This window comes from Bufo gargarizans, chromosome 2 (genome assembly GCF_014858855.1).
Source record: "Bufo gargarizans isolate SCDJY-AF-19 chromosome 2, ASM1485885v1, whole genome shotgun sequence".
Classification (NCBI taxonomy): Eukaryota; Metazoa; Chordata; class Amphibia; order Anura; family Bufonidae; genus Bufo; species Bufo gargarizans.
This window is the reverse complement of record NC_058081.1, coordinates 286,803,040-287,091,397: the sequence shown is the minus strand read 5'-3', so window position 1 is coordinate 287,091,397 and position 288,358 is coordinate 286,803,040. Positions and strand designations below refer to the sequence as shown.

The 288,358-nt window shown below is 44.0% G+C and overlaps 2 protein-coding genes across 3 annotated transcripts; one reads left to right on the top strand and one right to left on the bottom strand.

The window, feature by feature from the left end:
* Nucleotides 1–79,641: 79,641 nt before the first annotated feature.
* On the top strand, nt 79,642–132,029 carry PRICKLE1 (prickle planar cell polarity protein 1). The gene is made up of 8 exons (XM_044277051.1): nt 79,642–79,773; nt 124,641–124,816; nt 125,705–125,818; nt 126,493–126,630; nt 127,166–127,369; nt 128,531–128,717; nt 128,966–129,832; nt 130,110–132,029. Exons 2-8 carry the CDS (start codon nt 124,691–124,693, stop codon nt 130,961–130,963), a joined length of 2,490 nt encoding a protein of 829 aa, XP_044132986.1. The 5' UTR covers nt 79,642–79,773; nt 124,641–124,690; the 3' UTR covers nt 130,964–132,029.
* Nucleotides 132,030–149,213: 17,184 nt separating this feature from the next.
* Nucleotides 149,214–252,488, bottom strand: PPHLN1 (periphilin 1). Of its 2 annotated transcripts, none has more exons than XM_044280359.1 (10): nt 252,417–252,488; nt 239,134–239,171; nt 234,334–234,428; nt 233,560–233,700; nt 233,403–233,464; nt 192,968–193,170; nt 190,809–190,891; nt 190,099–190,230; nt 187,488–187,628; nt 149,214–149,859 (listed from the first exon to the last, which is right to left on the bottom strand). In XM_044280359.1, coding segments are annotated over exons 2-10 (1,044 nt in total). In that variant the 5' UTR covers nt 239,135–239,171; nt 252,417–252,488; the 3' UTR covers nt 149,214–149,673. The 2 variants fall into 2 exon arrangements, with proteins under 2 accessions (XP_044136294.1, XP_044136293.1); XM_044280358.1 differs by having other exon boundaries at nt 252,396–252,476.
* Between the last annotated feature and the right edge of the window lie 35,870 nt (nt 252,489–288,358).

Here is a 288,358-nt window from a genome sequence, read left to right as displayed (position 1 = left end):
GTGGTGTACAACACTGTGTCTTGCAGTAACACGCATAGGGAGTCTGGTGTGGTAGTGAAACAATACTGTGAGTCAGTATGACATGCAGATGACAGGCGTCACTCTTAGAATCACTGCACACTTCACTTATTTTGGCAGTTAAGGGGTCAAAACTGACTAAATAACTCAAGTGTGAACTCAGCCTTACAGGTCAATGTTAGCATCAAGAAGAAGCGTACTCCTTTTACACTATTGGCAGCTGATTCCACATAAATGTCTACAGAACCTGTTCTATTAAACGCTTATACAAGTATAACGAGTGAAGAGGGTGTCAGCAGTAAGTTTGTGTTGACGTCACTGATTATTTTGCCCTTTCTCTGATCCATCAGAACAATAACCCCCCAAAAATGGATCCTGTCTGTGGAGCATCAGTCTTCACTCAGTCAGCATTTGGTCAGTAATCCATCAGTATTGCTAAAGCCCCAAAAAACAGGAGTGGATCCAAAAAAGAGATCATTTGCATGTTTTCTGTGTTTTGTACCCACTCCTGCTTTTTGCTACCAGATCATAAGCCAATTTTGATGCAAAATAGGGACCATGTCATGCAGGCCTTACAGCTGTTACATAGACAGGATCCGTTGTGCGTGAAATTTTTCCTTCCTTCTGACAGATAAGAGTCAAATAAATGATGATGTCAGTCAGGCCGAAAGGCAAAATAGTGGCCCAGTCATGAAGTAGTGAGGGTGGAAACACCATAAGAAGTCCACAGAGTGGCCCAATGACATAATGATGAGGTGGAAGCAGCATGAGAAGACCACAGAGTGGCCCACTGACAGAGTCTGGAGGTGGCAGCAGCATCAGGAGGAGGCCACAGAGTGGCACAATGACAGTGTGGAGGTGGCAGCAACATCAGGAGGCTACAAATTGGCACAATGACAAAGTGTGGAGGTGGCAGCAGCAGCATCAGGAGGAGGCCACAGAGTGGCAAAATTACAATGTGGAGGTGACGGCAGCAACAGCATCAGGAGGAGGCCATAGGGTGGCGCAATGACAGTGTGGAGGTGGCAGCAGCAGAATGAGGAGACCACAGAGTGGAACAATGACAGAGTGTGGAGGTAGCGGCAGCAACATCTGGAGGAGGCCACAGGGTGGCACAATGACAGTGTGGAGGTGGCAGCAGCATCAGTAGGCCACAGAGTGGCAAGCTGACATAGTGTTGAGGTAACAGCAGCATCAGGAGACTACAGAGTGCAAGATGACATAGTGTGGAGGTGGAAGCAGTATCAGGAGACCACAGAGTGGCATGGCTACATAGTGTGGAGGTGGCAGCAGCATCAGGAGACCACAGAGTGGCAAGGTGACATAGTATGGAGGTGGCAGCAGCATCAGAAAACCACACAGTGGCAGGGTGATATAGTGTGGAGGTGGCAGCAGAATCAGGAGACCACAGAGCGACCCGGTGACAGTGGGGAGGTTGGTGGCTATACCAGTACGAGCTGAAGATGGTGGGTGAAAGAAGGAGCACTTGGATCAGATGTGTGGCATCAGGTGGGTGGCAGCATCAGAATAGTAGCTGAGGCAGGTAGCCAGAGGAAACCGGTCTCTTTTGTCAAAGTGTTGGTGTGGCACCATGGATGATCTAGTCTGATGCATTAGGCATTGGTGGGTGGAAATCCTGGCTGATCCACGCCTGATTCATCTTGACAAAGGTCAGTCTCTCCACATTTTGAGTGGACAGGTGAGTTATTCTTGGGGTAACTATGGCCCCCAACGCACTAAACACCCGCTCTGATGCCACACTACTGGCCGGGCAGGAGAGCTTTTCCAGGGCAAACTCTGCCAGTTGCGGACACAAATCCATTTTGGCTGCCCAGTAGTCCAGCGGATCTTCAATGTGGGGTGGTAGGGTGCTGTCCAAGTATGCCACCACCTGCTGGTTCAGGTCCTGCTCCAGGTCTAGCTGCTGCTGGTGAGTAGTTTCTTCACTATGTGGTTGAAGATAGCTGCTCATCAGCGACTCTAGACTCAAGTTACTGCTGATGGAGCTAGAACTGCTTCCACCACCCCACCCTGCCAAAGCAGCCATGGCAGAGGAATGTGAGTGCAGAGGGCCTCCCCGGTCAGACCTGCGAGAGGATGGATAATGGTGCAGATAGGCAGCAGCCAACTGACTACATAGGATGTCTCTATAGTAGTTCAGTTTGTACCAATTTTGGGCCGGTAGAGAGGGTCCAACAAGGTGGAGAGCTAGAAATCCCCCCTCTGCCGAATGGTGACAATTCGGCTGTCACTACACAAGCAAGTGAGCATGCAACGGGCTATTTATGCAAGTCACTCAGAGGGACTCCCTGCCTCCATCTTCACTGCATACTGCCACGGTGAGTCTGGGTCCTCTGCCTCCTGTTCCTTATCGCCCTGTCACCTGTGTAGAAAAACCACCCATTTTGCTACACATTGCTTGTGCTCCAATGTCCTCCTTCTCCTCCAGATTAGACCCCACAGGGCTCATGTGGCCGTGAGATATAGGCACCACGTCTCCAGTACCCTGACCAGCCAGATTTACCAGCATCTGTTCCAGGACATGAAGCAGTGGAATGACGTTGTTCATCCCGTAGTCCTGGCGACTGAAAAATAATGTGGCCTCCTCAAAGGGCCTGAGAAAACGGCAGGTGTCACGCATGAGCTGCCACTGGCTGACATTGAAGTTATACAGAGGAGTACTCCTGTCCGCTTGAATCATCAAGAAATCGTTTATGGCCTTTCTCTGTTCGTATAGTCGGTCCAACATATGGAGGGTGGAATTCCAATGTGTGGAAACGTCACATATCAGCCTATGTTGGGTGATGCCGTTCTGCCGATGCAGCTCAAGGAGCGTGTGCTTTGTGGTGTACGAGTGGCTGAAGTGCATGCAAAGTTTCCTGGCCATTTTTAGGATGTCTTGCAGATTGGTGGAAGACTTCAGGAACTGCTTGACAACCAGATTGAACATGTGTGCGATGTGGGGCTTATGGCTCATCCCTCCTTGACGCATGGCCGACACCATGTTCTTCCCATTGTCAGTCACCATGGTTCCGATTTTGAGTTGTTGTGGAGAAAGCCAGGATTCGATTTCTTGATGAAGGACACGGAGCCGTTCCTCCCCTGTGTGACTCAGTTCGCAAAGGAAAATTAGGTGCAAAACAGCCCTCCACATGTGGTATGCTGGAAGGGCACTGTGAAGGTGGAGGATGAGGAGGCAAAGGCGGAAATTGTCGCAGGAACAACGACGTGAGAACGTGGAAGCAAAAGCAGCGTCACCTGGCCAAGTTGCTGGTGTGGCTGTACAGGAACCACCCTGTGGGCCGTAAAGGACATGTATTGTCACTGACCATAGTTACAGCTCCACACATCAGACCTGCCGTGCACTTTGGCAGCCACCGACAGGCTCAAGGATTGGCCCACCTTCTGTTCTACATACGTGTGCAGGGCTGGTACTGACTTTTTGGCAAAGAAATGATGGCTTGGGACTCTCCACCTCGGCTCGGCACAAGCTATCAGTTCTCTGAAAGGTGCAGAATCCACCACTTGGAAAGGGAGTGAATGTAGCACCAGCAACTTGGACAGGAGCATATTCAGCTTCTGGATGAGTACACGCATGCTGTTGTCTCTTGGTAATCGCTTCGGTGATCGATTGCTGACGGAATGACTGACGAGGAGTAGGAGGAGGAGCAGGAGCATTAGGACCATCAGATGATGGGAAGGACAGACAGCTCCCTTTGGCTGAGGTGGTGGAGCCTTGACTGCCTGAAATCTCGTGCGTGCCACTGGGTGATGCAGCAATTGCTGCAGCAGGCTAAACCAACACATCAGAGCCAAGTTTCTCCCAGGCCACTTTATGGTGACACTGCATATATTTTACCCCCAACACTCCGCACTGACTGACTGCTACCGTCACTGCTTCCGAGAACCCCTGCACCACTACTTTCCTGGCAGGTAGACTTTTGCGAAGTTGGTGGTCTACCCCGGGCACGTTTGGCTCCCGCCCTCCCACTGCTGCCACCCTGCTGACTCCCGGCCACTCTAGCGAATTGCTGGCTCTGCTGCTGCCTCACGTGCAAGCTGCCACCTTTTTCTCCCAATGATGATGAAGCCCCTAATTCACCCGGCACCCAAGTGCGATCAGCTACATCATCATCATCGAGTACTGTCTGCACGTCACTGATCTCCTCTTAACGGTCTCTGGGTCAGAAGTCTGACTCCCGCGCCACTCTCCTCATCACTACTTGGCCGCCTAAAGGTGGAAGCAGCGGATGTCTCCTCCATATCTTGGCGAGCCAGTAGCTGCTGACTGTCCTCTAGTAGCTCGTCCTCGCTGCATAGTGGAGCTGAGTTCACAGCATATAATACCTCTCTGGCGGAGTGAACAGAAAAGGACAGAGGCAGGTTGAGGACAGGTGAGGGCACAGTGCCTTTGGCTGGGGGTGTCTGATGTCACTTGGGACGAAGTAGATGACCGAGTCAACCATTCAAGAACCGCTGGGTTGCTGGTCAAGACACGACCGCTAGATGACACTGGGAGCTCAGGCCTCTCGCTGTGACTCCTGCTGTCACGCCCCCTTACTCTGCTGTGACCTGTGCCTGCGGCCAGAAACATTTAGGTTTCTGCCACTCCCCTGTGCAGGGCCTGGCATACTGTTAGATCAAATAAATAAATAAAAAGGAAATTAAAGCCCTTTTTTTCCACTAATACACGCCAAGAAGGGGTTTAGAACATATAACTGCACTTCTGAACGGCAAATAGGCCCTTATTTTTTTCCACTTATACACGCCACAAAAGGCTTTAGAACATATAACTGCACCGCTAAACGGCAAATATATATATATTTTTGCCACTAATACATGCCAAAAAGGGTATTAGAACATATAACTGCACCGCTGAACAGCAAATATATATATTTTTTGCCATTAATACACGCCAAAAAGGGCTGTAATTTTCTCACTTCACCACACAATGGTAAAAAAAAAAATTTGTGCCACTAATACACGCAAAAAAGTGTTTTAGAACATATAACTAGTGATGGACGAACATCGGTCGGGACGGTTCGCGAACCGCGTGTTCGCGGCAGGCCCCATTGACTTTAATGGCAGGAGAACCTGAAAAACCTTCAGGTCATATTTGCAGCCACAAAATACTTACTAGAGGTGCACTAATAGTCACACAACATGGACAGTGACATACCAGAGGTGGCTCATTTGCAAAAATTCCCACAAAAAATATGTATTTTAATCAGCGGCCATTTTTATGCGTCTTAAAGGGAAACTCTCAAAAATGTGCCCTGCTGGAGCCTATACAAATTTTATTTTAGGCCACGGGAGTACAGGCCCCAAAAATTAGACATTCACCTGACAGAAAAGAACTTGTGATGATGTGGCTGGAGGTACATTAGGTGGTCACTGGCACATTTTTTTAATGTAGGCAACTGGAGTACAGGCCCAAAAAATTAGGTCCAGAAAAGAACTTGTGATTATGTGGCTGGAGGTACATTAGACGGTCACGGGATAAAAATTTGACTGTAGGCCAGTACAGGCACCAAAAATTAGGCATTTATCTGACAGAAAAGAACTTGTGTTTATGTGGCTGGAGGTACATTAGGCAGTCACTGAATAAAAATTTTACGGTAGGCCACTGCAGTAGAGACAGTGTCATGGAACCATGAACCAGACGTACAACAAGAGATAAGTGGAAAATAAGAAGGTTTTATTGAAGAGCAAGCCGTAGCAAAGTCCGAACGGATGGCTAAACCGAAGCAGGGTCTTGCGGAGACAGAGGTCAGGAACCAGAAGGGTAGTCAGACGAAGCCAGGAACAGGAACCAACGGGGTAGTCAGACGAAGCCGGAATCAGGAACCAACGGGGTAGTCAGACGAAGCCGGAATCAGGAACCAACGGGGTAGTCAGACGAGGCCAGGATCAGGAACCAGAAGCAGCAGCAGTCTTGGAAGCATGTGAACACAGGAGGACCAAGCAAGGAACTGAAGCCACAGACCTCCTATATATATGAGCTAGGCATCCAGCTCCTCCCAGTGGGAAGGAGGAGCCGCAGGGTTGGAGGCTACAAGAAAACCCAGAAACCAAGATGGCCGCCAGCACATGTCAAACGAAGGGAACAGCAAGGAGGTAAGACCATGACAGTACCTCCCCCTCAAGGGCCCCTCCTCCGCGGAGTAAGGAACGGTTTCTGAGGGAAGCGTGCGTGGAAGGCTCGGAGCAAGACAGGAGCATGGACATCTGCGGAGGGAACCCAGGAACGCTCCTCTGGACCATAACCACGCCAATGGACCAAAAACTGCACCCGGCCGCGGACCAGGCGTGAGTCCAGGATATTGCTCACCTCATACTCCTCACGATTGCCCACTTGGACCGGACGAGGCCGAGGAATCGAGGAAGTGAAACGATTACACACCAGTGGCTTCAACAGGGAGACATGAAACACGTTGGAGATCCGCATGCCAGGAGGAAGCGCAAGGGCATAGGCTACCGGGTTTACCCTGCGAAGCACTCGGAAGGGACCAACAAAGCGAGGCGCCAGCTTGGGAGTGGGCACTCGAAGGTTGAGGTTGCGGGTGGACAACCATACGCGGTCTCCGACCTGGTAGGAAGGAGCGGGCGCTCGTCTGCGATCAGCCTGGAGTTTCTGGCGCTGCGCAGAGACCTCAAGGGACCTCTGGATCTGTACCCAAGAAGCACGTAGGACGGAAAGGTGATCCTCCACAGCCGGAATATCCTGGGGAGAGAATACCTCCGGTAACACGGCAGGTTGGAACCCATAATTGGCCATGAAGGGAGACGTCCCAGAGGAAGAGTTCACCGCCGTGTTCCTGGCAAACTCAGCCCAAGGCAGGAGGTCAACCCAATTGTCTTGGTGATCGGAGACATAGCAACGAAGGAATTGCTCCAAGGCCTGATTGGATCGTTCTGCGGCCCCATTGGACTGAGGGTGGTAGGCCGAGGAGAAAGAGAGATGAATCCCCAACTGGGAGCAAAAGGCGCGCCAGAACCTGGACACAAACTGACTCCCCCGATCCGACACAATCTCCTTGGGCAAACCGTGCAACCGGAAGACCTCCCTGGCAAAAATCGAGGCCAACTCTTGTGCAGAGGGTAACTTCTTGAGAGGAACACAGTGGCACATTTTGGAAAACCGATCCACAATCATGAGAATGACCGTATGGCCTCGGGATGCAGGGAGGTCCACAATGAAATCCATCCCCAGGTGTGACCATGGACGCTCCCCGGTGGCTATGGGTTGCAAAAGGCCCAACGGAAGGTGCCGAGGGGACTTACTCTGGGCACAAACGGAGCATGCCGCTACATATGCGGCGATGTCGGAACGTAGAGAAGGCCACCAGAACAGACGTGAAACCGCCCAGGACAGCTGATTCTTTCCAGGGTGCCCCGCGGCCTTGGAGTTATGGTAGGTTCGCAACAACCGAGTGCGCAACTCCTCAGGCACAAAACATCTGCCGTTGGGTCTCCCAGAGGGAGCACCAGATTGAGCCGCCAAAATCTGCTCACCCAGAGGAGAAGTCAGGCTGGTGCGAATAGCGGCCAGGATCTGATTCGGGGGTATGACCGTAGTCGGAATCGACTCCTCCCCGGACAGCTCGGAGTACTGCCGTGATAAGGCATCCGCTCTGATGTTCTTGGAGCCGGGTAGGTAGGAGACCACGTAATTAAAACGTGACAAGAACAGAGCCCATCTGGCCTGACGTGGTGTCAATCTCTTGGCCTCAGAGAGGTAGGTCAGATTCTTGTGGTCCGTCAGGATGAGAACCGGAACCACCGAGCCCTCGAGCAAGTGCCTCCATTCTTTAAGGGCCTGCACGATGGCCAATAACTCCCTGTCACCAATCTGATAGTTGCACTCCGCGGAAGACAGTTTCCGGGAGTAAAACCCACAAGGAAGCAGAGGACCCTCTGGTGTTCTACGCTGAGACAGGAGGGCGCCTACTCCCGTCTCAGACGCATCCACCTCAAGGACAAAAGGCAACCCAGGGTTGGGATGCGACAGAATCGGAGCCGACACAAAGGCGGACTTTAGAGCCTCAAAAGCTCGGATGGCCTCGAGCGGCCAGACTTGAGGATTACTGCCCTTCCTGGTCAGATCCGTGAGAGGCTTGGCTAGCATGGAAAAGTCCCTGATGAACTTCCGATAATAATTGGCGAAGCCCAAAAAGCGCTGCAGGGCACGAAGCCCACTGGGCTGGGGCCACTGTAAGACAGCCGAAACCTTCTCAGGATCCATGGAGAACCCCTCAGCGGAAATGATGTAACCTAAGAAGGTTACCTGGGATCGGTGAAATTCGCATTTCTCAAGCTTACCGAACAGCTTGTTCTCTCGTAAGCGTTGCAACACTCGTCTGACATCCAGAATGTGGGCCTCCATGGATGCAGAATATACCAAGATGTCATCCAAATAGACCACCACACACTGCTGCAACAGGTCACGGAAAACATCGTTGATGAATTCCTGGAAGACTGCGGGCGCATTGCACAACCCAAAGGGCATAACCAAGGATTCATAATGACCGGTCCTGGTGTTAAACGCGGTCTTCCACTCATCGCCCGCCTTGATCCTTACCAGGTTATATGCCGCCCTCAGGTCGAGTTTGGTAAAGACCGTGGCCCCTTTGAGGCGATCGAACAGCTCGGAAATCAAGGGTATCGGGTAAGCGTTCTTGATCGTGATGCGATTGAGACCCCTGTAATCGATGCAAGGCCTCAACTCGCCGCCCTTCTTTTTCACAAAGAAAAATCCAGCCCCTGCCGGGGACGAGGATTTGCGAATGTGTCCGCGTGAAAGCGCCTCCCTCACGTACTCCTCCATGGCCTCATTCTCCGCTACCGACAGTGGATAGACTTTGCCACGAGGAGGAACGGCACCGGATTGTAAGTCTATGGCACAATCGTATGGGCGGTGCGGAGGTAGGGCAACCGCGCGCACCTTATCGAATACATCCCGGTACTCTTCATATTCAGGAGGCAACAGAGAGTCCGAGGAAGTACACAGCAACTTGACAGGCCCATGGATGCAACTAGCCCCACACTGCGGTGACCACGAGAGGATCTCGACCGATCTCCAATCGAAAGTCGGATTATGCTTCTGGAGCCAGGGGTACCCCAAGACCACCGAGTAGTGTGGAGACGAAATAACCTGGAGACAGACCGACTCTCTGTGAACGGCACCAATGGCCATCCCCACTGGAAGGGTCTCATGAGTCACGTGTGGCGGCAGAAGGGGTCTGCCGTCTATCGCCTCAAGAGCCAGTGGGGAACCTCGAGGCTGCAGAGGAATGGAATTGGCGGCAACGAACACTCTATCAATGAACAAACCACCAGCACCAGAGTCCACCAACGCCTGGGTCGTCACCGAGCCCCCGACCCAGGAGAGGACAACCGTGATCAGTGGTTTGTCAACACGGGAAACCGGGGACGAGGAGACTCCACCCAAGATCTGCCCCCGACAGGACCTCAGGTGCGAGCGTTCTCCCGGACGGTTCGGACATGCCAACCGAAAATGCCCACCGAGACCACAGTACATGCATCGGCCCTCGCGTCTCCGGAGTACCCTCTCCCCCTCAGACAGGCGAGCAAACCCCCGCTGCATGGGTTCACCCCCAGACAAGTCATCCCCAGGAGGCGTGGGAGGAGAGGGAGGCACGGGTGGGACAGCAAACGTAGGCGCCAATCTGTTAGGAGGCCTCCGCAGGCTCTCCTTAAAGGAAGGTCTCTCCCTGAGTCTGGTGTCAATCAAAATCAGGAAAGAAATAAGAGACTCGAGCTCCACTGGTAGGTCCTTAGCTGCAACCTCATCCTTCAAGGCATCCGAGAGACCATGAGAGAAAGCAGCGACCAGAGCCTCATTATTCCAGCCCACCTCTGCTGCCAGGGTACGAAACTCAATGGCGTATTCAGCTACGGATCGTGAACCCTGTCTGATGGACATAAGGAGCTTCGCAGCAGAGGCAGCACGAGCCGGCACATCGAATACCTTCCGAAGAGAAGCAACAAAACCAGAAAACTCGGCAACCACCGGATTGTTGTTCTCCTATAAAGGGCTGGCCCAGGCCAAGGCCTTGTCCGAGAGCAGCGAGATCAAGAAGCCCACCCTTGATCTCTCAGTAGGAAAGGCATGTGGCAGCAACTCGAAGTAAATGCCCACCTGGTTAAGGAAACCTCGGCACTGAGTTGGCTCTCCCCCAAAGCGCTGTGGAAGGGGGGCAGAACCGGTCATACCCTGAAACACCACAGGCGCAGCAACAGGTGTCAGGGTAGACTCTGGCGCAACAACCGGAGCGGCAGTAGGAGTGGGCCCAGGAGCGACAACCGACCCATCGGCAACGGAAGCTAAATGAGCCGTGCGTTCAAGCAGGGTTTGCAATGCCACAGCGAACCGACCCAACAGGTGATCCTGCTGATCAAGTCTGGCAACCAGCGTAGGTAGCGAGGGTGGCCCTGTACCGTCAGAATTCATGGCTTGGTCCTACTGTCATGGAACCATGAACCAGACGTACAACAAGAGATAAGTGGAAAATAAGAAGGTTTTATTGAAGAGCAAGCCGTAGCAAAGTCCGAACGGATGGCTAAACCGAAGCAGGGTCTTGCGGAGACAGAGGTCAGGAACCAGAAGGGTAGTCAGACGAAGCCAGGAACAGGAACCAACGGGGTAGTCAGACGAAGCCGGAATCAGGAACCAACGGGGTAGTCAGATGAAGTCGGAATCAGGAACCAACGGGGTAGTCAGACGAGGCCAGGATCAGGAACCAGAAGCAGCAGCAGTCTTGGAAGCATGTGAACACAGGAGGACCAAGCAAGGAACTGAAGCCACAGACCTCCTATATATATGAGCTAGGCATCCAGCTCCTCCCAGTGGGAAGGAGGAGCCGCAGGGTTGGAGGCTACAAGAAAACCCAGAAACCAAGATGGCCGCCAGCACATGTCAAACGAAGGGAACAGCAAGGAGGTAAGACCATGACAGACAGGCTGCGTTACCGCAGTGTTCTGCTCCAGAATCAATGTGTGCGATATGGAAACTGAGAGCAGACCGGTGCAGGCGGCCTGTGGAGCTAATTTTTTAATAATTTATTGTGGGCTTTACAAACTCAAAATACCTTTGAAAAAAAATTGGCAAAGCAAAATATTGCATTTAGACGAAGAACCTGCTGCTGTCAGAGGTGTCTAAGATTATTTTTGGTGTTGCTATGGTCTGGTGGGGGCCCATTCCTGGGAAACCATTCCTGCTGCAAACAAAGAACCTGGTGCTGTCAGAGGTGTCTACGTTTATTTTTGGTGTTGCCCCAGTCTGGAGGGGGCCCATTCCTGGGAACACATTCCTGCTGCAAACAAAGAACCTGCTGCTTTCGGTTCCTGCTGAGTTAGGCCGAGCTATGTGTAGGCCTTATACTTGACTGTTACCATGTACCTGCTGCTGCTGTCTGTCTTGATCATGCTGAGTTATGTGTAGGCGTTATACTCCACTGTTACCTTTACCTGCTGCTGTCTGTCCTAATCCTGCTGAGTTAAAATTTCGGCCTTATACTACAGCATTGCCATTTACCTGCTGCTGCTGTCTGCCCTGATCCTGCTGAGTTAGGCCCAGCTATGTGTAGGCCTCATACTATAGTGTTACCATTTACCTGCTGCTGTCTGTCCTGATGTGTAGGCCATATACTCGATCGTTACCATGTACCTGCTGCTGTCAGTCCTGATCCTGATGAGTTTACCCTGGACTGAAGGGGCCTTACTGCAACCTTATCTGTTAATATTAAACAAAAACATAGCAATTTAAAAAAATGAAAGCACACGTTAGAACTGACCAAAATATTTATTTTCAATTTGGGAAACAAATATGCCTCTATGGCAATTTCTTAAGTTTGTCTTGAAGGTCCAAAAGCTCCTGGATTCTCTGACGGTGCTGCTCCTCTATCTGCTGCACCTTTCTTTTAAAAATCAGCTGCTGCTACCTCTGCTACTCCCGGAGTTCCTGCATTGAATTTAGGTGTTCCTGTTGCAGCAGTCTTATTTATTTATTTTTTATTCAATTTGTACTGTTAGGATAAAAAAAATATACCTCTCCCAACTGGTTCAGGACCCGACTAGAGGGACGGCCATACTGGACTTAGTATTAACCAATAGGCCTGACAGAACAACAGACGTGCAGGTTGGGGGACACCTGGGAAATAGTGACCATAAAGTAATAACCTTCCAATTATCATTCAAAAGAGCGTTTCTACAGGGAGGAACAAAAATACCAAACTTCTAAAAAGCTAAATTTAGCCAACTAAGAGAGGCCATAGGCCTAACTAACTGGGACAAAGTCCTCAAATAAAAATACAGCCAAAAATGGGATATCTTTAAAAGCATCCTAAAATCTCATTGTGAGAGGTACATACCGTATGGGAATAAAAGGTTAAGGAACAAAAAGAAACCAATGTGGATAAACAGAACTGTAAAGAAAGCAATAAATGACAAAAAGAAAGCATATAAAACACTAAAACAGGAGGGTAGCACGGAAGCACTAAAAAAAATAAGGAAAAAAATAGAAAATGTAATTGCCAAAGGGCTCTTTCACACTTGCGTATTTCTTTTCCGGCATAGGGTTCCGTCGTCGGGGCTCTATGCCGGAAAAATCCTAATCAGGATTATCCCAATGCATTCTGAATGGAGAGAAATCCGTTCAGGATGCATCAGGATGTCTTCAGTTCAGGACCGGAACTTTTTTTTAATCCGGATCCGGCCTTAAGCTAAACGTCGTTTCGGCGCATTACACGTTTAGCTTTTTCTGAATGGTTACCATGGCTGCCAGGACTGCTAAAGTCCTGTTTGCCATGGTAAAGTGTAGTGGGGAGCAGTATACTTACCATCCGTGCGGCTCCCGGGGCGCTTCAGAGTGACGTCAGGGCTACCCACGTGCATGTTATCCATGCGCATGGGGCGCTCTGACGTCATTCTGGAGCGCCCGGGAGCCGCACGGGCAGTAAGTATACTGCTCCCCCGCTCCCCACTACTACTATGGCAACCAGGATTTTTATAAACAGCAAACTAAGCTGCAAAAACCAGTGTCAGGCAGCTGCTGCCAAGGCCAATAAGATAATGGGTTGCATCAAAAGGGGCATAGATGAGAACATAGTCCTACCACTTTACAAATCATTAGTCAGACCACACATGGAGTACTGTGTACAGTTCTGGGCTCCTGTGAACAAGGCAGACATAGCAGAGCTGGAGAGGGTCCAGAGGAGGGCAACTAAAGTAATAACTGGAATGGGGGCAACTACAGTACCCTGAAAGATTATCAAAATTAGGGTTATTCACTTTAGAAAAAAGACGACTGAGGAGAGATCTAATTACTATGTATAAATATATCAGGGGACAGTACAGAGAGCTCTCCCATCATCTATTTATCCCCAGGACTGTGACTGTGACGAGGGGACATCCTCTGCGTCTGGAGGAAAGAAGGTTTGTACACAAACATAGAAGAGGATTCTTTACGGTAAGAGCAGTGAGACTATGGAACTCTCTGCCTGAGGAGGTGGTGATGGTGGGTACAATAAAGGAATTCAAGAGGGGCCTGGATGTATTTCTGGAGTGTAATAATATTACAGGCTATAGCTACTATAGAGGGGTCGGTGATCCAGGGAGTTATTCTGATTGCCTGATTGGAGTCGGGAAGGAATTTTTTATTCCCGTAAAGTGGGGAAAATTGGCTTCTACCTCACAGTTTGTTTGTTTTTTGCCTTCCTCTGGATCAACTTGCAGAATAACAGGCCGAACTGGATGGACAAATGTCTTTTTTCGGCCTTATGTTATGTACTATGTTACTTGCAATTCATATTAAGAGGAAATTAGTGCATTGTGTGGAGTATTTGTTAAAGCACTTCCGATTTACATCTCAATTCGTTAGTTTATGATATTTATGATGATTATATAGTTGGTTAATTAGTGATAGTTCAGTAGCGTATATATGGGGTGTTTCCTGAATGGGGAGAAAATGGGGAACATTGTTTTGGCGCTGTTACCCCTTGTGAAAGTGAAGACTGCTAGTAATTGCATTTTTACAAATGTGTGCTTTGAAATGCTTTCACTATTGTTTCGGCCTTCTGTGAGACACCTGTTTGCTGAAAAATACCCTTTCTAACACTTAAAATGTTCGTACGTTGTTGATGTTTCTGAAAAGGGGTTTTCAATTTCTAAAGACCTCAGGAATTTATTTAATGCGACATGGTACCTAATACAAATGTCTGCCAATTCAGGTCAGCCAAATCCATATTTTGTTGTTTGACTCTAGAGCCCTGCTGTGCGCCCATACATCATTTTTTTTATACATCATTTTTTTCACATATGGAGTGTTGGCGTATTCGGGGGGGGGGGGGGGGTAATGGGTTACAAAATGTGGGGTGAATTTTGTCCTGTTACCCGTTGTGAAAGTGAAAAATTTTGGTTTAAAGCAACTTTTCCTGGCAAAAAATAGTAATTTTTCTTTTTCATAGCCAAGTGTTTCCTAATTCTGGGAAACGCCTGATCGGTCAAAATGCTCACTACACACCTTGAAATATTTAATATACATGTTATGGAAACAGAATTATATTGCTGTGTGCACATATTTACCCTCCTGGCGGGGCTGGTGACATCCTCCTCCTCATCAGGACCTGGGTGGGGGGACCGGGTCCTGGGAGGGTCTGGCTTTTTCAGCGTAATAATCACCCAAAGTTCAGAATTTAAACAAACTCAGAACTCATCTAAAAATCCAATTTAAGTGGGGGATGTATGTAATGTATTGATGGACGAGGCCTTTTACTGGAATACAGAATGATGATTGCGGTTTATGTATATATACACACACATACGTATATTGATTTATGTGCGTGTGAAACGTACGAAATCAGCCGGTTACATCATACATCTGTACCTCCCTGTGTGTATAAATATATATATACATTTACAGCGAGGTCAAGATGTATGATGTAATCGGCTGATTTGGTATGTGTCACACCAGGTACTAAGTAATCATTTGTAAAGGGACGAAATACTTATTTGCATAACTGTATATATACATTACAGAGTGTTGGCAAGAGATACAAAAGTAATGTAAGCATTGTACCTAGTTATTTGCGGTCACGGATCTCAGTGATCCACTCAGAGTGCCTCCTCTTTAGATCTGACCAGTGTTTTATTATGGCCAGCTTCTTGTGCCTCCCATTACACTTCCTCTGGAGCTCCTTCCTTATCTCCCTCACTATCCTCTGCTTCTCTTCTTGCCCCGGGTCCTGTTGTAGCCCGCTCTAACATGTGCTAGAGGATAAAGATGCAAGCATATAATCCCAAATTTGTTAACTAAAAGTATTTAAAATAATGTCCCCAACAACACAGCTAAAAGTTTTTAAGTCTTTGAAGGGGAAATATTATATTTAATGTTACCGTTATAAGATCTGATTGTATTGCATTTGTATGTGTGTGGGGTCTGAGCAATCGGATATTGGCCAGCAAAGCAGAGATGTACCTGTCTAGTGAAGTGACGGTACAGTATGGGGTGTACAGCTGGTTTGCCTCCCCGTGGTGCACCCTGGGTAGCGCTAAATGAACCAGCAAATACTGGCGGTCAGACAAAGAAAGCTTCTCCTGACCAACACGACACAAACTGAAATCTATAGACTCTGTGTGTGTGTTAGGGTGGCCACTTGCAGAGCCCCAAAAAGAAGCACAGAGTACCGGGGACAGTGGCGCACAATAGTTAAATACTACATATTGGATGCCGAGGTTATACCAGCATGGTCCATATTACTATATATAAGAAGATGTATAATGTATATCAGCTGTACATACAGTGAGGAACAGAAGTATTTCAACACCCTGCGATTTTGCAAGTTCTCCCACTCATGGAGGGGTTTGAAATCCACATTGTAGGTGCATTCCCACTCTGAGAGACAGAATAAAAAAATAATATCTAGAAATCACATTGTATGATTTTTAAAGAATGTATTTGTCTTGCACTGCTGAACATAAGTATTTGAACACCTGAGAAACAGCAAGAATTCTGGCTCATAAAGACCTGTTACTGTGCCTTTAAAAAGTCAACCTCTACACCACTCATTAATCTAACTTAGTAGCACCTGTCTGAGGTCTTTAAAGACACCTGTCCACCCCACAGTCAGTCAGACCAAAGAGCTGTCAAAAGACAAAATTGTGGACCTCCACAAGGCTGGAAAGGGCTACGGGGCAATTGCCATGCAGCTTGTGAAAATAGATCAACTGTTGGAGCAATTGTTAGAAAGTGAAAGAGGCTAAAGACGACTCTATGCAAGATCTCACCTCGTGGGGTATCACTGATAAGAAAGGTGAGGAATCAGCCCAGAACTACAAGGGTGGAGCTGGTCAATGACATGAAAAGAGCTGGGACCACATTTTCAAAGGTCACTGTCGGCAAAACACTACGCCATCATGGTTTCAAATCATACATTGCACGGAAGGTTCCCCTGCTCAAGTCATCAGATGTCCAGGCCCGTCTGAAGTTTTCCAATGACCATCTGGATGATCCAGAGGAGGCATAGGAGAAAGTCATGTGGTCAGATGAGACTAAAGTAGAACTTTTTGATCTCAACTTCACTCGTCGTGTTTGGAGAAAAAAGAAGGATGAGTTGCATCCCAAGAACACCATCCCTACTGTGAAGCATGGGGGTGGTAACATCATGCTTTGGGGGTGCTTTTCTGCGAAGGGGACAGGACGACTGCACTGTATTAGTAAAGGATGAATTGGGCCATTAATTGTGAGATTTTGAGCAACAACCGCCTTCCCTCAGTCATAGCATTGAAGATGGGTCGTGGCTGGGTCCAATATGACAACGACTCGAAGCACACAGCCAGGATAACCAAGGAGTGGCTCCGTAAGAGGCATATCAAGGTTCTGGAGTGGCCTAACCAGTCTCCAGACCTAAATCCAATAGAGGGAGCTGAAACTCCATGTTGCTCAGCGACAGCCCCGAAACCTGACAGATCTCTAGATGAGATCTGTGTGGAGCAGTGGGCCAAAATCCCTGTTGTAGTGTGTGCAAACCTGGTCAAGAACTATAGAAAACATTTGACCTCTGTAACTGCAAACAAAGGCTTCTGTACCAAATATTAACACTGATTTTCTCAGGTGTTCAAATACTTATGTTCAGCAGTGCAAGACAAATAAATTCTTTAAAAATCCTACAATGTGATTTCCAGATTTTTTTTTATTTTATTCTGACTCTCCGAGTGGGAATTCACCTACAATGTGAATTTCAGACCCCCCATAATTTCTAAGTGGGAGAACTTGCAAAATTTATAGCGCTATACAGATGATGGCGCAGTTACTCTAGCTTAGTTCATATATAATTTATCAGATATATAGTCCTGTAAGTACCTGGGGCAGTGGGATCTGTGCTAACCTTGTGCCTAGTGGGCTGAGTGCTGATTCTGCTGGCTCTTTAAGCACTGGACGGCCTGGACCAGCGTGGAATCATAGATGGCAGGCAGTGCCATTGAGCATTGATCAAAGTGGTACCCGCGCTCCGCAGCCGCTCCCGCCTGAAGTAAAGGTACACGTCAGATGCGCCACACACGCAACAGCACTGATGACGTTGTGACGTAACGTCATACAGCGCACTGTGCGGTCTGGACATGCTGTCAGGCCCTGCTCCCAGTGATGGGGATACGCAAAGCCATCCTGACCCGTGCCAACTGCCAACACCCGTTTACCACAAAAAAAGGAGAACTTCCGACCATCCGTCCTGGTCTTGAGCCGGACAGAGGACCAGGAGCCTAAAAACTGGACTGTCCCGCCACCCTAGTGTGTGCATGTGTGTGGCAGGAAAATAGATGCACAATGTGCATGTGAGAGATATTTCTCTGCTGTCTATACATACATGCTACAGACATAGTGCTGTGATGTCACAGAAATACTTAGTGCACCAATCAGTAATATCTACTTAGACCTAATAAAATTTTAAGTTGCATGTATTACAATTGCGCGTCATTAATGCCGATTTGCGCAATCGCAAATATATTGGAACACTCTATCTGCATTAAGCATTAAGCTATTGTTCAAACAGTGCTGTAATGTAAAATTACTTACAGTGATCAGAGTTCTTCCTCACATTTGCGAAAGTTGCTGCCAACCATCTTCCCCAGTCTCAAGAAACTTCTGGCAGTATGACAACTAGCAAAACTAGGTCACGCCTGTATCACGCATGCACATTACGCGCATACTGCATTGCTGATTTCGCAATCAAGAAAATCATCTTGAATTCTCGAATATATGACGAATATTCTACCGAATGTTCGCTAAATATCGCAAATTCGAATATTGTCCCTGCCCGTCATCACTAGTCGCCGTTGAACGTCAGCAAGGCGAGCCATGGCCATGTAAGATCTTCTAAAATGTCCAAATATTTTCCTGGCCTGCTGCAAGACGTCCTGGACCCCGGGGTATTTGGCAATGAATCGCTGTGCAACTAAGTTCAGGACGTGTGCCATGCACAACACGTGTGTTATTTTGTCCAGTTTCAGCGCGCTTAGCAGATTGGCATCATTGTCGCACACCACTTTACCAACTGTCAAATTGAGCGGGTTAGCCACTGGTCAGCTTTCAGGCACAACAGCCGCAGCACAGCATGGCAACGTCTCACCTTGGACGTCGAATAGGTTCTGAGGAGCTTGGGAGGTGCAGCAGAAGAGGCGGTAGCAATGGAAAAGTTGGAGTCAGCCGAGGAGGAGACGGAGGATGGAGTAGGAGGAGAAGAGGAAGAGGCAGGCCTGCATGCAATCCGTGGCAGTAACACCAAATCCACACGGGAGCCACTGGTTACATGCTTGACAGCCGTCAGAAGGTTCACTCAGTGGGCAGTAAAAGTTATGTACCTTCCCTGCCCGTGTTTGCTAGACCACGTGGTCAGATGTATCTTGGCACCGACACTGTGTGCCAGAGATTCACTTGCCGCTGAATGAGGCCATATAGCCCTGGGATGCCCTTTTGGGAGAAATATTTCTTTCTGGGGACCTTCCATTGCGGTGTGCTAATTGGCACAAATTTTCTAAAGGCCTCCGAGTCCACCAGTTTATATAGCAGTAGTTGGCGGGCTAGCAGTTCCAACAAGCCAGTGGTCAGCCATTAAGCAAGAGGGTTATCCGGCGTCATCAACTTTTAACGCTCAATATTTGGTGGAAACAGGTATATCAAACCCCTTAATCAGTATTTTGTGGAAGCAGGTATATCACAGGCGTCAATCAATATTTGGTGGATACAAGTATATCGAACCCCTTAATCAGTATTTTGTGAAAGCAGGTATATAGCAGGCCTCAATCAATATTTAGTGGAAGCAGGTATATCAATCCCCTTAATCCGTATTTTGTGGAAGCAGGTATATTGCAGGCCTCAATCAATATTTAGTGGAAACAGGTATATCAAACCCCTTAATCAGTATTTTGTGGAAGCAGGTATATTGCAGCCCTAAATCAATATTTGGTGGAAGCATGTATATCAAACCTCTTAATCAGTATTTTGTGGAAGCTGGTGTATCGCACCCCTCAATCAATATTTGGTGGAAGCAGGTATATCGAACCCCTTAATCAGTATTTTGTGGAAGCAGGTATATCACACCCCTCAAACAGTTTTTTGGGGGGCAACAGATATATCACACCCGTTGCAAATAGTTGTTCCAATAGCGCTTGTCCCTCTATATAGCTGCGGTATCGCAGCAGAACCGCACACAACTGCTGCACAATACAAATGCACTATAATATACTTTCTTTGTTAGAAAGTATATTATAAGTATATCACACCCCTCAGTATATCACACCTATATATCGATAGCACACCTATACCAGTCCTTAAAAGGACTTTTGTGGCCCTATTAGCTAGCGTTTGGTGTCCCTAAAGCCTGTCCCTGCTCCACAAAGCAACCTCTCCCTACACTGGCAAAACACAGAATGTAAAATGGCTGCCAGATCGGGTTCTGTTATAGGGTGAGGGTGTGTCCATGTGCTGAAACATCTCAATTGGCTGTCCTGTCCCACCTGATGCATATGTCATGGGTCAAAGTTCGGCGCAATGCAAAAAAATATGGCGCCAGCGGACATCGTCATATGTCCGCATGTTCGGAAAACTGCACCAATGGACGGCAAATATATATTTTTTGCCACTAATACACGCCAAAATGGGCTGTAATTTTCTCACTTCACCACACAACGGCAAATACTTTTATTTGTGCCACTAATACACGCCAAAAAGGGCTTTAGAACATATAACTGCACTGCTGAACGGCCAATAGGCCCTTATTTTTTCCATTTATACATGCCACTAAAGGCTTTAGAACATATAACTGCACCGCTGAATGGCAAATAACATAAATATTTTTTGCCACTAATAGACACCAAAAAGAGCTGTCATTTTCTCACTTCGCGACACAACGGCAAATACTTTTTTTTGTGCCACTAATACACGCCAAAAAGGGCTTTAGAACATATAACTGCACCGCTGAACGGAAAATAGTATATATTTTTTTGCCACTAATACACACCAAAAAGTGCTGTAATTTTCTCACTTCACCACACAACGGCTAATAAGCCCTTTTTCCCCACTAATACAAGCTGATCTGTCATGAGGATTTTTAAATCTGCAATTATTTGTGCAATTGTTGATGCGGATTTCACGTTTTAAAATGGAAGGGTGAGATCTGTGGCAAAATCGCATCAAATCCGCAAGTAACAGATAAAGATTTTAATGCAGATTTTTGTGAGGAAACACACAGAAATCCGCACAGAAATTATTGCCGAATTTCTGCAAGTATACCCGCACCTGTGTGCAGGTAACCTTAGGGTAAACTGTCACTTTATTATTATTTTACAGATATCTTTTTAAACTAAATCAAACTAATAATATTAGTACTACGGAAAAGCTGAGCCTATATAGAACAGAGTAATCGAGAGACATTTACTCTGCAAGGATTCTAATAACCATCATTACTGTAAAGACACATACTGTAAAGTCCTTTAAGATGGTCCAGTCCCAAGAGAGTAATGAGGATGTTTGAAAAGAAACCTGCAAATAAAACTGCAGACAGTATCACAGGTCTTTGTGACATCCTGAGTCTTCAGGCAAATGATGTGACCAGGATGGTATTTCTAGTTGTTTTATTACTACCACTTAGCTTAACAACTTTGTGGTCATGGAAAAAAAAAGAGTAGCTTCTATTTAACACTTTTAACTTCTGGATTTCACAGTGGATGACTGCAACCTGAAGGATAAGCCACTCAAGTAGTAGTACAGTAACTTCAATAGGTCTGCCATACTCAAAGGCTGGGACAGAAATTATAGTTGTGTGTAATAGCGTGCATTGGTCAATGATAAATGATAAATTTTTAATTTCCAGGGTTGCCACCAAATCCCCTCATCTAATCTGAAATATGCCAGTCAGTAACGTTGTAAATGCTCTAGGAGTCAATCTCAGTAATGGTCAACCTATCCATTTTAGGACTTGAATTTTGCAGTATGAGCTGTATTTTTCAATGGCACCTTTTAATGTTCCATATGATGTGTTGCAATACTGTAAACAATGCAATTCCGCCATTGTTTTTTGGGTTTCTTTTTACAGTTTACGGCCTTCACTATGCAGTAAAAATGACATATTTTGTGGGTGAGCATGATTAAGGCACAAATAATTTGTTAGAATTTTGTGGGTGAGCATGATTAAGGCACAAATAATTTGTTAGAATTTTAATTCAAAGGTGTTCTCCTGGAATTAAGAAAATGAAAATACCTAAATATTACTTTAGAATAAATATATTCCCAAATATCTTTCATTAGTTAGAGTGGTCAGTTTTATCTATGGAGCAATCACTAGGAAAAATAAAATGGCCACCGTCCTACCAGTACACACAGAACCTGTCCTAATCACACAGGAGGACAAGTTACTTCACAACACTGAGCTGAAGAGCTGCCTCATCCTCCTCTCTGCTCTGTGGGAATAGAAATGATGAGGAGACATGAAGTACAGAGAGGAGGGTGGGGATAATGAGCAGCAACACTTGTATGCAGTCTCCATTACCACAGCTTGTCCTGTCCGTCCTTTCTGTACTTCATGTCTCCTCTTAACTAAATTCCCCAGAGATTCAGCTAAAGCTCTTATCAGCTGTATCAGGATCATAATCCCTGACAAGTAAAGCAGAGAGGAGGATGATGCAGCTCTTTACCTCAGTGTTGTGAAGTAACTTGTCTCCTGTTTTATTAGGACAGGTTCTGAGTGTACTCGTAGGACAGAGGCCATTTTGTTTCCCCTGATGATTGCTCCCCCGACAAAACAAGCCATAATGAATAAAGGTATTTGGAAATCTATTTATTATATAGTAATATTTAAGTATATTCATTTTCTTATTTCCCGGAGAACCCCTTTAAGACAGAGACAGGATGTAATAGGAGTCCTAAAGTGACAGGTGTGATGGCCTTTGCAAGGCCCATGGCTGCTATCTTGTGCTGCTATCTCACAGTCTGAGAGTCCTTAAGGTGCTTCTTTCTGGCCACTCTGTCCTTAAACCCAGATTAGTGGAATGCTGCAGTGATGTTGACCTTCTGGAAGTTTCTCTGCACACAGGATCTTTTGGAGCTCAGCCAGGGTGAGCATTGGGTTCTTGATCACCTCTCTTACCAAGGCCCTTTCCCCCTAATAACTTAGTTTGGTGTGGCAGCAAGCTCTAAGAAGAGTGCTGGTTGTTCCAAACTTCTTCCATTTAATAATTATTGATGCCAGCATGCTCTAAGGAACTTTCAGTTTCATGTCTCCAAGCTCTGCAGACAGTAGTTTCCTCCTCATGGTTTGGTTTTTGCTCTGATATGCATTGCCAGCTGTGAGACCTTTGTAGGGATTTGCTCTGGTAGGCAGGGTAAGCGGACGCAATACAAAGGCAAGACTACGGTTGAAAAGCAAAAGTTCAGTGTTTATTCACACAAAAAGGCAGAAAAGAAAATACTTTGCAGGGTCCTGGTGTTAATTCACACAGCAAGAGTCCTGGTGTTAATTTACACAGCAAGAGTCCACCGAACCAAACATGTCACCTGGCAGTCCACAGCAGGCTTTAGGGCACCTGACTCCCAGCAGGCGGCTCTCATGCCGCTCTTAGCCTTGCAGCATAGCAGAACTCCTCAGCTCCCAAACACAGAGCTTCCACAGCTCCACTATCACCTGGAGGATCATTCCACACCCAGCTGAGCTGCTGGCTGGGTTTTTAAATCCCAGCCCAAAACCTGGCCTGGAACGTGGGGAACAGGCACCCACCCTGCTCTTTGGCTGCTCCCAATAAGAACCGGCCCGGATCGGCTTTACAGCCACACTAAGTAAAACAGTGTCAGCGAGCACTAGCTGCTGCTGACACACAAAACTACCGGCTCTTACCTCACCGAGGCCAGGAACCTCGGTGACACGCACCTTCCATCAATGACGGACCCTTACGCCTTCCTACACCTTAAATAAACAGGGGGGTTTCTTTCCAAATCATGTCTAGTATAGTAAATTTAGCACAGGTGGACTCCAATCAAGGTGTAGTGAAATGTGAAGCCCCCAGAGCTAAATTTCAAGTGTCATAGCAAAGGCTCTGAATACTTATGTCCATGCGAAAGTTTAGGTTTTCCTTTTTAATAAATTAGCAAACATTTCTAAAATTCTGTTTTCACTTTGTCATTGAGGAGGACTGATTGCAGATTGCTGGGGGAAAACTTGAATTTTGTTTTTATTTTAGCACAAGGCTACAACATAACGAAATGTAAAAAAATAAAAGTGTATAAAGACTTTCTGGCTGCACTGTACATAGTGCTGACGTCATTTCGGCAGTCTTTCATAGTGTCATAACCCCACCACCACCACCAAGACACACACTCACATACACTCAGATCCTGCACTAGACATTACATAATGCTCAATTTTCACCCTGAGTGATAGGGTTAGCTGTCACTCATAAGTTAGGACCACCCACATGACTACTAAGCCCAGAATTGAAAGTTATACTAATTCTTTCCCACAAAACTATATATCTATTTGCACATCTGCTTTATAACATGCTGCCTGCAGATTAAAATGCTTTTTCATGGTGACTGGTTCCCTTTAAATTAGTATTATTGTGTAATTGTCAAGTGAGCTATTATCTAAGAACAATGCGAGAAGCAATTTCTGCATATGCAGTTGCCTAATATACTGTATGTGTAGTATCCACCATAGGTGAAACTATACTCAAGCATACAACTGATAAAGTCAGTCTGGATATATAGTAGTGCTTTTTGTGAACATTTTCTTTTAAGTAACAGTATGCCACGTAGATTTGCGTTTTCAGTTATTGATATGCATAAATGACTGCTTACCATATATCATGTTTCAATATGTCACATTTTTCATAGTTATATTAATATCACAGGTCTTGGTATGTGTTCTAAGTGAAATCAGTTGAAAAGTACACATAAAAGCTCATCACATATCTATTGTTCCTGACTGATGAAGAAATAGTGGCACTGTGTGTTGGCTAAATCAACTAACTCATCAGTGATGTCAGCTTCCTACTCAGTGCGGTGTACATACCAAACTCATTGCAGAATCATTTTCCTGTAAGTGCAGAGCTCATGAAAATTCAACATTTCTCAATAAATTAATATTAATGTCTAAGTACATAACAGGACCTAAATGAACAATAGGCAATTATGCAACAAATGAATGCGCCATATTTCAAACTGCGTACAATTGGGACCAGAGTACAGCTGGGGACAGGGCAGGCAGATACCTCTCGTGTCCCTCTTTCGGAGAAGCAGTTCCTACTTTTGATATAAATCCTTTTTTTCCTTCGTTCTCCAAGTGTCCCTCATTTTGACCTTAAAAATAGATTTGTGTCACAAACCAGCGAGTGTGAACCCACTATGCAACGTGTCCTACCTCTTCTAAGGGCGTTGTCTAAGTGAACCCCTGGATCTTAACAGTACCCCTGATGGTGGGGATAGACTTTCCCGAGGGGAACACCAGTTCGCTACCTCTTGAGGAGAATAGGCACACGAGGCAGCTGGTCCAGGCGGACCAGGAGGTACCTGAGAAAGGTACCAGAGGTGCAGGACCAAAGGAAGATGCAGAGGCATAGTCAGACAGGCAAAAGGTCAGGGCAGGCGGCACAGGTCAGGCAATCCGGGTCGGCAACAGGAGAGTCAAGGCAAGCAGATAGGGATCTAACAGGTAGCAGAGTCTAGGAATACAGATGCGAGTCAAGAACAAAGGAACACTAGCAGAAACCAGGAACCTTAGCAGGACACAAAGACCTGGACACTGAGGCATCTGGGAAGGGGGCTGAGCCACTTAAATATGCGCAGGAGGGCTAGGATAGGTCAGCAGGGTCACATGACCTAACCCATAAAGCCCAGGAAGTGACGAGTACCGGCCCTTAAGGAAGTGCTGCAGGAAACAAACAGCAAGCATGCTGTGACCAGGGCTGAGAGCAAACTGTGGAGCGGATCCCAGAACAGCACCCACACAGACAGAGCCCAGGACTGCAGCGGTGAACACGGCGCCCAGGAGCGCAGCGGTAAGAAGGGGAACAGCTGCCGGTGTTACAATTTGCATTAATAAATGTATTATCTTGTGCTTAAAACCATCTGTTTTGATGCAATTTGGACTGAAAAATGGCTCAGATAATTAATACCCAGATAATTTTTGTGCTGAAATGTAAATGAATAGTTATTGAAGCGCATCGCATTGAAAAATGTATCTTCCATGCAATGAACTGTTAGTCCCCTTTCACACAAGTAAGTTTTCCACGCGTGTGAGATGCGTGAGGTGAACGTATAGCACCCGCACTGAATCCTGACCTATTCATTCCAATGGGTCTGTGTACATTAGCGGGTTTTTTTTACGCATCAGTTCTGTGTTGTGTGAGAATCGGAGCATGTTCTATAGGCCTTATGCACACGGCCGTTGTTTTGGTCAGCATCTAAGCCGCAGTTTTGGCAGCTCGGATGCGGACCCATTCACTTCAATGGGCCCGCAAAAGATGCGGACAGCACTCCGTGTGCTGTCCGCATCCGTCGCTCCATTCCGTGGCCCCGCAAAAAAATATAACATGTCCTATTCTTGTCCTGCTTTGCGGACAAGAATAGGCAGTTATATTAAAGGCTGTCCGTGCTGTCCGCAAATTGCGGAACGCACACGGACGCTATCCGTGTTTTGCGTATCCGCGGTTTGCGGACTGCAAAAACTGAACGGTCGTGTGAATGTAGCCATATGCTGTGTTTTCCACGCAGCCCTGGCCCTATTGAAGTGAATGGGGCTTCCGTTTTTTTTCACGCGCGTGATAAACGCATCAAAACTGATTGCACCCAAGCGAAAAAAAATGAAACACTGAACGGAATCGCAGACAAAACTGACTGAACTTGCTTGCGAAATTGTGGCAGTTTCAATGAACGCATCCTGAGAGAATCAGTAAAGCTCGTGTAAAAGGGGCCTTAGGGTTACTCTTTGATCATTGAAATAGTTGTGAGGTGTCTGTATACGTGGTTGTAGGGCAGGGAAGGGGCCACCATTTTTATACATGTTGGTTTACTTTCCTCTCCAGGCTCCAGCATTTTTCCTGTCACAGGAAACTGATCAGTGATTGTTCGGCTTCCTGTTTCCTTTCTGCACTGATGCCAGAAATCAGAGTGGGACATGTATTCAGAAGACTTTAAAACTGGAGTTGAGCTGCCACACGGGATGAGGTGACCATGCAGGAACCTGAATCTGTCAATCAGAAGGAGAGGGAGGGTCTAGAAGAGGAAGCAGGAGAACAGAGGGTGCACAGGCTTGGTCTCACCCAGGGGTGGCCAACCTGTGGCTCTTGAGCCACATGCGGCTCTTTGCTTCTTCAAGTGAGGCTCTAGCTGTGAAGCCAGGAAGCACTCTCCACCCCATGCTCAGATCTCTTTTCCTGATCGGGCACTGTTACTACTTTGCAGCTCCAGCTCACTCTCCACTACATCCTGATGCACACAGTGTAAGAAAGTAGTACGTGGAGACACACAGTATGACCTGATATTGCGCTCATCAGGTCACAGTGGAGAGCGTGTCAGACCTGCAGAGTAGAAGGTTCCTGACCTAGCTGGAGCCCAGTGCCTGATCAGGAGAGGGAAGAGATTTTTTTTAATTATAGAACTGAGCATGGGGGTCTGATCTGAGCATAGGGGGGAGGGGCTGTCCTGATCTGGAAAATTGGGGGTCTGATCTGAGCATAGGGGGGTCCAGATCGGAGCAATGGGGGTCTGATCTGAGCATGAGGTTTAAGATTTGAGCATGGGGGGCAGATCTGAGCATGGCGGTATTGTTTGAGCATGGGTTGGTCAGGTCTGAGCATGGGGGGGCCAGATCTGAGAAGGGGGAAGATCTGAGCATGTGGGGGAGATCTGAGCACTGAGGGTCTGACACTGGGAGTCTGATTTGTGTTGTCTGATCCAAGCATTGGAGGTCTGATTTGGAAGTCTGATGAGGTTTGGTGATCTTATTGTAGGTCAGATAAGAATTGGGGATCTGATTTAGGAGTCTGATGAAAAATATATTTTTAGCAGACCTCAGATGAAAAATATATTTTTTTAATCTTATTTTACTTTGTTAAAAGCTTGGTGCATCTTGTAGGGCGAAAAATGCGGCTCTTTGTGTATGTAAGGTTGGCCACCCCTGGTCTCACCCTTGGTATAGTTATCTGCTTGTTTGCATTTGTATTCAAAGTACTTTTTTCTAGAATTAAGCGACGGATCGCTAAAGGGAGATTTATAGTGACCAACTGAGCAGGCAATTATCAGGAACGGAGTGTTCTATCCTAATAATTGCCTGCTCGTCAGTTGAGATGAAGAAATGTATTTACATGCAGCGATCACCTCCACTGCATGGGGGCGAGTAAGGGCTGCTGCCATCACTCATCCTCATACAGATTCATCCTTTCTGGGCAGCAGATCACTGTTCTCACAGCACAATCGGCTGCCCAGAAACAATGATTTAAGGTGCTGCTTGAATGATCATTTCACCCTACAAGGCATTATTTATGTATTTATTTATTTATTTATTTTACTCACTTATATAGATGAACATATTCCGCAGCGCTTTACAGCCATTAGCATCAAGCTGTCCCCAATGGGGCTCACAATCTAAGGTCCCTGTCTTTGGAGTGTGGGAGGAAACCGGAGCACCCGGAGGAAACCCATGCATACACGGGGAGAACATACAAACTCCATGTAGATGTTGTCCTTGGTTAGGTTTCAATCTAGGACCCCAGCGCTGCAAGGCACCAGTGCTAACCGTCTGATTTAACAGTGAATATCCTGGTGAGACAGACTCCATTTAAGCTGCCCAAGCACAATAAAATGGTAACATGCTTATCTTACTTATATTTTACCAAAGTAGAACAAATTTAGTTGGCCTGTATAGGATGATGTCTTTTTGGAATGACAATGCCATAAACTGAAGCAACTAAATGATCTCTGGTCAGATCTGTGGCCTGGCCTGGGTTTTTATTATTGAGATGCTGATCTGACATGGACAACTTTCTAACAACTTCTCCCAACAACGTCCAAAAATCTAAAGGCACATTTACACTGTGCTGACTAGCAGACAATTATTGAAATGGAAGCATTAATTTCTGATAATTACCTACTCATCAGTGGAGGTATAGAGAAACATGCAGCGATCACCTCCACCATATGAGGAGAAGCAATGGCCAGTTCTCATACAATATCATTGCTCCAGAAACAATGATTGAGGTGTCCACACCAAACACCATTTTACCTGATGAAGATGTGTTTTGCTTTTTCATCAGTTGATCTGTGGCACCTTTACACAGGCAGATTATTGGGAGCGAATATTTGTAGGAATGTTCATTCCAGATAACCTGCCCAAGAATTGGGCAGTGTAAATGTGCCTTAACTTTAGTTGTCATGTGTCATTAAAATAAGTGGTGACAGAATATTGTGTAAATCTGCCTTTACGGTCTTCTAAAATCTTCAGTATGTGGACAGCTTTAGGTAGTTTAGCAACAACTACATAATTATTATTTTTTAAAATATGATCATATGATTACTTGGTTAACACTCTGTTTACAAACAAGAAAATGTCATTTTTATAGGGAAAAAAAAAGTATAGATGAAAAACAATGCTCCTATTGTCCAAATTAGTATTGTGTCTCAGACCTGTCATGAAATAACAATCTGAATACATAAACCCAACAAGGAACATGCAGTAAATCTGCACTAATAAAGTCATCTAGAGCGCCATCAATTAGGAAATCTATATATGTTGCCTAATCCTGTGCAATGCATGACTAGCAGTAGAACGACTTGTTTCTCATTTGGACATACTGCATATCAACCTATGAACAGATAAACTTTTGTTCATCCTTAGGTCAATACACAATGGGGATGTGTCATAGACAGACGTTACTTATTATAACAACCACACTATTAACTCCCTGGATATTCTGCTTAGGCTGCATAATTCTTACGATCCCACAGGAATACACTTTAAATATTTAACTTCTTCCCTTGTTTAACTTACACACGTGTTTATTTAGGGGATACCAAAGTCTTTCTATATCCTGCCCACATTTTACTGTGCCAAATACATGGGTGGTACAATTTTTATTGAAAAAATAAAAGAGAAAAAGAAATGTTAATCTTAAATTGCTTAATACAAAATACAATGTTTTGGTTTAAATGATTACATTTTGTTTCATAACTAGAAGTCTACTCTTGAGCATAGGTATGTATTAAAATTGGGGCAAAGGAAAAGTGGAACCGTGCACTTTACATGGGCCAACAATTGGGGAACACTCCTTATGATAATTCCCCCATGTGAAGGTGCTATCAATCACTGAATGAACAATATTGATGCAGACACCAGAATCATTGTTTCTGGGCAGTAGATTGCCCCATGTTAACAGTGATCTTCCACCAAGAAACAATAAATCTGTATAGGGGTTGAACAATCACAGTAGTGATTGCTCATTCCCATACACCATAGGTGACTGCTCCATGTAAATACAGCTTTCACCTTCTCCAATGAGCAGACAATTATCTGGAGTGAACATTTTGTTCCCCATAATTGCCTGCTTGGTTGGCCTATGTAAAGACGCCTTTATCCATTACATGCATGAACTGAGCAATAGTTCATTTATCTTTCTGGTGCACAAATTGGTCATTATACCAATAATTGGGTGGTGTGACTGAAAGAAAGCATCAACAATAAATGGGTAAACTCTAAAAATTGTAAATTAACTTTATAGGCTGCACAATCTGTATTGTAAAAGCCATTGCTAGGTATCAAAGACAGTCCTTACCCAATTGGGAGGAAACTCCTTTCTGCAGGATGCAACGATCATTCTGACTTAGGTATACATATGATCCTGATTTATTATAAAAGGGGTTGTGCAGTGCTTAGATATTGATGACCTATCCTCAGGGTATGAATAGGTCATCAGTATCTAAGCATTGCATAACCCCTTTAACTAACAGCCTCTGCCATAATTGGATTGTAGAAGCTTAATTTCATCTGTCTCACTCAACTTTCAGGTGAGTTTCTTGTCCAATACTGAAATCTTTACGATTGTTAAACTAGAGGAAATGAAGCTGCTGGCAATCAATAATAGAGATGGCTGATAGGCCAGTGAGCAATAAGGTAAAGACAGGATATACGACTTCTAAATGATGGGTCTACTTACACATTAACTAAAACTGAACTGACAGGTCATTTCTACTTGTAATTAGATCTTTTGCCCGAAAGCTACTAGTAGCTTGAATGTGTAATTCCCATTATTTATCTGGATGGTACTCTAGTCTACCGTATTTAGAATCTACTATCTACATTGGTCACCACCAGCAATTGGAAGGAGCCACTTACTGTATTTCGCTTAGTATGACTGAAACCTAAATAGCTATATTATTGACTTCAAGATGCTCCTAGGGTTGGACATTTACGTGTGTTTCAACCAATTACTTTTGCAGGCTGATATAAAAAAAGGCATATTTTAAATAGCCTCTAGCACCTATAAAGTTCACCTGTTTTCCAAGGAACTGTGTATGTAAATCTGCTAAACAGAGTCTGTATTCTATATTACCCATCAGTAAGCCTACATCTGTATTGCCCTTTGGCCACCAGTAAAGTCCATCTGTATTGTGCATTGCACATATATGGAAATCTTTTTTTGTAATAATACTTATTTCTGTAGTCCCCTGCAATGTTTTCTACGTTGATTTGTAAAGTCATAAAGAACTGATTAAGAACATAGATTGAGCTGAAAGGGGAGCCTGAATATATGCTTACAACATACCTGTGCTCTCCCCCAAGATGGTTTTTAACTAATGTAAAAACACTTGTAAAAAAAAAGTTATGTATTCTTACCCTAATTACAATTTTGCAAGTACATCCTTCAAGCTTTAAGCCAAAGACCTTACAGCGCATTTATAAAAATGATCTCACCTTGAAAGGTCTCTTAAGAACACAGGGTCAGTCATACGCAATGAGACTAGCTTGATAATTAATACAATGTGAACCAAGTCACGAAAAATGTAAGCACTGCTTTTTGTGAGCTATGTTGTGTTTAGAAAGACTGGAACATATTATCTTACCTTTAAAACTGTTAAATGTGAGGTTTTAGAAGTAGAAATATATATCTGTACGGCTAATGCTTTATAAGAAATAGGTCACATTTATAAGAACTCTAAAAAATAGCAAATGTTTCAGCTTACCTAGAATTTGTGAGAATGTTATTACATAATACAGATTCATTAGCAATATTACATATCATGCTATAGCGTCATTGCCCTTGGAGGGACTCGCTCTGGTAGACAGGACAAGCTGACGCAGTATAGAGGCAAAGACCAGTTTGTTACTCAAAAACGTCAGTGTTTTATTCACACTTATGGCAACAAAACAGTACGACAGTCCATTTGCAGTTTTGGTGTTCGTTCAGACCTAGACAGTTTATACAGCAAAACAGTCACCTGTTATCCTAGGTGTTAGTTCACACCCGATCGGCATTGCTTAGGCCAGGAACCTCGATGACGCATACCTTCCATCAACGACAATCCCTTGCGCCTTCCTACATACCTACCCCCTTTGTTCAACCCTGAGGGGGTGAACACTTGCCAGACAGTGTTCCCAGGACAGGGCATCCACATTTCCCTGAAGCGGCCTGCCCTGTGTTCCACTGAGAACTTGAAGTTCTGTAATGACAAGAACCATCTGGTGACCTGAGCATTCCTCTCTTTGGCCTGGCTCATCCACTTGAGAGGGGAGAGGTCGGTCACCAGACGGAACTTTCTCCCCAACAGATACTAGCAGAAAGACTCGAGTGCCCACTTGATGGCCAGGCATTCTCTCTCCACTATACTGTACCTGGTCTCGGCTGGGGTGAGTTTGCGGCTCAGGAAAACAATGGGATGTTCGTTTCCATTGATTTCCTGAGAGAGTACAGCTCCGAGTCCTACTTCAGAGACATCGGTCTGTACCACAAACTCCCTCTTGAAGTCAGGCATCACCAGAAGCCTCTCCTGCCTGGTCATTCCAGCAGACCATCACGGACTTCCGTCCCTTCAAGAGCCCTGTCAACAGAGCCAATTAAGTGGCAAAATTGGGAACAAACCTCATATAATAGCCCACCCTTCCTAGGAATGACTTGACTTGCTTTGTGGTGACAGGTCGGGGCCAATTCTGAATCGCCTCTATTTTATTCACTTGGGTTTTGATAACTCTACGTCCAATGACATACCCCAGGTACTTAGTCTCCTCTAACCCTATCGTGCATTTCTTTGGGTTAGAGGTCAGTCCAGCCTTTCAAATGGAGTCCACTACAGCCTGTACTTTGGGTTGATGACTTTCCCAGTCGGTACTGTGGATGACAATATCGTCCAGGTAAGACGAAGTGTACCGACGATGTGGACGCAGAACAATGTTCATGAGCAGTTGAAAAGTGGCAGGGGCGCCATGCAGACCAAAGGGTAACACCTGATATTGGTACAGCCCCTCTGGTGTGATGAAGGCAGTTTTCTCTTTGGCAGTCTCCGACAAGGGTACCTGCCAGTACCCTTTGGTGAGGTCCAAAACAGAAAAACACCGGGCTTGGCCTAACCTCTCAATAAGCTCCATCACCCATGGCATGGGATATGCATCAAACTTAGAGATCTCGTTTAGTTTTCAGAAATCGTTACAAAACCGGAGTGCCCCGTCTGGCTTGGGTATTAGCACTATAGGACTAGCCCACTCACTTTTAGACTCCTCAATGACGTCTAGCCTCAGCATCATCTGCACTTACTCTGAGATGGCTTGTCATTGGAGAGGTACATTACAAGGTACACCAGCCAAGGAGGCGAAAGCTGGAGCAGGTGTACCATGTGAATCTACTCAAACCATGGAAAGATAGTGAAACCTGTACTGAAGACAGCCCGCGGCCAGGTTTTCTAGGGGAAACTCTGGAGCAAGGGAAGCGGCTGCCACAGTAAGAATTGCTGACAGCATCTCTTCTAATCAGACTCAGGAGGCCAGGGATTTTATTAGCTGGAGCACGGATGTGTTTTCGGATCTCCCTGGACACACTTCCACAATTCGGCATGACATTGTCACTGAGCCTCGGGTACCCGGTATGGTTTTAGCCGGACTTTCGCCTGAGGCTCAGTGACAATGTCATGCCGAATTGTGGAAGTGTGTCCAGGGAGATCCGAAAACACATCCGTGCTCCAGCTAATAAAATCCCTGGCCTCCTGAGTCTGATTAGAAGAGATGCTGTCAGCAATTCTTACTGTGGCAGCCGCTTCCCTTGCTCCAGAGTTTCCCCTAGAAAACCTGGCCGCGGGCTGTCTTCAGTACAGGTTTCACTATCTTTCCATGGTTTGAGTAGATTCACATGGTACACCTGCTCCAGCTTTCGCCTCCTTGGCTGGTGTACCTTGTAATGTACCTCTCCAATTTTTTTCAAGTACCTCGTAGGGCCCCTGCCACCTGGCCAGGAACTTACTGTCCACGGTCGGCACCAGAACCAAAATCCGATCACCCGGGTTAACGATCTGGACCTGAGCCTGCTGATTATAGATCCAACTCTGAGCTCGCTGAGCGGCCTCCAAATGCTCCCTGACAAGAGGCAAAACGGTCTCTATCCGCTGTTGCATCTTGGTAACATACTCAAGGACACTTTTATGCGGAGTGGATTGCTGTTCGCATGCCTCTTTAGCTACGTCCAACAAACCACGAGGATGTCTGCCATATAGCAATTCGAAGGGCGTGAACCAAGTAGAGGCCTAGGGGACCTCTCACACAGCGAACATGAGATAGGGCAGAAAAAGGTCCCAGTCCTCTTTTAGACACCACCTTTTTTAACATGGTTTTTAGTATTTTATTAAACCTGTCAACCAGATCGTCCATTTGCGGATGGTACACAGACGTCCTTAACTGTTTGATATGCAGCAACTTACAAAGTTCTCTCATGGCCTACATTAGCTCCTTAGCTATAAGTTTAGCCGCTGTATGTCACAGTGGCACTGCCTCCGGGTACCAAGTGGGGTAGTCTAGGACAACTAAGATGTGTTGGTGTCCTTTAGCGGACTTCGGTACTGGGTCTATGAGGTCCATAGCGATTTGCTCAAACGGTACTTCGATGATCGGGAGAGGTACCAAGGGACTGCGAAAGGGTGCTGGGGGCTAGTTGCCTGGCAGGTCAGGCAAGACTTACAGAAGTCATCCATCTCTCTAAACACACTGGTCCAGTAAAACCGTTGTAGTATCTGGTCCTGTGTCTTCTGCGGTCCCAGATGATCCCCAAGAACATGTTGGTGGGCTAACTCTAACATGACATACAGACAATACAGACTTACACAGTGTATAATGTGAATTGGAAGGTAGATGGTTGGTGTAGGAAATCTTTCCCTAATACACACTCTTTCTAACCTTTGCCCAGGGGGCGACCCCTGGGCAAAGGTTAGAAAGAGTGTGTATTAGGGAAAGATTTCCTACACCAACCATCTACCTTCCAAATCACATTATACACTGTGTAAGTCTGTATTGTCTGTATGTCATAACTGTGGCGGATGCTATCATACATTAAGAGCAGCCGACTAGAGGCCTGTACTCTATGACATCAAGCCACCACTAAGGGGCATTTATTTTAAGTATAAATAATAAAAAGTATATTTTAAAAGGGCCTGTAAACTGACTTGAGAGAGAAAAATATTGATGAGAGGACCCATAATATCTCAAAACATAAGAAAGAAACTTGTTGATAACTCTAACACGAATTTGCGATAAGCCTGAGGAACCACCAACTGTTCAATGGGTTCACCCCGCAGCTGGTTTACCCGATACAACATATCCTGATGAATACATTTTCCCAGGCTCCGGATAGGGTTGAGTTCCCGTGTTGTGCAGTATCAAAATTATCCCCAGGGACATACATTAAGGTCTGCCTGCTCAGGCCCCGGCGGCAAGTCCTCCACTAGCCCCACCATTACACTCAGTGGGGTTGTCTCCCACTCTTCCACCAAAGTGGCGGTCACCCCTACCGCCGGCCCTTCGGCCTCGGGTTCCCAGGGTTCTGGCCTCTCCCTCGGAGCAAGGCCACTCTGTTGGGGTTACCCCTGTCTCATGGTTATAAGTCACTTTCGTAGCAGGCAACAGTGTCGGGAAATCCGTGAACTCTCTCCAGAATATAAGTTTGTAGTGTAAGTTTGTGGCAACTGACACTTCGTGAGTCCACCTGCCGGCCCCCGTGGTTAGAGACACCAGGGCGGTGGGATAGTCTTTTAAGTCCCCATGAATACACAACTTTCTGGCCAGTATATTCAGAGGACCGTACAAGGGGAGCCCTTACTAGGGACACCAAACTCCCTGAGTCCAGCAGGGCCTCCGCTGGAGTGTCTCCCACTTCCACCTGGCACAAGTGATTTAGAGTTTCTGGGGTACCTGCTGCACACAGCTTCCTGGCATATAACGACTGATGGAAGCCATAGTTCGTGTCCATGGGTTCCATCTGATGTGGACAGTCAACTCGTACATGTCCAGGCTCCCGACACCGCCAGCAGACTATCGGAGCCAGGTCCACAGGGGGTAATCCTGGGCGAGCTTGGTTGGCACAAGTCGCCGAGTCTGGGGTGGATATTTATGGGAATTGACTGGCCCCCTCGCAAAAAAAAAAACGCTGTCGATTCCGGGTAGCCTCATAGCTACATAGTTCCACCAGGTTGACCATCTCAAGGGCATTACCTGGAGAGACCTGGCCGATCCATTGCCGGAGAAGGGGTGGAAAAGCCCTCCAGAACATATCATCCAATATTCTGTCCAGCATAGTCATGGGACTCAGCAAATCAGGCTGTAGCCACTTTTGCAAAAGGTGGAGTAAATCCTAATACTGGGGTCTCGTGGGATCAGCCGGCTTAAACCCCCACTGATGTGCCCGCTGGGCCCGGACTAACACATTCACCCCCAGTCTTGCCAAAATCTCACCCTTTACTTTGTGGTAGTTGGCCGCTTGATTGTCCATCAAGTCAAAATACACCCGCTGGGAATTGGATACCAGAAACGGAGCGACGATCTCAGCCCACTGGCCTTGGGGTAGCTTCTCCCTTGTGGCTACGTTCTCCTACATCACCAGGTAGGTTTCGATGTCGTCTGTCGGTGTCATCTTAGGAATCGCCGCATGGACTGCCTTTCAGGCATCGTGGACGCTCGGAGTTGCTCCTGCTGTCTGCAAAGCCATCACGTGTTGTAGCAGCAACTGGTTGGTCTCTTGCTGCTGCTTGTTAGCCTCCAGTTGTTGCAGGTTTGTCTCTTGCTGCTGCAGATTAGCCTCCATGAGGGCCTTCACAACAGCCTCCATTTTGTGGTGGGACACGGGTTGTAATACCGCTGGTTTGATGTATGACAGTGATGCCCAACCTACGGCCCGCGGGCCAAATCCGGCCTGTGAAGCTGTGTCATGCGGCCGACGCAATTTTCTGGAAAAAGTCTCAGGCGTACCAATATGCTTTAGACTTTTTCCCCACATTCATCAGCGTAGTGAGCGCTGTGAACGGGACAGGCAGCGCAGCGATGCTGTCTGTGCTTGAAATAACCAATAACAAAGCTCCTTACAGCAAGGAGCTTTGTTATTGGTTGGTATGAGCACGCCAGAGCAATACAAGTCGGGTTAGGCAAGGGAAAAGGTGCTCCCGATCAGGAGCTGGAAGGAGGAGGGGCCGGCTCCCGTGGTGCCTGTAGTAAGGATAGCGGAGCACGCTGCCCGAGGACCTTGGGCAACATGACAGGGCCGCTGGAGAGGTAAGGAGTGTGGACTCATGTGACTGGTCCCCCCTACACCTGTCACCTCACTAGTTACCCTGCTTCCCCCTCCTCCTGTCACCCCACTAGTGATCCTGATCCCCCCTCCTCCTGTCACCTCACTAGTGACACTGCTTCCTCCTCCTCCTGTCACCCCACTAGTGACCCTGCTTCGACTATGATGGGATCCGTTCAGTTTCCGTTAGGGATCCTGTCTTTTTACCGGAAACAAAAGTGCTGCATACAAGGCTCTTTTGTCTGGTCTTTCGACAGAATCTGCAACAGAGGCTCCAAAAGCAGCCTCCAACGCAGATTTGAAGGCCTACTTATTATGTATTTTAGTAATGCTCACACGTGCCCCCTCACAGTGTTTGCATTTCTTTCTGGCAAAGCTACCTGGTTCTGGCTGCAAAATTTATACCATGTCTAGTGCGGCCCTCAGATGAAAAATGGTTGGGCACCACTGATGTATGACATACAACCGTGCCCAAAAATGCAAACCAAAAAATATTTTGGCGTTCACGCCAGCGTCACAGATCCTCCACGAATTGTGGGGACTCGCTCTGGTAGACAGGACAAGCTGACGCAGTATAGAGGCAAAGACTAGTTTGTAACTCAGAAAACTTCAGTGTTTTATTCACACTCATGGCCACAAAACAGTACGACAGTCTATTTGCAGTTTTGGTGTTTGATCAGACCTAGACAGTTCATACAGCAAAACAGTCACCTGTTATCCTAGGTGTTAGTTCACACCCGATCGGCATTGCTTAGGACAGAGCCGACCTCCCAAACTCAGTCCTCCAGCCTAGCACACGGCTCAGATCCCAATACAGCGATTGCCAGAGCTCCTCTGTCAGAGAGAGAGGTAATTACCACCAGCTGACACTGCAGGCTGTTTTTTTTTATATAGGCAAGTCAAGACCCGGCCTGGAACGTGGGGAGTAGTCACCCGCCCAGCACTTTGACTACTCCCAGTAAGAGCCATCCCGGATCAGCTATTACAGCTATACTAGCAAGGTGTCAAACAGCAACTGCTGCTGACACATGAAAACTGGCTCTTACTCCACCGAGGCCAGGAATCTCCGTGGCACATACCTTCGGTCCCTTGCGCCTTCCTACACCCTACTAAGCGGCAGTATTGTCTAAGTGACCTTATAATCTTGCTTTTGATGTCTAGGTTCATGACCAGTTAAAGGTGGCAATGGGATTAAAGCTATTCTACAGCAAGCCTTTCAGTGTCTTTGTGACAGGCAGCACATTGACCATTATGTGACAGTTATGTATTTTGCATGTTGATGTATCAGCACTATTTGTGTTATTACCTCACTGTGTTTTCTGTGGTTGAATTTGCTGTGTTCTCTTTCTGATCTGTTCAAAGACGAATATTAACCTCCTATGACATACAGTATACTCTGCTGTGTCATGTACTGATAATGCCAAAAACCTGAACAGTTTGCACACTCCCTGTGGCATTTTGATCTATTGGGTTCATGGTGCATTTTGTGGAGGAACTCGTGAGCGGCACATGCATAGTAGAAGAATGCTGGTCATTCTTAAAAAAAATATTCATGTGAACAGGTCCTTTGTCTCTCAACAGACACAGAAAATGGTGCTTTTATAGTGACCTCAGTGCAACAGCCTTGAGTACAAACTGTCTTTGTGATTTGTTTTGTCTAGTGGTTTGTATTGGTTGCATGCAGTTTCTGTGTCTTTACAGAAAGCTACATTAATAACATGCAAACACCCTTGTATGCATTGCTTTTTATTAATTAAAGTTGACTTTTATACTGTAATTTCTCAAGAATTATTTTCTGTTTCCAACCATAATATATTATGTTGCAATAACAGTTACAAAGTTACATCCAGAGTAGCATACTAAATTGTTAAACACTACATTTATTGAATGGGCAGATGTATGTTTCCATTAAAACACACAGCTAATTATCCCAGATGACAGTGATCCTGCACAGAATAACCTTACTTGCCTCAAAACAATTCTGATTTGCATCCTAAAATATGTATTATTTTTCCAAAAAGAGTTTACACCCAAATTGCATAATCCCTCTAATGATGTGTTCCTTTATCCTTGGTTTACCTGCACAGTTATTAACAATTTAAGCAAAGTGTTAATAATTAAAGAAAAATTCCTGTATGGTGTCTTGCCTACTAAATGTGAAAGCCTACTGTTGTGGAAATTTTATTATGTGGACATTTTATCTTAAGATGTGTGTGTGTTTTTATAGATTGTCATCTGTCTCCCTGTGTCGGATTTAGCCAAAGAACACTCTAGCAGAGGGTACTTTGGCTGAATCGGGACCAGTGGTAAAACCGTCAGTATGAAAACCTTCTCATGGGCTTGGAGACATGTTCTCAGTGTGTAGGGGGGCGTTTGCCGGTTTGTGAGTACTAAGTGCAAGCACTGGGCTTCTTCCCTTCAAATGTCTATACACATTAGAGAAGTGAAGTCTGCATAACGAGAGATACATATTATACCTCTGCTGCGGCTTCGCTATCCCTTTCTGGATATATATCTGCTTTTAAGACATGCATATCTGCCTTGTCGGTATACTTGTACCGTATACTGACAATAGCCGTAGCAATGTCTCGCAAATAATCTCAAACCTATAAGAACCAGTAGAATGATCTTTATTAGATACTGATCACTTTTGAGCAGTATTGAATGAGGTCCATGCTGACAGTGATGGGGGGTGGGCGGCCACCTGGCTGATCAAACAATGGACATGTCTCATCCTTCCTTATACAGGGATGGGGTGTGTGCATTGTCTGCCCAGCCACATTGATTGCCCCTCCCTGTCCTTTGACATGTCATCACTTCCTGTATGTCATATCCTTGTCTTGGGCCAGCCCTTTTTACACCTTTTGTTAGTAAATAAAAGAATCAGACTGAGCAGTACGAGAGGAGTGCTCAGCAAGAATTCAATCAAGATGGTAGCACCTGGGTCTGTCTCTGACTGCGGCTGAGGGAAAAGGGATTTACCTTTTTCCTTACACAAACTTTGATGCAAGCAGATTACAACTATTAATTTTTCTACAACAGTACTAAATGTAAAACAGCAAAGCTAAATCACCAAACACAACACCAATGGCCATAAAAAGACATAAGCAAACTTCTCTTGAAATGCAAGTCTGATTTCTCTACATCAATTAAATATGTAATAGCAAATAAGGTTAGAGTGACACTGACATATACAGCTATGGGTAAACGGATAGTTAACTGTGTTAACAAACAGTCTGTTTAAAAACACACTGCATCATCTTTGTAATGCTTTTTAACATTAGAAGTCTTTCAAAAGATGTCCATTATTTGGGGGTAGATGGTGTTTAAACACACACAGTGTTATGGGAAAGAAAACTGTGGCTTATTGGGATATAAAAGTATGCCTTAATGGCGGTAGATCCCTTCTCCTGTTTATACCAATTATAAGAAACAGTGGCTTGTTCTGCACAAGCATCCAAACATTATACATAAATGGGGGGCAGAATGTGAGGTGTGTAGGGATATTAATGGCCACTTCTCCAGTCTGCCTGCCCAGAAGTCCATGAGGTCAGGGAACACAGTATGTGCAAAAGAAAGGCCACAGTCATTTAGAAAATTAAACAATTTAAAAAAAATTGTTTTGATTTAAAAAATTGAAAGCTGGACAGAACTATGATTATCATATAGCAGAATACAATTTTGATTAAGACGCAGAACATCAATTAAAAAAAAATTCAGCTGATGGCATACAGAAAAATGCAATTTTTGAAAAGAATTACATCTTGTTGAAGACGCAGAACTGCACCAAAAAACTGAAAAAAATAAACTGCGGCTGACGGCATACAGAAGAATTACATTTAAAAAAATATATAATATTTTGTGGAAGGCACGGCACTACACCACTATGGACAACTGGCCAAAAGTCTGAATGATGGGATATGGCAGAAACTGTGGCTGATGGCATATAGAGAATTACATTTAGAGAAGAATAAAATTTTGATGAAGGCCACCATTACCACAACTAATTAGTACAGCAGCAATTGCACCACCAGCAACTTGGACAGGTGGAAAGTTAGCTTGCTCCCAACTAGACTGCTGAGCACGTAGAGTTGTTTTCTGGCCACATATTGATCTGATGACATAAATAACTGACGATAGAGCACAGGAGGAGTCTGGGTGGGAGAACTATGACAGAAGATTGGGAGAAGAAGGAAAGACTTGTTCTAAATGCTGGCTAGTTCTATTTTCCCACTAGATCTGGTGATGCCGCCTCATGTGCGTGGAACTGCACAACATTTTAAAAATAAGACCAGAAAGTTGGCCAGAAGTATTAATGCTATAAAACAGAATTAGTTTTGTGTGAAGGTATGGAACTGCGTCATATTTCCCATAACTGGTACTTGTACTGCTACAATAGAGATCTGCTACCTATGTTTGTGTTTGAACGGCACGCTTATTTTTATCCTGCAGATCTTGCACACAGCTGTGGTTTTGTGTGTCGGCCTTGTGGAGAAAAAACGCCATAGTGGAAATACTTGCACAGTGCTAGCGGCAGCCAAGCTTGACTTATGTTTGGCACCTGTTTGGCCCCTGTATCAGCTGCATCACCAGTTTCCAAGCTAACAACAATAAAAGTAGATCTGGCCTTGGTAGTTCTTTTGGAGGTTTTGGCCGTATGTTGCCTCCACTCTGTATTCCCACTGTGGCCACCACACTTCTCCTCTGATGTCTACTCTTCCTCAACACCAGCTTCCAGGTCCTGTCCTATACACAACCATCATCATAGTCCTCTCCCTTACTGCCGTGACTGTGATATGTTATAGTGGGCTCCTTTGCCCCGCTTCCAATACCCTCTGTATTTGCCATTGTCGCTACTAGTGACCCTACCTCCACCACCATGGCTATAAGTGTCTCTAATACTACAACTACTACTACTACCAACACAGCAATGCATGGGATCCCCTCCTCATAACAGTCCAAAAGCTGACTGTTCTCAAAACGGAGACTATCTTGTGTATCTTTCATAGCACATGGGGTTTTCATGTCTCTTCTTAGGAAAAAAGGAGGTTCCCCCCTAGGAGCGGCAGTGAAGACCGAGATGATGCAAATTAAAGGCTTATTTGGGGTTGCAAGGAGGAGGAGCAGGAGGAATGCTGTGATCCTTAGCCTCAAGACAGGGTGTTAGGCTCAGAGATCACATCCTACTATAACCAAGAGAGAGGTGAGCCATCCAATCCACAATCTTATCCTCTTTATTGTCTATAATAATGTGTTGCTGATTGGAAGCCATGGAAAACTGTGGCCTACTACTACTACTACTAGCTGGACGGCTGGTACTGCTATTGCTGTTTGCACTACTAACCACATTTTGAGTCTGTAATGATGAGGCATGAGTCTTTTGAATTATATACATTATACATTTTTTTTCCATAGCATCTTAAATCTTAAAAATTTGATTATTATCAGGGTTGCAAACGTATTTATTTTTTCTGGAAAATTTTAGTAAAATCAAAGACAGGCAAAATAAATGTTCATAGCTCAGATATTGATATGCACACATAAACAGCATTCACTGTGAACCAGGGGCATTGCTATCGTCTGAAAACATCCGGGGCACAAGCCCACTGTGTTGAAATTTAGGGCAACCCCACAGATCATCCCCCCACCCCCCCCCCCCCACCCCCCTTGCTATTTGCGGACTGCGCGGGCATAAGTTCAGTCACTTCGGTGCGCAATCCCGTCCTGCGGCGCGTGATCCAGCGAGACCCATGACCTGGAATAGCCCCAAAAAAAAAGCTGCCTACCAACATAACATTCAGGGCACTGGACAAAACATCCGGGGCTCAAGCCCCAAATGTTTTGACCTAACAACGCCCCTGCTGTGAACTGTTAAATTATGGTAATTAAAATGACCTGTACAAGCTCCTTCAGCTTGCAGACATCACCGATGCATCTACAGTATCCAGAAATGTATGGATAATTGGTAACCCTGATTGCTTTGCATCATGCCCCCAAAAGATTCTTTAGTTCTAATTGCTGAAATTCAGATTCAGTGATAGTGTTGTGTAGGAAAACCAGTGATAGATATATGCTTCTTATTATGAACTCAGGTGATATGTTCCTTCCATGAACAGGATCATTATCAGCTCAGGGCCACAAATAGATAATTTGCCAATTTTATTCTTTTCGGGAACCCTACCTCTTCCTCGTTTTCAAACACCACTACCTAAGGTACAGAGCTGTGATGGGTAAACAGTGCTTGTCGGAGTGCTATGTTCCTTTAACATGCTTTTTAGTAGGGGCACCGATTGGCGGACCACCACCCATCTGTTATTGATGATCGATGGTAAGGATAAGCTATCAATTCTGCAGTGCCAGAACGCTTAGAGGAATAATTTTTTCCAGCAAGCCCTTGACAAATGCAAAAAGAAATGTTAGCTAATGCCATACATTCTGCAAGTATTCATTTGTATCATCTTGGAATTTTTATTTATCCTTCCAGTTTTTATTAGCTAGCAAATTCTAAATGGAATAAGTTAGTGACCTTTATGTTGTTTATCACACCTGCATCTACCGCATGATACTAAAGTACAGTATTTACTGTGTCTGAAATTAATGTTTTCAGTTAGGTAAGTCCTTTCAGAACATGTTCTTGTGGACAATAGACAACAAATCGAATCCAAAATATGAAAACTAGATCATTAATCATTGTGCCCACACTATACAACGAAACATAGTGCAATTATTTACAAACTGACTTGACTTTGCTGATGGGATGGCAATCTCCCAAAATATATTATAATCCAGAATCATCAAATGTTTACTACTAACCATGGGTATATGGTTATTTTATTCTCGGCTACTGAAGAGGGAGCCATTTGCTTTGAAACGCGTATAGCCTATAATCTAGCGTGACAATTTATTTTCATGTTTGTTATTGTTATATGTTCATTTAAAACTGAAACCAAAAGACCGAACTTGAAGGGAGCCTGTCATGTGGATATTTGATTATAATCTAACTAATTATATACAATCATTAACTACCCAAAAGTACCTTAGATGTATTCACTTACTGGTGTGACAGATGGTTACCTCATAATATACACACAAAGATTCATTGAGTCCAGCATATATTTAATTCAGAGCTATAGCCACTCCCCTGCCCACCTGCTGCTGAATCATATGGAAACAAACTGTCATTCAGCAGCAGGTGGGCGGGGAGAGTCAGGAGCTCATGAATATTCAGGACTCATCATTATCAGCTGGAGCTTTTCAATACAAGATGTTGGCAGATTGACTGGGTCAATTAAAGAAAGTGATCCAGCATTTTGAATCAGTCACTTATTTATGTTGCCCTTAGTTAGGACACCATAAAACTGGTGACAGGTTCCCTTTAAATCTGAGAATGGCTGATTCAGTCTGTAGTACTGCAAACCTTAGCATATGTCCTCATGTGCAGTTTGATTGTGGACTCACTTCAATCTTAATTGGCCACATCATGTTTGAGATCGCATACACGGGCGGTGAAGCGAACAGCAAGGATAACGCAGCGGTGTTCAGCTGTAGTTCTCCACATCGTATTTGACAGGGCTGTTCACACTGGCAAGGAAGCGGTGAGCCAGAACAATCCAACAGCGATCGGCAATCACCACCACATAAAGGTGCAGTTAACTTACCATCATAGTATGGAATTTATATTCAAGTGCTCCAGCTGGGTCGGAGTGGTGAGTGGTGGTCTCCTCCTATTATCTATACTATTTTAACTATTTGATATAATGTAGCACCTGAACATTAATCCTTGGAGACGCTGCTACACTAAAAAGACTGCATTTTGTACAAAACACAATATGAATAACTACCGTAAGTTGTGAATACTACAATATTACTTCCAAATATCACATCTTGGGGATGCTGCATTATTAAAAAGACTGCATTCTGGTCATAATATAATATCGACAAATACCACAATTTGTGAATGCTACAATATTACAAACACGTTATTTTTCATCTACATTATAAGCACGATATATATAGATTTTTTTTATAATAAATATATTTTATTTGCCACTGCTATTTTTATATATAAGGTATGGATCCACATTACTCATAACTGCAGGGCCCGCAGTTAAAGGGATTCTGTCATGAGATTTGAGGTCTATAACCTAAACATATGGCCAGGTCCCTACTAATACCCTGAATCTGAAACTGACCCTCTTAAATGTGCCTGTGGCTCTATTAGCATATAAAACAGGTTTTTATAACCTGTCACTCACGTACCAAATGTGTCCAAGTGGACGTCTCCGTCTGGTGTCCAGCGCCGCCTTCCGACTAGAAATCGCCACCCTCCCTTTTAATAGAGCCGCCTCCCTCACTTCATCGCCGCCTCCCTCACCGTAGCGCCGCCTAAGAAATTGTCCGCTCTCCTCAGCCAGATCCCGTGCGTGCGCACTAGGTATAACCTGATGCGCCCGTACGGACAAACCTGCCTTGACCTCCCTATTGCAGCCATCCAATCTCTTACAGCCGGGTGCAAAGCTGTTCGGAGGTTCGGAGCGCACAGGCTGCTTTTCTACAGAGGCTCCCTTTTGATCTATTTCTAGTTATACCAAGTGCGCACGCACAGGATCTGGCTGAGGAGAGCGGACGATTTCGGAGGCGGCGCTGAGGTGAGGGAGGCGGCGATGAGGTGAGGTAGGCGGGTCTATTGAAAGGGAGGGCGGCGATTTCTAGTCGGAAGGTGGCGCTTGGCACAAGACGGAAATGGCTGCAGCCGGGCACCCTGCATGATGAGGTGAGGTAGGCGGAAATGGCTGCAGCCGGGCACTCTGCATGATGAGGTGAGGTAGGCGGGTCTATTGAAAGGGAGGGCGGCGATTTCTAGTCGGAAGGCGGCGCTGGGCACAAGACGGAAATGGCTGCAGCCGGGCACCCTGCATGATGAGGTGAGGTAGGCGGAAATGGCTGCAGCCGGGCACTCTGCATGATGAGGTGAGGTAGGCGGGTCTATTGAAAGGGAGGGCGGCGATTTCTAGTCGGAAGGCGGCGCTGGGCACCAGACTGAAATAGCTGCAGCCGGGCACCCTGCATGATGAGACACATGGACACATTTGGTACGTGAGTGACAGGTTATAAAAACCCGTTTTATATGCTAATAGAGCCACAGGCACATTTAATAAGGTCAGTTTCGGATTCAGGGTATTTGTAGGGACCTGGCCATATGTTTAGGTTACAGGCCTCAAATCTCATGACAGAATCCCTTTAATGTATTAACTGGAACAGTTTATCTTGTTATATCTTTATGTTTTATTGATATCAATGGATTTGTATGAATATTATTATTGTATTTTATATTAAAATTTTGTTTATAAATATATATTTAGAGCACCTGTCCATTATTACCGATTTGCAGATATATCATATCGATCATCAATTTTACAAATGTCCATAGGACATGTACATAAAAACCACAGAGGAACCCTGTCATTGTCAGTTAGAATCTGATGAGAATCTGAAATTGCCTTAAAGCTATAGAAGACATGGTAAGAAATGTTAGGGAGATTACAAGTCCTAAAATCCAATTTTCCTAAATTTGTCTGCACTATAATTAGGGTGTGGAGTGGGCTCCCTTTGTCCGTCCCGGGCCGAATTAATCTGATTAAGCTGATCATTCTACCTAAGTGGTTATATGTGTTAGAGCATGCACCCTTTATTGTTCCGAAAAAAAAACATTTCAACGCTACAAGTCTCTACTCTCTCCATTTATCTGGGGCAATAACAGACCTAAGTTGTCCATTGACGTACTGTGTAGACCTAGAGGTGAGGGAGGTATGTCCTTGCCTGACTTATATCTGTATTATCTGGCGGGGCAGCTGAGGCAGTTAAAGTCATGGATCTCCTCGGAGGGTGCTCTGACTAGAGCATAAAAGCAGTTAGCTGTATTCCTGGATATCTCATCATTGTGGCCAGTGCTGGAACAGCCAAAACTATTTAGCCAAACGCTCCTACCTGTACACAAATTAGCCATTCAAGTGTGGAATGCTGGAAAGAAAATGTACTCCCACACAGGACTGACCCCTGATGTACCTTTATGGGATAACCCTATGTTTCCCTCTCTTCATATAGGAATGGATGGGCGGTTCTGGAGGGACCATGGGATTGCCGTCCTGGGGGATTTATACTCCAGCAATGTGTTTAACTCCTTTGAACAATTGAGAGGACGCCATGGTCTCCCTAGAACTGCCTTTTTCAGATACCTCCAGATGCGGCATGCTATGAGCACTCACTTTGGGGATACTTCGATATCCATATCTGAATACCCACTGATCGGTGTCATACGCTCCCAGGGCCCCAAGGGATTCATCTCTGCTCTTTACACCCACCCTGCTGAGTACTAAAATGCACAGGGCCCCCCTCTTGGTATTATCTAAATGGGAAACTCTAATACCGGGTATTACGAATGAAGAAATTAGTGACCTATTGGAATCTACTGTATTGGTCTCCCCATCTATCAATAATAAATGTATACAGTTATGTATTATTCACCAAGGTTATCTGTCACCCGTCCGGTTACAAAAGATAGGCAAATTGACACATTCTAGGTGCCACAGATGCGACGCGGAGGGGGCGAATTTTTGGCACCTTATATGGGAATGTCCATATATACAAACCTTTTGGTCTGACATCATAAGCTTTCTTTCCGCACTTACACATCCTCCGGTAGCACTAACCCCGCAGATATGCCTGTTTGGTATATTGGATGAGGAAGTATATCCTCACCATACCAGAATATTCTTAAGAGAAACATTATTCCTTGCACGAAAGGCTATTGCGATTCGTTGGATGGGTGATAGACGACCTTCTCTTAATCAATGGAAAGTACTTGTGAACAATGTGGTATCATATGAGAATATTGTGTTCAAGAATCGGGATTGTCCTCAGAAATTCAATAAAGTATGGGGACCCTGGTCTTCGTCCATACAAACTATGTATTCAGCTCCTAGATTTTCAGATAATCTTAACGCAGTGTTAGGGTAAGATGCTTCTGTTCTCACTACAACGTGTGTCCTGTCCATTATGATTGCTCTGTACATACAATGCATATGTGATTTGTCACTTTACTACAACTGATATTGATATGAATATGGTACTGTTTATGTATTTGAATGTCTTATTGACCTTCATGTATACTGCTGTTATTTGAACTCTTCTGATGATTCGTTCAAAAAAATTTGTTTAAAAATTATAATTTTTTTTCCAGAATCCTGATTCTTTATTCCACAAATTCTGTATGTTTAAGCCTATAACAACCACATTATGCTAGTGTTACTGAATGCTAATGATGTTTCCATATCCACCTTTCGCTAAGATATAAAGGTGATACATGCAGATATTGGGATCAGTAAAATCTCTGAATCCCTGATATGTTTCATTCAGGTGTAGACAAAGACAACTGTGGATGACCCCTTCTACTAGATTCATATATTTATATAGATGTTCCTCATGATTTCCTCTGACATAGTTACATACATAGTAAGGTTTGGGGGAAAAAAAGCACAGGTCCATCAAGTCCAACCTATAATTCTACCACAGAACTACACACATAGAAAAGGATATAAAGGTTAATACAATGTTTTTTTTTCAGCCCCTAGGCACGCCAGGATGTAAAGGGCGTAACTGCACCCAGGTGTGTAGTACTTTACTGCCCAAAGTCGTACTGTACTGACACGCCTTAGCTTTTACTATGCTGAGAACTAGTAAAAGAATAAGCCTCAAAAGAAACCGTTCTCTTACAATTTGAGGTTTCTCTCTAAAAGCCGGAAAAAGAAATAATCCTTCACTCAATGGTTAATGGTAGTGTTGAGCGATTTTGCGATTTGCAAGTTCGGCATTCGGTTTTATCTAAGAATTCCGTAATGGATTCCGTTACCAAGGACCATAATGGGATTCTATGACGGCATGCACAACGGAAACCTATAAGAGGAATTCCGTATTGCATTTTGTCATAATTGAAGTCCATACGGACTTCCGTGGTGCATGCCGTTATAGAATTATGGTATGGTCCGTGGTAACGGAATCCATTACGGAATTCTTAGATAAAATCGAACTTGCAAATCGCAGGCTCAACACTAGTGGTACTTTACTACATAGTCATGGTGTACAGGCTAGAGTGGGTGCCGCTTCTTCTCAGTATGTGGAGAAAGAGGAGTCCATGGGACTAGCAATACTAAGAGATGGCTACACTGAATGACCATTTTGCTGGATACCCAACATAGTGAAAATAAACTCATCGTGATTAATATGTACACAATATGAGCAGTATTTCACATGGGAGGTAAACCTATGGCAGCATTGTCCAGAAGCAGCGTATTGTGCTCTCCTCTGAAATAATCACACATATGCAGCTGATAAGGGAATGCCCGGTTATACATCATTATTGGTCCGATATTTACTGGTTTATTAATGCAAAATTTGAGAGTCGCCAACACCTCTTGGCACTAAATATCTCTGGAAAATCTTCCGCCTATTAAAGTTTTACACTAACAATGTTTTTTTTTCTATTAGAAAAGACAGATTGTGGGCTTCCCTTATATCAGTGAACATATACACTACCCTATGAGATGCACCCAATATATTTCTGCACCTATGGGACCCCTAGATTATGGTGTCAATTGTGACTGCTAGGAATAACACCTAAAGCAAGGTTAGTTTGGTGCAGGTTTAGGTAGTTAACATTAAGATGACAGTTTTTAAAGAAACTGTCCTGCGGGTTTTCAGCTGTGGAGTTGGGGCGCAGGAAATTTGCAGCATATTACAGTTATACATTTTATAAAATTCATAGCAGTCATTACTGCAGTAACTGCGGCATGTTAATGTATGCTGCGGATTTCCACTCTGGTTTCCAACCTATGCAATATATAGGGTCAAATCCACATACAAATCCGCGGGTGGAAATTCTTCTGCAGAATATCTGCACCATGTGGCGTGCCCTCAGTGTCGCTATGCTTATGTACACTCTATTGCAACTGATACTTTCTTACTCAGTATGTGAAGCCACAACTGTCCAATACTACCGGTTTATGATTCAAAATGCATAACCTTAAAAAATGAATCTGTCCCTGTGTATCATCGTGTTTAAACAATCTAAGTCAAGACCATCACAATGCAAAAAATAAATGCATATAATTAATGTGTGGCTCCAAAAAGTGTGAATTCCTGTGGAGAAACACCAAGTTCCCTGTGCACCCAGTCATGACTGCTGCTGTCATCACTCACTCAAAGGCCCAGCAAGCGTTATTTGCCCAAAGGCTATTAGCAGTAATTTCACATATTACCTGCTTCCCTAGCAAATGCCTGAACAGACTTCCAGTGTAAGCACTCCTCCAAATCTGGAAAATGTTTCAATTAGGGCTCAACACCGTTGGTGTTTTTGCAGTCCCCAAATTGCAGATCTTCATTAGACAGATAGCGGCCATGTGCATTGCGCATTTTGCAGAACAGAACGTCTTGCCCTCTATAGAACTGTCCTATCCTTGTCTGTAAAACAGACAAGATTAGGACATGTTCTATTTTTTTGTGTTTTATTTTTTGAGTACCATGGAGTGGACATACGGATCCAGACAGCACACTGTGTGCTGTTCACATATTTTGCGGCCCCTATGAAGTGAATGGGTCCGCATCCAACCTGCAGAAAAAATGCAGATTCAATGCGGACAAAGACCATGGTCGTGTGAATGAGCCCTTATAGTATATTTATATGCAAGCACAAGTTTTAACACTGCATCTAAAACGTTGTAATACAGCATGCGCTGTATGTACCTTAACAAAGATGAGTCCTGAAAAGAGTCCAGTGGTATCTGATGCTTGCCCAGTTTGCAGATGAAACCGAGGACACTATGTCTCGCTTAACTACACATCTGTGCCAGATACTGGTAGTCTCTTCTCTCAGAGAAGGACATAACTTCTGTGAGGGGGGCATAATGTGGGCATAACTACTATGAAGGTTGTAATATGATGGCATAAATACATTTTATAAAAGTATGGGCATAAATACATTTTATAAAAGTATGAGCATAACTACCGTGAGGGGGCACAATGTGGATATTATTAGGGGGCACATATCTGGACATAACAACTGTGAAGGTTGTACAATGAGGGCATTACTACTGTGAGGGGGCACAATGAAGGGATAAGTACTTTGAGAGGGACACAATGTGGGCATAACTACTGTAAAAGTTGTACAACGAGGGCAAAAATACTGCGAGGGGGTACAATGTGGGCATAACTACAGTAAGGGAGCACAATGTGGATATTATTAGGGAGCACATATCTGGACATAACTACTGTGAAGGTTGTACAATGAGGGCATTACTACTGTGAGGGGGCACAATGAAGGGATAAGTACTTTGAGAGGGACACAATGTGGGCATAACTACTGTAAAAGTTGTACAATGAGGGCAAAAATACTGCGAGGGGGTACAATGTGGGCATAACTACCGTAAGGGAGCACAATGTGGATATTATTAGGAAGCTCATAGCTGGACATAACTACTGTGAAGGTTGTACAATGACGGCATTACTACTGTGAGGGGGCACAATGAAGGGATAAGTACTTTGAGAGGGACACAATGTGGGCATAACTACTGTAAAAGTTGTACAATGAGGGCAAAAATACTGCGAGGGGGTACAATGTGGGCATAACTACCGTAAGGGAGCACAATGTGGATATTATTAGGGAGCACATATCTGGACATAACTACTGTGAAGGTTGTACAATGAGGGCATTTCTACTGTGAGGGGGCACAATTTTTTATAGTATGGGGGTGGGGGTGCCAGAGAAAGGACCCGCCCCGTGTACCAAACACCTTAGGCACGCCACTGCTTCTCTGTTATTTTATATACTGTATGCTGTGCATTGTAGCTTCTTTTTTAGACACAATGCTAAAACAGACATGCTTGAAAATGCTAAACCTCAGCAGAATAACAAAATGCTGGTGGTTACTGCCCTGAAATCTAGTGTTGCTTTAAATGTTTACCATTGCTTGCATATGCTGTTTGGTAGCTACGTTAGCATTTAAATGGCTAGTTTTACCAGTGCTGACCACATTTGGATGTTGCAGTAAACAATGGCACAACTGTGTGCTAAGCAAATAGGTCACTCTGTAACTATTTCCACGTGCATTATAAATTATGCATAAATGTTGGAAAGCAGCTATGTGGCATCATACTAAACTTGGTTTTGGCACTAGGCTACAGGATCCCCAATATGTCCACACATTTCCATGTCTTTTAGCGCTCCCTCTGACACTCTTGTGACCTTTCATGGCCATTAGCACAGCTCAGATTTCTATTTCCCTTATTACATTCACGGACTAAAGTACCAATTAACTTCTCCTCCTAAATAGAATATATTGCACTTGGGTACAAACACCATTTGATCAAAGGAAATTGGAAATGTGATTGTTCTTTTTTTTTTTTTCCGCCTGCCTACATATCTGTAGAAGTAATTCTGGGTGACAGTAAGTGTAGAAATGAAAAATATGCTGTTTTGAAGCTAATACTCTGCATCAGTGATTCCTCAAATCCTAGATTGCATTCCTTTGGTTCAGATTAATCAGTGTACTCAGGCTGCACGAGATCTACTAAAGTGTTTGTTTTACTCAGGGTACCAGTAAGTGAATATGTGATGTGAGAATATACTTTATTGTATGTCTACCAGTCCCAGAAACAGCTCTCGGAAAATGTAAGCAAGTGTTAAAATACCAAAGGCAAGATCCGTAAGACAACATGAAAAATGAGATGCCTTCAGCCTGAGCAGGGCCGGTTCACCAAGCATGATGCATCCAACTGTGATGAGTTGCTATGTACTCTTGTAGGAACGGGTAAATAGTATATGTAATGCTTTGCAGGTCACTGCCATTGATTATCAATCAGTCAGGTGTGGTCAGTGTATCTAGAACCACTCAGTGACAACTTTTAACACACTGGGGGACATATACTAATGCGTTTACGCCACTATTGTGTTGTAAAAAAAGTCACCAATTATGGTGCACACCATATTTGCGCCATAATGTATGACTTTTAAAGCTTCTCGACACTTTTTAAAAGTGCTGAGAAAACAGCGTGGCTTAGCTGGAGGGGCAGGGCTTATCACAGATAAGTTATAGCTGGTGTAGACTTGAGTTTCTGGTGCACGGCAGGGCGGAGATGCATAATGCATCTTACTCCACCACAGGGAGATCAAGACTGGAGTATTGGAACACCAGCCTTGATAAATCTTCCTCACTCACAGAAATACATATAGCATCTGTTCTGGCCCAGTAAAAATCCATGAGTAGAACTGTACTCTCTAGTTTTATATATATATATATATATATATATATATATATACTAAAAGAAAATTGAGACTAGAACCTTCAGAATCACAGGTGCATATCCATGAAGCAAACATGATTATAAAAAGGAAAATGGCTGCACGCCATTATACATACAAACAATGGAGCTAAGAAATGGGGATCATTCTGAATAAAAGTGGTATAATACCTACTATAAATGAGTCAATGGAAGTTCTTAGCGCGCATATTCGATCAAACGTGTGTCGGGCCCATCTACCAGGCGTCAAGGTGGCTTCTGCAGATGGGTCCCTAACACTAGTATACTGCCTCTCTTTGGACTTACCTAAGCCTACAATATTCAGGGGGGTGTAGGAACCAGCTACATACATACTCTGCTCAGAAGTCCTAGGTAGATGGGCGTGTTCAGTCTCAAAGAGGTGCTACCCTCAATTAATACTACAAGAAAATTTAGACTAGAACCTTCAGAATCACAGGTGCATATCCATATCCATGGAGCAAACATGATTATAAAAAAGAAAATGGCTGCACACCATTATACATACAAACAATAGAGCTAAGAAATGGGGCTCATTCTAAATAAAAGTGGTATAATACCTACTATAAATGAGTCAATGGAAGCTCTTAGCGCACATATTTGATCAAGCGTGTGTCGGGCCCATCTACCAGGCGCCAAGGGTAGCGCCTCTTTTACACTGAACACGCTCATCTTCCTGGGGCTTCTGAGCAGAGTACGTATGTAGCTGGTTCCTGCACTGCCCTGAATATTGTAGGCTTAGGTAAGTCCAAAGAGAGGCAGTATACTAGTGTTAGGGACCCATCTGCAGAGGCCACCTTGGTGCCTGGTAGATGGGCCCGACACACGAGAACTTCCATTGACTCATTTATAGTAGGTATTGTACCACTTTTATTTAGAATGATCCCCATTTCTTAGCTCTATTGTTTGTATGTATATGGGTGTGCAGCCATTTTCTTTTACATATATATATATATATATATATATATATATATATACAGTACAGACCAAAAGTTTGGACACACCTTCTCATTCAAAGAGTTTTCTTTATTTTCATGACTATGAAAATTGTAGATTCACACTGAAGGCATCAAAACTATGAATTAACACATGTGGAATTATATACATAACAAAAAATTGTGAAACAACTGAAAATATGTCATATTCTAGGTTCTTCAAAGTAGCCACCTTTTGCTTTGATTACTGCTTTGCACACTCTTGGCATTCTCTTGATGGGCTTCAAGAGGTAGTCACCTGAAATGGTTTTCACTTCACAGGTGTGCCCTGTCAGGTTTAATAAGCAGGATTTATTGCCTTATAAATGGGGTTGGGACCATCAGTTGCGTTGTGGAGAAGTCAGGTGGATACACAGCTGATAGTCCTACTGAATAGACTGTTAGAATTTGTATTATGGCAAGAAAAAAGCAGCTAAGTAAAGAAAAACGAGTGGCCATCATTACTTTAAGAAATGAAGGTCAGTCAGTCCGAAAAATTGGGAAAACTTTGAAAGTGTCCCCAAGTGCAGTCACAAAAACCATCAAGCGCTACAAAGAAACTGGCTCACATGCGTACCGCCCCAGGAAAGGAAGACCAAGAGTCACCTCTGCTGCGGAGGATAAGTTCACCCGAGTCATCAGCCTCAGAAATCGCAGGTTAACAGCAGCTCAGATTAGAGACCAGGTCAATGCCACACAGAGTTCTAGCAGCAGACACATCTCTAGAACAACTGTTAAGAGGAGACTGTGTGAATCAGGCCTTCATGGTAGAATATCTGCTAGGAAACCACTGCTAAGGACAGGCAACAAGCAGAAGAGACTTGTTTGGGATAAAGAACACAAGGAATGGACATTAGACCAGTGGAAATCTGTGCTTTGGTCTGATGAGTCCAAATTTGAGATCTTTGGTTCCAACCACCGTGTCTTTGTGCGACGCAGAAAAGGTGAACGGATGGACTTTACATGCCTGGTTCCCACCATGAAGCATGGAGGAGTTGGTGTGATGGTGTGGGGGTGCTTTGCTGGTGACACTGTTGGGGATTTATTAAAAATTGAAGGCATACTGAACCAGCATGGCTACCACAGCATCTTGCAGCGGCATGCTATTCCATCCGGTTAGCATTTAGTTGGACCATCATTTATTTTTCAACAGGGCAATGACCCCAAACACACCTCCAGGCTGTGTAAGGGCTATTTGACCATGAAGGAGAGTGATGGGGTGCTGCGCCAGATGACCTGGCCTCCACAGTCACCGGACCTGAACCCAATCGAGATGATTTGGGGTGAGCTGGACCGCAGAGTGAAGGCAAAAGGGGCAACAAGTGCTAAGCATCTCTGGGAACTCCTTCAAGACTGTTGGAAGACCATTTCAGGTAACTACCTCTTGAAGCTCATCAAGAGAATGCCAAGAGTGTGCAAAGCAGTAATCAAAGCAAAAGGTGGCTACTTTGAAGAACCTAGAATATGACATATTTTCAGTTGTTTCATACTTTTTTGTTAAGTATATAATTCCACATGTGTTAATTCATAGTTTTGATGCCTTCAGTGTGAATCTATAATTTTCATAGTCATGAAAATAAAGAAAACTCTTTGAATGAGAAGGTGTGTCCAAACTTTTGGTCTGTACTGTATATATAATTTTATAGCCCTCTTTTAGTCCTTTTATACAAGCCAATTATGGGGGCGAATGTTCTTATAAATGCTCATTCCCAATAACAGTCCTGTGCAAATGTGTCACCGATCACCTGTCAAATGTCTAAAACTTTGTCAGGTTTGTCAGGAGATCCATTGTTTAAGTGGCACCGAATGTCAATGTTCGTTTTCAGCACATCTCCCTTTGCAAACAGGGATGTGCTCTTGACATTCCATGAACTATGGGGGTGGACAATTGAAGTAGTGATGCTTTATCCCCATACAGAGTAGATGACTGCATGTAAATGCAGCTGAACTGGCAATGATCAGGAATGAAAGGTTCGTTTCCGATCATTGCCCTGAGTATTGGGCCATGTAAATGGGTCTTTAGAAAGTCAGCAGTGCACCCTGCATATATATATACGCTTAGCCCAATCTTATGATAAGGGTATTATACTAAAGGACTTAATGGTAGATTTATTGTTAAAGATTCTACGAAACCTGACAACCGATATAACAACTATAGCATCAGTTAGGTTTCATAGAAAAAGCTATAGCTAAGAAACTGCTGAGTAGAAATTTTGCAAGGGATCCTGACATTTACACCGTCCTTCTTCATGTCATTCCCAGCAAAGTATAAACTTACATGAGCATGTTGTTGCCTGCAGCATTGGTAAAGATGGCGGAAAGCAGCTGGGAAGAGGGAAATTGGTTATCATTCAGAATGTTGGAGATGGTGGGACAATGAAGCAAAAAATGTGATGCGAGGAACAGGCAGATAATTGGTAACCAAAGAGGCTTAGAAATGTAAGAGATGAGACAGGAACAAGGTCAAAGAACAAGCCAGGTCACAATAGAGGTCAAACGTCACTCAAGGTAGTGGCACAAACAGTGGAGCTAGACATAGCTTATATAGTTATGGGTGCAATTTCACTGGTCTGAGGTCATCATCTAGCACAAAAGCACTCCAGACATTCTGTACTGGAGTGTATTCTTTGAAAAGATGCCCATGGCCAGGTCTATGGATTGCTGCAGGATCAAGTTTAATGCACGTGGACATTTTTCAGCTGTGTTGGTGCATCTAGCCTTAGGCCTCATGCACGCGGCCGCTGTGTGGCCGTTCCGTGCATTGGGGACCACAATTTGACGTTCCCAATGCACGGGCAATGTCCGTGCGGCGGCCGGGACAGATCGAGACCCATTCAACTCGAATGGGTCTGTGATCCGTCCGCACCGCAAAAAAATAGAACATGTTCTATTTATTTTTTAAGGTGCGGAGGCACGGACAGAAACACCACGGAAGCACTCCATTAGTGCTTCCATGGGGTTCCGTGCCTCGGTTCCGCACCGCAGCTCCAGATTGCGGACCCTTTCAAGTGAATGGGTCCGCATCCGTGATGCGGGGAGCATACGGCTGGTGCCCGCATATTGCAGACCTGCTGTTTGCAGGACGCAATACGGCCGTTTGCAGGACGACCTGCTGTTGTCCTGCCGTGTGAATGAGGCCTCATGTATATGATATTGCCTTGAAAGCCCCAAGTAGTTGTTGACTACAAAATGTGTCACTATGTAACAGAAACAGCTGTCTGCAGATGAGGTGCTGGTTTAATTATTATCCAAGTCATGTCTCAAGGCCTGTTTAAAAGTGAGAAACGTTGCTGCAGATTTGGAGAGAAATCTCTGGCAAACACAGCCTTTATTAAACATTTAAAGAATTTCATTTTTCCCTTTCTCCCTCTTTCCTTCTGTTGTTATCTGGCTGATATTTTCATTGAATAGTGAGCTGGAGTCTTGTACTTTCTCACCATTTGTTTCAGGCTTTTATTCGGTATTTATGTTTTTATATCTTTGATCACAGGGGTAGTTTAAGGTAACACATTGTTTTTCTTCTCATGGCTGCCTTCTGTGGTTCATAATAGACAAATGTGGTTTGGTGTGTCTGATCTATCAGCATAGAAAGATAATATTACAGAGCGATCAGAGATAAACAATATGGAGGGCGAGCTTCTTTCCCAGGATAGCAATGATTTTCTGTGCAGAGAATTGTTGGGAAATAATATCCTTTCATTACTTCTTTCCCGAAGAGAGTTGTGATAACACATAAATAGGCTTACAGAATGTCTATACCCAGTTTTAGTCACAATATTAACCAATGGAATAAATTACGTTCATAATATATTATTTAATATAGGTAAGCTTGATTATACCCAGCCAAAAACCATAAACAACTCAGTGTGACAATTTTACAGCATTTGATATGTTGTTTTTAGAATTTAGCAATCATAAAGGTCGACATGTTCTGTCTACACCACCATCAGAGGCTCTATTCAAGAGTCTGGGCTAATTAAATGATGGAAACCACAATGGAACCCAACAGACCCATCTAAATTCAATGAGGTTCTTCAGACACCATGTGATGCATCCAGCAGAGAGTTGTGGCTTCCAGTGTAGATGTATAAATACATTTATTAAATCCAAATCTGAAACAATGTATTCATACATACGTGATCCACAAAAGTTCTCCAGAATGAGATACATTTTTAGTCATGTAGGGATAACCTGTTTACTTTCCTCCTGTGTATGGGGGCCTCCCAGCATTCCCCCAGCAGCAGATGCTGAGGGTAGAATTGATTGCGCATCTTGGATTTCAACATGTCCAATCCATTCCCCCTGCTGGAGATATGCCAGAGGTGTCTGCTAGCAGCTTATTTTCCTCTCCCTGTTGAAATAAATGTGCATGCATTCAGCTGAAGTGTATGGCCAGTTTAAGGTCCATTTTAGACAGCTAAAATGGGGGCAAATAGAGTTGGTATTACGGCCAGAACAACAAGATCCCACATGATCCACTAAGCCACTGAGGAAGGGGAAAGCAGTCCCCGAAACGCGTCTGGCGTGATTCACCCCTGCATCTTCTCATTCATTGGAAACACCGAGTCACATCTTTGTACGGACTGACCAAATAAAACCGGAGAGCTCCGAAGTTCTATATCTCCAGGATTGTTCATCTTCAATTTGGAGACAGCAGCTGAAAATCTCTTCTCGCGACTCTTGCCCCGGACCACGTGATAGCTAGCGGCAAGCGAGGACGCCGGCGAGTTGTCGCAGAGGCGGACTGCGCGGTGAGTAGTAGTATTGCCTGATGTGGTACGGAACCAACAGTCACCAGCCTTGAGAAAACATCACCGGTAAGACGCTAAGTACCATAGAATATAACATCAGCATAGAAATATTCTACTATCTCCACCTGACCAATAGGTCCATATTCGACTAACAAAGTCTATATTTAGTCTATCCTCCATCTGACTAACCAAGCCTAATCTCTGCACGATTGGATTAACACAGTCCTAACTGTGCACTTTTGGACTAATCATCTTTCAAGTTGAATACCTGGACTTATTCTTAGGAACATATTTTTACCCTTGTGAAAACAGTACCCCCAGAACCCAGAGGGGGATCTTTCCACGACACTATTTGGATTTCCCTTTCTCTACAGCCAATTAACTGACTTTTTATGGGGTTTAAGAGAGACATTTATTGTGATCCACACTCTCCCTCTTAATCCCCCCTTTTTAGGTATATTATTACTGTATTTTAGTATTATGTTTGTAAAAACCATCGCTATAGGCACGAACTACTGAACGCTTTGTGTGACCTATTTTTTGGATCCATTTAGAGTCATTTAGTGTTTTACACAATTTTATTTGCATTTTCTATCTTTTATTATGACTATTCCTACGGATGATATGTATCCAATAAATTGTTATTGTTCCATATGGTACACATAGACTTGAGTGCCAGTCTTATTTACTCATTTTGCTAATTTGTTCCTTCTGAAAGGGTGATCAGTTTAGACTAGAGCAACTATTCCACACTGAGAAGGCAGTGAGCTATTCACACTAACACCATTCATAAGATCCCACATGATTCTGCTGGACTGAACCTAAATTTCCATAAAATTCAGTTATATTGGAACCTTATGGAGAGTTGCAGCCTTTTGGCCATATTTTGGCCATCCAAAATGGACTTTTGGATGAAATCAATCAGATGAAACATGAATGCATGCAAAAAGCTGTACATCTAGTTCCACAAATGGAATCAGACCATTCTGGAAAACAGTTACTTGATTAGACATGAAGGGGTCCAATCATAATTGGAAAGTGCTGTCCAAAATACACATTATGACATCAGACCCTGTTTATAGTTCTAACAATACAACTCTAGCTTGAAACTGTGTGACAGCCATCTGTATGCAGTCCAATGACTATCAACAACAGTTAAAGAGGTTATGGCATTGTTCTTGAAAACGGGGATCCCTTGCTCCTATGCTAATGTAGTGGCAGGCTGAGTAAGCGTCCTGCTGCTCCATTCCTTTTCTTTGGGACTCCCGAAAATAGCCGAACACTATCTCTAGCGGTACCAGCAGTTGGACCACCACAGATCAGGTATCTCTTATTCTGTGGCTAGGAGATAACATTCATGCTTGGCACAGCCAATACCACCAGAAAACCATGTTTCACTGTATTTCATTTTGCATGGTCATCTCAAACATGTTTCACTGTATTTAAAGTAAATCTAAAGACAAGCCTAGAGCTTCTCTTATTTATTGTGCCAACACCAGACCACTTACTGGCTCCAGTGGCACTCACCATGTAAAGTCTTCTTTCCAAGCATGGTCACACTCTTTAGAGCTAACTCTTTCCTAGCAAGTCTAGAAACATATGATGGTTCTTGGAGATTGAGAGAAAACATGAAGGACACACACACAGAAGGAAATGAACAAACTCCACGCAGATGTGGCCTGGTTGGACATGTTCTGCATTAGCTCATTTGAGGCACAACCATGTCTTCATTAGTCATGTATTCAACTGAGGAAAAACATGGCACCTACAACAATGCATTTTCATTATAAAAAAAAGCCTGGTCCATTAACTGCTGTTGTTACTCACCAAAGGATTAATCCTGCCAACACAAATAAACAGGTGTCTGGTTTTCAGTGTACTCAGCTGTAGTCGGCTAACATGAACATCATGTATACTTGCACATGCTGGAACACTGCATTACAGTATAAACAGCCAAGAGAAATGAACTTAAACCCAGGTCTCAACACACCCGATCCACGTGAATATCAATGATAACAATATGCACACATAATAGAAACAGCTCTGCTCTACACTAAAGATGAGCATGGACATACACTGAGCCACCTATAAAAAGTGTCACTTCATCATCAAATTTGGAAATGAAAAATGTCTTGATATGTTTCACAATGTATGCTAGAGCTAAACAGCGATCGTAGTATTGGGTTGCTACCTTGCAACATAATGAAAGTCAATATGGTCATGTTGAGACCTGCTAGTTGCTGCAGCAAACACAGGTAATTTGACAGAAATTGAAAGATGCTGAATAACTGTAAATTTGCATGTCGCGGTCGTAGCAACTTATGGGTCTCAACCACATTTATAGCCACATTTTCATTATGTTGCGATCTAGCATCGCAATACTGCAATCTTCGGCCATGCAACATGTTGTGTGGCCAACGTCACCATGTAGCCCTAGACTTATACACTCACCTAAAGAATTATTAGGAACACCTGTTCTATTTCTCATTAATGCGATTAGTCAACCAATCACATGGCAGTTTGCTTCAATGCATGTAGGGTTGTGGTCCTGGTCAAGACAATCTCCTAAACTCCAAACTGAATGTCAGGATGGGAAAGAAAGGTGGGCTACAACAGCAGAAGACCCCACCGGGTACCACTCATCTCCACTACAAATAGGAAAAAGAGTCTACAATTTGCACAAGCTCACCAAAATTGGACTATTGAAGACTGGAAAAATGTTGCCTGGTCTGATGAGTCTTGATTTCTGTTGAGACATTCAAATGGTAGAGTCCGAATTTGGCGTAAACAGAATGAGAACATGTATCCATCATGCCTTGTTACCACTGTGCAGGCTAGTGGTGGTGGTGTAATGGTGTGGGGGATGTTTTCTGGGCACACTTTAGGCCCCTTAGTGCCAATTGGCCATCGTTTAAATGCCATGGGCTACCTGAGCATTGTTTCTGACCATGTCCATCCCTTCATGACCACCATGTGCCCGACCTCTGATGGCTACTTCCAGCAGGATAATGCACCATGTCACAAAGCTCAAATCATTTCAAATTGGTTTCTTGAACATGAAAATGAGTTTACTGTACTAAAATGGCCCCCACAGTCACCAGATCTCAACCCAATAGAGCATCTTTGGGATGTGGTGGAACGGGAGCTTTGTGCCCTGGATGTGCATCCCTCAAATCTCCATCAACTGCAAGATGCTATCCTATCAATATGGGCCAACATTTCTAAAGAATGCTATCAGCACCTTGTTGAATCAATGCCACGTAGAATTAAGGCAGTTCTGAAGGCAAAAGGGGGTCCAACACCGTATTAGTATGGTGTTCCTAATAATTCTTTAGGTGAGTGTATATAGCACACTGGACGTGACAGCTATTCGATAGCACATATTTTTAGGGTAAATCAGTATTTATTGAGGTCTTAAAGGAAAAACAATTATATAACACATAGGCAGCATTACCTCAATATGTCATATAAGAACAAGAAAGGACCTGATACTAGATACAAAAAAGAAAAGGAAAATTCATGAAGCTCATAGTGAAAGCAGATACTGTCATAAATCAAATACAAACCAATGGAAAAACAAGGAAAGGAATAAATACGTGGAAACCTTGGCAAAGTGGAAATGGGGAAAGATAAGAGGGGTGGGGGTGTTCTGCGGTGCCCAAAATCCTAATCCAATAGCATAAAAGAAAGAAAAGAAAATCATCTGTCAGATGCTCCAGCAACCTATGTGTGAAGCTTTGTAGACTCCCTAGATAAATCCCAGTGATACCACAACCAACAGAAGGCATCATATTTGTCACTGTCTGTGGCCACCTCCTTCATTTTACAAATCCTATTTAGGCCTAGTTCACATTTCAGTGATTTGGTCAGATTTCTATCGGTCGCTGTGACCTAAAACCAGAAGTGGATCCTACACAAAGCAACAAAATAAGGGCTCATGCACACGGCCCTGGCCGTATTGCAGCCCGCATACAGCGGGTCCGCAATACACGGACACCGGCCAGTCACTTGAATGTTCTATTTTTTTACGGTGCGGACAGATTACGGACCCATTCAAGTTGAATGGGTCTCGATCCATCCCAGCGGCCACACGGATGTTGCCTGTGCATTGGGGACCGCAAATTGCGGTCCCCAATGCACGGAACGGCCGCGTGCATGAGCCCTAATGGAGAGATCTGCAGCTGTTTAGTGTTTTCAACCCACACCTGGATTTGGTTCAGAAATCACTGATGGAAATCACAACCAAACACTGATCAAATCACTTAAAGAAGCACTTTTACAAAAACCTTTATTCTCTGACCTGTTAAAAAGGTACATGATGTAAACTACAGTGAAGGTAATCTTCTTACGAGTGACTGTATTTGTGAGTTATCCCCTTCCTTCTGATCCTCAGTCATGTGACCAATACTCTGACTCTCCAAATAACACAGCATCTTGTGTGTGGACAGGAAGCCAGTTTCTCTATTTATTCCTATGAGAATCTCAATGTCAGTCTCATAGGAATGAATAGAAAAATAACCAACTTCCTGTCCTGTTTGAGATCAGAGTTGGTCACATGACACAGTTGAAGATCAGAAGGGAGATATAACTCACAAATACAGCCACAGGTAGGAAGATTACCTTCCCTACAGTTTATACACTGCCCGTCCCAAAAAAAAGTCGCCACCAAAAATATTTCGGTGAACCGCCTTTAGCTTTGATTACAGCACGCATTCGCTGTGGCATTGTTTCGATAAGCTTCTGCAATGTCACAACATTTATTTCCATCCAGTGTTGCATTCATTTTTCACCAAGATCTTGCATTGATGATGGTAGTGTCTGACCGCTGCCCAAAGCCTTCTCCAGCACATCCCAAAGATTCTCAATGGGGTTAAGGTCTGGACTCTGTGGTGACCAATCCATGTGTGAAAATGATGTCTCATGCTCCCTGAACTACTCTTTCACAATTTGAGCCCGATGAATCCTGGCATTGTCATCTTGGAATATGCCCGTGCCATCAGGGAAGAAAAAATCCATTGATGGAATAACCTGGTCATTCAGTATGTTCAGGTAGTCAGCTGATCTCATTCTTGGAGCACATACTGTTGCTGAACCTAGACCTGACCAACTGCAGCAACCCCAGATAAATAGCACTGCCCCCACAGGCTTGTACTGTAGGCACTAGGCATGATGGGTGCATCACTTCATCAGCCTCTGCTTACCCTGATGCACCCATCACTCTGGAACAGGGTAAATCTGGACTCAAAACTCACTGTAGCGTGTCTATAACTGGGGGAGCAATTCCTCCGCATGCGGTCAGCAGATAACGGCAATCCCCAGCCAAAAATGCATACAATGGAGGATGCCAGTCAAGAACATATCGGAGCCCCTCATGCACCACGTCACGGTGTCTCAGCACGTATGGGGTCCTACCACTCAACTGCCCGTGGTGTGTGAACAGGGTCTGAATCAGTGCTAGAAACCAACTCACAGCCAGACTCTCACATGCCTCCATAGTGGTATCACCAATGCACTGTGAGGTAGAATAAAGCTGTGAGCCGTACCCACAACAGACCATGTGACACAGAAGGACTCATCAGACCACGTGACCTTCTTCCATTGCTCCAGAGTCCAATCTTTATGCTCCCTAGCAAATTGAAGCCTCTTTTTTCTGGTTTCCCCTCACTGATTAGTGGTTTTCTTACGGCTACACAGCTGTTCAGTCCCAATCCCTTGAGTTCCCTACGCATTGTACGTGTGGAAATGTTCTTACTTTCACTATTAAACATAGCCCTGAGTTCTACTGTTGTTTTTCTTCAATTTGATTTCACCAAACAATCATTCAGGATTTTTTCCCGCCACATTTCTTCCTCGAATACGATTGGTCCCCACTATCCTTCCAGTTTTTAATGTGTTGGACAGTTCTTAACCCAATTTTGTGGTTTCTGCAATCTCCTTAGATGTTTTCTCTGCTTGATGCATGCCCATGATTTGACCTTTCTCAAACAGACTAACATCTTTTCCACGACCACGAGATATGTCTTTCGACATGGTTGTTTAAGAAATGAGAAGCAACTCATTGCACCAGTTGGGGTTAAATAACTTGTTGCCAGCTGAAAGATAATCGCCCATGCAGTAATTATCCAATAGGAGGCTCATAACTATTTGCTTAGTTAAATCCCTTTTTTGGGGGGACAGGCAGTGTATCATGTACCTTTCTAACTGTGGGATTGCTTTTTTAAGTATAAACTAGGCCTTAGGGTATGAACAAACTCAGATCTGGGCAGAACAGTCGTCAGCTTCCAGTATCTAGGAGTTCTTGCAGCACTCAGAAAGTTTTTTTCAACTAAGATCCTGGAACCAGGGAAAAGAAGGTAATATCAGGAGATGCTGGAAGAGCCCCAGTACAAATCTTACTATAAAAGTCAAATGCAGCGATGCAGAATTGCTTCATAGGGAGAAACAACCACCAAGTATGTAAATAAGAGCCTACAGCATGTTCACATTTCCAACAAATGTTAGAAGATGATCAGAACATTCTAAGGACCTGTTCTGGCTACCAGTACCATCTACAGAAAGTCATTTCGAAGTTTCTCTCCTAGACTCTACACAAAAATTCAATGCAGTTCCTCATCAGTAAAGGATCTGGCAAGATCGCCATCCTATTTAGAGATGAACAGTGGCTTCACATCAGTAGCTTCTCTGTTAGGGTATGTCCACACTAGTGTTTACAGTTCTGGTGCTCAATTCCAGCAAAGAAACAGAATGCCGGAATTGCAGGAACCGGAATATTGCCAGCACCTGCCGGATCCGATTCACTGTAATGGGATCCTACGGGTTTCCAGCATTTTGCCAGAACAAAATACCAGAATTGTAAACGCTATTGCAGACGTAGCCAAAGCAAACCATAGACCGAGAAGACACTGTGAGGAGGCAATGCCACCGAACACAATGGGGGGAATGTATTAAAGGGGTTGTCTTCTTTTTTTTATATCAATGACCTATCCTCAAGATAGGTCATCGATATTAGATTGCCATTTGTACAGGTGCTGCCTTCTCTTCACTGTTTACTTGCTCTCCATTGTAACTGCAGCCATGGATTTGTAGAGGACTTTTCTGTACCGTGTGGATGTGCCTGGGAATAGCTGCATGGTCTGCACTACTCCTAAGACAGATGGATTGGGAAAAGATGAACTAGGACTCCCTCTCTTAATGAGCCCCATATTTATGTACATGAGAATACCTTACAGTCTGTGAGTGTAATGATAGGTTCACACCTCTGCTAAAGGTAATCTGGTAGTCTGTTCTGGCAGAGGAACAGACAACCGGAGTTACCATATCCAGGATAGCTGGATATCACCATCAACTGCCGCTTATTCATCGGTATTTGTCCTGCCCAAAGCTGGCATTTATGCCGGAAAGCCGTTGGATACCCCTAAAATACCATTATAGTCAGTGGGGATCCAGCATCTAGCAATTCTGGAAAGTGTAACTCGTTTAGCTGAGATGTGAATGTAGCCTTAAAGGGCATCTGTCAGCATATGTGTACCTATGTAACTGGCTGACCAGTTGCACGTGTGCTTGACAGCTGAAGGCATCCGCCAAGCTCTCTCCACTTTGATTGACAGTGCCAGTGCCAGGCAGTGTAAATGTGAAGATTCAAATGATCACAGCACTTATCTATCACTGGTCTTCATAGACCATTATTAAACAAGATATTTTATTAATTCATCACAAAAAGACAAAACCTTGGACATAAATATATATATATATATATATATATATATATATATATATAAAATTAGCAGCAATAAAGTGGCGGCAGTGCCGCCACTTTATTGCTGCTAATTTTATATATATCTATTTATGTCCAAGGTTTTGTCTTTTTGTGATGAATTTATAAAATATCTTGTTATGTACGTATATGTGTGTTGTTGTTTATCGGATCTATATATACAAAATAGACAGCACTCCAAAGTTGAAAGTGAAGAAATTGGTGATTTTATTCAGCCGGACATAATTTCAGGCAACGTTTCGGGCTATATGTAGCCCTTCATCAGGCTTGCAAACAAGAAAGGAAATAATTAATGATAGTATACAATGTAGGTCTCCATGATATAATATAATGTACAAATCATGCCAAGGGAATTAGTAATCATTTATGATGATGCAGGGTAGCTCCAATTCTCAGTCACTGTGCCTATGCATAATCATACTATGAACCATTTTTTATGAACATTTCAGAATAAATGAAAAGGCAATGTAGGTATACGGCTTATTTTAGGACAAATCAATAACAATACAGGTATACGGACTATTTCCAGAGACCGAGTGTGTCGTCTAAAAACTGAAAAATAATGGTATTCTGCTGTACAAAATATCTCAGAAAGAGAGGTTACAGTCACTGGGGGGTTTCTTAATAAAAAGCAGACCCCAAAAGCCGATGTGACATGTTATATGAGATAGCGGGACAGCATATATCTTATAATGAAGAAATACAAGACATCCTAAAATGCCAAGTAGAGCTATACATGAAAACCCATATATACTGTACATCAGGGATCATACTGGCTGAATACATAAACTCATAAGCTGAATAGATGAGTATATAAGCTACATGCTAAGCATATGGTAACATGACTACAAGTGACAATGTGATTATGGGGTAAAAAAAACACTCAATACATACAAAGCAGTGTAAATGTGATCACGCCTGGCCCTGTCAATCACAGTTCAGAGAATGCTGCAGATGCAGAGAGAGCGGAGCCTCTCGGAGTAATGGCAGCGCACCCATTGCTCCTAGAGGCTCATTTGCATATACTAAAACGTAATTTTTCTCAGTAATGCGGGCACACATGAACATAGTAACACAGATGTCTTCAGCTGCCAAGTGCACATGTAACCGCTCAGTCATCTTCATGACAGATGCCAACTTCTGACAGATGCCATTTAACTTGCAGCATTTTATATGCACTTCTTATATCGTTTTAAAAAGGGTTTATTTTATTTCCAAGATTTATTTTTTTAAATGACACAGCGAATGCCAAATGAGTGACATCAAAACAAAGGTAAACCCACTAAAAGTACCTTACACATTAATAACATGTTTGTAAAACCAAGAAAAAGGGGAGGAGAAGACATGGCACCCACCACCATAATGGCTTTGAAATATACAGATTAAGTACATAATAATGAATTGGAAAACTGCATTTTGAAACTACCCTTTAAGGCGTAAGTAAATATAGAGTATACAACAATCAATTAGCCCAGCATATAATTTAACTTCTGCCTTCTTTTCATATGTGCTCTCTTGTGGCCCTGCTCTGAGTTGCTCCAACCATACATAATTCCCCTAGCAATATGTTACAATATGTTTCTGTTTTTCTCTCTATAGCAGAGATATACATTCTATATGTTTGTTGCAAATATGGCAACCATTATAGCTTGCCCATAGTCCTTCAATAGCTGTCAGCCGAATACTTGTTCACCGACAACTAGCTCTCCCAACGCCCCTATATACATACACATTTGGTTTGGCCAATCATGTATGTGTTTTAAACCGGGAGAGAGGTGAAAGTCTTTCCCAGACACCTCTAGCAGCGGCTTGTCTTCTGGTAGAAAAAAGGATCAGGCACTGAAATTCAATGTGTCCAATCCTTCTTCTTCTTCAGGCCCCCAACAATCTCCTAACTCTCTGTGTACAAATGTCATAGATGTTACCTGCAGTCCTATGTAACACCCCACATAACACAGTGAACTATTGTGTTATGGGGGGTGTTACAAAGGACTGCAGGGAACATCTACTACATTATCTGCACACAGAAAGTTATCACTGTCATCTGGGCTGTTACATTTACATCTACAAATTAAAATCTTAGCCCGCTCTACATATAGGAGAATACAGCACCACGTACCTCTTACTTCCAGTCACATCTCCTGTCATGTAGACCTTCTCTTTCCTCTTCTCCTCCGTTTGACCCAGACCACCATGACAAATTATTTCAGCCGCATCTCGTCTCTGTAGAGTTTGTTACACAGACACGTTAGATTTCTCATAATTGGGGTCGTTTATCAAACTGGTGTAAAGTAGAACTGGCTTAGTTGCCCATAGCAACCAATCAGATTCCACCTTTCATTTTCATTTACTTAACCAGTTCTACCTTACACCAGTGTGATAAATTATCCCAAAGGTCCAAGTCTACAGCAGTTATAATGTCCTCTAGAGTACCCCCAGTAATAATAACACCCTATATTGTGCTCCAGGTAATAATCCCTGTATAGTGTCCCCAAAAATAATGTACCCTAATAGTAATTTTCCCCACACAGCCCCCATATAGTAATTTCCCCCACACTGCCCCCTATATAATAATTTCTCCCACACTGCCCCATATAGTAATTTCCCCCACACTGGCCCCATATAGTAATTTCCCTCACACTGGCCCTATATAGTAATTTCCCCCACACTGGCCCCATATAGTAATTTCCCCCACACTGCCCCATATAGTAATTTCCCCCATGAAGTAATTTGCCTCCACACTGCACTCCCATGAAATAATTTGCCCCCACACAGCCCCATGAAGTAATTTGCCCCAACACTGCACCCCTGAAGTAATTTGCCCCCACACTGCACCCCCTGAAGTAATTTGCCCCACACACTGCCCCATGAAGTAATTTGCCCCCACACTGCACTCCCATAAAATAATATGCCCCCAAACTGCCCCATATGAAGTAATTTGCCCCCACACTGCAATTCTATGAAATAATTTGCTCCCACACTGGTGCCCATAAAGTAATTTGCCCCAACACTTTAGCCCCATGAAGTAATTTGCCCCCACACTGCACCCCCTGAAGTAATTTGCCCCCACACTGCCCCATGAAGTAATTTGCCCCCACACTGCACACCCTGAAGTAATTTGGCCCCACACTGCACCCCATGAAGTAATTTGGCCCCACACTGCCCACCATGAAGAATTTGCCCCCACACTGCACCCTTAAAGTGATTTGCCCCCCATAAAGTAATTTGCCCCCACACTGCCCCCCATGAAGTAATTTGCCACAAAGTAATAATCTTCCCCCACACAAAGGGATTTTCCCATTTAATAATCTGCCCCTTCCCCCGGAACTGATTTGCTCCCACTCTGCCCATGTCCTCCTCTGCCTCCCCAAAGTTGGCACACACAGAAAATAAAAATTAAAAACAATTAAAAGCTAACACTTACCTGTGTCCAGCATGGTGAGGCAGGCGCGCATTCTTCATTGTCCTGCGTCCCTCCCCGCAAAGGCGCGCAATGACATCATCACGCACGCCTGTGCCGGGATTTCACTACCGCATAGGCCTCAGACCTACTAGGCCTGAAGCCTATGGCGGTGATCGGCGGCAGGGGAGGGAACTATTTGCTCCCGTGCCCCACCGCAGTATTCGCTACGACCCGAATGCCCCTATTATAATCCGCCACTGATCACCACACAATTTTAGGGGCCACGTGACAGGCAGATCAGACAGTGCCACAACCTTCAACTGTATCTGCATTTGAAAAGTCTTCAGACCCTTTCACATTTTATGTTGCAGGCTTGTGCTAAAAAAAAAATTCAAAAAAAATTTAATCAAGTTTTACCTATCAACCTGCACTTAATACCCCATAAGTGAAAGCAGAATTTTAGAAATTTTTGCAAATGTATTAAAAAGGAAAAACTAGAATTTCATATGGACATAACTATTCAGACCCTTTGCTACAACACTTGAAATTTAGCTCTGGGGGCTTCCCATTTCTCTTTATTATCTTTGAGATGTTTCTACACCTTGAATGGAGTCCAACTGTGCTAAATTCAGTTGACTGGACATGATTTGGACAGACACAGCCCCAGGGCCGTCTTTAATATTGATTGGACCCTGGACAAAAATTTACTTGGGCCCCCTGGATCCCGCCTTCCCACACCTTAGCAGGCAATCACGCCCTCCACCACAACACACACACAAAAAATCCACACATCTGGTAGAGTACAGTGAACGACTGTAAATACTTCCAGTTCTGAAGACTCCAGCGGCTCAGGATCAGTGCTCTGGGCAGCTGGGCTCAGGCTGGAAGTGGGCACCGCTCTGCAGGAAGGAGACCAGGGCTCGGCTCACCCTAGTGCTACAGTACACCCCAGCACCCCACAGTATGCAGTATAGCACCCTATAGTATACAGCAACCCACAGTATGCAGTATAGCACCCTATAGTATACAGCACCACACAGTATGCAGTATAGCACCCCACACTATACAGTACCCCACAGTATATAGTAGAGCAGTATAGCAGCCCACAGTATACAGCACCCCACAGTATACAACACCTCACAGTATACAGTAGAGCAGTATAGCACCTCACCGTATACAGCACCCCAAACTATACACGATACAGCACCCCACACTATACAGCCCCCCACAGTATACAGTACAGCAGTATAGCACACTACAATATACAGCACCCACAGTATACAGCCCCCCACACTATACAGGCTGCCACACTATACAGGCCCCCACAGTATACAGCCCCACACATTATACAGGCCCCCACACAGTATACAGGCCCCCACACAGTATACAGCCCCCACACAGTATACAGCCCCCCACAGTATACAGGCCCCCACAGTATACAGGCCCCCACACAGTATACAGCCCCCCACAGTATACAGCACCCCACAGTATACAGGCCCCCCCCACAGTATACAGGCCCCCCACAGTATACAGGCCCCCACACAGTATACAGTACCCCACTATACAGTAGTTTACAGTATATTAGCATAACAGCCCCTGTCACCTTTTTCTCATGTAATCTTCACAAAAAAAGCTCCACAGTTAAGGCAAACTTCTCCTGCAACACTCCTGGTAGGACCTGTGATGACCTCATAGCCATGTGACCAGTAATATTTCTAGGTTAATGGTCACATGGTGATGATGTCATCTAAGGTCCTAGATCACAGCTCTCACAGTACGCTGCCTGGACTCAGTGCCGGCAGGCATGACATGGCAGCACCCCCTGTGTAGCTGACAGCCTGACACCCGGGGCAGTGGCTAGCAGGGCTCAAGAGGCAGTTACCTTGGGCCCCCCAGGAGCAACTGGGCCCGGGGCAGCTGCCCCCTTTGCCCCTTGGTAAAGACGGCCCTGCACAGCCCTATGTGGTGTCACTGCTGACAATGCATATCAGAGCAAAAAACAAGCCATGAGAAGGAAAGGACTGCTTAGAGAACTCAGAGGAAGGACTGTGTGGAGGAACAGATCTAGAGAAGAGTACAAACAATTTCTGCTGAATTTAGAGTTCCCCAGAGCATAGTGGCCTCCATAATTGGTAAATGCAAGAAGTTTAGAACAACCAGGACTCTTCCTAGAGTGGGCTGCCCCTCTAAACTAACTGGGGGAAAAGGTCCTTGGTTAGAGGGGTGACCAAGAACCCAATGGTCACTCTGCAGAGCTCCAAAGATCCTGTGTGCAGAAGGGAGAAACTTGCAGAAGGTCAACCATCAGTGTAGCACGGCACCAATCTGGCTAGGAAAGTGAGACTGGTCTGGGTTGAGTAAAAACTGGACGGAGCAAAGTACAGAGATATTCTTAATGAAAAACTGATCCAGGGAACTCTGGATCTCAGACTGGACAGAAGGTTCACCTTCCAACAATACTATGACCCAAAGCACACAGCCAATACAACACAGGAGTGGCTTAGGGACAACTCTGTATATGTCCTTGAGTGGACAACCTCCAACCTGCAAACTTGAGAGCATCTGCAGAGAAAAATTGTAGAAAATCCTCAAATCCAGGTGTAAACTTTGTGGCATCATACCCAAGAAGACTGGAGGCTGTAATCGCTGCCAAAGGTGCTAAGTACTGAGAAAAAGTCTGAGTATTTATGTCAATGCAAGATTTTAGTTTTTCTTTTTCAATAAATTAGCAAAGATTTCCAGCATTCTGTTTTCCCTTTCTTATTATGGAAGAAGTTGCTGGTTTGTGTGCGGATGCACACAGTAGGGTATTTGTTTGGCGCACAAAAGGATGACCTCAGTCAGTGTACTTTTGGTGAAATAGCTGTTGTTATTGTTCAGTGGTCTACTGAACAATAAAAACAGCTATTTCACCAAAAGTCCACTGACTGAGGTCGTCCTTTTGTGCGCCAAACAAATACCCTACTGTGTGCATCCACACACAAACCAGCAACTTCTTCCTTCACAGTCCCTAGGAGTCCTTGGCAACTCCACCCTAAGGGACCGACGGGTATTGGCAGCACCGACCACCCCAAAAAAAAAACACGCCCCCTTATTTCTCCACGTGTACCTACCTCCACGGACGTTGTGCTCCAACCAGCAAAACACCAAAAGGTGAGCACACTTCGACCACTACGCAAAACCACACAACCACTACCCACCACCCTATGAGCGCCTCTCCCTTCTCTTTTCTCTCTCGCCAAATTGCTTTCTTATTATGGGGTACTGAGTGCAGAATGATGGGGGAAATTTGATTTTTTTCTATTTTATTATTTTAGCAACATAACAAAATGTAAAAAAGTGAAAGTGTCTAAAGATTTTTCAAGTCCACTGTACAGTTGTGGAGAGAGTAGGAGGTATAGCAAAGAGGTTTGATGGGAGGCACACAGCACAAGCAATCGTCAGGTCAGGCCCCTCAGGCTCTCTGTCTCCTTCACCAAGATCCCCATCAACTATGAAGCTGCAGCTTGTAAAGGAGCTCGAGCCCTAATCACAGGAGGCCCTGCCCCTGCAGTGTAGAGTCTTCAGCCAGGCAGGTAACATCTACTACATTATTTGTACTCACAGAGGTCACTGTGTGTTATCTGTGGTGTTACATAGGACTGCAGGTAACATCTACTATATTATCTGTACTCACAGGTATCACTGTGTGTTATCTATACTCAGAGAGGTCATAGTGTGTTATCTGTGGTGTTACATAGGACTGCAAAGGTAACATCCACTACATTGTACTCAGAGAGTTATCTGTGGTGTTACATAGGACTGCAGGTAACATCCACTACATTGTCTGTACTCGGAGCGTTATCTCTGTTGTTACATAGGATTACAGGTAACATCCACTATATTATTTATACTCAGTTATCTCTGTGTTATCTTTGGTGTTACATAGGACTGCAAGAAACATCCACTACATTACCTATACTCAGATAGTTATCGCTGTGTTATCTATGGTGTTACATAGGACTGAAGATAACATCTACTACATTATTGGAGCTGTTATTTTTTTATCTACATGAATCTAAGTGTGTCCTGATTAAAGTGTGCCCAAAATGTCTTTGATTAGGGCTCCCAGACATAACTTTGCTTAGGGCCCCAGAAATGCCAAGTCCACCCCTTCCTAATGTGTATAGGGGCCTTAATTGGATTGTCTCACCTCAGAAAATTGTATTTTTCATGTAGAGAAAGTTAATACAAGGCAGTTACTAATGTATTCTGATTCTCCATATTGCCACCTTTGCTGGCTGGATTCATTTTTCCATCACATTGTACACTGCTTGTTTCTATGGCTACGACCACCCTGCAATCCATCAGCGGTGGCCGTGCTTGCACACTTTGCGGATTATACATGGTTTTTCTATGTGGATTCTTGTGCGGAAAAAATGCAGAGTAATACAGAACCAGCAAAATGTAAGAGATTTCGTTCAGCTGAAAGCTGTCAATGTGCTGCTATTCAGACCTTTCAAGTGAGCGGAGTGGGCTCAGATAGGAGCCCGCTCAGCTAAATCCTGGCATAGCACATTGGTAAGTGCTGTGCTAGGATTTAGCTAAGATCAGGGGGCACCGGCAATCCGTACAGAGCGCTCGCTGCGGCCACATTCCATAGTACATACAGACATACCAGCGGAGTACAAAGAACGTTCAGTCGGTAGTCGCTCATGTCGTTGATCGCTTAAAGGAGTTATCCAAGATTATAAAAAGCTCCCCCATATGCCCAGGCCCCTCACAGTGAATATACTTACGCTCCTGGTCCTCGCACCACAGCTGCAGCTTCTCCCCGTGAAAGGATGAAAACATCCGGTGTCGGGGAGCGCAGCCAATGGCAGGCGGTGACGAGCCTCCCTAGCATCGCAGGTGACGCTAGGGAGGCTCGTCCCTGTCACCGCCTGCCATTGGCTGCTCCCCCCGACACTAGATGTTTTCACCCGTGCACGGGGAGAAGCTGCAGCTGTGGTGCGAGGACCAGGAGCGTAAGTATATTCACTGTGAGGGGCCTGGGCATATGGGGGAGCTTTTTATAGTCTCGGATAACTCCTTTAAACGATTATCTGCTCATCTAAATCCACATTTAAAAAAAGACAAGGTCAAATAACAATTTCTCTAGTACCAGATCAAACAGTGCACTGCTAACAACAAAGGATATCGAGGATTCAAGAAAGAAGCCTTTGCCCACACCTACCTTAATCAGCTGAAAGTGATTACTGGGAACACATCCCCTGCGAAATATAGAGTATTGAAATACCGACATAGCAAAGAACGGGACACCGGCCTGCAATCGGAACCAACTACTCGAAAAAAACAGCTGAATAAAAAGGAAAGGTAAGCCCACAGTTGTGGGTTATTGGTATTGACTATAGCTCTAACGCATATCTTGCGAAAAATACCAGCACAGTTTCTGTCTACAGAAAATTTTCACATGCGATCTTCTACATTGACTTTGTGATGCTGTTTTTTCGAATGCCAAGATAAACCAAAGTCTGTGTAGAAAAATCTTTCGAAAAAACGTTATCTTTCGGTCAATTTCGGAAAAAAAAATCGGAAACTTTTGAAAATGTAAATGAAAGCCCATGAGAGGATTCTCATTAGGAATTGATTACAGACCATTTGGGAAGTGTATGGACTACGCAGATAAGAAGTGTTACATATGTATGTTGGTGTTTACTGTTGCAATCCGCAGATAGTCACCAGTGATTAGAACAGGTTCACTAGATATAGCCACAATATACGTGCAACCAAGCCATAATCAGGGCACTTATACTCATATCACCAGTATCCGCAATAAGTAAATCAGAACAATATAGAAATAACTGAATTTACTGTTTAATTCTTTTTTATATATTTTATTCAAAGGTATTTTATTGTATTTTATCACATTTTAACCAAGTACAGCTATAATAAATTGTTCAAATTCCGTGGGGCTCCGCATGTATGAGTGTGCCAATCTTCTTTTGCCAAATTACTATTTCTCTATTAAAAAAGCAAAAACACATTAATAAAGTTTATTACAAAAAATATTAAATAAAGTTTGTTAAAAGTTTAGTCTGACATTCTCTATAATCCAAACCTATCAGTCCCATCTCCAAGGCTTTTCTTGAGCTGCACCAGTTCTCTGGAATGCGCTGCCCCAGACAATCAGGTTTATTCCCTAAATCCACAGCTTTAAATGGATCCCAAATCCACATCTTTTCAAGGTGCCCTAAGGCTACATGGGCGCGGGCTGTCCTGCAGAAATTTCACATGAATTTCTATGCCTTTCTACACCAAATACCGCATGTTACTTGCAGTTTTCATTGAGGGTTTCATGTGGTTTTGACGCATATCTCTCCCTTGCATTGGAAAGGGTGAAAAAAAGAACCACACAAAGTCATGCGGCAGATTTCATAATGCACATGGCAAGTCAATTTCTGCACGGAATGAAAAAGCAAAGGGGGGGATTTATCAAACTGGTATAAAGTAGAACTGGTTTAGTTGCCCATGGCAACCAATCAGATTCCACCTTTAATTCTTCACAGCTCCTTTGGAAATTGAAAGGTGGAATCTGATTGGTTGCTATGGGAAACTAAACCAGTTCTACTTTACATCAGTTTGATAAATCTCCCAGAAAGTGCACGTGGGATTTGTGAAATCTCATTACTGGCAATGGATTGCAATACAGTTTTTACGCACAAGAATCTGCACTGAAAACCGTATGTAATCCACAACTTCTGCAGGTACCCTTGGATGTGGTTTTACCGCAGATCTCACCCTTCCATTAAAAATGGCAACATTCACACCAAAAATCCCAAACACAATTGACATGCTGCGGGTTTCTAAATGCGCATGGCTGGTCAATTTCAGTACGGAAGAAGCAAAGTGTCTAATCTCATACAATTTGCTGGTACTGTGTTAGGGCTCATTCAGATGACCGTATTTGTTTTGTGCACTGCAAATTGCGGATCCACAAAACACGGATACTGGCCGTGTGTGTTCTGCATTTTGCAGGAACGGAACAGCCAGCCCTATATAGAAATGCCTTTCTTGTCTGTGACTGCAGACAAGAATAGGACATGTTCAATTTTGTTTTGCGGGGCCGCAGAACAGACATACAGATGCGGACAGCACGCGGTGTAGTGTCTGCATCTTTTGCAGCCCCATTAAAGTGACTGGTTCCCTATCAGATGCAGAAAGATAAATACGGTCGTGTTAATGGGCCCTTATGCTGCAGTTTTTCGGCGTAATCCGCCAGGTGTGCAGGTAGGCTAATGGTAATTCCATGCAATCCCGCACCTTATGTATGGTGGCTTTCTCTGATAGACATTGTTAGCATCTGCACTTAAAAACAGTCGCTCCGGATGCGTCACGTGTGCATTGCGGGAAAACCGCGCAAGTAGGCACGCAATTGCAGTCAGTTTTGACTGCGATTGTGTTCCGGTGCTCGTTTTTTTCCGCTCGAGTGCAATGCGTTTTGCACGCGCGTGAAAAAAACCTGAATGTGGTACCCAGACACGAACCCGGACTTCTTCACTGAAGTTGGGGTTAGGATTTCTATTCATTTTATTATTTTTCCTGATAACATGGTTATAAAGGAAAATAATAGCATTCTTAATACAGAATGCGTACTAAAATGTGGATGGAGGGGTTAAAAAATTAAAATAAATTATCTCACCTCATCCACTTGATCGCGCAGCCGGCATTGTCTTCTTTCAGGACCTGCGAAAGGACCTTTGATGACGTAATTGCGCAGGTCCTGAAAGATGAAGAAAGAAGACGAAGCCGGCTATGCGAACAAGTGGATGAGGGGAGTTATTAGATTTTTTTTAACCCCTCAATCCACATTTTAGTAAGCATTCTGTAATAAGAATGCTATTATTTTCCCTTATAACCATGTTGTGAGTGAAAATAATAAAATGAATAGAACACCAAACCTGAACTTCAGTGAAGAAGTTCGGGTCTGGGCACCACATTCATTTTTTTTTCACGCGCGTGCAAAACGCATTGCACTAGCGCGGAAAAAACTGACTACAATTGCGTGTCTACCGGTGCGGTTTTCCCGCAATGCATCCAGAGCAAGTCCGGAACGCCCGTGTGAAAGAGGCCTAAGGGTTACATAGCATCATAAATCAATATAACGCTATGTGACCCTCGTCAGTGGTGGGAGGTCAGGCCGGGAGCTGCGCCACGGACTCGCAGCCTGACACACGCTCGTCTGCAAGGAGCCTAAGGCTAAATGCACACGGCAGGATTACGTGCGGAAAATCCGCATCGTAGGTCATGCACATTGTATTCTATGAGAATTGGAAAGTCCTTGACCTGCGGCGCGGATTTAAAATCCACAGCATGTCAATTTATTTTATTTTTCCTGACTTTTTTTCCATTCACTTAATTGATGAGGATTGTCCACACAGATTTCCTTGTGGATTTCTTCGCACATGAATCCTGATCGTGCGCATTTACCCTTAGGGATCAGCGTGACGGTACGAGCGGATTTACAAATTACAACCGCATTGCTTCTTCTGTCTTCATTGCGCGGTTTTGCGGATTGTACCCTGCGTGGACGTACGGTACTCGGCTCTGCGTGGACGTACCCTTACTAAATACTACTGGACCACTGCACAGTAAGCAGGACTCAAGCAGATGAGCTGTGCAGTGTGCCTCTAAACCTCTGCCCAAAGGAGAACATTCCACAGACTTCTGCCCTGAAATGGATGACATTTCATCACTTTGCATTGTCCAGACATAACTGCGGGCCTCCTGGTTCTTCATGTGGGGGCATTCCGTTGAAAGGCAATTAAGGCGCTGCCCGCACCGGTGAGCTGCATTCCTCGTCTTGCTGAGGTGACCGCACGGGGACAAGGTCTGGACTGAAGCGCCGCAGCCTCCTCCTCATGTGAATAAGCACCCCCTGCAGGGACTGCGATAGCTGCGGGGAATCGGTGTCTCCTATCAGTCCGCGCGCTGATTGGCTGGGAGCGGCGCGCCGGAGCCAATCAGCGGCGAGGAGAGCCCGTGTCACGTTAGCTGTGTGGAGAGCTGGCAGCGCTGTGGTAGTAGTCGGTGAGGAGCGAGCTCACCTAGAGGCGGTGCGGTGTTACTCTGCGGCGGACTACGAGCCCGTTCTCAATGTGCTTGTGTGACAGGACCCTCTGCCTCAGACAGTGAACGGTAGGTTGCTATTTACTTACTTACCTCGCTATTTACCGTCTGCTTGTACATTAGTAGCAGCTCTGCCCGGACGACTGGAGTGCTGAGGAATGTCAGCCACCATGAGCTTTCTGTCACCTAGAAATTCTTAGTCTAAAACGGGACCCACAGGCGAAGCCCCTCAGCCCCTGTCTTCACTTTAGTTTGGGCACCAGTTGCTACATTAACCCTTCGCTCCGAGGAGTCCCGCGGCTCCTTGCTGTTGCGGCTCCCCCTGCCGGCGACATGTCATCATAGCGCTTGCAATGTGAATTGTCCGTGTTGCTCTCTGCATGGGGTCGTATAGGAAAGTCATTAGGGGAGTCGTGCCATCGGCTGCTGTAACAATGAGGCTATTAGCCTTCCCTAAGTAAATAAATGACAGCGCTGGAGTGAATGGTTTATGGCCCTGGCTGCAGAAAGCCCTGCTGCCCTGAGTGGCGCCGGCTAGTGCTAACCAGAGAATAGGGCTGTTGATCTTACTGCAAATAAATGGCCCCCTCCCTAGGGATGGTGGGGGGGATGAGGCTGATTGCATGGTGGGTTCAAGGCCAGAGAATGTGGAGATGTTTGATGTGTCTGTAGTATGTGAAACCACTAAGAAATGACTGATCCTGTGTATTGGAAATGCCAGGATGTTTCCCCTAAGGGGCTATGAAGGAGGCTTAAGGAGACTTGTAGTAATTCTGGGCTGGAGCCCCTCTATCTGCTAGATGGAAAAAGCAGATGCCGCAGAAGTGTGCTTGATGTGCGCAGCCTAGAAAAACCTGCCTATGGCGCCTCAGTTGGACTTGGGTCTTGTTCACATCTGTGTTGGGGATTCTGCCAAAAAAGAGCGGACAGAAAAGTCCCGCAAACGCACCAATGGAAACTGGACAGAAGCCATTCTAGTCAATGGGGGTTTCTGTGGCTCCATTTCTATCAGTTATGTGCCGGTATCTGAGCAGACAATGTGAACGCGGCCTTATGTCTGCAGGAATTGTTGCATGCCATAGGGGCTGGGAGAGAACCGAGCGGTTAAAATCGTATGCAACTTGTGCGATGGGTGACTTACTTTACAAGTTTTCACTTAAAGGGGTTTTCCAGGATCCCTATATTAAGGCTAGGTCTACACGACAACCGGGCACAACTACAATGCAACATTTGTCGCCGCAATTTTTTTAATGATAGTCTGTGGTGTCGCAACGCGACAGTCGCAGAAAAATTTATCTCAGATGGAGTTTTTACGACTGTCGCGTCAGTTGCAGCATGTCGCATTGCGACACCATAGACCGCGGATGGGCAAACTGCGGCTCTCCAGCTGTTGTAAAACTACAAATCCCATCATGCCCTGCTGTAGGTTGAGAGCTGTAGGCAGACTGGGCATACTGGGAATTGTAGTTTTACAACAGCTGGAGAGCCACAGTTTGCCCATCCCTGCCATAGACTATCATTATAAAAATTGTTGTGCGACAAATGTCGTCGTGTAGACCTAGCCTAATGGTCTATCCTCAGGGTAGGGTATTGATATCTGGTGAGTCTGGCAGCTGTGAATGGCACAGCTCTGTTCATAGTGTAGTGGTCCTACCGGGTAACTGCAGCTGAGCTCCATTCACTTCAGTGCTAGGTGAGGTGCAGTGACCCCGCACGACCACTACACTATGAACGGGGCTGTGGTTCCCTCTCCATTGACTGCAAGAAACAGCGGGGTGTGGGACCCACTTACCAGTCGGATATTAATGACCTATGCCGAGGATAGATCATACATTTAGCAGTGTTGTCCATACTTTGGCTGGAGGGCTGGCATCAGGGTGAGTGTGGTGCTTTGTGCCCAGGAATTATGGTGGCATACGGACGCTCTCCAGAGAACTGTCTATATGTTTGTTCACTGAAGCTCTGGTATTTTCTGACCTCTCGGTGGGGATAATACGTTTTCATTCACTTATCGATTCTCACTTAGTGCTGGTGAAGTCTTGGAAGATGATTGATTAGTAAGGAGGGGGGGGGGGATGAGCTGTCCCCATTTCTCCTCTATCCTGTGATGGTAGCATGCCCCCTGTTACTTGTATATGTACATGGATGACCTGTGTGCCTGGTTTTAGTGCGGAGAGCTTCCATCTGTCTCATTAGAAAAGGGTGTGAGTTTCAGCGGGTTTGCCCAAATGAGACTCCAGATGTGGGACTTCAGCTGTTCTGTCACTTTGGTGACAACTGGTCCTATCCCAATAAGCTTTTTCTTTCACCGTTCTCTTTAACTAGGTGTAAATGTTTCAGCCCACGGTACAGCAAATATACTACCCCCCTGAGAGACCGTGACGTCTGTTGGAAGCTTTAGGCAGCATGCATCCTGTTAGGAATGATGGGAGTGGTAGTGGATCTTGCTTGGTTTTCTGTATTGAACGCTGGGAGAATGATGCAGGAGTCCTCTCTTAGGCAATATTTACTCTTGCTGGAGGTAATAAATGGAGACCATCTATCATCCTGTCAGACCAGGTTCAGCTAGTCGGACTCCAGTGCCTGAGATCTATCATTACACCTCTGCTGGGGGCCTGATGGGAGGGAAGAGGAGGATGTGGGTGATGCTCCAGTCATCTCCTCCAGGAAACGCTAGAAGGCGATCTCGGTAGTTCTTTTGGATATGATAGTAAAATGGAAGGGCTTGAGGCAATAAGTTTTTTTTGCTTATGTGATGCAGACTTTTTATTGTGGGTGGGAAATAGTTGAAATGTCTGAGCAATGCCAAATAGTGAGCCTCTGCTAAAGGGGGGGGCAGTCTGTTCTGCCGTAGAAAGCAGCTCATTGCGTTCTCTAATCGGATGTATAGAGGGCTGCTGCTTCTGATACGAGGATTTATCAATATGCACTGGAGAAGAAAACATCTCCTACGTTACATATGGCTGAGCTATTCACATTACAGGCAGATGTTCTCGGCAATATCCCATAGGGAACGGGGCAGAGAAGGAACCCTTAGCAGCAATGGTAATTATCGCCAGAGCCTTTCCCCGTCCCGTTCCTCGGCTTTGCTAGTCTTGGTGTCTTCTGTAGTTGGTGGAATATAAAGCACTGAAGGACGTCAGTGATAAGAGTTACAGCAACCCACAGCTTTGTAGTCATATAATAGGGGGCCGAGACCAAAATGTATACCAATATTTATTTAAAAAAATCTTTTTTATCCCGTTTCTGTCTAAAGGGAAGATTTATCAAAACTGGTGTAAAGTAGAACTGGCTTAGTTGCCCATAGCAACCAATCAGATTCCACCTTTCATTTTTCACAGCTCCTTTGGAAAATGAAAGGGGGAATCTGACTGGTTGCTATGGGCAACTAAGCCAGTTTCCTTTACACCAGTTTTGATGAATCTCCCCCATCACTAGACTATATAAACCAATCACAGATAATGTAGTGACTAATTACCTTTTCATTCAGGCAATTGAGTAATAGACAGCCATTGTCTGATTTAGAATATGTGGAGGCACATTTCCATGTGCCGAGTGAGCCGAAGAGCTGCGTTTCCATGCAGTGATCACCCCCATCGTCTGGGGCCAAGCAATGGCTGCTGCCATCACTCCTCCTCCTACACATTCATTGTTCACACCGCATGATTGAGGTGTCTGCACAAAAGATCATTTCACCCATTCGTTCCCAATAATTGACTCAAAAACCAGGCTGTGTAAATCCAGCATTAGTCTCGGTTGCAAGATATTGATGGTGAAAACTGGCTATGCATTAAAGGCTAAGTCCCATTTCCAGAGGAACCAGAATATTTAATATGAAGGAGTATATCAGTATGGAGTATGGGTCTTTCAATGTGGACTAGGGCAGACTGTTGTCTCATTATTCTGTAATATTTGGTACACGTAGAACTGAAGTGTTCATACAGAGGCCTATTGTAATCATCTCGGATAGTCTGGGATTCATGTAAGGGTAGGAAACGGAATAACGTCCCTGCCGATCCTGCAGCCATGGGGACATATGACTGCTGTGGCCCATCACTGGCTTCTACAGTAATGCTTGCATTGCCGATCACCGCTGTGGCCAGTCATGTGACCGACATACACTGCAGGTTCCCACTACAGAAACGGCAAGGACCAGTGGTTATTTTTTTTTATCTTATACCTTTTATGTAAATGTCTTAAAAACCCAGACAAGCCCTAATATTATACAGTAGAAGTCCTACCAGCATGTATCTGTATCATTACAGACCCCCTCCACAATAAGGCTTCATGCACACGACCGGAAAGCTTCTGTGTGCAATCTTTTTTCTCAGCTCCATTAATAGAAATGGCTATTCATAACGCGCAGTGTAACCTTGAGGAGGAAGCAGCACGAGCGCCGCCTGCTCTTTAAACAGTTGTGGGGGTGTCGGACCCCCGCCAATCTGATACTGCTGATCTGTCCTGAGGATAGGCCATCAATATCTACCCATTGCACAACCCCTCTAATGACCTATCGTTTTCCTCCCAGTCACACCCTAAGGCCTCATGCACATGACCGTTGTTTTGCGGTCCATTTTTCACGGATCTGTTGTTCTGTATCTGAGTTTTTTTTTTCCCTCTGGTTTAAGTTCTCTTCCATTCCGTTATTCCACAAAACATATCCGTATGGTTTCCATATGCGATCTGTTTTTTGCAGATTGGAAACAGTAACTTATTATTCGCCAAACACATGAGCAATATGGGTTGGGCATAGCATTTCTACAGTATGGATCTGCAAAATAAGGATGATATACAGATGTGTTCCGTGTGTGTTGACTTGAATGGGGCCTCAACACTTGAATGGTGTTGACTTGAATGCGATTTGCAGACAATATTAGGACATGCACTACTTTTTTGCGGAACAGAATGCACACAGAGTACCTTCTGTTGTTTTTACGGACCTATTGAAGTGAATGGTTCCTCAAAAAAAAACTGAACAGAAGTGGAAAGAAAAGTTTGCGATCCTTGCTAGAAGCCACGTGGGGCCCATTCCCCTCATGATAAGTTTCACCATAGTACAGTAAGTCCGCGTTGTAGTACTTTATGCCACATTTACCGAATATCTCATGTTACTTGATAGGTTTAAGGAAGAGACAAATCTAACACTAGCAGGTTTCCTCCTCAACACTCCTACTGGGTTCACATTGCCACTAACACTTTGTAACACCTAAAATAAGTCCCAGTGAAACTCATTACCATAGCTAACCACGCCCACTTTCCCACCCACATTACTAAACTGGCGTGAGTGTTATAAAAATGTGAAAAGCGAGTGCAAAAAGTCCTATTTTTGTGACCTTTTTGTAGCCAGAATTCTGGAGTGAAGGTGTGATAAATCAGGGCCTATGTGGAGGTAGCTTACCTGTCCCGTCATCGACAGCGGTGAGCAGTCCCCATTCACTTCAGTGGCATGGGTCAGTTTAAAATGTGTAAGCAATACTGGATTGTTGGGAGACTTATGCCATGTATACACTTACGTGTCCCTCCAACGTACAGTGTAGGATGAATGGCCTCTTTATCTGTGTAACTATGGCCAGCTTTAGGCCTCTTTCACACGGGTGTCGCGTGTGAGGGCTGGATAGGATGCAGGTGCGTTGCAGGGAAATTAGTGATTTTTCTGCGCGAGTGCAAAGCGCTTTAATGCGTTTTGCATGCACGTGAGAAAAACAATGAGAACAGAATGCTATGTAAATTAGGGATGGAGGGGTTAAAAAATAAATACATTAAACTCGCCTCATCCACTTGTTCTCTCGTCTTCTTTCTTCTTTTTTGATGACCTGGGAGGAAAAGGACCTTTGGTGACATCACTGCGCTCATCACATGGTCCATCACCACGGTCATGCACTGCACCCGCGTCAAAGAGGCCTTAGGCCCCTTTCACACGGGCGAGATTTCCGTGCGGGTGCGATGCGTGAGTTAAACGCATTGCACCCGCACTGAATCCTGACCCATTCATTTCTATGGGGCTGTGCACATGAGCGGTGATTTTCACGCAACACTTATGCGTTGCGTGAAAATCGCAGCATGTTCTATATTCTGCGTTTTTCACGTAACGCAGGTCCCATAGAAATGAATGGGGTTGCGTGAAAATCGCAAGCATCCGCAAGCAAGTGCGGATGCGGTGCGATTTCCACGCATGGGTTCTAGGTGACAGTCTATTCACTGTATTATTTTCCCTTATAACATGGTTATAAGGGAAAATAATAGCATTCTGAATACAGAATGCTTAGTATAATAGTGCTGGGAGGGTTAAAAAAAATAAAAAAGTTAACTCACCTTATCCCCATGATCGCCTAGTTCCCGGTCGGTCTCTTCTTTAGCTGTGACTAAAGGACCTGTGGTGATGTCAGATCACATGCTCCATCACCATGGTGATGGACCATGTGATTGGAGCATGTGATCTGACATCACCAAAGGTCATTCAGCCCAAGCCCACAGCTAAAGAACAGACCGACCGGGAACTACACGATCATGGGGATAAGGTGAGTTAACGTTTTTATTATTTTTTTAACCCTTCCAGCGCTATTATACTAAGCATTCTGTATTCAGAATGCTATTATTTTCCCTTATAACCATGTTATAAGGGAAAATAATAGAATCTACAGAACATCAATCCCAAGCCCGAACTTCTTTGAAGAAGTTCGGGTTTGGGTACCAAACATGCGCGATTTTTCTCACGCGAGTGCAAAACGCATGACAATGTTTTGCACTCGCGCGGAAAAATCGCGGGTGTTTCCGCAACGCACCCGCACATTTTTCCGCAACGCCCGTGTGAAACCAGCCTTAGTGTTTATATCCAACATGGCCAGATCTCATTTGGCCCAATGTTTGCAGTTCGAGGCACCTTACACAGTAGATCTCTATAGATCCCACAAAAATCTGTGGCTTAATTAGAATGAATCCAGTATACGGGCGACTTTAGAAAAATCTGGTAATCACACAGAGTCGTTTGAAGGCTGAGTCCGTTTGGGTTGGGTGGTCTTGCCCCAGATTGGATTATACTGTTTATTTGGGGGTTTCTTACCCGGTGTCCCCTTGTGTATCACTTTCTGACACTGTTGCATTCTTCTCTGCATTTTAGCTTATGTTTGAGGGTAACAAAGCGATCATCTTTCTTTAGCCAGCCAAGCATGTTCTCCAGCCTGCAGATAAGTGAGCAATTATCTGCCGGCATTCTCAGGGATGACAGCCACTTTCAACAGATTGCAGATCAAAAACACGGTGTGTTATTTCAGTTGTTTTGGTTTTAAAGTGTCACCATTTCCAAGATCTTGTCTGACTTCCTTCACTTGAACAGAGTCTCTCTTTATTTCATGGTCACTCACTTGTAGAGCAGATTCCACCCAGTGTTGATGATTTAGGGGTCTGGTGGCCTAAATGGGAAATCTGAGGCTACTTTCACACTAGCCTTTTACTGGATCCGGCAGGGTTCAGCAAAAAACGCTTCCGGGATAATGCAACCGTCTGCATCCGTTATGAACAGATCCGGTTGTATAATCTGTAACATTGCCAAGATGGATCTGTCATGAACTCCATTGAAAGTCAATGGGGGACGGATCAGTTTTCTATTGTGGCAGAGATCTGTCCCTATTGACTTGCATTGTGGGTCATGACTGATCCGTCTTGCTTCACATCCCAGGACGGAAAGCAAACTACAACATGCTGTGGTTTGCTCTCTGGTATGGGAACGGAGCGGAATGCATTTTTGGAGTATTCTATTCTGTTCAGTTACGTTTTGTCCCCATTGACAATGAGGACAAAACCCTCTGACGGATCTCAATACCGGAAAGTATTAACGCTGGTGTGAAAGTAGCCTTACGTTAGCAGACGACTGCTACAATGCTCCTGGAACTTTGCTGATGGCTCCTCTTTTTGGGGGGGTTGATTCCTGGGGCCACTGACAAAGTCAAACTGGCTGCTATAAGGAATCCCAATCTCAAAGGTGTTGCCCCTTTAACCAGTAACAGTTATGGGTCGGAGTAGAAGATGTAGTTTAATAATTCCATTGTGATAACTATGGAAGCCGCCCTAAAACTGTATGCGTGTATATTAAATATATATTAGTCTGCCTGAACTTTTATGTTGTGCAGATGTTTTCTCCTTCAGCTGCCTTTGTTATCTGAAGCAAATATCCTGTAGATCCCAATTATGTTCATTTGACTTTAGCAACAATTGTGTTTGAAATGCTTCCAGTTTCACATTATTGGCAGCAGAAGACAGCTGCAAGCCCAAAGCCTTCTCCAGCGTTCCCAGCTCGGCTCATTGCTTCCACTTTAATAAAGTCTGTTACAAGGTTCCCTCTGATGTAGTTTAATACACATTTTTTTTTTTCTCTCTTTTAAGCAGATGACCTGTATTGAGTGTTTCTATTACATAATGTGGGCATGTTGCCCACTTCTGTAAACTGTTGGCACTGCCCAGAAGGTGCAGTAGTAGAGAAAGTAGTCGTGATAAAAATCCTGGCTGACAAAGAAAATCTGCTGCATTACTCAGCTCTACGCCTGGGGGTTAAGGGCAGACCCCATGGTGGTCTGTACACAGAGCATCCAGGGTGGGAATGAATGTCGTCATTAAAGGAGTCTGGATCTGGAGGAGATTTTGTTTCTAAGGTAATTGATTGCTCTGAACTTTAGTACCCCCTGATCATTTTACCATGGTGAAATACACAGGACCATAATGCGCAAGGCTGTCCACAAAACGCAGATCTACAAATAAAGGTGACCCATAGACTTCAATGGTCCATGGACAACACTTTGTGGCTAAGAATAGGAGTTGTTTTATCTTTTTGTGGAACGGACATATGAATGCAGAAAGCGCGTGTTTTTGGCCACAAAAGGCGGCCCATGAAGTTAATAGGTCTGCAAAAAAAAAAATGGATGTCACATGGACGTCATCTATATATTATAGAATTTTGGCACACGGCCGGGTTTGTGCCTTGTACGCCAGTTGGGCATGACGGGGCTGGGACTCTAGCCTCAGTAAATTTACTTACATTTCTGCCTAGAAATAGGTGCAAATGTTAGCTACAAGCTACGCCAGCCAGGGACAGTTTTCACTCCAGACGCACAGACTGCCACAGATGCACATGCTAAGTGTAAAAAGCCGCTCTTAGTAAATGTGCCCCAGTGTGTGTGGGGGCAGTCAGAAGAGATGGCTGTTGGCAAACCGCTAATGAAAGTCTATGGACAGCTTCAAAATGTCTCTGTTTTGGACAATCTCTACCCGTTGGAAGGTCCATTGACAATAAGCTGGGACCCCCAACCAGCTGCTATCTATGCAGAATCCTGGCAGGGTATTATTTCTCTGTAGTGCCAGCAGGGAAAATTGAGCATTACATGGCACCCCTTCAATCAATGGGTTTCGTGTGTAATGCAGGATAGGACATGTTGTCTCCTGACAAGGAATGAGGATCCTAAACCAAGAATCCCTCCTCTGTTTCAGAATCCCATAATGGTGGCTATGAAGGAGATACCAGAATGCCTGGCCCAAACCTTCATGGCTGATAAGGGATATGGTAGGGAAGCAAGGAGGGTCATTATCTCTGGCTGCTTATAATAATGATAATAGTTTTTATCCTATGGTAAAATCTTGACCTGCTCTGTAAGGGTGAAGTGTTCCTCTAGACATGTGCAAGGGTTTATTTGTGACCCGAGGCTAATGGTAGTTATGTTCTTGAGGGGAAATGGCAAGGATAACACTCCTATACAAATACCAGCAAATGGTGTTGGGGAAGCTTTAAAATCTGCTCACTATGGAGCAAGCAAATGGGTACTTGCAGTCTTCTGCGAGGCTTCCAGCCCCCACCGTGTTTTTTCTTGGGGACTGCTCTGTGAAGGCTTCATTCCATCTCTGTACATTGCAGACAAACACCAAATTGGATTTTCCGCTGTAAAGCTTGTGTCTCTGAATTCCTGCTCGGTGACATTGATTAGGATAAAGAGTGAACCTATCAGGAGAAACGTCATGGAGTTTTGGTGACTCCTCGTAGATGTGATAAGGTGGTGAGATGGCTGGTCTGCCCCCCTGACCATATAACATTTTCTGATGGGTCACTCCCTTTAGCTATTCCAGATGAAGTCTCAGACTTGGGCTACTTCTGAAGGGGAGCGGCGACTGTTTTCTGTCTTTTTCGGCTGGCCAGACATATTTTGCTTATAGTGAATGTGTGATTCACTGTAACAGCTGCAGAGCCCTCAGCCATTCTAGAAGAGCCTAAAATTCCCATCCCTCAGCAAGAATGCTGGCTTTCTACTTCCAATAACATAAGGCAGGTCTGGATGGGGGAGACATTACACAAGTACTCAGTGTGCACCCCTCACTGTCTCATCTGTATCGGGCTGTATATGTTTTAGATTTAAAAGCCTGACTGCACAACCTTTTGCTGATCGGAGACCACGATGCCCAACTGAACCAATCCCAAGGGCCGGAAATAAAACTTAAAGGGTTATTACCAGCCAAGGCTACTTTAACACTGGCTTTTTGGCTTTCCATTTGTTAGATCCGTTCAGGGCTCTCACAAGCGGTCCACAACGGATCAGTTTTGCCCTAATGCATTCTGAATGGATAAGGATCCGCTCAGAATGCATCAGTTCAGTCTTCATTCTGCTCTGGAGGTGGACACCATAACGCCTGCAGCGTTTTGCTGTCGGCCTGAAAAGAGGAACCAAACGGCACACAATGTAAGTCAATGGGGACGGATCCGTTTTCTCTGACACAATGGAAAACTGATCCATCCCCCATTAACTTTTAATGGTGTTCATGACGGATCTGTCTTGGCTATAGAAGACCTTAAGGCTGAGTTCACACGGGCGAGATTTCCGCGCGGGTGCAATGCGGTAGGTGAACGTATTGCACCCGCACTGAATCCGGCACCATTCATTTCTATGGGGCTGTGCACATGAGCGATTTTTTTCACGCATCACTTCTGCAATGCTTTAAAATCGCAGCATGCTCTATATTCTGCGTTTGTAACGCAGGACAGGCCCCATAGAAATGAATGGGGCTGAGTGAAAATCGCAAGCATCCGCAAGCAAGTGCGGATGCGGTGCGATTTTCACTCATGGTTGCTAGGTGACAGTCTATTCACTGTATTATTTTCTCTTATAACATGGTTATAAGGGAAAATAATAGCATTCTGAATACAGAATGCTTAGTACAAGGGCAATTGAGGGTTAAAAAAATAAAAAATAAATTAACTCACCTTGTCCTCTTCATCGCGCAGTTCCCGGTCTCTTCTGATGAGCTGTCGGCTAAAGGACCTTTGGTGACGTCAGATCACATGCTCCAATCACATGGTACATCACCACGGTGATGTACCATGTGATTGGAGCATGTGATCTGACGTCACCAAAGGTCCTTTAGCCGACAGCTCATCAGAAGAGACCGGGAACTGCGCGATGAAGAGGACAAGGTGAGTTAATTTATTTTTTATTTTTTTAACCCTCAATTGCCCTTGTACTAAGCATTCTGTATTCAGAATGCTATTATTTTCCCTTATAACCATGTTATAAGGGAAAATAATACAATCTACACTACAACTAACCCAAACCTGAACTTCTGTGAAGAAGTTCGGGTCTGGGTACCACAGTCGGTTTTTTATCACGCGAGTGCAAAACACATTGCACCCGCGTGATAAACACTGAACATCGGAACGCAATCGCAGTCAAAACTGACTGCAATTGCGTACCCAATCGCGCGGGTTTGCCGCAATACACCGGGACGCATCCGGACCTAATCCGGACACGCCCGTGTGAACTCAGCCTAATACAACCAGACCCGTTCATGACTGATGCAGGCGGTTGTTTTATTGTAACAGAAGCGTTTTTTGCAGATCTATGACAGATCCGCAAAAAAACACTAGTGTGAAAGTAGCCTAAAATCTTCATGGCAGGTCAAGTATTTATACCATAAATGTCTGATAGGTGCTGGTTGTACTTCTTGGACTCTCATCTAATGGGAGAATACACATGTGCCACCCCTAGACACAAAAAGGCATGTCTGTAACTGGATGGTTGGGGGCTGAGCAAAATGGCATTGAGGAGTGCATGTGGCTGCATGTTATGCACCTCTGCTAGAAGTGGTAGGTTGGCTAGATTACATCCCCCTCACCCCCCGACATGTCTGTTTTAGAGCTCATTGACACGACCCTATAAATGAGTCCACATCCGTTCCACAATTTTGCCGAATGGGTGCGAACCCATTCATTTCAACGGGGCTGCAAAAGATAAGGACAGCACACTGTGGCCCCGTAAAAAATATAGAGCATGTCCTATTCTTGTCCGCGGACATGTATAGGCGTTTCAAGAAGCATCCGTGTTTTGCAGATCCGCAATTTGTGGACCGAAATACACGGCGTGGTTGTGTGAATGCGCCCTTAGTAAATTCTTGTAGTAACAATCCTGCAGCCTCTTTTCTTAGAACTTTTGCTGTTCCTCTGTTATTCCTCCTAATTTGACAACTGGATGTTACCATTTCCCTTATAGTGCTATGTCTCTACACAATCCGACACTATGTTCACATGGCTAAAACCGACTGATTATAAAGCAGCGGCAGACCATTAGGCTCATGTGCCTCTAATGTGCAAAAAATGGCAGTTTTAGCCCTTCCCTATTGACTTCAATAGGAAATGTAGTTAACACCCACTTCAAAGAAATAACATACCGCTCCTTAAGCAGATTGTAAATCGGCAGCAGGAAATACGCCCCATGGAAGTCAATGGGAAACTGTTGGAGCTCTGGAATTCTGCAGTGGAAAACGTCTGTTTTCAGCAACGCAATCCATAGCGCGTTTTAGCTGTCAATTTAATCATACATTTCTAGGAGGAATAATGGGCATGGTACAATGGATGCTTGCCAATTATGTAATGGGGAATACTTACTACTAAAAAGGCTTCTCCCCTTCTGCAAATCCAGCCTTTCTGCATACTGAGTAATGAGATCTAGGTGCACTTCAGTTGCTCCCAGTTTTCCTAATCTGTAATCTGTAATTTGTTAGAGGCAGAAAACCATTTTTGAGCTAATCTGTCCTATGCCTTATCAATCAACAGTTGTTTTTCATTATATTTAGTACAAATCTCGCTGAAAGAAATGATGGCCTGTTCCATCTGAAGCACTACTTCCAGGGGATCAGTGTCCTTAAAGGGGATCTGTCATCATAATTTGGACTATTATCTACAGTAATAGATGAGCTGTACTGCAGATAAGGAGTGCCACTGCAGTTCGCCATGTTTTATTTTCCTATTGCCCACTGTTGTGCCCGCTGTCTGCACTGATGTACACAGTCCGGACTGCTGTGCTGTTCTGACATAATGGGGATGACTCATGTGCGCATGCACAGCAGTCCTGACAATGTATTTCAATAAAGATCTCAGTGCTGACAGCAGAAGGAGAAAAAAAATGAATAGTGACCTGGACTCCAAAACTGTAGATAAGGATCCAGAATCTCTAGTGCGACACGTTGGAACTGCAGCTGTGTAAGCAGAACTAGATCAAGAGTGTTTTCAGCCTCTGACAGCAAGCAGAGAGCTTGAAAGTGAAGTTATAAAGCAAGTTGCAGAACTTTTCACCATACAATGATAACAGGGGAGGAATCCATTCATTTTCAGGGAGAGCAGAACTGTGGACTACTTGTTTTCTATATTAGTTTTATTGGGTATTTTTTTTTTCTAACCTAACAAGCATGCAGAAATGTGACTGACCGTGACCACCAGCTCTTCTCCATATCTTCGCACCAAACACAATTTCATGACCTAAATGTACATTATCATAATTCTACTAGTTGTCTCCACCAGAATTATTTTACATGTGACCGCCCTTCCCTGCCCCCGCCGCTCCACTACTGCACTGAGGGTCTGTTTGGCTCACTCCTCCTGGTCTCCAGATGAGGCTGCACTGTGGTTATGAGTAGGGTTCGGATTGCTGTATCCCTGGCATGCTCAGCCAGCAGCCTTCCAGCTGTTGCAAAACTAAAACTCCCATCATTCCCGGACAGCCTACAGCAGGGCATGGTGGGAGTTATAGTTTTACAACAGCTGGAGGGCCGTAGGTTGAGCATCCCTCCCTGCTTTATCCGAGCCCGATTTGTTTAAAAACTTTGTTAAGAATACAGGCTCCATCCTACTGTCTTTCCGAAGTTTCAGCTATATCGCACGACTTACTTTGTCTCGCCTCTATCACGGTCACTTCGCTTATTCGCATAAATTTCTGCATCAAAATAGTAAGCTGAACTCGGCTTCTTATGAGGCATGAAGCCGCGTTCAGTTTCGTATTGTGATGCAGTAATTTATGCGAATAAACGAAGTGACCCGTGATAGAGGTGAGACTAAGTAAGTCTCGTGATATTGCCAAAACTTCGGAAAGGCAGTAGGACAGAGCCCGTATACGAATTGGCTTTGGCTTCAATCACTGGTTGCGCAGGCGATCTCCTCTGCAGCTGATTGGCTGGGCAGCTATTTTCTTGGGTGTGGACAGGGACGGGGCACCTGGAAGTGTCAGAACAGGATTGGTAAGGGGAGTATTTAACCCATGATGCCAGATAACCCCTTTTAATATGGTTTTATATCTAAAAGAAATAAACTTGGCAAATAACCTTGATTTAAAAATAAAAAATCCTGTGTAAAACTCCTATGCGGATCGGTGTGTTTCCATGGTAACGGACTGCAAACAACCCTTGTGTAGTCTCCTTCTGCACTCATGTATAGCTCCCATTCGGCTTTTCTTCTTTCTCGTAGCCTTGAAAAGCTTTAGTTATATTTCCTTATTAATGCAGAATGACGTCTGGTTTATATAACCACTCTGAAGAATTTCTGTCAGTTTTGGCTCTTTCTTTAAAGCGGTGTTTACACAGACATCTCTTGTAGCAGTTCTAAAGCTGCGAGGGATTTATGTGACAGAAAAGCACTAAACCAGTTCATCCCAAATGTTCTCCTTCTGGGCCTCACAAGTCTTGCTTGGACAGATTTGGAGGCATTGTTGGGGGGTAGAGAAGAGGGTGCCGTACCTTTGACAAATGTTTGACTATACTGTGATTGTGATGTCTGGAAATGTGTATAACGTCAGATGCTAGGCATAAGCTACGAAGGGTGCATGTACATGGGGCTCTTTGTAGTATACTTTTCACCAGGGGTTCCATGTATTAAAACCACTGTGACCCCAAAAGGAAGACGATATTGGTGGCTGAGCCGTAAATTATGATTCTTCAAGTGTGCATATTGTGTGTGGCAAGGAAATGTCACACGGTGCGCGGTTTTAGTTCTGGTCTGATTTTGGAGGTAGAACTGATCAGATCAGGCACTTAGAAGAAGAACTGTCTCTGCTGTGATATGCCCTTTATTTTTTGGCTGGTACCTCTGATTTTAGCGAGGATTGGTCTACATTGTGGTGCCTATACCCTGAGATGAGCTGTGCCAGGGCTGCACACCTCCCTGGAATAATATACCAGGTGTGCCTATGTGGAGTAAGATGCTATAGCACTCCAGCTGTGGTAAAACTACAACTCCCAACATGTGCACTTATTTAACTGTTTTCAGAACTTCATAGAAATGAATGGAGCATGTTGGGAGTCGTAGTTTCACCACGCCTCATCATTTTTTTGCCCCAGAGCAGATCCATAATTGTTGGGTGGAATTGGCCAACTGCATGATGTTGTGTAGACACGGTCTGTATAGCGCCACCTGCTGTTTTGTTCTTTTCCTTATTTCTCCATCCAGCTCACTGAGGTGGTTGCCTGCGCTCAGTTCAAATGTTAGACTGCCACCAGTCATATCTTCTGGTAGAAGCAGGGAAAGAGCTACAGCAGAAAGGACGCACCGCTGAGCTGCAGCCTAAAATAAATCTAGCAGAACAACTGAAGCAATGAATGTGGAAATGTCTGGAGACATGTGAGGTACAGGGCTGGTTCTAGCTGTGCTATAGAGAGATTGTCATGTTCTACATGATGTCTGATTTTAATTTTTTACATTAATCAGGGGATAACCCCTTTAATTTATGTAGAGTAGTCTGTGTGCCTAAACTGAAATTTGGTCTTCATTTTATGCCAGAAAATTATTGAAGTTAATTGTGTTGAGTCCACTGGCCCTGCCTCCTCCTCCTGCCACTTTCTGAGAAGGAGGTATGGCAAGGGCGGCGTAGAAATGGCACATGCAATTAAATTTAGTCACAGTGGCATTCAAGAAGTTGCAAACAGGGATTAATAGTGTCAGCGGTATTTGGTGATGCCATGATGCCAACACAACCCATGTTTTGTTGAGCCAAAAGTTACTGTTGATGCGTTAATTGGTTAGAATTATCAAAACTGCTGCGGCCAAGTATTCTTTCTATTGACTATTACGAAGCAGTCTGAGAATCGGGAATGACCGTTCCTGCAAACCGCCGTGCCCGACTATCTGGCCATGTAAATATGCCGCTGATCACCTGCTCCTTTATCGGGTGATTCTGCCGTTCGTGCAGGCACCACCGATCATGGCTTCTGAGCAGAAGATCATGTGGTCTAAACAGTGATCTGCTGCTCAGAAACCATGATTCTGTATGAGGTCCTCATACTGTGGAGGAGATCGCTGCTGTCACAGTCGCTGAACAAGCAGCCGACAATCCGCTGCTCAGTTGGCCTGTGTAAATCCAGCTTTAGTAAACTACTTTCACATCTGCATTTTTGCTGTCCGGGATCTCAAACCCAAAGAGAAACGCTTCCGTTATAATACAACCAGTTGCATCGATCCGTTTGTATTATGTCGAAAATGTACCAGAAAGAAAAAAATGCAGATGTGAAAGCCGCCTAAAACTCTTTAGTGCTTTATTTCAGTTAATTACAAGGCTACACATGTACTTGTAAAGGTTTGTGTCTAAGGCTACTTTCACACTGGCGTTTTGGCTTTTCGTTTAGGAGATACGTTCAGGGCTCTCACAAACGGTCCAAAAAGGATCGGTTTTAGGCCAAATGCACGTGGCCGTGTTCCGAGTATACACTATACGAGAGTATTACTGTACAGCAGCGGCGGCATAAAGCGGACGGCGTCATAGCAACCAATGACGCCGTGTGCTCCTGCTCTGAACAGGAATCCAGCTCGGCATACCACGTACCGCTCTCGGCCGCGTGCATTCGGCCTTACCCTAATGCATTTTGAATGAAAAAGGATCCGCTTAGAATGCCTCCGTTCAGTCTCCGTTCCGCTCTTGTGTCCGCCTGACGATGAGGAGGCAAACGGATCTGTCCTGGCACACAATGTAAGTCAATGGGAACTGATCCGTTTTCACTGACACAGTTTGACACAATAGAAAACGGATCCGTCCCCCATTGACTTTCAATGGTGTTCATGACGGATCCATCTTGGCTATATTAAAGATAATACAACTGGATCTGGTCAGAACGGATGCCGATGGTTGTATTATCAGTAACGGAAGCGTTTGTGCAGATCCATGACGGATCCGCACCAAACGTGAGTGTGAAAGTAGCTGTGTTCTCGTTCTACCATTTCTCCGCTCCTCAGCTATGGACCAGCCAATGTCTACTTTCTTCTTCTGTGTATATCTATCATCTAGAGCTGGGGACGTCACAGCAGAGTGGTCACCATGAGGCAGGGGACATTTCATTCTATTGTTCAGCTGAGGATAATAAATGGCAGCTTTCTGCATTAATGACCCTAAGCATATTGTCTTTGCTGGTGACCACTCCACGTTATAATCCATTTCCCTTAACTGTTGTGGCTGCTGGCACAAAAATGATGCATGTCCACCTAGGGTCACTGGTTCCTTCACCCGTTCAGTAATTGTATAGATTTCTTTGTTTCAGATGAAGGAGATAAATGGAGTCTTCACTCACTCGACACTAGGTGGCGTATTTCAACTTTACATGGATAGTGAATAGAGAACACTTGGTAAAAAGGGGGATATTCTTGCTTGGCTGGCTGCTAATAAGAGCATGAGTTAGCCAGGTCATCCTTTTTGCTTGAATGACATGGAATATGTAGATTATACAGCAATCCAGCCTCTTATTTTATAGGCCAGGAGCAAATGGTGTATACCCAATATTGAATAGGCATGTGTATTAGACCAAAGCTTGCCTTACTATATACCATACATACTGTGCATGCATTCCCTGTACATGCACATTGAGTACTTCCGCCTATAGTTATCTGTCTGAGAGAAAACTGATCTCAGTAATATATGCAGGACATCATTTATACGTGATCAGCAGCTGATAAGCATTTCTTCCATAGGGCCAGTTTTATTTTTATTTTTTGTAGTTTTAAAAAGTGCTCTGGTGTCTAGAAAGTGTCTTCTTACCCCTGAAAAGTAAGGCCTCTAAAGGCGCCTGGTAGCCTCTCTCTTTCCTCTTTTTGAAATACGCTGGTTAGTAGCTAACAGGTCCTCAAGACATTTTCAGGTTACAGTTATTGTTCATTTTGCCTAAAGATGTGTTATCAAACATTTTATCTTATAGGTATATTTTTATGCCTATCCTAACATTTTTTTAATTGGATCTTAATTAGAGTCGATGTATGCGCAGTTTTTTGCTTAAAATTTTATATATATATATATATATATATATATATATATATATATATATATATATATATATATATATATATATAGAAAAACGAAGAAATCCAGCGGGAGCATCAACCTGGGTGTGGGTGCACTGTCCGGTACAGGGTAGCGGCAATACCTCAAATATTATAGCAGCAGGAAAAATCCAGAATGCACTCCAAGATGAAAGTGAAACAAGTGATTTATTCACCCATAAAAGGCATAACTCGCGACGTTTCGGCTCACAGAGCCTTTCTCAAAGCTCTGTGAGCCGAAACGTCGCGAGTTATGCCTTTTATGGGTGAATAAATCACTTGTTTCACTTTCATCTTGGAGTGCATTCTGGATTTTTCCTGCTGCTATATATATATATAGATATATATATATAGATATATATATATATATATATATATATATAAATTTTTTTTTTTTTTTTTTTTGTAGGGGAAGGAGAATTGGTCGATATGATAATCTTACTAGTAGAGGCTTAAATGGATCTCCAGGAATTATTTGAAATGGCCACCAACAACCTGTCCCTGAATATGAGCAGCACTGGTTGCCACCACGTGCAGAGCTGTCTAAGTGGTGAGGAGGCAGGACCTCACTACACTCTGGCACTTGAATTGGTGAGCGTTCCTTTCAGGCTGCTCAGCTGTAATGGGATATGGTAGACAGCATCACATTACCATCTTCTGTTACTACAGTGTAGAGAGGACGTGCCCACTCACCTCCTAGGCAGCACTACAAGTGGTGGTAACCAGTCCTCCGCACTTTCTAGGACAGGTAGCTTTCAGTCATTTTAAATCATTCCCACAGACCCCTTTAAAGCATTACTTGTCAATTAAATTCTAAGGGTACATTCACATGACGGTGGAAACCACCATTTTTCTTATTGGCCATCAAATGACTATTTTCAGAGCTGTTGCAGTCTATGCTTCTATTTACAAGGCCATTTTTATCAGGTCATGAATAACAGCCGTAAAAAAATAAGAAAAATCCCATATTTATATTTTATCTTTTTTTTTCAGACTGACTGGCTCCATACATTTTAAGGGAGAAGGAGGGGGGCTTTTTAAATTGCTGTTTTTCAGAAAGGCATCTGTTAAAATATGACCATTTTGCTCTTTTTAACAGCAGCGTTTGTTAACCCAGTAGGAAAATGGCAAAAGCCATATGTGAACCAGCTTCAAACTATGGTTTGCCGTCTGAGTGGGATTTGTATAATCTGTTTACCAATGTAGTTCTTGCCAGAAATCTCTAAATTGAGAAATCTGCTCAATTCCATTTACATCCTGTACTGCCAATAGCGTTCATCAGCGTTACGGACGTTACCCATGTGCCCAACTTCTGTAGCCAAGCGAGCCTGACTTTACAATGTAACTTGAAGTCTTTCTTCATCTCAGCCTAGTCTATCTGCTTAACGGGCCAGTCTCATATTACTGATAGGCATTCAAAGCATGCTGCTCTGATAAAACGGACACTTAACTTCCCTCACATAATCTTTTCAGTGCCTTGAAATGTTTGAGCTGGTTATCATGTTTTTATCCTGTCTGACAGTGTGACGTATATCAGCAGTTCCTATATGTGTTTTGCATGTTAAGCTGGCCATACATAATAAGGCGGTCATACACATTCAATAGCCATCTCTCCAGACTCCCTCCTCGCTTCCCCATACACGTTTGGGTCAGCCAAAGTGTGTGTAGTCTAATGGGAGAGCGGCTTATCTCCCTGGAGAACAAAAGGCGAAAATATTCATTTCTCCCCATCCTTGTCTCCTCCAACATCATTTTGGTTTGGCTGACAAATGACTAATGTGTATGGCCAGAGGGAGTGGGTAGAAAACCACTGCCAATCCTCCCAGGAAGAGAAGTAGAGGGTAGGTGGAAATTAGACTGCCCAATCCCTATCTCCACCCAGTTGACTATTCTCACCCACGAGTTTGATTAAAGGGGTTACCTTATGTCTAAAAGATCCCCCATCAATGCCCGGGCCCCTCATATACATCATTTTGACTTTGGATAACCCCTTTATCTAATATGTATGAGCAGCTTTAGCCTAGTTTTGTTAGTTTTTGATAAAAAAATAAATAATAAAAATATATAATTTTATTACAAAACTTCAATGCAAATCTACCAATGCATTGAAGGCATTTTTGACCCTTAGGATATTGATAACCTATCCTCCGATCTCTCCTTGCTAGCTGAAAAAGGGCTCAAGGACTTTCTGTGAGCCCGGCTACTTTCACACTCGCGTTTGGTGTGGATCCCTCATGGATCTGCACAGACGGATCCGCTCAGATAATACAACCGTCTGCATCCGTTCAGAACGGATCCGTTTGTATTATCTGTAACATAGCCAAGATGGATCCGTCTTGAACACTATTGAAAGTCAATGGAGGACGGATCCCTTTTCTATTGTGTCATAGAAAACTGATCTGTCCCCATTACATTGTGTGTCAGAACGGATCTGTTTGGCTCAGTTTCGTCAGACGGACAGCAGAACGCTACAGGCAACGTTTTGGTGTCCTCCTCCAAAGCGGAGTGGAGACTGATCGGAGGCATACTGAGCGGATCCTTTTCCATTCAGAATGCATTAGGACAAAACTGATCCGTTTTGGACCGCTTGTGAGAGCCTTGAATGGATCTCCTAAACGGAAAGCCAAAACGGCAGTGTGAAAGTAGCCAAAAAAGCACCGTCTGGCTGTGCCCGGTTACTGCAGAAGTGGACGGAGCGTATCCACTGTCCTTTTCCCAGCGGCTGCCGAAAACAGCTGTTCAGTGGGGTGTCCGATCCTCCCCAGTCTGATATTATGTCCTATTCGGAGGAGGGGGGTCAATATTGTACCTATTGTAGTATATGTGAGTAGGGGGTAGTTGGTGAATGGAATGTAACCAATATCTCCTGCCCCTTCCATTACTCACGTGTGACATTGCCACGAGCTGGTTTTCTGTTTGCCCATACACACGGTATTGTTGTGGTGTGTTTTCACGAAGACTTGCTTTCAAGGCTGATTTGAGGACACACATGGGATATGCTTCTACCAAGGAAGCCAAGCATCTGTCCTACAGCTTTTCTTTTACCCTGCAGCTGTAGATGATGTGTAACTGGGCACCTTTTTCCTGTTAAATCCTATCATACCATTATCCTTTTAATCTACCTCCCCATGAGAGGATCCAGACCTCTGGGAGAGATGGAAACGGGCAGCTTTCCAGGAAGAAGAGTTGGCCGCCACCGCAGAGGCGCACCATGTGACCTTACACGGCTGTGTGCGTTTTGTCTGGTGGAGAATACATTGCTCTGCGGTGATATCATACCTTGTCTTTGCTGCACACATCTGCTTATGTAAGCAAAAGACTTTGCAAGAACCTCACAGATATAAGAGCTGTCTTAAGCACAAGAGAAAGGAGAGATTTGCAGGGAAGGGAGCGGTCTGAAACCTACCAAGCAGACACCTGTATATGCCAGTGTTATCTAGAGGTTACAAATGGCATTATCCTGAGGAGGAACTCTGCTTGGACAGGGTTAACGCCTTCTGAGTTTCACAGTTGTCTTTACTTTTGGAGCTGCTAGTTATTGGTCCCTATGGCTTTTTCACTTGTACACAAGCAGGGGCGGACTGGGAACCTAAAAGTAGACCTATGTTGTAGTCCAGGGATGGGCAAACTGCGGCTCTCTAGCTGTTGTAAAACTACAAATCCCACCATGCCCTGCTGTAGGCTGATAACTTTAGCCAGACTGGGCATACTGGGAGTTGAGGTTTTACAACAGCTGGAGAGCCGCAGTTTGCCCATCCCTGTTGTAGTCCTTCTGTCAATTTGGAGGGGCAACACAAGTAGGCAGGGTCAGCAATAATGTAGTGCAGCACAGAATACTGCCCTTCCAGAACTAAATACCACAGAGCAGCACAAAAAAACATCGTTATTGAGGACAGAGAACACCAGATCATGTACCTGGCCAGCGTCTGTGAACAGGGCTTGGGTGGCCCTCTGGACATCAGCCCACCGAAAAATAAATGACCTGTAGTGTCTATGGGAAGTCTGTTTACTACAGCTTTGGCCAAAAGATGTGAAGACTTTCTAGAGCAGGGGTGCACCACAATGCCATTCTGGGTGGCCCCCAACCATGAGGCTGGCACTGTATGAATTCTATTTCAAGCAACTTAAAGGAGGAATCCTGGCCCAGACTGCTTCTTTTAGAGGGATACTTGCATATGGGCCATCTATGTGTGCAGCTTCATTCATTGTAGTCTATGCATGTTTCTATAACCGCTGGAGCCCTCATATCAGACAGGTTGTGCCCCTCTGTTTTATACTTTACTATCTACCAAGATTGTGCCCCCCAGAAAACCCATACAAATGTGCTTTCCTTGAAAGAAGTCACTTAATAAGCAGACCCACAACCTCAATACATAAAGGGTATGTAGATGCAAATTCTAGGTAAGACTTGCAAGTAGCTACCTACTTTTAAGCGGGTCAATATTTATAGTGGAAGTCAGAGGAGATTGCCCCATGTACTTCCTCCTAAGGATCCAGTGAAATGCATGCCCTGAAACAAAAGCCGCCCATTTATCTGTGACCCCTGACATCTGCTAACAGTCCTGATTGTCCATATCACTGAGCGTCTACTGATATGGTCAGTTCAAAGAGATATTTATTCAGCATACTCCCAACCTTTTCTCTTGGGGAGCTCGAAATGTCGGCCTGGATTCATTTAAAGTCTTTGACACACACTCTGCTTTGATGATGGGCGATAAAACGCGCTATTCTTCCTCCTAAGGATAACCTGGAGGAGCGGAGTACTTCTATGTTGCCCAGTCCTGGAGCTCAACCATGGAAGGACTGAGCAGTTTGTAAACTTTAGTTTCCTTCCTGTGTCTTTTATGCTGACTGTATCCCATTTTCCTCACAAATAATTACAGTGCGGCTTTATCATTAAGCAGATGTTTTCTATTCTGAATGAACGTAAATGATTGCAATTACCCAGATGCTGAACTGTGGGCCTAGAGCGTCCTTCCTCTGCTCCCGGGTGCGTGACTCTACAACATGGAGAGAACTGTTCAAGCGGGTTTATTTTTCTATCCGGAGCCAGTTGTGGAGAAATTGCCTGCAGTCACATTCATTGCCAAACATCCATCACTTTTCTGATATATGAACAGGGTTGTGTATTTATTCCCTCGAATTCTGCAGTACTAATTGTTAGAATAATTTTCTTAAATTTGGGCGGTTACAAAATATATGTTTAATTAAAGCGGAACTGTCGCCTCTCCTGACAGGTCTGTTTTAGGAACTACTTGTTTCCCCCTTGTAATAACAATTCTGGAGCATCTATTCTTATGACTCTTTTGAATGAAGGTCCAGAAGGGCGTTACCAGTATAGGGTGTGTCCCTGCACAGTCTGACACTATCCAATCAGTGCTGCCAGACACACCCCAAACTGGTAACACTCATGTGGACCTTAATGACAAGCTGCTAGTAATTCATTCAGAACTTCTAGCAGGAATAATAAAGGACTGGCACATCATAGACTTATAAGAATAGATTATTACATGGGGGATGACAGTAGTTGCTAAAACGGACATGTCAGGAGTAGTGACTGGTCCTCTTTACCATGGTGAAATGCAGTGTAATCTGCAGGCAGCATGCTATAGAGCTACAATCTGCTCAGCTCTTCCTGCTCTATCACATGCTGCCCGCCGATTCTGGTGTCATTTATGCAATTGTATCTCTGCTTTTTCTGAGCTTAAAGCACAACTGTAACTTCAGTTTATTTTTAATATAGTGCATGTCCCAAGTCTCCTCCCCTGTCCGCATGCAGTTTGATGCTGGGTCACCTGACCTGTTTTCAAACCGCATGTTGACACCGGCAGGAGACCTGGGACCTGCAGAGTCGGTGGGCCAGCGATCAGATAAGTCTGATTACCACTATGAATCTGGCCATGCTATGGGGTCTGTAACAATCCTTTTAATGTTTCATTCTGAGCTAGCCCATTGGCAAGCTACTAAAAAGTATATAGATTATAGATTTAGGCTTGTCATACATTTCAGTGTATAGCATATCTAAAACATCCAGGGTCCTAATTCTCTGAACTGAAGTTAGGTCACAAGTTTTGGTTCATTACAAGAGTGCTGGTCTGGATAGTGAAACTTTTTAGCACAATGTTAAAATCCATATGGATTGTAGTAAAACCAGCCAAAAACATACACCTCTGCGGTGTTTTGGACCCACTCCTGGTTTTAGCTTGCAAATGCTGTATGCAAAATGTGCTGTGTGAAATGGTGACATCCAGGCGGGCACTGTGGAGGTCACTGTTAAAGGGGCGGCGCGTGTTATAGTGACATCCAGGGTTGTAAACCAACTAGGACAAGGACCGCAGACTCCTTCAGGTTATGCCTGTGCGAGTGCTTCAGATAGGGGAGATGGGAACCCAGAAGTGCTGTTCAGTATGTAATGGAATATGTGTATTGTATATACAACCATGGAATACATACACCAGAAGCCATATATAACTTTATCTGCTAAGTGACATGTTTGCATCTGCAGAGCTTAATACAATTCTTAAAATGTTCTGGCACTGAAGACCATTGCAGGTTATGCCCCCATAAAGAATACATTTTAATAAGTGTGGTATTCAGTGGATGTGTGATGCTTTGTGTCCGGCATGGAAAGGCAGCAGTAAAAGATGCCAGTTGTCAGGAATGGAGGATACAAATACAGCGGGCTTTGTTATGAAATAATGAGGTTGATTATACTTGGGAGACTTTACGTTTTATTTGTGGCGACCATACATGAGGGGCTCTCAGCCCCCAGACAAGCCTCTTATTGACTTGGTCATGCTAGTGTGATATTACATAGTGAACCACCTTTTTGTGGAGGACTGACAAACAATAGCTCCATAGACCCGAGCCAGCCTCTCCCTTTAATAAAAAGATTAATAGGTCTATTTCCATCTCTCCGAATTCCACCGTAACCCTAACATGTAGGAAGGTTAGAATTTTGATTTATGGAGTTCGCCATGCTTCGTGTTTCATGACCTAATATTTGTTTAATCAACTGTAACAAGTTACGGGCCGAGCTCCCCATGTATTATATCAATTTCATCATGTGGCATGTGCCTTTTATTAGATGATGTATGTGTTTCAATTTGCTAAATTGTGTAGTCACAGCTTGGATGAATTATGTGGGTACTCTCATGTTGGTTAATTAGCCTTTAAACCACAGCCTTCCCTTCCTGAAGCAGTAGAGGGCGCTGTGTTCCATAAAGCCTATGTGGGTGGACAAATCTTCTTTTACATCAACCAGGATAAGTGAAAACTTTAGGGGGCATTTATCATTGTAGATGCGTTTGAGGCCATATTTTTAGACAGGAGTTGCTTTGTGGACCTGTGCCAAATTTATGAAGATGGCACTGTGTTTTGTTAAATTTAGGCCTCATGCGCACAGCTGTAGGCAGTCTGTGTGGCCGTCGTCTGCTGATGCACACCCATTCCCTTGAATGGGTCCACCATCTATTCGCACCGCAAAAAAAGTGGGTCCGCATTTGTAATACGGAGAGCACACGGCCGGTGCCTGTACATTGCGGGCCGACCGCTGCGGTCCATCACATGGGCACTAGTGTAAAGCGACATGATATTCAGATGCTTAATCCGAAGTTGCTTCGTTCAAAACTTCGGAATAATACGGAGATTCGTCTCCATACAGTATTAGAATGTATGAGGCAGCCGAAGTTATTCACAAAATCACGGGTGACTTCGGTATTTGATTTTTGATGTGGAAAACCACTTTAAAACTTCAAGCTGAACTCTGCTTTCCTTCCGACTAGTACCTCGCATCTCTGTACAGTATTATTCTGAAGTTTTGAATGAAGCGCCTTCGGATTAAGCATCAACTCCCTAATGGGCACGGGCTGCCTATGGTCGTGTGCATGAGGCCGAAGTGTGATGTGGTTTTGCGACTGTCAGTGAAAGTATGCCCGGGGGTTGCCTGGCATGGAGATGTGACTTTTTATAAAGTCACACATAAATGAAATATAAAAGTGTTTTCATCTGTAATCCTTACCAACATTTTACTCCACTTTTGAAAATGGCTTATCAAAATAAAGAAATAACCAAAAAAAAATACACAAAATGGGCGCACGTGACATTCTTTTACACCACAAAACTGGGAAAGCACATTTGATAAATGCCCTCCTTTGTCTCCAAAGTATCTGCCTAAAGACTAAGGGTACTTTCACACTAGCGTTTTTCTTTTCCGGCGCTGAGTTCCGTCCTAGGGGCTCAATACCGGAAAATAACTGATCAGTTTTATCCCCATGCATTCTGAATGGTGAGCAATCCGTTCAGGATGCATCGGGAGGTCTTCAGTTCAGTCTCTGGACGGAGGAAATACCGCAGCATGCAGATTTTATATTAATGTGGCCAACTTGTGGGGACACGGGTCTTACAAAGCTTCTGAGCTCTTGGCTGTATGCGTACCAGTAGTTTATTAGATGGAATCTTCAATTTACCAGCCAGAACCTGAGCTTGCCTATGGGGGTGTTTCATGAATAAAATGGGAAAGTAATAGGAGCACGAATGCCTCCCACCTTGATGTTTCCGGCTGTACGCCTCTGCAGTTGGATTGCAGCAAAGTTCAGCCTCATCAGTGCCTAGGGGGGGGATTTCTGCGCCCATCATGTGTTGTTAATAAGGGGAATGTAAACAGGTAGTCTGAATATAGGGCTAAACAGCATGATGTTTATGTAAAAGTAGTTATATGCTTTGCTGGCATTTTATATCCCCCTGCTTTATGGCCAAGGTTTCCAGTGCCAAACTGGAATTCAGCGTTTCCCAACTAGCCGGTGCCACATATGCCAATAGATGGTGGTATTGTCCAGACAGAATTTTGAATGAAGAAATGGAGCAATTTGGTTGGTCGTATGGGTATGTATTATAATGAATCGGCATGCTAATGTGTAATCTGTTGTAAAATCTGAAAACTTCCATAGGAACAGATTTTTTATTTTTTTCCGGGATAATTAAAGTTGTTGTAAGTATTTCCTGTGGAACATTTCATTGCAAATAAAAGGAGCAGTGAGCAGCCTCCCTTTGAAGAGCTTTTACTGGAGAAGACTGTAGTATTGGGAATGTTTCCACATGTATGCTTTTGCGTAATGTGCATCAGTAGGTAGCCAAAATGGTGTACTGTAAGGTTTTATAAAGTGCCATAAAAAAACGACCATAAACATCCTGGCAACATAAGGTATGGACCTCCTTTTGGTCTGGCATCCTAAATTTAGTTTTGATGTATAATTACTAGATGGTCTGGGAGTTCCAGGGACTGAAGTGTAAGGATCCAGCGGCATTAAATTATGGGGGGCAGGTCAGGTTGTTTCTCTTTAACATAATGGTAGACACAGAACATGCACAATAGATACAACTAATATCCCAGCCTTTTGCCCTACTCCTATGAGCAATACATAAAGAAATCTTCTGTGTTCCAGTGACTCAGTAATGGCCTCCTACCTCAATATACTGTCTAGCTGTAAGACAAATGGCCCTGGGAATAACCCCTTAGATTCAGCAATTTTCACGCTGGCCTCTAAGCTTGAACATATTCAAACACTGCCTGTTCTGTAGAGATCACTTTTCAGGAGTCTTCTCAGTATTACATGTGGGATTGGAACAAGGAACACCTCTGGATATATAATACAGGATCCACCATTCACAGTTCTCCTCAACCCCTGCACAGGTCTCAGGGCATTGAAGTCAATGAACACCAGTATATTGCACCTATGATCCTTATGGCTGCTGTAAGGCATATCTGAAAATGTGGTTGAAGGTGTTATCCCACCATAAGAACCTTCATTGATATCAGTGGCCACTCCATTCATTCTCTGTGGGACTGCTGAAAAGGGCCACGTGTAGTGCTCTCCTATCTCCAGAGGCCTCATCACTCCTTTTAGACCAGGTACTCTGGGACCCAATTCTTGTGATTGGTGGGAGTCTCAGTCATTGGACCTCGACTGAGCAGGTGATTATCACCTATCCTGTGGGTAGGTGATGAGTTCTTACAGTGATACAACCCCCTTTAACACCAGCTCAGGAGAGATGAAAGGCCTGACTCATAAAATATATTAAGGAGTCGAGCACTGGATTCTGCAGTGATTGAGCTTTCTTTTCATAAAAATGGAAAACCTAATTTTAATTATGATCAGGCCTATGGGTACTCTGTGTGCCACCGTATGGTGCCTCCTTATACAAGAATTTTTATTTTAGATTCTAATGAAATTTATGACAAAAGTGTATGTGTCCAAGTAATGGCAGCCTATTGGGGATTATTAATACGGTTGGGTATCTCTGTCAAGATGATCTGGCACAAATGCCAAAAACTGCTGTTTGCAGCAGTTTTTATCTGGCCAAAACCCAGCATTTATGCAGGAAAGCTGAGAGATCACCACTGGATCCCATTATAGTCAATAGGGATCCTGTGGTGATCTGTTGAATCCAGCACTGCCAGATCTAGAGAACTCAGGCAGGCTATTCCTGTAGAGAAGACTGGAGATGTGAATGTGGCCTAAGGCCTCTTGCACACGGCCGTTGTTTGGCCGTTCCATGCATTGGGGACCACAATTTGCAGTCCCCAATGCACGGGCACCATCCGTTCGGCTGCTGCAACGGATCCAGACCCATTCAACTTGAGAACAAGTTCTATTTTCTTTGTGGTGCAGAGGCACAAACGGAAACCCCACGCAAGCCCTCTAGTGCTTCCGTGGGGTTCCTTGCCTAGGTTCCACACCGCAGTTCCGGATCGCGGACCCATTCAAGTGAATAGGTCGGCATCCGTCATGCAGTGGGCACAAAGCCGGAGCCTGCATATTGCGGACCTCCTGTTTGCGGGCCACAATATGGCCACGGCTGGCGACGGCCATGTGCATGAGGCCTTAAGAAGCAAACTGGGATTGCTTTTATCTATTTACTTAGAAAAAATTAAGTGAGAAACTGTAAACTTATGTGTTCCTAGTAAGTTGCACTCAGTTTTTTATTTCATAGACATTTTTGAGTCTTTGTTTTTTTGTAGGTGTCATACTGAGAAATATGGTATTTCTAATAAATGCACACGTATGTACTGTGCTTGAACGTCCAACACGGGTACCCATTTCAATAGGAAAGACCATACTGCCCTGCTCCCCCCTTTCCCTCAAATCCTGAAGTGCAGTTTACAGGGACCTGGTTAATGCAGTACATGTAGAATTCAGAATAACATCCAAGAAGTGACTTGGCCTAAAATAGATTTTAATTACAACAGAGAAAGAAGTGTACCTTTGTGGAGCCCGGTCTGGCTCTCCACATGGCAGGTTGCCACCTAGCTAATGCGGCCAGACAACATGTAGAGCGAACACAGCATTGACTGAATGCTCCAGACGGCTGTACAAGGCTTTCCAGGAAGTGCACATCCTTTCACATGTGTGCACTAAGGCTACTTTCACACTCGCGTTTGGTGCGGATCCGTCATGGATCTGCACAGACGGATCCGTTCAGATAAATACAACCGCATGCATCCGTTCAGAACGGATCCGTTTGTATTATCTGTAACATAGCCAAGATGGATCCGTCTTGAACACCATTGAAAGTCAATGGAGGACGGATCCGTTTTTCTATTGTCAGATTGTGTCATAGAAAACGGATTCGTTCCCATTGACTTACATTGTGTGTCAGAACTGATCCGTTTGCCTCTGCATCATCAGGCGGACACCAAAACGGTGCAAGCAGAGTTTTGGTGTCTGCCTCCAGAGCGGAGTGGAGACTGATCAGAGGAAAACTGATGCATTCTGAGCGGATCCTTTTCCATTCAGAATGCATTAGGGCGAAAACTGATCCGTTTTGGACCGCTTGAGAGAGCCCTGAATGGATCTAACAAACGGAAAGCCAAAACGTGTGAAAGTAGCCTTTCCTGTATGGGTGACGAGGTTTTATCTGTGTGCTGGGCAGATGGATTGTGCTCTATTGGGAAACTGAACTGCTATCACTGGTATTTCAAGAAAAGGACCAAAAACCTCACGGATATCAGGATTTAGACGCACGTCATGATCAGATTGTTCCTTGACATGATTGTGACTGGTCCCAACATGAGCGCCACCAGCATTATTAGTAGATTATTATTTAGTATATACCTGAGGATCGATCATCAATATAGGAAAGTGGCCAGCCCCTTTATGGTACCGTACATGGACTTCTCAGCTGGGCTAGTCTGCCAAGTGTTACAGGGAGTCATGTAGACATGTTGGGGCATGAGCGGAGGTGAAGGAAGTGATGTAAATGAGGGAACCTGTTAATGTCTCTGTATGTTTAGGCTCTCATGACTGGGCCATTGTTATGCTATGCAAAGGTGACGGTTTCTTTAACAAATGCAAAGGTCTGCAAAAAAGGCAGATAAACGCTGGTATCCTGGGCACATCCACCTGCCTACAGACTGTGTCACCTTCCCTGCAAATTCCTGAGAAGAGCAAGGTGTCACTTTATGTACCCACTTCACATCTTACTGCAGGGCCCACACAATACAGCCAACTTCATGCTCCTTTTGTATAAAGGTGACACTTCCAAGGAAGGAAGCCAGCTAATGCTAATCATTGGCACTACCCTTTTACACCTGCCTATCCAGAAGAATGGCATTTTATCATTCAGTAGCAGTGCCCTTAAGCCATGGCCACTATTGATAGGCTGGTGCCAGACATCGTTTTGTGCTGTGCTTTTTTTATTTATTTTTTGGGGGGCAAAAAATCCTAAAAACATCAGATTTTTTTTTTTCCTGGTCATATAGTATGTTTTTTTTTTTTTTTTAAATAAATGGGTGCTTTTAATTAGAATTTTGTATAACTTGAATTTTTTTTTTTTATCTGAAATGATGTACTACCTTGTAATGTTACTTCTTCTGTAAAGCAGTATAGGGAAAATACATTGGTACAAAAACCACCATTAGGGGCCAGTTCACGCTACTGTTTTTGAAAAAAACACACTTTTTACGTGTCCCCCCTTGAGTTAGACTTGTTTGACTACAAAAAGTCAGCAAAAAAAATAATAATAAGCCGCAAAACCCTTCAAACGCCCAAAAAAAAAAACCGGTGTGACATCAGCCATGGATTGTAAGGGCAGGAAGTATAAACAGCATTTTGGAACAATTCTGTTGCCACAATCAGTGTATACATGGGTAAACTGATTACCTATCCTTATGAGGTGTATCCTTCCATTTTCCGCTCCAGCCAAAACAATAGGGTACATTTTACCGCTGGTTAGAAAATGTATTAGATATGTTTCTAATTTTCTTCTATTTTCCATTACAGCAATTAAAGGACAGTTTAATATCAGTAAACCTATAGTAATAAAACTATATTAGGTAATTCCTGAAAGCTACAAGTTCTCTTCCACTAAAGCTAAAATGCCGAGTCACCGGGGAGCAGCAGTGGAGCTGATTTTCTGGCAGCCAAGCCAGCATTTTATTGGCGTGCCCCTGCTTCATCAGACGTATACAGCGAGTAGCTGCCTGAATATTTTCTTTAATATTAGTGTACATTTACCAAAGGAGAACCTGGACTTTAACAATCTGCTGACAATTTCCTGCGTAGGGAAATATTCCAATACTGAGCTTTAGGACTGTTGTAAATATTCTAATGATCATTGTCTCTGATTTTAATACAAATTTATATATATATAATCTGCTCAGACAAGCCACCCCAATGTTGATATCTGACCCTATTGTAGTACATTGGTTGTGAAAATCACAGGTCCAATAAGCCTCACCCTTCTTTCCCCCAACACCTGTCATTAGAGGAGAACCGCCATACATTAGATCAGGGCTGGCCAACCTGTGGCTCTCCAGCTGTTGTAAAACTACAACTCCCACCATTCCCTGCTGTAGGCTGATAGCTGTAGTAAGACTTGGCATGTTGGGAGTTGTAGTTCTGCAACAGCTGGAGAGCTGCAGGTTGGCCATCCCTGCATTAGATGGTCAGCCATGTGTATCCACCTTTTAAGATGGCTGTTGGCCGAGTGCTTATTAGGTCTCTTTCCCACGGGTGTGTGCGCCCTATTGCCGTATTGCGGAACGCATTTGCGGATCCGCAATACATGGGCAGCATTCCGTGGGCATTCTGCATCACGGATGCGGACCCATTCACTTCAATGGGTCCGGAGATGCGTAACGGAACCCTACGGAAGCAATACGGAGTGCTTCCGTGGGGTTTCGTCCCCTACTTCCGTTCCACAAAAAGATAGAACATGTCCTATTTTTTTCGCGGAACGGCCGGTTCGCGGACCCAAGTGAATGGGTCCGCAATCTGATGCGGCTGCCCCACGGACTGTGCTCGTGCATTGCGGCCTGCAGCACGACCACGGGGCGCACACGCCGTGGGAAAGAGGCCCTTAAAGAGACAGCCCTTATAAACCTCTTCAGTTGGCCGAGTGAGTGTGTTTTTTTTTTTTTTTGTTTTTTTTTTAAGTCCCAAAATCTATCTTTCATCCAATGTATAATTAATTACCTGTATTGAATGTAATCGATAAGCCTGGTTTCACATATTTACTTTGAGATTCAGATCTAGAGAGCTAGAATGAATTACTAACATGTCTGATGCCAGGTTTGGGAGGGAAAACAAATCCAAAGATTTAAATAGAACTGCCACCCCGCCATCACCTAAAATATCTGAACACTTTCTTCTCCTTGTGCAATGTATTTTCTTTAGCCGCCCTAATGTTGAAGGGGTTGTCAATGCTGTTTTCTTTCAAAAACGGCGCCATACATGTCCACAGGTTTTGTGTGGTATTGCAGCTCAGCCCAATTCACGTCAATGGAGATGAGCTGTAATACCAGAGACAACCCATGGCCAGGTGTGGCACTCATTTTGTAGGAATGCAAGTCCTTTATAAAGAGTGGCTACTACTAGACCAACACTCCTTTTATCTATGTGAATACATGCATACATCACGGCATGTTTTCCTCGTTTGCATTAGAAATGGAGAGTGGTTGTTGGGTAAATCCTCTGTTCATATTCAGCTCATTGGAAATCTCTGTATAACTACTATATAGTGTCTGGGGTTGTTTAGGGTATAGCACTGCCCTGAGTCATTTGTCTCTATTTTGTCTTATTCCCTTCTTTTCAAGCATTATTTCTGGGAGGTATCCTTAGTGCTCATTACAATGACTTGGATGGTGTCTGGCTTGTGGTTAACCTTCTGTCTGTCCACATCAAGGACAGACCTCTACGGCATAGTTATTCCGGCAACAGGCAAATGAAAGGGGAGAACTGTGACACCATTTCCTTGTATCGCCCGCTGCTCACTTTTTAGAGATTTTCATTAAGTTGATGCTTTGTAGTCTCCTCATCACACCGGGGTGTTTTATGTTCCACATGAACTGATGAGACCTGTCTGATGACATCATCATGAATGATTCTTCTAAACACAAGCTGAAATGTAATAATGCAGATGTCGTTCAGACCTGACATCTTGGATTATATTTTGATATTTTTGATAAGATTCTGTGTGACTTGTGGGATTGTGCTTTTTGGGTCAGTGATTTACAGTATCGTATTCAATTGTTCAGCAAGGTCATCGATCAGACACCGTCCAATAAAGTAGTAGGGGCCACTGACTGTCTCTTCGGAGTCATGTCAAATCTGGAATTGAGGCTTGTGGAATTACAGGGTGTTGGAGATAAGCGGCCAGGTGTGCAGCATTGTTAGATGACCTCTTCTTGCTTGTTTGGAGAGAAGACCTTCTGTATGTTCACCACACAAACTATAAATCATAGTGCAAAGGAAAACCCACATCTGTTTACTCCCAATCCCAACCCATGGGTCTATAATAGGCTGTCTGTACACTACAGACATATTAGTACAAGTCCTATTCTGCATTCCATCCTTCAACAATTATTCTAACCACCTTTTCCTTACTTCCACCTAGGACAGGGATGGGCAAACTGCGGCTCTCCAGCTGTTGTAAAACTACAACTCCCAGTATGCCCAGTCTACCTACAGCAGGGCATGATGGGATTTGTAGTTTGCCCATCACTGTCCTAGGGCATCCCCTCTGCTGTGCTTTTCTTCGAATCCAGCCTAGACCAAATACCAGTGGCACCCAAAGGACTCCATTGAGTATAATGGGGCACATTGGGTTCCTGCTGGACAAAATACCAATGCATGAAGGTATTTTAGCCAGAATTGGTGATGGAGGCTCCTAATGGGACCCATGCTTTTGTTCTCCTAGGAGATAAGGTGCCGCCGGAACAGTCTGGCAATGGCTTTCTCTGCCCTCCCTACAGCATACACAGACACATTTGGCCGAGCTGATGGCCCAGGATGAATCGAGAGAGAGCGCTCATGGCAGAATGATGGTTCGGCCGACAGCTATTGAATGTATATGAGCTTGCTTGCCCAAACCACATTATTCCTAATAGTGACAGCACTGACCTTTACCAGATGGTTCTAAAAATATTCAGAGAGTGGCTACCATCAGAAAATATAGACTTTCATATTGAAATAATGTTGTCCCAGGATGATATATGCAGACATGTTTCATCTGTGATGGAGAAGATAGCTGGCTTCTTGCATAGTGGCATGGCTAGGGTAACTGGTCTTTACTTTATCCATTAACATAGTGCCAACATATTCTGCAGTGCTTTACAGAGGTTGGCATCACTCACATTGGTCCATGTTCTTATTGAGTCTCAAAATCTAAACTCTTGTATGTTTTTGGAGTGTGGGAGGAAACCCATGCAAATGAGGAGAACATACAAACTCCATGCAGATGTTGTCCTTGGATTCCACCCCAGTGCTAACCACTGAGCCATTGTGCTGGTCTTTGATACTTCTCCTTTTTACTATTGATTATGGAATACTTTATTTTTTTATATTTCTTAAATGTAGTATGGCTCTGTTCACATCAGGTTTGGGCCTTTCATCTTGGAAGCATTTTGGAAACTATTATAAAGAAGTTCAAACCTATGCTATAGTATAGTATGGGGTACAAGAAGAACAAAAATGTGTGGTATTGGCAGGTATGACAGTTCTGTCCTACCCGCTGTGAAATTCTTGTTTGCACTCCCTTTTTGCAGCCTCTTTTCCCTGTCTTACAGCTAGTGAGGTTACTATTACGGTTTGTTGCTTTATAGGTGAGCACCTTTTACCTTGGGTAAACATGGAAGCTTGTAACTCCTAGATGATTAGTATTTGGTGTCGCATATATAGACCTCCTTGAATAAGGTTATTATAGGAAATGCCTGAATAATCCCTGTTCCCATAAAAGCCCATACATATGCATGTTGTCCGTCGGTGACTGCTTCAGCGGTGCAAAGTGTTTAGCGATGTGTTTTTGCCTGGATTATTGAAGCGGCATTTGATTTTACAAGGCTGAGCACTGTAAGTTATTGGGCGCTGGAAACCACCAGCAGAGTCCAGAAAATCCAGTGCAGGAAGTCTGCCGAAGGAATAGCACTCAATCATTCCCCTTCATGGCTGGCCTGGAAAGTAAACATTCTCCCTATCGCTGGTCAGAGACCATCCTGGACATAATGCCGCCATTCATTGGACATGAGAATTCTTATCGTAATTACAGGTGGAAAACGCTTGCTTTTTGGCACTCGCCATCCATTTGTCAGTGAGGAAAACACTGAGTTTATATAACACATTTTCTGTTTAGAAATCAGTTTCTGAAAATCTGTATCCAGTGATTTATGTAAATGAGTTTCCAGCAATGCCCTCGTACTAGATGTATAGTATTTGCCCTGCAGTTGGCAGTCACTCTGCATCTGCGTCTGTACCATACTAGTGAGGCGTAGCTATGTGAAAAGGAGTTATCTCAGCACTCCAGGAAAAACGGATACTGTGTTATGTCTCAACGAGGGACTCGGGGTGGTGCTTGACACAGGGATTCCAAGACCACCAAATATGTCATGGCTCCTTCAGGCCATAACGCTGTATATCGCTTTGTGGTGCAGTTCCCTATACGCTTAGCATTGTTATTTCTTAAAGGGGTTGTGGCAAGTATGACATTTATCCTTTACCCACAGGATAGAAGATAACTAACCCACCATTCCCATTCTGAGCGTGCGCCCTGCCGCTCCATTCATTCTCAACTGGAGTGCCAGAGATAGCAGAGGACCGCTCATAGCGCATGCTTGTCTTGCTGCTCAATCGGGACAGGAACATGGAACTCCCATTCTCTGGATCAGTGGTTCCCCCACGATCAAGAAGTTATCCCCTATCCTGTGCATAGGCGATACATTTCATACTTGGTACATGCTCTTTAATCAGGGCTTGTACAATCTTGGCCAAACCTGTTGATTTTAGCAGGACCATCGGACTAATATGTCAGGGTGACTGATGTCTAGGTAGATCCAAGAGCCTAACTATTTTGGTATCTGGCAGCTCCCCTATCCCCAGTTAGCTGAGCTGAATGTGCACGTGTATGGGATGGGGGTTGAAAGAGATAGCCGTCTGTCTGAAATGTATTGCCAGCTCTAAAGACTGCCATACACATTCAGTCTCTCCTGACTCCCCCATACACATGCAGGTTCGGTAATCAATGGGGAGTGGGAAGAAGGCTACTGCCAGACACCACTGGTGGCTTATCTCCTGGGAAACAAAAAGATCAGGTGAAAATATGTACTTTGCCCGATCCTTTTATCCCCTGACATGTGGGCCTTAAATAACCTTGAATTCTGAAATTGCCAGTACTGGTATCATGTCATTTACAATACCATTTGGAAACAAAGGCTGGATCCAGACAAAGAAGTTCAAATGACAGAGAATAAGCTCATCTTTGACCATTGACAATAACCCTGTAGTTCAGATAGATGACCATCACGCCTATTCACAGTGGAGATGTCTCAAGCATTAAATTGAACAATGGGCTGTGATCAAATCAAGGGCGTCCCTTTCTCCCAGAGTAATCCCTATGAGGTCGCTTTTCTTTGTGTACAAAGTACTTAGGTTTGTATTACACAGACAGATTATCTGACCAGTTTGTCCAATCAGACCAATAGTTGGTGGCCTATTGCACACTCCGATAGCAAAGAATCGGAGTGTGCAATAGGCCATATGGCCAATGATTGGTCAGAAAATCTGTTGGAAAACTACTGCTCATGCATACTGCCCCTATCTGTCAGCTGGTGACTGGGTAGATGCATTTTCTGTTGTAATGGCATAGTAAGGCAGATTGGATTATATTCAATCGTGTCTACTCCATAATATCATGGTTTTTGTAAGTTGTGTTGCTCAGTAAATCTGTAAGATGAAGGGATGAATAAGCTGTCGCTGGCTCACAGGTCACCTACAGTAGCACTATTATAACACCTCACACTCATGGCGATAACTACATGTGTAAATCTGGTCTGTAACCTGGACCGGACTGTATGTCTATCGTGCCACAAAACTACCACATTTGTATATGTTTAGCATAAATGGCACTAAATATTCCTCAATAGTCTTTAAACTGGATCTTTGTGTTTAAGGCCTGATTTAGATGGCCATTTCCATCCACAAAGCTCTGATGTACCTGGATGTGGCATCTCTGGTGACCTCCACATAAAGTGCATGCTTACTAAAATGAAGAGCGGTTGGAGATGGGAATAAGCCGCTGCCAGACACCTCTAGCAGTGCCGGTGCCAATAAAAGAAAACATTTCAAATTCAATGTGCCTGGTCTGCCATTGTGATGCCCTTATATACATTAGATCGATAACACCAAATTTGCTGGTTGAGTCAACTTTGATGTAATGTTTATGACCATTTTTAAAAGGATTGTGCAGTGTAAGTCAATGAGGCAAGCAGTTGTAATTATTCTGTGCCACCACTGCAAAGGAGGTCATTTTGAAGAGGAAGCAGTGCTTGCACAAGCACCGCTTCCCCTTTAAACAGCTGATCAGCAGGGGTGCCAGAAGTCTGACACCCACTGATCTAATATCGTTTACCTTGAGAATATATAATGAGAATGCCATCAATATCTTAGCACTACACCACCGCTTTAAGCTGTCCATACATATGTCATCCGAAACTACTGATTTTGGCAGGACCAGCTGACCATCTAATGTGTGGGGGCTTCCCAACTCTGACTGCTGATGTGGGGGGGGGATTTAGATTGGTCACAGTGGCTTTCAGCTGCTTGATGCTTTTGTTGTTGGGACAAGTCTGGCAGTAGATTCCTCCCCTCTTCCTACTGTGAACACTTGCATGCTTAGTTGATCCGAGCATGCATGTGTATGGTGGGATCGGAGTGAACAAGCATTCAGCCAACATCTTAAGGGCTCAAGCCCTTAAAGGCTACGTCAGTGCCATGGGTCCGCAATCCACAAGATACGGCAAAATATATATTTTGCGGTGTGAAGGCACGGACCTGAAGGACCAGGGAAGCGCTTTGTAGTGTTTCCGTGGCCTTCAGATCTGTGCCTCCACTCTGCAAAAGATAGAACATGTCCTATATTGACTGTATCTTGCAGATCGCTGACCCATTCAAGTCAATACGGGCACGGTGCCCTTAAGTCTAAGGCCATGAGCCCTAAGTGTATGGCCATCTTAACTGAAGGTTAGTAGAAGATATGTGTACAAAGCCTCTCAGATTTTCTGGTAGACTATATACAAGTTGTAAAATGGCCTTCAGATAGTTTGGCCTGTTAGCAGTCTTTGTGGCGATGGTCATGGTCCAGGAGATATCATCATGAAGATTACATACATCTTCTCACTAATGCCAGAACTTCAATGAGCTCTTGAAGTGAGATGTCATAGAGATAACTGGTTAAAGGGATTAACCTGGTAAATCGATTACCTGAGGTGGTCCCACAGTGGAAAACTATTGTCCAACAAATAGTATTAAGTGATTGGTTTTTCTTGCTTTTGAGCTTTGTTTTATTTTGTTTTTTAAGGGGAGGGGGGTTATATCTGGGTTTAAATGAAAGGACTCGTGCAGATGGTATTCTGTTAAAAACCCAAAACTGATGGTAATTGCAAAACTCTGCTGACTGCCCCTGATTAGTTGTACATACTGTGCAGCAGGATGGCGGTGCTCCCATGCTTGTCTGTTTATGTAGAGCACCACCCGGGGTGATTCCAAGAGCACTCATTGGAAGGTTTTCCTTTTTCGCTTTTGATGCACCAGGGAGTGGGCAAAGTTCACATGTATTGGCTTTAGGTAAAGGAAGCCGGGGCTGCTGGTGGCCATCTGATTCTGTGTTGTCAGAATTGTGTGTAATCAAAGGGATGAATGGGGGGCTGGGCCAGTGACAGCATGAATAAGTAGGGGGGCTGGCCCTTTAAGTACAGGTAGGGTATGGCTTGGCTTGCAGTGCTCAGTCAGACAGGATGGAAACAAAGTGGAGTCACATATGTGGATAGCTGCCTACTGAAACTTCTCCTGGATTTGCTGGGTTTCCTCACTGGGAATATTCTGTTATCTCACCACCAAGAGGTAAGGACAAGACTTCATTCCAGTAAAATTAGTTTTTTAAGTACAGGGGTATTTTATTTTTATTTTTTTCTGCAACCATTTACCCCTATTTTTCATATTACCTGGAGCTCAGACACTTAATCTCAGGGCTTTATGTAAGTGAGGTTAATTGGCTGTTGATGCCTGAACCATGAAGCTGTAGGCAAAGAGGGGTCAGGTCTGCTCAGGTTCCTCAGTGTGCCTCTGTTCTAAATGACATACAAGATGGCCCCACATTTGATCCCTTTTATGGAACAAACGTTACATTTGTATGGGGCATGTGCACGTTTGTTGTCAGCTGGCCTGTCTGATCTGCAGGTGGTCTGGGTTCGCTTTAAATTTCAGCTGTGTATTCATGGGAATGCTGGGCTTCCTGATACCAGCCCTTGTTTTATCTGGCCACACAAAAGAATATTTCTATGTGTGGGGCTTATGCCATTGATCTGGCCATGTAGCTGATGTATGTGTGTTTTAGGTTATCTGATATTGGATTTCATCAGGCTTTAGCTGATGTTGCATGCATTTTTTTCACTCTGATAATTTGAGGATTTGTGCTATAGGTTTTCACCATCAGCTAGCATGTAACCTTTTAACTTGTGGATGCTCCTTTTCCTGGAAACTTGTTTCAATGGGTCCCATAATATAAAAGACAAAGGAGTGTTGTTCAGTCCAGCAGGTGATGGTGTGAGATGTAAATATCTGTATACATTGGAATAGTCCACTCGCAGTGTCCCAGAGGTCATGAGAGGAGAGGTCCCAGAAACCAGGGAATGGTGGCTACTAAAAGTTTTATTGTTACTGGCTTAGCTAACTTCTTGTTCTGGTTTCAAATCAATCTCTCCATTGCTCCACCTCTACCCTGGCGTCAGGACTTCTAGAACAGCAGCCATTCTTTTGATGTGGAAATGTGGTGATTTTATTACAAAGTTATGAGAGAAGCAATCTCTGACTATACAGTAATGTGGAGATGGGACAATTGAAATGGCTTAAATTGGTCCTTATATGGTTTGTCTTTTTCTTTTGTTTTGGACAAAGTCAAATTCCATATGTGGTGCAGCTCTACAAGGAGATCAATGGAATGGAAATGTGTAAAATAAGGAATAAAGCGTGATGGTAACACTTCAGCGTTCCCATATGCATTGAAATAATTTGCCATGGGTAATGGTAACCTCTTAACATGTTGGTAGTATCTGCCAGCTGGTGCCATAAGAGTTGTTTGTCAATGGAACCTAACTTTCCCAAAACCATGACCACTCCTTTAGGTAAAGCTGGATAATTAAACCATTGGCAGTGTTACTGGTATTCAGAAAATGCCAGATTGCGCTTCACAAGGCAGAATCTTATTTATACTTTTCTCTTTTTGCCTTAAAATAGCCTTATATCGGGATTAGTTTTTACAGCTGCTGTGCTGGTTTGTGCATGCTGCCTGTCCCTGACATGGCCAGCAGTTCACCACGTACAACTGTGAAAGCATTCACTTGTATGACTACTTCAGCACCCACAATCCTCTTCAACAGATTCCTCGGTGTAGTAGGTTCCTGTGAAGTATTTAATGGGTAACCTGTCTACGACGGCTGTTTATTGTTCTGCGTTGTCAGTTTTTCAACTCGCTAGGTCATACCATGAAAAGTAGAGGCCACCATAGATGGGTTCATGGTTGTCCATATTGTATAACTTTGTATTTTTCCTGTTTGTGGAGTATGATTATAAAAAAAACACTGAAATTCTCAGTAACCAAGTTGATAATTGGAATTGTCTGAATATCTTAAAGTGGTATTCAAGAACATGGAGTTATGGAATCGCCACAGTCTACTTTATGACAGAAACGTATTGCCAAATACTTTACTAGCACCAGTGCTGGAAATATGCCGTGTAAGCCCTCATGCACACGACTGCATCTAATCCACATTTATTTGTGGATCTGGCACATTCATTTCAGGGAGGCCACAAAAATGCAGATAACACACTTTGTGGTTTGTGGACCACGAAACACATACAGTTGTGTGCATGAGGCCCTAAGGTGCCTATACGCCGTTACTCCTGGCCCCACCCCCTGCCCCCGTACACGGGTATGGGGAGAGGGGTATAAGCCCCTGCCAAACACCCCTCTCCAAAACATTTCCCTTGAGAACAAACGATCAAGCATGTAAAAACTGAACATCTGCCATTGGGGGTACATTGAGACACCCCCATACACATAAATGGTCGGCTGGTCCTGCCTTATTTGACTTTCATCTCATCTAGATCTTCCTTTTACATGTAGTAATAATCCACCTTGTAAATGAGCTTCCCGCCGTCCCTTTGAAGTGTATTACATTTTACAAGCCTATCCAGTATTACTTGTAAACGTGTAAAGCACCCTATTTATGATCTTTTCAGCATATTTTTCTACCATCTGCTTGAGATGTTTTCTCTCTTCAGTATAAAATGACTAAAGCCCTTTACTGTGTGTTAACGGCTCGCTCTCTAAATTGAATTATTTCTTGTATATGTTACATCCCATGGCTGTAATGAAAACCTGGAATAAAAATGTTCAGTTGAACTACCAAACTTCCAAATGTTTTTCCAAAGTAGTGCTTTTCACTCATCTGTATAATAATTTGTATATGCCTATTGCATCACAAATGTGTGGAGTAGTCTTTAAGATGTCTGTTTGAAAGCTTAAGCCTTGACCCGCAGTTGGGCAGCTGTGGAGACAACCCTGCCATTATATGTGTATCACAGTGTCTGTACTGTATGCAGATGCTAATATTTCAGTCTGGTTAAACCATCATGTTTCTCATGGATAAGACCTTCTTTATAACTGCTGCTGAATCTCAGAGTGTTGCACAGTTGAGCCAAGGTGATGTCTCCACCGTTGGATCCCCCAGAAATCTGAATTGGCTCAGTTAAAAAAGAACATATTTTCATATAAAAAAGAGTTTTAAAGTCTTTGCTTTGGTTCCCATCCCACCCGTACAGTGACTCGCTATTCTTTATAGAATTTTTCCAAATGTAACGTATACTGCATGAGTCATTTCTCTCTAGAAATCCATAAATAAGGACTTTCATATATATATATATATATATATATATATATATATATATATATATTTTTTTTTATTTTTATTTATTTATTTTAGTTTGCAACTGATCAAGTTATCCAATATTTGACTTTTTTTTTTATTATGTAGCCAAGTCCTAAATTCTTATGGCTTGAAGAAACAAATTCTGTTCTCCTGTAAAAATATGATACTGAGGTCAATCATCCATAGTTAGAAACAGGGCTGCAACTAGCCATACACTATGTAAAGGGGGTTTCTGACTGTTAACCTATCCTCAGGATAGGTTATCAGTATCTGATCGGTGGGGGCCTGACACCCGGGATGTCTGTGGATCAGCTCTTTTAGGAGGCCACTGCAGCCCTCACAGCTTACTTGAGGCCACATCATGTGGCCTAGGAACAGCTCAGTCCTATCGCTGGGCTGCGATACAAAGTACTGTAGCAACATGGCCGCTTCATCCAGGTGATTGGCAGAGGTCCTGGGTGTTAGGCTAGGTCTACACGACGACATTTGTCGCGCTACAAAAAGTCGCGCGACAGATAGGGCGCAACAGTTGTCGCGCGACATTTTGTTGCACTAATGTCGCGCAACAATTTTTATAATGGCAGTCTATGGTGTCGCACTGCAACATGCGACATGTTGCGACTGCGACGCGACAGTCGCAGAAAAATCCATCTTGAATGGATTTTCTGCGACTGTCGCGTCGCAGTCGCAGCATGTCGCATGTTGCAGTGCGACACCATAGACTGCCATTATAAAAATTGTCGCGCGACATTGGTGCAACAAAATGTCGCGCGACAAATGTCGTCGTGTAGACCTAGCCTAAGACTCCCCAACAATCAGATTAGGATAGGTCATCAGTATAATAAAACACTCAGAAAACCCCTTTAATTATACAATAGTACTAATTTATAAAAATGTATATTCTTCTTTTGAAGACGGAGCTGGGGTTGGTACGTTTTTACCGACTTTACAAAAACTGAACTCCAACTCCACAGCCCTGATTAGAAACCATAGATTGTGGCTAATGGATCTGTGCATGGTACTCTTCTATGTGCTGTCTGTACCATACACTACACCTCTCAGTATTGGATGTGAGTGGCAATAACTTGGGAGGCATGACCTACGAAGATCTTTTATATACCTTTTTAAATACTGTGCCCACCTTAGAGCAAGTTTGAAGGTGAATATGGGCCATGGTATGTGAGGTTGTGGCATTTACTGAGGAGCAGTTTGCAGAACTGACTTGTGAACAGTTGCTCGGTGTGAATAGCTGGGCTGCACCTGTTGCAGGGAACGTTTGTTTAACTGTTAGCAGTGGAAAGAGGCGCACGGTATTCCGGTATTATCCAGGGTCAAAAGGTTATAATCCCTGTAGGGAGAAACTGTAGCTTCCTTTGTTGGAGTGCTCTCTATTACCCTAATCTCTTTGAGGGTCTGGTATCTGCTCTTTTTCATCCCCCCATTATAAAATACAGTTGGAGTCTTTTTTTGCTGGCAAATAAACCATGTAGTTCTGCGTTATAAACCTGGGGACATTTGTATTAATGATTCAATAAATAGGGTTTTTATTACAGCTTTACGTTGTTCTGTCAGACTTATTTTCCCCCCTAAAAGCCTTGTTCATTTGACCTGTAGATGTTCCCACCCAGGAACCTGTGAGAAACTGATTTGCTGATGTTGCAAATGAACTTTCCAGACCACTGAGGTCCCCTCTTCAGAGGTGACATCTGAGGAACTGGCTTTTGGTGCCTTGAATGGCATGTATTCATTTCAAAGCTGGCCTCTGACATTGCTGCATGGATATAGATTTTCTTCTACATTATCTCAGCATGACGTTCTTCAGATTTAATTTAACAAAGTGTTGACTTAGTTTGTCTCTTTCTTCCCTAGAGTAATTAATGACTGAAGCGTCTTGAGGTAGAAGATCCCATTATCTGCCTATGGCAATGGAGCAGAAAGTCAGTAAGCTCACTTATGGGTGTCAGCGAAGCTCCACATCGGATGACGATTCTGGTTGTGCCATGGAGGAGTACACTTGGGTTCCACCAGGTCTTCGCCCTGAACAGGTAGGAGCAAACTAATAGCTGTGTCCGTGCGCCTTGTGTATGCATATTTTATTAGACTTTTATATGCTTGTTTGTGTATCATACAGGCTATATTACTGTATAATGTTTTTTTTATGGATGTTCAGTGCAATTATAAGCCATTTCTAGTAGTTCCACACAGTAGCAACAACTTCAGAATAAGGAAAAGTATGTTATGACCTGCCTTAAAGCACATAAGGACGTGAGGCTTATCTGGCATAGTATTTGAGAGAGGATGTAGTTAAACTGTGCCTTTTTGGAGCAGAACCTGGCATCTGGCTAAAACATGTTTGCATTTGACCCCTCCCGTGAAGTTGACTTCGGGGTCCTATGGAAAAAAGCTCAGATGGAAGCAATGAAAGCTGTTGCTTGGGATGAACCTACCAGCAGGAGTTGACAAAGCAGCTTTTGTCTCGGCAATGTGTAAAATGCAAGAAGCAAATTAAACCTGTTTATAGGGGCTGTTTTCTAGATGGCTTCTCACGTTATGCAAAGTAATTGTAGGTAGAAATGTTGGAATTTCTATGGACTTGTTGACCAGTAGTAGAGGAGGTGGGGTATAATGACCACATTAAATGTGCATAATTTATGGTACCCCCTAATAGTCACTGCACAACTTGCATTCCTGGAAAGCAATTCAGCAGCTGGGTGCAAACTGCCCATCTACTGGTGCTGAGTTGGCTCATCTGGTGCTCATTATCACATAAGCCTCCATCCTAATGTCGCATTGTTTGCTTTTCTTGGCTTTTTCACCTTCTCTTTAATACATCTGAAATACAAAGAAGTCAATTGTCTGCTGCGAACATGAATGTCTTCTGAATAATATTGTTCTCCTTTACTGTATATAAGTGGTTTCTGTTCATTCTGCAGGTTCAGTTATATTTTGCTTGTTTGCCGGAAGAAAAAGTCCCGTATGTGAACAGTGTAGGAGAAAAGTTTCGCATCAAGCAGCTCCTCTATCAGCTTCCCCCACACGATAACGAGGTAAGACTACGTTTTTGACAAATTTGCCTGGAAAATGGGGGAAAAAGCTGAATATTGTAGTTTGTAGCTCACTTTTAGTTTTTTAATGTTGTATAGTATTATATTTAGTTTTTTTTCCCCCTTAGTGTTAATAGGTTTACTTAGTTCTGTTTGTGCTATTTAATAGCCCCAGGCCATATTCTTCATTGTGGATCATTGTATCCCTGTAAGCCATATAGTCTGTTTACTCATCTGTAGAATGTTTCAGTCAAGTGTCAAATAATCCCTATGCTCGCAAAATTCTGGTTGGCACGCTGACCTTTGTGCTGGTGCTCTAGTTCTGTAGAATGTTAATAAAGTAATCACGGCACCAAGAATATGTGTAATAAGTGTTTTATTAAAATTTTTTATCCATCCAGCATCTTACAGTAAATTGGCCAATGATTTGGTCCAGTCCATGGTCCTTGATCACAGCCTTGTAGATCGGAGAGCTGCATGAAATCTTTTTCGTGAGCGCCTCCATAGGATATGTTCTTACTGCTCTCCGATCTAGAAGGCCGTGATCAAGGTCCAGGGATTGGGCCAAAACGTTGGCCGATTTACCTTGAGATGGTGGATGGATACTTGCTCGTATTCCAGAGTAATCCTTATGTCTGGAAAAGCCAAGCATTGACAGAAATGGTTTCCTCCCTTAGGTCCGTTATTGCCAGTCATTAAGTGAAGAAGAGAAGAAGGAACTGATATTGTTCAGCACCCAGCGGAAAAAGGAGGCCCTTGGGAGAGGCAATATTAAAACCTTGTCAAGGGCGGTGATGCATGCTGTCTGTGAGCAGGTAACTGGAATTCTATCTAGAATGCACATTTTTATGAGAAAATATGATAAAGCAGCATTTCCCACATGAGATCAGTCATGTTCTAGCTATATGTCTGGCAGTACATCTCCTAGTACTGTGACCGGCACCGTATTATTATCCCCCCACTTCACCCTGGCTCATAGGGATTCCCTCCAGCTAGTCTGCCTGTATACGTGACTGTGTTTTCTTCTTAGGAGAAGTGTCAAATTGTAGCCAGATGGCTAACTTTATTAAAACCACATTCAAATAATGAAAACCAGCTTAAGTGGTCCCTTAAATGTCTACTTTACATCAGCAATATTTGTCTTGGTTTAGAATCCGTTTATGGTTGGGGATTATTAGACTTTCCTCCCTTTTTGGATTTTAAATGGGTGTTTAAATTCCTGTGTACGTTTTATGTCAAAAGTGGTATTTTTACATTTAATGTGAACAGCATCAAATGTGCCAACTTTCAGCATGGTATAGACTAGACTTTTTACTTGTATTTTTACACAATTATTTTCTGTTTCTCTAGTGCAGCGAAAAGATTAATGGAGGTGAAATAGCCATTTTTGTTTCGAGGGCAGGTCCTGGGGTATGCTGGCACCCATCGTGTTTTGCATGTTCCACGTGTAACGAACTACTGGTCGATCTGATATACTTCTACCAAGATGGAAAAATACACTGTGGTCGGCACCACGCTGAACTGCTTAAACCAAGATGCTCAGCATGTGATGAGGTATGTAACCCATGCAAGCTTTCTATCAACATAAGGTCACATTATTCTTCTGTCCTATTGGTTTTCAGATGTTTAAAGGGATTCTGTCACCAAGTTTTGTGATAGAGCTGCGGACATGCACGGCTAGATCGCCGCTAGCATGTCCGCAATATATCTGTCCTATAGGGCTGTGTGGTTTTAATTTCTTTAAAAAATGATTTTATAGATATGTAAATTAGTCTCATAGGTGTCCAAGGGGCTGTACTAACCTTCCTGCAGCCCTGCCGTGCGCAGCCACGCTCGCCTGTGAAGGAGCCCAGCACTGCCTATGTCCTCCTTTCATCAACTATAGATAGCCGTAATTTCGCGATGCACGAGCTCGCGCATGCGCAGTTCTTTCCCTGAAACTGATGCCAGCGCAGGGAGGGAACACTATACCGGCACTGCGCATGCGTGAGATCACGCATCGCGAGATTATGGCAATCTATACTTGATGAAAGGAGGAGATTCGGAGGACATAGGCGGTGCTGGGCTTCAGGAAGGTTAGTACAGCCCCTTGGACACATACAAGACTCATTTACATATCTATAAAATCCTTTTTTAAAGAAATTAAAACCACACAGCTCTATAGGACAGATATATTGCGGACGTGCTAGTGGTGATCTAGCCGTGCATGTCCGCAGCTCTATAGCACAAAACTTAGGGACAGAATCCCTTTAAGGGCTTCTCTGGCAACTTCACCTAATGGGGTTTGTTACTAACCTGTGGGTGGGAGATCTTTTAGACAATGCTTGCCAGTCCCTCGCTCCCCGGTGACGCTGTCTCTGCTGTGGTAACAGATGCTGCGGTCTCTTCCACCCAGGTCCCGACCAGATATGGCCGCTTCTTTCCATATTCAGCTCTATTAGAGTAAATAGAGCTGAACAGAAAAAGAAGCTGCCATATCTGGTAAGAGCCTGCAGAAGCTCAGCAGACACATTAGCATTGTGCTAGCAATGGACTGGTAAGTACTGTCTAAGATCTTCTTACCACAGGTTGGTAACAAGTCCGGATGGTGAAATGGCCCGAGAAACCCTTTCATTACTTATAGACAATGTCAGTTTGTGTTTTAGTACAGAAGTACTAGCATAATTATTAAGATATGGCTTCATATATCACTTTTTTTTTTATTTTTTTTTGTAGATTATATTTGCTGATGAGTGCACCGAAGCTGAGGGGCGTCACTGGCATATGAAGCATTTTTGTTGCTATGAGTGTGAGACCGTGCTTGGAGGACAGAGATACATCATGAAAGATGGCCGTCCCTTCTGTTGTGGCTGCTTTGAATCCCATTATGCAGAATACTGTGAATCCTGTGGAGAGCATATAGGTATTGTGAAGCTTTTCTTGTAATCTTACCATAATGCATTGTAATGCATGATGAGGGGTTCAAAGGGGATAATAGATTAGTGAAACAAAACCCAAACATTGTAATAGAAATACACAGACCTATGCAAATTTCTTTTCAGTATAGATGATTTAAGATTGTTGTGCACTTGGCACTGGCGTATCATTTAATTAAATTGTAGATACTTAGATATCTGATATTCACTGGTCTTCCTTTATTCACCCTTTTAGGTGTTGACCATGCCCAGATGACCTATGATGGCCAGCACTGGCACGCAACAGAAATCTGTTTTTCTTGTGCACAGTGCAAAGTTTCCCTACTTGGATGCCCCTTTCTGCCAAAAAAGGGCCGAATCTATTGCTCAAAGATCTGTAGTTTGGGAGAAGATGTTCATGCTTCTGATTCTTCTGACTCAGCATTTCAGTCTGCTAGATCTAGAGAATCCAGAAGAAGCGTAAGAATGGGAAAGAGCAGCAGATCTGCAGATCAGTGTCGACAGTCGCTCTTGCTGTCTCCAGCATTGAATTACAAGTTCCCAGGACTGTCTGGTAATGCTGATGACACACTGTCTCGTAAGATGGATGACCTTGGCTTATCAAGGCAAGGTGCCAGTTTTGATGATAGTGACTTTTGGAAAGGAAGAGATGAGCAGGAGACTCCAGAGGATCATGAAGAATGGGCTGAGCATGATGACTACATGACCCAGTTGCTTATAAAGTTTGGCGAGAAAGGACTCTTCCAGCAGCCCACTGAAGATAATCGATCTAGTGAACAATGGATGTCAGAAAATGTCAAAATCTGTAGTGACCTTAAAAGAGCTGGGCGCAACCAGAGTTTGGCAAGTAAAAAGTATCAGACTGATATGTACTGGGCACAGTCACAAGATGGTCTTGGAGACTCTGCTTACGGCAGCCACCCAGGGCCAGCAAGCAGCAGAAAGATACAAGAATTAGACTTGGATCATGGAACATCTGGTTACAAACATGACAAGATACCATGGTACAAAGACTCATTGGAATGTTTGTCTGATGATCTAAAACCACAACTTGAAAACATATGTAACTCTATGGATTCGCTAGCATTGTCCAATATAACAGGTATGTCATTTTATTCTTCATAGGGACAGATTTCATATACTTTTTGGTGAAATGATCAATTGCAGACTAAAAGCAGAAAGTACTAGCCGTAAACACACACAGCCAAGCATTTCACATTAAATTAAATGTGTAAATTTTGTCATGTTTGTCTAGCTTTATATTATGGTCTTAGAGCACAGTAAATGATGTGGTCTTCAGGAATTTTCTCTCTGTAAACTTAAAATGTCTTGTAAATTACATGGTATAATTTCTTCTATTTATTTGTTTTTTCCTTTAGGAGCATCAAATGATGGGGATAGTAAAACACGCCCTTCACACTTCTCTTATCCAAATTTTCAAGACTTGGACACAAGAGACTGTGAGAAAATGAGCAACATGGGAACTCTTAATTCTTCCATGATGAACAGGAGTTCTGAATCTTTGAAAAGTCTAAATTTGGAAATTTGCCAGGAAAAGCCACTTCCAGAAGAAAAACCTGTTCACATGTCTGCCCTGAGAAGGTCAAAATCACAGACAAGACCACAAGTCAAATTTTCAGATGATGTAATTGATAATGGAGATTATGGCAGCATTGAAATCCGACAGCCTCCCATGAGTGAGAGAAGTCGGAGAAGGGTTTATCATATGCAGGAACGCGGTGAGAGACCTCGTCATCATCATAGGCGTAGGAAAAGCAGAAAATCTCGCTCTGAAAATGCACTTAATCTTGCAGCAGACCAAAAAGTACCTGGACGTGAGAAACCCAGATGTTACACTTCAGAGGATTATGACCGAGTCTTTCAGAACAAATCCCCTCAAGAACTTCAGGCGTACATTCAGAACAGTGAACTTTTTGGACAGTATGCAAATGCCGCTTCAGACTATGGATTGCAAAGCCAAATTATGGATAAGTTTTTGGGTCTTTATGGTGAGGATGATGACTCTTGGTGTTCAACATGTTCCTCATCCTCCTCTGACTCAGAAGAGGAGGGATATTTTCTTGGACAGCCTATTCCGCGGCCACAAAGATATCAGTATTTTACAGATGACTTGCCCAGTCCCACATCTGCACTATCTAGTAGTCATTTTGGCCAAAGGACCACTAAATCCAAAAAGAAGGGACGCAAAGGCAAAAACTGTATTATTTCCTAAGACTTGTAGGCATCTTTACTTTCATTCCTGTGAAGACAATGCATTGACATGCTCAATCCACAGAGACTCTTTCCTTTTCTAGCTCTGCTATTTGCTAACATGTCGTCTTTTTTTAATGCTTTGCCATTTGTACCAAAACAGGCCGGCTGGTGTTTGCAATGTGTAATTGAGGATTTTGTGTGTAGCAGATTATTTGCTTAAATGATCACAGGTTTACAGTTCAGGTTTGCTTTGTTTTATTGCTTTGCACACAATACTGAAATTAGAATTTAGCCTGTGCACCATATGCTTAGCATGCAAGTGGTCTAGATACATCAGACTTGCTAACTCTGAGCTCTCGGTCAGTCACATATAACATTTCCCATCGTACCTTACAATGGTCATTTACTTTTGAATATGATCTCTTTTCATATGAATGAGGCTTGTTTGCTCCTAGCAGTTAGTATTTTGCACTCCTTTAGTCACAGATGTGTCTATGTACCATTATGCAAGGAGTTCTATTGTTCCAGGTGATTCACACTGACCCACACAGGCAGAACCAGATCTTCTCATTTGCAAGCAGAGTCTGAAGCCACGCTAAGTGTAGGATAGTTAGCTGCAAATTATTTATAATGTGTTTAAACAAATTTAGCCCTAATTTAACTGTGCATATAAGAAGTGTATATATTGTATATGTCAAATGTAGAACATGTTATTTTTTATATTACGGTAATTTTCGTTGAATTGGGGTCCAACAGAAGGGTTTTGGTTTGTGTTTGCTGTCTCTTTGCTCTTGTAATTTACAAGAGGTTTAGAAAGCAAACCCTTACAGTATTTAGTGACGATGTTTCTTTATAGTACCGCCCCCTCTCCTGAGTTATTTGGCCCTGTATGTGGCACTGCAGGGGTGTAAATTCTTTTACGCCTATGTAACCTATAGGTTTTATTTATAGATCAGACTAGCAGAAAAAATTGCTGGAATGGCAATAGATTGTGTCTCGGATGTATGTTTTAGATACTATAAATCACTTGTTTGATATTTCTAAAAGACTGACACATTTTTGTGAATAAAAAAAAATATAGAGCATTCTGTATTTCTTTGTGTTTCCATTTATTATGATAAGGAGTACATAAGGAATTCATACCAGTTGCTCCCATCCCAGTAACCCTTTTCACACCCGCTTTTATTTGTCTCTACTTTTTGGAACAATTTAGTCTGTTACTGTAAAGCATGGCATAGTATGTCCAAAACTGCCCATAGACATAACATGCATCATCAGCTGATTAACTGCACCCTGACATTTCTGCAAGGGTCGACAAAATCCTCAGACCACCTAAAATCCAGACTGTCTAAGCAGAACTGACTACACTAATAACGGCAGTATATACTGCTCTACCTATACCTGCGGCATCATGGTGGTGAAATATTAAAGGGTTCTTTAAGAGCTTAAAAAAAAGGTTCTAATGTTTATACCACACTGCACTTGTCCATCCTCTGTATCTGGTATCTGCACTGAACCCCATTTGCTTGAAAAGGGCCGAGCAGCAAAGACTGATGCAGCATAAAGCTATCATTCAAAACTGAAACAGGGATAACTGGATAGATTTAAAGGGCATCTGTCAGCAAAATTGTACCTCTGAAACTGGCTGACCTGTTACATGTGTGCTTGCCACATGGAGCAACGGAGGCATTACTATTATTACACCTAGTGTCTCCACATTCCCTGCAACTGCCATGCTCTCTCCACTTTGACTGTGTCAGGCAGTGATCACATTTACACTGCCTGGCCCTTTCAATCAAAGAGTAGAGGACGCAGCAGTTGCAGAGAGAACAGAGCCTCTAGGTTTAATTACAACGCCCCTGTTGCTCCTAAAGGCTCATTTGCATATATTAAAACATCATTTTTCTCAGCAATGCGGGCACATAGGAACAAGGGACCAACACAGATGTTTTCAGCTGCCAAGTACTCATGTAACAGGTCAGCCAGTATCCTAGGTACAAAACTGCTGACAGATGCCCTTTAAGAAACTAAAAACTGGATCTGGCTCTTCATTTTCTCTTATGGCATTTGCGGACAAGAATAGGACACATTCTATGTGTTTTGCAGGGCCGCGGAAGTATGAATATGGGCAGCACTTGGTGTGCTGTCTGCATCTTTTGCCGCCCCATTGAAATGAATGGGTCCGCATGCGTTCTGCAAAATTACAAAACTGATGCGGACACATAAATACAGTCGTGTGGATGAGTCCTAAGACTGCAAGTATATCTACTATAGCTGTACAAGTACTGTATGTACACTGGGGGAGATATACTAAGACTGGTGTTTGTAATGTCAGTATTGGTAAAGTCCATCAGCACAGAATGTGCCAAATGTATTAAGATCTGGTGCATTACCAAGTTATGAGCCATCTCACTGTGCCCCAAACACTTTTCAAGGCAATTTAAAAAGGTTAAGATATAATGAAAAGTCGCAAATTATTTAGCAATTATAGCATAGTCCATAATTTGCAACTTTTTACATCACAATAGCGGTGTAAATGCTTTATTACATTTCCCTGACTGTATTTTAAGTATGGCTCACAATAAGAGATTATTCACGCAACCGTATCTGATTTTGGCGGTGGTGGTGGGGCAAACTGGGCAATTGCCCAGGCCCCCTGCTTTAGGGATTCCAGAGTGTGGAATTTCAGAGTTTATGAACATGAAAGGGGTATTCCCAAGCATGGTCATTATGCTTAGGGACACCCTGCGTACTAGACTCTATCTTTTAAATGTTTCTGTGGGGATTCGAACTCGCAACCATCTACAATAAAGGCAAGAATCTTAACCACTGGGCTATAGAGCTCAATGCTATGTCATTGCTGAAAAACCTCATAGTATACCAGAGAAGCTTCTATGAGGTTTTACAGCAATGACCTATCATTGAGCTGTATAGCCCAGTGGTTAAGGTTCTTGCCTTTAATGTAGAAGGTTGTGAGTTCGAATCCCCACAGAAACATTTTAAAAATAGAGGCTAAATAAAAATTACACAGGGTGTCCCCAACAGTGAAAAGTTTGATTTTATTAAGAAAAAAAAGGAGCAAAACGTAAAATATGATCAAATAACACCAGTATTAACCCACACCAACCTTTTTTGTTGGGAAAGGTGGCAACTCTAACAGCACCCCCGCTCAGGACCTCTATAGGCCCGCTCACTGAAGCAAGCTAAGCCTTATCAGGACTTTTCTTTTCATCGCGATATTGTTGTGTACAGCACCCTCCCCACCCCCATATTATCCCAACAGACTACATTTTTATAGCCCCCTACAATAACTACTGGTTTGTGAAGACTTGGAATAGCCAGATCAATTTTAATTAATCACATTAGCCACCCTAGAACGGGCATGCGTTCCACTGTGAAACGCATGTTCACCCAAACCGGAAGTGACATAATTTCCTGATTCCGCCTCCCCACGTGCATTTCTCAAGCTGCCACACATCATATAGAGGTATAGAAGGTCCATAGATTCGCCATACTTTTATATGTTTGTTTTTATTGCATATTGACTGCTCCTGAGGAAGGAGGTATTTGCAAACCCCCGAAATGGGTCGAGCCTAGATTTTAATAAAGGGAATTTTTCCAGAAGTACCTTCCGTGTTGACTGCGGTTCTTCCTGTGATTCTACAAGCGATCCTCGTGGGGGGAGTTTAGCTTATGGGTGTCTTGAGATTTATCCCATAGACTATCTCCCCAGTGAAGCGAGTCCCTCATACGTATACCTACTTTTACTTACGTTTTTATATGCTGTTTTGCACTGATTGCTTTTATACACCAATTTTAATATACAGATCCTCATATATCGATTATTCTATATCATAAAAACCTTTGGATAAATATCCTTCGGGATTTTACTCTCTCTTTCACCTTATTTCATTCCCACACTATTTCATCTAGGTGACTGGCGCCCTTGTTGTGGCTGGGCTCTTCTTTTTCTTTCCCTTGCTTATTTATAGAACATGGTTCTTTCCCCAGTCTCAGCTGGGGGAGGAATCCCGCGCTTCTGGTTTTCAACACTCTCTCAGATGCCATGTGTGAGGTGAACTCATTGCTTTGAGGGGAAGGGGCATGTGGCGTATTCTGGGGCCACGAGGGTGCAGATCTCTGTGAGGAGCTTTATGGGGTGTAACTCTGTGAGGGAGCGCTGGAATCAACAGAACGTAACTGTGTTGTTAGTACATTATTGCAAGATTTGGGGCCCCACTTTTGATTTTGCCCAGGGCCACATTTTGTCTAAAACCGGTCCTGCGCACCAAGAATGAGTTGTTGGAATTGCATGAAACTGTGTGAATGTAATTATGATCCGTGGTTACAATATTAGAGCAAAAGGATATGTTTATTGGGGAAAACTGTACAAGTGAACAGAGGCTCTAGTACCCTGATGGGCTGCCTCTAGGCTGGAAATACGGTTGGACATGGATGCATACAGGTTCTGTATGGTATCCTGTGGCACATTTACCAACAGATTTGTAGATCATGCACACTCATAGGCTGCAGCTGGTTCTATCAATGCTCGATTGACCATAAATCTGGTGACCAGGCAGTCTAAGTAAGTTATGTAATCTGGAGGAGACATTCCTTGGAAACCCTTCCTATGTGTGGGCGAGCATTATCCTGAAAAGCGCTGGTTTGAAGCCCTGCCATGAGAGGCAACACATGTGGCTGCAGGATGTCCTACACATATCATTGAGTGCTTAGTGTCCCTCGTATCGCTACTAGAGGTGACGACTGCTTCCCAAATCATCACACCAGCAGTTGGAGCAGTGTGTCGCTCCACAACAAAAACAATTGTGGTATCCATAGCTAAAGACAATATAGTTCCATTCTGTCGCAGTCAACATTTCTCATTCGTGACATCACTGCAAATGAAGGCGACAGTGCCTGGCTGTCAATGGCAGGAAACTGGAGCTAGTCCATGCTTGTTTGTAGATCAAACAATTATCTCCTACTGGCGGTTTGTCTGGGTTGTCCAAAGCCTGTTTGGCATGTGTGTTCCCCAAAGGAACCACTGCTGCCAACTTCTAACAGCTAGGTCAGAACAGCGTACGTGTTGGGCAATTTGTCGAAATGACCATCCTGCTCCTCTCTTATGATGCGCCCCCTGCCAGTATCTTAGTTTCAACTAGGCAAAATATCTTTGAATGCATCCCAAAAAGTAGCCTCTGAGGGTATTTTTATAGGGCAGCGGGGGAAGCACTTTTATGCCCTCTTGTGGCAAGACCCAGAGTCTAATGAGATCACACCTGTAATCCTATACATATCTGCCTGAGAAACAACTGCTTGATGAGTCTTGCGCCAATCTGACATTTTATATATGGGTGCTTTAATTTTTTTCCAATTAGTGTATATGGCTATGTATGTTGTCACTTTTAAAGGGAATCTGTCACCACCATTCTGGACTATTATCTACAGTAATACATGAGCAGTACTGAACATAAGTAGTTATCAATATTTTTTATCTTCCTATTGCCCCATGTACTGTTCCCCCGCTATCAGTGCTCAAAGCTGTGCTGACATAACGGAGAGCACTTCTGTGTGCATGCTAAGCTGGCAATGTATTTTAGTGCACATTTAAACCCTGACAGATTGCTAAGTACCCGACGGGAGGCTGTCGGGATGCTTGGTAGCTTCCTTGGCATCAGCCCATGGTAAGAATGCTCATTCCCAATAACTGGTCCATATAAATGTGTGAGGAAAGGCTTGTTCATTGGGTGAAAGCATCACTGATTTGGACACCTGCTGCCCAGAAACAACAAATCTCTATGGAGACAAGCAATTGCTGTAGTGATTGCTACTCCCCTTGCAGAGGAGATGATTGCTGCATGTAAATGCAGCTCACCCCCTTTTATGAGAAGTTAGTTATTGTGAACGAACCGTTTATTCCATATAATTGCCTGCTCAGTTGAGCCATGTAAAGGAGACTTAAAGGGGTTCTGCACTTTGTTTAAACTGATGATCTATCCACTGGACCCCCGCCGATCAGCTGTTTGCGAAAGCAGCGGTGCTCCAGCAGCACCGCGGCCTTCTCACTGTTTACCTGCTGGCCGAGTGACGTCAGGACTTGTATCAACTGGCCTGGGCCATGCTGAGCTCCATTCAAGGTAACGGAGATAAGCCGCGCCCAGGCCAGTGATACTAGTAGTGACATCACTGGGTCGGCGGTGACCTCACTGGGCCGACATCACTGGACCCCCGCCGATCAGATGCTGATGATCTATCCAGAGGATAAATCATCAGTTTAAACAAAGTGCAGAACCCCTTTAAGGTTGGCCATTCACATTAAAGTTAACCAAACCTGATTTCTGTAGGATCAGCTGACAATCTAATTTGTATTTGGGCAGACTAGCAAAAAATTATGCTGATTTCAACACGTCAATTATTTATTTCACCAGAAAGTAGGCAGCTGGCAGGGCCTTACTCCCCCACCCCACTGCAATCAACACATTGGCCCAGCTGACTTAGTCTTTGGTCATAAGTATGTATGGCTAGCTTCACAGGGTAATGTTGAGAGGGCCTACAGCGGTGTAGATGTAAGGATACTGTCACTACACCATCAGCCACTGCTTTCTTAGAGACCCTGGTATTGGCACTAAATATATTAGAACATGTAAGAATTCTTGGCTTTACTGAATTGTACCCCCCATAATGCTGTCAGTACAATTTAGTACAGTCGCAGTTGGGCCAGAACACAAAGCATCATAAATTATTATAATACCGGGAGTTTATTTCAAAAGAGCAGTGTTTAGTCTGGGAAATACTGCTGTCACACAGAGTAGATTTGACAGACTGATACACGTGAAATTTGCCTTAATGTATGTTGCCCTGTTGATTCATCTGAAGCATGATGCACTGGGAAAGACCAGTTCACTGTTATAACTGTGCTGATATATTAAGAAATCTCCTTCACAGCATTTTCAGTTTGAGAGTATAGCATTACATTATATTTGACCACAATATGAAAAGCATTTGATTTCTTTCATATTGGTACAATAAGTTCACATCATGGAGCATATTCAGTAATTTCTTTTCACCCACATTTATTTTTCTCAGGTGATGGTAAATGAAACCTACATCAATTACAATAGATTATGTGGCAGTTCATCAATATCCTGACACTACACAACCTAAAAACAAAGTTAATATTAGTAAGGGCTCATTCAAACGACGATATATTTGTGTCTGTATCCATTCCGCAATTTGGTAGAACAGATGCAGAACCATGCATTTTAGAAAAAAAGATAGAACATGTCCTATTCAATAGACATTTGTATCATAGGGCTGTTCCACAAAATGCGAAGCGCACATGGTCAATACCTGTGTTTCTGCAATTTGTGGACTGCTAAAACCAATACGGTCGTGTAAATGAGCCATTGTGAAGCTTCAAGCAGGATGTACGGAATTGGCCACTGAGCTTAGAGTGTCATTAGCAGGTTGCTTCATTGTGAACAATGCCCTGTGGAACCATATGATGAAAAATCAGGCACATTTAAGGAAGGCGAAAGGCACCCATGTGTCACGTCAGACTATTCAAAACCATTAACAGCAGCGTGGTCTGCGTGTTAGATGACCTGCAAGGGTACCTGACCACACCACCAGGCACAGGTGTCATCGTCTTGCATGGACCAAGGAGCATCTACACTGGACGAGGGATCAGTGGGCCTCAATGCTGTTCACTGATGAAAGTCGATTCATGCTGAGCAGAAATGATGGCCGCCAACGATGGTGGAGACGTCAAGGAGAGCACTATGCATCAGCCACTGTTGTCACCAGACAAGCCTTTGGTGGTGGTACAGTGTGGGCAGGTGTCTCTAGCCAATACAGAACTGCCCTACACTTTGTGAATGGTACAGTGACAAGCCCAAACTACTTGAATAATATCATTAAACCAGGCATTGTGCCTCTGCATGAACAACACATGCCTAATTTCATCATTAGGGAATGGCAGCTGGAGACTGTGGTACCTCAAATGGTGTGGCCTGCACTTTCTCCAGACCTGAATCCCAGTGAAAACCTATGAGATTAGTTGTCGTGTAGAGGCTCGTAACTCTGTACCCAGAACCTCAATGACCTGAGGGCCGCCCTTCAAGAAGATTGGGATACCGAGCCTCAACAGACAACAAGTCGACTTGTGAACAGCAAGAGACGTCGTTGTCAAGTTGTAATTGAATCTCAAGGCCACATGACAAGTTATTGAGACATTGAAATTTTTTGTGGGGGTATACCCACCACTGTTGTTGGCTTTTGTGTCGATAACTTGTTTGAGATTAGGAAATCACATTTGCATGCTTTTACTTAAAGAGGAACTTTCATCAGTTTTGACATAGGCTAATTATGGTATTAACTTGTAGGGCGGCCCCCACTGATGCCATGGGTGTATATATTTTTATATAAATCCTTGCAATGGGAAGGAGATGCAGTCTTCTGCTGTGGGCGTCTCCTCCCTGGCTGTGAGCGCGATCCAATCAGAGCGGACCGCTCACCGCCAGGGAGAAGGAATCTCGCTCCTTCTCCCTGGCTGTGAGTGGTCCGCTCTGATTGGATCGCGCTCACAGCCAGGGAGAAGGAGATGCCCACAGCAGAAGACTGCGTCTCCTCCTTATTGCGAGTTTAATGCTCATTATAATACAGCGCGCCAAATCATCGGGGGCCACAACGGACGAACGGGGGGTGAGTTTGAAAAATAAAATACACCCATGGCATCAGTGGGGGCCGCCCTATAAGGTAATACCATAATTAAAACTGATGAAAAGTCCTGATTAAATCCCCTACTTTCATGATATATCACTGTACAGTGAACGTTTTACATTTTCCATAAATTTCACCCAAAAGCCAAATATCCCTAACTTTTTGTGAGTAATGTGTGTGTGTGTGTGTGTATATATATATATATATATATATATAAAATTTATATTTTTTCAATGTATAGTGATCCTTGACCTCTATAAGCAGTCACATATTGGGGAATTTTTCACACCACACACTCCTGAACTGTGGCATCAAAAGGTTGCAAATTAGGCCTTGCGACCTTTTGGGGTTACTTGTGCACAAATTTTGCAACTTATTGCTTTTTTACACCACTCACTCCAGTTTTTTTAAAAAGAGCATGTTAGCTTTGTTAGTTTCACTCCAGATTTATCAATGCAACTTTTAAAAAATGATCACTGCAGTAGGGTTTAAAGATACACCAAATCTAACAAATAACATGCATCTTTTGATAAATTTGACACAAAGTGCTCCAATGCAGACTCGAACAAAACTGACTTAGGGTTTGTTCACACGAACGTGCCGTATTTTGTGGTCTGCAAAATGCGGAACGGACGGCCCTTTATAGAAATGCCTATTCTTGTCCGCAAAACAGAACGGATGCAAAACCAAACCATGGTCGTGTGAATGAGCCATTACCCCCAAGATAATTTCCCCCGTAGTTTAATTTTATATAGTAGAACTACATTGCTGCAGCCACTATATTTGAAAGTTGACATTTTTAGCAGGTAAAGTTTTTTTTTTTAATTGTTTTTTCAGCTGTAGAAATCACATAGCTAAAGGATATTGTGTTCAAATGGCTCTACAATAATATGAAGTAACTTATCTGCCGCTAGCAATATCATTAAATTAGAATGTTTAGAGAGTTGATACATTTCATCAAGGATGTCCTTCTGCATGGTTTTTAAAATATTAGTTTATAACAGTTCCTCTTTATCTACAGTTAGGTCCATATATATTTGGACATAGACAGCATTTTTCAAATTTTTGTTCTGTACATTAATTACCACAATGGATTTTGAACATAACTATTCAGATGCAGTTGAAGTTCAGACTTTTAGCTTTAATTCAGTGGGTTTAACAGAATGATTTCATAAAATGTGATGAACTAAAGCATTTTTTAAACTCAATCTCTTCATTTCAGGGGCTCAAAAGTTATTGGACAAATTAAATAATTGTAAATAAAATGTTAATTTCTAATACTTGGTTGAAACCCCTTTGTTGGCAATGACTGCCTGAAGTCTTGAACTCATGGACATCCCCAGACGCTGTGTTTCCTCCTTTTTAATGCTCTGCCAAGCCTTTATTGCAGCGGTTTTCAGTTGCTGTTTGTTTGTGGGCTTTAACAAGTGAAATGCATGCTTTTCATGACTGACTTGACCATTCAAGAATATTCCACTGCTTTGCTTTAATAAACTCCTGGGTTTGGCTTTATGTTTTGGGTCATTGTCCATCTGTATTATAAAACACCGACCAATCAGTTTGGCTGCATTTGGCTGGATTTGAGCACACAGTATGTCTCTGAAAACCCCAGAATTCATTCGGCTGCTTCTGTCCTGTTTCACATTATCAACAGAGATCAGCAGAAAAGAATATCCCACAGCGCAAAAGACTATCCAATGCTTCGGTTACGAACCATTGGATGGTCTTTTGCACCGTGGGATATTCTTTTCTGCTGATCTACTTGCCTTCTGGGGAACCCCGGGCATCCCCAACCAGAGTAGCTGCATTCTTGGCTGCATACCGTCCATTACAAGGGGAATTTAAACATCCCTCGATTAGTCTACACTAGACTTGTGCCTACGTATAGCACAACTCTACAAAGTGAGCCTCCTTTTTGGAGACAATTCTTTATCTTAATCGTACGTTATTACCCTATGGTGCACCTTTTTATTTGTGTTTCTCAGCTTAACACTGCCTGCACAACCATTTGATCTACATTATCAATGAACACTAGGGGCTCAGTGCCACTGGCAGCCATGCATGCCCAAGCCACCACACTGCCTCCGCCGTGTTTTACAGATGATGTGGTATGCTTTGGATCACGAGCTGTACCATGCCTTCACCATACTTTTTTCTTTCCATCATTTTGGTAGAGGTTGATCTTGGTTTCATCTGTCCAAAGAATGTTCTTCCAGAAGTGTGCTGTTTTTTTAAGAAGTCCAATCTAGCCTTCTTATTCTTGAGGCTTATACCATGCAGTGAACCCTCTGTATTTACTTTCATGCAGTCTTCTCTTTATGGTAGATTTGGATATTGATATGCCTATATCCTGGAGAGTGTTGTTCACTTGGTTGGCTGTTGTGAAGGGGTTTCTCTTCACCATGGTAATTATTCTGCGGTCATCCACCACTGTTGTCTTCCATGGGCGTCTAGGTCTTATTGTATTGTTGAGGTCACCAGTGCGTTCTTTCTCAGGATGTATCAAACTGTAGATTTTGCCACTCCTAATAGTGTAGCAATTTCTCGGATGTGTTTTTTCTGTTTTTGCAGATGATGGATGGCTTGTTTCACCTGCATGGAGAGCTCCTTTGACAGCATGTTTACTTCTCAGCAAAATCTTCAAAATGCAAGCACCACACCTCAAATCCACTCCAGGCCTTTTATGTGCTTAATTGAGAATGCAATTATAAAGGAATTGCCCACACCTGCCCATGAAACAGTCTTTGAGTCAATTGGCCAATTACTTTTGGTCCATTTAAAAACAGGGTGCCACGTGTAAAGGAGCTGAAACTCCTAAACCCCTTATCCAATTTTAATGTGGATACCTTCAAATAAAAGTCTGGACTTTATGTCCATTATATAACTATAACTTGAATGTTTTAGTAAACAGGTAATAAAATTTGTGTCAGTGTCCAAATATATATGGACCTAACTGTATATACTGTTTTTCTCTTTTTATATCACTCAATCTGCTTATCTACTTTATCATCATCAATGGGTAAATTGGGGGAAGGTACTGCCAACGTAGCAGTCTATAATGCAACCGGTAAAACAAATCTCCAGTAAAGCCCAACCTGTTCTAAATAACTCCAAAAACACAGCGTGGAAGCAAATAAAAGACATTTTGTATTTAAATTCCAGAAGCACATTCAGCATTTATAGGAGATCTGTTTCCTGCTACGAGTTCCAAGACATAAAGTAATGAACTGATCAAAGTGCCTGGATATTCTCTACTGTCACTTTCCTACATTTCAGAAATGAACATTGGTTTTCTTTTCGCAAAGTGTCCTCCAAATTTTTAAATTTAATTTCCTTATGAAATTTAAAGACAATAATGAAGGAAAAAATATATGGGTTACATTTCACTTTTTCCATAGCCTGGTGAAATGTGCATCCTGCTCTCTGGAAGGCAGTTGGGTATTAGTTATATTATAGAAGAGTCTAACTTTTTATTGGTGCATCACTTGAATTTAAATTAACATCACGCCATGAGCTAAGATTTAAAGGGGTTCTGCACTTTGTTTTAACTGATCTATCCTCTGGATAGATCATCAGCTTCTGATCGGCGGGGGTCCGACACCCGGGACCCCCGCCGATCAGCTGTTTGAGAAGGCAGCGGCGCTCCAGTAGCGCCGCTGCCTTCTCACTGTTTACCGTTGGCCGAGTGACGTCACGACTTGTATCAACTAGCGTGGGCGGGGCTAAGCTCTGCTCACTTGAATGGAGTTTAGCCCCGCCCACGCTAGTTGATACTAGTTGTGATGTCAGTGGGCCAGCGGTAAACAGTGAGAAGGCCGTGGCGCTGCTGGAGCGCCACTGCCTTCTCAAACAGCTGATCGGCGGGTTGTTGGACCCCCACCGATCAGATGCTGATGATCTATCCAGAGGATAGATCATCAGTTAAAACCAGGGCTGTGGAGTCTGAGTCAATTTTGGGTACCTGGAGTCGGCAAAAAATGAACCGACTCAGACTCCGACTCCTACTAAATTTAAATTGGAATAAAAAAATAAAAAAAGCAAGTTTAAATGTCCGAATTCATAAACAGTTATAATTAATGACTTCTCTACCGTAAGAATAAAGGCCAATGCATGCAGTGCCTCACGTAACCGCAAAACAAACGCGTTCAGTGATGTGAAGAAGATTAATATAAACCATTTCTAGGTTTTACAGATTTTGTTTTTGGTTCATATACAGACGTGGACAAAATTGTTGGTACCCTTTGGTCAATGAAAGAAAAAGTCACAATGGTCACAGAAATAACTTTAATCTGACAAAAGTAATAATAAATTAAAATTCTATAAATGTTAACCAATGAAAGTCAGACATTGTTTTTCAACCATGCTTCAACAGAATTATGTAAAAAAATAAACTCATGAAACAGGCATGGACAAAAATGATGGTACCCCTAGAAAACACAGAACATAATGTGACCAAAGGGACATGTTAATTCAAGGTGTGTCCACTAATTAGCATCACAGGTGTCTACAACCTTGTAATCAGCCATTGGGCCTATATATATGGCTCCAGGTAATCACTGTGTTGTTTGGTGATATGGTGTGTACCACACTCGACATGGACCAGAGGAAGCAAAGGAAAGAGCTGTCTCAAGAGATCAGAAAGAAAATTATAGACAAGCATGTTAAAGGTAAAGGCTATAAGACCATCTCCAAGCAACTAGATGTTCCTGTGAGTACAGTTGCACATATTATTCATAAGTTTAAGATCCATGGGACTGTAGCCAACCTCCCTGGACGTGGCCGCAGGAGGAAAATTGATGACAAATCTAAGAGACGGATAATCCGAATGGTAACAAAAGAGCCTAGAAAGACTTCTAAAGAGATTCAAGGTGAACTTCATGCTCAAGGAACATCAGTGTCAGATCGCACCATCCGTCGTTGTTTGAGCCAAAGTGGACTACATGGGAGACGACCAAGGAGGACACCATTGTTGAAAACGAATCATAAAAAAGCAAGACTGGAATATGCCAAACTACATGTTGACAAGCCACAAAGCTTCTGGGAGAATGTCCTGTGGACAGATGAGACAAAAATCGAAGTTTTTGCCAAGGCACATCAGCTGTATGTTCACAGACGAAAAAATGAAGCATATCAAGAAAAGAACACTGTCCCTACTGTGAAACATGGAGGAGGCTCTGTTATGTTCTGGGGCTGCTTTGCTGCGTCTGGCACAGGGTGTCTTGAATCTGTGCAGGGTACAATGAAATCTCAAGACTATCAAGGAATTCTAGAGAGAAATGTACTAGCCAGTGTCAGAAAGCTTGGTCTCAGTCGCAGGTCATGGGTCTTGCAACAGGACAATGACCCAAAACACACCGCTAAAAACACCCAAGAATGGCTAAGAGGAAAAAATTGGACTATTCTAAAGTGGCCTTCTATGAGCCCTGACCTCAATCCTATTGAGCATCTTTGGAAGGAGCTGAAACATGCAGTCTGGAAAAGGCACCCTTCAAACCGGACACAACTGGAGCAGTTTGCTCATGAGGAGTGGGCCAAAATACCTGCTGAGAGGTGCAGATGTCTCATTGACAGTTACAGGAAGCGTTTGATTGCAGTGATTGCCTCAAAAGGTTGCGCAACAAAATATTAAGTTAGGGGTACCATCATTTTTGTCCATGCCTGTTTCATGAGTTTATTTTTTTACATAATTCTGTTGAAGCATGGTTGAAAAACAATGTCTGACTTTCATTGGTTAACATTTATAGAATTTTAATTTATTATTACTTTTGTCAGATTAAAGTTATTTCTGTGACCATTGTGACTTTTTCTTTCATTGACCAAAGGGTACCAACAATTTTGTCCACGTCTGTAGATAAGCTTTGTTTTTGTTCTAAAACAACCAAATAATGTGGTTTGTATTTTTTTACTTATAAAGTTCCTGATGTTTATGCCTGCTGCTACTATCCAGCCACTTGATTAAAAAAAATGAATAAAACTGTTGTTTTCATTGTGTTTGTCTTTTGCCTAAACTGTTCAATACAGTAGACTGTTGGCTTCCCAGCCAGTAGTCATTTGGTAATGACATGTATGTTGCCTTTCTTTCCTTCAAGGAATGTATAAAATACATTCGCATATTAAATACAGAGGAGTCAGAAGTACAAAAAACTGAGGAGTCGGAGTCGGAGCATTTATCTACCGACTCCACAGCCCTGGTTAAAACAAAGTGCAGAACCCCTTTAAGACATTAAAAATAAGTTGAAAGGTATACTATTTAAAAAGGCAAAACTCACCTAAGCCTTAGTCACATGACAGTGAAGAACAATTGTGTGACGGCCATTTTGACCCTTACAAGTTAAGGAGACCGTTTTTAATGGATCTTTTTTCAGAGAGGCATCTGTGAAAAAACTGCCATTTTTTTATCCACTTTTATGTTAATGCAGCATTAAAGAAGTAGTCACATCATCTAATGTTGTGGTTAGGCTTGAGCGAATCGACCTTTGGATCATAGATCTGAATTCATTTAGTTCAAATACCTGAATTAATGCTGTTTCCGTAGAGCATTAAAGTGTATTGGCTCCGTGGAGCTAAAGTTAGTCTTGCCCGAAGTCGCGTGAGACTTCCGTGAATTATTACTGTATGAGTATAAAAAATTTATTTTTATATAGCAATCCGAAGTGGGCTTTGGTACTGGGTGGTACCTCGGTACCAAAGCCCACTTCGGATTGCTATTTTAAATAGTTTTTAAATGCGCAGATATGAATACAGAAGGAATTTTAACACCAACTTAAAAACACACTGCTGAAAACACAACTGCTGAATGGATCTTTAGAGAATGGCAAGAATGGTGACCGGTTTCAAGGGAATCTGTCACCCGCGAGCTCCCTATCAAACTGTTTGCATAGACACACAGCTGTTTTTCTTTTGTTAAAACGAGTCTCCGCTCCAAAGTTATACTTTTTAGTAATATGCAAAGTAAAGTAGGTATTTGGTGAAATGAGGGCATCAGCGTTGCTATTGTTGCACCCAAGTTTTACTCATTTCTGTGGCCAGCCCCTCCCTCGCTGCTTCGATTGACAAGGCCAGGCAGTGGACATTGTAAAGTGCGATTAGATAAATGACACAATATATTGTGCACTTTGTCTTGGTAACCTATAGGAACTTGTATTGTAACACACAGATTTAACCCCTTCCCGACATGACGTAATAGTAAAGTCGGGTCTTTAAAGATCTCGCCCGCTCCGGGTGCCTGCTGTTTTATACAGCAGACACCCGCGACTAATGTCCACCACTGGCGGTAATGCTGATTGCAGACATTAAACCTCTTGGATGCAGTGGTCAAACCTTACCACGGCTTTTGAGCGCGTGTATTACCAGAAGCGTGCGCTTCTGGGTATGCTCCAGCTCCCCCGTATGGCGGTCGGAGGAGCCGGAGCCCTGTCATAGAGAATGACAGGACGCTGCTGCATATTGTTTTCGATGGAGTCCCTGCCTGTATCAGGGCTCCAAAGGAACATAGTATAATCATCATAAACTCCAATGGTAATGCATTGGAGTCTATGAGCATAGCAATCTAATGAATGCTTGTTATTGTTCCCTATAGGAACATTAGAAAAAAAAATGTGAAAACAAATATAAAAATTTAAATCACCCCCTTTCCCCAGAAAGTACAGCTTGTCCCGCAAAAACTAAAAAATAAAGGTTATGGCTCTGGAAAGCAGGGAGTGCAAAACGAAAACACAAAAACCTCTGGGGTAGTGTATGTTCCGCCACATGCTCAGTTGGTTATGTTAATATCAGTGAAGGTGTCCACAGTATGGGGAGGAACGATCACTAATGCCATTGCTTGTCCCTGTCCCAGTACTGACTAGTTGTTTGTCGGCAGCAGATGCTGTTTACACAGCACGATCTGCTGACGGCAAACCTTTTTTGTGACCGCATGAATGACGCGATTACCCAGCATCATTCAATTTGCTCGTCCATAGGGTTATTGGCAGCACTTTTACACCCCCAGATAATCGCTAACGAGCGTTCCTATGGATGATCCACCGTTCTGTCTGAAATTGAAGGCGAAAATTACATTTCTCGGCTATATAAGGCCTCTTTCACACGGGTGTTGCAGGAAAAGGGGCGGGGCGTTTTGCGTTGCAGGAAAAGTTCGGGCTTGGGATCGGTGTTCTGTAGATTGTATTATTTTCCCTTATAACATGGTTATAAGGGAAAATAATAGCATTCTGAATACAGAATGCATAGTACAATAGCGCTGGAGGGGTTAAAAAAAATTAAACATAATTTAACTCACCTTAATCCACTTGATCGCGCAGCCCGGCATCTCTTCTGTCTTCTTATTTGCTGTGTGCAAGAAAAGGACCTGTGGTGACGTCACTCCAGTCATCACATGGTCCGTCACAATGGTAAAAGATCATGTGATGACCGGAGTGACGTCACCACAGGTCCTTTTCCTCCACACAGCAAATAAGAAGACAGAAGAGATGCCGGGCTGTGCGATCAAGAGGATTAAGGTGAGTTAAATTATTTTTTATTTTTTTCTAACCCCTCCAGCACTATTGTACTATGCATTCTGTATTCAGAATGCTATTATTCTCCCTTATAACCATGTTATAAGGGAAAAGAATAATGATCGGGTCCCCATCCCGATCGTCTCCTAGCAACCGTGCGTGAAAATCGCACCGCATCCGCACTTGCTTGCGATTTTCATGCAGCCCCATTAACTTCTATGGGGCCTGCATTGCGTGAAAGACACACAATATAGAGCTTGCTGCGATTTTCACGCAACGCACAAGTGATGCGTGAAAATCACCGCTCATGTGAACAGCCCCATAGAAATAAATGGGTCCTGATTCAGTGCGGGTGCAATGCGTTCAACTCACGCATTGCAACCGCGCGGAATACTCGCCTGTGTGAAAGGGGCCTAAAACAGTTTCCACTACCACTTACAAATGCCATGTGATTCTATAATGATTGCTGTAAAGACCCTGAAATACAGCGGTATGGTGACACATGCACACATTTAAATACTTTATATATGCTGGATTTATTTTCAAGTAAAAAAAATAAAAAAAAATATTTTTTTATTTTTTTTAATAAAAAATAAAGGATTAGGTGATAGGTATAAAAAAAAAAAAGGATCGTAACTGCTGGAAAAAACGCAGTAAATTTTATTAAAAAGCAAATTGGGGGTAAAATGTGAACACCTTTTTTCAAAGGTGGTCTGTCTTCTTCATCAGACACCCGATGTTGTCTTTTATACCCATCGCCTGATCCTTTCTTTGGTTACTGCTGTAGATACTGAGCAGGAGAATACAGCAACAGAAAAACAAGGGATCTCACGACTAGAGATCTACCATGCTGATACCAGTGCTGTGCCCGATTCATGCAAAAGCAGTGATGGTGAACAGATTTATGCTACATATCGAATGGTTTACTCTTGGATTTCACACTATGGAGTGCCTACTGGAGCCTTTTATTTCCTTTTAGATAAAAAACAAACACACAATTTATAACAGCTATTTCATATATCACATGAAATGACCAAGGAAAGACCAAGAACATGGGGTCCATGTGAAATTTATTTCTCTATTTTGGACATAGTTTTAAAATATACAATTTCAGATTGATTCAAGAATCACAAGACTCCTCTTCTGCATGAAACAAAATAAATTAGATACATATTCAGAAATAGAGACCCCGTAGACATTTATAACAGATTTCATGTGGTTGAAAAATGAACCAGTGAGACGCTTGAAGTACAAAGTAAGTTTACTGGAAACAAAGCATTTAGCACAATAAAAAAAAAGTCAGTAAAACAAGTAAAAAATAAACTATGGCTAAAACACTCAAATGCAACTGACCAATGTATTATTTACACATTAGACTATGTAACTTAATGGGAAATGAACCGTCTGTATTAGTGAATAAAACAATATTCAGTCATTACCAATGGTGATATTTTAAAATACAATTGCTAAAGATACAGTCCGAGTTTCAATATTTGAGATTCCAGTTCAGATGCTATGCCAGGTCTTGATGTGCAGCATCGTATTCTGCAATGTACAACTTCAGCTCTTCAATACATCTCTCTCCTATCTCGCTTAAATTCTGCCGTAAAGCAAACTGGATTTGCTTTTCAAGGGAAGGATCCTTGTCTATGAGCATCTTTACAACCATGCCAAACGTCTCACAGTCCTGCCTATAGACCTGTGCAAAGAAAAGGTAAGAGTCAGGAAACATGTAATGATTCACATGTATGAACATGTAACACCTACATCTTTGGTACAGGCAGCACAGGTGGGTGGGCATGGTATATAGTAGCAACAGGCACCAAATATCTGGGGAGACTGTAGTAATGCATTTGTGTAGCAAAACAGGAACTGTGTATGTTCTAAACAAATCACACATTTTACAGATACTGTACGTATCATACTGAGAGTATGTTTAATGACCCGAGCTCACAGCATAATGCTGTACGTTTGGGTCATTAAACCTATGAGCAGGTCCAATCATATGATCTGTATATACAGTATATGGTACACAGGGTAAATGGATACAAGAAAATCAGCTATGGAGGAGAACCAGAAAACCATGCATTAAAAACATGAGAAAAGAATGTCCAAGTCTGTCATGGACAGTAAGGGCTGTATTACACAGACGGATTCTGCAGGCGATCGTCGGAAAGGAAGCATTCAATACATGAACAGTTTCTTTTTAACCTCTTAAAGATGAAGCCCATTTTTGTTTTTTACCCCCCACATTCCAAGGGCCATAACTTCTTTAGTTTTAAGTTAACATACCCTTTTGAGGCTTATTTTTCCCCGGGACAAGTTGTATTTTTTAATGGCACAAATTAATTTACCATGTCTGGTATTGAAAAATGAGAAAGAAATTCCTTTTCATATAATTCTCTGTTGTGCCATTCCTCTATAATTCCTACTAGATGTTTATGGGTGAATTGCCAGCACAATATGTCCCACTTGATGTTGCCAGTTGGGGTTATGTCCCTGCATAGTCTACCAATGGCAGCACTGATTGGACGGTGTCAGAATCTGCAGGGGCACAACACCCATTAATTGCAGACTGCTAGCAATTCATTCATAAACTTCTAGTAGGAATAATAGGTGAATGTCACAACACAGAGTACATAAAAGTACTCCATAACTGTTATTACATGAGGATTGCAAATAGCTACTAAAACACACGTCAGGAGAGGTGACAGGTCCTCTTTAATGATGGACTGGATTGTTAGAGGCCAACACAATTCATAATGTAATAAATTCCGAATAGGTGGTGTACAATGCTGGGATATTAGAGAACTCATGAAACAACACAACATGTTCAAGATCAGATATAAAGACCTGATATTCCGATAGCTCCAGACATAGCCAGGACTATTTCTCAATGCTAATTTGAAACACACAGACATGACAAAAGAACATTTCTTGCTGAAGTCATTGCAGAGTGAAAGCTTTCTAAGGTCACATAGCTCTGTATGAACCAACAGCCTTGCAATTCTCAGTGTAGGATTAAACCTTCCTACACAGCAGAAAACATTCATTATATTCAGAATCTATATAATGGTAAGATAATCCTTTCCTATCCATTAATTACTCCTCAAAACGAGGCACCAAAGGAATACACAGCAACAATATATCTATGGACACATCCACAATGTGCCACGCCATCATTTTGGAAAAATAACACTAGATTTAAAGGGAACATGTCATAAGAAAATGACCTATTGTTTAAATCAGATTTTTTTTTTACCAAACACCTTTTTTTTAAATGTTGGTGATGTTATTTTTCATTTTCCGTGTCGATATCTATATTGAAAAATATTGTAAAATCCTGCCGTTTTCGCACTGCCCACCAAGCCCATAGGCGCCACTTGTTGGTCTGTTCAGATCACTTTTCAGCAGTTATCACAGGCAGGATTAGAATGAAAGATAGGGTCGATCCACAATTTACTTTTATGGCCATATATAAATGAAGGTCTTGAAGTCAAGAATGATCGCGCCTCCTTTCTGTCCCTTAACATTTGATTGGCCCTGGTTTTCTTAGTCATGTCGGATTCCAGCCTGAAATGTCGCACATGCACTGAGCAGCTGAAAACAATTTGTTCAAATACCTCGATTTTAATGGTGTTTCCGTATTGGGTCCGTAGAGACAATGTTTGTCTCACCCAAAGTTGCATCCGACTTTGGTGAATTACTATGGTAATCCTATCTGCGTATTTAAAAACTGTTTAAAATAGGAATCCGAAGTGGGCTTCGGTACTGAGGTACCAGCCAGTGCCAAAATCCACGCTGGATTGCTATTTTAAATTGTTTTACAGATGCAGATTGGAATACAGTAGGAATTCACCAAAGTCTCACGCTACTTCGGGCAAGATGAACTTTAGCTCCACGGAGCCAATACATTTTAATGCTGTACGGAAACAGCATTAAAATCGAGGTATATGAATGAATCGACTTCGGATCTATGATGATGACATGGCGGCAGCTCAAGATTTCAGACTGGAATCTGATACGTGACTAAGAAAACCAGGGCCATGGATCAAATGCTAAGGAAGGGGGGAGTGGTGAACTTACCTTCCAGTGAGAGAGACACAAGATCTGCATTTACATATAGCTTGCGGGGGAATTTTGGCGATTAGGCTCATCAGACAGCAATGAGAAAACCAACTTTAAAAATAAGATAAAATCATCTGTAAGGTGATGCTGGCGGATTAATGTGCGTTTTGTAGGTGAAAGGTTCCCTTTAAGCACTATAGTATTATTAAGAAGGAACTACTTCAGTGCTGATACAGTAACAGTTTGTAAGGCCGAAAAAAGACATCTGTCCATCCAGTTGGGCCTGTCATCCTGCAAGTTGATCCAGAGGAAGGCAAAAAAAAAAAACCTGTGAGGTAGAAGCCAATTTTACCCACTTTAGGGGAATAAAAAATTCCTTCCCGACTCCAATCAGGCAATCAGAATAACTCCCTGGATCACCGACCCCTCTCTAGTAGCTATAGCCTGTAATATTATTACGCTCCAGAAATACATCCAGGCCCCTCTTGAATTCCTTTATTGTACTCACCATCACCACCTCCTCAGGCAGAGAGTTCCATAGTCTCACTGCTCTTACCGTAAAGAATCCTCTTCTATGTTAATGTAAAGTACTTTCTGTAAAAAAATCCACTGACATGTCTTCATCACAAACCACTACTACTTGAAGCAATGCCAGTCATATCTAATTTTCACTTTCTCCAAACCTTGTGGACAATGGGACTCTGGTGACCAAACATGGAATCTAGGAAGCAGCATCTTTATATTTTACGCATGAGCATCCCAGGTTGACATAGCCACTTCTTAGGATCTAACAAATTATGTTCCATGAAGTGCCTCTATGTTCATTTTTATTTTTCAGTTTTTATATTTTGTGACTTCCTGTTATGTGAAATAGCCACCAGTTGCCCTGTACATCTGGCTGACAGGCCATGGCATAATATCTTGAAAGGATTCTGGATGAAACTATATTTTTGTGTCATAAGTCTCATTTTTTGTGTATAATTAGCATTTGCAAGGGGCTTCAGATGCTATTTAGGCTACTTTCACACTCGTGTTTGGTGCGGATCCGTGATGGATCTGCAAATACGGATCCGCTCAGATAATACAACCGTCTGCATCCGTTCAGAACGGATCCGTTTGTATTATTTTTAACATTGCCATGACGGATCCGTCTTGAACACCATTGAAAGTCAATGGAGGACAGATTCATTTTCTATTGTGCCAGATTGTGTCAGTGAAAACGGATCCTTCCCCATTGACTTACATTGTGTGCCAGGACAGATCCGTTTGGCTCAGTTTCATCAGACGGACACCAAACTGATGCATTCTTAGCGGATCCTTTTAAATTCAGAATGTATTAGGGCAAAACTGATCCGTTTTGGACCACTTGTGAGAGCCCTGAATGGATCTCACAAACGGAAACCAAAACGCCAGTGTGAAAGTAGCCTTAGTCACTTTTCTGTCGAGAAGTCCTGCCTGTGCATTGTTCCAGGAAGCAGGAGCTCTATCTTTTGCACAGTATGTGACACTCACATGGTATGTGCTGAAACTCTATAAAGTACACAAAGCTGATTGCATTTTACAACACCAAGTCAACAGAACTCTGTGGGACACCAAGAATCACAGGTCTGTTTCTAAACAATGAAACCACATTTCCATGAGGTCAACAGGTTTCTTCCCTAGCTAAAGAGAGCAGCTTCAGCCTATGTAACCTTACTAAATGCAAAAAAATAAATAATTAACGGGATGATAAAGACTTTAAAGGGACACTGACAGGGCCAATAAGCATATTGAGGTCTATATATATGACTACAGGTCTTATACAGGGTATTCCAATCATATAAGTATCCCCCCTGTCCACATTATACAAACAGTAAACTTTTAAGTTTTATAACCTGCTCCAAGGTCTGCAATCTGCCCAAGGGGCGGCGTTTCACTTCTCTTGCGCCCAGCCAGCCTCCCCAACTGCCGATTTGAAGCGCCGCCCAGCTCATGAATATTCAGTTTGCTGGGCGGCTTCTGCGGTCCCCGCTCTGAAGCGCTTCGCTTAACAGTGCCCTGCGCATGCGCCGGATCTTGTGAAGTCGGGGACAGTAAGCGCCGCCCAGCGAAGTGAATATTCATGAGCTGGGCGGCGCTTACTGTACCGGACTTCACAAGATCCGGCGCATGCGCCGGGCACTGTTAAGCGAAGCGCTTCAGAGCGAGGACCGCAGAAGCCGCCCAGCAAACTGAATATTCATGAGCTGGGCGGCGCTTCAAATCGGCAGTTGGGGAGGCTGGCTGGGCGCAAGAGAAGTGAAACGCCGCCCCTTGGGCAGATTGCAGACCTTGGAGCAGGTTATAAAACTTAAAGTTTACTGTTTGTATAATGTGGACAGGGGGGATACTTATATGATTGGAATACCCTGTATAAGACCTGTAGTCATATATATAGACCTCAATATGCTTATTGGCCCTGTCAGTGTCCCTTTAACGTTGGGTTTCCATGTTCCAGCTTTTGGATACTATTTTAAAGCCAGAGCTAGGAATGGATTAAAAAAGAGGAGAAGACTTAGTGAGGGACTTATGAAGCCCTGCACTCCAGAAATATGGCTTCAAAAAGCCACTAAATAGGGCCTTTGCAACTTTTTGGGCTTACTTGTTTAGTATGTAAAATCAGTTTTAAATACCTTGAGGGGTGCAGTTTCTAAAATGGGGTCAATAAGACCCCCCACCCGGTCTTAACTTTATACATGTCCTCTATACATGATCTGTTTCAGGTTTGGCTTCAAAACCAGCAACAAAAAACCTGCCAGTGTTTTAGGTCAGTGATTTCCATCAGTGAATCTGAGCCAAAACCAGGATTGGAGCCTTCACAGGCATAAGATATAAGGGCTCATGCCCACGAACGTAAGGGCTCCGTGCTGCGGATTGGAGATTGCGGGCATAGACCGTGGGGCAGCCGCATGCTGATCGCGGACCCAAAAGTGCATGCGCAACTTTTTGCGGTGTGGAGGCACGGCCAGAAACGCCACGGAAGCACTCCGTAGTGCTTCCTTGGGGTTCCGATCCGTGCCACAATTCCGCATCTCCGTGATTGCGGATCTATTCAAGTGAATGGGTCTGTGATGCGGAATGCACAAAGCCGGTGCCAGTGTATAGCGGACCCGCTGTATACGGGCCGCAATACGCCACGGGAGCACATGGTCATGTGCATGAGCCCTAAGGGAAAGATCTGTTTAGTGTGTTTGGCTCACAATCACTGATGGAAATGACTGACGTGTGAATGAAGCTTAAAGTTTAGCTAAGCTTTTAATTAACTTTTTGGAAAAATATCTATAATATAATAATGCCATAATAATACTTTTTTGTAATATACTGGATAATGGATTTTTAATAGAGTTTTTCCTCCCTAAACTTTTCCCTTTGTGCGCTTTAACTTCACTTTTCTGTACGTAGTACGGCAGGCACCTCAAACTCGCGGCCCTCCAGCTGTTGTAAAACTACAACTCCCACAATGCCCTGCTGTAGGCTGATACCTGTAGGCTGTCCGGGCATGCTGGGAGTTGTAGTTTTTTCAACAGCTGGAGGGCCGTGAGTTTGGGATGCCTGTAGTACGGGCTGTACAGTTTAGAAATGGGGCTGCAGTGCACAGAGTACGGGCAGGGGCACATATTGCTGCTCCTGCCCATGCCCCCCCCCCCCCAGATGTTTACTAAATGCTGGCATAGCACTATGGGTACCCTGTAACCATATGCTATGCCAGGATTAGCTGAGCAGAGCCGCTCCTGCTTCACTAAGCTAAGAGTCCTGCATGCCAGCTTTTAGCTAAGCAAAGCAGGGATAGGCAGGAACCCGCTCTGCTCAGCTAATCCTGGCATAGCACATGGATACAGGTTACCCATGTGCTATGCCAGGATTTAGTATACCTCCAGCAGGGACAGGCAGGAGCAGCAATGTGCGCTCCTGCTTCTACTCCCTGTGCTGCGACCCTATTCATAAACTGTACAGCCTGTACTACGTACACCAGCGGTGTACAGAAAAGTAGATTTTAAGTGCACAAGGAAAAGTGTGCTTTTGGTGGGATATCTATATTAAAAATTCAAAATGAATTAATAAAATATATTACAAAAAGTATTATTATGGCATTCGGGACATTTTTACAAAAAGTTAATTAAAAGTTTAGTTACTCTTTAAGACTCTTACTCCTACCATCAATATATTCATGCTATATAAATGCATGGACCTAGAAGTCTGTAAATGTTTCCATCAGGACAGCTGAAGAATATTATGGAACATAGCAGACATCACACAGTTGGGACACAGCCTACATGACTCTCATGTGCGGAATACAGCTGGAGGCAAAGGAAATGAACTAGTGAGAAAGTATCACTTTATGAGTCCAGAGGCATTTTCCTCTTATCAGCTCCATCTCCAACCACATGAAAAAAGTGTCTGCAGGCAACTTGTCTGGAGCAGGTGAAACCACCTGATCATTAACATTTCAACACTCTGTTACATTTTTGTGGGCCTGACACTAAATTTAGAGCACTTGTTACCCTCATTAACTACAAAGGAAGGAGTGACATGTGTATGCATAAAGGAAATTGTCCCCGGCACACTTAATTTAATCTCCATGACACTGGCCCTCAATGGGAACATTTCAGATTATAGTTGGGTGCAGCTGGGGCCCACGTCATGACGGCATGGTTGTTCTGCCCCATTTCTCTGCAATTAAACTTCCTATATTTGTAGAGGAATATGAGTCATGTTATGTTCATGCTTGCTTGAGTCAGGGGACACTAATTTTTCATTTCGGTAAAATCTGCTCTTTACCAGCAAATAACAGATTGCGGCCCTCGCCCACAAACTCCTTTCATATTTTAAACCTTTCAAACTGAAACATTTTTGTCCTCAGAAGGAACCCACAAAAATCAACATCAGCGCCAAAGGAATGTTTAATAATTATTAACAGATGGCAGGGAGGGAAATACACTGAACAGACATGGTGTACATGTGTCTTCCTTTTCTCCTGTAGAGCAGCATGCAATGTAACACTACAGAACATATGATAGTAGAGTGCATACAATCCTACAAGTGTCACCTAGTGACAAACTAAAAACCAAGACTTTGTTTCACTGAGCCACAATTAAAGGGGTTGGCCCATGTGGGACATATGCCATCAATGTCAGATAGGAACAAGTCCCAAAGGTGGGGCCTGCACCTATCTCTAGAACAGGACCCCTTGAAGTGAAAGATGGTACACCAGAACGCCCATAGCGGGAGGAAGCTGGCAGCCGGCGAGCGTTTTTTTCCCTACCCACGCCTGCGCCGAATACTGAACGGCGCAAGATTTTACTAGAGCACAGGGCTGGCAGACAGATGCGAACGCTGCCTGGTCTTGTCAATCAGGACTTGGAGGAAGGCGACAAAAGGTGGGAGAACGGAGCCTCTAGGAGCAGGAACAACGCGCCGCCCCCCCCCCCCCCCATGCTCCTAGAGGCTAATTAGCATATTATAAAAGTTATATTTCTGGCGTAACGGGGGCATAGATACAAGTAGGAATAGGCTAGTTAGGTTTAGCTGACATTAGCACATCGCTAATGTCAGATAGCTTAATAGGGTTAAATCTGGTGACAGAAACCCTTTAAGGAGAACATCCAAAAACAAAAGCTGAGATAATGGTGCCTTGCTCTTAATGGCTCAACAGCAACATCTCAAAGGCTTTCCTATAAACATTTTCAGGAACGAGGTATTACAAATACTGGGATTAGTGATTACAGATAGTTCTTTGGATGAAGTAACATTACCCTCATCCTTTACATCTGCTGGAGGGAAGCCTTGGACCACACACAAACTGGCATCCAAGGTACTATGGACTTCATTAGAATGTGTTTTCTTATCGAATGGTCAGATTTTAGGTGTGTTGATGAGCTTTCTCTCCAACAAGGAACTGTAAAATAACAGTAGGGTCTCTGTTTAGCAGAAATTCTTTGGTATCCTGCAAGCTGGGCAATATGAAATTGATAAGAGATGCCAGAGGAATTGCAAATGTCCCACGCAACTTTTTGTCAGCGTGAAATTGTGAGCAAAAAATCTGCAGAACAGTACAGTATACAGTGGCAAATCTGCAGCAAAACTTGCTAATTTGCATTTAACACAGGATTTTGCAACTGATATATCATGACTTTTGCAGTAGCATCGTGCATAAGGGTAAGTTTTCATGAAGCTAAAATTCTGCTGTGGGAAATCCGCTTTGCGTGGCTGTACGCTTTACACTGAAAAAAATTGCTGTGGGAAAAATGTTCCATAAACGGAGCTGACTGCAATTGAAGGGACCACCAGCATAACCTTACAGATGTTCTCATCATGTTTCTAAAGCCTCATTCACACAGTCAGTGTTTGATCAGTGATTTTTTGCCAAAACCAGGTGCGTTTCTAAACACAGAACAGGTGCAGATCTTTCCCTTATACCTTATGTCTGTGGAGGCTCCAATTCTGGTTTTGGCTCACAATCACTGACCAAACACTGACGTGTGAATAAGGCCCCATGCACACGGCCGTGTTTCACAGCCGTGTGCGGGCCGTGGAACCGCGGCCTGGATCCCTCCTGAGAGCAGGAGCGCACGGCGTCACTGGTTGCTATTACGCCGTGCGCTCCCTGCTGCCGCCGCAATACAGTAATACACTGGTATGATCTATACCAGTGTATTACTGTACTGTGCCGGCAGCAGGGAGCGCACGGCGTCATAGCAACCAGTGACGCCGTGCGCTCCTGCTCTCAGGAGGGATCCAGGCCGCGGTTCCACGGCCCGCACACGGCTGTGAAACACGGCCGGGTGCATGGGGCCTAAGACCTAAAGTCGGTTTTCTCTTTGCTTTCTGATGTACCTAATCACAGAAAAAATAAAATAAAAAATAAGAGTTTGACTCCCCCGAATGCCATATGTAATTGAGGTTCTTGAAGTTAAGGGGGCAGCGTCTTTCTCTTTTCTTAAGCGGCTCAATATCCAGACTCACGTGCATGAGCACGCCACAAAACAATGCAGAGATTATACATCGCTAACAGGACCAGGAGCACGCAAATGTTTTCTGGAAAAATTCTCTTTTTGTGCGGTTTGGGTGCATTGCCTTTTTTATTTATTTTATTTTTAACTTTTTTTTCCGTACTTTTACATTGATGGCTTATCCTTGGGCTGACACCCTGCCGAATAGCATTTCTGGCTTAGCTTCTGTGTCAGAACTACACAATGGACAAAGCTGTATAGTTCTGGCTGTGACTTCCGAAAATAGCCAAGTAAGCACAAATACTTTTGGAACTCCCACAGTGTCGCCAAGTATTCGCAGTCTGTTCGGGAGCCCTGTTCTGAAGCTGGGAGCGGGACCCCATCCTAGCCATATGGCATCAATGTCTAAGATGGGCAGTCGATCAAGGGGGTATTGATGTGTTATTCTAAATACTGGAAAACCCCTTTAAATGGAAAGCCCATCATAAAAGGGGTTGTCCTATCTTGGCCTTTCATGGCCAAGCGGAAATAATTCCCAGTAAGCACCGGACCCGAGTGGCCAGACTTACAGGATTATGGAAACAGTGTAGCTTGTTGCACACTGCTGGTTGCATAGCTTCCATTCACTGCTATGACAGTTACAGAAGAAGAGGGCCATCGGCCGCTCGGCCACCTCCCCAGGCTAGTGCTTACATTTCAGCCTTAAATGGGACAAAGCTACTCTTCACAGTGGTTTTCATGTGGACCAGTAATCTCTTTCAAAGAAATGTATGTGAAATCTGAAATACCTTCTTGGTCTGTTATAATAATCCCAATTACAACCATATATTAGGCACTGTAAATAACGCTACTATGCTATTCAGAGTACCAGAAAACCGGAGCTACCGTTAACCCTTCTTATCTGACAACTCAGGGAGACACAGGCTTTAAACAAAAGTAACAGCAGGAAATGGATCTATTCGACCATTACTTTACTGCTTCCTAGTGAAAACCATTTCCTAGACCCTTCTCCTCAAAAGTCTGAAGGCATTTCAAAAGCCACGGAACGCTTTCTATTTTGTATCTATGACGGAGAGCGACATAAATTTATTTATTTTTTTACATATAAGGGTTGTGTATTTCGTTAAGCAAGTAGGATAAAAGTAATACGCTAGATGCTGGAGTATCCAACAGGTGCGGAAAGGTGTTCAGTTATGAAAACACTGAAAAAGGAGGCCTCTCTTAGCTTCAAGAAAAAGCGGCATGATAATATGGGCCAAATACTGTTATTTTAAGGGTTTGACATATCCCTGAGGAAGGGAACTCAAGTTTCCAATAAACATTGGAAGTTTTGGCCCCACCACCAGCACTCTTATTGAAGTCAGTGAAGTCACTGTGGACTTCAGAGTACTGGCAGAAGCAGCACCATCTGAAGTGACTCTGTGGGCACTGCTTCAATTGTATGCCGCTTCATTTTTCATTTCTTCTTCCTAGTAATGGCGGGTCTTATTTAACGGCTACTGTCTGGAGGATATTTACCCTGGACAGATGGAGGACCAGGCGGGATCTGAACTGATTATAGTAAGAATGACAATGCAGGGTTTCTCTGAATGCGGGTAAACTGTTACTAATTTTGAGCAGTGGCTTGCCATCCTATCCCTATATGGTATGTGGTGTGGATCTTATCCCTATCATTCTCTGGTGCAATGGGAGCATAAGGGGTATTTTTGGTGATATACAGGTATGTCTCTCATTTCGCTCAGCAATTAGTGGTACTGGATGGTAGAGCCAGTTCATCTACTGCAACTCCACCATCGAATATACAGGTGAAACGTTTAGAATATCGTGCAGAGTTCATTTATTTCAGAAATGCAACTTAAACGGTGAAACTAATAAATGAGATAGACTCATTACATGCAAAGCGAGATATTTCAAGCCTTTATTTGTTATCATTATGAAAACCCAAAAGTCACAATCTCAGGTACCGTTTGCTCAGGGGGTATGGATTATTTAGCTGACTAGAGTGTGACACTTTGAGCCTAGAATATTGAACCTTTTCACAATATTCTAATTTTAAGATGCATTAATGCAATTCCATTTAAGTTGTATTACTGTATGGATTTTGCACGATATTCTAATTTTTCGAGTTTCACCTGTATGTGCAATACAGTGTGGTGGCACAGTAACAATTTTGGTGGGTATTTGTTTTTTTACACATGGGGCACACACGGAGCTCTAAGTGAGGTACAGTATAAGGAACCAGGAACACAGCCATCAATCTGGATATATATATATATAAATATAAATACATTTTTGAGCCAAACCAAGTATCTGTCTATACAGCTAATGGAACAAAGATGACATACCCCATCACTTTTTCCCCCATAATATGATGGCCCTGGTTACATCTGTTCACTGAAAGGAGAAATAGTGAGAAGAGCAAAAGGGATAAGGAGAAGTGAATATATAATGACATTTCACACAGAGGTGACTCTGGAAAAAAATAAAAGGAAAAAAATAGGTTTAGAATGCCTGAAAAATGTTATATTATGTTAGAATTTAGGCAACATAAGCAGATGAAGCAAGGTTTATTTAAAGATGAAGTAGAATGGGGAGAATTATAAAAACTAGTCAAAGGAAACAGAGCAGTAGACCATGGCAACCAATTAGTTTGCATCTTTCATTTCCGGTGGTCCTGGACAAGACGGCCGCTGGCTCCATACCTTTCTTAGGTTAGTTTTGAAACTTCTCCCAAGGATATCAACCTCATTTTCTATGGGTTCCTATGCAATATACGGTAACATCTCTTACATCTCATCTAAATGATCGCTTGCAAAAGACCCTAATAAATAAATCTTTATTATGCAGGAACTATTCATGCACTGTATTAATAGTCCATGAGGTGGGACTGTGTCAGTGGTTTTTAGTATGCCTGAGAAGGTGCGCACAACTTTTTGGAATGAAACAGTGCCATGCACTTCAAATCATATGGATGGCTATTTGCTAAGCACAAGGGAATGCATCAGGGGGTTTTCAGTGAAGAAAGGAGAATGCTACATATGAGATGAAATATCAAAGATACAATTAATCTGTTTAGTACTACTTCTCCTGGGATCTTAAAGTGGCCCTGGAAAAAATACTAAAAGTGGCCCTGCTTTGTAGTCGGGTCCAAATTGATGGAAGGCAAGGCCAGCAATTCCATATGGTGGCACATTATACCACCCCAACAGAGCCAAATACCACAGTCTATCACAAAATACATCCCCAAAAACTTCCACTGGCCAGCCGTGAGGAAGTCTCAGGCAGCCCCCACCAGGAAATTTCCCTGTAGGGTCTATGGCCAATCCACCCTATCATGAATAAAACCATTAGCAAGACTGTCCCAGGTGACAATACGAGAGAACATTCACATGAAGAGACAGCAAGAATGCGGAGAGAAACTAGAGCGGAATCAATCATCTGTATCAGTATGACAGCAAAGGAATCCATCTTCACATGGACATGACACCCCTAGGAAACACACCGGACTTTATACTGTGCAATTACCTCAAGGGAGAGCAGCAGCAACAACTTATGGTTTATGTACAAATTGTGGTCATGTCTCTTCTATGTGGAATTGCAGCTAAACCACAATGTTTTGCTTCTATTTCATACAATTCATGGCAATAAAGCCTTATAAAGCAGAGGCTCAATGATGGATTTGGTCATTTTAAGTTTGTGAAATTAACTAAAAATTCCAATGGACATCAATCTACATTTATTTTATATTACACATTTACATAAAAAGCTGTGTAACTTTGGAACCTCTTTGCTGCTTTTCTTACTACCATTTCTAGATAGCATTAAACGCATGAGATTGTTTAGCAAGAGACTGGAAAGAGTCTGGGAAGCATCAGAATTGGAGTGTCGGGGGATCAGTATGGTGAGCATTATCTTACTTTAATAATGGGGCTGGCCACTTTCTGGCTCCTGTTGATCAATGTGTTTGTAATAGGACTATATGGCACTTACTAATACCAGTGGTCCCTCAAGTTACAATATTAATTAGTTCCAGGATGACCATTGTATGTAGAAACCATTGTAACTTGAGTAATCGGTTCCAAAGCCCAAAATGTCATCCAAGATAAGAGAAAATGATGATTTAAGAAAAATAGGCAGATAACTAAGACTGATAAAACAAGTCCTTACATATAACAGTCAGGAACAGCTGATAACTAGTAACTAATCCAGCTATTTCACCAGAGAAGTGACCTTAATTGGTTGGAGAGTCTGAGACATTGCTTGTTGAGTCTGGTTTCAACTTACGATGGGTCAGAAAAGAACATTGTATGCTGAAAATATTGTATCCTGAGGCCATTGTATCTTGAGGGATCAGTGCATAGCCTTTGTTGATATTCTGCACCATTTTCTATATTTCATAAGGTATTCTCTCTTGTTGGCCAAGTCTTTTGCGCTGTCCACACAGCAGCAGTCCTGTCCATAAAATGGCTGCTGATGAAGGGTCATGTGACCAGGCAAATCACTCAGTCTCCTCGATTAAAATACACTACACCTGTACCAAACTCTCCAAATTTCAAGTGCAGATGGCAGATGTGGTGCATTTGAGTGAAGAAAGCTGAGAGATGTGTCTGGAGTTATTTTTGCCTGGTCATGACCCTCCATCAGTGGCCATCTTATGGACAGATCTCCTGTGTGGACAGCAAGATTTGCCCAACAAGGGGACACGACTTATGAAATATTGCAAACATCACAGAGGCTGTATTAGTGTCATATCATCATCTTACAGGCACATTGGTCAACAATAGCAAAAAAGTGACCAACCCCTTTATTTAACACCAGGGGAAGCCTTTAGAAATATAAGCCAGATAACCCCTTTAACAGAATAGTGGTAAAATTCAGAATTTAGCTTTACGCATAAATGGAGAAGAAATGTAACATGCAGCTCACAATCTTTCCAAGAACATCACTCAGCATTTGGGAATTCTAACTGTGGTGGTGGTGTTCAGTTGAAATTAGCTTGGCAATTTTAACAATACCTCTTTTATAACACCTCTCCGGTCCCCCAAAAAACTGTGTGTGACAAGGAATGCAGCTTTTCTGTACAGAACTGTCATGGAAAAGTTGGGGCAGGATGTTGGACATAGAACATAAAGACTTACCTTTCAGATTAGCTTGACAGTTCTGTAACATGTCAAGTGAAGGGTGCAAACTGTACCAAATTTCTAAAAGATATGCACGATTTTTGGTAGAGATTTTTGGCGTACATGAATGTCAGCCATAAGGTGGCAGGGAGTCGCCACAAGCAGAACAAAGGCCTCAGTAAACAGCAGCCCCTATTCTGGAAATGGATTCCCAAGGCAGGGAATGTGAATTCCACACTGCGCTGTGAGCTTATTACTGGACTGCTAACTCTTGTAAAATGAGACATTCTGACAATAAATGTATATTAGGGAATTGCTACTAATACAATTGCCTCCCATTTAAGACTTGTTTCCAAGGTGAACTTCCACTTCTAATGAATAGTAGGCACCGAGGTATTACATTTATAAGGCTAATGAAAGGGGTCCCATGGTCCTGTAAAAGTTAGGCTGAAATAACATTTTATAATCTACTGAGTGTTAACAGGCGGCCCAAAGAGAGGAACTCGGGAACTGCTGCATGTAGACAGCATTTACTTACCCACTTTTCCTGCACATTCTAAATTCTGCTCGTGTGTAAGCATGAGATACCCATCACTAGAAATAGGGTCCCTGTTTTGTGTAATGAATCATTAGCCCCTTAAGAAATTTATATTTCTCGATAAATGCATGGGATTAAAAAATATATATATAACAAAAAAAATAGTATTACATGTGAGACTAATATGCAAATGGCCCCAGTTCCAGCAAGAGATGGGACCGAACTACCTCCCGGCATGCTGAGCAGCTTTACCCTCATTGGTTATGGTGAGATCTCGCGGCTCTCTGCAGCCATTAATATAGTAGTTACCAATCAGTGACATTAATACAGCTCCTTTTACATTTTAATGCCATACACTTGGAAAAATATGTCAGGTTCACATCTGCATTCAAAAATCCAGCAGGATGTTCTGGCAAAGGAACAGCCTGCCGGAGTTCACCGTATCTGGTTGGTTTCCGTCATCAATGACACATTTTTGTCCAGCACCTGGATCCCCATTGGATTTCATTATACTCAAAGGAGATCAAGTGGTCGATGGCTTTATCTGGCTGGATTCTGAACGTACTCTAAAGGGGCTAATTATTTTTAAAATAAAACAGGGACCCTATTTTAAGTGACAGGATCTCATGGACTGCTTAAAGAGGACCTATCGCAAGGCCATAACTTAACCACTCCAGGACCGCCGTACGCAGGATTACGTCCTGCCGGCGGCCCTGCTCTTCTGGGTGGACGCATATACGCGTCCTCCCGCGAGAGCCGAGATTTCCTGTGAACGCGCGCACACAGGCGCGCGCGCTCACAGGAACGGAAGGTAAGCGAGTGGATCTCCAGCATGCCAGCGGCGATCGCTCGCTGGCAGGCTGGAGATCTGATTTTTTTAACCCCTAACAGGTATATTAGACGCTGTTTTGATAACAGCGTCTAATATACCTGCTACCTGGTCCTCTGGTGGTACCTTTTGTTAGGATCGACCACCAGAGGACACAGGTAGGTCAGTAAAGTCGCACCAAACACTACACTACACTACACCCCCCCCCCCCCCGTCACTTATTAACCCTTTATGAACCCCTGATCACCCATGATCACCCCATATAAACTCCCTGATCACCCCCCTGTCATTGATCACCCCCCCTGTCATTGATCACCCCCCCCTGTCAGGCTCCGTTCAGACGTCCGTATGATTTTTACGGATCCACGGATACATGGATCGGATCCGCAAAACACATGCGGACGTCTGAATGGAGCCTTACAGGGGGGTGATCAATGACAGGCGGGTGATCACGCATATACACTCCCTGATCACCCCCTGTCATTGATCACCCCCCTGTCATTGATCACCCCCCTGTAAGGCTCCATTCAGACGTCCGCATGTGTTTTGCGGATCCGATCCATGTATTCATGGATCCGTAAAAATCATACGGACGTCTGAATGGAGCCTTACAGGGGGGTGATCTGTGACAGGGGGGTGATCACCCTGATCACCCCCCCCCCCCCCCCCCTGTAAGGCTCCATTCAGACATTTTTTTGGCCCAAGTTAGCGGAAATTTTTTGTTTGTTTTTGTTTTTTCTTACAAAGTCTCATATTCCACTAACTTGTGTCAAAAAATAAAATCTCACATGAACTCACCATACCCCTCACGGAATCCAAATGCGTAAACATTTTTTGACATTTATATTCCAGACTTCTTCTCACGCTTTAGGGCCCCTAAAAAGCCAGGGCAGTATAAATACCCCACATGTGAGCCCATTTCGGAAAGAAGACACCCCAAGGTATTCCGTGAGGGGCATATTGAGTCCATGAAAGATTGAAATTTTTGTCCTAAGTTAGCGGAAAGTGAGACTTGGTGAGAAAAAAACAAAAAAAAATCAATTTCCGCTAACTTATACAAAAAAAAAAAAATTTCTATGAACTCGCCAGGCCCCTCATTGAATACCTTGGGTGTCTTCTTTCCAAAGTGGGGTCACATGTGGGGTATTTATACTGCCCTGGCTTTTTAGGGGCCCGAAAGTGTGAGAAGAAGTCTGGGATCCAAATGTCTAAAAATGCCCTCCTAAAAGGAATTTGGGCACCTTTGCGCATCTAGGCTGCAAAAAAGTGTCACACATCTGGTATCGCCGTACTCAGGAGAAGTTGGGCAATGTGTTTTGGGGTGTCATTTTACATATACCCATGCTGGGTGAGAAAAATATCTTGGTCAAATGCCAACTTTGTATAAAAAAATGGGAAAAGTTGTCATTTGCCAAGATATTTCTCTCACCCAGCATGGGTATATGTAAAATGACACCCCAAAACACATTCCCCAACTTCTCCTGAGTACGGCGATACCAGATGTGTGACACTTTTTTGCAGCCAAGGTGGGCAAAGGGGCACACATTCCAAAGAGCACCTTTCGGATTTCACAGGCCATTTTTTACACATTTTGATTGCAAGGTACTTCTTACAGATTTGGGCCCCTAAATTGCCAGGGCAGTATAACTACGCCACAAGTGACCCCATTTTGGAAAGAAGACACCCCAAGGTATTCCGTGAGGGGCACGACTAGTTCCTAGAATTTTTTATTTTTTGTCACAAGTTAGCGGAAAATGATGATTTTTCTTTTTTTTTCTTTTTTCCTTACAAAGTCTCATATTCCACTAACTTGCGACAAAAAATAAAAAATTCTAGGAACTCGCCATGCCCCTCACGGAATACCTTGGGGTGTCTTCTTTCCAAAATGGGGTCACTTGTGGGGTAGTTATACTGCCCTGGCAATTTAGGGGCCCAAATGTGTGAGAAGTACCTTGCAATCAAAATGTGTAAAAAATGGCCTGCGAAATCCGAAAGGTGCACTTTGGAATATGTGCCCCTTTGCCCACCTTGGCTGCAAAAAAGTGTGACACATCTGGTATCGCCGTACTCAGGAGAAGTTGGGGAATGTGTTTTGGGGTGTCATTTTACATATACCCATGCTGGGTGAGAAAAATATCTTGGTCAAATGCCAACTTTGTATAAAAAAATTGGAAAAGTTGTCTTTTGCCAAGATATTTCTCTCACCCAGCATGGGTATATATAAAATGACACCCCAAAACACATTCCCCAACTTCTCCTGAGTACGGCGATACCAGATTTGTGACACTTTTTTTGCAAAAAAATCGTTACATTTCGATTAATAACAAAAAAAGTAAAAATGTCAGCAGCAATGAAATACCACCAAACGAAAGCTCTATTAGTGAGAAGAAAAGGAGGTAAAATTCATTTGGGTGGTAAGTTGCATGACCGAGCGATAAACGGTGAAAGTAGTGTAGTGCAGAAGTGTAAAAAGTGCTCTGGTCATGAAGGGGGTTTCAGCTAGCGGGGCTGAAGTGGTTAACCCTGTGTAAGTTTCAACCATTTGTACTAGCAATCCACAAATCCTACATGGACTGTACACTAGCACTGATCTTTGCATACTTCACAGTCCCATAACAAGAGCGGGGCCAGTGCACCGTGAATACTAAAGTAAACTGTAACTACGTCTCTTGAGATTTCTCTTTTAAGCACAACACTGCGTGCCGCTTTTATTGTGACCAGCGCGCAGCGTCCCCATTTACTTAAGTTCCAAAATGTTTATTTAAACCATTAACCAGGGGAACTGGAGCTGAGCAGAATGTATCTGGTGATGACAGAAACCTTCCAAATATTTACTGACTAATCCTTACCTATTAAGGATATCTGATTTTCCCCATGAGCATATCTTTACAATACACATGTATATGGGAAAGGTGACTAATACAGCACTGGAACTATCTTATTTGTCTCACTGAAAAGAATTGTTCAAATATAAAGTATAATTTAAAAAAGAAGGTTTCTTCTAAGGAAAACAGATCCCTTCTGCTATGACTAAGCAGCCTGGTGGTTTGCCCTTACTTTTTGCCACAGTTTTCCTTTTGGTTTACATGTATTATGGGCTAAAAATGTGTAATAAGTTATTTTAAAAAAAACCATGTACTGATGACTTTCTACATATTCTGTAAAGCTGTGATATATTTGTCAGAGAGCTCATCTGACGGCTCTTTCTCCTGCGCCTCTCTGACCCCTTCTGAACAATCTTCTAAGTTGATTTTTACCCAAATTAAGGTTGAAATTTCTAGAATCACAGGGAATAAAATAATGTATATCTACACACACACTACTCACTGTGCGAAAGTTTAAGGCAGAGTAAGGGCTGTATTACATACAGCGATGAAGCGGGCGATTGTCAGGAGGGAAGCGTCCCTTCCCGGCAATCATCTGCTCGTCAGTGTAGGAGACCACTGCTATAACATGCAGTGATCTCCTCCTCAGTATGGGGAGGAGCAATTGCTAATGACATTGCACATCCCTATACTGACTAGTTGTTTTCCAGAAGCAGATAGTGATTACACAACAAGATCTTCCGCCATCAAGTGGTGATTTTTAACCCCTTCTACCCCGGGCCAGTTTTCGCCCTTCTGCCAGGCCATTTTTTTGCAAATCTGTCACTTTATGTGAGATTGTTTTCTCGTGACACATTGTACTTCATGACAGTCATACATTTGAGTCAATATATTTCACCTTTATTTATGAAAAAAAATCCCCAAATTTACCAAAGATTTTGAAAAATTAGCAATTTTCAAAATTTTAATTTCTCTGCTTTTAAAACAGAAAGTGATACCGCATAAAATATTTATTACTTAACATTCCCCATATGTCTACTTTATGTTGGCATCATTGTGTAAATGTGTTTTTTTTTTTTGTTTTTGTTTTTTTTTAGGACAGTAGAAGGCTTAGGATTTTAGAAGCAATTCTAAAAAATTAAGAAAATTTCCAAACCCCACTTTTTAAGGAACAGTTTAGGTCTTAAGTCACTTTGTGGGGCTTACACAGTGAAACCCCCCATAATATGACCCCATTGTAGAAACTACACCCCTCAAGTTACTCAAAACTGATTTTTACAAACTTTGTTAACCCTTTAGGTGTTCCACAAGAATTAAAAGAAAATGGAGATGAAATTTCTAAATTTTCCTTTCAGATTTTAAATGTTTCCATTTTTTTCCTTAACACATCGAGAGTTAACATCCAAACAAAACTCAATATTTATTACCCTAATTCTGCGGTTTACAGAAACACCCCACATGTGGTAGTAAACTGATGTAAGGGCACACGGCAGGGTGCAGAAGAAAAGGAGCGCCATATGTTTTTTGGAAGGCAGATTTTGCTGGACTGGTTTTTAGATGCCATGTCCCATTTGAAGCCCCCCGATGCACCCTACAGTAGAAACTCCCCAAAAGTTACCCCATTTTGGAAACTAGGGGATAGGGTTCCAGTTTCATTGGTACTATTTTGGGGTACATACGATTTTTAATTGCTTTATATTACGTTTTTTGTAAGGCAAGGTAACAAAAAAATGGCTGCTTTGCCACAGTTTTTATTTTTTACAACATTCATCTGACAGGATAAATCGTGCTATTTTTATAGAGCGTGTTGTTATGGACGCAATGATATCAAATGTGTCTACTTTGTTTCCGTTTTACATAATAAAGCATTTTTGAAAAAATTATGTTTTTGTGTCTCTATTTTCCGAACGTCTTATTTTTTTAATTTTTCTGCCAATTGTCTTGTGCAGGGGCTTGTTTTTTTTGCAGAGTTGACATTTTATTGGTACAATTTTTGGGTACATATGATTTTTTGATCATTCATTATTACACTTTATAGGGCAGTTTGGTGCGGCTTTGTCTTGGATCTGCACAGACGGATCCGCACAGACAATACAACCGCATACATCCATTCAGAATAGATCCGTTTGTATTATCTTTAAAGGGCTTCTGCCACCCCACTAAAGTGATTATTTTTTTTTGGGCTAGTGAAATTAGTTATATTGCGATATATGACAATATAATTGTGTTACTTACTTTGATCCAGCAGTTTCTGCAAAAAACGAAGTTTTAATATATGTAAATTCGGTCTCTACCAGCAAGTAGGGCGGCTACTTGCTGGTAGCTGCTGCAGAAATCCGCCCCCTCGTCGTGTTGATTGACAGGGCCAGCCGGGATCTCCTCCTCCGGCCAGCCCTGTCGGCATTTCAAAAATCGCGCGCCTGTGTTGATTCGGCGCAGGCGCTCTGAGATGAGGAGGCTCGTCTCCTCAGAACTCCCTCAGTGCGCCTGCGCCGATGACATCACCGAAATAGAAGACGTCATCGGCGCAGGCGCACTGAGGGAGTGCTGAGGAGACGAGTCTCCTCATCTCAGAGCGCCTGCGCCGAATCAACACAGGCGCGTGATTTTTGAAATGCCGACAGGGCTGGCTGGAGGAGGAGATCCCGGCTGGCCCTGTCAATCAACACGACGAGGGGGCGGATTTCTGCAGCAGCTACCAGCAAGTAGCCGCCCTACTTGCTGGTAGAGACCGAATTTACATATTATAAAACTTCATTTTTTGCAGAAACTGCTGGATCAAAGTAAGTAACACAATTATATTGTCATATATCGCAATATAACTAATTTCACTAGCCCAAAAAAAATAAATCACTTTAGTGGGGTGACAGAAGCCCTTTAACACTGCCAAAACGGATCAATCTTGAACACCATTGAAAGTCAATAGGGGACGGATCCGTTTTCTATTGTGCCATATTGTGTCAGTAAAAACGGATCTGTCACCATTGACTTACATTGTGTGTCAGGACGGATCCGTTTGGCTCAGTTTCGTCAGACGGACACAAAAACGCTGCAAGCAGAGTTTTGGTGTCCATCTCCAAAGCGGAATGGAGGCGGAATGGAGCCAAACTGATGCATTCTGAGCAGATCCTTGTCCATTCAAAATGCATTAGGGCAAAACTGATCCGTTTTGGACCGCTCGTGAGAGCCCTGAAACGGTTCTCACAAACGGAAACCCAAAAAATGGGTCTAATTTTTGGCGGGATGAGGTGATGGTTTGATTGGTACTATTTTGGGGGGCATATGCATTTTTGATCGCTTGGTGCTGCAATTTATGTGATGTAAGGTGACAAAAAAATGCCTTTTTTGGCACTTTTTTTTTTTTTTTTTTTTAGAGTGTTCAGTTGAGGGGTTAGGTCATGTGATATTTTTATAGAGCAGGTTGTTATGGATCGCTTGGGGTTGCACTTTTTGTGCTGTAAGGTGACAAAATTTGCTTCTTTTTTTTAGACAGTTTTTAAAAAAAATTTAATGGGGTTTTATCATGTGATATATTTATAGAGCCGGTCGTTACGGACGCAATGATACCTAATATGTGTTTTTTTTTTTCTTTTTTTTTTTTATTATAAAATCAGGGGGAAAGGGGCTGTTTTTTTTTTTTTTTACTTGAAACTTAACTTTTTTTTATTAAAAACACTTTTTTATAAACTTTATTTCTGTCCAACTCTGGGACTTCAACTTTTGAGGGGTCTGCTCCGCTCTGCAATGCATTACAATACATCTGTATTGTAATGCACTGACTGTTAGTGTACTACAGTGAATAATACACCAACAGGTTGCCTAGGGCAACATCTTCAAATATACAGCCAATGTCATTAAGAATATTCAGTCCTGAAAGTGATGGTATGGCTCCCAGAGAGCCATGATCTCAACATCATCTAGTCTGTCTGAGATTTCATGAAAAGAGAGAAAGAATTGAGCAAGCCTACTACATCCACACAAGATCTGTGGTTAGTTCTTCGATATGTTTAGAACAACCTCGCTCCCAAGGTCCTTCAAAAACAGCAAGTGTACCTAGAAGAATTGATGCTGTTTTGAAGATATAGGCTGGTCACACCAAATATTGATCTGATTTAGATTTCTCTTTTGTTCGCTCACTTTGCATTTTGTTAATTGATAAAATAAACTATTAACATATTTTTTAAAACATTTATTATTTATTATATATTTATTTAAATACTTTGCGGCCACAATATAATATTCACACATATCAAATGTATGCTTCTGACATAATGTGAAATGGGCCTTTCTTGCACCAGAAAAATGACATTATATGTATCATAGTACCACATGCGCAGCAGTAATTCTCCAATGTTAGCATGCTTGTAGCCAAATACAATACAATTAGTCACACATCAAATGCTGCTTTTCTCATTCTTATTTTGCACTTTGCCAGGAAAATGCTTGACTCATTAGTCAAAGATAACTTTGTTGTTACATTAGGTAGGGGGTGGTTAATGCCATCTCTATGGTATTCAGATTATATGGCACGTCTGCTCCATTTATGAATTATTTAATGTGAGCGTGATGTACAATTATTGTGTCATAATCTGTACAGTGATTCAGTCCAAATATGCAATCAAATTACCAACATAGTGAAATATGCAATGGAAACATCTTATTTTTGAACTCTATTACTAATTGCTTGCATAAAACATTATGGCTTCAGGACAATGACTCAAGTATATAGTAACATGTACCTGGCAATTCCTCCTCCAGGCAATGTTCACTGAACACAATTTGCATATGAATGTATGGTGCCCTGTTTAGCCAGGTGGATCGTAAGGATAATTCTGTATAATGCCTCATTCACACGTCAGTGATTTTGAGCCAAAACCAGGTGCGGCTCTAAACACAGAACAGGTGCAGATCTGTCCCTGTGGAGGCTCCACTCCTGGTTTTGGCTCATAATCACTGATGGAAATTACTGACATGTGAATAAGGCTACATGCACACGACCGTGCCTTTTTTGCGCTCCGCAAACCGCGGATCTGCAAAAAAAAAAAACAGAGGCCCATTGTAGAAATGCCTATTCTTGTCCCCCAAAACGGACAAGAATAGGACATGTTATATTTTTTTTGCGGGGCCACGGAACGGAGCAATGGATGCTGACAGCACATGGAGTGCTGTCTGCATCTTTTGCGGCCCCATTGAAGTGAATGGGTCCGCATCGGAGCCGCAAAAACTGCGGCTCGGATGCGGACCAGAACTATGGTCGTGTGCATGAGGCCTAAGGCGTATGTACCACAAAAACGGTACCAATAAAAACTACAATTCATTACGTCAAAAACAAGCCCTCATACTACTCTGTAATCGAAAATATAAAACAGTTATGGCTGTCAGAAAATGGCGATGCAAAGAAATTTATTAGAATTTTTTTTTTTAAGTAGTAAAAAATAAATAAAAATAAAAAAATACACAAGTTTGGTATCGCTGGATTTGTATTGAGCTTCAGAATAAGAACGTCATGTCATTTTTAGCATACTGTGAAAGCCGTGATGTCAAATCCTGAAAAACCTTGGTGGAATTGTGAATTTTTTTCCTGTTTTCCAATAACAGAAATGGTAAATTAAATGGTGCCTTTAAAAAAATGCATCTTGTCACGCAAAAAATAAGCCATCATATGGCTATGTGAACGAAAAAAAAAAGTTATCGCTATTGGAATGTGGGGAGGAAAAAACTAAAATGCTAAACTAAAAATAGGCCTGGTACTTCTCAGCAGTGTACGGAGTACGGAGTCTACAGTTTATGAATGGGGCCGCAGTGCACAGAGCCTGCTCCGCTCAGATAATCCTGGCATAGCACATGGTTACAGCATGTCCATGTGCTATGCCAGGATTTAGTAAACCTCTGAGGGGCACAGGCAGGAGCAGCAACTGTAAAAGTGGATTTTAAGCGCACAGGGAAAGGATGCGCTTTGGGGGGGGGGGGGGGGAATATCTCTATAAAAAATTCTAACTGCATTAATCAAGTATATTATTATTAGGGCATTTAGGACATTTTACCAAAGAGTTAATTAAAAGTTTAGTTACCGCATTTTTCACCCCCATGAGATGCACTCCTCCCCCCCAAACTGGGGGGAAAATGCCCCTGCGTCTTGTGGGGCGAATACTAATGAGCGCTTCCATTATGCCATTGTGGAAGTGCTCATTAGTACCGGAGGACCAGGAAGCGGTGAAGGCTCTGTACTCACCACTTTCTGGTCCTCGGCTGTGCTGTGCACAGCGTGAGGGCATTCTGTGACCTTGCGCTGTGCGCGCCAGTTCACAGCACAGCCGACAGGAGGAAGAGGTTCGCGCTGGAGGAGAGGAGCCGTGGCGTTCAGGAGCAGGAGAGGTAAGTGGTTTATTTATTTTGTGATCTGAGCCTGGGGGCTGCTGAATAATGGCTGGGGGCTGATTTTATATATATATATATATATATATATACACAACTGGGGACTGATTACATATGGCTGGGGGCTGATCACATATGGCTGGGGGCTGATCTAGGGTTGGGCGATATCAAAAATATTCCCACGATAATGATATTAAGAAATTTATCGCGATAACGATATATATCGCGATAAATGCCCATTAAGAATTAAAAAAAAACACTCAAAACGTGTACTGGTGTTTCCTTGTTGCCCTCATGCAGTATAATGTCTCCTAATATGTGTTAGTTGCCCCACCAAGAACAGGGTCACTGTTCCCACCAATCTGATGGAGCGTCCGATTGGGCGTGCCCCCTGCTACTCCATTCATTCTCTATGGGAGTGCTGGAGATAACAGCGATCAGCTATCTCTGACACTTCCATAGACAATGGGACATGCTAGCGGAAAACCCTGATAAGTGAGTTGTTCAGAGTGCACCCATTATAGGTGCACATTGTCAAAAAGGGCACACTGGCATCATAAATGTGTCTTTCAGCCAAATAAAACCTTGGGGGTCATTTACTAAAGACCAGTGCTTTACATATGGGTCTTAGTTCCTACACACTATAGCCATATTACCGCAACCCCAGAGCGCAGTGCCTGTTATCTTAGCCCCTGCCCGGCCTCTCCACGCAGCAGCCACCAGAGCGCAGCGACTTTTATCCAGCGCCGGTCTCCTGGCTCTGGGGGTTTATAGCCGCTTGATGCCGTTTCTTTGTCACCTAATGGATTTGAGATGACGTTATGCCCCGTGACTAGGGTTATCACAATATCAAAATTTTGATTAAATTTCGGTCCTATAAAAAAAAGTATTGCAATACTAAATACCACGCTTAAGAAAAATAAAACCCCAAAAAGCCGCGTGCATTCCGAATTTTATAATAGAACAGTCCTATCCTATTTTTGAGGAAACAAGGTGACAAAAAAAATGGCGAACTGTGCGTTTTTAAATTTTTTTTTATCTTACGGCATTTCCCGCATAGGAGATATTTTTCAATACTTTAATAGTTTGTACTTTTTCAAACTTGGAGATATGTAATATGTTTTTTTTTTTGTTTAGATATTTATATATGTAAAATTGGGAAAGGGGATGATTCAAAATTTTGGTGTTTGTTTTTTACTTTTTATTTAATAACTATTAGCCCCCTTATGAGCTAGAACCCTTGTCCTAGTCACCCTAAGGCCTTATGCACACGCAAACCGCGGATCCGCAAAAAACGGAAGCCGCCCGTGTGCCTTCCGCAATTTGCGGAATGGAACGGGCAGCCCATTGTAGAAACGCCAAACGGACAATAGGACATGCTATATTTTTTTTGCGGGGGCACAGAACGGAGCAACGGATGCGGACAGCACACAGAGTGCTGTCCGCATCTTTTGCGGCCCCATTGTAGTGAATGCGTCCGCACCCAAGCCTCAAAAAATGCGGCTCGGATGCGGACCACAACAACGGCCATGTGCATGAGGCCTAATAGAGCTCTATTAGAGTGAATAGAACTTTACTCTTTCCCTGCTGCCCTAGGCTTTGTGCACACAGCAGCAGGGAGCTTACCATGGCGGCTATGGAAGGATTCAGCAGCGTCCTGGCTGCCCTGGTAACTGATCAGAGCCCCGCAATTTCACTGCTGGGGCTCCGATCAGAAGCTACCACTGCACCACAAATGAGGAGTGAATTTATTTAGCCTCTTACAAATATAGACTGCGGGTGTCGGCCTTATCACACAGCCGGCACCCAGCCTTAATGACAGGGATCTCGCCGAACCGAAACACAAAAAAAGCCGCGTGCATTCAGCATTTAAAAAAAAGCCGAATTGCGCCGTTTTTATTTTTTATGTTCCAGTGTTCACCACATAGGAGATTTTTTTAAAATATTTTAATACTTTGGACTTTTTGGACGTGGCGATGTGTGATGTTTATTTATTGTTTATATATTTTATATGTAAAATTGGGAAAGGGGGTGATTTATACTTAATATTTAGTTTATTTTTATTTTTTAAACTTTTTATTTAATAACTATTTCCCCCCTTAGGGGCTAGATCTCTATCAGGGTGAATAGGATCTCACACTCTCCCTGATGTCCTGTGCTCTGTGAACACAGCAGCAGGGATGTTACCATGGCAGCCAGGGCTTCAGTAGCGTCCTGGTGCCATGGTAACCGATCGGAGCCCAAGGATTACACTGCTTGGGCTCCGATCAGAACTGCCACCAATGAGAAGGGGAGGGGACCCTGTGGCCACACCAATGATTCTAATTCTGGGGGGAAGGGGGGGTTGGGGCACGCACTGCGCCACCAATGTTTTTAATACTGGGGGGGGGGCACTGCGCAACCAATGATAACTAACCTTTAGTACAGGAGGCGGGTGCTGGCAGCAGATCAGCGGCAGTTAACCCCTCAGGTGCAGCACCTAAGGGGCCAACTGCTGCTGATCTACTGCCGGCACCCGCCTCCTGTATTAAAGGTTAAAGAGGACCTTTCATGGGTCCAAACATTGTAAATTATCAGGATATGTAGAGCGGCACCCAGGGATCTCACTGCACTATTATTCCTGGGTGCTTCTCCGTTCGCCAGCTGTGGCCCTCGGTTTATTCTCCAGCTCTGTATGCTAATTGCTAGCATTGGAGAAATGGGGAGGAGACTGCCCTTTTTCTCAATGGGCGTTCCTTCTCCCTGTAGCGCTGTCCAATCAAAGCGCAGAGCGTCACAGCCAGCTAGAAGGTGTTTTAGTTTTTTCTTTCTCCCTGGCTGTGATGCTCTGCGCTTTGATTGGACAGCGCTACAGTCAGGGGGAAGGAACTCCCATTGAGAAAAAGGGCAGTCTCCTCCCCATTACTCCAATTCTATTTATTAGCATACAGAGCGGGAGAATATACCGGGGGCCACAGCGGGCGAACGGAGCGGCGCCCAGGACTAATAGTATGTGCAGCAAAATCCCTGGGCGCCGCTCTAAATATCCTGATATTTTACAATGTTTGGACCCATGAAAGGTCCTCTACTATCATTGGTGGCACAGTGCGCCCGCCCCTCCTTCTCCCGTCTCTCTTCTTATTGGCAGCAGCGGCGGCACAGGGAGGAGAGAGAGAGTGACTCTGTTTCCCCTATGCTGCTGAGGGAACATGAGTGCGCTCATGTTCTCTGATGCTAGGCTGCGCAGTAGGGCAGCCTAGTATCGAAAAATGTCAAATCCCGGGATCGTATCGATACCGGGAAAAAAGTATCAATTGGGTATCGATATTTCGATACCGCCAACAACCCTAGTTTATAGTATTCCCTGTGTAAGTGTGTATACATAGATATCTGTCAGTCACTGATAGTTATACACAGTGGAGGTGTTATTAGTGATTGATAGCATTCTTTGTGTAAGTATGTATACAGAGATAGCTGTCAGTCACTGATAGCTGTACACAGGGGAGGTGTTATCAGTGATTGATAGCATTGTCTGTGTAAGTGTGAATACATAGATAGCTGTCAGTCACTGATAGTTGTACACAGGGGAGGTATAATCAGTGACTGATAGCATTCTCTGTGTAAGTGTGTATACAGAGATAGCTGTCAGTCACTGATAGCTGTACACAGGGAGGTGTTATCAGTGACTGATAGCATTCTCTGTGTAAGTATGTATACAGAGATAGCTGTCAGTCACTGATAGCTGTACACAGGGGAGGTGTTATCAGTGATTGATAGTATTCCCTGTGTAAGTGTGTATACATAGATATCTGTCAGTCACTGATAGTTATACACAGTGGAGGTGTTATTAGTGATTGATAGCATTCTTTGTGTAAGTGTGTATACAGAGATAGCTGTCAGTCACTGATAGTTGTACACAGGGGAGGTATAATCAGTGACTGATAGCATTCTCTGTGTAAGTGTGTATACAGAGATAGCTGTCAGTCACTGATAGCTGTACACAGGGAGGTGTTATCAGTGACTGATAGCATTCTCTGTGTAAGTATGTATACAGAGATAGCTGTCAGTCACTGATAGCTGTACACAGGGGAGGTGTTATCAGTGATTGATAGTATTCCCTGTGTAAGTGTGTATACATAGATATCTGTCAGTCACTGATAGTTATACACAGTGGAGGTGTTATTAGTGATTGATAGCATTCTTTGTGTAAGTGTGTATGCATAGATAACTGTCAGTCACTGATAGTTGTACACAGGGGAGGTGTTATCAGTGATTGATAGCATTCTCTGTGTAAGTGTGTATACATAGAGAGCTGTCAGTCACTGATATCTGTACACAAGGAGGTGTTATCAGTGATTGATAGCATTGTCTGTGTAAGTGTGAATACATAGATAGCTGTCAGTCACTGATAGCTGTACACAGGGGAGGTATAATCAGTGACTGATAGCATTCTCTGTGTAAGTGTGTATACATAGATAGCTGCCAGTCACTGATAGTTGTACACAGGGGAGGTGTTATCAGTGATTGATAGCATTCTCTGTGTAAGTGTGTATGCATAGAGAGCTGTCAGTCACTGATATTTGTACACAAGGAGGTGTTATCAGTGACTGATAGTATTCTCGGTGTAAGTGTGTATACGCAGATAGCTGTTACTTGGCAGTGTAATTCTGCCTGTGGTAATAATGATAATAGCTACTGAAAAGTTACCTGTACAAGTTACCTGTACAGAACAGGAATCATGACCTATTGTTAGACCTAGTGGACAGTGCAAAAATTGCAGGATTATATACATTTTTAAAAATGTATATTAAAAAAAACAAAAAAAAAAAACTAAGGATAGCAAAGATTTCCGCACCACCATCAAGCTGCTTAGGCTACTTTCACACTTGCGTTCAGAGCGGATCCGTCTGGTGTCTGCACAGACGGATCCGCTCCTATAATGCAGACGATGAGATCCGTTCAGAACGGATCCGTCTGCATTATAGTTTAGAAAAAATTCTAAGTGTGAAAAGTTGCTCAGACGGATCCGTCCAGACTTTACATTGAAAGTCAATGGGGGACGGGCGTCTGCCTGCTGAGCGGAGTGGAGGCCAAACGCTGCCAGACTGATGCATTCTGAGCAGATCCGCATCCACTCAGAATGCATTAGGGCAGTACGGATGCGTTCAGGGCCGCTTGTGAGAGCCTTCAAACGGAACTCACAAGCGGAGCCCCGAACGCTAGTGTGAAAGTAGCCTTAAACTGTCCTGCTCCCTTAGGTCATCAGCTGTAGATAACATATCCAATAACATGACTCCTAAACTGTCTGGTTCTTTTACGTCCCTGCAGAAGTAGGCACAGAGCTGTACTATTATCAGGCTGAGGTAGAAATGTGGATTTGGCCGCAATCCTGTCTAAATCTTGTTTTAATTACGGCACTGAGACAGCCAAGGGAAGCTTTCTGTAACGGTAACCAAAGGATATTTGAAGCAGCCTCAATAAGGATGTCTGTGCACGAAAAGGGGCCATACTGTATGTGTAGATGGATGTGTAAGTAAAGGAAATTCTTAACTGGAGCCCTTTCTTGAAGTGTATTTTTCAAAAATCAGCAAAAAAAAACGATGATCCGCTCAGATTTCCCCAGGGTAAACAAACGAGATTCCGTGCAAATGAAATTTAATGAATGGAAGGAAGGAAGATCATGAAAAGAAAGTGAAAATGTAAAAGCACATAGGCTAAATAAACAGATAGACGCTGCACTGGATTCCTGGAAGCTCAGTCAATGAAAGGTTAATCAGCGTCATAAGGAAAAGCTACAGCCACAAAGTTACACTTCTAGGAAAGCTAATACTTCATAAACTGCTGAGACCACACTTTATCTATAGAAAGCAAAGGGATTATTACCTACCTTGAGCCCTGTCCTCTTCTCCTCACTGCATGACCACTGTGAGGAGGAGTTTGACTAGAGAGGTGGTCAAGCTTGTGTCCTGCCGCTCAATGTCTATGGGACTGACAGACTGTAGAGTACAGGCGATAAATGATTTTACATGGATAAACCCTTTAAAGAGGATCTTTACTTTACCAAAATGTCTGTTTTACTAAATACTTATGTCCTGTGAAGTAACAATGCTGGACCATCTTTTCTTAGGACTGGGCATTGTGCCATTCCTCTGTCAAACCCCTTGGAAATGTACAAATAAATGTCTCCTGCGTTCACGTACTCCAGAATCAGCAACCTCCAGCTGTTTAGAAACTACAACTCCCAGAATGCTCCAGTGTCTTCTATGGGAGTTAGTTCAGCATATTTGCATGCTGGGAGTTGTAGTTTCACAGCAGCTGAAGTGCTAGTCAGTAAGGTTGCCCTGCATGGTCTAGGCACGTACTTTAAAAAATATATTAGACTTTAATTAGTTGCAGATTCCACATGGACCATACGTAACTAAGGCTAGGGCAACACGGTGACTTTGACCGAGATACATATTGGCTGGGCAGAAAGATCGCAATGTAATGCTTGCAACGTAGATCCCAACTAAGTGAATGGGGTAATGTAGTGAACCGCTGAATGGGGTCATGTAGTGAACCGCTAGATGAAGCCTAACACGACACCAAAGTCACAAGAAATCCAGTGCGTTTGCAACACAACCCCATTCACACTCATTTATTTCAATGCAGCAATGCTTCACTTCCATCTTTGGCAATGCAATGTGTGCTGCCCTAGCCTACCCACTCTGGTCCTGTGCCCTGGCTTCCATTTGGCCACCTTCTGGTCCCTGGCTTGTTTACTTACGGTATGGACATGGTCACCCGCGCCCATGAAGTCAATGTCATGGGACCACTGCAGTCCTAAAGCATCAGAACAGAAAGGCCCTCAAGACAGAAAGGAAAGGCATTTGTTTTTCCACTTCACATATTTCCATGTCACTTGGGCCAACTCCCAGCTAACTTGGGAGAAAAGTCTAGCAGAGGTTACAAGGGTGATAGAACCACCAGGTTCGGGCCCCAACAGCAGGCATATCCCTGGATGCATAGGACATCAAGTAGAAAGTAAGCCAGCATTATTTCATGAATAGAGTACACAAATGAATGGTCCCTGAAAGTCTGTGCATAAAACAGCCCTGCTCATGTCCCTAATAAATCTAATTAGTAAAGTACGTATCAATACCAATAATACACCGCAGAGATTGGGCATTTTCTAGAACAAGGATTATTCTGTTGAATGGATATGCTTTTAGCTGGACGGTGAAATCAGCGGAGCAGAAATGTGCAGTGTGGAGCTGAACCAAAATAAACAGTTCACAAGTCCCTGGGCCAAGAGGTTGAAAGCTTACCTTCCACACATTCATTTAATGTCCCTGTTTATGTAGACTTTTATATCGCACTCCCAACAGGAAAAAGAAGCAAATATTTCAAAATGCTACTTCAAAAGACAGACGATAAAATGACATGAAGTACTGCATGTGGGCACGTCAAGCGAACACATATCTTCTCCAAAATACAGTGCCACCTTGGACCAGCAATGAAGACCTTTTCAGTAGAAATGCAAAAAGATTGATACCCTTGGATTTACAGAAAACTTCACTGCTTCTACAAAAGTGGGCTAACACATAAAATTACAATAAAATATGTTAATCAGATAAAACCATAAATCCCATAGTAGAGACAAAGAGGCAAAATCCCACGGGGAGAGGTCTGACTGGTCACCAATCAGTATATCATTCCATACACATCAGATGGGTAACATGAAAAACATTAACCCAGGATCATAAGGTATAAAAGTATAGTACTCAAAAATCTATAGTGCTAGATGCCACAAATACCACGTGTCCATAAAATATAAATGGCAATATGTGGTAAACATGCAATAAATAAAAATAAAAAAAGTGCCACTAAAGTGCTGGCAGTGTGACGATACATTACACATAACCGACCCATCAGTAGTCCTCTCCTGCTGGGATGACATAGCCCCTATATGCATTTCGGTTAGGCTTTCGACTGGGGTTTGTGTCATTCCATTTATACCCAATATTTAAAGGGGATGTGGAGCGACATAATACTGATGGCTTATTCTCGACATAGGTCATCATTATCAGATCGGTTGGGGTGCCAGGAGTCATGACGATCTCTTTAAAAAACTGATTGTCAGGAGTGCCAGTAGTGTGACCCTCACCATCTGATATTGATGATCTTGAGTATTAGCCACCAATATTATACCACTGCGCAACCTCTTTAAACCCCTCTAAACCAATAACTGCATCATCAGAGGTCTGACATAAGAAATACATAATGTCACGGCACAGCACACCCCTACTCCTGTTACCAGATCGTCTAATAGAGGCGGTCCCGGAAGACGGCCCCAGTAACTTGAATATCAGTATTATTAAAAACGCAATAAAAACTACACATATAAGGTATCGCCAGTTTCGTACTGACCTGTAGAATGAAAGTAACAGGTCAGGTTTATCGCAGATCGAACATCGTAAAAAAAAAAAAAAAAAAGTAAAACTGTGGCGGAATTGCATTTTTTTTCCCCAATATAACCCCATTTGGAATTTTTTTCCCCGCTTCCCACTACATCATATGCAATATTAAATGGTGGCGTTAGAAAGTACAATTTGTCCTGCAAAAACAAGCCCTCATACAGCTATGTGAAGTCATGGCTCTGGGAAGTCAGGGAGCACAAAACAAAAACGCAAAAACTAAAAAACCTCTAGCGTAGAAGGGGTCATTTTCTGATGACATATTTCCTTTAATTTCCTCCTTTGCTGGCTTTATTCATTTTTCCATCACATTATACACTGCTGGTATCCAGTATTGCAGATATGAGGTGCCTGGGGCAGGACAGGAACTACTGCCATGTGCCTATATGAACTCCCACGGTCCAGGTCACCAGAGAGGCTAGTCTTTTTCCTATAGTGTCCAAGCACGGCCACCACTGATGGATTACAGGGTGGTCATCACCATGGAAACAAGCAGTGTATACCCTATTTTTTGCCCCATAAGATGCACTTATTCCCCCCCCAAAAATGCGTCTTATGGGGCGAATGCTGACATTTTTACATCGCAGGCTGCGATGTATGAGCGAGCGGGGAGGGACTGGGAGGAGGAGCTGGGGGCCGGCAATTGCGGCGGGGCTGGTGAAGTCACTGTACTCCGGCCCCGCCGCTCCAGTGCTGCACTATACAAATATACAATGTCTCATTCAATTAAAAGTGATTAAACATGCCCCCTCACTTTTAATATTACCGTACACCCTAACAGCTTCTGTAGAATGCAGGCAGGCCAGGACGGGCGGCAGCGTAACTCCCTGATGTCACTTTGCAGGCACGTGACGTCAGTGAGTGCCACGCTGGCCGCCCGGCCTGCCTGTGTTGTACAGAAGCTGTTAGGGTGTACGGTAATATTAGGGGTGAGGGGGCATGTTTAATCACTTTTAATTGAATGAGACATTTTATATTTGTATACTGGAGGGGGGAATCTGTGGATGACAGTTTTATAGGGGACATCTGTGGATGGCACTGTTATAGGGCTGGGGGGGTCTGTGGATGGCACTGTTATGGGTTGGGGGTTCTGTGGATGGCACATATATAACAGTGCCATCCCCAGATCCCCCATAACAGTGCCATCCACAGATCCCCCATAACAGTGCCATCCACAGATCCCCCATAACAGTGCCATTCACAGATCCCCCCCATAACAGTGTCAGTCACAGATCCCCCCCATAACAGTGTCAGTCACAGATCCCCCCCATAACAGTGTCAGTCACAGATCCCTCCATAACAGTGCGTCATCCACAGATCCCCCCATAACAGTGCGTCATCCACAGATCCCTCCATAACAGTGCGTCATCCACAGATCCCCCATAACAGTGTCCTTCACAGATCCCCCATAATAGTGCCATCCACAGATCCTCCATAATAGTGCCATCCACAGATCCCCAGTAATAGTGCCATCCACAGATCCCCAGTAATAGTGCCATCCACAGATCCCCAGTAATAGTGCCATCCACAGACCACCATTAGTTCCAATCCCACCAAAAGCACACCTTTTGGTTAAAAATATTTTTTTTCTTATTTTCCTCCACAAAAACCTAGGTGCGTCTTATGGGCCGGTGCATCTTATAGGGCGAAAAATACGGCAATTTGATGGAAAAGTTTATCCAGCCAGCAAAGGAGGCAATATGGACAATCACAATACATTAGTAAGTGCCTTGTCTTAAATGGCATTTGTTGAAGTGAGAAAACCCCTTAAAAAAAAAATATATATATTTTTTTTTTTTTGACATTTCATAGTGGCATATCAATGGTTTTCATCAGTGGTGGTCTGTTTGAGCTAATCTCTTAAACAGAGCGCTTTACTCGAAACAGGCCCTTCTACTGAACCTGTATCCTGCAGTGAGGCGAGAGTGATCTGAGTTTGCGCTTCTTCTTTTCCTAGCGATCGGTAGGGATCCAAGCAGCTGGACCCCCACTGACCAAAACATATGTGGGTAAGATACATCCCTTAAGGTGTACAAGGACACCTTAAGGGAGTTAACTGCACCTTCATAAACTTAAAATCTAGACCGTTATAATGCAAGTACAATCCAGACTCCTAAATCGACAAAAGATATAGCACATGAGAAACTAGGACAAAGAGCGCCGTCCTCTGCTCCGCTAATGCACTCTGAGGAAGTGTATAAAGTAAGCTGAAGAGAAAGGCTACAGTGTTTATTTTACATGTAAGCTTGATTCAACACATTTGCTGGCTTTCAACCTGTAACTTGATTCATACGGCCATCCCATGGAAAATGTTAGGCAGGGAACATTTCATCCAAAATAACAAGGGGCAGAAAGTGGCGGCTGGATGCACAGGATCTGGATTTATACGTACAGGTAGTGATGTCCAATACAAGTGCCCGTTCATGCCAACAGACTCGTAAATGAGAAACAGTCTAATGTAATTTGTGTTTCGAACTCTGATTCATGACAGTGAACAGAAAGTTTCCAGTTTAAATTCATAAGCTGTATAGTCCTAATAATCATAAGTGAGAATGTACTGTGTTTTATCCTGTGTGAGCTCAAGGCTTCGGCACAAACCTCTCCCCTGTCAAGAGAATGCTTTGCAAAAGGACTAAATGTACATCTCCTCCACAGTAAATCAACAGATCGCTAAGTGACCGGTACCATTACATTCAGGTGAGCTAGCCCCAGAAGGCATTGTGCCTGTCCGCATCCGTACATCTGTTCTGCTAAAAACATAGAACATGTCGTATTCTCTGCAGTTTTGTGGACAGGGATAGGACATTTGTAGAGGAGTTTCGAAAAAAAATGGTTGGCATGCTTACGGACAGGATACATGTTTTTTGCGGATCTGCGATATGCGGACTGTAAAACCTGTCACAATAGCCAGAACTGGAGTTAAAGAGGCTGACTTGCCTTGGAGCTGATAACCCCTATTGTCCTAACCTGTGCCTCTTAACAAAAAATAAAAACAAAAAAACACTCGCCTGTCTGTGGTCCCACCTCTGCTTCGTCTGGTGACCACTGCAGCTAATCACAGGCCTCAGCGTTCACATCAGCTTAATCAATGCTGATAAGCGAATGGACTTCGGATGAAACATCTGAAATCGATTCGCATAAAACTTCGTTCTAATACTGTACGAAGCAGGAGCTCCTTACAGTATTAGAATGTATTGGCTCCGATATACTTGGAACCGAACCAAAGTTTGGGAAATGTTTTTTTTACAATACAAATTAATTTATGAAGTTACTGCGCAAAGTCTCGTGAGACTTCGCTAAGCAAGAACTTTGGCTCATCGGAGCCAATACATTCTAATACTATAAGGAGCTCCTGCTCCGTACAGTATTAGAACAAAGTTTTATGAGAATCGACTTTGGATGTTTCATCCGAAGGCGATTTGCTCATCCCTAGTCACTACTGACATTTCCACCATGTTCAGCCAGGACAGGAAATGGAGAACAGCGCAGACTGGAGCAGCGTCGGAATAGCACTGGCGGGGTATTAGTGGAGGTTAGTAATGCTTCTTTTTTCATTTTAATATTTTTCTGGCGCTTAAAAAATAAAAAAATAAATAAAAATCGCACTATAAGGGAGCATTCACACGACCGTGTGAAGCCTGTGCCCGTATTGCGGACCGCATTTGCAGATCTGCAATACACAGGCTCCATTCTGTGTGCATTCCGCATCACGGATGCGGACACATTCATTTCAATGGGTCCGCAAATCCGGAGACGTGGAACGGAACCTTACGGAAGCACTACAGAGTGCTTTCTGAGGTTCTGTTCCGTGCTTCCGCACCGCAAGAAGATAGAGCCTATACGGCTGCCACACTGCAGGTGCCGGTGTTTAGCGGACAGCAATTTGCGGTCCGCAATACGGGCACGGGCTTCACACGGTCGTGTGAATGCTCCCTGTAGGAAACTGTTTCTTCATCACTCTAGTGCTCCGGGGGCATCCTAGCATCATGGACAGCTGTAATGCTATATTTTGCTGACAACCATTAACCATGAAGGGGCGAGAGAAGCTGGAACCCGTTTCATTTTAAAAAAGGGCTTGTCTGCTTGAGGTTGCTTGAAAATAGATGCAAAAGACACCAGCTTTATGTTGGATAGGAAGCAATGGCACAAGCAGATTATTCCAATCTTACCTCTTCAATTTCCTTCGTTTTTGCTGCAATTGCTTTTGAGCGGTTGCCAAGTGGAGAAGTTTCATAAAGTTCTGGGTTCACAGAAATGCTTGCTTCTGGATCTGCTGTTTGATCGGCATATAATGCATATGATGTGCCAGCCTGGGAAGCAATGGTACAAGATTTTGGTAAATGAGCACATTTCACATGTGACAATATACTACAAACAATGTAAGCTAGTGAGCGCTACTGGAAAAGCCTGGAACCCCCAAAGGATTACACGGGATATGTCTATAATAGGGAAGCGCTGCTGCTGCTATGTCCATACCTAGGTCCTTCCTGCTGCTTATGGGATTGTACTCATCTGCCCACTACTGCTGCAGATATGTATCAAAGAGTCTCATAGCGAAACAGAAACTACATGATGTGTTGGGTTCATAAAATATGTATTTCAGTGAGAAAATGTATTTTAACAAACCCCTTATGGGCACACCTTACCCTCCTTACTGTCATGCTGAGATATGATGACCCTAATGCCTGAGAGATTCTCGTCACCCCCTTCTGTCAGGTAGGACATTGCCAGGCACACTTTGTGTGGACTCAAAGAACCATCAAACTCAATATCCGCATCCAAACTGGCTAGAACTGTACCAGGGCTGATTCACACAACAGTGTTTATTTGTTCACATCCGTTCCGCAATTTTGCAGAACGAATGCAGACCCATTCATTTCAACGGGGCCGCAAAATATGCGGACAGCACACGGGCTTCTGTTCCACAGCCCCGCAGAAAAGATGGAGCATGTCCTATTCTTGACAAGAATAGGCATTTCTATAGTAGGGCTGGCCGTGTTTTGCGGATCCACACTTTACGGACTGCAAAACACATACAGTCGTCTGAATGAGACCTAATATAAAGACATATTTTATAAGGCCTCCTTTTACTTTTAGATGATCATATCACTGAAATACCACTGCAGCCCTCTAGACCAGGGATCAGCAACCTCTGGAACTACAACTCCTAGAATCCTCCTTCGCAGAATCCTACATGCTATCCATATTAAAACCTAACAGCAGGCTCCATGTCTTGGTCTCCACAGATCACTTTACTGCAGTCATCTCATTATCATTACAGGCAGGATTAGAATGGCAGATATCATCTACAGTATATATATAGGTAACACAGGATCCAACATTCACAATAGGTGATAATGCTGTTAGTAACAGCTAAGGCAAGATGGCTGCCCCCATAATCATGTTTAGGAAATAGAATAAAAAAATAGAATCAGAAAATAAAATCAGATTAGAAAAAAAGGATATGCGTTACGATCTGGGTTTAGCTGGCAGAAAACCACACAATACCATTACCTTTGACACTCAACACTGTCTAGGGAGATATTCCCAGATGTTGAAACATCTTACTGTGGCCATGCAGGACTTCCCCTCACCGACAGAAAGAGGAAGGATAGGTAGGTTGTTGCTGATGATGAAACATGGCAAGCACATGGACAATTTAAAAGGGCTCCTTACCATTCACTTTTATAGCATATAAGTTAGATATGCAAATATAATTGGTGGGGCTCCAACAGTCACCGTCCGTGGTGTACATTTTACAGTTTGTTTTTTCATCCCCACCTTCCAAGAGGCATAACTTTTAAGTTTCCATTCACACAGCCATATGAGGGCTTATTTTTGGCGCGACCACTTTTATTTTTAATGGCACCATTTAATTTACTATAGCTTATATTGGAAATCATGAAAATAGTTGTTTTGGTTTTTGTGTTTACAGCGTTACTACTACTACAGGCTAAAAACTTGACAGCCTTATTCTGCGGTTCCCCACGATTAGGACAATGCCAAATTGATATACTTAACTATATATAAAAAAAAAAAAAATCTTTTTTTTAATTATTATTATTTGCATTGCCATATGCAGACAGCCATAACTTTTTTATTTTTCCATCTACAGAGCTGTATGAGGAATAATTTGTTTGAAGGGAGGAGCGTAGGGTTTTTTTGTACCATTTTGGGGTACATAAGACTTTTTGATCACTCTTTATTCAGTTATTTTTTATTGTTTTTTTTAATGTGTAAAATTGGGAGAGGAGTGATTTGAATTAGTATTTTTTATATCTTCAAAAACCTTCAGAAGGCACAGAATTGGGATAACATCATTACAGCTCTGTCATTCTCTTGACAGGCCGAGATAAAGATGCCTACAGAAGAGGACATTGCACTTATCAGTGTAATGTCTGATGTTCTAACTCAACCAACTTCCCTCTCTGGTTGGAGTGACTGGTCTGACTGAGAAAGTTAAGTGAGTTTGCTGTGATAAAAAATCCAAAGAAAGGGGGAAGGTAAGAGCCAGGACAGGAAGTAGAATACATGGGGTGACTTAAAAAAATGATATTAAAAAAAAACATACACCTGTCTTTTGTTTAAAAAATACATATTCACATATAGACTGTCAATATGCGCTAAATAATAAATAATGGGCTAAAAAATTCATTTTTGATGGCAATGTCCCTTTAAATTATGAGACCAAGCAACTTGAATAAAGCGCCTATAGTTTTGTAATTCACCACAATGGCACATGAATGACGAGAAAATAACTTCATAAAAGATAAGAAGTACCTTTACAAGTTCTTCTGTTGCATCCGGCAAGTTGCTTTCAGAAACCTTGTCCATTTTCTCAGAAACCCATTTGGAAGCAACTTCAATGAAAGTACTTTCCACCAGACGACTCCCTTTATCAATTTCTACAGTCTGTGAAAATCAAATCAGTTACTTTATGATGTGACGGATAAATGAGTTCCCATTTGCAAGGATTTGTCAAAACATGTTGACAGATGAACTATTTGCATGTCTTACATAGGTCCTGTAGAGGTAGAGGTGACTTCACAACTACAGTACTTTTTTGTAAACTTTGACTGTTGTAGCTGAGACGGTCAAACATTCTATCACAGCATAGTCCTACACAACCTGTTTAGTCTCAATGCTTAAAGAGCAGATTACTTTGCATGATCTAGAATGTTATAAGTAGAATGCCTTGGCGTTAGCTGTTCTTCATTAAAAAGGTGATGTCATGCAGTCATTTCCATAGAAAAAGGGTGATGTCATGCAGCCATTAGCATAGAACAAGGGTGATGTCATGCAGCCATTAGCATAGAACAAGGGTGATGTCATAGTCATTTGCACAGAACAAAGGTGATGTCATACAGTCATTTGCATAGAACAAGGAAGAAGCTCCTGAATGGAGACAACAAAAGGGTGTAACATGGGTACAATACAAGGAGGCAATACATGGGTGATATCCCACTAGCAAAATTGTCTTGATGAAGTACCTTTGCTGGAGGAATGCCTACTGAGCTTGATGGAGATGCATCTTTAGATGACCTTAAACCATGTGGGCCAGGTCTCTCTTTACCTGAGATAGAAAGATGTAAAAGACAAAGCCACATTACAGTGGTGCTACAGTATATAACATCAAAATATATTATTCAAAGCAAGAGTTTATTCTTCTTTCCTAAAATACAGTGACAGCATGCAATTTTGATCTCTTCAATTCTAGCTTGTATTGTTATTGTTTTACTAAATAAAACCTACATGTGAAACCTAAATATCTATAGGGCAACCATCTTGCCAGAGCTACTATTAACACTATGCTTTACATCGGCAACATGGACTGGACCATAGGAGCCTGTAGTCTAGAAATAACTAATTTGGGGTCATTTATCAAACTGGTTGTAAAGTAGAACTGGCTTAGTTGCCCAAAGCAACCAATCAAATTCCACCTTTCAAAAATAGAAGGTGGAATCTGACTGGTTGCTATGGCAACTAAGCCAGTTCTACTTTACACCAGTTTGATAAATGACCACAAATGAATTCTATGGAACAGTGTTCTAGGAATGTTCTGTGAAGAGGTCTCCTCAGGATAGGCCATCAATATCTGATCAGAAGGGTCAGACACCCCACTGAACAGTTGTTAAGCGCCAGAAGTTGCTGCTGAAACTTCACAACTTCATCTATTGTGTAGTGAATGGATCTGGGAACCCCACCAATCAAATATTTATCAAGGTACTGGAAAACACCTTGAAAAGTTAATAAAGACCTTACGGGGCATATGGACGTGGGTTGTGTCATGAAGACAACCCCTGTGAGATCAAGTCCAAGTATTGTGAAGGAAACACATTAAAAAGCCGCAACAACACTATTTAAATAAAAAAAATTATCATTTACTGGTAATAAAAAAAGTGGTGAAAATGATTCTGAAAATGTTAGTTTGTTTAAAGTAGTAACACATTTATCAGTTTCTAAGTGGAATAACAGAGGAACAAATGCACAGTTCTAATAGATGCCCGAAGATCATTATTTCATGAAGTATACAAGCAGTTACTAAAACAGACTGTCAGGTGAGCCAAGAGATCCACTTTAAATGACATCTGTCAGCAGATTTGTACCTATGAATCTGACTGACCTGTTCCATGTGCACTTGGCAGCTGAAGGCATCTGTGTTAGTCCCATGTTCATATGTGCCTTCATTGCTGAGAAAAATAATGTTTTAATATATGCAAATGAGCCGCTAGGAGCAATGGGGGTGTTGCCATTATAACTAGAGGCTCAGCTCTCTCTGCAACTGCTGCGTCCCCTGCAATTTGATTGACAGGACCAGGCGTAGAGAGGGCGTGGCTGTCACGGTCCCTCAGGTGACTGAAGTCAGGAAATCAAGGAGATTGGCTGAGCGTGGAGGAATCTAACAGCCTCCTTGATTTCTCTTGATTCAGTCCTGACCACTTCCCTTTCTCAGCTGCTGCTCAGTGGTCATCACTTCAACCCTTTATAGTCTGACCCCACCCTTCTGACTATGATAGCAGTAGATAGCTTCATTTGGGTTTGTCTGAGCTGGTGCGAGTTTGTCTCTGGTGTTCATGCTCGTCTGTCTCTACAGAAGTTAAGTGTCGCGTTTGTTTGTGTTTGTTATATTCCCTGTTTGTATCTGGGCCTGAGACAGAGACTTCCATTCGTCCATCTGGGGAGGAATGGGTTGTCTCTGGTCCTAACCTTTTCCAGGGCATTACAGGGCTATAAAGGCCTAGGTATCCTGCATATGAATATTCCTACCTTCAAGGTCTATTCATATTGATAGATAGTTAGGGCCCGGATTTGGGTTGTCTAGAAGGTGACCTGTTTCTTCCCTAGTTTCCAGGCCCACTTACTGTTCCCCTTCCTTCCTGTCTTCAGTGTTGAGTTTCCCCCCACACTGATGGTGACAGCGACACTTGCAGAGACAGCAGAGCCATTGTCCCCAGGCTCATGTGCATAATGTGCGCATTAAAGCATAATGTTTCTCAGCAATGTGGACACATATGAACATAGGACCAACACAGATGTCTTCAGCTGCCAAGTGCACATGTAACAGGTCAGCCAGGTTCATACTGTAGGTACAAATCTGCTGACAGATCTCCTTTTAAAAGCTATATAAAAATATAACAAAAACTCATACTTCTAGACTGATGGGGGGGAAATTTGGCCCGTTCTGGAGAATAACTTCTGCTGCTGACACTGGAGCCAGATCTACTGTGTGGAGAATCTTTATGTGTCACTGGAGACTCCCGGTAAAATGGAGATTCTCTTCTTTGAGGTGAGCGATCCCGCATATAGACTGGGTGATAGAGAGGTTTTCTTCTGAAGCCTTCCCGGCTTTCTCTATGGGAAGATGAAAACAAAACAAAAAGAAATGAAAAGTTTTTTAATAGCAACATAGACAATTTTTCAATATGCAATGACTTGAATTTTGGATTCCTATTAAGTTTTTCCATAACTCCTAATATAAAACATGAACTGAAAACAATGAAATTTTAGCCCAGTAAAGTGGACATGTATGTAATTCTTTCTATGTAAGCCATTTGACCCTGATGACTTACCAGGTGCTAGAGATCATCGGAAGGAAACTGCCCGGTGGCATATAAACAAAAACATCCTATCTGACGGCTACTAACCAGGAATAGACTGAAGCAGGCAAATGCCCCTGTTTGTACAAGGAGGTGTAGAAAAAGTTCTCTCACCATGCATCACCAACCAAACATGTCATTCAGAATATTTCTGCAACATGGATCTCATTAATACAACGGTAATGTTCTGTTGGAAGTCAAAACACTTAAGGATCTCCAAGGGAAACACAAATGTAATGTACAGATGTGCCCTCCCATACAGTTCCTCTTCGCTCCACAAATCTCTAGATGTGTGGCGTGAGATGACCAGCCATGATTTAGCAATACTCTGTCATGACAGGTCTAGGCTATATCTGTCCGTGTGGCCACCCCGTGGTTGTGATATGCACTCTAGCATGAGGAGGGTCTTACTGGTATTTTGATTTTGGAACCTAATAAACTGAAGTCCTTAAAATGTGTGGAAAGGTAAAGATGGACACATCTGTGATCAGAAGCAATCTATCTGCTGAAAGGTTCCACATGATCCTTTCATTTTCCAAAAGGAGCTGTAAAAAATGAAAGGTGGAATCTGATGGGTTGCTAGGGGCAACTAAGCCAGTTCTTCTTTACACCAGTTTTGGTAACCCTCTCCCTTAGAGTCCAACGAACCATCAGATACACTTTCATTCAATGTTTTTGGATTATAAATCACTTAACGACCCATGTCAGAAAGTGCCGACCTGTTAAACAGACAGCCATTGTCTAATCATTTGTGACAAAAAGGAATGTGGATCATTTCTGTTTGTAAGCTAATGTGTGACCTTTATAGTGTTTAACAATTACAGGGCTAATAATGAACGACACGTAAAAATAAACGCACCTGTCAATGGCTCCTGGAGCATTCACAGCACACAGGAGAAAGTCAACACTGAGCCCTGGACAGGTGGCTCTCAGTCCGGCCACTGACCTTACAAGGAGGACACCATGCAAAAATAAGACAGTGTGGCCCCAAGCACGCAACCGCCGTCCGTAAAATGCGGATGTGGTCCATGTTACATCTGCCTTTACTGCAGACCCATTGGGGAAGATTTATCAAACTGGTGTAAAGTAGAACCGGCTTAGTTGCCCATAGCAACCAATCAGATTCCACCTTTCATTTTCCAAAGGAGCTGAGAAAAATGAAAGGTGGAATCTGACTGCAATGGGTCCGCATTTTGTGAACACGAATAGGATCATGTTCTGTCTGTCTGCTGAACGGACACACGGAAAGCACACAAATCATTTATATGTCCGTAGATGGACTATGTGCACAAAATGCGGACCAAACAATGGGCCTGCAAATAAGATGCAGACAGCACACAGATCGCATCCGTATTTTGCGGACTGTGTATGGAGATAAACTTCAAAGCCTGAAAGTGATAACCCCTTTGTAAATGGAAGTCAGCATACCTGGTCGCCGCAGGTCTGGCCATACATTTCCCTTGCTGTGAACATTACAGGAGAAATGAAGTAAAACATGCCAGCCAATCAAATGCATGGCCGATCATGTGGCACATAGGTCAGGGCTGTTAAAGGAAGAGCCGCTCTTTGTAAGCAGCTATCCCCTCTGGTCACGGAGGGGGGTAGGGGAGCCTCACAGGTCATACAGAAAGGGGTATCCTTACAACACAACCATGTCACATTATATGCCATATACAACCTAATATATGTGTCAAAATTGCACTAAAGCAATGGAAAGGTAACAGAAAACACCTTTAGGGTGCATTCGCACGACTGTATGTACTTTGGAAAATGCAGATCCGCCAAAAATAAGGATGACGTTCGTGCTGCATCAGTTTTTTTTTTGTGTGAACACTTTGTAACCAGGCCTATTCTTGTCTGTAAAACAGGCAAGTATAGGACATGCTCTATCTACAGAACGGACATACAGATGCGGAGAGCACACGGTGTGCTGTCCGCGTTTTTTGCGGACCCATTGAAAAGAATGGGTCCGCATCCGATCAAACCAAAAGTACGGTTGTGTGAATGGGGCCTTATAATGTATTCCTGATTTTTTATTTTTTATGTAATTGTATGGCGTTTTTTTTTTTTTTACTGAAACCACTTCATTTTTAAGTAGGCTGAAGTTTAACCCACGGTTTCCAGATTCAACTAGGTAGATATGATTGTAAGGCAACCAAAAGTATGTAACTATACTAACATACTGAAGACACTATTCTACCTAGCAGTGCCCAGAGAAAAATATCGTCCAACATACATACTATAACCAATTATTTTTCTCTATTGAATATATATGTATATATATATATATATGTGTGTCTAAAATAAGGACATGTATATAGAGTTGTAAAGAGGAAGCTGAAGCCAATTTCGCAGCCATAATCCAGTTAGTGAAGATAAGGCAATAATAAAATGTGTTTTCACAAGTAGGTGACTTTTTACGCTCATTTAAACAGGTGAGGAGTCATTAGCACCGTTGTGTCACTTCCACAAGTAGGGTACAACCAAACATTAATAACTGGTGCAGAATTGGCGGAGAAGTCTCACCCATGGTATGTGGTCTGCAGCTGTGGGGTCTCGTGACATTTCCAAAGATGTGCAACCATTTTTACACAAGTAGGAAACAAAAAATGAAAAGACACAAAGATAAAAAAAAAAATCAGCTTTTGAGGAAGTATGTGGTTTGCTGTAAGTGATAAGGCTGCTTACTAGTTAGTCACTCAGTGTCCTGCCCTACGACATTACTTATACCCCTGGTCAATCTACGAGATTCCCAGGGGACTGGGTCAGAAGAGACATAATTCTACATGGATTACATCCATCGGTATTGTAACAAATTCTAAATTATCAGCCGAAAAAAATCCTTAGGATAACTACTGTGCGGAGATCCGTCTCCATACAGTATTAGAATGTATGGGCTCCGATGAGCCAAAGTATGTTATTCGCAAAGTCGCACGTGACTTTGTTGAATACCTTCGGTAGTTGATTTTTAAATTGAAAAACCACTTTAAAACTTCAAACCGAACTCGGCTTCGGTTCTGACGTACTAGATGGAACCGAAGCAGAGTTCGGTTTCAAGTTTTAAAGTGGTTTTCCACTTTACAAATCAACTACCAAAATTATTTAACGAAGTCAAGCGCGATTTCACAAATAACTTACTTCGGCTCATCGGAGACCATACATTCTAATACTGTACGGAGACGGATCTCCGCACAGTATTAATCCTAAGTTTTGAACGAAGCGACTTTGGATGAAGCATCAGAAGCTCACTTCGCTCAACACTAGTGGCTAGCCACCATCATGCTATAGCCTGCCTATAAGACAAAGGCTACATGAAGTACTTTCTTTAAAGGCCCAATGTAGATGATCGTATTCATTTTGAGATGCGGATGCGGTCCTTGTGCCATCGGTGTTTTATTTGCAGACTTATTGTTTTCAATGGGTCCATGATCTGCATTTTGTGGACATAGTTGATCTTTTTCCAGAACAGACATACCGATGCGGAAAGCATAAGATGATCCGTGTGCTTGCTGCATCCTTATGTCCATTTTGCTAAAAGATAGAGCATGTCCTATGTCCAGAGGATAGGTCATCAATGTAAAATTTACTGGATAACCCCTTTAAGGCCTTATGCACACAACCGTTTTGCGGACCGGGCGGCTCATTGTAGAAATGCCTATTCTTGTCCGCGAAACGGACAAGAATAGGAAATGTTCTATTTTTTTTGCGGGGCCAAGGAATGGAGCAACGGATGCGGACAGCACACGGAGTGCTGTCCACATCTTTTGCGGCCCAATTGAAGTGAATGGGTCCGCATCCGAGCCGCAAAAACTGCGTCTCGGATGCGGACCCAAACAACAGCCGTGTTTATGAGGCCTAAATCTTACCCTGTGTGGAACTGGAATGCTGCGTACTGTCACCACTGGAGTCTCATTTCTTCATTTTCTCTAATATAGAGAGTATGTGAAATACAAGGACTTTGTTGGGTGGTCAGTTCACATGACAATCAGGCATTGAGTTTAGGCCCCATTCACACGTCCGCAATTTCGTTCTGCATTTTGCACTTATTTCTATGGGGCCGCACGATGTGCGGCCCGCCTCCGGGAATGCGGACACGCACTTCTGGGTCCACATTTTCGTTCCCGAAAAAAATAGAACATGTCCTATTCTTGTCCGTAATTGCCGACAAAAAAAAGGCATATTCTATTAGTGCCGGCGATGTGCGGTCCGCAAAATGCGGAACACACGTTGTCGTGTCCATGTTTTGCAGATCCGCAAAACACGCTACGGACGTGTGAATGGAGCCTCACAACTTGTTCCTCCTAACAAGATTTTACCATCTGTGACTATTACCTCACATTAATTCTGGATGATCACATGGATGTTATACATAACGTGAATATTTTTGTTGCACAATTATAGACACAAAAAAAATAAGACCCGCCAAGAAGGAATTGATGAAATCGAAAGAAACTTCAAAAGAAATGAATGAATGAAAATCCATTGTGAATGAAATGATGATAAATTTGCTTACAATATTAGAGTGAAAAGATAAGTCTATTGGGGAAAACTGTACAAGTGAAAGGAGGCTCTAATACCCTGCTGGGCCGCCTCTAGTCTGGATACTAGATGAGATACGGTTGGGCATGGCGGCATACAGGTTCCATATGGTATCCTGCGGCACATTTGCCCACAGATGTTGCAGCTGGTCCTGTAGATCCCGCACACTCATACGCTGCAGCAGGTCCTATAAATGCCCGATTAGTGATAAATCTGGCAGGTCAAGGAAGCATTACTGTGTGTGGGCAGGAATTATCCTGGTGAAAAGTGCCAGATGGAAGCCCCACCATGAGAAGCAACATATGTAGCTGCAGTGTGTCCTACACATATCGCTGGGCTGTTAGTGTCCCTTGTATCACTACTAGAGGTGACGACTGTCATATGTGATGGCTCCCCAGATGATAACCCTAGCAGTTCGAGGACTTGAGATCAGCACACCACCAGGTCTCCATACTCATCAGCGGATCAAATGATCCTCTCTACTGGTGGTCTGCCTGGGCCGCCCAGAGTCTGTTTTCTCTGTGTGCGTGCCCTCACATCAACACTGCTCTGAAAACCTCAGAACAGCTAGGTCTCAACGTCCTATATAGCGTGTAATTCATCGTAATGACCATCTTGCTTCTCTCACTACCCAAAAGTAGTCTCTGAGAGTATTTGTATAGGGCAGCAGGGAAAGCTTGTGGCAAGACCCAGAGTCTAATGAGAGCACACCTCTGAGCTGAGCCTTATGGGCACCTTAAAGAGGACCTGTCCCCTCTCTTGATATGTCTTTTTTAGTAACTACTTGCATTCCTCATGTAATAACCATTCTGGGGGTCTATTCTTTTGACTCTGTGATGTCCATTTCCTTTATTATTCCTGCTAGACGTTTATGTATGAATTGCCAGCAGTCAGCAATAACGATCCCACTGGGTGTTACCAGATGGGGTGTGTCTGTACAGTCTGGCAATAGCAACCTCAACTGGTGACTCCCATGTGGAGCTTCACTGCACACTGCTGGCAATTCATTCAAACTTCTAGCAGGAATAATAAAGGAACTGCACAATATACAGCCATAAGAATAGATTCTCCAGAATTGTCAGGAAAGATGACTGGTTCTGTTTTAATTTCGAAATGAGGTCAATAAGATTTCATTTGAAATGTATATTCCGATTTAGATCAGGTATACACAGCTGGAACACTGCTGCTTCCCGCTACAAGCTGCCCACAAATATCTTCTGGATATAGCATCTCTCCCCATCTCTAGGTAAGGCTACTTTCACATCTGCGAATTTGCTGGTTCCGGCAGGGATCAGCAAAAACGCTTCCGTCAGGATAATACAACCACCTGCATATTATCTCTAAAATAGTGAAGACGGATCCATCTCTAAAACCATTGTAAGTTAATGGGAGCCGGATCAGTTTTCTTTTGTTTCCGAGAAAACGGATCCAGCACCATTGACTTACATTGTGTTTCACGGCAGATCCCTCTTGCACCACATCCCATGACACACTCAAAAAAGCTGTTTGCATGGTCATGGGAACACAACCAAATGGAACTGAATGCATTCTGGCGCACTCCGTTCCGTTTAGTTTTGTCCCCATTGACAATGAATGGGGACAAAACGGAAGCGTTTTTCTTCAGGATTGAGATCCTATGATGGATGTCAATACCGGAAAGGAAAAGCGCAGGTGTGGAAGTAGCCTAAAATATCACAGTTTCATTCTGAGAAATGCAGTTAACATAAAGGCTCATTTAGACGAGTAGCTAATCAGAAGACCCACCAACTCAACACCAGAGATAACCACAAGCATTTACATGCATCCTTCATGTTGGATCATATACTCGCTTAAACGATGACCGTTGACGGATCTAGTCATGGTACCTACCGGTGAAAAGTCACACGATGTGCATTTATATTACCACAATTCATTAGCGATAAATGATAATTTACTTGTTCGCATCAGCGATTTTACAAGAGTTTTTAGTAACAATGTTCAGTCGCTACACGAGTATCGCCCACCATGCATCGCAGCGATTATCTACCCGTCTAAATGAGCCTTAATAGGTAATTATTATCCAACAATTCAAATGGGGCATACATAAAATGCACCTGGTAAGGGCGACCTTCAGGTGAACTCTGAGAGGGCTGCTAACAAAGCTCACTTCATGTCAATTGCCCTAACAAAGTTTTATTACTAGGAGAATGTTTATAGTATGTAAACTGGGGGCACAGGAGGCAGGCGTATTAGCCTGTGTGCAAGGGCATGGAGGCTCATCAAGTCTGCTGCCTTTATGGTAGCCAGCAAACACAGGTCAATGTTTGAGCAAAGTCTACAGTGTCGTATATGAGGGGACATCGGTTATTGTCATATACAGTTACAGAGGTAGCTGCAGATGTACCGAGAAGAGTAATAAGCAGAATATATTACCAGTGATGGCCAGTTCGCCTGCGAACACATGCAGGCTGCCATCCTGACTCACAAGTCCGGCGATGCACAGGTAAGCCCTTACCTGTGCCGCGAGCCGGTCTGAAATCAAATGCGGTCACCGGGAGCAGGCAGTTCCGAGAACAGCCGCCGGGGGGCCTTCAGGCTGTTCTCGGAACTGCCTGCTCCCGGTGACCGCATTTGATTTCAGACCGCCTCGCTGCACAGGCAAGGGCTTACCTGTGCATCACCGGACTTGCGAGTCAAGATGGCAGCCTGCATGTGTTCGCGGGCGAACACTGCGAACTGGCCATCACTGTATATTACTATATCGATAGTCTAATATGCATCCTGCTGGCGCTGTGCTCGGAGCATGGCCGCCGAGGAAGGATCCCGTCCACCAGCAGCCTCCATTCTTATACTGTAGATGGTTTGTCCCCGATGTAAGTGAATGGAGGAACAGTGTATCGGCGGCCATGTTCTAAGCACAGGTCGGCGGATGCATATTAGACTATCGGACATCAGTGCTGATGGTTTAATAATGCTTATTACTAGCTGCATGCATGTGTTGTTAGTAATATGAACTGGTCCACCACTTTAAAGGGGTTCTTCACTTTCATTTAACTGATGATCTATCCTCTGGATAGATCATCAGCTTCTGATCGGCGGGGGTCCGACACCCGGGACCCCCGCCGATCAGCTGTTTGAGAAGGCAGCGGCGCTCCAGCAGCGCCACGGCCTTCTCACTGTTTACCGCCGGGCCGCCCGCCCACTGACGTCACGACTTGTATCAACTAGAGTGGGCGCGGCTAAGCTCCATTCAAGTGAACAGAGCTTAGCCGCGCCCACTGTAGTTGATACTAGTCGTGACGTCAGTGGGCGGGCGGCCCAGCGCTAAACAGTGAGAAGGCCGTGGCGCTGCTGGAGCGCCGCTGCCTTCTCAAACAGCTGATCGGCGGGGGTCCCGGGTATCGGACCCCCGCCGATCAGAAGCTGATGATCTATCCAGAGGATAGATCATCAGTTAAATGAAAGTGCAGAACCCCTTTAAGGGTACTTTCACACTAGCGTTTTCTTTACCGGCGCTGAATTCCGTCCTAGGGGCTCAATAACGGAAAAGAACTGATCAGTTTTATCCCCATGTATTCTAAATGTAGAGCAATCCGTTCAGGATGCATCGGGAGGTCTTCAGTTCAGTCACTGGACGGAGGAAATACCGCAGCATGCTACGGTATTATCTCCGTCCAAAATTCCGGAAAACTTGCCGGATCAAGCATTAATTTTCATTGAAATGTATTAGTGCCGGATACGGCATTAAAAATACCGGAATTCTGGATCCGTCCTTCGGGTATGCGCATGCGCAGACTGGTAAAAATTTGAAAAAAAAAAATAGAAACGGATCCGTATGTCTGTATGACAAACAGAGAGACTGATCCGTTCTTGCAATACATTTGTGAGACGGATCCGCATCCGGACCCGTCTACAAATGCTGTCCGTTTGCATGCAGATTGCCTGATTTGGCAGGCAGTTCCAGCGACGGAACTGCTTGCCGGATCACTCTGCCGCAAGTGTGAAAGTAGCCTTATCCCTTCACGCCCCCCACTGTACATAGACGGCAGAAGTCTGGGGTTTAACCCCTTAAGGACACGGCTGCCCAGGCCTGTATGTCACTTAATGACCAAGCCAAATTTAAAAATCCAGTTTAGAGAGCTACATCAGAGAATAACTCTTTCTGACACTGGTTTTTGACATATAATGTACTATATTTACATAGTAAAATTGGCCAGATACAACTTGAATTTCTTATTAAGAACATAGAATAAAAAAATTGAAAAAATAAAATATTAACTTTTTTCATATTTTAACTCTAATATGGGCTCACGCACACGACCGTATGTATTTTGGAACGGAACAGCTGGCCCTTCATAGAACAGTACTATCCTTGTCCGTAATGCGGACAATAATAGGACATGTTCTATTTTTTTGCGGAACGGAAATGCGGAAACGGAATGCACAAGGTTCTGCAAAAAAAACAACATATATATGTACATACTGTACTAGTGTGATAGGAAAGTTAGATGTACATGTCTAGTCTATTTTGCCAGCATTTTTTTTAAAATATAATTTAAAACTATTATCCCTTCAATTTTAACTAAAATTATGAAAAAAAATTGGTATATTTGGTTTTGCTGGACCAAGCAAGGTTTGGAGAGGCACAAAGCTGCTAGAACATACAAGCACAATGTGATCCCATTTTGAAAACTTATGGGGGTTATTGATTAAACAGAAACACGCCTAAATTAGGCGTATTTCAGGCGCAGATTGCAGAGCAAAAGTCCTTTGCTCCGCAATCGGCATCTTCTCCCCGCTCACGCGATGTCTTAAAAAAGTGGGCGTGGCGTGGATGGGTCGTCATTTTATACGACTAGTTTAGGCATAGAAAAAGGTCTAAATGTAAGACAGCTAAGTAGCGGAAGATCCGTGCCTCTACATAACTTCAGCAGATCCACCGCCAGCGCAAGGCTTTATAATGCCCTCCTACGTCCCTCAAGGTATTCATATAGCAGTGTAGTGAGTCATTTGAGGCCATCATTTTTTCAGGAATTAATGCAAACTCGGTGTGAAAAATTAAAATTTGTGCATCATTCAGGGGATCTATCTTTCATCCACCGTACAGGAAATGTACCCCAAATGTATTGCCCTGTCTCTTCTGTGTTAGAAAATACCCCCACATAGACCATAATCTGTTGTCTGGCCACATGGTGAGGGCCAAAGGAAAGACGTTTAGCCTGACTAATTTATAGGGCCCACTCCTCACCTGCAAGCAAAAAACGACTGAGCTGGCAAAATGATGTTATTCCCCACCACCACCACAACCCCTTTAATAACCCAGGGAAGTATGATAGTTCGAACACATTCCTTCATACAGAGGCCTGGCTTTTCTGGACAGGTGTCACATTGGTAACTAGCTACTTATCCCATTCTTATAGCAGATTCTGCATCTTTTTGGGGGTCCTGTCCACAAACAGACTTCTGCACTGTGCTGCTCCTCTCACGTACAGAAATGTGGCTGGTCCTGTCATGGAAAGTTGTCATTAAGAAAGTCCTCTGCTTTCACCAGCCTTTAATTGTTGGTTGGATGTCCTTTTTTATTGCAGCATACAGTGCCACGTGCCATTGTTTCTAGAAGGGGATGGGCACATGTGCATAGAATTTATTTATATAGAAAACGTACCCCTTCTCCAAAAGAGGGTACACAAGATCCCATACCATTTTTCCTGCTGTGTTGAGTGAAGGGGGAAATTCTGGGGGGGGGGGGGGGACGACAATTTGGGTATCTTTAGGCCTAGTTCACACGTGTGTGACCCGTGCCCCTGCTGCGGGCCGCAAATAGCGGGTCGCAATGCACGATCGCCGGCCGTAGGTCAGCCGCATCGGATCACGGACCCATTCACTTTAATGGGTCCGTGATCCGCCCGTTCCGCTATTGTGCGGAATGCACACGGAACTGTGGCCGTGTATTGCGGCCCGCAATACGGCCACCGATCACACACGTTCATGTGAACTAGGCCTTACCCTCATAAACTTTGGATTTATATCTGTATACTGAGTCTTTTTTGCAAAGTCTATACATTTTCATGCCAAACTGGGCCCTTTTGCTTGGCCAATATTGTCTGACACAGAGATAGCCTTTAAATAAAGGACCAGCGACTCGCACACAGCAACATTTATAGTGGGGATTGTAGGACTGTGTGAATTGTTCCACTGAGGCCATTTAATCTAATCTTATAAAGCAAGTCATGGCTGGGGTCATCTCTAGGAGGGGAGAAACGCAGGAAGCACAGTATGAGTTTAAAGCGCTTCCTTGACATCATGATCCTGAAGTTAGGGGTGTCCTATATAACAGTGTTCATCAAACGCAGTCCTCAGGGCCCACCTGCCGGTCATGACTTGGTCAGTCCTGATGCATTGACACTAATTAGGTCACCTGCTCAATACTAAGGAACTGCTGAAAACATGAACGGCAGGTGGGCCCTGAGGACTGGAGATGAGGAACATTGGTCTATAATATCAGATGACCAGTAGGATCTAACTGAGTTTTTTTCTTATTAGAATTATATTTAAAAGGCATCTATCAGCAGATCTGTACCTATGACACTGGCTGACCTGTTACATGTGCAGCTGAAGACACCTGTGTTGGTCCCATGTTCATATGTGTCCGCATTGCTGAGAAAAATGTTTTAATATATGCAAATGAGCCGCTAGGAGCAATGGGGGAGTTTCCATTGCACCTAGAGGCTCTGCTCGCTCTGCAATTTGACAGGACCAGGCAGTTACTAATGATGGAACAATTATTAAATATTAGACTGGTACTGTACTGTAATGCTTCATTCTGACAAATGGAAATCGCTGCATGTGTTATACCAGAATGGTCATTAATTCCTGCAAGGATATGACCATTGTTAATGTGAATGGCTCATTACATGCTCAGTAAAAAGACAAAATATTGCTTGGTCTTGAAGATAGCAAAAGAAGAACTCCAAAAGCCATGTTTTGTTAGCCCTTAATGAATCCACATATGTGATGAAAGTGGGAGAGGAGATGTTGCAAGGATGAGTGGTTTTCCATTCCTTATCCCCTACCATGTGTTGCTGAAGTAAGATTACACTTCTAAATGACTGTTTCCTATCTAGAGAACATCTTACAGAGCAAAATCCCTACTTAAGTAATCAGTAGTTACATGGCTTTGCTAGATGCCTATACAGATAAGAAAGGTGACTGCTGGCTTTGATAATACCCTTGGTGTAGTGCTGACTCAGTAGAAGCAGGTTCCTATCTTTTATGTCTTCGGGGTTGCATAAGACTTTACAGACTTCAGTACAATTAGTGGAGCAGCATTTACGGCCTGCTTGACATTCCCGCTTCTTGGTTAAGGCTTCTTTCACAAAGCCGTGTTTGGTCTGCTCTATTTTCTGGACCGAACAGCATCATGATGATTTATGATGCTATGATCTCCTACCTAACCACAGGTCTACTGTATTCTGCTCATGGTATTATGTGAGTGCAGGACAGTACACCGAAGGTCAGGCAGGAACTCACAGCATCATGATGATTTATGGTGCTATGATCTCCTACCTAACCACAGGTCTACTGTATTCTGCTCATGGTATTATGTGAGTGCAGGACAGTACACCGAAGGTCAGGCAGGAACTCACAGCATCATGATGATTTATGATGCTCTAAGCTCCTACCTAACCACAGGTCTACTGTATTCTGCTCATGGTATTATGTGAGTGCAGGACAGTACACCGAAGGTCAGGCAGGAACTCACAGCATAATGACGATTTATGATGCTATGATCTCCTACCTAACCACAGGTCTACTGTATTCTGCTCATGGTATTATGTGAGTGCAGGACAGTACACCGAAGGTCAGGCAGGAACTCACAGCATCATGATGATTTATGATGCTCTAAGCTCCTACCTAACCACAGGTCTACTGTATTCTGCTCATGGTATTATGTGAGTGCAGGACAGTACACCGAAGGTCAGGCAGGAACTCAGAGCATCATGACGATTTATGATGCTCTGAGCTCCTACCTAACCACAGGTCTACTGTATTCTGCTCATGGTATTATGTGAGTGCAGGACAGTACACCGAAGGTCAGGCAGGAACTCACAGCATCATGATGATTTATGGTGCTATGATCTCCTACCTAACCACAGGTCTACTGTATTCTGCTCATGGTATTATGTGAGTGCAGGACAGTACACCGAAGGTCAGGCAGGAACTCACAGCATCATGACGATTTATGATGCTCTGAGCTCCTACCTAACCACAGGTCTACTGTATTCTGCTCATGGTATTATGTGAGTGCAGGACAGTACACCGAAGGTCAGGCAGGAACTCACAGCATAATGACGATTTATGATGCTATGATCTCCTACCTAACCACAGGTCTACTGTATTCTGCTCATGGTATTATGTGAGTGCAGGACAGTACACCGAAGGTCAGGCAGGAACTCACAGCATCATGATGATTTATGATGCTCTAAGCTCCTACCTAACCACAGGTCTACTGTATTCTGCTCATGGTATTATGTGAGTGCAGGACAGTACACCGAAGGTCAGGCAGGAACTCAGAGCATCATGACGATTTATGATGCTCTGAGCTCCTACCTAACCACAGGTCTACTGTATTCTGCTCATGGTATTATGTGAGTGCAGGACAGTACACCGAAGGTCAGGCAGGAACTCACAGCATCATGATGATTTATGGTGCTATGATCTCCTACCTAACCACAGGTCTACTGTATTCTGCTCATGGTATTATGTGAGTGCAGGACAGTACACCGAAGGTCAGGCAGGAACTCACAGCATCATGACGATTTATGATGCTCTGAGCTCCTACCTAACCACAGGTCTACTGTATTCTGCTCATGGTATTATGTGAGTGCAGGACAGTACACCGAAGGTCAGGCAGGAAATCACAGCATCATGACGATTTATGATGCTCTGAGCTCCTACCTAACCACAGGTCTACTGTATTCTTCTCATGGTATTATGTGAGTGCAGGACAGTACACCGAAGGTCAGGCAGGAACTCACAGCATAATGACGATTTATGATGCTATGAGCTCCTACCTAACCACAGGTCTACTGTATTCTGCTCATGGTATTATGTGAGTGCAGGACAGTACACCGAAGGTCAGGCAGGAACTCACAGCATCATGACGATTTATGATGCTCTGAGCTCCTACCTAACCACAGGTCTACTGTATTCTGCTCATGGTATTATGTGAGTGCAGGACAGTACACCGAAGGTCAGGCAGGAACTCACAGCATCATGATGATTTATGGTGCTATGATCTCCTACCTAACCACAGGTCTACTGTATTCTGCTCATGGTATTATGTGAGTGCAGGACAGTACACCGAAGGTCAGGCAGGAACTCACAGCATCATGACGATTTATGATGCTCTGAGCTCCTACCTAACCACAGGTCTACTGTATTCTTCTCATGGTATTATGTGAGTGCAGGACAGTACACCGAAGGTCAGGCAGGAACTCACAGCATAATGACGATTTATGATGCTATGAGCTCCTACCTAACCACAGGTCTACTGTATTCTGCTCATGGTATTATGCGAGTGCAGGACAGTACACCGAAGGTCAGGGAGGAACTCACAGCATCATGACGATTTATGATGCTATGATCTCCTACCCAACCACAAATCTACTGTATTCTGCTCATGGTATTATGTGAGTGCAGGACAGTACACCGAAGGTCAGGCAGGAACTCACAGCATCATGATGATTTATGATGCTCTGAGCTCCTACCTAACCACAGGTCTACTGTATTCTGCTCATGGTATTATGTGAGTGCAGGACAGTACACCAAAGATCAGGCAGGAACTCACAGCATCATGATGATTTATGATGCTCTGAGCTCCTACCTAACCACAGGTCTACTGTATTCTGCTCATGGTATTATGTGAGTGCAGGACAGTACACCGAAGGTCAGGCAGGAACTCACAGCATCATGACGATTTATGATGCTCTGAGCTCCTACCTAACCACAGGTCTACTGTATTCTGCTCATGGTATTATGTGAGTGCAGGACAGTACACCGAAAGTCAGGCAGGAACTCACAGCATCATGATGATTTATGGTGCTATGATCTCCTACCTAACCACAGGTCTACTGTATTCTGCTCATGGTATTATGCGAGTGCAAGACTGTACACCGAAAGTCAGGCAGGAACTCACAGCATCATGATGATTTATGATGCTCTGATCTCCTACCTAACCACAGGTCTACTGTATTCTGCTCATGGTATTATGCGAGTGCAGGACAGTACACCGAAAGTCAGGCAGGAACTCACAGCATCATGATGATTTATGGTGCTATGATCTCCTACCTAACCACAGGTCTACTGTATTCTGCTCATGGTATTATGCGAGTGCAAGACTGTACACCGAAAGTCAGGCAGGAACTCACAGCATCATGATGATTTATGATGCTCTGATCTCCTACCTAACCACAGGTCTACTGTATTCTGCTCATGGTATTATGCGAGTGCAGGACAGTACACCGAAGATCAGGCAGGAACTCACAGCATCATGATGATTTATGATGCTGTGATCTCCTACCTAACCACAGGTCTACTGTATTCTGCTCTTGGTATTATGTGAGTGCAGGACAGTACACCGAAGGTCCACGAAATGTGGCCGACACATGGACTGAACATGTTCGAGTGAAAGAGGCCTAAGAACAGTTTCACTTTCTTAAGGCCCCTTTACACAAGTAAATAAATGATTAGATCAAGCAACGAACCAGTCATTAACTTTTGAACGACAACCCTTTAGATGCACAGAGTATCGTGTAAGTGCGATAATACAATAGACCGTTTGTCAGGCAAACAGTTGCATTCCCCATCCACTGTGGAATTATCTGTGCTGTAAATGATGCCTGCTTACACTTGTGGACATCTGGGCGATGAATGATTATTTAAATGTCTACAGCAGCGATCGCCAGAACAACAAACTCAACGATTATTGCATCATTCCATCATTCAGTGCTTTTACACTTCTTGATAATTGATCACTTAAAAAGTCAAAATTTTTCTAACAAATATCAACGTGTGAAAAGAGGCCTTTTATGTAGTTCATAATTAAAGGGTTGTCCCATGAAAAATATTATACAGTTTTCAAACCAGCACCTGCATCTAAATACTTTTGTAATTGCATGTAATTATTAATTTAGCATAGTCGCTGAGTTATTCAATAAAATGTATCTGTATAGCGCCACCTGCTGTTTGTTCTTTTCCTTATTTCTTTGTCCAACTCACTGAGAAGGCCGCACATGCTCAGTTTCATCCTTTAACTGCTTCCTGAGTTGTGATAGGCAGAGCTGAGACACGCCCCCTGAGCTGCTGCAGAAAAGACCCTCCCCTTGAGCTGCCAACTTAATATAAATCTCTCAGAGCAATGAATGGGGAGATCTCTGGATCCATGTGAGGTACAGGGCTGGTTCTAGCTGTGTTAGAGAAAAAATGTCATGTACAATACGATTTCTAATTTTCATTTTTTACATTATTCAAGGGATAACCACTTTAAGGTTCTGCATGCAAGACGATTTACGGGTTACCATATAAAGCGTGATTTTTTGCATAAACATTCATGCGAGGCCACTTCCATGTGCATGGTTAACTAGATAAAGGTGGATTTAGACGATTCTGCAGCCGATTGTCGGGAAGGTAGCTGCTTGTTCAGTGAAGGAGACCGCACGTTTACATGCAGCGATCTCCTTCACGGTATGAGGATGAGGGATTGCTATTGCGATCCCTCGTCCTCATACAGAATCATGGTTTCTGAGCAGATTGCTGTTTAGCCCACACGATCTGCTGCCCAGAAATTATGATCGGTGGTGACTGCACGAACGCCAGGATCACCAGATGAACAAGCTTTTTGCTTGTTCATCAGGTGATCGGCGACACATTTACACGGGCAGATTGTCGGGAACGACCATTCCTAGGAATGGACGTTTCCGATAATCTGGACGATTATTGGATCATCTAAATGCAGGTTAAAAGGTCAGATGAAGACAGAGTAGAAAACATTACACTGCTCTTGGAGGAGCTACCATCAATTATCTCCATGTAAAGATCATGACTGTACTGATAAAATCTAGTCTAGTCCGTTTTTCTCTCTGGCATTGGGCTAGAAATGGGTGCAAGAAGCAATCTTTCCTATAATGCAGTAGATAGGAAGCACTCGATAGCACTCACTAATCATGTTCAAACTTATAATGTATACGTCACTAGGAATCTGTTACTAAACACAGATATGGAGTGGTTGTGTTAGAAGTACATGACACACACATGGTGATTAATGAACATTATATTATACCCTTTCAGCAGCAGACATACTCAAGTATACACTGCTACCCTATGTTCCCCTTGGGATCCTCATCAGAGCTGCTCTGGAACAGAATTAGGCTATGGATCCATTCAGATAATACAACCGTATCTGTTCTAAACGGTATTATCTTTAATATAGCCAAGACGGATCCGTCTTGAACATCATTGAAAGTCAATGGAGGACAGATCCGTTTTCTATTGTGCTAGATTGTTTCAGTGAAAACTGATCCGTCCCCATTCACTTACATTGTGTCAGAACGGATCCGTTTGGCTCAGTTTCATCAGACGGACGGCAGAACGCTGCAGGCAGCATTTTGGTGTCCGCCTCCAGAGTGGAATGGAGATAGAACGGAGGCAAACTGATGCATTCTGAGCAGATCCTTTTCCATTCAGAATGCATTAGGGCGAAAACTGATCCGTTTTGGACGCTTGTGAGAGCCCTGAACGCATCTCATAAACAGAAAACCAAAACGCCAGAAAGTAGACTTAGGCTTTGTTCACATCACCGCTAGGCTTTCCGTTATATTTGTAATCCATTCAAAATAACGGAAAGTAAATAAATAACGGAAAGCCAACAGACACTAACGGAAACCATATTTTCTGTCTTTTTAACGGACTGACGAAAATGATCAGTTTAAAAAACGGACACAATGCATCCGTTCGCTTTTCGTTATTCATTGTTTTTAAACGGATCAATTTTTTCTTTTTATTTCATTTGAGCACGCTCAGAAAAAAAAAACGGAACAGAAAAACGGATTGCATAACGGATCACATACAAAGCAATCCGTTACAATCCGTCACTCATTGACTTCAATGCAAAACAAAACGGATCCGTCACAAATCCCTTATTTTAGACGGGAGCAAAAAGCCTGCATGTAGGATTTTTTTTCCCTTCTAAAATAACGTGAAGCTGACGGAAAGGACCCAAAACGAGGGTAACTGACACTTTATAACCTCCACAGAAGTGAATGGGATTTACAACGGATACGTTTATTTGCGTTTTATTCATCCTCTGAACGGATAAATAGAACGGAAATCTAGACGGTGATGTGAACGAGCCCTTACTAGCACATTGTCATCCTTGCTATAGGTAAAAAAATGTTACACGAGAAACAGTTCTCTACAGATGATCATGAATGGGATTTACTATTCACAGTTTTTTTCTAGTTGTCGACGGTCCTCATGTTCGGTGGCCATTGCCATTTATAGGGATCTCATGTCCTCTCCTCAGTTGTGTTTAGAATGCAGCTCTTTGTGTAGAGATACAAGCAGCAGGAACAAACAATAAGATAAGGCTTCCAGCTTATCTGAGCTATCTGATTTTGGGTTGGGAAGGGGGTAAAATAACATCACTCCTTGCCACTAGCCAGGGGGATAGCAATTTCTATCAGCCAGATTCACATTCATAAAAGTGTTATGACAGGCTTTGGAGTACAATCCTACTGTTACATGAACGTTGCAAACGTCTAGGTTACTGATATTTTTGATACATTCAATTTTGGTCATTATGTGGAGAGATTTCAAAAGTTTCAAAATTGCCCTGCAGGGGTTACCGGGGCTGCCATTTTAATTTTTTTTTTATTGTCCCAGACCTCTAAAGTAAAAAATAAAGCAACTTTACACATAACATTTGTGCATACAGCTACTAAAGAGACCTATACGTTCCTATGGAACAACTGTATAATCTGATCACACAGCCATGGGTCTTCTACCTGCCTATGATATGATATTGAGGATCCAACCTAGGAACAGGACACCAACACTATAATCCCATCGTTATTTTGGCACACAAGTATAAATATTGTAGTAGACACCCAAGTAAGAAAAAACTGTAAATGTTGTAAGGATAATATTTCATTTTTGTTTAAATGCCTCAATTGATTTTGACCTTGAAATGCAGAGGGGGGGGGGGGGGGGGGTTATCATCTCCTTGCACAAGGAAAGTGGTGTTAGAAAGTCACATGTAAATGCAACTCCAAAAAAATTTAAAATTTTTTTTGCAAAAGGACAGTTTTTTTGCTGCCCTGTCCTCAGAAAGGGGGCATGGCCGGCAGCCATGCCAGATTTATCTTCATTTACACCAGTTTTAGGTCCGTTTAAGTGAATGGACTGCTAGAGCATGCGCCAAATTTATGACGAGGCCCATGTCTCATCATATATTAGGCGCATCCTCCAGAAGCGCAGGGAATATCAAGACTGGGGTAGAAAGTGCCGATCTTGATAAATCTCGCCTTTAGAATGAAAAATCTATTATTAAGTCATTTTTTAGAAAGGCATAATCCATTTTCAAAGTAAATTTGTGGAAAGATTTTGTGGGGGGGGGGGGGGGGGGGGAGGGGTGTCTCCCTATCTGGGTCTTTTGTAGTAGTCCACAAAATGGATAAAACAGATAAACTGAACAAACAAAAAAGACAAGCCATCAATACTCTAAGGCCTCTTTCACACGGGCGTCGCGTGTGAGGGCCGGACAAGGTGCGGGTGCATTGCGGGAAAATGTTTTAATGCGTTTTGCACGTGCGTGAGAAAAATCTGCATGTTTGGTACCCAGACCCGAACTTCTTCACAGAAGTTCGGGCTTCGGATCGGTGTTGTGTAGATTTTATTATTTTCCCTTATAACATGGTTATAAGGGAAATAATAGCATTCTTAATACAGAATGCTAAGTAAATTAGGGATGGAGGGGTTAAAAAATATAAATAAATTAAACTCGCCTCATCCACTTGTTCTCTCGTCTTCTTTCTTCTTCTTTGAGGACCTGGGAGTAAAAGGACCTTTGGTGACGTCACTGTGCTCATCATATGGTCCGTCACATAATCCATCACATGGTTCATCACCATGGTGATGGACCATTTGATGAGCGCAGTGACGTCACCAAAGGTAGTTTTCCTCCCAGGTCATCAAGAAGAAAGAAGAGAAGCCGGGCTGCACAAACAAGTGGATGAGGTGAGTTCAATTATTATTATTATTTTTTTTTAACCCCTCCATCCCTAATTTACTTAGCATTCTGTATTAAGAATGCTATTTTCCCTTATAACCATGTTATAAGGGAAAATAATAAAGATCGGGTCCCCATCCCGATCCTCTCCTAGCAACCATGCGTAAAAAATCGCACCACATCGGCACTTGCTTACGGATGCTTGGGATTTTCACGCAGCCCCATTCACTTCTATGGGGCTTGAGTTGCGTGAAAAACGCACAATATAGAGCTTGCTGGGATTTTCACGCAGCGCACAAGTGATGCGTGAAAATCACTGCTTATGTGCACAGCCCCGTTGGAGTGAATGGGTCCGGATTCAGTGCGGGTGCAATGCATTCACCTCACGCATTGCACCCGCGCTGAATTCTCGCCCGTGTGAAAGGGGCCTAAGGCTACTTTCACACTAGCAGTACCCTTCTCTGGCAGGCTGTTCAGGCAGGGGAACAGCCTGCCAGATCCGTGCTATCGCTAGTGCACTGTGCTGCTGGAAGTCCGCTCCGACCCCATTCACTGTAATGTTGGTGGGCCGGAGGTCCGGCCGCAGCACTGCGAACATCCCGAGAGGCGGCTGGAATAAAATAACAGCCTTCTGCGGTTTTTGTCTGGCCACCTCTCGGCTTGTTTGCCGTGCTGCGGCCGGACCTCCGGCCCGCCAACATTATAGTGAATGGGGCCAGAGTGGACTTCCGGAAACATGGTGGGCCAGTGTGAAAGTAGCCCTAAACGGACACTACCATCGCTTTTATTCACATATTAACAGCAGATATGTGAAAATTCCATGTATTAAAAAAAAAAACAGGCGAATGGTTTTCTAGATATAATTCTTTGAAGACACTATATATTCTTCCTCTCCTGGCTTTTAAAGGGATTGTCCCACAAAAAATGTTCTACACTTTTCAAAACAGCACCTGGATCTGAATACTTTTGTAATTACATGTAATAAAAAAATGTATATAGTCGCTAAGTTATTTACTGAAATCTATCTGTATAGCGCCACCTGCTGTTTGTCCTTTTTCTAAATTCTATGTCTAGCTCGCTGAGTATGACATACATGCTCAGTTCTATCAAGGCACCAGTGGTTAGCAGTGGTGCCTTGCAGCACCGGGGTCCTAAGTTCTAATCCGACCAAGGACAACATCTGCATGATGTTTGTATATTCTCCCTGTGTTTGTGTGGGTTTCCTCCGGGTACTCCGGTTTCCTCACACACTCCAAAGACATACTGATAGGGACCTTAGATTGTGAGCGCCATTGGGAACAGCGTGATGCCAATGTCTGTAAAGCACTGAAGAATATGTCAGAGCTATATACCTATGATTTAGAGGAGGAAAATAAAACTTTTTTTTTTTTAATCAGGCCTCAGAGCAGACCCCCATTCTTGAACAGACCATCAAGCTCCATCAGCCTCAGATCAGACCCTCCAACTTCCATCAGCCTCATATTAGACCCCCATCAGACCTCAGATCAGACATTAAAAATAAATACAATAAATACACTTACCTTGCTTGTTCTGGACAGTGCTGTCTCTTTGTAGATCTAGGACTCATTTCTCCCTGGTCTTCTTCGGCCCGCGCTGCATTGTGACCCGATATTGCACAGCATCAGGTCATAGTGCACACCTACGTGCACTAAGTACTGACGCTGTACACAGTCAGGACACGGTGCAGAGCAGGGCCTGGAGGAAGATCAGGGAGGGCGAGTACAGCCAGCGCAGCGCTGCCCTCACCTCCTCGCGCCTCCTGCATACTAGTGACTGCTTCCATAATGGTAGTGGTCATTAGCATTTGGTTTATAAGACGCACTGCTATTATTCCCTCACTTTTTTTTTTGGAAGGGGGGGGGGGGGGGGGAGTGTCTTGTAGTCCTAAAAATACAGTAAGTGCATAAAATAAAATAAAGCATTCAATTGCCACAGCTGCAGCAGAAAGGACACACCCCTGAGAAAGTGCACGCACCCCTGAGCTGCCAGCTTGAAATAAATCTAGCAGAGCAAATGCAGCAGATCACTGGATCCATGTACAGGGCTGGTTTTAAGATTGTTAGAAAGAGGTCGCCGTATTATATGACACTGGATTTTCATTTTTTACATTATGCATGGGATAACCCCTTTAACGTCTTCCTTTGCTTGGACTTAGCACAGTAAATAGCCTCACTTTTCTTTCTCAGGCAGACCAGTCACTGCAGCCAGAGAGGGAAGGGTGATGAGTGACTTAAGGTGGATTTACACTGCCTGATATTTGGGCAGATTATCCCATTCATGCAAACGCTCATTCCAGACAATCTGCCTGACAAAATTTGCCGCCGATCATCCGATGAGCGAGCAAAACAATTATTCATCGGGTGATCCTGTCATTCGTGCAGCCACCATCAATCACCGTTTCTGGACATCAGATCGTGCTGTCTAAACAGAAATCTGCTGACCAGAAACAATGCATCTGTATGAGGACGAGGGATCGCAATTAGAGATGAGCGAACTTCTGTTTTAAGTTCGGCGTCTAAAGTTCGGCTTCCGGTTAGCGGAGAATCCCGATCTGGAACCGGATATGGATTCCGACTTCCGTTGTGGTCCGTGGTAGCGGAATCAATAATCGGCCATTATTGATTCCGCTACCACGGACCACAACGGAAGTCGGAATCCATATCCGGTTCCAGATCGGGATTCTCCGCTAACCGGAAGCCGAACTTTAGACGCCGAACTTAAAACAGAAGTTCGCTCATCTCTAATCGCAATCCTTCTTTCTCATACTGCGGAGGTGATTGCTGCATGTAAAAGCAGCAGTTTCCTCCACTGAATGAGCAGCTGACTGTCAAGAGGGAATGCTTTCTTCCCGACAATCGGCTGTATATTGCAGCGTGTAAAGCCTGTAATACAATGCGCAATTTTTTGGCAGATAATCGTTAACACACGTTCACATGAACGCTCGTTAGCGATTATCTGGCAGTGTAATAATGAACGAGCAAGCAAGCTCGATTGGGCAAGCCAAAATCTTTTGACATTTAAAAAAATAATAGTTTGCAGGTGGCAGATAGTGGTGTCTGATAACGATCTGCCGCCGGCAAACCACTATACAGCATGGAAACGAGCAATGGCCTAGTGATCACTCATCCCCATGCTGTGGAGGAGATCGCTGCATGTAATGGCAGCGGTCTCCCATGTTAGCTAGCAAGCGATTGCCGGGAGGGAACGCTTCCCTCCTGACAATCGTCTGTGCCACATTGGGCTGTGTAATACAGCCTTAAACCCACCTTTAAGACCTTACAATTCTACTAATCTAATACTTTAATAAAAAGAAAACGTGTTTTCCTTGTAGCAGCAGTAAACTAACAATGGATTACCTATCTATATAGGAGCTTCTGCTAAAGAAGGACATTTTTTTAATTGAAAATTGCCAAAAATTCTTTAAAACAATAGTTTTTATGAATAGTGAGTATAAAAAAAATACCTCTTTCTGATGCGTCTCTTTAAAGGGGTTTTCCAAGACTTTATAACTAATGACCTATCCTCGGGATTGGTCATCAGTATCTGATCGGTGGGTGTCTAACACACACGATCCCCGACGATCAGCTTAGGGCCCTTTCACACCTGCGTTCTTTTCTTCCGGCATAGAGTTCCGTCGTTGGGGCTCTATGCCGGAAGAATACTGATCAGGATTTTCCTAATGCATTCTGAATGGACAGTCCGTCCTTCAGGATGCATCAGGATGTCTTCCGTTCCGGAACGGAACGTTTTTTGGCCGCAGCAAATAGCGCAGCATGCTGCGCTTTTTGCTCCGGCCAAAAATCCGGAACACTTGCCGCAAGGCCGGATCCGGAATGAATGCCCATTGAAAGGCATTGATCCGGATCCGGCCTTAAGCTAAACGTCGTTTCGGCGCATTGCCGGATGCGACGTTTAGCTTTTTCTCAATGGTTACCATGGCTGCCGGGACGCTAAAGTCCTGGCAGCCATGGTAAACTGTAGTGGGGAGCGGGGAGCAGCATACTTACCATCCGTGCGGCTCCCGGGGCGCTCCAGAGTGACGTCAGGGCGCCCCAGGCGCATGGATGACGTGATCGCATGGATCACATGATCCATGCGCATGGGGCGCTCTGACGTCATTCTGGAGCGCCCCGGGAGCCGCACGGACTGTAAGTATACCGCTCCCCCGCTCCCCACTACTACTATGGCAACCAGGACTTTAATAGCGTCATGGGTGCCATAGTAACACTGAAAGCATTTTGAAGACGGATCCGTCTTCAAATGCTTTCAGTACACTTGCGTTTTTCCGGATCCGGCGTGTAATTCCGGCAAGTGGAGTACACGCCGGATCCGGACAACGCAAGTGTGAAAGAGGCCTTAATGAGACGGCAAGCGCCGATGCCTTCTTGCAGCTTACCAAGCACAACGTTGTACATTGTATAGCGGCTGTGCTGCCCGCACCTTTTACAGCCCCACTGAAAGGAATGGGTCCGCATCTGCAGACGTGGACAGAAATATGCGGTCGTGTGAATGGGCCTCTATAGTGGTCTCGTTGTTGGATGCTAATGCTGTCACTCAATGTAGAGGGGAGGGGCTGTGAACTCAATGCAGTGAAGCTCTGCCTCCTGGGTGCTTACAAGGGCAGAATAAAACTTTATATTCACACTTCTCCTTATGAGCTCTAAAAAAAAAAAAAGTATGTTTGTACAGCTCTCCCTTGGCCCTACCTAGTGCAGTCAACAGTTTAGCATGGCCAAAAGTTCTGACAGATGCCATTTAGGGTCCATTCACACGTCCACAGTGTTTTGCGGATCCGCAAAACACTGGGCCGGCACTCCAATAGAAATTACTATTCTTGAAAGCAGCTGCGGACAACAATAGGATATTTAAAATTTTTGGGGGGAGCAGCGGATCGGAAATGCGGATGCGGACAGCACACTGTCTTTTCCATCCCCATTGAAAATTAATGGGTCCGCACCCGTTCCGCATAATTGCGGAACGGATCCGGAAACAAAGTGCGGATGTCTAAAAGGAGCATTAAGGCTATCAGAACTAAAGAGCAACATAAAGTATAAATAACAGGGGCAGCAATTTAAACATTCCCACAACAGCTGGCGCCAGTGTGATCCAAACTGTACTTTTCCAGGGACAGAAGGCTTCATGAACCCGCTCAGAGTTATTGGATCCTAAATCTCTGTTTATTCCAGCCATGATTTCTGTAAACAGAATAATATCCATCATGCTTTCATCTTTTATCATCTGGGCGCTTACCATACAACTGCAATGGCTGAATATACTAAAAGAAAACAAGCTCGTTTCCTGGTTTACAAAGCTGGGGTGTAACCTATGAGAAAATACTAATTCACAAACAAAGCCAAGTATCGCTGGACGATGCTCTTAGGGAAATCACTATTTTAAGCCATGAGTTAAAAGTAAGATTTAGATTTATACTATATTTCTTTTAAAGCAGGACTGTATTATACATGACACAATTATTTCTTACAGGAGTAAGCAGCCATATAAAACTGGATCAGAATTTTGATGATTATATAAAATGTTTGTGTTTTAAATCTTTTTCTGTGTCTATACATACAGCAACTAGCAAAAAATATGCATTCATATATTCGTAGTTTTTATAGCTACAAACGGATTGGCCTCTTCATTCTATCAAAGTGGGACGGACATTCTGCCTATTATATCCAGACAGTGATAGATATTCTGTTATTTCTAATCTGTTTTTATTTTCTGATTTCAGATTTTTTTAAATGCTATTTCCTGAACATGATTATGGATCAGCCATCTTGCCTGAGCTGTTGTTAAAGGGGTTGTCTTGCCATTAGGGCTGCAGCAAATGATTATTGTAGTAATAGAGTATTCAACCGGTTATTTTTAGGATTAATCGAGTACTCTAATAAGAAAAACCTTCTTAAAATAACGTATTGCTTTATAAAAACAATATTTTTATTTCTTACAGTGGTATAGCAACTAATTGCACACACATAAAGCTTCTTTCACAGCTGCAATATACATTCTGTCAGAAGAACAGCCAGAATGTACTATATCGGGTATAGCTGGATAATGCCGGCTGCTGCAGCCATTGACTGTAATGGGGTCCGGCCTTGTTACAGCATTCAGGCTGGGTTTTGGCAGGACCAAAAAAATAAAAACGCTTTGGACGATACCCAGCATGTATGCCGGAACATGGCCAGATGGCCTTGGACCACATTATAGTCAATGAGAGCATATAGCTGGTTGTATCCGGCTATACCCAATACGGTGTACTCCAGCAGGCTGTTCTTCTGCCAGAATGTGTATCTAAGGTATGCCCCTCCATGCCATCCATTGCCATGTATCCCACTACCCCAGTGCCATCCATTGCCATGTCCCCCACCCCCAGTGCCATCAGATCAGCCCCTCCATTTCATGTCCCCCACTGCCATCAGACCCTCCATTACCATGTCCCCCTTCCCCATTGCCTCCATGCCATCCACCATGTCCCCCACTAACCCAGTGCCATCAGCCCCTCCATGCCATCCATTGCCATGTCTCCCACTCCCCCAGTGCCATATGCCTCTCCATGCCATTCATTGTGTCCCCCTCCCCCAGTGCCTCCATGCCATCCACTATGTCCCCCACTCTCCCTGTGCCATTAGATCAGCCCCTCCATGCCATGTCCTCCACCCAGCGCCATCAGCTCTTCTATGCTATCCATCTCCCGCCCCCCACTCCCCCAGCGCCATCAGCCCCTTCATGCCATTGCCATGATCATCCATGTCCTCCAGCGCCATCAGCCCCTTCATGCCATTGCCATGATCATCCATGTCCTCCAGCACCATCAGCCCAGTTCAAAATCACAGGTGCCTCCTTTATCAGAGGTGCCACCTTCAAACCCCCCTCCAACTTTATACTTACCTTTCCTGGCACTGGCAGTGCGCTGACATGGAGTAAGGAGACGGACCGCGCCTTCTTCCCAGTATGCACTGGGAGGGACCTGACATCACACACAGTGTCAGCCAGCACGCTGACGACGAGTGCACGCAATGCCCTGCCCAGTGCAGCACAGTGCTGAGTCAGGAAGCCACGGAGTGGTGAGTGAGAGGCTTCACTTCACTCACACTCCGTGGTCATGTGATTAAAACAAATCCTTGATGCAGGGAAATTGCATCGAGGATTTTTTTGCCTCGATTACATCGATAAATGGTTTCAGCTCTACTTGCCATATATATTGAGGATAGGTCATCAATATCAGATCTGCGAATGTCCGACACCCGGGACCCTGGTCGATCCACTGTCTGAAGAGGAGGTGGCGCTCCATGTGAGTGCAGTTTCCTTTTCATTACACTGCACATTGTCTCCTGTGGAGCGGCGGCGTAGTGTAATTACAAGTACTCGCTACATTCAAGTGAACGAAACTTATCATTATACTGCACTGCGGAGACAACGGGCGGTGTAATGAACAAGAAGTAGTGCTCAGTGGTCACTGAGGAAGGGGCCAGGAAAAGACCCCGAAACGTGTCTGGTTGTTTTAAGACCCGCACATCAGCTGATGGACAAATATCTATCTATTTACTTTGTAATTGGACCCTCATTTATGTAGAGTCCTCGATTATAGAAGTTCGATCTTCACCTGGCATATAAGGAACGTCCCGATTTAAACATTCAGTCCTGCTAATCGTGAGATTCCATCTGAATACTCTCCACGGTTGGAGACAGTCTGGAAGGTAACTGGAGACCGTGAATACAAGGGACCGTAGAATCACCCGAGCCGTTCCAGCTGACAATTTGCAACCAGGTACCGCTGCATTCGACATTGCTAGCCACGTGGGACGCCACTGTGTGCGCAAGTCGTACGGCAATTGAACTATTCCACATTAGGAGGTGTAATCACAGCATCTCAGTCGAACTGAGATCAATACATGTGACTTTAGTTAAGATCGTCATTTCGAATATTTACTGGGAACTTTAATCGGCGAAAGTTTTATCGTATTGTTCAATACCAACATATTGATACTAAATAATCGAATTGGTAACATCACATGCCGTAGAAGATAAGATCATCATTCCTATCCAATATTGACGTTACATTCTATTAAGAAGACCTATAATGTTATATATTTGAATGGAGATTTTATCTATTACGTCTACATTATTTCTACCTCAGCCACGATTTTAGATTTAATGTACTGTAGTTATTGTAACATATTGGTTATATCCTAATTACTATTGTCTTTTAATGATTATATATTTCTAGGTTGTCATATCTGCATTTTGTGTAATAATAAATCATTCAAGTGTTACCACTGCCCAGATTTGTGTGTTTCTCTGTGTGGTCCAGGTGGTGAGTGCTCAGCCTTTATAGCTATTTGAATAAAAAAAAATACAGCTCTGTATATGGAAATATATATATAAAAAAAAAGTTATGGGTATCAAAAAAACGAGATTTTTGTGAAACTCACCTGTAAAATCTCTTTCTCGCGTGGTTCATTGGGGGACACAGGACCGTGGGGACACAGGACCGTGGGTATAGCTTGCTGCTGCCACTAGGAGGCGACACTAGGCTGAAAAGTGATAACTCCTCCCCTGCAGGCTATACCCCCTCCAGCCTGGAGAGAGCATATCAGTTTGTGCCCAAGCAATAGGAGTAGGAGAAAATAACCATACGGTAAACAACCAACAACTGACCAACGCCAGTCGGATCAAACCAGAACTGGGGCCATAGTGGCTCCACAACCGCCAACAATCACGGCAAACAGAAATCACTGGGTGGGAGCTGTGTCCCCCAATGAACCACGCGAGAAAGAGATTTTACAGGTGAGTTTCACAAAAATCTCGTTTTCTCGCTGGTATCATTGGGGGACACAGGACCGTGGGACGTCCTAAAGCAGTCCACGGGGAGGGAAAAAATCACATGCCCCTGGAGAAAAAACGTCCTTGAGGATGCGTAACTCACTGTCGCCTGCAAGAATTTGCTGCCTGGAACAGTATCCGCCGGTGCCTAGGAAGGCACCCGGTAAGACTTGACGAACGTGTGCCCGGAAGACCAAGATACTGCCTTCCACTCTGGAAGCTACTGCACGAGGAGATGGACCCGAGAATCGCCGACCGCTGGTCGGGTGGGCCAAGACTCAGCTGGGCGTTGCCCACCCGAGGGCGGAATGCCCGAGCAACTGTTGAACGGATCTATCCGGAAAACATCCTTTGGAGGCCGTCAGCCTTGACAAGGACCCCAGGATAAGAATTGGTAGAAGTCCTTAGGGCTGTAGGCGCCAGACAAGGACAAGCAAGCCCAGAGGCCAAATCACATGGCTGATTGAGAGCTCGGTCCGTGTACTACGAGGGAGAAAGAAGAGAAACCCATGTCTGTGAGGCGTGGAAAGGCGACCACCTTCTGCGAAAAAAAGAGGACCTTGGACGGAACACCTGCCCTAATGTTCATACTTAAAGAAAAAAAGTACGTACAAGAAGGCGTAACAATTCAGAGAAAAAAAATAAAAAACAATGCCACCAAACAGCTGGCTCCTGGCCGCAGCTGTGGAAGCAGAACTAAAAAGCCAAGTCCTTAGGATTCACCTCTGGTCCAGAGAACAGCCCCTAGGGAGCGGAATATTGGTAGACCAACGCCCTCATAGCCAGAGAGGCTGGTGGTGAGATCTCTAGTAAGAGAAGCTGCCTGAGAATCACTAGGAAACAAACGCCTGAGCCAGGCGTGCCCCACTGCCGGCCAAAGTATCAATACCACATGGGAAAAGTAAGTAAAATAAAAGCCAATGTGAGCACCGCCAGTGATGGGAAGCCCCGTCACTGACCATATTTCAACAAAACAGTAACGCTGCCTGGAAGGGCAGACGAGTGGAACAAAGATGAGAGAAATACTCTTGCCGGGTGAAGTTCGACCACAACGTCCAACGCCTTCACCATACCCGAGGAACCCTGGGCCCGAAAAAAATAAATAAATAAATAGGGATGGGCTCCCAGAGTAGTACAACCCATGGCTACTGGTCAGCTAGACAGGAGGATAAGGAGATCAGTTATCCACCACGAGGGGAGACCGGAAAGGAAACGTGTGATCCGTACCAGGAACGAAACTCCTACTAACAGGGGACGTCGTAACATACACCCGCTCTACCCGTCTTGGGAAGACTCTCAGTCCACCCCCGGAATGAGCAGTGAAAGAACAACCACCATTGGCTTGAGGTGATATCACTGACATCTGAAGAGAGGTAGCACCACTGGCGACACAGTATGACTACTAGATCCAGGTCCCGCTTAGAACGGCAATCTAGAGCAGACGAGTGCCGTAGGGACTGATCTACCCAGTAGAACGCACTCAAAAGGTAGGTGCCGATCAGCCATTGTAATTACACCATCGCCACACCCGAGCCTACGACAGAAGGACAATAGCCAACAATAATGAAGAAAGACCGGCACTCACTATAGCCTTCAACAAAAGATGATGTCTTTTTTGGTCACATACAATACTCTGACGCGTTACGGCTCACATCAAGAGCCTTTCTCAAACATATGGATATGGATTGGATGTGGCAGAAGGACAACAGTTGTCAGAGCCACGTACCCTTATTGGTAGAAAACCAGAAAGAGGCCAGAACTAAAGCCCATTCCCATGTGAGACGGGGGCTCCACAGCGTCTAGTGGAGATGCGACACACCGCCAGAAGGGGAGGCCCTACCAGGGAAGCCCCAAGAGTAATGCACACGCCATACTCCAGCCGAGGAGTAGACCACACCGTAGAGGTCACTGATTCTCGTGGTAGAGGAATCCGCTGCCTGACGAAAGAACTGTGCAGAAGGAGCCTTCGCATGTAGTGGAGACTCAAACACCCCTCGTGCGGTAGGGGCTACCGTATGCTCCGCCAGCGTGGACATGAGGGGACGGCCTGAGAACATCCAGGAGAAGTTCTGGTATCAAGCTGGCCCAGTCAGTAGAGCCAACCCTAACCCCTCCACCTGACAAGTGCGCTGAACAGGAGCAACTGCCGAATTAGTACCAGGGTAGAACCCCTACCTGAGGGGGGCTGTCTCGCTACAGCGATTAGGAGCATCTGGCCCTAGCGTGAAGACTACCCTGCGAAGGAGAAGCCGTTGTAGTAGCCACTGCAGATTGCCAGCATAACGCCCTCATCTAGATAAGGATGAGTGGTGGACTCAGCATCCGGAGTCGGTGGAATACTCTGCTTGCTGGATCTTGATCACAGTACTCTGTGCAGTGTGACTGACCTGAACGGTGGAGGCTCATGGGGATGGGGAGTCTCTAGGACACATAAGGGTGGGTGACTCCCCTGAGAGCACAAAGGCCACAATCTTGTGTCTCCAATAAGGTGCATGAAGAAAAGAGGGATACAAAATGGGGGTATCCATAGTCTCCAGTGGCAGTATCCATATGCCACTAGATGGAGAATATCAGGCACCAGCGGTACCGACTGTTGCCACGGACCACCTGTGAAGGGAACCAAGGCATCTAGAGTCGTGGCGTAGCTGAAATACAGCATGCAAAGATGCATAGCGATTCCCCCGTTACTGGATCGTTTGTAGAGGGAACTGCCATAGGAAGTATGTGATGGCAAATGGGAGATGGAATAGCAACCAACGGAAGCGCAAACCCCCGGTAGGGAAGGGGGTAGCGATAGTCAGAACCGCAATCTACGGAAGTGTAAGTACCCACTCAATGGAGGGGGAAAAACCGACGGCAAACACTGCACCCAGTGGCAGTGCAAACGCTTTACCTACGATCGGGAGTAACATATCCAGTAAGTACTGTACCCCGAGGTAGTGCAATACATCACCCATCGAAGGGGGTAACGCACCTAGCAGGAACTTGCATATTACGAGTTCTGTACTCTGTGGGAGGTGTCATCATCCCCCCCAGAAGGGTGTAATGCGTACGTAAACACTGCGACAGCAGTGAGAATGCCATCATGCCACCTAACAGACGGTTAATGTATGCTGACAATACTGAGCCCAGTGGAACTTCAATTCCGCCACTCACAGAAAGAGGGACACCTTGCCGGCATTGAGGCCAATGCTAGTGAGGTCAGTCCACCTCAGGAAGGAGGTAAAACCCAAATTAAGCACTGTATCTAGTAGAAGTGTAAATAGTGCCTAAGGAAGGGGTTAATGCATACACCAGAACCGGTTAACACGGACGTAATCTAGGGACCGAATAACTGTCCTGCCTCGGCCCGCTCGTGCGCAGTTCCACCTCTCAGCCTCTAGCCATGGCTGTTGCAGGTTGCGGCGGTGTTGAAATAAGAACCAAACTACCCGGAGGTGGAATGGAACTAAAGGTCTGCTTACCGATTGCACAGACGGTGCTGTAGTAACCAAACGACCCAGGAGGGTGGATTGGGAACTTCCAGAGGTCCCCCGCTGAGTTGCGCAGGGTAGAAACTCAAACAGACGCCCCCGGAGGGTGGATGGGAAGTTTCAGTTGTCCACAACTGGATTTGCGCAGTCGGATATTTGCGCAGTAGTAGCACCATTAACCAACCGGTCTCAGAGGGCGGATCGGGATCCTCCAGATGTACCCCACTGGATTTATGCAGTTGGAGCATCATCAACCAAACGGCCCGGAAGGCGGATTGGGGACCCTTCGGATGTACCCACTGGATTTACGTAGTTGGAGCATTATCAACCAAACGGCCCCAGAGAGCGGATTGGGATCCTCCAGATGTACCCCACTGGATCTATGCAGTTGGAGCATAATCAACCAAACGGCCTCAGAGGGCGGATTGGGATCCTCCAGATGTACCCCACTGGATCTATGCAGTTGGAGCCTTATCAACCAAACGGCCCGGAGGGCGGAATGGGAATCTCTCAGATGTACTCCACTGGATATGCGCAGTTGGAGCATAATCAACCAAACGGCCTCAGAGGGCGGATTGGGATCCTCCAGATGTACCCCACTGGATCTATGCAGTTGGAGCATTATCAACCAAACGGCCCGGAGGGCGGAATGGGAATCTCTCAGCTGTACTCCACTGGATATGCGCAGTTGAAGCATAATCAACCAAACGGCCTCAGAGGGCGGATTGGGATCCTCCAGATGTACTCCACTGGATTTTTGCAGTTGGAGTATTATCAACCAAACGGCCCGGAGGGCGGAATGGGAATCTCTCAGATGTTGGAGCATAATCAACCAAACGGCCTCAGGTGGCGGATTGGGATCCCTCATACGCACTCCATTGGAACTTGTGGGCTGAGGAGAGCAGGATCTGCATGCGCACAATTTAAAAAAAGAAATTTTTTTTTTTTTTTTTTTTTTTTTTAAATTTTTTATGAGGACCTAGCCCGATATGGAGAAGGGCTGTATACTGCAATATAAAGGCACATTGTGCCTGCAGACAGAATCTATAGAAAACAGGGGCCTGAAATGAGGGAGGAAGTTCCGGCCTAGAAGGCCGCAAAGCCGGGGACTAAATTATCACGCCGGCCGACCGGGACTCACCGCTAGTCAGTACATAGCGAACCTGGATCGATGTCCGGAATGCGGTCACCTGAGTCCGCTGACCTGCGTAAGCCCATCGGAGGAGTAAATATGCGTGGCCGAAGAAAAAAGAAAGAAATAAAACGGTAGGCCCAAATAAAGCCGGGGCCTAAATTTTGCGGCGTCCGGCCGAGTAGGGAATCCGTTCTGCCTGCTCTCCCGGGACGGCTTAGTGGACTCCTGAAAAGGGAGCCGCCGAGAAGGTGCGTCGCTTGGCCGACCGGGAAGCCCACCCGGTCGGTCGGAGAGCGGGGTCACCGGAATAGGGCGCAGAAGGCGCCTGTTTGTAGTCGGGAAGGGTGAAAATAACATGCCGCGGCCGTGGAAAGGGATTAACCCTTTCTACTGAGGTGAGCTGGGCGATGGGTGGAGGATTCCTCACCCCCTCAAGAAGGGGCCATGTGAGGGGGACAGGGAGGGACAGTAAAACTCACCAGACTTCATCTGTGTTCTTCACCCATAGTCTTGTACCAGCAGGGCCACCCCACGACCGCTGGCACCAGGCATCAGGGGTCCATGTAGAGAAGGGCTGGGGAGGAGGTGGCCCTCTTGCTGGCGGGAAGCAGGGGAGCTAGGCTGCCCTGGTCCACTTTGTCTTCTTGGGGGAGGCAGGGCGGTGGAAAGGCAACACCGGCCAGCCTCCCAGGGAGACAGAGACGCATGCGAATCTGTGCCCCTTAACCTAAAAATAAAATAAAATAAAATAAAAACAAAAATCGTAAAAGAGCCACCCTGCTAAGCAGGGAGGTCTGCCTCCTACGACACTAAGCTAAAAACTGATATGCTCTCTCCAGGCTGGAGGGGGTATAGCCTGCAGGGGAGGAGTTATCACTTTTCAGCCTAGTGTCGCCTCCTAGTGGCAGCAGCAAGCTATACCCACGGTCCTGTGTCCCCACGGTCCTGTGTCCCCCAATGATACCAGCGAGAAAATGAGATTTAAAGGGGTTATCCAACACCCATAATGCCCCCTAAAATGCCCGGGTGCCTTATGCAAAGTTATACTTACCCCGCCCCCAGCATCGATCCCGATGCCCACACGGCTGCTGCTGCATCCAACGACGGAGGGGTGCAGGTTCAGCCAATAGCAGGCCGTGACGGGGCCGTGCCTCCCAAGCGCCACACGCGGGAAATACAGCGGGTGGCCGTGCAGGCATCAGGAGCCACGTAGGTGCCGGGGAGCGGGGTTTGTATAACCTATATTAGGTGCCCGGTAGTAAAACATTAATTATTGTCATTTTTAGTGCACAGTGTATGCTGTCATTAAAAAATACAAATTGTCGGACAAAAATACTAGCCCGCATATGACTATGTGAATAGAAAACTGAAAAACTTAGGGGCACATTTTTTAAGACCGGCATTTTAGATGCTGGTCTTAATAACCCCAGCGCTGGTGGTGGATCAGCCGAAGTTATGTAGAGGCACCGGCACTCTACATAACTTCGGCGGATCCATCGCCAGTTCTAAATGTAAGACAGCTTCCTAGACGTAGAAAATGGTAAATGAGACGGACATGCCTGGCAGTCCCCTTTCCCATCCACGCCACAGCCACAATTTCAGACCTGGAGTAAGCGGGGAAAAGTTGAAGATTGCAGCGCAAAGGACTTTTGTGCCGCAATCTGCGCCAGAAATATGTCTAATATAGGCGTATTTCTGCTTAATAAATGACCCCCTTATCGTTTTTGGGAGCTGGGGAGGTAAAAACGAAAAAGCAAAAACTTAAATTGGCCTGTTTCATAAAGACGACCTGTCACCTCTCCTGATATGCCTGTTTTAATAGCTTCATGCATTCCCAATGTAATCATTCTGGAGCATCTATTCTTTGTGCCATTCCTGTGTTATTTCTACTAGAAGTTATGAATGAGTTGCTAGCAGTCTGAAGTAAGGGTACAGAGGGGAGGTAACAAGTTGGGGGGGGGGGGTGTATCTACACAGGCTCACTCTATCCAATCAGTGCTGCCATTGTCAGACTGTGCAGGTACAGACCCCAAACTTGTTACCACCCCTCTGTACCCTTACTGCAGACTGCTAGCAATTCATTCATTACTTCTAGTAGAAATAATAAAGGAATAGCACAACATACAGACATAAGAATAGATGCTCCAGAATTGCTGATAAAACAGGCATGTCAGAAGTGGTGACAGGTCCTAAAAGGGGTTTTGTCACTTCAGTAAGTGGCATTTATCATGTAGAAAAGTTAATACAAGGCACTTACTAATGTATTCTGATTATCCATTTTTCCATCACATTATACACTGCTCATTACCAGGGTTACGACCACCGTGCAATCCATCAGCGGTGGCCGTGCTTGCACACTATAGGAAAAAATGTCGGCCTCTCTGGTGGCCGAGTCCATGGGAGCTCACATAGGCTAGTGCTTTTTCCTATATTCTGCAAGCACGGCCACGCTGATGGATTGCAGGGTGGTCATAACCATGGAAACTAGCCGTGTATAATGTGATGGAAAAATGAATCCCGCCAGAAAGGGAGCAATAAGGGTAATAACAATACATTAGTAAGTAGCTTGTATTAAACTTTCTCTACATGATAAATGCCACATGCTGAAGTGAGACAACCCCTTTAAGGGGTAGTAAATCTTGTCTTGATTATTTGGCATTCACTACAATCTGAAATTGGTCGTTATATGCAGAGATGAGTCACTTTCTCTCTGGATGCTTAGCTTCTGAATAGAGGTTAAATATATGCATAGCACATAAGCTCGCTAAAAGATACACTAATAAAGCCGTAATATTTGCTAACTGAAAAAAAAGAGAGAAACAGTGCCATATACTTTCCACAGTTTACAGAATTTCACTAGGCCCTGTGAAATCCCCCCCTCCCCCTGCTTTTCTGCAATAACTAACAAAATAAAATCCACCTGTAAATGGCAAAACTTAGGCCTCTTTCACACGGGCGTTCCGGATTTGCTCCGGATGCGTCGCATGTGCATTGCGGGAAAACCGCACGTCAGTTTTGACTGTGATTGCGTTCCGATATTGAGTTTTTTCCAAAATACGCAATACGTTTTGCACACGCATGAAAAAAAACTGAATGTGGTACCCAGACCCGAACATGGACTTCTTCACTGAAGTTCGGGTTTGGGTTAGGTGTTCTATTCATTTTATTATTTTCCATTATAACATGGTTATAAAGGAAAATAATAGCATTCTTAATACAGAATGCTTACTAAAATGTCGATTGAGGGGTTTAAAAATAAAAAAAATTAACTCACGTCATCCACTTGTGCGCGCAGCCGCCATCGTCTTCTTTCTTCTCCTTTCAGGACCTGCAACAGGACCTTTGACGACGTAATCACGCTAATCACGTGAAATCTTCCATCTTCATTCAGCAGGACCTGCGCTGACGTCATAAAAGGTCCTTTTGCAGGTCCTGAAAGAAGAAGAAAGAAGACGAACAAGTGGATGAGGTGAGTTTTATTTTATTTTTTAACCCCCCAAACCACATTTTAGTAAGCATGTATTAAGAATGCCATTATTTTCCTTTATTAGGCTACTTTCACACTAGCGTTCGGGTGTCCGCTTGTGAGCTCCGTTTGAAGGGGCTCACAAGCGGCCCCGAACGCATACGTCCAGCCCTAATGCATTCTGAATGGACGCGGATCCGCTCAGAATGCATCAGTCTGGCAGCGTTCAGCCTCCGCTCCGCTCAGCAGGCGGACACCTGAATGCTGCTTGCAGCGTTCGGGTGTCCGCCTGGCCGTGCGGAGGCAGGCGGATCTGTCCAGACTTACAATGTAAGTCAATAGGGACGGATCCGTTTGAATATGACACACTATGGCTCAATTTTTAAACGGATCCGTCCCCCATTGACTTTCAATGTAAAGTCTGGACGGATCCGTCTGAGGCTACTTTCACACTTAGAAATTTTTTTACAATATAATGCAGACGGATCCGTTCTGAACTGATCTACCGTCTGCATTATATGAGCGGATCCGTCTCAGACGGATCCGCTCTGAACGCAAGTGTGAAAGTAGCCTAACCATGTTATAAGGGAAAATAATACAGTAAATTGACTTTTATCAATTTACTTGTATCATCTCCTAGCAACCACGTGTGAAAATCACACCGCATCCGCACTTGCTTGCGATTTTCACGCATCCCCATTCATTTCTATGGGGCCTGCATTGCGGGAAAAACGCTGCGATTTTCATGCAACGCACAAGTGATGCATGAAAATAACCGCTCACCTGAACAGCCATATTGAAATGAATGGGTCCGGATTCAGTGCGGGTTCAATGCGTTCACCTCATGCATTGCACCCGCGCGGAATTCTCACTCGTGTGAAAGGGGCCTTAGGGTCTGTTCACATATGTATTTGTTAATTTTGTTGTTCTCTTCCATCATATGAGCAGAACAACAAAACTGACAGAGTGACAAACATCACTTAATTAAGCCTCATTCACACGTCAGTGTTTGGTCAGTGATTTCCATCAGTGATTTTGAGCCAAAACTAGGTGCGGCTCTAAACACAGAAGAGGTGCAGATCTTCCCCTTGTAACTTATGTCTGTGGAGGCTCCAATCCTGGTTTTGGCTCGCAATCACAGATAAAAATCACTGACCAAACACTGACGTGTGAATAAGGCTTTATCACGGGTCCGTTATTTATGATGGCATCTGACAGAGACTCCAATGTAGGAGTGAACAGAGCCTCAGTTATATTTCTTTGGTACTTATCATTCTATTGCTTTTTCAGACTGTGAGGCTTAAAGGGGTTGTCCAGGTGTTAATATTGATGACCTATTGTCAAGATAGTTTATCAATATCTGATTGACTGGGGTCCACAGGTTCACAGGACTTTCTTTTCCATCCTGCATAACGTAAACCAGATGGAGTTTCCGCCCGGCAGTGTGTTATTGTAAATAAAAGATGCGCCGATGCTAGCCTCAGGGGGGCTGCCTGGGTGAAAAGAAGGGTATGTCCGGGTTCAGCTCTGACAACCCCTTTAAGTGTTTTAGGCACTTTTTTGACTTGTTCTGAATTGCCTACTGGGAAAGGAACAACTTAAAGGGGTTGTCTGGGTTTCATGCTCAGATTCTCTCCACTGCCCTCCGCTGCATTGCGCAGGGCACAGGCATCTTCTGGAGTTCCGGTGACGTACTAGGCTTTCCATAAGGACTGCTAGGCTGAGGCTTCCACCCAGCAGTAAGCCTAGTGACATCACCAGCTCTGATGGGCGGGCTTTAGCACTGCCCTAGCCTGTAAAACGGAAGCCTCCACCCAGCAGTGCGTTATTATAAACAAAAAAATCCCTTGCTGGATAGCGCAGGCCAAGGGAGAGCATGGGAGCATTAAATGCTCTGATGCTCATGTCAGGTGGGGCTGCCTGGGTGAAATTCTGGGTCTGTCCGGGGTCAGCTCTGAACCCAGACAACCCCTTTAAGTTGCTAGATGTGTTAAAAAATATTGGTACAAATTTCTGTCATAATGTAAGCCAACTAATAAGTCATATAAACTCAGACTATATAGTATAAAGGTGCATCAGATTTATTATACAGCACACTTTCATAAATTTAGCACATATTTAGACCATCTAATCTTTTTATACTACCTGATTTCAGAATAGTGTCGGTTAATTATTGTGTTTTGATGTCATAATTAATGCATTATGATGCCATAATGGTGTCTCATCATAATGAATCTAGTTTGATGTCAGTATGGTCTCTTATGATATCATAATTGATGCATCATGATAAATATCCCCCATACTCTGGAACTCGCTACCCCAACATATCAGACTCTCACCCTACAGTGGAATCCTTCAAAAGAAACCTGAAAACCCACCTCTTCAGACAATCCCACAACCAGTGACCCTGCTGCCTCTATACCGCCATGACCAACTTCACCCGCACCTACTGTGTCCTTCTCCCATACCATGCAGATTGTAAGCCCTCACGGGCAGGGCCCTCTCTCCTTCTGTACCAGTTTGTAACTCGTCTTGTTTATGATTAATGCAATTGTCTGTATTATGTATGTATACCTCTTCTCATATGTACAGCGCTATGGAATGAATGGCGCTTTAATAATAATAAATAATAATAATAATAATAATAATAAATCCATCATTATGTCATAAATAACAGATTTTTTTTTATGCCTTTAATGGAGTCTTATGATGTCATAATGAATGCATGGTGCTTAATGTAATTAATGTATTACGATGTCATAATGGCGTTTTCTAATGTCATAAGTAGTGCATTATCATGTCATAATAGTCTCCTATAATGTCAGAAATCATAGAATAAAATAATAGTCTTTTATGTCATAATAATTGCATTAACACATTATGGCTTTGTCTAGAGTCTATGTGTACCAAATATATTATGCCAAATACAACGTTTAGAAAGGGTTTTTCAGTGATTCAATGTATAGTAAAGGCTGTAATTTTAAGAGAAGTGCTACTGAAAATGAGTTATGCACAATGTCCACTAGATGTCAGTAGAACTCCACATAAACATAGGAGCTAAATGTTTAACAGATGTATCCCTCTAATCAATTCTCACAGGTTTTAAAGTAAGATTCTGTCTACCTTACATTATTTACCTGTCTATACAGACGTATTCCACTAGAGAAAATGCTGGGACAATTACACTGAGGAAAGCACTCTAGGAGGCGAGAAGGACGACGCCAATTATAGAGTACTTGAACTGAGGGCTAGGCAGAATTACCTGTAGTCTAGGTGCCGACTCAAGGGTGGCTCTCCTCTTCCCCACCTATATACTGGATCTTCCTATAGGAAAGTAGTACAATGGATAACAGCATAAATGGCTGCAGCTGGTATGGAATATCTTCACACAATAACAATAAAAAAAAGCAAATGATTACCCCTCTATATGGCCCACTTCGTCTTTCATATGCGTGGGGGTCATCATAGTCTCTGAAATCTGGATCACTGTAATCTTCATACCGGGGGTACCCTTCATCATCTGGTCTCCTGACCACACTGACCACTCTGTGATAATCTCCCTTTACGAAGGTAAGGAAAATGGTGTTAACGTCTGTCAAACCAGTTTAAAAAAGAAGATTCTCTTTCAGGTTGCACTCCATTCAGCTGCTGTGTTCTCACACTAGGAAACAAGCTTACCCAAGCAGCTCTGGGCCGGCTGAATAACTCATGGCTCTACAGCATATAGAATTCGTATGCTCCCATGTATAAAGGGGATATTGCTGTGGTTCACCTGATTAAAACGCTTTTTTTCTTTTGTTGATCTGAGTTGTGACACCTTTTCCTAATACGTAAATTAGGTCTTTGGTGCAATGAGGGCATCACCATTGCTCTTGTTGCACCCAAGCTCCGCTCCTTTCTGTTGCCAGTCCCTCACTGCTTTGGCACTGTCTGGCCCTGTCAATCAAAGCAGCGAGGGAGGGGCTTGCCCTGGCAAAAAACCTTGCACCACCTATGCAAATAATGTCTGCAGAAGTAGAGAGGCCTGACTTAACATGGGGGACTTTTTAGAAATTAGCATGTTAGGTATGGGACCTAAATGCTACATGTGTCAGAAAGAGACCTCTTGGGCAGGGAATAGATGATATTAGTGACCGGTTCTCTTTACACAAAGTATCTCAATGTGAATATCTCAGTAAATGTGCAGGACTTACCTCAGGAGGACCTTCACGAGGTGGAAGCCTATGTCTTGGTAACCGTTCATATTCATATCTACCATCGTTCCACATTTCCTCTTTTCTGTAATCCACTTTAATTATAGAGAAAAACACAGTATATTGAAGGGAATATATCATCCATACCAGTTTTTTTTTTTTCATTTTCTTTAATCTCGTTTTACATTCTGATTGTACATTTGTAATTTTATTTCTGTAAATGATTATGGGGGCAGCTATCTTGTCTGAGGTGTTTCTCTGTGACGTACACTAAAACCTTGTGCTGGTCATGATGTGTCAGATGAGTAGTGGCGTCACCCAGGTGTCTGTGTACACTGTCAACTGCCAACCAGTACTGCCCGATTATATATATATATATATATATATATATATATACATACACACACACACACACACACACATATATACACAGTACAGACCAAAAGTTTGGACACACCTTCTCATTCAAAGAGTTTTCTTTATTTTCATGACTATGAAAATTGTAGATTCACACTGAAGGCATCAAAACTATAAATTAACACATGTGGAATTATATACATAACAAAAAAGTGTGAAACAACTGAAAATATGTCATATTCTAGGTTCTTCAAAGTAGCCACCTTTTGCTTTGATTACTGCTTTGCACACTATTGGCATTCTCTTGATGAGCTTCAAGAGGTAGTCACCTGAAATGGTTTTCACTTCACAGGTGTGCCCTGTCAGGTTTAATAAGTGGGATTTCTTGCCTTATAAATGGGGTTGGGACCATCAGCTGCGTTGTGGAGAAGTCAGGTGGATACACAGCTGATAGTCCTACTGAATAGACTGTTAGAATTTGTATTATGGCAAGAAAAAAGCAGCTAAGTAAAGAAAAACGAGTGGCCATCATTACTTTAAGAAATTAAGGTCAGTCAGTCCGAAAAATTGGGAAAACTTTGAAAGTGTCCCCAAGTGCAGTCACAAAAACCATCAAGCGCTACAAAGAAACTGGTTCACATGCGGACCGCCCCAGGAAAGGAAGACCAAGAGTCACCTCTGCTGCGGAGGATAAGTTCATCCGAGTCACCAGCCTCAGAAATCGCAGGTTAACAGCAGCTCAGATTAGAGACCAGGTCAATGCCACACAGAGTTCTAGCAGCAGACACATCTCTAGAACAACTGTTAAGAGGAGACTGTGTGAATCAGGCCTTCATGGTAGAATATCTGCTAGGAAACCACTGCTAAGGACAGGCAACAAGCAGAAGAGACTTGTTTGGGCTAAAGAACACAAGGAATGGACATTAGACCAGTGGAAATCTGTGCTTTGGTCTTACGAGTCCAAATTTGAGATCTTTGGTTCCAACCACTGTGTCTTTGTGCGACTCAGAAAAGGTCAACGGATGGACTCTACATGCCTGGTTCCCACCGTGAAGCATGGAGGAGGAGGTGTGATGGTGTGGGGGTGCTTTGCTGGTGACACTGTTGGGGATTTATTCAAAATTGAAGGCATACTGAACCAGCATGGCTACCACAGCATCTTGCAGCGGCATGCTATTCCATCCGGTTTGCGTTTAGTTGGACCATCATTTATTTTTCAACAGGACAATGACTCCAAACACACCTCCAGGCTGTGTCCAAGGGCTATTTGACCATGAAGGAGAGTGATGGGGTGCTGCACCAGATGACCTGGCCTCCATAGTCACCGGACCTGAACCCAATCGAGATGGTTTGGGGTGAGCTGGACCGCAGAGTGAAGGCAAAAGGGCCAACAAGTGCTAAGCATCTCTGGGAACTCCTTCAAGACTGTTGGAAGACCATTTCAGGTGACTACCTCTTGAAGCTCATCAAGAGAATGCCAAGAGTGTGCAAAGCAGTAATCAAAGCAAAAGGTGGCTACTTGAAGAACCTAGAATATGACATTTTCAGTTGTTTCACACTTTTTTTGTTATGTATATAATTCCACATGTGTTAATTCATAGTTTTGATGCCTTCAGTGTGAATCTAAAATTTTCATAGTCATGAAAATAAAGAAAACTCTTTGAATGAGAAGGTGTGTCCAAACTTTTGGTCTGTACTGTGTGTATATATATATATATATATATATATATATATATATATATATGTGTGTAAAGACCATCCAGAATTTGCAGTAACACTTGTACAGGGGTCATAGACACCAGTAAAAGCAGTTTTATGCTTTGCATATTTCTACACATGCCAGAACACAGTATTAGCACAGCATGTGTAGAGCCCTTTCAGTACCCACCATCCGCACCAGAATTACTCCTGGTGTAGTCGGCAAGGACTGAAGACCCCAGGCAGGCTGTACCGCTACAGTGCTCTGGATCACCATGGATGCCTAACACTCAATGAAGTCAGACTCCCACTGTAACGCCCAGGATCGGAGATAACTCTTATCCCCACTGCTCAACACTATAGATGCCAGTCGATAGCAACCTAACAAAGGACGCCAGGCCTGCCATGACTGTGAGCCTAATAGACTGTGCCACAGGATCAGCCTAATACACTGTCTGTCACTGTTACAGTGATAGTTTATAAAGCATTAGGTATACAAGGTATACCAATGCACTATAAAAGCGATGTCTCCTAGTGGGACAACAAAATAATAAAAGTTCACCCCTTCCATCTGGTCTTTAACTCCTTGTCACCCATTTGTGTGGGCAGCTGATGCCATATCCACTGAGTTTCTGCTGTTTCAAACAGCAGAGACCCGAGGCGAATGTGTGCGATCAGCCATAAGGCCGATCACATACATTTAAACCCTCAGGTGCTGTGGTTAAATGTGACCACGGTATCTGAATGGTGAAGACGCAGAAGCCGCAAGCTCCAGCACCTGTAAAAGCATTCCCTGACTGAGATCGGGAAAGCTGTTATATGCCTGCAATGGCTCGGAGCCTCAAGCAGGCTCCGATAACCATAACTGGTAAATATACCAATACAGGCCTGCAGATGGCAGCAATGTATTGGTATACAGTGAATAGTGTTTTTCTGTAATGGATAAACACCTAAATATCTGTCAATCTGATGATTGCTAGTTATAGTCACCCAGGGTAACTTACAAAAGTAAAAAAAAAAATCTAAAAGTTTAAATCTAAAAGTTTTCCCCCAAATAAAATAGTAATAATAATTATTATAATAATAATAATAATTAAAATATATATGTCATAGGCATCGCAACATCCAAAAACACCCATACTATTACAATATAACAATATGTATCCCATACAGCGAATGGCATAACAGTAAAAAATTCAAAATGACCAATTCGCAATTTTTTTGTCACTTTACCTCCCCCAAAAATTTGAATAAAAAAAGATGAAAGACACACACTTCAAAATGGCATCATTAAAAAGTATGAATCGCCCGCAACAATGGAGCCCTCAGACAGCTCTGTACACATAATTACAAAAAAGTTATAGGGGTCAGAATATGGCGATAAAAAAATTAAAGAAAAATTAAGGTTTTTCTTTTCAGTATTAAAAAGGTCAATTTTACAGCATAGGGAACACTGTAAAAAAAGCCCTCATAGGCGGACAGTGAAAAACAAAAACGTAAAAAGCGCCGCCAGGTTTCTGCTGTTTAGCACAGCAGAGGTTGGGGCTAATATCTACGATTATGCTGATCGCAGATATCTAACCCTTTAAATGCTGTGTTCAAAAGAGACCACGGCTTCCGAGCGGTGAAAATGTGGAAGCCACACCCTCTTGTGCACGGGTGATGGCCTGGAGTCTGCTTGAGTCACTGGTATATTCCAATACAGGCCTGCAGGTGGCAGCACTCCTAAGGTGACTTAAAAAAAGTAAAATAAAAAAAAGTAAAAAAAAACAAAAATATATATATATATATATATATATATATATATATATATATAAATTCTAAATCACCCTTACCCAAAAACATAAATATATCTTCCCATACGACAAAAAGTGTAACGGAAAAAAAATATTAATAAAAAACCGATTCACCATTTTTATCACTTAACCTCCCCAAAAAATTGAATAAAAGGGGATCAAAAAGTCATAAACTCAATTTTTTTCCACAGTATTAAAACACATGAAAAACTATACAAATGTGGTACTGTTGTAATTGTAAGGATCCAGAGAACGAAGGCAACAGGTCAAACTGTAAAACTGTGGCAGAATTTTTTATTTTACTTTTTTTTTCAATTCCACCCCACTTGGAATTTTTTTCCAGCTTCTCACTACACTTTATGCAATATTAAATAGTGCCATTAGAAAGTATAGCTTGTCCCGCAAAAAAGAAGCCCTCATATGTCTATGTGAATGGTAAAATAAAAAAGTTATGGCTCTAGAAACACTGGGAGTGAAAAACTGAAAAACAGAAAATTGTTACATCCTGAAGGGGTAAAAGTTTATTTATAAAAAGATTAAATAAAAAAAATTCCATTAATAGTGGTCTGTGCTTCGAGTTCCTGTGAGAAAAGCGCATTAAAATGTTTGCCATTGTTTTATTTTGTAAAAGTGGCAAAAAATATATAAATGTGCACATATATAATTGCCATAAACCCATATAGTATAGATAACATGCTATTTAATCCGCCACCCAGCATCATATTTTGCACTCCTCCTTGGCCAAAAATACTCCTCAAAGATACTAATAGGAGAATTTTTATTCTGCCGGAAAAAATGTAGCGTGACCTCGGTAACCATCAATAGGTGAGGGTAAGATGTATCACAAAATACAGAAGAAAGGATCAAAGTGGTAAATGTAGAGCACTGGGGTTTAGAAGTGATTTTACAACTTTAGTCTGGATATATAATGATATGTTCTCCAACTTACTGTTATTCCTATGAGGTTATTCACTATACATTCAATATCTGTTGGGGGGGAAAAAAACAACAGTATTAATATGATAAAACAGCAATTCCCCATGTGTTAACATGAGCACACATTCTACTAAAGAGCGTTGGCTACTTTCACACTAGCGGCAGCCTTCTCCGGCAGGCTGTTACGGCGGATGAACAGCCTGCCGGATACGTGCTGCCGCTAGTGCACGCATGCCGCTGGAGGTCCGCTCCGGCCCCATTGACTATAATTTCCGGCGGAAGCATCACAAACATTTTGGCTGTCTCGGAATGTTTACCGGGCTACTGTCAGAACTCCGGCCCACCCACAATATAGTCAACGGGGCCGGAGCGGACCTCCGGCGGCACACGTGCACTAGCGGCAGCAAGGATCCGGCAGGCTGATGCGTGAAAAAAACAAAAACTTATGTACACAGACCCATTGAAATGAATGGGTCAGGATTCAGTGCGGGTGCTATGTGTTCACGTCACGCATTGCATCCGCGCGGAAAACTCGCTCATGTGAAAGGGACCTTACAAAGCACACTTGAGAAATGTAGCAGGTGAATTCATCCTTTTTTTTTGCAAAGAAAAATGCCACTAAAAAAACACCATAAAAAAAGCACGCAAGAAAAGACGCAAGTGGTTTCTACACAGTGTTTTTAAAGGTAAAAAAAAATGTCAGAGCAATTTTGGGTGTGATGAAAGGCTTAGGACACTATCACATTAAAGGGGTTGTCCGGGTTCGGCGCTTAACCCAGAAATACCTCCATTTTCACCCACGCAGCCCCACCTGACTTAAGCATCGGAGCAGTTCATGCTCCGCTGCTCTCCTTTGCCCTGCGCTAAATCGCGCAGGGCAAAGGCATTTTTTGGAGATTCGGTGACGAATCAGGCTCTCCATAGGGCTGCCAGGAAGCTCGGCAACGTCACCGGCACTGATGGGCGGGATTTAGCGCTGCCCTAGCCAGTAAAACGGCCGGCAGTGTGTTATGATAAACAAAAGAGCCCATGCCCTGCACGATTTAGCGCAAGGCAAGGGAGCACATCGGGTGAAACAGAAGGATTTTTTTTACGGCCATCAAATGGACACAGAAAAGTGAATGAGGCCTAACTTGTTCTGCAGTACGGTTTCTAAATCTGCAGCATGTCAATTCATCATGAGGGGTTGGACTGTGGATTTCAATCCTGGCAATACCCCAACTGCCTTGGATTGCAGCTGTAGCGAACACAAGTCCGAAATTTCTGTGTGTACTTTAGGCCATGTGATCATGCCATAAGGAAGGCCTCTTTCACATGAGCGATGCGGAACATGTCAGGGTTTGTTCAGTGAAAAACTGATGGTTTTCTACACCACGTTTTAGACACCGGTCTTAATAGGTCCCTGCACCGCATCCGCCGAAGGTATGTAGAGGCGCCGACCTCTATATAACTTCAGGGTATCCAGTGCCGGTCTAAATGTAAGCCAGCTTCTTAGCTAGAGTAGATTTAGACCATTTTTTATGCCTAAAACAGTCGTAGAAAATGATGAATGAGACAGGCCTGCCAGTCTGTCCCCGCCACGCCCAATTTTTTAGACCAGGCGTGGGCAGGGAAAAGTTTGAGACTGCGGCACAAATAGCCTTTTCGCCACAATCTGCATCAGAAAGGGTTCATTACTCTTACCGGTGTAGGAGAGTACTTGGGGTGGTGGTAGACGGGAGGTACGTGCCACCGGGGGTCCTGGCCCCGGTGGAGTAAGAGCCGGAAAAGTGCATTTTGCAGCGGTTATGCTGTTAACACAGCGGATCCGGGCCGGCTCTTATTGGGAGCAGGCAGATATGCGGGCGGGTGCCTGTCTCCCCACGGTCCAGGCCAGGTTTTGCAGGGAAGGGTTAAAAACCGACCAGCAACAAGGGTGTGGGGTGCAATGTGGAGCTTGTGTGTCCTCTGGCTGTAAAAGAGTAAGAAGTGGAGGTGAGCTGGGCTGTGTGCTGAGGCCTGTAAAGGACTGTGCAGGATCCTGCAGCTGAAGCCAGGAGGGATCCGTGTCCTGTGGCTAGAAGCAGGACCCGTGGACTTACTTCACCAAGGAGAAAAAGGTGACATTACCCCTGGCTTTAAATAGACTTTGCTTTATGTGACTGAAACAGGCCTCAAGTAGCCTGCAGCAGGGACTTGCGGTGTTTGAATTATTATTTTGCTGTTGTGTGTGACCACCCTCCCTATGAACTGCACCGTCTTTCACAAATATGCACCGTGTGAATAAACAAAGCATCGTGTTTTACACCAAGACCGGTCTGTGTTGCCTCTATACTGCACTCGCTACCACTGCCTACCAGAGCGGATCCCCACACCGGCAATTGGTTTTCCCAATAGCCTCCACAACGGCACTCACAGGAGGGTGTCCCCACCCCCAGGACAGGAAACAACGCAGAAGCACATGATTTAAAAGGCCTCCTCCCCTTACCTATTCAGTCAATAAGAGAGGACACGGAAGTGATGCAAGAACAAAATTATGTATTAAACATATTAAACAAATTACATCATTTGAAGAAGGCCAAAGGAAAAAAAGGGGGGGGGGGGGAATCCCAGTGCCGTTGTGGAGGCTATTGGAAAAACCAATTACCGGTAAGAGTAATTAACCCTTTTCCCTGTCGCCTCCACAACGGCACTCACAGGAGGATTAACAGAGTAATCAGTACTAGGGAGGGACCGCAGCAGAAAGAATTCTGCGGCCAAAGGACAAGTCCTGGTTCTTGAGAATGTCCAATTTATCATGATTGAAAAAAGTCATAGGGATTGCCCACGTGGCTGCCCTGCAGATCTGGTCTAGTGATACTGACATTGATTCCGCCCATAAAGATGACACTGCTCTAGTAGAATGGGCTTTTATTCCGGAAGGGGGCTGAAGATTTCTCTGGATATAAGCAAAGGCAATAACATCTCTGATCCATCTTGCTATGGATGATTTGCTGGCAGCTTGTCCTTCATTTGGACCCTGATATTGGAGGAAGAGATGATCTCACTGCCTAACATTACTGGTAGTGTGCAGGTAGAATAGCACGCTCCTTCTCATATCCAAGTTGTGAATTTTTTTATCTCTTGCCGTAGTTGGAGATGGACAGAAGGAAGGTAACGAAACTTCTTGCTCAAGATGAAACTTGAAAAGAACCTTGGGAAGAAAGGAAGGACAATGCCTGAGAATTATGAGGTCGTCCAGGACTGTAAGATATGGAGGCTTGTGAGAGAACGCCTGGATTTCTCTAATTCTTCTAGCAGTTATTATTGCTACAAGAAAAACTGTTTTATAGGTAAGCATCTTTAAAGATATCTGTTCAATTGGTTCAAACGGAGGTTCAGTCAGGACTGAAAGGACCAAGTTTAGGTCCCGGGGGGAATAATGAAATGACAGTGTCACGATCAGTGTGGGGGAAAACTTCCACCCTGAACACAGGAGGGAAGGGGAACAGTTACTGGGCCTGGAAACTAGGGAAGGAGCAGGATACCTCCTAAAAAACCCTGATCCGGGCCCTAACTACCTATCAATATGAATAGACCTTGAAGGTAGGAATATTCATATGCAGGATACCTAGGCCCTTTATTCCCTATAAGGCCCTTGATCTCCTGACATCAGTCACCTGAGGGACAGTGACAGAGATGTAGGCAAACTTCTAGTCGCCCCCTTTATATATAAAAAAATAAATAAATAAATGAATAAATAAATAAAAAAAATCGCTTGATGAGCGGGGAGTCTGCCAGTTTCTCAACCAGAAAGGCACTTAATGCTGACTGAGACTTGCACCTCGAGCGTTGCAGGTTGGAGACCTTTATCCAATCCCGCCTGCAAGAAACTTAGAACCTGAGGAATGTCTGGAGAAAGGCAATTATTTGAAAAGGACAAAAAAGCGTTCCAGGTTCTTAAATACATTTTAGATGTTATTGGCTTTCGGCTCAACATCATCGTAGAAATTACAGCGTCAGAAAACCCATTTTTCTTTAAGGCGAGGCGTTCAGCCAACAGGCAGTCAGGTTGAGCTGATTTATCTTGAGATGAAATACTGGTCCTTAGTGAAGAAGGTCCGGGGTTGATGGAAAGGTCCAGAATATTCCTGCGGATAGCCTGAGCAGCAGAACAGAGTTACTTTCTAAAGTAGACTGCACCGTTTTTCTAGGGGTAAAAAGGACATTCTTATCTTCTAATCTAAGAGTACTCCAAGGAGTAGCTTTCTTCGGTCTAGGAGATAGGTCTGATTTTTTAAAATCTATAATCCACCCCAGGGTGGTAATGCATCTTTGCACCTGAGAGAGGTGGGATCGTAGAATTTCCTCTGAGGGTGAAGCGATCAGGAAGTCGTCCAGATATGGTACAATCAAAATCTCCTTTAGGTGTAGGTATCTTGTAACCTCTGACATGATTTTTGAAAATATTCTTGGAGCTGAAGATAGTCCGAATGGGAGAGCTCTGAATTGGAAATGGCGCAATTGATCCACTAGGAAAACAGCGATTCTAAAATATTTCTGATGACCAGAACATGATAGTAAGCGCCCTGGAGGTCCAAAGTCACAATGAAACAATCCTGAGGAAGTAAGTTGATGGTGAATTTTATAGTTTCCATCTTGAGAGATTTAAAATTTATTATCAAACGGAAGGCACAGTTAGTTTTTTGTACTAGAAATATTGGAGAATAGAAAAACCTTTTCCGTATTGATCTACTGGGATGAGATAGAGTACTTTTTTGTTGATAAGAGAAGAGATTTCTATTTCTAGACAAGACTGTTTTGCTTTTTGAGGCAGCTTCCTGTTTAAGAAAAAACAATCTGGGGGAGGGGATAAAAATTTTAAACTCTATTTTTAGGCCTTCTCTTAGAGTAGATACCACCCACGGGGATGATCCTATTTCTTCCCAGGCCGAGGTGGAAAAAAAAAAAGTTAGCCTGCCCCCGACATGGCTTATGGCGTCATTGTGTGGGATGGGAGGAGTTTTCAGGATTGAATAGGAATCCCCTTCCTCTGCCTCTAGAAGTTTGCCACTTTCTTGTACCTTCTTTTTTCTTCTGATCCAGCCTCGTTTTTTTCCGATTCTGAAAGGATTGTCTTTGATGAAAATAACGATTCTCAAGGGGAAATCCTTTTTTCTTATCAGAGGCCTTTTTAAGTATATCATCTAACCCTGAGCAAAATAATCTATCTCCTTCACAGGGGATAGAGCAAAGGCGTTTTTTTGATCCAGCGTCACCTGATCATGTACGCATCCAGATTGCTCTACGAAGCTGCATTAGACGACAGAGCAGCTGACCTAGCGGAGAATTTGACTAAGTCTGTAGACGCGTCTGCCAAAAAATCTGACGCTTTTTTAAAAATAGGTAGGGAGGCAAGGATCTCCTCCCTCGGGGTACCAGGTCCTAAGTGCTCTTCCGGATGATTAAATCAGATAAAAAGAGTTCTGGCTGTACAGGTAGAAGCAAAGCTGGAACATAGCGTAGCCATATTTGTCTCCCAGGCCTTTCTTGATAAACTTTCAGATTTCTTGTCCATTGGATCTCGCAAGAGACCCATGTCCTCGAACGGCAGAGAGATCTTCTTTGAAATGCAGGCAACTGGAACATCGATTTTTGGGGCTTTGTCCCACAGATCTGACTCAGTTTCAGTAAAAGGATATTTCCTTTTAAAGGAATTTGTCACTGCCGTTCTTCTTTCAGGATCCCTCCACTGTTTGGATATCAGGGATTTTATGTTGTTATGAATAGGGAAGGCCCTTCTCTTTCTCTCCCCCAGCCCCTGAAACATTTGATCCTGAACAAAGTGAATTTTTTTTCTTCCTCAATGTTCATAGTGGCTCTTATGGTCTTTAGAAGACAGTCAGTTTCCTCAGGGAGAAACAACGGTTTTCCTGAGCCGTCATCTGAGGAGTCCGGATCAGATATTAGCTCCCCTTCATCTAGATCAAATGCCGCATCAGAGGTAAAGGATCTATGAGACGTGGATGGGCAATGGGCATGGGGATTGTGATGCAATTTTAGAGTCCACAGCTGTATTTACTTCTTCCTTTATTATAGCTCTTATGGAATCAAGGAAGGATGGCGACTCTTCTGTGACCACCTTTTCGGTGCATTTTGGGCATCCTACAGATGGCGTATTTTTTGCGTCCCGACTCTCCACCGGCCGTCTTAGGTGTGATGGTCTCTGGGCCCTAAGAATTAAATAAAAAGGAATGTAGGGCTAGAAAAAAATAATTTTTTTTTGACCATCACCTTCACCAAGGGTGAAAGAACACTGGGACAAACACCACTGTTAGCACGTGAAGATAAGCAAAACGAGACTTTTTGTGCATAATTTAAAAGGTACCCAGGAGTGGTACTAGGGATACACAATAAGTCTCCACTGGGGAGGAGGCTTACCGGGCTGAGGGCAGAGATAGCGGGATCTCCAGGTTTCCTTACTGCGTCTACCGAGGCAAGCATGACTGCTGGCGGTGAAAGGTAGTTTTTGACTGAGAAACTTTCACCCCGTTTAAATTTCCTTGTATGATGCGCCCCCGGAAGCCCCCCGGTGACGTCAGAACGCCAAGATCCTGGGACTATCGTGAGCCCGGGGCTGCCGGCGCGCAGGGCTTATGCCTAGGAAGGGGAAAGGGAGGCAGTGCGTACCTGGGGTTCCCGTTCTCTGCTCCAGCCCTCCTACGATGTGTGGGGGAAGGAATCAAGGCTGGGCGAGAAGAAATCATTCCTGGCACTCCAAGAGCGGTTTCCACGCATCCCGAGGACAGGAAACAACGACTGAATAGGTAAGGGGAGGAGGCCTTTTAAATCATGTGTTTCTCCGTTGTCTCCTGTCCTGGGGGCGGAGACACCCTCCTGTGAGTGCCGTTGTGGAGGCGCCGGGGAAAATATGCCTAATATTGGTGTATTTCTGATTGGAAATAACCGCCGTAGAGTTTCTAACTGACGACTTTCTTCCATGATACAAAAAGAAGAACCGTGCCTTCTGTAGCAAATTGTGCTGCAAAGAATACCTCTGAGTCAATGGCTGCTATAGACATAAAAAGAGAGAAACTCATGGTGTGGCTGCCACAATTTAGATTTCAGTAAATGTGACCTCTTAATGCTGCAAATTCAACAAATGACCATTTTCAGTTCTTTACAACCTATACAATGTTTAGAAACTCTATTAGGCATAATAATTTGGATAAGTGCATTTTTAGTTTTTTTATTTGTGAAAAAACACTGAGAGGTTTGTTCAATAAAATTTGATACATACCCTAACAATTGATGACTTGAAAATTATACTATCATTTGCATCGACCATTAAAGAGGTTTTGCATGCGATTGATAAAAAACTGACTGTGGTACCCAGACCCGAACTTCTTCACAGAAGTTCAGGTTTGGGTTCAAGGTTGTGTAGATTGTATTATTTTCCATTATAACATGGTTATAAGGGAAAATAATAGCATTCTGAATACAGAATACATAGTACAATAGGGCTAAAAGATTATTTAACTCACCTTAATCCACTTGTTCGCGCAGCCCTATTGTACTATGCATTCTGTATTCAGAATGCTATTATTTTCCCTTATAACCATGATATAAGGGAAAATAATAAAGATCGGGTCCCCATCTCGATCGTCTCCTAGCAACCGTGCGTGAAAATCGCACCGCATCCGCACTTGCTTGCGATTTTAACGCAACCCCAATTCACTTCTATGGGGCCTGCGTTGCGTGAAAAACGCACAAAATAGAGCATGCTGCAATTTTCACGCAATGCACAAGTGATGCGTGAAAATCACCGCTCATGTGCACACCCCATAGAAATTAACGGGTATGGATTCAGTGCAGGTGCAATGCGTTCAACTTGCCCGTGTGAAAGGGGCCTAACTAAGGGCATTTCCTAGCAACCATCACTGAAAACAGACTGCATCCAGATATCATGCATGTCCTGTCAGTTTTTTTTTTTTATTGACTTGAATGGACCAGCTTAGGCTACTTTCACACTTGCGTTAGGAGCGGATCCGTCTGGTATCTGCACAGACGGATCCGCTCCTATAATGCAAACGCTTGCATCCGTTCAGAACGGATCCGTTTGCATAACTGTTTATTTCAGATCTGATTTTTCACTTCGGAAAACTCAGATCCGACAGTATATTCTAAACACAGAAGCGTTCCCATGGTGATGGGGACGCTTCATGTTAGAATATACTGAGAACTGTGTACACGACTGCCACCTGCTGCCTGGCAGATGCTGCCAGGCAGCAGGGGGCAGACCCCCCCCCCCCCCCTCCTGTATTTAACTTATTGGTGGCCAGTGCGGCCCCCCCTCCCTCCCCAGTATTAAATATGACCAGTGCGGCCTCCCCCTCCCTCCCTCCCCAGTATTAAATATGACCAGTGCGGCCCCCTCCCTCTATATTTATTGGTGGCCGGGCCAGTGCGGATTCCAAGTATTGTGAGCAGTGCGGCCTCCCCTCTCCCCCCCCTAATTAAAATCACCCCCCCCCCCCCCATCATTGGTGGCAGCGGAGAGTACCGATCGGAGTCCCAGTTTAAATCGCTGGGGCTCCGATCGGTTACCATGGCAACCAAGACGCTATTGCAGTCTTGGCTGCCATGGTTACTTGGCAATAAATACAAGCATTATACTTACCTGAAGAGCTGCGATGTCTGACCGGCCGGGAGCTCCTCCTACTGGTAAGTGAAAGGTCTGTGCGGCGCATTGCCTATAGCACAGACCTGTCACTTACCAGTAGGAGGAGCGCCCGGCCGGTCAGACATCGCAGCTCTTCAGGTAAGTATAATGCTTGTATTTATTGCTAAGTAACCATGGCAGCCAAGACTGCAATAGCGTCTTGGTTGCCATGGTAACCGATCGGAGCCCCAGCGATTTAAACTGGGACTCCGATCGGTACTCTCCGCTGCCACCAATGATGGGGGGGGGGGTGATTTTAATTAGGGGGGGAGAGGGGAGGCCGCACTGCTCACAATACTTGGAATCCGCACTGGCCCGGCCACCAATAAATATAGAGGGAGGGGGCCGCACTGGTAATATTTAATACTGGGGAGGGAGGGAGGGGGAGGCCGCCGCACTGGTAATATTTAATACTGGGGAGGGAGGGGGGCCCGCACTGGCCACCAATAAGTTAATTACAGGAGGAGGGGGGGGTCTGTACACAGTTCTCAGTATATTCTAACATGAAGCGTCCCCATCACCATGGGAACGCCTCTGTGTTAGAATATACTGTCGGATCTGAGGTTTACGATGTAACTCAAATCCGATGGTATATTCTAACATAGAGGCGTTCCCATGGTGATGGGGACGCTTCAAGTTAAAATATACCATCGGATCGGAGAAAACTCCGATCTGATGGGGACTCCTGACTTTGCATTGAAAGTCAATGGGGGACGGATCCGTTTGAAATTGCACCATATTGTGTCAACGTCAAACGGATCCGTCCCCATTGACTTGCATTGTAAGTCTGGACGGATCCGTTTGGCTCCGCACGGCCAGGCGGACACGAAAACGCTGCAAGCAGCGTTCAGGTGTCCGCCTGCTGAGCGGAGCGGAGGCCAAACGGTGCCAAACTGATGCATTCTGAGCGGATCCGCATCCACTCAGAATGCATTGGGGCTGTACGGATCCGTTCGGGGCCGCTTGTGAGAGCCTTCAAACGGAACTCACAAGCGGAGCCCCGAACGCTAGTGTGAAAGTAGCCTTAGCGTGAAAAACTGAAGATAGGACATGCCGCAAGTGTTCCTGAATGCACAGACGGTCAGTGAAGAACAATGCATATGTGCATAGACCCATTGAAACAAATTGGTCTTGGTTCAGTCTGGATGCTGTCCATTGTAGTAACGGATCAGGTCCAGACGGAGATATCCCTGGTGTGAAATAAGCCTCAGGATTCAGTCTGGATGCTGTCCATTGTAGAGACAGATCAGGTCCAGACGGACATATCCCTGGTGTGAAATAAGCCTCAGGGTTCAGTCTGGATGCTGTCAATTGTAGGAACGGATCAGGTCCAGACAGAGATATCCCTGGTGTGAAATAAGCCTCAGGGTTCAGTCTGGATGCTGTCCATTGTAGTAACGGATCAGGTCCAGACGGAGATATCCCTGGTGTGAAATAAGCCTCAGGATTCAGTCTGGATGCTGTCCATTGTAGAGACAGATCAGGTCCAGACGGAGATATCCCTGGTGTGAAATAAGCCTCAGGGTTCAGTCTGGATGCTGTCCATTGTAGAGACAGATCAGGTCCAGACGGAGATATCCCTGGTGTGAAATAAGCCTCAGGGTTCAGACTGGATGCTGTCCATTGTAGGAACGGATCAGGTCCAGACAGAGATATCCCTGGTGTGAAATAAGCCTCAGGGTTCAGTCTGGATGCTGTCCATTGTAGGAACGGATCAGGTCCAGACGGAGATAACCCTGGTGTAAAATAAGCCTCAGGGTTCAGTCTGGATGCTGTCCATTGTAGGAACGGATCAGGTCCAGACGGAGATATCCCTGGTGTGAAATAAGCCTCAGGGTTCAGTCTGGATGCTGTCCATTGTAGGAACGGATCAGGTCCAGACGGAGATAACCCTGGTGTAAAATAAGCCTCAGGGTTCAGTCTGGATGCTGTCCATTGTAGGAACGGATCAGGTCCAGACGGAGATATCCCTGGTGTGGAAATAAGCCTCAGGGTTCAGTCTGGATGCTGTCCATTGTAGGAACGGATCAGGTCCAGACGGAGATCTCCCTGGTGTGGAAATAAGCCTCAGGATTCAGTCTGGATGCTGTCCATTGTAGGAACGGATCAGGTCCAGACGGAGATATCCCTGGTGTGAAATAAGCCTCAGGGTTCCATCTGGATGCTGTCCATTGTAGAAACGGATCAGGTCCAGACGGAGATATCCCTGGTGTGAAATAAGCCTCAGGATTTAGTCTGGATGCTGTCCATTGTAGGAACGGATCAGGTCCAGACGGAGATATCCCTGGTGTGAAATAAGCCTCAGGGTTCAGTCTGGATGCTGTGCATTGTAAGAATGGATCAGGTCCAGACGGAGATATCCCTGGTGTGAAATAAGCCTCAGGGTTCAGTCTGGATGCTGTCCATTGTAGAAATGGATCAGGTCCAGACGGAGATATCCCTGGTGTGAAATAAGCCTCAGGGTTCAGTCTGGATGCTGTCCATTGTAGGAACGGATCAGGTCCAGACGGAGATATCCCTGGTGTGAAATAAGCCTCAGGATTCAGTCTGGATGCTGTCCATTGTAGGAACGGATCAGGTCCAGACGGAGATATCCCTGGTGTGAAATAAGCCTCAGGATTAAGTCTGGATGCTGTCCATTGTGGAAACGGATCAGGTCCAGACGGAGATATCCCTGGTGTGAAATAAGCCTCAGGGTTCCATCTGGATGCTGTCCATTGTAGAAACGGATCAGGTCCAGACGGAGATATCCCTGGTGTGAAATAAGCCTCAGGATTTAGTCTGGATGCTGTCCATTGTAGGAACGGATCAGGTCCAGACGGAGATATCCCTGGTGTGAAATAAGCCTCAGGGTTCAGTCTGGATGCTGTCCATTGTAGGAACGGATCAGGTCCAGACGGAGATATCCCTGGTGTGAAATAAGCCTCAGGGTTCAGTCTGGATGCTGTCCATTGTAGAAACGGATCAGGTCCAGACGGAGATATCCCTGGTGTGAAATAAGCCTCAGGGTTCAGTCTGGATGCTGTCCATTGTAGGAACGGATCAGGTCCAGACGGAGATATCCCTGGTGTGAAATAAGCCTAAGGATTAAGTCTGGATGCTGTCCATTGTAGGAACGGATCAGGTCCAGACGGAGATATCCCTGGTGTGAAATAAGCCTCAGGATTCAGTCTGGATGCTGTCCATTGTAGGAACGGATCAGGTCCAGACGGAGATATCCCTGGTGTGAAATAAGCCTCAGGATTCAGTCTGGATGCTGTCCATTGTAGGAACGGATCAGGTCCAGACGGAGATATCCCTGGTGTGAAATAAGCCTCAGGGTTCAGTCTGGATGCTGTCCATTGTAGGAACGGATCAGGTCCAGACGGAGATATCCCTGGTGTGGAAATAAGCCTCAGGATTTAGTCTGGATGCTGTCCATTGTAGAGACGGATCAGGTCCAGACGGAGATATCCCTGGTGTGAAATAAGCCTCAGGGTTCAGTCTGGATGCTGTCCATTGTAGGAACGGATCAGGTCCAGACGGAGATATCCCTGGTGTGAAATAAGCCTAAGGATTAAGTCTGGATGCTGTCCATTGTAGGAACGGATCAGGTCCAGACGGAGATATCCCTGGTGTGAAATAAGCCTCAGGATTCAGTCTGGATGCTGTCCATTGTAGGAACGGATCAGGTCCAGACGGAGATATCCCTGGTGTGAAATAAGCCTCAGGATTCAGTCTGGATGCTGTCCATTGTAGGAACGGATCAGGTCCAGACGGAGATATCCCTGGTGTGAAATAAGCCTCAGGGTTCAGTCTGGATGCTGTCCATTGTAGGAACGGATCAGGTCCAGACGGAGATATCCCTGGTGTGGAAATAAGCCTCAGGATTTAGTCTGGATGCTGTCCATTGTAGGAACGGATCAGGTCCAGACGGAGATAACCCTGGTGTAAAATAAGCCTCAGGATTAAGTCTGGATGCTGTCCATTGTGGAAACGGATCAGGTCCAGACGGAGATATCCCTGGTGTGAAATAAGCCTCAGGATTTAGTCTGGATGCTGTCCATTGTAGAGACGGATCAGGTCCAGACGGAGATATCCCTGGTGTGAAATAAGCCTCAGGGTTCAGTCTGGATGCTGTCCATTGTAGGAACGGATCAAGTCCAGACGGAGATATCCCTGGTGTGAAATAATCCCCACGCGTTTCTGACTTAGACGTCTATGACATATGCGTGCATCCATTTCTGCATTCCTCCTGCTAGCTGGCAAAATATTATGAAAATTCATTTTTTTTTGAGCAATTGCAATGATAACTGACCAGTGTGAATGAAGGTAAGTGATGAAACTCACCTACATGGGGAATAAAACCCTAACGCATGTAAGCCTGACCTCCATGACCACACTGGAAACAAAAACATGCCCTCCTTCTTACAAATCCAGGCATAAGATACTAAAAAGACGGCAGCCCCAGTCCATGGCATGGGACTGAGCGGATGTATTGTGTTATGTAACAGCCGCCTAGACCTAAGTACTATGAAATAACCGGTGTGGGGAGCACACAGGCGGCACATATACCCGGGACAGCACAAGTATATCAGGTGGGGGGGTTCACTCACATTCCAAGCAGGTGCACCCACCTCTTCACCGTGGATCTTTCCTCTGCTCTATCATCACAACTTCCTGCGCGCTGCACTTCTGGTCATGTGACCGTGTTCCGTCTCCGAGGTACAGGGCGCTGTTGGGGACATACTTGTGTCACTTGCGCAGTACTGTGCCTGTGGATGGTAGTTGAGGCACCTGTGTAGTGTACAGCGCAGTGCCAGCTACTTCCATTCCAAATGTATGTATATAATCAGAGCTCACAGAACCCAGGCCATTGGGGAAGCTGCACGTGCCTCCCCTTTTCCTCATATGTCCTAAATATGAAGTATAAAGGAAACCGAAAGAACAGTATGGTTCACATAACTGTGGCATTCCCATGTAAATACCTGTTCACACTCATAGACTATCAGGCAGTAAACATACAGGTCACACATCCCCCTCACCCAAATAGGCCTAACACACATGATGTGGCTCTACATAATGCAGCACCCTCCCACTGCTAGGTGCCAATTCTTTGCCCCATACACCCGATGCCCCAGCCATATCACCAATTTTTCCCAGATGATTTAGTCATATTTTTACCATTAAAGGGAGTCTGTCGCCTACTTTGAGCGTTTTAGACCGATTTAGCACAGTTGCCCAACATAAAAATAATAATACCTGTGTTGTGTCTTTCACATGTCTACAAACGGAAAAAGCCACTTCATAACGATATTCAAATTAGGGCCTGCAAGTGCCCAGGCCCCTCTCTGATGTGTCCCGGTAACCGCTCCCCTTGGTGCACAAGCGGCCGGTGCCCAACGGTCGTGTGCTTGAGCCCCAACAGTTCAAAGCCCTGTAGGCCACAAAAGTTCTGAATGGTGTGGTAGGTGGTTGGGCGCTACACTAAGGGCTCATTCAGACGGACGTATGCTGTCCGCAAAAATGCAGATCCTTTTTTTATGGCGGATTAGATGCTTTCTGATTAACTTCTATGGGGCCCTTTTCTTCCATTGCACGGCTCAGCAAAAAAATGAAACATGTCCTATACTTGTCAGTGAAAATCAGGACATGGCCCTATTGAAGTCTATGGATCAGCAAAAAAACTGAATGCAATCCTTTTTTTTTTGCGGACATGCTGAACTGTCTGCAAAAAAAACGGATTTGCATTTTTGCGGACAGCATACGGCCGTCTGAATGAGCCCTAAATCCTGACAGAAAACTGCATGGCCAAAAAATGTCAGAGCACTGTCATCTCCCCTGTTTTTTTCTTCTTCCAATATATCCACCCTACTCTCCTTTTTTAATACCTTCCTTATGTTTGATTTACCTCATTGCTTTATAGACTGCGACATTTGCCACAAGGCAAAATAATATACAGTGGAGGAAATAATTATTTGACCCCTCACTGATTTTGTAAGTTTGTCCAATGACAAAGAAATGAAAAGTCTCAGAACAGTATCATTTCAATGGTAGGTTTATTGTAACAGTGGCAGATAGCACATCAAAAGGAAAATCGAAAAAATAACTTTAAATAAAAGATAGCAACTGATTTGCATTTCATTGAGTGAAATAAGTATTTGAACCCTCTAACCAAAAAAGACTTAATACTTGGTGGAAAAACCCTTGTTTGCAAGCACAGAGGTCAAACGTTTCTTGTAATTGATGACCAAGTTTGCGCACATTTTAGGAGGAATGTTGGTCCACTCCTCTTTGCAGATCATCTCTAAATCCCTAAGGTTTCGAGGCTGTCTCTGTGCAACTCTGAGCTTGAGCTCCCTCCATAGGTTTTCGATTGGATTAAGGTCCGGAGACTGACTAGGCCACTCCATGACCTTAATGTGCTTCTTCTTGAGCCACTCCTTTGTTGCCTTTGCTGTATGTTTTGGGTCATTGTCGTGCTGGAACACCCATCCACGACCCATTTTCAGTTTCCTGGCAGAGGGAAGGAGGTTGTCGCTCAGGATTTCACGATACATGGCTCCGTCCATTTTCCCGTTTATGCGAATAAGTTGTCCTGTGCCCTTAGCAGAAAAACACCCCCAAAGCAAAATGTTTCCACCCCCATGCTTGACGGTGGGGACGGTGTTTTGGGGGTCATAGGCAGCATTTTTCTTCCTCCAAACACAGCGAGTTGAGTTAATGCCAAAGAGCTCTATTTTGGTCTCATCAGACCACAGCACCTTCTCCCAGTCACTCTCTGAATCATTCAGGTGTTCATTGGCAAACTTCAGACGGGCCTGCACATGTGCCTTCCTGAGCAGGGGGACCTTGCGAGCCCTGCAGGATTTTAATCCATTGCGGTGTAATGTGTTTCCAATGGTTTTCTTGGTGACTGTGGTCCCTGCTAATTTGAGGTCATTAACTAACTCCTCCCGTGTAGTTCTAGGATGCTTTTTCACCTTTCTCAGAACCATTGACACCCCACGAGGTGAGATCTTGCGTGGAGCCCCAGAGCGAGGTCGATTGATGGTCATTTTGTGCTCCTTCCATTTTCGAACAATCGCACCAACAGTTGTCACCTTCTCTCCCAGCTTCTTGCTAATGGTTTTGTAGCCCATTCCAGCCTTGTGCAGGTCTACAATTTTGTCTCTGACATCCTTGGACAGCTCTTTGGTCTTTCCCATGTTGGAGAGTTTGGAGTCTGCTTGATTGATTGATTCTGTGGACAGGTGTCTTTTATACAGGTGACTAGTTAAGACAGGTGTCCTTAATGAGGGTGACTAATTGAGTAGAAGTGTCTAACCACTCTGTGGGAGCCAGAACTCTTAATGGTTGGTAGGGGTTCAAATACTTATTTCACTCAATGAAATGCAAATCAGTTGCTATCTTTTATTTAAAGTTATTTTTTCGATTTTCCTTTTGATGTGCTATCTGCCACTGTTACAATAAACCTACCATTGAAATGATACTGTTCTGAGACTTTTCATTTCTTTGTCATTGGACAAACTTACAAAATCAGTGAGGGGTCAAATAATTATTTCCGCCACTGTATGTACGGCAAACTTTTTAGGTATGAGGACAATTTATGGCCATGCAACTTTGTATATAAAAAAACTATTGTTTATATGTCAGGTGTTTAAGGGCTTTAAATTCCTTACCTCCCCGTCTCCACAGAAGTATGAGTAGCGGGGTGCGTACTCCCAAAACTTTGCGTGGAGGGGAGGAGGTTTGAACGATGTCTCTCAGCCTCCCACATGATGAATGTTCCTGTATAATTATGGAAATTGATCAAGAAATAAAATATATTGAAGGTCTTGTCACTTGCGGTTTGTGACTATGGAATCTATCGCTCACTGGAACATTTACAGTTGCAAGAAAAAGTATGTGAACCCTTTGGAATGATATGGATTTCTGCACAAATTGGTCATAAAATGTGATCTGATCTTCATCTAAGTCACAACAATAGACAATCACAGTCTGCTTAAACTAATAACACACAAATAATTAAATGTTACCATGTTTTTATTGAACACACCATGTAAACATTCACAGTGCAGGTGGAAAAAGTATGTGAACCCTTGGATTTAATAACTGGTTGAACCTCCTTTGGCAGAAATAACTTCCACCAAACGTTTCCTGTAGTTGCAGATCAGACGTGCACAACGTTCAGGAGTAGTTCTTGACCATTCCTCTTTACAGAACTGTTTCAGTTCAGCAATATTCTTGGGATGTCTGGTGTGAATCGCTTTCTTGAGGTCATGCCACAGCATCTCAATCGGGTTGAGGTCAGGACTCTGACTGGGCCACTCCAGAAGGCATATTTTCTTCTATTTAAGCCATTCTGTTGTTGATTTACTTCTATGCTTTGGGTCATTGTCCTGTTGCAACACCCATCTTCTGTTGAGCTTCAGCTGGTGGACAGATGGCCTTAAGTTCTCCTGCAAAATCTTGATAAACTTGGGAATTTATTTTTCCTTCGATGATAGCAATCCGTCCAGGCCCTGATGCAGAAAAGCAGCCCCAAACCATGATGCCCCCACCACCATACTTCACAGTTGGGATGAGGTTTTGATGTTGGTGTGCTGTGCCTCTATTTCTCCACACATAGTGTTGTGTGTTTCTTCCAAACAACTCAACTTTGGTTTTATCTGTCCACAGAATATTTTGCCAGTACTGCTGTGGAACATTCAGGTGCTCTTGTGCAAACTGTAAACATGCAGCAATGTTTTTTTGGACAGCAGTGGCTTCCTCTGTGGTATCCTCCCATGAAATCCATTGTTGTTTAGTGTTTTACATATCGTAGATTCGCTAACAGGGATGTTAGCATATGCCAGAGACTTTTGTAAGTCTTTAGCTGACACTCTATGATTCTTCTTCACCTCATTGAGCAGTCTGCGCTGTGCTCTTGCAGTCATCTTTACAGGACGGTCACTCCTAGGGAGAGTAGCAGCAGTGCTGAACTTTCTCCATTTATAGACAATTTGTCTTACCGTGGACTGATGAACAGCAAGGCTTTAGGAGATACTTTTATAACCCTTTCCAGCTTCATGCAAGTCAACAATTCTTAATCATAGGTCTTCTGAGAGCTCTTTTGTGCGAGGCATCATTCACATCTGGCAATGCTTCTTGTGAAAAGCAAACCCAGAACTGGTGTGTTTTTTTTTATAGGGCAGGGCAGCTGTAATCAACACCCCCAATCTCATCTCATTGATTGGACTCCAGTTGGCTGACACCTCACTCTAATTAGCTCTTGGAGATGTCATTAGTCTAGGGGTTCACATACTTTTCCACCTGCACTGTGAATGTTTACATGGTGTGTTCAATAAAAACACGGTAACATTTAATTCTTTGTGTGTTATTAGTTTAAGCAGACTGTGATTGTCTATTGTTGTGACCTAGATGAAGATCAGATCCCATTTTATGACCAATTTGTGCAGAAATCCATATCACTCCAAAGGGTTCACATACTTTTTCTTGCAACTGTAAGCAATGTTATGAGGTATTTGGAATATACAAGTCTGCACTTTTGACCCAATGGTGGGTTGAGTGGAGTTCCCAGCGTGGACTTGTGATCTGACAGGTGGCCCTTTCATATATATATAGCTTAACTAAGTGCACAACAATGGTCTCAGCAGGTGTGCCACAATAAAGTCAGAAAAATACAATGAATTACCGGCTCAACCAATGATTAAGCAGGGATGGCCAACCTGAGGCTCTCCAGCTGTTGCAAAACTACAACTCCCAGCATGCCCACACTGCCTACAGCTATCAGCCTACAGCAGGGCATGGTGGGAGTTGTAGTTTTACAACAGCTGGAGAACCGCAGGTTGGACATGCCTGGGTTAAGGGCTCATGCACACGGCCGTTGCTGTTTTTTTGCATAGATACCGGCCGTGTGTGTTCTGCATATTGCGGAACGGAAAGTTCTGCCCTCTATAGAAAACGGACAAGAATAGGACATGTTGTATTTTTTGGGGGTGCTGTGGAACGGACATTTGAATATGGTCAGCACATGGAGTGTAGTCCACATCTTTTGTGGCCCTGTTTAATTGAATGTGTTCGCATCCAACCCTCAAAAAAAAGGGGATTGGATGTGGACAAAAACCACGGTCGTGTGAATAAGCCCTTAGAAAGGCAATCAATGGTAGTATATGGTATGCTTTCAATAAAATTGCATGCAATTAGATATAATTAGTGATCACAGTAAAAATGTAACATAACACTGCATGTAGCGAGATATTTGACATAAACTTAGATAAAAAAAAAACAAAAACATTCAATCCTTATATTGGTGGGGGCCTAACCTACATTAGCTACTAGTGAAACACAACTAGATGACAATAATGTCCACAACATATCCACTATAGATGGACGAATGTTGTACTTAAAGCACCAAACAGCCACCAGATGGCGGTGTTAGGTAATTCATATACAGTTATGTACAAAATAATAGCAGTGTGTTTAAAACAACTGAGAAAAAGCTCATTCCCCATAATAGCATTTATTTCCATATACACAAAGCACTGGGAGCACTGCACATTCAATTCCAAATTAAAACAAACAAAATATACATTTTTTAACTGAAAATAAAGAAAAGGGAATAATTGGCTGTTCAAAAAGTAGTGTTTGCATTTTCAGTTACAAACTCGAATATTTCCACTATAAACTGAAATTTGTTTACAGATTTAGCTTTTCTGTTAATCACTGGACTAATATTTAGTTGTATAACCTTTATTTTTATGGTAACTGCTTTATGTCTGTGTGGCATGGGGTCAACAAATATCTGACTCCTGCAAACTGATATTCCAGCCCAAGCGGACTGGAGTACATTTCACAGTTCTTCTGCATTCTTGGGTTTGGCACTTAGGGCCGTATCCATGAGCGCTTATTAGAGGCTTGTGCTGTCGTTTTTGGAGTTGTGTATTTTTACAGTCTCATCACAGACAATGGGGGCATATCGCTAGAATATGCCTCCATTGTCTTATAGGTGCAGGTTCCACTGCCAGGACCCGCACCTATATCGAGAATGGAGCCCCGAAAGTGTTGGAGGTCGCACTATGCATGCACAGCCGCCCTCCATTCGTTTTCTACTGGGCCGCCGAAAATACCTGAGCGCTGGCTCGGCTATTTCTGTCGGGCCCATAGAAGTTAATGGGAGCGGTGGCCGTTATGTGCGGTGCACTCTCATTCACTTCTATGGGGAGCACTCTTGGTTGTGGCCGGACCAGAGTCCTGCAGCCACCACCTTGCAGGGCTCCATTCCGGATATAGGGGTGGGTCCCTAGCGATATGCCCCCATTGTCTGTGATGTCACAACCCCTTTAATAAAATTATGATAGGGCGGGCGTGGCCAGCAGCGCCTGGAGTGAGACATACTTCAGCTTGGCTCTGGCGCTTCAGAGCTGAGACAGCGGCACAAAGAACTTAACTAAAGTCCACTCCACATAAAAGAATCGTCATCTTGACCGATCTGAGTTTGACAAAGACCAGGAAAAAGGCGACCTCCGGTAAATTGAGTTTTTTCCCGCTGCCAGCGCAAATCAAGATGGTGGCGGTAGCAGCGTGCAGCGGTCTCTTGAGGAGCCAGCGAGGGCACCACAATGCCCTGCAGGTAACCAACTCCAGACAGTGACCACCCAGGGTCCCTGCAATATCCCATCATGTTCTCTCCCCTGCCACATCGAGGCAGCGCACCCCAGAAAGCATAATGGGGAGAAATATGGCGGTGACACACATTTGTCATGACACCCCGCCTGGGCAGCATTATGTGAACGTTGGGAGTCCCCAAGGGAAAGTTCTATCGATGGAACAGCATTATGGAGATTGCTCAAATAAAGTCTATACTCAGTCTTACCCTGCTGGCAGCAGCATGGGACCCGACAGACCGGTCACAGAGTCTTTCCTAAAAGCCCTAATAGGAGATCTGTGAACGTCCTTGCAGGAAGACTTTCGCGCCATGCTGACATCCCTACAAAACGAAATGGTGGAAATTGGAAGGCGCACGTCTCACTTAGAAAACAAAATGTCTGAACTAGTGGACACTACAAATGAGAAAAATGAAGAACTAATGGCACTTCGAGCAAAAGTGATTGATTTGGAAGATCGCTTCCTCCACAATAATATCCGATTTCACGGAATTCCAGGAACAGTCCAGAGGTACTGGATAGGTTCCGCTCCATTTCTCTACATCCACCTTTCAGCGGCCAACCTCGTTAAAAGAAGGTAGTTTCAGGAAGCCACGAAGATCTTAAGATCCCACAAAATCCTGTACAGGTGGGGTTTCCCAGCTAAGCTGTTGATCTCAAGAGAAGATGGTAAAGTGGTGGCATCCAGCCCAGCAGACGCTATGCAGCTGATATCTACATGGAACTTGCCCACATCTCTTGATTCCATGTCACCACCTAGGCACACCTCACCCCCACATCTGGAGGAAGAGTGGTCTACGGTTCGTCAGTTGAGATCTAATAACTGAAGGATCTGTGAGCAAACGTGTCCTTCTCTTCCTTCTTAGCAGCAGTGAAATTTCATTGTCTCATGCCTGAGCGGTTGACACAGGGAATTTCCTGCCTTATTGTCACGAGGGTGTCAAGACCCACGCCTGACTCCGTTATACCCGGGGTCAGGAAGTCGCAGCGGTTGGCTGCGCGCTCTATGTAAGATAGGGCTGTTTCCTTATGGTAGCTTTCTGGGTTTGCTTTGCAACCCTTTTTGGCTCACTCAGGGATCCGTAGCTCCTTCTCCTCAGCTGTTCCTTGTCCAGCACTCCCAACCTCCTTATATTCCCTTCTCACACTTCTCTGGTTGCCAGATATAGAGCTTCCTGCCTGGACTTCTATACTGACCCACTGGAGCTGTGTTGCTGCGTTCTCTGGTTGTTGGTCCAGAACGTTTCCCTCCGGATCCCTGTTGGACCTTTGTGGTCTGCTGTGGTCGCCCACCTGGGTTTATTATGTGTTTGTCTGTATTGTCTGTCCTCTCCCTGGTGTTTCCCTCTTAGTGTCAGTGGTGCGGACTAGCAATCCCACCGGCCCGTTCACTATCTAGGGCTCATTTTAGGGAAAGCCAGGGTTTAGGTACGTGATCGCTGCACGGGTGAGGAACCCGTCTAGGGACGTCAGGGCAGTCAGGTGCCAGCCGCAAGGTGAGTCAGGGGTCACCACCTTTCCCTCTCCCTTGGGCAGGGCTTTCCCTTTTCCCTCCCTGTGCGTGACGCCGGTCATTACATTATATCTGGCCCTTATTTTGTGTAGGTAAAAAAAAAAAATTTTTTTTTTTTTTACCTACTTAGAATCCAGTATGGATCCAATTGCTGCTCTGTCCAAACAATTTCATAGCCTGTCTTTGGAGGTGGCAGGATTGAAGGCGTCGGTCCTCCAGCAACAGCAGCAATTACAACTGACCGCAAGCCCAGCGGTTGCTACTGGTAACCAGGTTGTTGCGGAACCCAAGGTCCCTCTCCCTGACAGATTTTCTGGGGAAGGGACAAGTTTTTGACATTCCATGAGGCCTGTAAATTATATTTTAAACTGCGCCCTTACTTCTCTTGTAATGAAGAACAGCGGGTGGGGGTTGTTATTTCCCTGCTGCAGGGGGACCCGCAGTCCTGGGCGTTCTCTTTACCCACTGATTCCCAGGCTCTTCGGTCAGTGGATGAGTTTTTCGGGGCCTTGGGTCTCATATATGACGACCCTGACCGAGTCGCACTGGCTGAATCAAGATTACGGAGACTCCTACAGGGAGAGCGGCCGGTAGAGGAGTATTGCTCTGACTTCCGTAGGTGGGCTACGGATGGAACGACCCGGCTCTCAGGAGTCAGTTCTGCTCTGGGTTATCCGAAAGGGTTAAGGATGCGCTTGCATTATATGAGAACCCCTTTTCCCTTGATGCGGTTATGTCCCTTTCTATCCGAATAGATAGACGCCTTAGGGACAGGTTGAAAAAAATGGAGTAATTGGTAACCCCTCCCAAGCAGCAGTTAGTCTGTACGGACTTAGACGAGCCTATGCAGCTAGGAGGAACCACTCGTCAGGTCTGTCCTCCTGAGGTTCGCCGTAGGCATGGGGTTTGTTTTTTTTGTGGGGAGAGGGGTCATTTCATTAATGTCTGTCCTTCTTTCCTCAGAAACAAAAGACCGTCGGAAAACTACTAACCCCAGGCTGTGTGGAGGATGTCAGCCGGGGGGTATATGTTTCCTCCATACGTACATCGCAATTTGTGTTGCCAGCGGTTATTGTTTTTGGTGTTAAGACGGAGACTATTTCTTTCTTTCTAGACAGTGGAGCAGGGGTAAATTTGATAGATGCCCATTTTGCCCGCACTATGGGTTTGTCTCTCTGTACGCTACAGAGACCTATTCCCATATTCGCTATTGATTCTGCTCCTCTGTCTCAGAGAAACCTCACCCACATTATTCATAATTTACACCTTCGGGTTGTGGACCACCATAACGAGATGCTTTCATGTTATGTTCTGGAGGGGCTTCCCACTCCGGTAGTGCTGGGCCTTCCCTGGTTGGTAGCGCACAATCCAGTGGTGGATTGGCAGGCCAGGGAGATATCGGAGTGGAGTGAGCATTGCAGAGAAAATTGCTTAAATAGCAATTGCTTAGTCGCCTCCATAACTACCCTACCTACATTTATTTCGGATTTTGAGGAAGTTTTTTCTGAAAAGGGTTGTCAGAAGTTACCACCTCACCGTCCTTATGATTGCCCGGTTAACCTTATTCCCGGCGCAAAATTACCCAAGACCAGGTTATATAATCTTTCGGGTCCAGACAGTAGCGGATCCAGAGCCTGGTCTCGGGAGGGGCACTTTCAGATTATTTTCTGTCCGCCGCCACAAAACAATGGTGCTTATAGAAAAGACTCCACAGTGTATGCTATATGTGTATAACAATCATATTTCACATGAACACTCAGTTACTTGGCTTGGCCCTTGGGGATCTCGGACACCACTTCCACACTTTGGCCGGGGGCTCGGCGGAGCTGATGTTGTGTTTTATCCTAATGAGAAAGATTTCATAAGAAGTATTTGGAGAAGGGGCAGAGGGATAGCAGAGCAGGGAGAGGATGGTGCTGCTACTAGGGGGCTTATACCATAGGGGAGTAATAAAGCCCACCATAATGCCCCCCTCCCCCCCAGTAGAAATAATTCTCCTTATAATGTGACAGTTCAAAAAATACCCCCTTGTAATGCCCCCAGTTGAGCTAATGTCCCCATAGTGCCCCCATAATGTGCCAGTATAAAATACCCCTATATAGTGCCCCTAGTAAATGACCCCATAGTGCTCCACACCCTCCTTCCTCCTAGTGCCCCCCATAATGTACCAGTATAAAATGCTCCAGTAGATTCCCTCAGTGTCCCCCATAATTTGCAAGTATAAAATACCCCCTCTTAGTGCCCCCCGTAGATGACCCCATAGTACTCCTCTCCCCCCTTCCCCATAGTACCCACCATAATGTGTCCCAGTATAAAATTGTACTGTACAGAGAGCCCATATAAAATACCCCTTCTTTGTGGCCTCAGTAGATGCCCCTATAGTGCCCCCAATCATGTGCCAGTAATAATAGCCCCCCTGTGCCAGTAATAGCAGCCCCCCTGTGCCAGTAATAGCAGCCCCCAGTAATAACAGCCACCCCTGTGCCAGTAATAACAGCCCCCAGTAATAAAAGGCCCTCTGTGCCAGTAATAACAGCCCCCCTTTGCCAGTAATAACAGCCCCCAGTAATAAGAGCCCCCCCCTTTGCCAGAAATAAGAGCCCCCCCCTTGCCAGAAATAAGAGCCCTCCCCTTTGCCAGAAATAAGAGCCCCCCCCTTTGCCAGAAATAAGAGCCCCCCCCTTTGCCAGAAATAAGAGCCCCCCCTTTGCCAGAAATAAGAGCCCCCCCTTTGCCAGAAATAAGAGCCCCCCCTTTGCCAGAAATAAGAGCCCCCCCTTTGCCAGAAATAAGAGCCCCCTTTGCCAGTAATAGCCGCCCCCAGGTGCCAGTAAAAGTATTGTATATAATGAAAAAAAAAAAAAACACACATACTTACCTCCATGTCAGCGATGCGATGCAGGCCTCTTCTGGCCTGTGTCCCACGCTGTATGGCTCAGGCGGCGCGATGACGTCATCGCGCCGCCTGCGCCGGCCTCTGATAGGCTGCAGGCCTAGTGCCTGCAGCCTATCAGAGGAAGGGAAAGGGACACGCCTCTCCCTTCCCTGCCGCAGCACAGGCAGGCATCTGTATCGCTGTCCTGAGGACGGCGATACAGATGACTGGAGATGAGCGCTTCCACAATGGAAGCGCTCATCTCCCTGTGCCCCGCTGCCGCCGCCCGCCGCCAGCTCGGGGGGGGGGCAATTGCCCCGTTGCCCCCCCCCCGGATCCGCCACTGGGTCCAGAGAGACAAGCCATGAAAGATTATATCTCCGAGAGCTTGGCTAAGGGACACATCAGACCCTCTTCTTCACCCGTGGCTGCAGGGTTTTCTTCGTTAAAAAGAAAGATGGGGGTCTGCGTCCTTGCCTAGATTTTCACGAATTAAATCGGATAACCATCCGAGACCCATACCCTCTTCCTCTCATTCCTGACCTGTTTAACCAGATTGCGGGTGCTAGGTGGTTCTCCAAACTTGATCTTAGGGGGGCCTACAATCTAATTCGTATTAAGGAGGGGGATGAGTGGAAGACAGCTTTTAACACCCCTGAGGGGCCTTATGAAAATCTAGTTATGCCTTTCGGTCTGACCAATGCTCCTGCCGTCTTTCAACATTTCGTTAAGGCCCCACGCACACGGCCGTTGTTCACGGCCGTGTGCGGGCCGTGGAACCGCGGCCTGGATCCCTCCTGAGAGCAGGAGCGCACGGCGTCACTGGTTGCTATGACGCCGTGCGCTCCCTGCTGCCGGCACAGTACAGTAATACACTGGTATAGATCATACCAGTGTATTACTGTACTGTGGCGGCAGCAGTGAGCGCACAGCGTCATAGCAACCAGTGACGCCGTGCGCTCCTGCTCTCAGGAGGGATCCAGGCCGCGGTTCCACGGCCCGCACACGGCCGTGAACAACGGCCGTGTGCATGGGGCCTAATGCCATTTTTAGTCATCTAATCGGCAGGTTTGTGGTAATATACCTAGATGATATTTTAATTTATTCGTCTGATCTGAGAACACATGAGGCGCATGTCAGACAAGTACTACAGGTACTACGGACGAATAAATTATATGCTAAAATTGAAAAATGTGTCTTCGCCGTTCAGGAGATACAATTCCTAGGTTATTTTTTTATCTGCTTCAGGTTTCCGTATGGATCCTAGGAAGGTCCAGGCAATTTTAGATTGGGATCTTCCTGAGAACCTCAAAGCACTGCAACGGTTCTTGGGCTTCGCGAATTTCTATAGGAAAGTCATTAAAAATTATTCAGTTATTGTAAAACCCCTTACTGACATGACTAGGAAGGGGACAGATTTTTCTAAATGGTCTGACGCCGCTAAAGTTGCTTTTTCCTCTCTAAAAGAGAGTTTTACCTCGGCACCTGTACTAGTCTAACCTGATGTCTCTCAGCCTTTTATTGTTTAAGTCGATGCGTCAGAGGTGGGAGTGGGGGCGGTGCTGTCTCAGGGTCCGTCTCCTGGCAAATGGCGTCCTTGTGCTTTCTTTTCTAAAAAACTATCTGCAGCATAAAAGAACTACGATATTGGCAATCGGGAACTATTAGCTATTAAACTAGTGTTTGAAGAATGGCGTCACTTTTTAGAGGGGGCAGTCCACCCCGTCACTGTGATTACGGACCACAAAAATCTTCTGTACCTCGAATCAGCTAAGCGTCTCACTCCTAGACAAGCTAGGTGGTCGCTATTTTTTTACCAGGTTTAACTTCGTTATTACCTATCGTCCTGGGGCAAAAAATACCAAGGCTGATGCACTATCTCGTTGTTTCCCTGGAGGGGGTAATGTGAGTGATCCGGTACCCATTCTTCAAAGAGGAGTGGTTGTTTCTGCGGTACACTCTGCTCTGGAGGGGAAGGTGTTAGAGGCCCAGGGGGATGCCCCGGTCTCTTGCCTCTCAGAGAAATTGTTTGTACCGTTGAACCTGCGTTTCGAATTATTAAAGGAACATCATAATTCGGCACTTGCTGGGCACCCGGGTAGTAAAGCAACCTTGGAGCTATTGTCTCGTCGTTTTTGGTGGCCAAGGTTGCGTCAGGATGTATTGGATTTTGTGTCTTCTTGTTCTACCTGTGCGCGCGCAAAAGTTTCGTATACACGTCCTGCAGGGTCTCTATTACCACTCGTCATTCCCAATAGACCATGGACACATCTGTCAATGGATTTTATCACTGACTTACCTTTGTCTGCGGGTAAAACTGTTATTTTGGTAGTAGTGGACAGGTTTAGCAAAATGGTACACTTCATTGCGTTACCCACACTACCTAATGCTAAGACTCTTGCTCAGGTATTCATCAGTGAAATCGTGAAGCTTCACGGGGTCCCTTCCGATGTTGTTTCGGATCGGGGTACCCAGTTTATTTCTAAATTTTGGAAAGCTTTTTGTTCCCGTTTGGGGGTACACATGTCGTTATCCTCAGCTTTCTATCCTCAGTCGAATGGACAGACTGAGCGTACCAACCAAAACCTTGAGACATATCTAAGATGTTTTGTGTCTGAAAACCAAGAGTTGTGGTCATCATATTTACCGTTAGCTGAGTTTGCCATAAATAATCGTCATCAGGAATGCACTGGCAAGTCACCATTTCTTGGTGCATATGGTTTTCATCCCCAATTCTGTACTTTCAAAGAGGGGGGGGTCTTCTGGGGTTCCCGAAGAGGAACGGTTTTCGTCATCTCTTTCATCGGTATGGCAGAAGGTGCAAGCTAACTTGAAAAATATGGGAGGTAAATACAAATGCATGGCTGATAAGAGACGGTCGCCAGGTCCGGACCTAGGAGTGAATGACTATGTATGGTTGTCTACTAGGAATATTAAATTAAAGGTTCCCTCTTGGAAACTGGGTCCTAGGTTCATTGGCCCTTACAAAATTGCAGCCATCATCAACCCCGTGGCTTTTCGCCTGGAGTTACCTCAGACTTTTAAAATCTATAACGTCTTTCATAAGTCGTTACTCAAAAAATATGTTCCACCTCTAGAACTGTCACCGCTGCCACCCCCTCCTGTTGTTGTGGATGGTAATCTAGAGTTTCAGATATCCAAAATTGTTCATTCTCGTCGGGTCCGCCGCTCTCTTCAATATCTGGTGCATTGGAGAGGTTACGGTCCCGAGGAAAGAATGTGGGTTCCTGCGTCTGAGGTAAACGCCGACAGGCTAGTTCGGGCTTTTCATGCATCTCATCCTGAGAGACCTGGTCCTGAGTGTCCGGAGGCCCCTCGTAGAGAGGGGGGTACTGTCACGAGGGTGTCAAGACCCACGCCTGACTCCATTATACCCGGGGTCAAGAAGTCGCAGCGGTTGGCTGTTTCCTTATGGTAGCTTTCTGGGTTTGCTTTGCAACCCTTTTTGGCTCACTCAGGGATCCGTAGCTCCTTCTCCTAAGCTGTTCCTTGTCCAGCACTCCCAACCTCCTTATATTCCCCTCTCACACTTCTCTGGTTGCCAGATATAGAGCTTCCTGCCTGGACTTCTATACTGACCCACTGGATCTGTGTTGCTGCGTTCTCTGGTTGTTGGTCCAGAACGTTTCCCTCCGGATCCCTGTTGGACCTTTGTGGTCTGCTGTGGTCGCCCACCTGGGTTTATGTGTTTGTCTGTATTGTCTGTCCTCTCCCTGGTGTTTCCCTCTTAGTGTCAGTGGTGCGGACTAGCGATCCCACCGGCCCGTTCACTATCTAGGGCTCATTTTAGGGAAAGCCAGGGTTTAGGCACGTGATCACCGCACAGGTGAGGAACCCGTCTAGGGACGTCAGGGCAGTCAGGTGCCAGCCGCAAGGTGAGTCAGGGGTCACCACCTTTCCCTCTCCCTTGGGCAGGGCTTTCCCTTTTCCCTCCCTGTGCGTGACGCTGGTCATTACACTTATCCCCTCCTTGCAATGCCGTTTACCATCAGATATGGGCGTTGTATGTAGGTTCCAAAGTGTGGGAACCATCTTACTGTGTTTCCGGTTTACTGTTCATGTTTTTATTAATTGTTCTTTTTTTTTTCTTTTTTGTGCTAGAGAAATTACCTCATCATTGATTAAAACATATGGAGCAGGAAAATGTGCGAAACGCATGTAGTCTGGGTATGTGAAAATCGACCGCTAGCAGTTCTTTTGTCCCAGCATAATGGTACTTAAAATCACCTCACTTAATGCAAAAGGGCTAAACAGTCCAATTATGGCAAGATACCATTAAAAGTAACTCGGATATTGTATGTATACAGGAAACGCATCTGGATAAAGGCGCTCTTCACAGACTTAAACACAAGCGCTTCCCTGTTATTATATCGGCCTCTGTGAATGCATAAAAAGAGGGGTTACTATTGCAATCAAAGATACAGTTGCCTTTAAACTAATAGAATCCCATATAGACGAGGGGGGAAGATGTGTGATTCTCATTTGCAAACTTAATAATATACTGTTTACTCTGGTGGCCATATATGCTCCAAATAAAAAGCTGCTTACATTTTTTAAGAAGCTTTTTACACTGGTCGGGTCTGTCAGGAAAGGATCCCTCCTTTATATGGGAGACTTCCATTCACTTATGTGGTCTGAGATAGATTCCTCAGCTAAAGCTAAAACCCCTAACCCATCTGAGCTATACCACCTCTCCAAAAAAGAAGGTTTGTTGGATGTGTGGCGATTACAACACTCCACACAACGAGATTACAGTTTCTTCTCATCTGCCCATAAAACATATTCTAGGATTGACCTTTTCCTGGCAGACCAAAACACTCTTTAAAAGATTTCTTCTTGTACAATTGGCCATATAGATTGGTCTGATCATGCGCCTGTCTCGGTGCTAATTTCCAAACAATACAACTACCCTCCAGGAGTCCCCTGGAGGATTAATGGCAGGATATTGCACTCCCCCAAATATCTACCCCAATCACAAAAAGCCCTTACTGAGTTTTTTACTCTTAATGATGATGTCACAGCCACGGAGGATACAGACATCCACACTATTCCGGATCCTCGGCTTCTGACAGCGACCGATCCGGGCACTACGAACCACGTTTTTTAGGCAACGCCCCAAGGAGGGGCAGATCAAGACGAGGAGGACCAGGAGGGGCGGGAGGAAATCAAGAAGGACGCATCCAGACACGCTCCCAGGTAAGGAGGACAACCTAGTTATCAACATTTCATCCTCTAACCTATCACCGACACAAATCACAATTCTACAGAAGGGTCTATCATTCTGTCCTACACCTATATTCAATACGTTCTCACTAGAACAAGAGTTGCAAAAGTTCTACCGAACTATAAGGCTAAAAGCCCATTTTCAAGAACTAAGACCAGAACAATCGACCCTTGATACCACATCAGGACCCCTCTCAATCAAAAATCTGGGACTCAGGAACAAAAGTTCCTACATGCCCCCTAAGAACAAACATCCCATTGAGACATATATTTCTCTCTCCCAGAAACTAGTGGGTGACATCCTCACAGCAAACACAGAGGGCCATTTCAAACACACTAACAATTTGTCCCAAGAAGAGAAGATAGCATTAAACTCATTACAACAAAATAAGGACATAATTATCAAACCGGCAGATAAGGGTGGGGCCCTCGTGGTCATGGATAAAAAGGATTATCTTACAGAAATCTACAGACAACTGTCTGACACTGAGACATATGAAATTTTACCCAGAGATCCCACACCACAAATACAGGAACTTATCACACACACCATCAATTCATACTCAACCGCAGGCATTTTAGATCCCAAAACTGCCAGTTTCTTAACGAAACAGGACCCCATCACCCCGGTATTTTATACTTTACCGAAAATACACAAAGATCTAACTAAACCACCAGGGCGTCCTATTGTGGCTTCTACCGAATCTATCTTCTCTCCCCTAGCAATTTATTTAGAAAAAATCCTGACCCCCCTGATCAAAACGTCTAAATCATTTATATTAGACACCTCAGATTTTTTACAAAAACTACACAATATGGATGTCCCAATTGATTGTAACCTGCTGACATTGGATGTTAATAGCCTCTATACATCCATTACACATGAGAAAGGCATACAGGCCACAGCCAATCTCCTTACCAAACATTCTACCCTCAGCAACACACAACAAGAATGTTGTTTAAAACTACTTGAAATTTTACTGACCAAAAATTTTTTTCTCTTTGGGGACACTTATTATGGCCAGAAGAGGGGTACCGCCATGGGGTCAAATGTGGCCCCTCCATATGCAAATGCATTTATGATTAATTTCGAGGAAGACCACGTCTATACACATCCCCTGTTTCAATTACATGCCCACATATGGCTCCGTTTTATAGACGACATTTTTTGCATTTGGAAAGGCCCAACCTCCACCATAGACAGTTTCATCAAAGATCTCAATCACATCCATAGCGAACTAGGATTCACCTCACATACCAGCCAAAAGGAAATCAGTTTTCTCGACACCCTTGTTAAAATAGACCAGCCAGGGTCACTTAATATAGACCTCTACCATAAACCCACAGACCGTAACAGCCTCCTCCTCTACAATAGCTGTCATCCAAGAGCCAACAAAAAATCACTACCACGGTCACAATTTACTCGGGTCAATCGGATAGTCACAGACACTACTACAAAAAACATCAGGTTCGACAACATGACCGACAAGTTTATACAAAGAGGTTACCCAAAAGCCATGCTAGATAAATCTCTCCAGGATCTCAAAAACCCATCTATGTTACCCCAAACCAAACAGGATAAATCCAAAAGGATAGCTTGCATAACCACCTATCATCCCCTTATGCCCAAAATACAGCAGGCCCTCAAAAGGAACTGGTCATTACTTTCCAAAGCCTATCCTGACATTTTAGAATTCCAACAATATCCATTGACTTGTTACAAAAGACCAGCCAACATTAAGGACAAACTGATTAAAGCAGATGTAGGCAGTTTCTTAAGACCCCCGAAACAAACATTTTTACGCAGTAGAAGACAAGGGACATATCCATGCCTACACTGTGCCCACTGCTCAAGCGTGATTAAAGGTGAATACGCCACGCACCCACGCACCGGAAAAACTTTGGCAATTAAAGGTTTTTACACTTGCGAATCAAGCTTTGTGGTTTACTTAATAAAATGTCCCTGCGGCCTTGGATACGTCGGCGAAACGACTCAACACATCAGGGATCGGATAAGTAAACACAAGTCCACTATCAGACTAGGCCATACTTTTCTTCCCATACCTCAACATTTTTTGGAAAAGAAACACCAGATTTCCCAATTGCGCTTCCAGATCTTGGAACAAATCGATCCACCAAGGAGAGGAGGAAACCGTATACTCCTCCTGAGACAGAGAGAGGCCTACTGGATTCATAAGCTGGGGACACTAACACCACATGGCCTGAATCGTGAATGCGACTTCTTTATAAACCTGTAACAATATTAATGTATATTAACATATATGTCTCTCACTTTCTTTACAGACGCATTGAATTGTCTACAACGGGTGAGGGTGATGTATTGGCCCCTGTTCCCAATGACCCCTTCATGTTCTCCTCCCCCCCTCCCCTTTCCCCCCCCCTCTTCCCCCTTTTTTCCCCCGCTACCCCACCTTCCTTCCTCCCCTTCCCTTTCCATTCCCCCCTCAACCCTCCAACCGTTCCTTCTCCCACCTTTCCCTTCCCCCCCCCCTTAACACAACCCCCCCCAACCCCCCCCCCCCCTCTCCCTCGGAACCTTTTCTTATCCAGATAACATTATATTTTACAATGTACTATGATATTGTTCTTCATAAAGAGCCGAGAGAGTCAACAATATAATTAAAACCAAGTGAGCCACCTACCACCCCTTAGTACTATACTTTCACCCAATATCCATTATTTACATCTAATCCCTGACTCACGCCACTCCCCCCCTCCAGATTTTACCATATCTCCCATATTCCCCTTATTCCCCATCCCAAACTGGATGTTACAGCACAATCTAATAACATACTAATTAAATAAAACATGTATATATACATAGACTCTGTTTTATCCACTGTGGAACGCATTAATTACACTGACTCCACCCATATGACATCACATGGAACGCATGAACACCACTAGATCACACCGCTTCCGGCCACATGACCGGAATTGCCATCCCCCACCACATCAGCCAGCACCTCCGTGCGGTGGAACGCATGCGTGCGCTCCACACAACATGCACCACTTCCGGCCAGGGTACCGGAATCACCAAGTTCCAGTACATTATCCAGTACTTCCGCCCTGTGAAACGCAAACGTGCGTTCCACACAGCGCACAATTTCCCGTCATGTGACCCCTTACACCGGCCAGCATGGTACTTAAATAGCGTCCCAGAACCTACACATCTTTGCATCCAGCGCCCAGGCAAACCCATACTCTTCACACACAGGTAACTAACCACCTCTACTCCTTCTCTCACAGGTTGCCATAATGATGTCATTTCTCCTGACTATGTTGATCAGCTATGCGGCCACAGTAATATCATGGGATATCTCCATGCCTGCCAACTCCTATATGCAGATTATACCATATGAGTCTTTAGCTATTGTCTTCAGTATTCCTTTATATCCATATGACAACCGATTTATGTAGTAACCTCTCTGCTCCTCTCCTATCAGCTTTAATGTCGTTAGCGTGTGGTTAATCGTCTATGCCAACCACACAAACAATCATGGAGTCCGATATATACAATTTTAACTAGTAAACCTCCGCAAACATTGCCACATTCTATGCTAATACCAAGTGTGGTGGACATAGACGACGCAACCACATTCTAAACTATATTTTCAGGGAATCCCAATAGAATCATGTTTTTCCTTGCATATACCTATACAATCATGTCTATTAATTTATTTATGTAATTTTCCATATTCTATGTAGATATCATGTGTTGACAATAAGTATAATTTTGCCATTTTTTACGTTGACATAGAATCATGTTTTCCTTGCATATATTCATGTTTGTGAATATGAATTTATACATGTGTATATTTTTTTATATATATATGTAATCTCTGGACCCCTATTTACTCTGCTGCTATAATGCTATCAAATATCACATATTACTTGTATATTGTTCATTGTCCTATTATTTATTATGTTTATATCTATGTAATTTCATACTCTGCCATCCATGTAAAAGTACCTTATATATATATGTATTTGATAATGTTCCAGATAACATGACCACTGATGAAGGTCTACCATGACCGAAACGTCTGGTCAGAAATTAATCTGTTACCCTTTAACATATAACGGGCCTATGGATGGCATAGAAAAAATGAAAGAATAAATTACTTTATTTGCATAAGTTCCAGACTGAGTGCCTCAATATTTAATTACCTGGATACGGCCTAATAAGCCCTTGATTGGCACCGGTATCAACATTCGAGAGTGCGGTTCCTCACTTCTTCACAGACAGCCACGGTTATGACCGTGACTCCTTGGGAGCCGCATACAGTTGCCCACGGTTTGGGTAGTTGTTTCAACCGCAGCTTAAGGGTTGTTGTTGTTTGCCTCAAGTGCGGTTGCCGCGGACAACATCTGTGTGTGCGGTTCCCTTGGAGTTGTGTGCGTGTGTGGATGCACTGTGTTTGTATGTCTGGCGTGCACTTGGTGTTGTTTGGTGCGCACGGACATCTTCCTTTCACTGTGGCTGCCCGTGGCAACGTTTGGTATGTTGTACATGTGGTGGCAGTGTCCCGGCCTTCGGGCTGTCTCCAAGGACGGCTGCCACCCATGTCGTTGCCTGCGGTAACAGCCACAGTGTGATTAGTTTGGACACTTTCCCTTTAAGGTGTGTTTCCCTTTCCTGTGGTGCTGGAAGGGTTAACTCCCTTCCCAGTGTGTGTGTGATGTCACTGGGTGTGTCTGACTGTGGGGTGTGGCTCCTTGGCCTATATAGCCTGAGTGTTTGGCATGGCTCAGTAGGTTGCTTCAGTCATCCTTGGCTGGAGCAGCCTCCTGTGCATATGACCTGCCAGTGAGAGCCACCCCTGTGGTCATAAAAGAATTTTCGTTACGTAGATGTCTTTATGTGTATGATGTTGTATGTGATGTTTGTTATGTTCTGTTGGGACCTTCCTATGTGTTTGGTGCAGCATACGGTTCTGGATTCCTGTCTGCTTAGGGATCCAGTCAGCAAGGCTGTGGCAGGTTGGTTGAACTTCTCGTTCGCCTGCCATTCCTGTATAGCTGTTTGTGTTCCCCTTTTCCCAACAGCTTGGCCATTGAGACTCCTGCTCCTCCGTGCCAAGGAGGAGTAGGTCGTCGTACCCAGCTCCTAGCTCAGGGATCTGCGGAGGGTAAGACAGGGCTCCGAGGTTCCTGCGCATGGGTCCTCCTACCTTAAAGGTCGGCCCATGCAGGTTAGGAGTTAGGGTCAGGGTAGGGACGCGGTAGAGGTGACCTGCTCCCTATCCTGTTCTCATGGCCGAGTAGCCACTACAGCATCTGGCATCGCACGGCTGAGGGTTTCCCCTATCCTCAGCCGTGACAGATGATGGAGAAACGGGTATTGCCTCAATCTGGTGCGCCCAGGCATTTATATTAGTATGGCTTTGAAAAATCAAAAAGATAGGGAAGCTCAATATATGCAACTCACTAACTCCATTATTGAATAAACAATCCTATGACTCAGGGAGAGAACAAGAGCTCAAAGATTTACATCTTCAGCTGCACAAATATGAGTTAGCATTGAGGAGATTAAAAGCTAAGTACTATGGCCATGACAATAAAGCCACCTCTCTCTTGGCCTCTAGATTAAAAGTTGTTCAGGCCAAGTCAAAGATATCATTCCTACATGACACCCAGGGAAACAAAATCTTTAACCCAAAAGATATCGCAGATGCTATAACTCAATTTTACTCTAACTTATACAATCTTAAACAGCATAGTACAACTCCAGAACCTGAACAGGGGCCATAGAGCGGTTTCTTGACTCTCTACATCTACCAAAACTAGAAGTGGCCCAATTAGAAGCCCTATCAGCAGAAATCACTCTCATGGAGATCTCTGCAGTAGTTAAATCCTTAAAATCTAACAAGACTTCTGGCCCTGATGGTCTGTCTAATGATTATTACAAACAGTTCTCCACTCTACTGACACCATTCCTCCATAGAATGTTTCATTACATATGCAAATCAGGAAGGATCCTGAGTGAAATGCTATCAGCTACAATAGTTGCCTTACCAAAACCGGGGAAAACACCGGATAAACCTCTCGCCCAATTTAAACACAGATTTAAAACTGTACGCAAAGATCTTAGCTACTAGACCGACAGATGTCCTCCCTACACTGATTCATAGGGATCAAGTGGGATTTGTACAGGGTAGACAATCAGTTGACGGAACAAGGAGATTTTTGGACCTGGGGGGGGGGGGGGGGCCTTGGTGGAGGCCTGTCGGACGCCTTCTTTGCTCCTCTCTCTGGATGCGGAGAAGGAGTTTGACAGGGTACACTGGGGATTCCTGGAATCAGTCCTGACTAAATTTGGGATTATAGGTTTGGCATAACAAGCTATACTGGCATTATACTCTACTCCCTCAGCAAAAGTACTAGCCTCTGGACATTTCTTGGGGTCATTCCCTATTACAAATTGAACCAGGCAGGGGTGCCCCCTCTCCCCTTTAATATTCACTCTGGTTATGGAACCTTTGGCAGCAGCAATAGGAGCATCAAGGGATATAGCAGGCATATCCATAAATGGGGGGGGGGGGGGGGGGTGACACAAAATAGGATTATTTGCTGACGATGTTATTGTGGTATTGTGGCTCTAACTAACCCCCTGAGGTCTTTGCCGGCAGTCATGAATCTCCTGTCACAATTTGGTGACATTTCATACTACAAACTTAATGCCAACAAATCCCTTATTTTACACATGGGTCTTTCGGCTGACTTCCCGATACCCGTTTAAATGGACAAAAGAGGGTTTACCTAATTTGGGCATAACACTTATCTTCCCCTCCAGGGATCTCTTTGCAAGTAACTATGTCCCCTTACTCAAAACGATTAAGGAAGATATAGCCACCTACTCCAAAGTAGAATTATCATGGGTGGTGTGGGGATTCGCTCTGGTAGGCAGGGTGCGCGGACGCAGAACAGAGGCAAAAGAAACAGTTTGTAAAACAAAACTTCAGTGTTTATTCACACAGGAGGAAAAGACAAAGCAACATTTTTCATTCTTAGTGTTTGTTCACACAAAGGAAAGTCCAAAGAACAAAACAGTCACCTTGTTAGCAGGTTTTTTCAGCGGTCCACAACAGGCTTTTGGGGGCCTTTTTCCCCTCATGCGGCTCTCGGCCCTCTAGCACAGAACCATGCCTCAGATCCCAAAACAGAGACCTCGATTCTGAGCCCAGCTGCCTATTTAAAGGACAGCCAGGTGCTGCCAAAACCCGGACCGGCACTTAAACTCCGGTCCAGTATTTGATCTCACCTGGCTGGAAATCAGCCCAGCCGCCCATGTTGGGAGGAAAATACCTGCCTTCTCAAACAAAACCCCTTGCTATGTCACAGTGGGCAGGAGTGGGACAGCTAAAATGATGAGGTTAGGGAGGTTACTTTAGGAACCTCCCTATACTGCTTCCTAAAAGATACCTTACGGGACTGCAAGCAGCATTAAATGCCTTTATATAGAACCACAAAGAAATCGAGAGTGGCAGCCTCTACCAGTAGCACAGGGAGGATTGAGCCTTCCCAACCTGTTCCTGTATTATCACGCAGCATTACTAGACCAAACAAGATGCTGACTTTTAGGTGAAGATGCCCCACAATGGGCCCAAATGGAAAGAGTAGTATTGGGCGCAATTCCTCCAAGGGACTACATGAAAGCAATTCTTCTTAGGGACACTCTTCACGCTCATTCTTCACCACCAATGAAAGCTTGCTTTAATTCATGGATAAAAATGGTTAAAGGGAGTCTGTCAGCAGATTTCCCCCTTTTTAACAGTTGCCATTATGCTGTAGCCGCAAAACAGACGATTAACACAGTACCTTTAAACGCTTTGGTGGACTTTTAAATCTGCAAAAAACGAACTTTGATGAGGGCTCGCAAGTGCCCAGGGCGGAGTCCACCGTGTTGGAGCCCAGGCAGCTCTGCCTCTTCGGCTCTTATCCCCGCCCAGCCTCCTCCTCTGCTCGCCTATCTGTTGTCTCTCCCCCTCAGCGAGATCCCGCGCCGACGCGATAACTTCCTTGGCCGGGGCATGCGCACTGCCATGCCCATTGCTGACACGGCATCGCAGTAGCTTATGCGCATGCCCCGGCCAAGGAAGTCATCGCGTCGGCGCGGGATCTCGCTGAGGGGGAGAGACAACAGATAGGCGAGCAGAGGAGGAGGCTGGGCGGGGATAAGAGCCGAAGAGGCAGAGCTGCCTGGGCTCCAACACGGTGGACTCCGCCCTGGGCACTTGCGAGCCCTCATCAAAGTTCGTTTTTTGCAGATTTAAAAGTCCACCAAAGCGTTTAAAGGTACTGTGTTAATCGTCTGTTTTGCGGCTACAGCATAATGGCAACTGTTAAAAAGGGGTAAATCTGCTGACAGACTCCCTTTAAGAATAAGGACTTAGTGTCATGGAACATACCTAGTATCACTTCACACATGGTTGAATTGCTGATTCCCGATATCTACTTCTCAGACTGGATGGAGGCAGGGATTACTGATATTAAACAAATCTGGGATTCTAACCATTGGATCCCCTTTTCTACCCTGTCCAACCCTTTTCAGCTATCAAATAAGGGTTTTTACAAATATCTACAACTACGATTCCTTTTGCATTCCCTTCCACAACCCTCAAAAGTTACCACCGCAGCTTTCGAGCTGTATTTTTTGGGAGAATCTGGCCGCACTAAAGGATTGTTTAGAATTTACAAACTATTATTAGAATATAACTCAAAAGACAATATTTCTGGAATAACGAGGTGGGTAACAGATTTGGATTTATCTAAAGATGAACAAGTCTGGAATAGGGCCTTCGCCATGGCAGGACAACTTTCAAGTTGTGCATCCCACATAGAATCATCATGCAAGATGCTATACAGATGGTACATGACCCCGAATCACCTAACCAAGATATACTCACAGGTGTCCGCATCTTGTTGGAGGTGCAATAAAGCCATAGGAGACATCAAGCACGTATTTTGGGACTGCCCAGCTCTCAAAGCTTTATGGGATGATACATTGGCACTACTGAACAAAATAATGGATTTTTCAGTACCTAGTAATCCAGCTTTTTGCTTACTACACATAGGGCTTCATGATATACCCAAACTAGACAGGGATATTATCTTTCACACACTCATAGCAGTCAAAACATTGGCGCTCCACTCCCAGTCCCACTGTGGATGACATTGTGCGTAGGGTGAGGTACAACTGTGCTATGGAAAGCACCGTGGCCTCCTGTAAAGGAACCTATTACTCTTATTTGAAAAATTGGGGTAAGTGGCTTAAGACATACCCAACTTTGAGTACACTTTAATTCTGGAACTAGCTCCATTTGATTTCACTATCTATATACATTCTCTGGCACAAATGATGTTTATTGTCCCTGTTCTGTTCCTCTTCTCCTTTCTTTCTCTATCCAGACCCCTTTCCCTGCCCTATTATTCCTTGGGCAATTTAACTGAGAGATATATGTCCCTCAATTAACCACAATCTATTAAAGTTATCAATTTCTTGCGATTTTTTATACTGCTATCCTATGCAATGTGGTCTTTATACTGTTATTGTTCAGAACTACAATATTGGACTAATAAGTATGTACTGTCAAATATTGCCTCTTTTTACCAATAAAAACTTTGTGAAATTATAAAATTATGATATTTGTAATTATTGTTTGCCTGCTGTGTTCCCTTTTTGCATGTTTACTGTGGTTTGTTCATATATATTGCTTTTTTTTGCTTTTACCGTGAACTTTCAGGTCCGTGCCTCCAAACCACAAAAGATAAGAGGTCCTATCTTTTGCTGTATCTTACGGATCATGGACCCATTCAAGTCACTGGGCACGCATCCACAAATTGAGTGCACACGGCTGGTGCCTGTGCATTACGGACCGCAATTTCATCTGAATCGACCCTAATTTCACATAATTGTTTCATGTTTCGTTCGTCTGATTCATCAGAAGAACTGGAAAAAAAAAACAGATCCTGGAAAAAAACGCATCCTGAGCATCTGTTAGGGCTCATGCACACGGTCGTTCCCGGCATCACGGACGCAGACCCATTCACTTGAATGGATCCGCAATCCGGAAGGTGTGGTGTGGAACTGAGGCACGGAACCCATGGAAACACTATGGCGCGCTTCCGTGGAGTTTCTCTCTGTGCCTTCGCACTGCAAAAAAATAGAACATGTTCTATTTTTTTGCGGTGCGGACGGAAGCGTAGGACTGTTCTATTATGGCTCGGACATTCTATTCCACACAATGTGCACATGGTCAGTATCTGCAATTTGCACACCCCAAAAACGGTTACAGCCATGTGCACGATCCTTTATAAGAATAAATGTCATGGAATAAAATAATTTACTAAAAGAGACATGAGTGGTGACAGCTCCTCTTTAAAGGGGTGATCCATCTCCTATGACAAGAACATGGCCCTGCAGAGAAAGAAAACAGCACTTGGCCACAGCAGTGAAAGAACAGGTACCATAATCAGTGTCGGACTGGGGTGCCTAGGGCCCACCAGTAAAATGTATTTTGGGGGCCCACCATACGGATATATTCATATAGCAAGATGCTACCAGATGATTGAATATGGGGGTCCCTGCAGCAACTTTGAGAAGGTAGGTCCTGGGGAAGTGGACACTGGCTAGCTTTCCTCTATACCTAGGAGTCATCTCAGCTATCAGATTGTGTCTATCAAAGAAACTCCCCAGTTTATTATTATAATCTATCAAGTTTTTTATATGAACATAGGCTGTTTGAGGTGCTGTACATTCAATATACATATGTAGTGCAGTAAGTCTACTGTGTTATGTGGCACTTGTGCAGGGGGTGGGAGACTAGGGGCCCAACCTTGCTCAGGGATTCACCAGTCCGAGCTTGACTATGATCAGTGACTGCAGCTTAGGTGCATTGTGTATAGGAGGTCTTGTCTCCATATAAACTTGGTATGCTGTTCTGTATCTCCCTCATGCTTTACACTGCAGCACTGCCTGTTTAATTTGGCTGCTGTGTGTAAGTGGAAGGTCAGTACGTGGAGAGATGATTAGGTTACAGTAAGGACAGAAGATTATAAACTACAGGGACCCAAACCCTCAGAGAGAAGAGGACTATCAGGAAGCTGCTGCATGTAGATGGAGGGGAGGGGCATTAATAAGGGGGAAGGGCCTGGGGAGGTGATTTCATCAGACATTGATCAGTAAACTCTTGACTCCTAATGAACGATGCAGGGCGTAATTAAATGGACTCTACATTTTAAACAACCCCTTCGTAATCACCAGTGTGAGCACAAGACAAAAATACATATACTGTAGACCATCTTATGAGAAGGATGAGGCCTTATCCAAGCAATCAACGGTGGACAGGAATCTCTTCCTTAGTTTTCAGAAAAGAAGTTCTGCAGCATCTCCATCTCAAATTCTGTAATTTTATTTAGAGGATTAGAGTGTTTCATATAAAATAAAAATCTGACCTGTAAATTTTGGAACTATACTGATAAAAAAAAAAATAAATCAGCAAGCAAATCAAACTAAAAATGTGAAGCAGAAAATGTACTTTAAAGGTAAAAATCGTATTTGTGAAAACTGAAAATCTGCATCCATTAAACAAACACTATCCATATATCTTAGTTAATTAACATATTAGATGCTCTGGCCATTAAGTGGTTAAAATAATCTGGCCTCCATCCTGGCAGAATATTGTGATGTCATCACATTTGCATAGAATGTTTTAGAACTGGACCTACAGCTGTGATGTCACTGGATGACATCACAATGATGAATTTGTGAAGGTGTGACTCCATGTTGGATGCACACAACTTCAGAAAGAAGATTGGACGCCATCATGAGGATTTATAGGCGTCGGAGCTATGTTGATCGGCGGCTGCTGGTCAACTCTCTCTCATCCTGCATGTCGATTGGTTCATTCCTTCTGACCTGATTCAGAAAATTGAATCAAAAATGGAGAACTCTGATGAGGAACTCCAGCTTCCTGGCCATTAAATCAACCATCATGACACAGGCCAGGATCTTCTTTAGGTCAGTTGCCTTAAGACGTAAAAACCACGTCATCTGCCATGACACAGCTGAGAAGACACCAACCAATTTTATTGCTGATCCAAAAGTTGCACATGAGGGGCACCTAATACCACAAGGCATGTCCCTGCGAGAAAAAACTGAAAGTGGGAAACCCCCAGAAAAAAGACCCCGGGACACTGATGCTGTGGATCCATTACTTGTCCACAAAGCACCACCTGCAAAAAAAACACCAAAGAGCTGTAAGCGACGACGTAATAGAAAGACTCGTCAAAAACAAGACACAGCACTGAAGGAAACATTGGACAAGAAAATGGCTGAGTCTGCTGAAGACCTTTTGAAGGCATCTCATGAAGCTTCCAAAGCAAGTCTTAAAAGGAAAGCACCAACCTCCAATGACAGTCAGTCCGGGACATTTCCACCAGCCAAAAGAGCTGCGGCAGAAAACATGTCCGCTCCATCTACCAAAGATGTAAGAAGCCCAGAGCTGGGAACACCACAAGTGGAGATGGCCTATACCTGGAGAGTACAGAACAACTTGTCACCAGAGCACTTATCCATCCTGAACAGCAGCGGCCAGGACGGCATGCTGGACGATGACATAATTAACAAGGCCCAGGATCTCCTGCAGAATCAGTTTGGGGACTGTTAGGAAATCTCAACGTCCCTCTGGTACCCCTGGCACCAAACTTCTAGTATCGGCTTGGTTTGAGTCTTGTTCTGACATCAGGAGAGCGCTTCCCTCAGTAGGGAATGCCAAACACAACAATGATGTACTGAATGAACGCTCTGAAGTTTATTTTTAATGCACACAGGTTATATAGAGGGGTTTTACCCCCTTTATTAGCATATTAACGTAAGTTATTTATTCAACCTATCATGTTAACACGTTCTATTCTACAGGCAAAAAGAGCAACAAAAGCGGAACTTCCATATTTGGGATGTTGTCCGGGAGTAGTGCCAAAGAGATAAGATTCATGGTTACAGAGAACAGAAACTTTGCAGAAAGCAGAATTAGTTTTAACATATAAAAACATGGATTCCTTTCAGGGACTTTGATGGCCTGCAGGCCACCGCTGCTATTTTCTTTCCAGGGTACAGTGTGCTAAAGAAGGCCGTACAAATCCACTATGACGAGGAGAGGGTGCACTGGCTAACCACCTGCTTCAAAAATGGCAACATCCTAGTGGCCGACAGCATCAAGACCAGCAATTTTCCTCTATTTGCAAGCAGATTAATAACATCTACAGTGTAGTGGTCAATGAGCCCCTGAAACATCTAAAATTTCTCAACGTAGATCAGCAGAGAAACACCTATGACTGTGGGGTGTTCGCCATAGCATTTGCCTTTGAGTTTCTGGCAGATGGCGGTGAACCCACGGCGATCTTCCAGCACAACATGATGAGAGACCATCTAATATCCTGTCTGCAGAATGGCAGGATCACAGGGCTTCCCCAAAAAGGTCAATTAGTGACTCCATGTCTTTCATGACATGTCGAGTCTATGATGGGCCAAGACATCGCACTGACCAGAAGCCTGATATTACCGAAACAGACCTGGATCCTCTATATCACCAAAGCTGCAGTCTTTACCCAACCCCAGATTACAACTGCTGACCCATGGTACAGGTCTAGACCCCACAGACTTGTTGGCATCGGTAAGTAACCAGTGACTTTTCTAATTTTGATCTTCGTGTACTGATTGTAATGTCTTCTCATGTGATAATATATGTATGTGTAGTAAGTACTTAACCACCAAACATTGGCCTTTTAGCCTATGGGCCCCATAACTTTGCTGTGTCTATAGTTATACCTATTAATGAGGGGGTATCCTAATTTATTATTTTAAAGGGATTCTGTAACCAGATTTTACCCTATTAAGCGAGCTGACATTAGCGATGTGCTAATGTCAGCTAAACCTAACTAGCCTATTCCTACTTTTATACTTTTATCTGTGCGCCCATTACGCTAATTAGACTCTAGGAGCGGGGGGGCGTTGTTCTTGCTCCGAGAGGCTCCGTTCTCCCACCTTTGTCGACTCCCTCCAAGTCCTGATTGACAGGGCCAGGCAGCGCTCGCATCTGTCTGCCAGCCTTGTGCTGGGCTGGCAGACAGATGCGAGCGCTGCCTGGCCTTGTCAATCAGGACTTGGAGGGAGTCGACAAAGGTGGGAGAACGGAGCCTCTAGGAGCAGGAACAACGCCCCCCCTGCTCCTAGAGGCTAATTAGCATATTATAAAAGTTAGATTTCTGGCATAACGGGGGCATAGGTAAAAGTAGGAATAGGCTAGTTAGGTTTAGCTGACATTAGCACATCGCTAATGTCAGCTAGCTTAATAGGGTTAAATCTGGTGACAGAAACCCTTTAACTTGGCCTTAGAGACCTGATTATCAGGCAGTTGTATCCCGGGAACATGTGTCAAACTATCAGATGATAGTGACTGCATCCATGAGACCTTGTATGTTCATTGAATTATATTGATGATTTGTGATTTTTCTGCTTCTTGATATGTATGGTGTTTTCTGTATAATTTGGATGCAGCGGTATCCACTGGAAATAAAAACAGCCTGGGGTTAAGAAGGCATTTGCAGCAGATCGGATCATCAGAGGTCTGAGACAAAATGAGGCGCAGAATAAACCATCTCCTGATATTCACCGATGACCCTTGCTAGAAAATATTGGTCTTGAGAACCAAAAAGAGCCTTGTTACAAAAGTCCTAAAATGTAATGTGATTTATGGCAGGAGCTCACAATAATAACAGACATGATGCCAAGTTCTGGAGACACCAGAGTGAGGACACAGAATAATTTAGGGTTTAGATTCTCCACAAAGATGAGCAGAGCAGTGGCCATTAGTGGAAAATCTTTGAAATCGCCTGATGGCATATAAGTATCATACAATTCTAACTGCCTTCAGTCACCACTAGGGGGAGCACCCCATTGACCTTGATATGTAGATCACCTTGAACAATGACTCCCAGAATTTTAACTATGGAAGTGTGTAAGAAAGATATATGAAAATAAATCAGCCCACAATTATAAGGTGTATTTTGTTTATGTTAGATACAGCAGTGGGTCCCAGAACAAGAATAACAGCTATAACAGTCAATGACAATGATAAGTGTTGGTATCACTGTTAGAAACATGGGCCCAAGTTTAATACAGTTAAAAGGATTACAATGACCCACAGTGACCGGGAGTAAATTGTGTGTCACTTATGTAATTTTCCGCTACTTCATGTTCAGTCATAATTAGTTATATTTTTGTATCTGCAGATCACTGTACCAGAGCGGGGGTCTCACTGTATCCCGGCAATGAATATGGGATACAGCTGGAGGTGATGACTTTACAACAAGTCAATGACATGGTGGCCACCATGTCAGTATCAGATTACCTGCGCTTAAGCAAGAGGCAGATTCCGGGCTCGGTCTCTGCACTCACCCATCGGACTTTCTGCAGTCAGGCATATTCACAAAAGAAGTGAGTTTCCTGCTGCATCAAAGGCAGATTCCAGGCTTGGTCTCTGCAATAACCATTGGACTTGACATTCACCGGACTTTCCGCAGACAGATGTATTCACCAAAGAAGTGAGTTTCCTGCTGCACCAAAGGCAGATTCCTGGCTTGGTCTCTGCAATAACTACTGGACTTGACATTCACCGGACGTTCCGCAGACAGATGTATTCACCAAAGAAGTGAGTTTCCTGCTGCACTAAGAGGCAGATTCTGGGCTCTGTCTCTGCATTCACCACTGGACTTGTCATTCACTGGACTTTCCGCAGTCAGATTTATTCACTGAAGAAGTGAGTTTCCTGCTGCACCAAAAGGCAGATTCCAGGCTTGGTCTTTGCAGAAGTCAACACACTTGACATTCACCATTGATTTAAGAAAAATTCTACCGTCCTTGTCACGTGCCATCGTTTTCCTTCATCGCCTAGGGGAAGGGCAGTCCTTCAGCCATGGTTCCCTAGAGGTTTCCTCCACTGGGGGGTTTTCCTCTCCTGAGTGCTGAAGGCCCGACTCTTCATGAGTCAATGGCCCATCATCAACAGGGCCACAATTAAGACCAGTGCCCTGACTTCTAATGAGAACATCTTCTGTACATTTGATTCCTTGCAGTTAATAAAGAAGTCATTGTATATTAAGTAGTGGTGTGCCTGAGCCTTTTTATGAATTTTCATAGTCAACTGGATAGGGGTGCAGGGTGTCGGACCCCTGCTGATCAGATAGTGATGTCCATTCTTGGTTTTACAGCTCAGCTTATTTTTTTATCCCCTACCTACAGGATAGAGGATAAGTATCTGATCGTTGGGGACTGCTGGGTTCACCATGATCATGAGAATGGGGATCCTGTGTCACCAAAGAAATGGAATGGTAGGTCAACCATGTTTCCTTCTGCTTCATTTAATGTCTATGTGACTTCTGGAAATAGCTGAGCATTGTACTTGGCTTTTTCCAGCAGTCCCATAGAGAGTGAACAGAGTAGGTATGTGCACGCTCGACCTGCCACTTCATTCATAAGGGGACACAGAATCCGGTTCTTGTGATCAGTGGTGGTCCCAGATATTCTGTGGATAGGGGAAAGTTTTGTATTGACAGAAACTATCTTCGGACCATATACCCATTGACGTCAACAGGTCTGCAAAAAATTTGGATGTAACATGAACCACATCTATATTTTTTTGCGGATCCGCGTTTTGCAAACCTCAAAACGGATAAGGTTGTGTGCATAAAGCCTTATACAGATTATACTGAAAAAAAATAAAAAAATTTAGAGGTACAGTCAGCGGTGTACCTCCAACAGAGGCCGACCACACATCTGCTATTGGGTCCCTGGAGGAAGGAGGCCCAGTCTTAGACAAAAGGCCCCGCCTCCTAATAACACATACAGGTGAAACTCAAGACAAGAGCGAGAAATACAAGTGAAACTCGAAAAAATTCGAATATCGTGCAAAGTTCATTTATTTCAGTAATGCAACTTAAAAGGTGACACTAACATATGAGATAGACTCATTACATGCAAACCGAAATATTTCAAGCCTTTATTTGTTATAATTTGGATGATTATGGCTTACAGCTTATGAAACCCCAAAGTCACAATTTTGAGGTACCCTTTGCTCAGGGGGTATGGATTAATTAGCTGACTAGAGTGTGACACTTTGAGCCTAAAATATTGAACCTTTTCACAATATTCAAATTTGAGGTTGTATTAATGCAATTCCTTTTAAGTTGCATTACTGAATTAAATGATCTTTTGAATGATATTCGAATTTTCCGAGTTTCACCTGTATTTCTCGCTCCTGTCTTGACTCCCTGTTTGGGGCTCAGGCTCTGCTTTCCAGCTCCATGCTTCCTCTGTCCTGTCCTCGAGGCCTCCTTTTACTCAACACATCATCAGTGGCTAACGCTGCACCTGCTGGAGTCCCGACTAGCGCTCTATGATGTCTCGCTGCTGGGCGCTCGGCTGGCCAATCAGCATTAGCAGTGCTTGAAGAGCCTGCTCCTGACTGGCTTGCCTAGCGCCCAGCAGAGAAACTTTAGTGTCCTGTGCCACGGGAGTCGGGATTTCATTCCTCTTCAAGCAACTTGCAAGTGACAGTGTAGAGGATGATGAGTGACTTTTGCGGAAACGATGACTTTAGGTGAGAAGTGACTGTGCTGTCAGTAATATGTGTTTTGGGCGTGAAGTGAAACCCTCATTTCCAGTGCTGAACCCCCAGTTCTGATGCAGAGTTCTACTCTCTCAGCTCTGCTGATGAACCTGAATCTTCACCCTCTCAGTCACCGACACAGTGTAACGCCACCATGCCCTGCTCTGTGCACTCAGGTATAGTAAGTGTCTCATGCACTGATGTAGGGACTAGGGTTGTTGCAGGTATCCAAATATCGATACCCAATCGATACTTTTGTCCTGAAATCGATACGATACCGGGATTTGACATTTATCGATACTAGGCTGCCCTACTGCGCAGCCTAGCATCAGAGAACATGAACGCGCTGTTAGCGCGTTCATGTTCCCTCAGCAGCAAAGGGGAGAAGGAGTCACTCTCTGAAACCCCCCCCCCCCGTGCCGCTGCTGCCACCAATGAGGGGAGAGACGGGCGGAGGAGGCGGGTGCACTGGATCACCAATGATAGTAGAAGACCTTTCATGGGTCCAAACTTTGTAAACTAACTATCAGGACAGGGAGAAGGTGATTTTTTTTTCTTTCTCCCTGGCTGTGACGCTCTGCGCTTTGATTGGACAGCGCTACAGCCAGGGAGAAGGAACGCCCATTGAGAAAAAGGGCAGTCTCCTCCCCATTGCTCCGATGTTAGCAATTAGCATACAGAGCGGGAGAATATACCGGAGGCCACAGCGGGCGAACGGAGCGGCGCCCAGGAATAATAGTAAGTGCAGTGAGATCCCTGGGCGCCGCTCTACATGTCCTGATAGTTTACAATGTTTGGACCCATGAAAGATCCTCTTTAATCTTTAATACAGGAGGAGGTACCGGCAGCAGAATCACATTGCCGACACCCCGCCTCTGACAGGGAGCTGCGATCAGCGGCAGTTAACCCCTCAGGTGCCACACCTGAGAAGTTAACTGCCGCTGATCGCAGCTCCCTTCTGTATTAAAGGTTAATTATCATTGGTGGCGCAGTGTGCCCCCCCAGTATTAAAAACATTGGTGGCGCAGTGCGCTCCCCCCCCCCTCAATCCCCCAGTATTATAATCATTGATGGCAGTGGCAGTTCTGATCAGAGCCCCAGTAGTGTAATCCTGGGGCTCCGATCGGTTACCATGGCAGCCAGGATACTACTGAAGCCCTGGCTGCCATGGTATCTCCCTGCTGCTGTGTGTACTATGCACAGGACAGCAGGGAAAGTGTGAAGTCTCATTAGAGCTCTTCTAGGGTGAATAGGACAAGGGATTAAAAGATCCCAGGTTCTAGCCCCTAAGGGGAGAAATAGTTATTAAATAAAAAGTTTAAAAAAAAATACCAAAAAAAATAAATATTATATAATATATAATAAATCGCCCCCTTTCCCAATTTTACATATAAAATATATAAACAATAAATAATCAAACATATCGCCACGTCCAAAAAGTCCAAACTATTAAAAAATAAAAAGAATCTCCTATGCGGTGAACGCTAGAACAGAAAAAAAAAAAAATGTGCGATTCGGCATTTTTTAAAATGAGGAATGCATGTTGCTTTTTTGGTGTTTTATTTTTTTCGCGTGGTATCGAATGGTA

Bases quoted from the DNA above. Each gene is read 5' to 3' on its own strand.
- PPHLN1 (XM_044280359.1), bottom strand. The intron at 193,171-233,402 runs GTAATTCTGCCT...ATCTTCCCATAG, and splicing joins AGTCGGCACCTAGACTACAG to AGAAAGCCGGGAAGGCTTCA. The intron at 190,892-192,967 runs GTATGAGTTTTT...TTTCTATCTCAG, and splicing joins TCCCCCCCATCAGTCTAGAA to GTAAAGAGAGACCTGGCCCA.
- PRICKLE1 (XM_044277051.1), top strand. From the start codon at position 124,691: ATGGCAATGGAGCAGAAAGTCAGTAAGCTCACTTATGGGTGTCAGCGA. The intron at 125,819-126,492 runs GTAAGACTACGT...TTCCTCCCTTAG, and splicing joins TTCCCCCACACGATAACGAG to GTCCGTTATTGCCAGTCATT. The intron at 127,370-128,530 runs GTATGTAACCCA...TTTTTTTTGTAG, and splicing joins GATGCTCAGCATGTGATGAG to ATTATATTTGCTGATGAGTG.